Raw genomic sequence first — 244,681 nt, forward strand, 5'->3', positions numbered from 1 at the left:
GGCCTCCTACTGTTGGGAACTACCTTCTACAAGATAATTTCTCTTTAAAAAGGGAGACAAAAGCTTGACTGGGTTATTTCACCCCTTGACTGTGGATGCAAGCAATGGCAGGAGACTTCGGCCTGTTTCTCTCCATATTCTAAATGGCTCAACTGCTCTGTTGTCAAATTCGCCTTAAGGATGCCTGCACCTGACTTCCATCATTCCCACCTTCCTTCTCTAGCATCCTTCCCTTGAATCACTTCCTTCTTGCCTCACTCCTTTAGATGCCTGGGTATTCTGTATCCTATTCTGGCCTTTTTGGCTCTCTCAGCCCATTGTTTCTTGGCTTCTTTTCCAGACAGTCAAGGTTACTGCCCTTTCCTACAGAAGGGAACCCCAGACCCAAGAGAGACTTTTGATTTAAATATGCCAACTGCTGGCAGAGAAGCCTTGCAGTAGTAGGGAATGTGAAGTTGATATAACTTGCAAGTGATATTTTGTCATTTATTACAGCATTATGTTCCAAGCAGAAACACAATATGCATTCATTTTAACATAAAGAAGAGAAAGCACCCATTATGTGAAAAATACAATTTTTTCTTCACCTGCTAAAACCACAGTTGGAAAATTTAGATGCACATGGGAGTGGAGCCAGCAGTCTTCCCTGAGTCACCCTTTAAGTTCTTTGATTTGAGCAGCTGACATCCAATTTTTGGTTCTGCCTCAGTTACTGAAATCCCCCTGGTAGGGGCTGTAGTTTGAAAGCTTTTTCTTCCATTACAGCCCATGTAATGTTGCAGCTCACTGGTGGCACATATCAATGAGAAGGTTGGCCAGTTAAGCCCTGTTGCTTTTCCACCTTTTGAGCTTCAATAATTTCTAGAGTGATTCTGTTGACGTAGCAGTGAGGCTACACGAGGAATTAATTTGACCCTTCGAAGCATTACCAGTCTCATAATTGTATCCTTGAAGTGCAAGTTGCAAAATTTCCCTTTCAGGTGATGAAGACAATGTTTTGCAGTATTTGCAGCAGTAGGAGGTTGAAATGGATACTTGTAATGGAAAACCACAATTTCTTGTGATAATCCGCACACACAGTGAAGCGTAATTGCTTCAGGCTGTTCTGTGTTTCAGTTCCCCCTGTGGACTGTTTACGTTTGCACAAATGTACACGGATGGAAAAAAAACCTCAAACCTCACAGGCTGAAGATAACACGAAAATACCTGCTTGCGAATAGAAGCAAAGGTCCCGCAGAGGGAGTTTCCCCTTCTCTCACCAATTCAAATCAATGTTTAGGCCTACGTGTGCCATTTACGCAAGCCCAGGTTTATCCTGCCTGGAAGTTTGCTGAAACTGCTATGTGACCAGAGTAGGAAACGTGAAAAAGCAGAACGTGGAAGTGCTGAGAGCAGGATTGCAGGGCCACAAAGCGAGGAGGAGGCTGAAACAAACAAACAAAAAACCAAGTGAAGGCAAACTGGGGGGTGGGAGCACCTACCCATGGACATCAGGAGGACGAAGTGGTAAAAAATTCTTGGGAAAGTGTGCCTGAAGAACTTGGCAGGAGAAGCACCCGCTTAGACTCTAGGATGGTCTCCCTGTGTCTGGCAGGGTGTTGGGGGTACAAGTACTTGCCTGCAGTTGCTGCACAGAGAGCACACATCCTACATGTGAAAAGTGGAATTTTAACTCTGAGATTATTTGAGACTAGCTGGGGGTCGGCAGCTTCCCCTCAAAGATGAGCATACCCCAGAGTAGCTGAAAAATAGGTGATGTGTTCTAGTTTGGGGTTTTTGTCTTATAACTTCTCAGTACTCTGGGGGTCTGATTCCTGGCTTTGGAGGTCCTTGGGTTCATAACACCAAAATTCTAGTGAGTCTGAAATACGGATTGTGGGGAAGATCTGATCCCTCATTAGAGATATCTCCTTGTTACCTAGGTTTGAAAGAGAGGAGAGACTGACTTTAAAAATGACATTTTCCTCTGGTAGCTCCTCTTTTATCGTGCTGCCTTTTTCCTTGCACACTTGTAACATAGCAATTGCCTTGGTGTCAGAATGTGAAAGGAAGAGGTGTGCTGAGGCAGCAGTGATGCAGTCATCCTGATTTCTGATGTCCGTTCCCAGCCTGCATTTACAGATTCATTTTTTTCCTGTGATATTTGAGAGTCCAGAAAGGTACAGTACCAGCCCACACCTCTGAATAGATCCTCATTGGTACTGGAGCTGCCATTATGCCTTTGCTCCTCCGTGATGTGGTAATACTGAGAGAGTTCATGTGGGCTAATATGCATGGCTACTTCTTCACCATCTTATTACTGCAACCCACAAAAAAAATGGAATTGTAGAAGAATTTAGACTGGAAAGAACTTCTGGAGATAACTTCCTGCTCTGTGACGGGCAGCTTTCAAAGCTAGAGCAGGTTGCTCAGAACGGTATCCAGTTAAGTTTGGAAAATCTCCAAGGCTGCAGTCTCTCTGGGAACCTACTCTAGTCCTTGGTCATCCTCAAAAGAAGAATTTCTTGCCTATGTCCCATCGGAACTTCCCTGGTTGCAGCTTGTACCTATTGCCTCTTGTCTTTTCACTGAGCAACTCTGAGAAGAATCTGTTGCCTTCTCTTCTCCAAGCTAAATACATCCAGTTTCCTCAGCCTCTCACTGTGTGCCATGCACCCCAGCTCTCTGACCATGTTAGCAGAACTCTGCTGGACCCAAACTCATTTGTGAGTCTCTTCTTGTTCTGGGGACATGGACATGGAGGGAGGAACTGGGTACAATATTCACACCAGTGAAAGAGAGAGGGAATCACTTCCCACAGCACGCTGGCTCTTGTTGCTAATGTGATTAGGATTCCGCTGATTTACACCTCGTAACAATCTTAATATCTGTAACAAAAAGTAAAATCCACCACTTCAGTAGGTCTCAAGGGGAGATCAAAACCAGTAATAGAATTTGCTGAATAAATTTTCCAGGTAGTTGTAGGAAAGCCCATGCCACTTGACATAGAGGAGAGAACAATCCCAGCTTTCTTCAGAGTGGCGGTCCAGCCACCAGCAGCAGTACTTGCTCATTTCTCCAGGAGCGAGCAGCATGCACATCCTGACATCAGATGGAGGTTCAGTCATGAGCCAGACCCCACAAACGGGCACCTTCCAGACTTTAGTTTCTCTGCATGCTTCAGTGCATCTCTGTGCCTTGCCTGTTGTCCAGTTTCTACCTGTAGCAGTCTTCAGTGTGTTAGAGCAAAGTGGAAAAAAACAAACACACCAAATAGTTCATGGGTGCCATGAGAGTTCTTCTTAAACCCTTCAGGCCATCTGCAGATGCTCTGAAGTAGAGGATTAATGAAGCTTGTGTTGCAAACAGAAAGATAATTTGTAGAAGAGTAACATTACTATGAACAGAACGTGCTCTTAAAAATGTGATCTAGAGTGAGAACCAGGCAACCCTGTACCTTTTTTGATGCCCTTTCTCTTTTCTCCACATTTAAGTGGGCTCAGGGATTCAATTTGTATCCATATGCTTGTTGTTAAAACAGGCTGCATGCTGTACATAGACTTTGACCATCTGTTTCTAATTAGATCATCTTCTCTGGAAGCTGGATTATTAGCTAAATTTTGGAGGTATTTTCACAGTGTTAACTTTTTTTTATTTTCCTCACATTTCAGTGGGGAACAGTGCATCCAGACGGAACGACATGCTTGTTCTTAAAATGAAAATAAAATTAATCAGTAGTGGAATTTCTTGTGTGGATGGCACGCTGCCTTGGGAACATCAGAGATCTAACCTCAGAGCTCCACTGCCATCCATTCACTTTTGATCAGATGTAAAATACCGATAGCAGCTTCTTGTCAAGGGAGAAGACAGTTCGGTGGAAATAGTGGAAAACACTTAGATCTGCTGATTGAGAGGATGCTCCTTCAACTTTATTATTGTTTACTTACACAAGTATTGACCTTCTTGTAGAAATTACGGAACCCTAAGCCAGAAAGTGGACTTGCCATAGTAAGCAGCATTTGTGGCACTGATCACAGATTACTGGGAGATCAAACCCGTTGCTCTGGTTTTATGCAAAAAGTTTTGGTAACTGCATGATAAGTCATGAGGCCCCTTGTAAAGCGGGCCTCTTGCCCCTTCCCACTTCATTATACATTTAAATTTAAAGAGCAGCTCTTACCAAGCCATGTAACTGGAACTACCTACTAAGAGAAAACTGAGTTTAATACAGGTTTCTTCTTTTTCCTTCACAGTCAAATCTCTACCCTACAGTGGGTCTCCAGACTCCAGGAGAGATAGTCGATGCCAACTTTGGGCAGCAGCCCTTCGTGTTCGACATCGAGGACTACATGAGGGAGTGGCGAGCGAAGATTCAGAGCACCATTAAGCGGTTTCCCATAGGAGACAGACTAGGCGAGTGGCAAGCCATGCTGCAGAAGTAAGCCGTTGTTCTGGTGGTCAGCTTCTTTTATTCTGTTAGGCTTTAAATATTTTTAATGCTAATTTATGCTTTCTTATGGCAAAAATCTCCACTCGGTGCATTTTTTTCACATCTAAAACACTCCGTTTCACCTTCTGTTTTGTTGTTTAATAGTCTTTCCTGAGTAGATTGCTGCTGCTTAAAACTTAAAAGATATGAGAGAAATTCTCAGCCAGTGACTGCGAGAAAGCTTGTAATAATGGAAGAACATCCACATTGAGATGATGTGTTGGGGGAAAGGGAGTGGAGAGGAGACCTTAAAAACTCTATCATAGGAGAAAAGCCAGGACAGAAGCCAGCTGAATTTAGAAATGTAAGAGCAAGAAACAGCCTGAGCTTCCAAACACAACCAAACTGAAAACACAATTATGGCACTTTATAAATTTCTGAATACTGAATGCATTTCTGGTCATCCCATTGCAAAAAGGATTGAGTGGAACTTGAGAACAATTGACAAGAGTTGTCAGAGGTCCAAAGTATTTTCTGCTTGAAAAAAGACAAAGTTGACTAAAGCACCACAGCTTGGAAAAAGGTAGTTATGGGAAGCAGACAGGAGTTGTCTGTTAGTCATGGGGAACTCGGGAGATTCTATGATTCTATGAGTTGGACTCGATGATCCTTACGGGTACCTATCACCTCGGGCTATTCTATGATTAGAGTGTGCCATGAAGAGTGTGGCTAGGAACTGATGATTCATGGTTTCTCAAAACACAGAATGAGAAAACAAGTACCTTCTAGCTTGCAAAGAAATTAATATTTTTTTTCCACAAAGTATACTGTGAAACTGGGTCTTGCTGATGCACAAAGTTGTGGTGGTTTTAGCGTAAGTGGATTTTAAAAGATAAAGGTTTAAAGATTCATGCCCCAAATTTATAGAGGTCGATTCCATAGTTAAATTTTAACCCTCAAATCTCTGGCTGTATCTTGTCTCTCGTTACACATTGAATTATTTGCCTGTGTGTTCAGTGCAGCAGAAATCAGGTAGGTTGATACAGGGATGCTTCATAGTGAGGGACTTGGCAGAAGCTGTGTCTGGGATTAAAATATCTGTCAAAGAAGCACTGGAAAAAATAGGTGAGAGGAAGAGGAGAAAGCCCTTGGGACAAGATATTTGCTTAGAGTCCTAGTAAATGATCTTGAGGAGAAAATAGGTGGGCTTGTAGCTATGGAATGAAGTTTTTTGCCGATGTGCCTTGTTTCTAAAGAAGGGGAAGATGGTGCATATGGTACTGTGTTTCAGAAGAGATTCAGGGAGCAATGGCTGAGAGAACCTCAGTGTCTGGCCTAGACAAATCCATAGGAACACTACTGAAGGGTAGGTGCAATGAATGCGTGGAGAAATAGGATGTGGATTCTGTGAAGAGGAGCCAGCAGGGCATGTGGATATGTTTCTCAGGCTGCTGTCTTTGTCTTGGAAGTCCCAAATGCTTTTCCCTTGGTAAGGCAGGGAGCCTAAGCAGTTAGAGGCTATGGGCAGACATCCCAATGTGGATTCTGAATTGTTCAAAAGAGGAGGTGAGTGGGTGAGTGATTCTCAGTGTTGGAGACAGTGGCTGTAGCGTTGTGCTCAGAGGTGTGCTGGTGGTGGTTGTGCTGTTGAGGGTGTTCAGAAATGGCGTGGAAGAAGGGATCCTCCAGCAATGAGACCTTTGGATTATGATGAAACATTGCACTGTAATATTAGTTCGTTTTTTATGTTGTGAGCAGGAAAAAAACCACCATGTTTTTAGGGGAAAAATCAAGGGCAAAAATAATTCTGTCACTGTGTGAATATGAGGTGTACCTTTAACTAGAACACTGTGTGATGTTCTGACTCTGTAGTCCTTCAAGGTATTTAGCAGAAGTGAGAAAAGCTTGGGAAAAAAAAAAAAAAAAAAAAGAGGCAGAGGCAGGATGTACAAAAGTTTGGGGGTGAGGCAAGGAACAAATACACAGACCCCCAGCACTGAAAAATATGACTGTGAGGGGTAAGGCAGAGCTGTGAAGAAGTGTCTTGAATAGCCTGGAGAGGGTGATGAAGGAACAAGTGTTCATTTGTTTTCTCAGCTGCAAGAATTAAAGGGTATCAAGAGAAGTTAACCAGGTGATGCATTTAGGAAAAATAGTGGAGTGCTGTTTTTATCCCATGCTCTCTGTCACAAGGCACAGTGAAAACTGCCTGGATTCAAAAAGTGACTGGAAACATGAGAAAGAAAAATCTTTTGGGGCTATGATGTAGAGAGATACCACCTCTAGGACAAGAAGTATCTGAAAAATCATTGGAAGCTGAACAGGTCTGGGGGAAAGGTGCCTTGTTCCTTTTATTTGTTCCTAGGTATTTGCTTTTGCCAGTTGGGAGGTACAAGTATTGGGCTAACTGGATGTTTGGTTTGACCCAGCAGTGTTGTGCTCAGAGACTTAACAACTGTCGTTGACTTCAGTATTAATTTTCACTCTGATGTACTGGATTGTTGAATTTATTGGTCTTTTCATTCTCTACAAAATATCTTGTCAAGCTGTGGAAAGACTTTAGGATCTGCTTTTGGAAAGCTTGCTTAGCAGCCAAAAAGGTGGAAGAAGCTCACTGATAACGAAACGCAAATACTCAGTGCTCAGGCAGCTTAGTGCTAAAGGCACTCAGTGCTAAAGGCAGCTTATTCAAAAAAAAAAAAAGTGTATGCCCTGCATCTTTGAGCACCCAAGCATCTGCAGTGGGTGAGAGCATTGGTCCATTGAACCTAGTTCTATGAATATATTAATAGCACAGGTTCCTGTGGTACTTGTATATATATATTTTTTTTCCGTGGAAAAAGTGTCCATTTCTTGCCACCTCATTATTTAATTGAATATTTAGCTGTGTTGGACCACATAGTAGCAGTTTCTTCAGGAGGCTTTGCTGAAGGACTCCATAATATCTTTGGACAACCTTTGGAAAAGGCTGAGGTACTGGATGTCTTTTTTGCCTCAGTCTTTACTAGAAAGACCAACTTTCAGAAATCTCAGGTCCCAAAGGCTGGGAGAAAGGCTGGAGCAAGGAAGATACGTCCCTAGAGGAAGAGGATCAGGTCAGGGAATACTTGAGGTGGTGGTGATCAGTGACGCAAAGTCTAGCTGGAAGGCAGGACCTGGGGGTCAATACTGGGTCCAGTCCTGTTCAACATCTGCCTTCCTTTAATGCTCTGTAAAATGGGCAGAGTGTACCCTCAGCAGTCTGCTCTGTATAAATCAGGAGATAAAAGTGTGTGAATGTGTAGAATTCATAAGGAGATTCAACTACCAATTGTATAATTGCTGGCTGGATAGGAAATAACAGAAATTCAGGAGCAAAAGGTTTTTTTGAGGTCTACTTGTAAGCTATCAGGCCTCTCTGAAGCTGGGATTTTCTGGCTGTATCTTACGTCACTAGGAGACATCACTGTCAGTACAGAACTCTTATAAATGACCCTTAGGCAGCAGTAAATAAATAAATAAATCAATACTGTGTATGTATTGGGAGTTGTCTTTTTTTTTTTTTTTTTTTTTTTTTAAAGTGAATTTAGAGTCTCCATAGTGTTTGCTGAGGACCGGGTGCCTATCTTGTAATTTTAGTATCTGGAGCCAGAAATGGGCCATGGTTATATCATAACTGAGCTAAGTTTGATCACTGAAATTGCAATTTCTGTTGTAATTTGTCTGACTTATCTGTAAAATTGTCTGATTTTTTTTTTTTTTCTGCAGTGTGATTGCTATGTGTTACCAACACCTTTTCATCTGTTTGTATTTTCTTACTTTCTAGTATGGTTTCTTCGTATTTGGTTCATCATGGGTACTGTTCAACAGCAACTGCCTTCGCCAGAGTCACAGACACCACAATCCAGGAAGAACAGACCTCAATAAAGAATAGACAAAGTAAGTCTTTTGGGTAGTTGTTCCCAAAACACGGCATACTGGCTATGGGATCCTCCAGACTGCAGTGCTACTATTGCAGGATATTTAAAATTGAAACCTGTTGCTCACAGAGGAATGAAATACTGTTGAAGTAGAAAGTTATTCCACAACAGTACAGAGCTGCCCACAGCAGGCTGCTGGCTTGGTGTTGCTGCCTGTGGGTCAGCAGAACTCAGGCACCACTGCTCTGAGCACTTTTCCCATCATCACTGGGTCACTTCCACCTTCTGCTGTTTTTGCCTGAAGAACTGGTGCTGTTGTTTCCCTTGCCTGTCTGCTCTGAAAAATGACCTACGTGCCTGTCAGTGTTAAAGAGACTGGGTTGTCTGATGAACTTGGTTAGTTTTCCTCAATACTGTTGAAAATGAATACCTGAATATACCCTGTCCTGATTAGAAGAGGTGAGGTGACTCTCAGCTTTACATATCGGGGACAGAAGGTGCTTTCTTGGAGGTAGGACCAATCTGGTGGAGAGTAGATCTTGTTACCTAAGGCCTTAACTGAGCAGAAGTCACTGTGCACTGGAGATTCTTTTGGATTTGGGTTCTTCAGTGCAATCTGTTGCAGCCTGGGCAGTTTTATTAGCATGGTTATAGGGACCAGACATTTCAATCTATTTTTACTAGAACTCCCGGAGTTACAGAATCTTCCAGTCCCTTTGTGCATTTTGTATTCAGGTAAATTCAGAACACTGGAACAGCCTTCCTAGAGAGGTGGCTGATGCCCAGTGCCTGTCAGTGGGTGGTTCATCTCTCAGTTTGTAAGGCTGTAAGCGCTCTTGGTTTCTGCAGAATAAGGCTTGCAGCTTTGTCTTGCTGTACTTCTATTTTGTAGCCATTCTATTCACAGGCTCAGACCGCAGGGTCACAGAATGTTGGTGTGTGTTCTGCATTCTCCTGCCTGTTGAATGCAAGCTAAGCCCTGACCTATGCATTTCCTTTCCCTTTGTGAACTGTTTCTCATGTGACAGTTATGCATCAGGTGCATCGTGTCCCTTTGTAGTTCTCCCTCCATACATTACGTGTGCTTAGCCAGCATTCGGGTTGGTTTGGGTACTCAGCTTCATGCCCAGAATCAATAATAGCTGCTGCTGCTGCTCATCAGTGCCTTTGCATGGATAGTGCTGATGGGCTGTATGTTTTCCAGGTCGTGCATCATGCAGCTCTCACCCCAGCCAGGGTTCATGCTGGTTTGTGTTTAAATGGTCAGGAGATGCGTGAGACAACGCAGTCTGGTTTGTCTGAGGACAGGTGGCAAGGCAGCCAGGAGGGAAGGAATACGGAGCTCTGCAGTTGGGGCTCAAATAAAAGGTGTGAGGAAGACACAGACTGGAAAACAAAAAGAGGAGAAAATAGAAAAGGGATAGACATCTGTGAAAGCTGCCAAACAAGGCAATAAGAGCAACAAAAAGTAGCAAGACATGAAAAATGACATGTAAGTAAGTAGAAGAAACAGAATGAAATGAAGGAGACTGTGCAACACGTGTTGGTGTGAGAAGCACATCTTTGGTTTTAGCTTTCAGCTAGGATAAGAAGCAAATACGTGCTAAAAAATGGGAGCCAAGAGAACTTCTTTCAAATTGTTATTGGGGATTAGTAATGAGCTCAATTAGTAATGCTCATGATTTGCAAAAATCTCAGTCTGTTGCTGTTAGTGCCTGTGCTTGCAAAACACCTCCCAGGCATTGGTAACCTTCTCTCTTGTTTGTAAGGAGACCTGAAAAAGCAGAGGGAAGTACAATGTGTTTTTAGTTTTAAGTACATTTAGAAAAAAATAAAATGCAAACCTCTGTGAATTAGTAGGTTCCCTGAGTATCCTGGGATGGGATCAGCGAGCATCTTAAGTCTTCTAGTAGTGTTTTCTGACCCACTGAAGGAACATATGTGGGATATGAACACACAGGGATAATACATGGCTTCTGCCTTGTGTCTTTGTACCTCTTAGGAATGTACAGCTTGCTGAGCTGTGTCTAGTTTAGCCAAAACCTGATTGCTGGAGCTAGCTTACAGGTGCCATGTCCTCATTGCAGGTCCAGGTCAGTTGTAGGAAGCCAATTTTGATGGTATTGTTACTTTTAATGGAGGTAGGGATAGTAAGGAAGCAGTACTGTGCTGTGGCTTAAGCCTCCAAACCTGCTGAGAATAGCTTGCTTGTCTGGAGGTCAGCCTTACAGCAATTTTCCAAGCATGAAGCAGACAGAGGTTGTAATGCGGGGGCGACCTAGGGGTTTCCCTTCTGAAACTGTTACTTCCCCAGCAGCCTCCTTGCTCCCGTCCAGCTGTTGTGCCCTGCTGTCTTTTCCATTGCTGCTGACTAAAGGATTCCGTAGCTCCATGACTAGAGGACTAAAGTCACAGAGCACCCCACCCCAGCACACCCACTTCATTTTTCAGATGCTCCAGGTGTTTCTGAGCTACTAACAGATATTCTCCCTCATTTTCACACTTCTCATCCTAATCCGTAACGAATAAAATGTGGTCCCCAGTTCTCCCTAGCCCTTGTGCAAGGTGGTAGCGGGGAGCTGTGTGGCATACGTGAGACTTCACTCGGAAACTCTGCTGGCCATTCTTGTTGGCCTGTCCTGTGTGTCAATAGGTCTCCTTTTGCTTTCAGGAATACAGAAGCTAGTATTAGCAGGCAGAGTGGGAGAGGCTATAGAAGCCACCCAGCAGCTCTATCCTGGCCTCCTAGAACATAACCCCAACCTGCTCTTCATGTTAAAGTAAGTATGAATAGCTTTCTACTCCCTAATTCTGAAATGTGAAGCTGAAGGAGATAAGAAAGGGGCTGCCCAGCCATCCAGTCAGGCTGCACACCTCGGTCCGAATTCTTAACTGTCTGAGGTCCCTTTGGGAGCAGGTGGGAGAGGACTTAGCACGTAGCCCTTTTGTTGCTCCTCAGATCTGGTATGGCTTTGCCTCATGAGGTCAGGCAGAGGTGGGTAAAATTTTAGTCCTGCTGACTGCTAGAAACTCCTCCACAAGATAAGTAAAGGCCATCTGTGAAGATCTTGCAACACTGCAGCACATGGTGGTCACTGCAAAGATTCCTAGAAAGATGCATGGATGGAAGAGGCTATCGGGGGTAGAGACCGAAAGGAAAAAGTGCTTATGTGTCCCAGTTCTCCCAGCTGTACAGGATTGCTCTTCCCAGCCTCCTGAGATGTGTAAGGACAGAGTTCCCAGTAAAGCTAACTTAGGAGCTGTCCTCGCTGTGGATACTGCATTTTTTACCCTTTACTGTCTATTTCCCATTGGACACCATAGTTTCTAAATTGATGGAGCAGTGGGGGGACTGTTGCTGGCAGTTTTAGTATCTGCCCTGAATTAAAAAAAAACACAGTCTAATTTTGGAGTACCTGCAGAGGTGGTGGAGCTGAAACCACACTGTAAAGGAATAATTTCTTCTTAGCACAAAAGACGTAAACTTGTTTTTTGGAACAAGGAAAACACTCTTTATCCCACCATGTGTCCTGACAGCAGGCTTACCATCACATGAATTTTCTTGGGTCCAGAGCAGGAGAGATGTGGGAACATTTGGTTAACTGAAGCAATATTATCTAAGGCCTGGGGTTATCCTGCCAAGCAAGAAACGTGCCGTGTTTTGAATCTGTGAAGTGTTTCACTTCTGATACTATGGCAACTCATACTCGCACCACTGGCCCCATTGGTGCTGAAGTGCTTTTTCTTTTCCTATCTCTGCCTTTGCTGATGCCAGCCAAGGTGGAGCATCTTGTCAATGACACAAGTGCTCCCCTAGTTCCTGTTAAGTGTGGGGCTGAAAAGAGGCTGACTGTTGGTATACTGCTCATCTGTCTCTGTATGGTTCTCAACGTTTATTAGCTCTGAGTGGCAGCATCTGAACTCCTTCCTGCTGTAGCATTATCAGAGCACCCACAATACAAAGGTAGCAAGAGTCTAAAATGTCTTTTTCAAAGCCAAGACATTTAACTCCTGTCCAATTTCTAGGACTTCTGCAGACAGTAACTAAGGAAACATCAATGCAGAACATCCTGGCTGTCACACACCCTTTTCTTCTTCTTCCTTCCTATGAAATCAGGTGTCGGCAGTTTGTGGAGATGGTGAATGGGACAGACAGTGAAGTACGTTGTTTCAGTGCACGCAGCCCCAGATCCCAGGACAGTTACCCAGGGTCCCCCAGCTTAAGTCCTAGACATGGATCAAACAACTCACATGTTCATAGTACTGGTAAGTGCTTTTTCTGTGTCTTCTGGTGAGCAGAACAAATGTTAAAGGTGAACTGCTGTATATTACCTTACCTACTGCTTCCTGTTCTATGAAATGCTCCTTTTCTTTTCTGAGAACCAGCTGAGATGACATACTGATTTGGTAGGTGTCTCTGTACTGTTAAGAAATTGGTTTTGCGTGAGCTGTTTTCCACAGACTATTATGTGCAGAGTCTTTTTTCTTTTTAGAACAAAAGCTTTTAAAGGTGGCCTTCTAGTGGAGCCATCGTGTGGCTGAGTTTTACAGACAAAGCTGTAAGAGGAGATTCTGGAAAATAAAGCCCATTTTCTGTACCCTGAAGTGTGCAAAATAATTGCTTTCCAACAGGGGCCCTTCAGACTGCAGAAAATCTCCACAGACTGGGCATAAGATACACGGTTCTAGCCAATTTAGCAAAAGGCTAGGGGGGTGCCTTGCATGAGTGCTTCTCCTCCCATGGTCTGTACCCTGGAAGCTCTAAACACGTAAGATGGGAACAGTTCTGCAGCTGCAAAAATTGCTCTCAGAAACATCAACTTTTTGCAGTTTGGGAAATTAAGCTTTAGGATTTGAAGAAAGAACAAGGTAAACCAGGACACTTTGAGATATATTTTCTTGAGATATATTGGCTATGGCTTAGAAGATGAGTGGGCCAAGGAGCAGAGCCCGTGAAAACGGTTTGAGCTGCTTCACTGAGTCTTGAGCTGCTCACAGCCATCTATACTTTTTGTATGTTTTGTTATATGCAGTATGTTTTGTTTTGGTATTCCCACTGCTGCATGTAAGAAATTGTGAACATACAAATGTTTAAGGGAAAGGAAGACAATCACTTGAATTCCTCAAAGGTGTTGCGCACCTTCCCAAGCCAATATCTTTGCTTTTCTGTTTCATGTTGTGAGAAGTGCTAGGTATGTTTCTCTGAACAGTCTCAGAGATCTATATCTCCAGTCTTACTTTGCTTCCTTCATTTGTGATCTGCTTCTCTTACTAATGGTTAACTTCACAAGAGAGTGTCATTGTCAGTCTGGTCTCATTTCTCCCTTCCTTCTTAACTTTCAGGAGCAGATAGTCCAACCTGTAGCAATGGAGTCATGTCCACAAAGAGCAAACAGAGCCACAGTAAATACCCAACACTGAGTTCATCATCTTCATCTTCTTCCTCCTCCTCCCCCTCATCTGTGAACTACTCTGAGTCCAATTCTACAGATTCTACCAAATCTCAGCAGCACAGTAGTACAAGTAACCAAGAAACCAGGTATATTTTTTTCCTTATTGGTCCCTGTGGAGGGTAATATGGGGGGAGAGGGTTCAGTGTTCTTTCTGAAAAGCCAGAAGAGCATCTGCCCTGCTCTTCTAAAAAACAGAGGAACTCTTCTTATCTTGCAAGGTCACTACTGTTCCCCGCAGACATAAGCCTGTCCCAGTTCCCTGTTCTAGCTCAGGTTTGGAGGCTTATCTCATGAGGAATATAAGAATGGTCTTGTTTTAAACATCAGTTTGTCCCTTTAAACTGATGCCGTCAGAGCCCAACGTGATAGTTTGCATAGAAGCTCTCCCACTGGGTCTTTCTTGGGTTCAGCTGCCTCAGCCAGTGAATTTCCCTTGATATGAAGCTTGCCTGCCCTTTCGTAGGTGAGGCAGCAGCCCAAGTGATTACTGGGTTGGTATGCTGCCCTCGAGTATTTTTCTTGGGCTACCTCTACCTGTTGCCCAATTTGTTGTCCTTTGAGATATGCCCCTGAATCAAAAGCAATTTGTTTCACACTTGTGACAGCAGGCCAGACTTATAAAACTTCACTTCTCTGAGAAGCCGTAGACAGTCCAGGAGAGCAGGGAATAGCTACTGCTGCATTTACTGGAATGTGGAGTATATTGAGCAGCGGTGAGAACTGAGCTTCCTTTGGGCTCACTTTGCAGGTTGGTGTTACAGGGCTGTCTGTGGCCCTTCTGGAGCAGAGGAATATCACTGTGATTAATAGAATTCCTTGCTAATTGCAGCTGGCATTTGTCTTGAGTACTGTACCGAACAATTTTCATAAAAAAAAAAAAAAAAGCCCAGCATGATTTTCTCATCATTTCATTTTTCTGAGTTAATCAACAGTCTTATTCAGACTGCTGTCTTGAACATTTAAATCTAAAGCCCTTGTGTTTTCTGTATTGCGCTTGTCAGAAGGGATGATGGCTTACCACAGCTAAGATTTTCCTCCTGTTTGGTATGTTCTCTGTTGTCTGGCTGCTGTTCAGTGTCCAGAGGTAACCGCTTCTTGCAGTGAAAGTGATAAGCGCTCTGCACCTGGAATTATGACAAGCACAAGCAGAACAGAAGCCTGTTTCATAAGTTGTATTCAGAAGCTAGAAACAATTTTTGCTACACTGAATTAAACCTGGAGTTCCTGGAGTTTAACTGACACCTATCCTGGTTTACTGGCCATTGCTGGGCATCATTTGTCATCTGAGCTCTTCATTTTTTCCCTAATTTAGACATCTGGCCTTTCTTTCCCCCTTTCACCTCAGTGACAGCGAGATGGAAATGGAGGCTGAGCACTACCCCAATGGAGTCCTGGAAAATTCATCCACCAGGATAATGAACGGCACCTACAAACATGAAGAGATCCTGCAGACGGATGAATCCAGCATGGGTAGGGCCTCAGGCAGGAGGGGTGATGGGAAATAGAAAGAGTTGGTATCAAGAGTTAAAGTTGTGATTGGATTGTGGGGGAAAAACATGTACTTTTGGGTTTCTTTCCCAGCCCCTGTGAATGAAGTTCTCAATATACCTATTTCACAAGGAAAATTTATCTGTCTTGGAACTGAAACTAGGTTTGACTTTTCATAATCGCACAGCAGTGCTGGTGATGTTGTGGACCAGGGAAAGCAATAGGATTCAAAGGTTTGTTCAGCACTGGTCATGAATTCCAGCTCAGAAAAGTCCTGGCACTTCTACCAGCTGAGGAAATGAACCGAGCTGTGGAAGGCTGTCTGATTCCCAGCTGCAAAGTGGACCAGCACAGTATGGCCAGCTGTAACTATCTTGTTTGTGGGTGCTTCAGCCAGGAAGGAGAGGATAAATGAGCTACACTACCTCTGAAAGTGGGAATTCCTCCAGCTTTAGTGGGCCTTGTGGCCACCTAGTATTGGGAAGAAAAGAAGGGAAAGGAGTTCGTGGCTAAGAAAGGGTTGCATGACACATGGTGAGCAGTGGTGTGGAATGAGTGACAATTGTGCCTTCTCCCCTGCCTTTCCCCTAGAAGACAGCTGCTCCCAGAGGCAGCTCTGCGGAGGGAACCATGCTGCTACGGAGCGAATGATCCAGTTTGGGCGGGAGCTGCAGATGCTGAGTGAGCAGCTTTGCAGAGAATATGGCAAGAACACAATGCACAAAAAGATGCTTCAGGTAAGCCCGGGCTTTATGCTGCCTCACTGCAGTTTTCTGGGCCAGGACTGGAGCTGTGGGTTTTCTTGCAGAGCTCTGGGTGGCCACCACATCTGCACCTGGTGAGGAAGAGGGGGCCTGCTTGGGGATCAGAGGTTGAAACTCAGTGAACATAGAGCATGTAGACCCAGTTTTCAGCACAGGAGAGAGGAAATAAAGCTCCTGCCTGCCTTCTAGGGGCAACTGCATGCTCTTCTCTCTAGGTGGCACTCTGTCTGCCTTCCTGTGCTGGCTCCCCTGCCAGGTGGAGACAGCACCCTCTTTAGTCTGCTATCTTGATGGCCCAGTGTGGTCCCTTGTGGCCAAGAAGAAAAGGGCCATTTTTTTTTCAGGAGGTAGGCACCTGTCACATTGGCGATGGCAGGAGGTGCCCTGGCTGACAGACTTGGTGGCATTCCTGTGTATTTGCAGCCATGCATGAACTCACTGTGCCTTTCTGTTCTCTCACACAGGACGCATTTAGCTTGTTAGCTTACTCAGACCCTTGGAACTGCCCTGTTGGTCAACAGCTGGACCCAATCCAGAGGGAACCTGTTTGTGCTGCTCTTAATAGTGCTATATTGGGTAAGGCCTGGTTCCTATGTGAGTGCTACCCACTGGACATACCTGTTCTCAGGCACTGTCCTGTGGCAGGCAGCCTGTGAGTGTTAGGGAAAGTTTGGAAGTACTTATCTTTAGCCTTTGCCTCTCTTTCTGTTGCTGAAAGGGAAGGGTTACAGGAAAGGAGGTAGGAGTGAAGCCTGCATAAAATGGATGCCTCTGATCTGATCTTTATTTGGCTCCCTTGGATCTTCGTCAGTGCTGCTTCTGAGAATTCTCTTAAGGATTTTCCTCACCAGCTTTCTGAGGAAGCCAGCATCTCTCTGATGTGTTTCCCTGCCCCTCTTCCTTCTTGTTCTGAACCCACCTGAATCAGTTTGCTGATGTTAGCAAGGCTGTTTTCCATGTTGTTTGGGAGAACCTTCTGTTCAGAGAATATTCTGTTAGCCAGAATTTTGATCTGGCATCAAGCTGCTTTCTGGTAGGGAATGCAGTTACTCTGTTGCAGCAGCTTGTAAGCAAAGCAGGTTCCCATAGTGTTGGCTCTAAAGCACAGAGGGCCATAAATTCCTCTTAGCTTTGAGGCCATGTTGAATACTCACAGTTAAATGCAGCCAGGGTTTGTCTTCCCTACAAGCGTATGCCTCTGCATGTTCCCATCATGTGCTTGTTGGAGCCCAGAGAGCCTGGTGTCCAGTGTTGGAATCAGGGCTGTCCTACTGGTGAAGACCTGCTCTATGCGGGGTCTGTAGGTTATACATTGGTTTTGTACAACTATCAAGACAGCTCCCCTTTTTCTGATGAGTTTTGCTCCCCTGCTGGAGTAATGAGTATAGGGATAATAAGGTTATAACCTGCCACCAGTCTGCAAGAAAGGGATTGTTTCACTCTAGGCAGGCCCCTTGATCCTGTCACTGAATCCTGCATGTGCTGTGCCATTGCTCAGATAACTTCAGAGGATGCTCTTCTGTCTTGGTTAGATCAGTCCAGCTGACCACATGCAGTCCACCGGACAGCCTCTCTGAGACAGAGAGGAGACTGGCTCCTGTGCAGACTCCAGATCACTGTGCCCAGGCATCTCTCCTATTGGGTCTGTGCACCTGACATTTAGTGCCCCAGAAGGAGATTTAGAACTTATCTTCTGGGGGAAGGAACAGTTTGATGAGCAAACTCCTGTTTTGTCTGAGTAAAGGAACAGAAGTTCTACAATTCAGAAGAGTCCCTTCCCCTGACGGTCAGTGTGGCCAGGTGTCCAGCAGAATGGCTGAGTTCCAGCCACTGTTTGACCACTGCTTGAGAAGCCTTCACAAGTTGCTGAGGGATGTCAGCAGTGAGAAATGAAAGGTGGTGTCTGGAAGTGCTTTGTCACACAGCTCACAAGACACGTACCTTGACTAGAGCAGCTCTGGGTTCCCTGATGCAGACCTAGCAAACATGATGTTGAAAAGAGGAGAGGTGGTGACCAGTGACTGAGTGTGTATCGGATTTTTTTTTATACATTACTGTGTAGACTTGCACAAGTGGGAGAGGGAGCAGTTGCCTCTCCCTTCGGGCTAACTTCTCCTGCCTTTCCTTATTTTTCTGTGCTCTGATCTCTTGGGCTTCGAGGGTTTTTTGGCAGGCACTAAGGCAGCAGGAGCTATGCTGCCTTTTTCTTGCTGTGGTCACCTTTAGAAAGCAGCACTTTCTGAAAAGCAGCACTTTCTAAAAGGCCCTTTGGAGCTGTGTCCCCAAGGTGGGACGTGTCATGCATGGGCAGGCCTGTGGGGTATGCACAGGAGCAGTGGTGCAGAGCCAGCATTACTCAGCAGTAACTTCTTGCCAGAGCTTCCGTCTTCTGCCAGGTTTGCTCGGCGTGGTGTTCAGCTGGGACGTAGGGGGACCTGAGTGCAGGTGAGCCAGCGTGCAGCTAGGATGCCTCTTCTAAACAGATTTCTCTTTTTGCCCCCACAGAATCGCAGAACCTGCCAAAGCAGCCCCCACTGATGCTTGCCCTGGGCCAGGCCTCGGAGTGTTTGCGGCTCATGGCTCGCGTGGGCTTGGGCTCCTGTTCCTTTGCCAGAGTAGACGACTATTTGCACTAGCCACCAGAGCAAGATGGAGTTGACATCGTTGAGTGCTGCCCTTCACCCTCCGTTGCTGCCACTACAGCACCACCTCGTCTATAGCCTGACGTCCCTGCCACCAACACCCCCTCTAGCACACACACACTGCCTGTGAAAGGATTGAGTTAGTCCCTCACTACGTGGCCATTCCTGCCCCCAGGAGTGACTGGCAGATCTTTCTTGTCTCCCTGCCATTGCTGCGGCTCTGGCGGCGCTCAGTATTTTGCTGGTTATTCTAATGTAGCGCCTTCCAACGTAGGGATTTCTCTATATTTTGATTTGACTGTTTCTCATGGATCCATCAGTATTTTATCTGGAGAGTTTTGCTGAGCTGGTTTCTGCTGATTTACAGAGGAAGCTCATGAAGTTGGTGACAGCTTGTTCTTTTCTTCCCTCCTCCCTCCATCTGTGCACATGCAGCATCATCTTCTGTGCTAGTTACCTGAACTCTTCTCACAGTGGCAGTTCAGAGGGATTTTTCTTTTTTAATTTTATTTGAATCCTGTTTATTAAAAAGGTCTCTTCCACCTCCACAAAGTCATTGATGTATTTATTGCCCAGAGACTTGGGCCCAGCCATACACATCATACATCCCCGCAGGAGACCTGGTGAGGTATGTCCCGTCAAGTGGTAATGACGGGAATTGGAGGAGCTTGGTTTTTACTGGTATGTGCCTCTGTAAGAGCACAGGGCTCTCAAGTGCTTGTCTTTGTGAGTGAGAAGAGAAGACTTGACATTGCCTGAGTTAGTTGCTGCAGTGTAGAAGCATTCTTGTCCTCAAGAAGTGGGTACATCCATCTCTCACAGTGGCTAGGGGGACAGGACTGACTAATACGGAATCATCTACCAGTGTACTGGTGGAAGTAGATCATAGTAAGAAAAAGTTGTGGTTGCTGCTCAGTTGGGCTGTTGGCTTGTGTGTTATGTCACAAATCCCCATTTTTCTCCATACAGGAGGGCTCTGTCACCAAGACTCGATAAAATAGTATTTACTGATCCCCCATGACACTGATCTAAACAAGAATCACTACATTTTAGAAGAGTCTTAAGAACACTAGTTTGAACTGTGCTCGTCCTGCAGGCTTCAAATGCCCAGACCAGGTTGTGGGTTAGCGCCAGTGCTAGGTTTGTATGGTCTGAGACATTAAGAAGGAAGCAGCAATGTTTCTTTGGAGGATTGTTACGAAAATGACTTGAGTTTCACATCCAAAAGTGACCAGCAAGGATCTGTGGGTGAGTAACCTCCAGGTAGGATGGACATGGTAATGACTGCTGTGGTCCAGGGACTCAAGTCCTAAGCTTTTGGAATTCAAACCATCAGTCTGTGTTTGTGAGCGTGTAGTTTGAGCTGGCGAGGCTGTGTAGCAGGATGCAGGCTTTGCATCCTCCTCTAGTGTATACCATTAGGAGGCTTCTGTTCCACTCTGGCTGCACAGGAGGAATTGTGATTCTGCACCAAATGAATTTAAGGTCTGTAGCTGTGACAAGAGCCCAGGGGAGCTCGTACCCAACGTATTTTACTGCTGTTCTTGATTTTATTTTATTTTATTTTTCTGGAAGGCTCAAAGTAAAATAAATAGATTGTGTTGAGGTTTGCCTTTAAAATGGTAGTTAGCCTGTGTCAGAGCTTCAAGCAGCAAGAGAGCATCTAAGAAAGAAAGATTGTGTGTGAACTCAGTGCTGTAGCCTGGAGCTTATTAAACTTTTGCTGCATTTGCAGACTTGATTTACAGCTGGAACGCAAAGTTTGAAATCAAGGCAGAGCAGGGAGGCAAGCATGCAGAGTAAGATTGTTTGTGGCAGTGCTGAAGGCAAATGCCTGTGGCTGTGTATGTGCAGGTGGTGTTGGAGGTGGCTGGAAATGCCTATCACTACCTTTTGGTGAAGGTATACAGTGTGTAGAGGCAGTGCTAGTGCCATGGTGGTCTACGAAAAAGGTAACGTGACATTTGTAGATGGGGGATATATTTTTATTAGATCAACTCATTGAAAAAAAGCTTGAGGGAACTCTGAGAACTGAAGCCATACTTCTAAATCAGTAGAAGTAGGTAGTAAGCAAAATAATTCAACATGGAAATCTGGGGCTTCTGTTTAAGTTCAGAAGAGCTCATGTGCCTGAAAACTTACCAATTTATTTTCACCTTTCCTAGTCAGCTCATGGTGGATATTATCCCAACCCACAGTCCTTACATTGCTTCAGTTGCTCAGACACTCCAACTCAGTGGGCAGGCTTCCTTCCTGGAGTGTTGGATGCTCGACCTGCGCGTGGTGCCTCACCCAGCCCATCGTGCCCCAGTGCTGTTGCTGAAACTGAGGCAGTGAACTTGTCCCGGTGAGAGATTCTTCTGCAGGCTCTCCATTTCTCAGACCCAGGCTTAGGGCACACTGGCAGGCTGATTGCGGGTACTGAGGTTGCACATACTGCACTTAAGTGGCTTTGCCTTTCACATTTGGCTGCTTCCTGTGCTGTTGGTTATCATTTAACTTGTTGCTGTCTGGCTGTAGTCAGACTTCCTTTAATTTATGCTAATGAGCACATCTTTATCTCTCTTAAATTTTCCGTTCCTTCTTTTTGTTGTAATTTGTGGTTCCTTTAAGCAAAGTCTCTTTGCTGTGTATCACATTAATGTCCCTCTTGGTCTCTCAGCAAAGCTGTGCTGACTCCTAGAGCATTTTTTCATTTTCTATCCCCTTTCACTGCAAAGAACCAAGAGATGCTCCGAAATATCTGCTTATTCTGGTGCCAAGAGAAATGTGATGAGGTGGTCTTCCTGGCTTTTCATGGAGACTGTTCCAGTGGTAGAAACCATCCTGCTGTTGTGTCAAGGTTAGTGCTGAGAGGCCACATTCTTAATTATGTTAATTGCATGTAGCAGGGCTGAGTCACTCTTTCTGCCACTGATGTTGTGCATTGTATAGTGGCAGTAGACCCCTGCAGTCTGGAGAGCAGTGATGCTTTTCACTTCTTGCACTCAAAGCAGCAGTGCTAGGTTGAGTTGTTTTTCCCCTTTCTACTTGATCCAATTTTTAATTGGCCTCACAACTGTAACCAACACACGTTGCTGCGGCCAGCTTCTGGTGAGCTCTTGCATCCGGAGTCCTGCTTCTGTTTTTTGGGAAGTTCAGAGGCTTTTCTGCTATGACGTGTTCTGTTATTTGGTTTTTTGATTTCAGGTTTTCTTGCAGCGTCACTAGTGGATTCTGCTTGTTGTGCTTAGGTTCTGACTACTGTGATTATGAATCACTGTGGGCAAGATGAATGTGTATGCAGTGTTGGGGAACGTGTAGGTGTAGGCTCGAACCTACCATTGTTTCCTAGGTGAGATTTCTGATTTGGTTTTCCCAGGTTATTTTTAAAAGCCTCCTGGTCTTTGAGTTTTCCTGGCTATTCCTTGATGATTTGTATTTTGGAACCTTGCTACGATATCGATGAGATTGATTTGAATTGTTGCAGTCATTTTAAAAAAGGAACAGAACTAAAGTGAATTAAGGTCTTTAATTTTGAGCACGCATACAGTGTAACCAGAGGCTTCACGCAGTTTAAAAGTTAATTTTATAAAAGGAGTTTGGGATTTATTTCAAGTGCCTCCATGTTTTGCTCAGAAACAGATGAAGAAGTGAGAGAGGCCTTAAGAGCACCCCAGCTGAGGCTGTGCTTTATTTGGGCAGTCCCTCACAGTGTCACTTCTCTCAAGAGGCCTTCAGTAAGGCCACACAAATGATTGTGTAGCTGCTTGGAGAAACTGCTGCCTTCCCATTTCTTGGTGGGGCTGACAAGGTCTCAGCTGTGCCCCTGTGTTATGATGCTGATGGCATCGGATGCAGGACCTTCACCACATGAGGTTGCCACGTAGCTTGCTCTACTGAGCTGCCTTCAGATCCTAGAAGAGAGGTTTCCAGACTACAGCCACAGTACTCACAGTTCAGGAAACATTTCTATCCATGCAGCCACAGGAGAGGCTTTCTAGCTGTGGTTTCCTTCCCAGGGCATGTGAAACTCTGCAGCTTGAACAACTTTTCCAACTCTGCCATCTCTGCACACTCAGAGAACCTCATTCCTCAGCTGGTCAGTGCAGAGTCACCACCACAGAGCCTCAACCTGTGGGCTGGCAGACAAGAGCCTTTCAGAAGAATAACTTCACAGTGATCAAGTGAAAATCTGCTTTCCATGGGTGCTGAGCTGCAGCCCTGCACATCATGAGCTTTGTTTTTGAGACCAAAGTCTTGCCTTTGAGAACAGTGTCCTGGGAACTCAATGCTTATAGGGTTCAGTGAGCTCTCCTGTGGGCAGGGAGGGCAGCGCTCTGTCCCCTGCGTATCCTGAGATGTGCTTTTAGGGCCAGCTTGTTGTGGGAAAACTTGTTACTGCTACCAGATCTCCCTTCTTGCCCCTTTGCTTCTCAAATTCACAGTATTCTCCCACCTGTATTAACGTCAAGGTGATACCTGCAGTGTTCGGTGCTCCCTTCAGCCTGGAGTTGGACTGCCCGTAGCACTTCTGCTGTTCTTTTGGAGCCTGGTTAGAAACTGAGCCACTGCATGTGGCCAGCAGAATGGAGAGGGACTTCCAGAACAAGCCACTGGGTAAGCAGCATCCAGCTAGAGGGGGGCGGCTGTCCTGTGGCCCCTCCACCCCCTCTGTGTGTGCCAGCACTCCAGCTCACTGCTTTGGGATACGTGGTGTTATTTCCAGCCTCCTGGTTGTGCTCACTGTGCTGCTGATGATCTGGACACCAGGCAATGCCGTCTTTGGCATGGAAAATTGGCCCGGGAGTATTGTATCTTGTGGTTGTGTACGCTTAGTTTTTTCCCATCTGCCTGGTTATTCCTTCTGGGAGTTTTTGTTTATTTTTGTTTTAGCAGTGACATCTCTGCCTGACCTCAGGCCGTGCCCTGATGTGTCACAGTTTTATGAAGACCTCCTTATCATTCTTGAGAAAGCTTTGTTCTTGAAAACTCCCTTGAACAACTGGAGCAAGGAGAGCTGGGTTCACTAACTGTGGGGATGGAACTGATCATTTTCCTCGTTAGGCATCAGGCACAACGAATTATCTCCTTGTCCAGCAGAGCAAACCTTGTTGGATTGCTGCAATGCTGCTGTGCTTTGTTACCTCTCTTAATAGCCGTGTAACACATTGCTTAGACACAACTTTCAGAGTTTCCTCTGCCATCAAGGGGTTGACTGAGAAGGCTGGCTGTGGTGGCCAGGCCGTATAACCACGTGTGAATGCCATGAGTGCACAAAGCACTGCTGGGAGGTTCTTTCCATGGAGCAGCAGTGCGCAGTGTCCGTGGGGCAGCAGGCAGAGAGGTCCCTCCCACTTCAATCCTGCACACCGTGAAGCCTCATGGAGCTGGTCACGGTTGTCCTGAAGCTTTTTGGGGCCAGCCAAGGCCAGTTTCAGACCAGCAGTTCCCTCCTGAGAGGTAGAGTTGACCCGTAGCACCTTTGTTATCTGGTGTAGTTGTGTGTACAGAGGACTGGGACAGCCTCACCTGGGAGAGACCGCCCAGCATTGATGGGAGAAGGAACCTGTTCCTGAAAAGGTGGTCGTGGTCTGCCCTGGTGTCCCATTTGCAGGAGGAGCAATTTCCTTAAAACCGTGCCCAAGTTAAGAGCAGCTTCAGTGGTGGATCCTGAGGGGTGTAGTGACCTAGAGAAAGCTGGTGTTGGGACTCCAGCTGCACACCTCTGTCCCCAGCTGCTTCTGCAGAAGGGTGTGAGGGGAGGGAGTGGACACGTGCTGTGTGCTGCTGAGACCCTTCTGCTGCTCCAGATCGAGCGGCAGTCTGCAGGCCTGCAGCTCTGAGAGCCAGAACTTTGTGAGCAACGCCCCACCGGCTGCGTAGGTCACAGAGCTGGAGGAAGTGTTGGTGGAGGGGGTGTGGGGGAAGTGGGGAGTTACAGCAGATTCGGGGAAAAGGGAGAAGCTGAGAGCCTGGAGGCCTCCTCCAGAGGAAGCACTGACTGCTCTCCACTATCCCTCCCTGCAAAAAGAGGTGGTGGGTGAGTGAATATTGTGTGTGTGTCACTCTCCCTGCATCCCACACATGATATTCAGAGCCTGCAGCCTTCAGCTGTAGTGATGCCCAACAAACCGAGAACGCCTCCAGGCTTGAAGAGCGCCTGCCCCTTATCTTCCTGACAACCATTTTATTTCCAGGAGGGAGGCATAACCATTTCCAGCTCACAAGAAGGGCCCTGTGTGGGGTTTACACTCACGGTCCTGCAGAAACATTCCTGGAGGTCATGCTCCTTGGTGAACTTGCCCTGACTAGGCAGACACCTTTTTTCTGCTCGCTCCACTTGTGTCCAGGAACGTGCTCTGCTATCCAGACCCCTCTGCTCAGGAGGGCTTTAGCTGCTTCCTTCCTCTCTGAAGAAGCACGGGGGGCTCCTGCGTGCCGGGCTTCTCAGAGGTTCAGGCATTGAGAAGGAGAAGCAACAGCGGCTCTGGGGATAATCAGGATTTTTAAGTAAATTTTAAACATAGAAGTGTGGTGACTTTTTCAGACTAAGTACTCTGCACAGGCATTCGATTGGGATTTTCTCTCTCGGTCCCACCTGTGCGCACTCTTTGTGGCTCTCCAGCCAGGGGGGCAGGAGGAGGCTGCCGGCACCCGAAGCTCCTGCACGCGATCCAGGCCATTCAGCGGTGCAAGCCCAAGGACCTGCCCGTGACACAGTTAACTCTCTTCTGCTGGTTGCTCAAAACTCAGGTATGAAATGCTCAGCTGGAGCGTGGGGAATGAGGTCTGTGCAGGCTTCCCATCAGCCCTGGACGAAAAGCCGCAATTGGGCTGCGACAGAGCAGATCTCCCTCTGCCGCTCCAGACTTTTCATCGCCTTTTGAGGGGGGTTTTCCTCCTCGTTGGTACACCATCAGCTAAATGGACATTACACAAATTGTGCACATTGGTTCAGTCTAAGCTTAGTATTTGTGAATTAAGTTATCTGATGCTTCGCATGAAAACTTCAAAGGGGGAGGGGGGATTTTAACTGAGAAAAAAAAAAAAAAAAGCCTATGAAAATATACTGGAAATATGGTAAAGAAATCAACGTTCTGCTGTATATTGACAGAATTATTTTTATTAAAATACACATCCATGTGCAAGAGCTAGCGTGGAGCCGTGTGCTTTGTGAGTCTCTGCTTGCGTTTTGGGCACCTGGAGCTGTGCTGATGGGGACAAGCGGCCGAGCCCAGCTGGGGTCCGGCCCTGCCGGAGGGGAGCTGTCCTGGGCAGCACAGTGGGGATAAGGCAGTGGGGTCCTGCCTCCTTCCTTCCCTTTTCTCACCTCTCCAGAGGTGAGCAGACAGCAGCAGGAAGGTGTGCTCGTTATTACGCAGGTCCCCTGCGGTCACAGAAGGCTCTTAGCTCCGGCACGGCTGCCCCTCACACGTGTTAGAGGGCAACGAGCAGTTGCCACTAGGACTTCCAGGTAAGTCCTACCTAGGTTTGATACCAAGATTTGTTTGTTTGTTTATTTATTTATTTATTTTAATATTTGTGCCCTTGTGTTATAGACCATCTTCAGGCAGGGCCTGAGCTCTGTTGCCCTCTTCTTCCTGGTGAGGGACCGCTGCATGGGTGCAATATCTGTTTCCTCATGCGATAACCATGCAGAGGGAGGAGGGATGGGGCATTAGGATATAAGGAACATGTCAGTACGTGGCCAGGTAAGCAAAGGCCAGCACAGTTACTGAAAGGGGTCTAGAGATCCCACACATTCATTGCCGTCTTTCTCATAGGGGGTGCGATGTGTCAGCCCTGTAATCTTCCTTAGATACCTGCTGACCTTCATCAGTGTTTTCACATCTCAGCAAGAGCTACGCAACTCTTTGCAGGTCAAAATTATTCTGATTAGATGCCTGCCCTGACGAGAACTGCTTTTTCTCCTTGAGCATCATGTTGCCCACCCATAGTAATCCAGTCCTGTTGTGAACCTACATATATTTGATTTTTAGTGACACCTGTGCTGCTCCCACCCCTCCCCAGCCCTGGACAGGGTCTGCAGGCTGTTCTCATGCTCGTGTTACCTGCAGAGTATGCCCAGCATCTACAAAAAGCAGCTGAAAGGTGGGCTGTGTCCTCATCATACTGGCACTGTGGACATTATTTTTAGTCTTCCTCATCTCTTGACCAAACACCAGTGCATTTAGAGGCTGACAAGGCGGTGAGAGCTGGATTTGGCAGATCAGTATATTCTCCCTCAACCCCCTGCTCCTGAGCATCAAATACTGGAGCACCTGCAGCGCGTGTGGGGCTGACAGCATACCATAAAGACATAGCCTAATGCACAAGTCAAGGCCTGGCCCCACTGTCACATCCCCAACAACACCCAACGTGAAGAGGCAGAGTTAGTTCCTACCCCACAGAAACGCGTGCCTGTACCCAGCAGGCGTTTTGGTCACACCGTGCTCTGGGCTTGTAGGATTTGCTCCTCGGGCTGAAAAACTGGGACAAACTCAAACAGCAGCTTGTGGAAATGAGTCTTTATTATAAATATTTCTGCCACTGGCCATGTCCTGGCAGGGCAGTAGCAGTGTGAGGTACGCAGTGTCCAGCTGGTCCGTGCTGCCGCAAAGCCTGGCCTCCCTCGGGGCGCAGGCTGTCTCCGTGTGTGGTGCCTGCACCCACTGCCATGCGACCCTCTGGGGAGCTGCACCGAGCGCCCTCTGCTCCGTTTGGAGATAGGAGGGCTGCAGGCACGAGTCTGACCGTGGATGGCAAAACGTGGATTTCATTTTTTTCTTCTAAGCTTATTTAGCGCTTTCTTCACCCAGGGCTTCTGAGGGTCATTACAGACCTTGAAACCAGTAGCAGTCACAAACCTGCAGCAAGAAGTGAGGAAAGGATGGTGATAAAACAAACTGTGAGGGCTTCTCTCTCTATGTACAACTTCCCCTCCATCCCCCCAACCTCGATGCACTCCCAGGAATGTGATCCCAGCTGGACCACATTCAGCTTTCAGGTGTGATCCCAGCTGGACCCATCTTTCAGCTGTCTCTGGGGCAGGACAGGATGGGGAGAGCTGTTCTAGTTCCCAGGCACAATTCTGTGACAAGGTAGGAGACAAATCCAAGCGGTGAGAGTGCTGGATACTTACACTACTGCAGGTAAGGCGCAGTCTTTGGACGTCTCGTAGAAACTCTGTATATTTGCAAACCGAAGAGGTTTTTGTGCATGATCGAAGCAGCATTCAGTAGGTGTGGAGAGTGCTGTGAATGGAAAGGAGAGGAAATTTGTGAAAACTGTTAGCAGCACTGGGCAAACTCCTTTGTCAGACAACTACACCATGCGATGTGTAAGACAGGTTGTGGAGTTTCTTAGCAGCTTCCTGCTCCCTTGCACTGCACCAGGGAAATGGAAACCTACACGGGGGTTGAAGCTTTCAGGCCAGAGAAGGCTCAGTGCACCCGTGGCAGGGATTTGCTTCCCTTCATGGCGATATGCACGGAATTCAGAAATGCTGACAAAGGTGGGGGGGGGATGGCACTGCACCCAGCACCCTACAGTCTGCATCATGATGTGTGCAGCAGCTGCCAAAATGCACAGCGGCATTGGGCTGCTAGGTCTGGGGGGTGAAGTTCTGTGTGTCTCCAAGATGGGGGTACAACTCGCAGCGTATTTTGGGAGTCTGCAAACAGCCGCACGTGCTCCCCAGTGCAGGACCCCACAACCCACTTGGTTATCTCGCTGAGCCCTGGGAAAGAGCTTCCAAGAAGATGATTCTCCCAGTTACTGCAGCATTTCCCTAAGTCAGTCTGAGAGGTCTCCTCCACAGAGGGACCCAGCCATCCAGCAAGAATCTGGCTCACCCCACGCTGCCGAGGCAGCATTTTACCACCCAGCACATGCCAGCCCTGGGGGCAGCTTTACCGAGGCCACCCAGCTCAGGGTGCCGTCCCCGTCCTTCCCTGCACCCCTGGGACCTGCAGCCCCGTCCCAGCCAGGAGCCCTGGGGGTTGCTCCTCCTGCCAACAGCACCGTCCCCGCTGGGCTTTCATCCCTGAGCTCCCCAGGGCAACATCCCCAGCCAGGTCCCCAGCCAGCCAGGGTGCTGGCAGCCCGCGAGGTGCCTCACCTGTGGCGCAGTGCTGGGAGAAGGTGAGGAGCAGCAGGAGCAGCAGGACTGGTCTTGTGCTGAGCATGGTGGCTGTGCGAGGGCTCTTCCTCAGTACAGTGCTGCTCTGTGCTGCCCTGAACGGTGTCTGTGGCCTGGGGTCCTCCTGCGCTGCAATTTATCCTCTGCATGCCACCTACTTGAACCACTTTTCCAAACATTTTGGGTGTTCTAAGAAGCCACTTCTCGGGATTGAGGGGATTTCCTTAAGATGTGGTTTATTACAGGGGCACGTTCAGTGACGCATAGAAGTAGCAGTGGACCAAAGCAGCCACTTCCACTTTCTGTGGAAGTGTTGCAAGACCGAAGGGAGGGGTCGAGAGCCTTTGGGGGAACTACACTTTACCTAGGAAAGTAGAGAACAACAACTTTCTGTGCACTTGCTGAGAAAAGCAAGCCATGGGGTCTCATGGTTTCACATTCAAATGATTTTCTAATAGGAGAGACAAACAACAATCAGGAGGAACAAAGGACAATCAGCAGGAGCAGATCACTTACTGATTTGCCTGGATTCAGAGCGTAACTCTTAAACAAAACACTGATTAATGAATTTCCTCCAAGCCTGCCTCCCCAACCGTCCTGGCCATGTGCTTTCTGCTATGCTGTTACAGAGGGCACTGCATTCAGCATGGCATGGGCTGAGAGTGTGTCAGGCAGGAACAGCCACGCAGGACAGAGTTAGAAGGGGCCCAGAAGCTGGGGATGTCTGTGTGGGGGTGGGTGGAGATGCTTTTAGTGGGTTTGGGAGACTTGCAGAGAAAGGAAAGAAGTGGGGCAATGGCACCACGGGGCCTGAGGAGAGTCTAAGTCTGATCCCAAATGGAAAGCAAGTGTTGCCTCTGGCCCCTACACCAGGGGTTTGATTGAGATGAGAAGGTCAGAGGGATGGAGGACTTCTGGTCATCAGTGCACGGAGGGGTCATTCCTTTGAGGAGGGCAGGGAGATGGGCCAAACTCTGCCACAACCCCTAAAGAGCGGGCCAGGACCCCGAGGGCAGCACCACAGAAGTTTGGATTCTGTGCAGAGAGCTGTGCACGGGGGGCCAAATACAGCTGGGGGGTGAGGACCTGCCGGGCACCCGTGTGGTGTGGCGGTGAGTGGGAGTGTGGGAGGCCAGGACTTCTCAGAGAAGAAAAGTTTAAAGAAAGTTCCTTGAAGATCCTCTCATGTTTGTACAGCTTCTCTGGAAGGAGAAAGGAGAAGAAAACAAACGTGCTGATGACTTCATTTTCTAAGATCTAGTCGGCAGCCCGCGGGGTCTGGCAGCCTGGTGGCTGTGCAGAGATCTGGGAAGGGCAGAGGGCAGCAGAGCAAGGCTGCAAGCCCTATTTGCCAGATCAAGGAGCCCCTTAAGGATGGGGCAAAGGTGGGAACAGCCCTGGGCAGTGCTGTCTACCCCAGGGTGATGGTGCCATGTCCAACAGTCCTTGCTGCATTAGCCGGCCCTGTGCTGGGAGTGCAGAGAGCCGAGAAGGATATAATCTCCCAGCCTGCCTTACAGGTCTGAGTTCTTCGTAACCCCTTTCCACAGATTCCAATGCAACTTTGCCTGTGTAAAAGGGTTCTGCAGGATGAAAACTCTGAACAAGCCACCAGGGTCACACCACCTCCTAGACAGGATTTAAAAACAAAGGGCTGTAATTAAGGCCTCTCCAGGAGAGCAAACTGAGCTAATGGATTTTTTTCAGCCATCTCCTCACTCAGAAAAATGTGCCAAGATCTGATCTTCCTGTCAAGGTTTTTTTGAGGGACATGCTCACTTCTCCTTTTCCCTAGCTAATTAATTCTGTCCCCACTCCAACTAGAATTGTTAGTAGATACCCCAAGTAGTTGCCTTAAAGCAAATGAGTCCATGTGAATTACAGAAGAGCCCCGTGAGGTTCATTGCAGGAATGGGCTTTCCTCTATGTCTCTGACCCAGGCGTGGGCCTCTGAGCTTGGGTTTAATTTTCCCCAGTTCCTTCCAAACAGATGTACTGAACCTCCTGTGCTTCCACTGGGGTTGTTAGGATTCAATAGGAAGAAGAATTTAATAGGAATTGGAAGAGCAGCGATGGGGAGGCTTCGACAGTCCCTCACAGCTTATGCTGCTCAGTGCAGGACGGGAACTCTCTCAATTATTTTTCAATGGTCTTGGGAATCTGGAGAGGTCCCTGTTGACTGGAAGCCGGCAAGTGTTGTATCAATTTTCAAGAAGAGGAGAAAGAAGACCCTGGTAACTACAGGCCTGTCAGTCTCACATCAGTGTATGGTAAAATTAGGGAGAAGATTATCCTGGGAGTTATTGAGACACAGCTGGGGGACAGTGCAGTCACAGGTCACAGCCAGCGTGGGTTCATGAGGGGTATGTCCTGCTTAACAAATTTAATTTCATTTTATAAGATTACCCATCTAGTTGGCTAAGGGGAAGACAGTTGATATAATCTTCTTGTATTTTGGTAAAGCTTTTGATACAGTTTCTCACAGGATCCTACTGGACAAAATGTCCAGCATACTGCTGGATGGGTGAACAATTGGCTGACAGGTAGGACTCAAAGGGTTATGGTAAATGGGGTTATATCAGGCTGGTGGTGAGTCACCAGTGGGGTCCCCAGGGCTCCTTTTTAGAGCCAGTCTTCTTCAATGTTTTTATAAACGATTCGGCTGTAGGACAAGAAGGTGTTTTGAGTAAGTTTGCTGACGATACTAAATTAGGAAGAGCTGTTGAGTCCATTGAGGATGGAAAGGTCTTGCAAAGAGATCTGGACAAATTGTAGAGCTGGGCAATCACCAACCATATGAAGTTTAACAAGAGCAAGTGCTGAGTCCTGCACCTGGGAAGGGGCTACCATGGCCATATGTATAGATGGGGCAATGAGATGCTGGACAGTAGCCACACAGAGAGGGATCTGGGTGGGGGTTGTAGTTGACAGCAAGCTGAATATGAGCCAGCAGTGTGCCCTGGCAGCCAGGAGGGCCAACTGTATCCTGGGGTGCACCAAGCACGGCATTACTAGTTGGTTGAGAGAAGGGATTGTCCCGCTCTGCTCTGCGCTGGTGCAGCCTCAACTCGAGCACTGTGTGCAGTTCTGGGCACCACAGTACAAAAAGGACATGAAACTGTTGGAGAGTGTCCAGAGGAGAGCTACAAAGATGGTGAAGGGCCTAGAGGGGAAGATGTACAAGGAGCAGCTGAGGTTACTTGGTCTGTTCAGCCTGGAGAAGAGGAGGCTGAGGGGAGGCCTCATGGCGGCCTACAGCTCCCTCATGAAGGGGACTGGAGGGGCAGGTGCCGATCTCTTCTCTCTGGTGACCCATGATAGGACCCAAGGGAATGGTGTCAAGCTGTAACGTGGAGGTTCAGGCTGGATATCAGGAAAAGGTTCTTCACCAAGAGGGTTGTCACGCACTGGAATCACAGACTGTTGGGGATTGGAAGGGACCATGAAAGATCATCTAGTCCAATCCCCCTGCTGGAGTAGGAACACCTAAATCATGCCACACAGCAAAAGGGCCAGGTGGGTTTTGAAGGGCTTCCCTTCAAAACGTGGAGGGAAAGGAGACACCTCTGTGAGAGCAGATTTAAGAAATGGAAAACAAACAAACAAACAAACAACTGTTGCAGCCCCAGCCTCTCCTCAGAGAGCAGAGGCGGATCGTCTCACAGGTGGCAGCTCCTGTCAGGAGATCCTGCTCCAGCATGGGTCCTCTCCACATGGTCGTGGTAGGGCAGAGAGGTGCTGCCCCCAGCTCCTCTTGCTCTGCCAGGTGGCCACTGCCTCTCCCGGTGCCCTTCTGGCACAAGGGGGAGGCAGGAGGAGGGAAAGGAAAGTGGGGAAAGCTGAGTGATTTCCAGGAGAAGCCTCCGAAGCCTTCCCAGCTGTGCTGGGAAGAGGGAGCAGTTGGAGTGCTGTGGCAGCGTGTGGGGAAGCTGTCCCTGCACCCCACAGGAGAGCCCCCACGTGATGCCTCCACATCAGGAGATTGCTGAAAGCCCAAGTACGTGACTCTGTATTGGGTTTACCTGGCAAGGTTTTGGGAGCAGGGGGCAGCAGGGGTGGCCCCAGTGAGAAATGTACAGCAGCTGCCCCTTGTCAGCTAAGGGCCAGTTTCAGCTGGCTCTAAAGGTACCTGTCGCTTCCCAGAGCAGGGCCAATAAGGGACGTTGGCAGCACCTCTGTGAGAGCAGATTTAAGAAAGGGAAAAAAAGTGTTGTCCAACAGCAGCTGGGAGAGCGAGGAGAGAAATGGCCAGACCTGCAGCCCATGGAGAGGAGCCCACGCAGGAGTCTACACAGCTGCCCGGCAGGATCTGCTGCCCATGGGGGAGCCATGTTAGAGCACTTTGCTCCTGATGGACGGGCCCTGTGGTACAGATCCATGTTTGGAGCAGTTCTTGAAGAGCTGCTGTCTGTGGGAAGCTCACCTGGGATCGGTTTGGGAAGGGCAGCATCCTGTGAGAGAGACCCCATGTGGAGCAGGGGCAGAGAGTGACTGTGAAGGAGCAATGGAGACAAAGCATTACAAACTGACCACAGCCCTTTTTTCCCTAGAAAAGTGTTTTGATTTTATTTTTTAGTTTTATTTTTTAGTTTATCGCTGCTCTAGAGTGTTAGTAATAGGTAATAAATTACATTAATCTTCCTGTGCTAAGTCTGTTTTGTCAAAGATGATAATTGTTGAGTGATCTCCCTGTCCTTATCTCAACCCTTGAGCCATTTTCATTGTATTTTCTCCCCCCTTTCCTTTGAGGAGGGGGAGAGAGAGATTGTGGTGGAGCTCATCTGCCCAGCTAAGGAAAACCTCCACAAACTCTGAGGAGCAGGGAGTACCACAGGGCCGCTACCTCCCCCTTGGGCCACAGCATCTTTGCTGACACACCGGCTGGAGCTTCCCTGCAGATGTCTCCCTTGCATTTTCCAAGTCGCCTTTGTGCACACCTGGCTCTCTGCAAAACCATTGCTGTGACTCGGATTCGAACCGAGGTTGCTGCGGCCACAACGCAGAGTACTGACCACTATACGATCACAGCTGTGCGGTGGGAGGCACGCACCGGCAGCAGAGGCAGGAGAGCATGCTGGCTGTGACGGACTGCACCGTCCCCTCTCCTGCTGTGGGGCACCCGGCATGGCCTGGGCCATGAAAGCCAGCTATTTTGATCAGGGCAGCTTTGAATGGGTTTGGCTGCTGCTGCTCAGAGCCTCAGCAATGTGGAACAGGGCCCTAAAGCTGCTGTGTAAAACTCTGGAGATGGTGGATGGCAGCCAGAGACAGAAGCTGTTACAAACAACAGTTCTGTGCGATGTGCTGCAGCAACACAGCAGGGAATATCATGCTGTGGGGCAGCATGTGGTAGGGTATAACACCCTAATAAAGCAAAAGTACAGATAAAATAGTTCCAGGTAGGGCTAAATTGTACAGTAGGCGTGTAATTAGTAAAATTACAGCATGTTCTTGACCTACGGGCACGACTTGGGCCTGGTCTGGGAAGGGAGGAGCAGAATGGCACTGCAAGGCCCGGCCCCACTTCCACCTCGCTGCCTGGCCACTGCTCCTGCTGAGAAATCCTTCCCTTGCAGCAGGCTCAGACAGAGGAGAGCCCAGTGGTCAGTGCTACCTACTCTTTGCTCCTGCCTGGTTTGGAAAGGAAAAATCGTGGGGAATTTTTTTGTCATTGTCCAGCCCTGGGCAGCAGCAAGGCTTTAGGGGACCCCAGCGCCTGCAGGAATCTGTTTCAGGGCCGAATAGAGCTCTACCTTTGTCATGGTCCTTCATGTGCCTTCCCCTGCTTTGGCTCCTGGCACAGAGCTGCTGGCAGAAGCAGCACCCCAGAGAGCCTGGCTCCAGCCGAGTCCACCAAGAGGCCTCGTGTCCCATCTCATGGTGCACTGGGATCCTCCTGAGTCCTCAGTCTCCCTGCCCTGCCAGGCTTACCCAGAAGGGTTGGCCTGGAGCCTCCCTCCTACCTGGTGGCCTTTGCCTGAGGTGCTGTGGCAGCACATGTGCCAGCCCCAGGGTATCCAGCATGGTGGGGCCAGAGACAAGCGTCTGTGCCATCCTCTGGAGATGCTTCTCCATGCGACACTGGCCTCTGTGGCTGCTGTCACCAGGGGATAAAGGCAGGAGGGAGTCTGTGAGGTCGCTGCCAGCTCTGTGACACCACTGAGCGCATCACAGAGCCCAGGCGCAGGGCACAGACGCTGGACCAGAGAAGGGCACCCAGCAGGGCCAGGGGCTGGGGGCTCTGCAGGGAGCCCCTGGGCAGGACGCTTGGGTTAGGCCAGGCCCTGCTGGCTGGGGAGAGCGATTTGTAGCTGTCAGGAGAGGGCAGTAAGACTGAGGAAGCCGGGCGTTTCACTGTCCCGAAGGTTCCTGAAGCCTCAAGGCAGTAGTTTAAAACACTTCTTCAAACTGAAGCCCCTCTCTACCTGGCAATATCTCCTCCTGACTTGGATAGTGCTGCTTTTCCTGGCCACGGCTGAGATGTTCTGGTGAGTTTATGGCCGTTGCTTGACGGGTGGCTTATTGCTATAGTTCTGCCTTTGCCATTTTGGCCGTAGTTGCCAATGCTGAAGGATTTCTTCAGAGAGGGTTGTGGTGGCATGAGTCTCGAGGAAGAACATCCCCAGCGTGCAGGTACCTTCACAGCTGCATTCCAGGGCTTTGGAAGCGTTGTTTCTGCCTACTCAAAAGTACCCCTTGTCAACAGCATCTTTGGTTTCTAAGAATACTCTACCGTTCTTTTCAACTCCCAAAGTATTGTGTGACTGCAAGAATGTTTCCAGTTCATTCATTATTTTATGTACATACCAGCCCATTTTGATTTCTAAGGTAGTGCTTTTGTCAATGGAAACTTTTGAGTTGAAAGTATTTTCAGTTCTAGTGAGGTAGCAATTGGTCTGCACACCAATCATGTGCACATCCTGTCCCTCACCTTTTCTCTGTGCCAATGGGTGTTTTCATTTGAATTTGTGTAAAGCTCGGGTGGCCCGTCTCCTAAAAGGAGGAATGTGAGAATGGCCTAAAAAACCTTCTTGTTATATTTTGTAGCTATGCATCCAGGTTCAAGGGAATTGCTGCCAAGGAGAGCTTCCTTGTGCTACCCTGGGGCCATGGAAACAACACCTACAATCAGTTTCATTTCCTTCAGTGGCAATTGCCTGCATCCGTTTAATAGCCAGGTTATTTTGCTGGTGTTCTGCTTTTGTTTGCTTTGGGGATGTACGAACAAGCCTGCTTATAGATATTATAAAGCACCTCCTGGCAATAAATAAATTACACTGCTCACCAAAAGTTATGATATCTTGCAATCTATCAACATGTGTATGTTCCTCACTGGTCAGTATAGTTTATGACTCGGAGCTTTAGAGGGTCAGTGGGTTGAGTGGTCCTTGCGGGAGCTCCCCCAGACAGCTGGTCTCTTAGGGTAATATCACTTCTAGTGCCTCGACTGCCTGCAGTCGTACCATACCTGAGAATTCCTGAGGGAACCATGGAATGGCTTGGGTTGGAAGGGACCTTAAGGATCATCTAGTTCCAGCCCCTTTGCCACAGGCAAGGATGGCACCCACTAGACCAGGTTTCTCAGGCCTAACCTGACTGCAGCCCTTTTTTCCCTATTCCCCTGTGCAGCTTTGGGGGAGGAGGTAGAAGAAGGTGGATGGAAGGCAGAAAAGTGTTTTGAATTTATTTATTTATTTATTTGTAGTTTTTGTGCTGCTCTAGAGTTTTAGTAATAGGTAATAAATTACATTAATCTTCCTGTGCTAAGTCTGTTTTGTCAAAGATGATAATTGTTGAGTGATTTCCCTGTCCTTATCTCAACCCTTGAGCCCTTTTCATTGTATTTTCTCCCCCCTTTCCTTTGAGGAGGGGGAGAGAGAGATTGTGGTGGAGCTCATCTGCCCAGCTAAGGAAAACCTCCACAAACTCTGAGGAGCAGGGAGCACCGCAGGGCCGCTACCTCCCCCTTGGGCCACAGCATCTTTGCTGACACACCGGCTGGAGCTTCCCTGCAGATGTCTCCCTTGCATTTTCCAAGTCGCCTTTGTGCACACCCAGCTCTCTGCAAAACCATTGCTGTGACTCGGATTCGAACCGAGGTTGCTGCGGCCACAACGCAGAGTACTGACCACTATACGATCACAGCTGTGCGGTGGGAGGCCTTGCACGCACCGGCAGCAGAGGCAGGAGAGCGTGCTGGCTGTGATGGACTGCACCGTCCCCTCTCCTGCTGTGGGGCATGGCCTGGGCCATGAAAGCCGGCTATTTTGATCAGGGCAGCTTTGAATGGGTGTGGCTGCTGCTGCTTGGAGCCTCAGCAATGTGGAACAGGGCCCTAAAGCTGCTGTGTAAAACTCTGGAGATGCCGGATGGCAGCCAGAGACAGAGGCTGCTGCAAAGGACAGTGCCGTGTGATGTGCTGCAGCAGTGCAGCAGGGAATATCATGCTGTGGGGCAGCATGTATGACACCCTAATATGGCAAAAGTACAGTTAAAATAGTTCCAGCTAGGACTAAGTTGTACAGTAGGTGTGTAATTAGTAAAATTACAGCATGTTCTTGACCTCTGTGCATGACTTGGGCCTGGTCTGGGGAGGGAGGAGCAGAATTGCACTGGAAAGCCCAGCCCCACTGCCACCTCCCTGCCTGGCCCAACTCCTGCCCCTGCTGAGAAATCCTTCCCTTGCAGCAGGCTCAGACACTGGGGAGCCCAGTGGTCAGTGCTTCCTACTCTTTGCTCCTGCCTGGTTTGGAAAGAAAATCTCACGTGGGGAATTTTTTTGTCTTTTTACCCACTTTTTGACTGGCCTGTGCTACATCAAGGCGTGAGGGAGTGGCGCAATAGGGCCCGGGGTGGACACTGACCAAGAGAGACACATCCAATGTGAGTGTGATTCCCTCTTCATTTGCTTGCCCCCTTTGGGACCTCCTCTTCCCTTTAGCACCCTGAGGTGGGCTCACCTCACAAGGACAAGGACAGCCAAGATTTTGCTCTCCCAGAGCCATCCTGCACCTGCCTTTCACTTCCGTGCTGGTGCTCCCAGGCCCTCACAACAGTGCAAGAGCCCAAAGAGGGACATCAGAATGGTTCCATGAGCCCTTCACAGGGGCTGCTCTCTGCAAGTTCCCGTCAGCTGAGGTGGGTGGCATGGTTAGGGTGCCATGTTCTTCATCCCACAGCTGTGGTGAGATTTGGAGCCCCCCCAGACGTCTCTGCTCATATCAGTGCAGTCGCACAGAAGATGTGGTGTATTAATATGAATGGGTTTAATGGATTTAACAGAAGTAGGAAGAATCAGTGATGGGGAGGCCTCCACATTCCCTCGCAGCTTCTGTCCCTCGTAGCACAGGCAGTAGGGGATATTTTCTATCGGACACCCACTTTTCTGGTGCTCAACCCTGGATCTTGAGGGTTGGAGCAGGTGGATGTGGACTGAAGGATGTTGGGGCCCATGGAGAGCCCCCGGTGCAGCAGACTGCTAGCTGCAGCTGCAGCCCGTGGAGAAGAGCCCATGCCGGAGTCCACACAGCTGCCTGGCAGGATCTGCTGCCCATGGGGGAGCCATGTTAGAGCACTTTGCTCCTGATGGACGGGCCCTGTGGTACAGATCCATGTTTGGAGCAGTTCTTGAAGAGCTGCTGTCTGTGGGAAGCTCACCTGGGATCGGTTTGGGAAGGACGGCATCCTGTGAGAGAGACCCCACATGGAGCAGGGGCAGAGAGTAACCATGAAGGGGTGATGGAGACGAAGCATTACGGACTGGCTGCAGCCCTTTTTTCCCTATTCCCCTGTGCTGCTTTGGGGAAGGAGGTAGAAGAAGGTGGATGGAAGGCAGAAAAGTGTTTTGATATTTTATTTTTATTTTTTATAGTTTTGTGCTGCTCTAGTTTGTTAGTAATAGGTAATAAATTACATTAATCTTCCTGTGCTAAGTCTGTTTTGTCAAAGATGATAATTGTTGAGTGATCTCCCTGTCCTTATCTCAACCCTTGAGCCCTTTTCATTGTATTTTCTCCCCCCTTTCCTTTGAGGAGGGGGAGAGAGAGATTGTGGTGGAGCTCATCTGCCCAGCTAAGGAAAACCTCCACAAACTCTGAGGAGCAGGGAGCACCGCAGGGCCGCTACCTCCCCCTTGGGCCACAGCATCTTTGCTGACACACCGGCTGGAGCTTCCCTGCAGATGTCTCCCTTGCATTTTCCAAGTCGCCTTTGTGCACACCCGGCTCTCTGCAAAACCATTGCTGTGACTCGGATTCGAACCGAGGTTGCTGCGGCCACAACGCAGAGTACTGACCACTATACGATCACAGCTGTGCGGTGGGAGGCCTCGCACGCACCGGCAGCAGAGGCAGGAGAGCATGCTGGCTGTGACGGACCGCACCATCCTATCTCCTGTTGTGGGGCACCCGGCATGGCCCGGGCCATGAAAGCCAGCTATTTTGATCAGGGCAGCTTTGAATGGGTTTGGCTGCTGCTGCTCAGAGCCTCAGCAATGTGGAACAGGGCCCTAAAGCTGCTGTGTAAAACTCTGGAGATGGTGGATGGCAGCCAGAGACAGAAGCTGTTACAAAGGACAGTGCCGTGTGATGTGCTGCAACAACACAGCAGGGAATATCATGCTGTGGGGCAGGATGTGATAGGGTATGACACCCTAATATGGCAAAAGTACAGCTCAAGTAGTTGTACAGTAGGCGTTAATTAGTAACACGCCATGGGGAGCCTCAGAGCCATCCCAGACGTCTCTGCTCATATCAGGGCAGCTGCCCAGAAGAGGTGGAGTTTTAATAGGAAAAAGTTTAATGGATTTAATGGGAAAGAGTCAGTGATGGGGAGGCCTTTGCATTACCTCGCAGCTTCTGTCCTTTGCGGCACAGGCAGCAGTTTTTTTTTTTTTTTCCATTGGATACCCATTTTCCTGGTGCTCAACCCTGGGTCTTGAGGGCGGTGCTGAATGTGGAGCACTGCACGCTGCTCTTAGGGGACTGACGGCAGTGCCTGGGGTTCTGCCAGGGACCCTGCAGGCAAGCCCTATTTGTGGCACAGTTTCTCCTCACGGATGTGCGTCTTCAGGGCCTCCCGCATGTCCTCATGCAGGAACAGGGCCTAGGGGTCTGCTGCTTATCCAGAGAAGGCTGCTCATTGCAGCTGTGTGTACGTGCCTCAGCATCTGCAAGAGATGGGGGACGTGGAGTGCTGTGAGCAAGAGTCTGCTGGGATGGGCCCTGCGCCTGGGACAGGTGGCCAGCTGGCCTCTGAAGATGGGGCCCAGCTGCCCCTGTCTAGCATGTGGCCCAACCGTGGGCAGAAGATGGGCCCTAGGGGACCTCAGCACCTGCAGGAATCAGTTTCTGGGCCGAATAAGAGCTCTATCTGTGTCATGGTCCTTCATGTGCTTTCCCCTGCCATGGCTCCTGGCACAGAGCTGCTGGCAGAGGCAGCACCCCAGTGAGCCTGGCTTCAGCTGAGCCCACTGAGAGGCTTTGCGTCCCATCCCTTGGTGCATTGGGATCCCCACAAACTGCCAGCCTCTCTGCTCTGCCAGGCTTCCCCAGAAGGGCTGCCTGGAGCCTCCCTCCTACCTGGTGGCCTTTGCCTGAGGTGCTGCAGCAGCAGTGCAGGGTGGCCCAGGCCACCAGGAGCAGGACGAGGCCAGGGCCGAGGCAGAGGCAGCTGTGCAGCACCAGCCCTAGGGTATCCAGCATGGTGGGGCCAGAGACAAGCGTCTGTGCCATCCTCTGGAGATGCTTCTCCATGCGACACTGGCCTCTGTGGCTGCTGTCACCAGGGGATAAGGGCAGGAGGGAGTCTGTGAGGTCGCTGCCAGCTCTGTGACACCACTGAGCGCATCACAGAGCCCAGGCGCAGGGCACAGACGCGGGACCAGAGAAGGGCACCCAGCAGGGCCAGGGGCTGGGGGCTCTGCAGGGAGCCCCTGGGCAGGAGGCTTGGGTTAGGCAGAGTCCTGCTGGCTGGGAAGAGCGATTTGTAGCTGTCAGGAGAGGGCAGTAAGACTGAGGAAGCCGGGCGTTTCACTGTCCCGAAGGTTCCTGGAGCCTCAAGGCAGTAGTTTGAAACACTTCTTCAAACTGAAGCCCCTCTCTACCTGGCAATTTCTACTCCTGACTCGGATAGTGCTGCTTTTCCTGGTCACGGCTGAGATGTTCTGGTGAGTTTATGGCCGTTGCTTGACAGGTGGCTTACTAATAGTTCTGCCTTTGCCTTTTTGGCTGTGGTTGCCAATGCTGAAGGATTTCTTCATAGAGGGTGGTTTTCTAGCCACCCTCCTGGACTTTTCAGCCACCTGGATATCCTAATGGTGGCCTGGCTGCAACACCCGTCATAACACAGGATCTGGACCAGGGTCCTGCTGTCCGTGCAGAGCAGGCTGCTCCTCCAGCTACGTGCACGTGCCTCAGCACCTGCAAGAGATGGGGGCCATTTTGTGCCCTGAGTAAGAATCTACCAGGACTGGGCCTGGGCATGGGCCTGGTGGCCAGCTGGCAGCTAAAAAAGGGGTCTGAGTCCCCCTGGCCTGGATGAGGGCCAGACTTGGGCAGCACAGTGGCCTTGGGCCAAGAGGGACACTGGCATCTGGAGGAAAGACCTTTTCCCCCAGGCCTTGTGTCCAGATGGCAGCTGAAGATGGGCGCCCAAATGCTCTGTTTGGTTGTGGCCCAGCCCTGGGCAGCAGCCAGGCCCCCCGGCTGAAGAGCCAGGGCCACAGTCCCCCCAGGCCTGGTGGCCAGCTCAAGATGGGGACCCTTTGCTTATGGCTTTTATGCACCCTGTGTGTATGGCCCTGTGCTGGAAAGAGTCACTGGAGTCCCATGAGGAAGAAGAGTGAGGACAGCAGGAGGCTCTGGCCCTCCTGGCAACGAGCCTCAGCTGCCTCTCCCCGGGCTGCAGCACCCAAAATCAAGGTCATAGCACAGGACCTGCTGGCCAGTTGGCAGCTGAGGAGGGGTCTGGAGGTTTTGGTAGCCCAGGCCCAGCTGGCTTGTATTTATAGCTGTCAGGAGAGGGTTCTAAGACCAAGGAAATAGCATGTTTCAATGGCCCAAGGGCTCATGAAGACTCCAGGTAGTAGTTTGAAAGACTTCTTCAAACTGAAGACCTTCTGGTCCACCCCAGAAACGTCCACCTGCCTTTTTATGACCATGAGCCCTCAGATTCTGAGACTTGCAGTGTGTCACAATTGTCTGTCAGCACCAAATCTTTTCTTTCATGCAAGCCAGTGCCAAAGGTGCTGCTGCCAAATTACTGTTCCCAAGGAGACGGGAATTCCAGCACCAAGGCTGTCAGCTTCTCAACACTGTGTCTTCTTGCCCTGCTAAGGGGTTGAAGCCTGGTCAGTCTGTGGGGTTAGGGTACCGCCACCCCCCCATTCTCCTCCTTATCACTTGGTATTATGATTGTGTTTTGTTTTTACTTTATATTTTTCCCCCCTTACTTATGAAACTTTGCCAGGAAAAAGAGAAGGAAGTGGGGTGATGTTTGGAACCTGGCCAAAGTCATCCCATGTGCCCATTACACATGATGAAGTTCTGCTTGCCTGGTTTGCCATCTGCATGCCATTGTGAAGTTGTAATTGAATTCCTTAATTTGCTTGGCTTGCACATGCAGCTTTTACTTTACCTATTAAACCATCTTCATCTCACCCCACAAGGTTTTTCCCTCTTACTGCCATCCCGTCAGGGGTGTGAGCAACCTGTGTGGGTCTTAGCTGCCTACCAGGGTTCAACTACAACAGCAGGGGTGCAGACTGCAGGATCCAGGGGCTTCTGAAGCAGTACTTGCTGTACGTGTCTGTAGCCAAAGACCCCTCTGGTATCCTCTGTTTCTGAAGTGGCTGCCAAACCTTCCTGTCCCCCAGCTCTCCTGCAATCCCCAAAGCAGCAGGGTCCTTCCTGCAGGGTCCTGCAGGGGATTGTGGTGTGCAGAGGAGCAGAGGAGCCTCTGGTACCTAGGCAGCTGTTAGTGTGCAGCTTTCCTCCATTCCTGGGGCAACAAGCAGCAGCCTTCACCCCTCTGAAGACAGGCTGAGTGAGCAGGGGTTTGGCCTGGAGAAAAAAGGGCTCAGGGGAGACTTTATAGCAGCCTTCCATTGTCTAAAGGGGGCCTACGGGAAAGCTGGGGAGGGACTCTGTCAGGGAGTGTGGTGACAGGACAAGTGGTAGTGACTTTAATCTAAAAAGGGGTGGATTTCGATTAGGTATTTGGAAGAAATTCTTCACTGTGAGGGTGCCGAGGCACTGGAACAGGCTGCCCAGAGAAGCTGTGGATGCTGCATTCACATGCTTGTGTGAAGCATGTGAATGGATGCTGGAAATGTTGTTCAAGGCCAGGTTGGATGGGGCTTGGAGCAGTTTGTTCTAGTGGGAGGTGTCCTTGCCCATGGCAAGGACGTTGGAATTAGATGATCTTTAAGGTCCCTCCCAACCCAAACCACTCTGTTTCTGCAGTCTGGCTGAAACAAAAATGGTGTCCCCCTGCCACAGCTGCTGAGGCTGGAACCCACACAGAGGGCCCTCACAAACTTTGCTACATAAACCCAGTACACCCCCTCCCTGTCCAGCCCCAGCGAGACTCACAAGGCTTCAGGAGGCCGTGGAAGAGCCCTCATCCCACCCCAGCCCCCAGCGTGAGTGGCTCCATGCCCTGACCAGCCAACAGCAGCACTCTGCTGGGATTGGGAGAGAGAAGGACACCAATCCTTAATAGTGTGTGAATGAAACCTTTATTTGAGGTTTATTTATTTGCTCCATGGGTGGAAGCTGGCAGGGCTGCAGCATCCCAGGATCTGGTGCCTGGCTGGTCGGTGCAGCACAGGGCTCAGGGGAGGCCGTGCCATCCATCAGCATCAGGGGCCTCCGCAGGATGCTGTGTAGAAATATTCCCATCAGAAAGCTGGGTAGCCTGAACTGGGGCATCTGCTCTGCATCAGGAGGTGTGAGACCTCTTCTTTCTGAGTTTCTCAATAGCTTTCTCCACCCAAAGTGTCTTTGGTTTTGCACAGACCTTGTTCCCGTTCTTGGTCTTAAACCTGATGAGATGAAAGGCAAAGGTTGGTGGGAAACAACAGCTGCAATCCCAGACCCATGTCCTCCCTCTTCCCTTCCCTGCAATCCTTTTCCCTTCCCTGTGGCCCTAGAAGCTCTGAAGAGCCTTCAGGAGCCCCAATGGACTTGCGTCCTTAACCATGCTCTGGAGAAGTGGCCAGAGAGTTGTGTCCTCCCTACTTTGTGCTGCCAGTCAGCCACCCTGCTGCAGCCCCTCCGGTGGATAGAGGCCATGTAGACCCATCCTGGTCCCCTGCAGGGGGCTGGGTCCTGTCACCAGATGGGATGGAATAAAGCACCTGCAGCATCCCAGGAGACAGTGCAATGGTAGGGAAATTACAAGGACTTACACAATTCCTGGGTAAAAACACTCTGTGGGAGTCTCGTAGAAATCCTTCAGCACATCATACCGGAGAGGTGACTTCAAGTACTCAAAGCAGCATTCTGCAGGTGAGTATGGAGCTGGAGAAGGGAGAGAAAGTGAGGTTGTGAATGCTGGTTTGGAAAGCAGTCTTTAAGTCATTTCCCCATAACAAAGCTGACACGCACAAAATCCCTCGATTTCTGCAGCTGCTGCTGCAAGGAGCCCCAGGTGACGGCAGGAGGAGGCACCACCAGCCCCATGCCAAGGCCACCCAGCTCAGGGTGCCGTCCCCGTCCTTCCCTGCACCCCTGGGACCTGCAGCCCCGTCCCAGCCAGGAGCCCTGGGGGTTGCTCCTCCTGCCAACAGCACCGTCCCCGCTGGGCTTTCATCCCTGAGCTCCCCAGGGCAACATCCCCAGCCAGGTCCCCAGCCAGCCAGGGTGCTGGCAGCCCGCGAGGTGCCTCACCTGTGGCGCAGTGCTGGGAGAAGGTGAGGAGCAGCAGGAGCAGCAGGACTGGTCTTGTGCTGAGCATGGTGGCTGTGCGAGGGCTCTTCCTCAGTACAGTGCTGCTCTGCCTCTTCTGAAGAGCTGTGATGTTAGCCCAGGCAGGGAGGTGCTGCAATTTATCCTCTCCAACCCTCCCCCCCCCCCCCCCCATTTTAGCTCTTTTCCAAAGAATTTCCACCCAATTCAAGTGAAAGCCCTATGCATTTTCTTAGGGGAAGGGAATTTCCATGTCACGTGGCACCTCTAGGGTTACAGACAGAGGTAATCCCTAGAAAGAAAGGACAAGCAGACCTCAATAACTTCTCTGTAAACTGAGACTGGCCTGTGGGAAAGCCACAAAGCTGAAGAGGGAAGTGAAAACCTCCTCTACGGAAGCAGAGACTGAAGGGCTCCAAAACCCACAGAGAATGGGTTGTGTTGACAAAAAAGGCAGTACCATGCTTTCGGCACAAAGTTGCTTTTCAGCCTGACAGCAAAAAAAAATATTAAAAAAAAAATGTTCTGGAGAAAGTGTGGATCGACTGAATTCCCACAGGAGCGTTAAGCAGGAGTGCAGTGACCGCTGCTCCCACCAGCCCTTTGTGGCTCAAAAGCTGTAGGATGTCAAGATGTCAAGTACTGTCAAACATTGTGTCACAACTGCACCTGTTCCTATGGAGAGGAACACAAGTTTTCGCCAAAAAATCCTCTTCTATAATTGAGGAGAGTTGGGTGAAAGAAGAGTTGGATGCGGCAGAGTCTTCTCTTGCAGATGAGGCTGCTTTAGCTTTCTGGCTGTGGGGCAGAGCACAGGGCCGAATCAGGCTGAAAGATGTAGAAGGAAAAGTTTGTGTTTCGAGTTCTTGAGTATTTTTCCTGCATCTTCCTTCTCTTTGCAGCCTTGCAGCCTCCCAGATCCTGCAAGGACATGCAGAAAGGCATTGCTGATGGGGGCTACCTCTTGGGGAATGCTTCACCCCGCTCTGCCCAGGTGCTTGTTCTTTCCCTGTTCCCTCTTTTCTGCCTGGCTGTGAGTAAGTGTGTGGAGCAGCAGGGTCCCACACAGGTCCTAGGGGCACCACGGTCCCCCCTCACCCACTGTACGCTGCCCAAGGGGAGCAGGGCTCGAGCGGGATATTGTGCTGGGCATTGTGTCGTCCCTGGCTGCCTTTTAGAAAACTTGGGGGAAAACTGCAGAATCCTAAGGCCTGCTCTTGCCATGCCCAGATCTCCTTGACCCCAGCTGCAGCAGGAGGCACATCTCCCACTCAAGAAGGAGCCCCAGTGGTGTATGCCAAAAGCTGGGCAGTGGAATAAATTATTAAAATAAATACTCAGAACACCATAGCAGAGTTCCTCCATCCCAAAGATGTGACTTCTCCCAGAGGAGCTGGCATGAGGTTACCGATGCTGTGTGGCCCCCAGTCAGGGGGCTGGAGCAGCTCAGCACCAAGCCCCCACCAGTGAGTACGCCCACAGCTGGTGTAAATCAGAAGATTTACACTCTTTCCCTGGGGCACCACACTGCTTGCACAGGGATAAGGCAGCACTGGACATGGCATCGCCAGGAGAGCACAGCATGGTGGCTGGGGACAAGGATTCCTTCCAGAGCTGTGCTGCTCCTTTTCTGCTGGCACTCCTGAAGCAGGATGCTGGAAGCAAAGCTTCTCAATTTATGTTTTTCTTTCACCCCACAAGCTGTCATTCAAAGAATGTGAGTGACAGTGCTCACCAAGCTCCCTGAGAAGCCAGACGTGGCTGGAAGAAGGATGAAGCCTTCTTTTTTGGAAGGACAGTAACCGTGGGGCTGTCTCCTCAGCCTGTGTGTAGTAGCCACAAGCAGAGGTCAGGGCCCCCTGCCCTGCTCACAGAGATTCACAGAGGTGCTGCAACACAGGAGCAGACTCCTGAGGTCAGTGTTTGGCATGCTGTGCTCCCTCCAGGTGTCCAATCCCCAAGAAAGCTCGTGGCAAGAGGAGCCATCAGGTCCCACCTCATTGGGACCTATCTGGTGAACCTGCCACTCTTTCAGTACAGGGATTTGTGGCTGATTTATGACTCCAGGCTATGTTTTAGGGTCAGAGCAAGCCCCCTTGTGCCTTGAGTGCACAGCCATCAATATAAGGACGCGTCCTCTTCAACAGTCATCCTCCAAGCTGGAGACAGAGCCACAGCCAAATGGCACCATGCCATTGCCTGCACTTGTGTCCTGGTGTGGGTGTGCACGTGTGTGTGTACGTCTCCCTTTGCAGAATTCAGATGGAAAGGGAAGATGCTGGACAATGGTTAAGTTAACCAGCTTACAGGGATCTCCAGCTGGCCAGAGCAATTACGCAACTCCTTGTGTTTCTTTCCTCATCAACAAACTCTGCCAATTCACCAAAAGGGCTTGAATCCCCAAAGCAATGTGTTGTCAGACCATAAATGAGACAAGTTCCCAGTAGGGAACCTTTTAAAACCCAAGAACCCTGGAAGCACAAGGTAGGCTAGAATAAAAATAACACATTTGTAAATAGATCGCATAACCCAAAAAATTGGTGTCATTCCTACTGGCATGCCCTCAACCCAGTGACTCAACAGCTCCCAGGGCTACAATAAATTCCTCATGCTACTGATCCACGAAAGCATCTTGTCTTCCTCCCACAGGCTTCGTGGGTGCTCCCTTCTCAGCCATTTTCCCATTTCTGCTGTGCTGCAGGCTCCCTTCTTGCAAACTGGTAACACCAAGGTGGGCACGTGGACCATGGCACAGCTCCGGATGCTGCGTGGTCTGGCTGCATTTTTATGTTGCTTGTGATATGTGTAGGACCAGGGCCACTGAGCAAGTGGCCTGCTGCTGTCATCTCCATGGCAGATGTCCCCAAAGTGGGGGAACACAGGCTCCCCCGCAGCCAGGACACCCACACTGCCACCCAGGGTGGCAGTGTGGCTATGTTGACTACTACATAGCCGCACAGCCTTAACTACACCTAGGGCAAAACCACTTGGGCTGGACCCCAGGCAACAGAGAAACATTTTGGAAACCTGTAGGGAATGATCTTGCTGCCTGCCTTCCCCTGGCCTGGGGCTTCACCCAACAAGCCGTGCAAGGGAGAACTGCAAGCACGGGAATACCCAGCAGAGGGATATCCAGAGGCTGCTCTGGATGGAAAGAACCTGGAGAAGTAAGTAAAATACTAGTGTGGCCCCACTTCTGCAGAGCTGTGCTTGTTTTTCTGGCAGAAGAGCTGGCCCGGGCTACTCTACTTCCCCTTTGTCGTGTTTTCAAGCGATCCCTATCACAGCTAGACAATTCACGGCTCCCTGGAGATCCCTTGATGTCTATTCTTTTACTTTTTGGGAAGGGAAAGGCTGATGCACTGTCATTAACTGAGGGATGCTGGAAAGCCCCACAGCTGACCCAAGTTCCCTTCTCAGTTGAGCAGGCTGTGGAGAATTTGCTTGTTTACATGAAAAATAAACATCATTATCTTGATTCTGCAGAAGGAGGAAGAGAAGAGCTTGGGGTAGGGTGTTTGCCAGCACCTGTGCCACTGTGAGAAAGAAGGATTTTGGCAGAATGAGCCACGCACCTGGAAAAGGAGTCTCAGCAGATAACTGAGCGTTCCCATCTCTGCTGGAAACATACAGCTGGGAGCAGCCGTACTGTCTTTACACTGCTTTGGAAGGTCAGGCTCTGCTCTCCAGGTGATCCTAGATCCATTTTAAAGCCCTGGCTGATTCATAAACGTGATCACAAAACAAATGTGATGCTCTCATTCCTTGCTGGAGTTCATGCTGAGACTCCGGGTACAACTGTGCCAGCTCCTAGAGGCCAGAAAGACACTTCAAAAGGATAAAAACAAGAGTCTTTTCCAAAGCCTGCTTCCTACAGCTGGACACTGGGGACCACCAGGCACTGGAAACTGGTGATTGACCAAGGCATATCCTGTGCGGTAAGTCCTGCCCAGAGTCACAAGTTTCAAAGGCTGCAGGAAGGGTATGTCCAGGAGCCTTTCTCCAGAGGATTATCTGTACTGAGTCACTGAGCAAGCTTGCCCATCGTCTCCGGGAACTGAGGAGGTCTTCCCTGTGCCCCAGAGACTAGAAACTCACTCCAGCCAGGCAGTAGTCAACATAGCCAAGCAGAGCAAGGTCTGGAGGTACCTGGACCAGAAACTGAAAGTAGCTACTTTGCTAAGAAAAAGGGGGGGGGAGGGAAATGTGTGATGCCAGTTTTTTCAAATTTAGGCATGTAGGCAGGGGGAGAGTGACAGAACTGGAGGAAGGATATGTCCATACAGGCAAGAGCCCTGACCGTGGAGGCTAATGCAGGATCCTGCCTGATAAAGCTGAAGATATAGCTGAAGATAAAGCTTCTGCCTGATAAAGCAGAAACCACCTGATAAAGATTTTTTTTTTTTAGGTTGGATGTTAAGAGAAACTTCTTTACCGAAAGGGTTGTTAGGCATTGGGATGGGCTGCCCAGGGACGTGGTTCAGTCACCATCCCTGGAGGACTTTAAAAGACGTTTAGATGTAGAGCTCAGTGATGTGGTTTAGTGGAGGACTGGTCAGTGTTAGGCCAGAGGTTGGACTCGGTGATCTTGGAGGTCTCTTCCTGCCTAGACGATTCTGTGAAAGCTCTTTTCAGTGCATATCCTCCAGACGTGTGGATGGTGAACTAAAATGCGTATACCTGGAACATGCACTGAAAAGGAGACATTTTTTCCATTTTTCTCCAGTGAGGTTCATCAACACCCATCAGGTTAAATGAAGGACAGACCTGGGGTGTCAGGAGGAGTTACTGCTTCCAAGGGAAAATCTGTGCTGGGGAAGCTTCTATGAAATGTAGAATTTGGGGGGCGGAATAATGTTTGGTGAGGATTCAGCCTCCTTTTTTCAACCCTGTCCTTTCTTGAGCTCTTAGAGTTAAAGACAGAAGTGGAGAACTAAAGCAAAGCAATGATAACAGAATAAAACTAATTTCAGCTGGAGCTGGGAAGCCTTTAATGATTTAGTCCTGATAACCAGAAGAAGACAAGCTATGAACTTGTTCCTTAGTTTTCAGTAGGATAAAAGCCAACACTCTCAAGAACAATAATTGACAGTTGAAAGAATGCAATGAGAAAAATACTTTAAGGTTCCTAGATATTATAGTAAAAAAAAATAAATATATTTGTGCTGAATATGGCCTGAGCTGTCAAGTTGACATCCCATGCTTTCTTAGAGGTCTCTTCTCACTTCCTTCTATTAGTACTTTTTAAAAATTATTTGCTTTGTGGCCTTGCAGCTCATCTGGCAGAATTCAGGGGTGCTTCAGAAATGAAGCTCTCCCCATTATCTGAGATGGTCACTGAACAGGTCTGACCATGGCGAGGCCTGACAACCTCTGTATTTACAAGTGTAGCCCTTGCAGTAAAGCAGGCATGGACACAACCTTTGTAAAAGTTGATTAGGCAAACACAAAGCATGGCTTTGTGGCTAAAGCATGGCTGCCTTAGAAGAACAAAAGCCACACAACAAAGCTGCAGTTGTGCACTTCCTTAAGGTGCAGATGTGCAGTTCCTTAAAGTCCCTTACATGGCCGTGGACTTTTTTTTGACAAGCCCTTGGTGTCTTCTTTACCATAAGGTTACCACTGAACAAGGGCATCGCTAGCTTCACTGTGCCTGTGGCATTCAGAAGAAAGAGGAACTGGCTCCCGTGACCACAGCTGCAGGGTGGCGGGGCTCCAAAACGTAGCTCAGCTCACCCAGGGCAACAGCTCCAGGTGAACATAAAAAAGGATCTCTGGCAGAGACTTAAACACAGAGGAGAGGTGAGAGACCTCTTTGTAAACCCAAGGGGTTGTGCTACATTATACAAGGCCAGTGTTAAGGAAAGGCTGGTAAGCTATCTTGAGCAGAGTCTGCCGTAAGCATGTGCGCACTTGCATAACACTTCATAGAAAAACCACAAAGCTGAGCGGGGACAAAGCTGACATTTCTTAAATCACAGCCCAAGTCTCAGCCCTGAGATTGTGGAGACTGCTTCACAGGAATAACTGTGCTCCTCACACATCACCCCGGAGAGGAGTAAGGGCTCGGAGAAGACGATGCCAGAGGTGTCTCACTGCCAGGCCCAGCCTGCAGGGAGCAGCAAGAGCAGGATAAGCCAGGAGACAAGGGGGCAGGAGATGGGGCCAGAGATACAGCTACAACACCAAAAGGTCTGTCCATCCGTCCATGAGACAAGCTACCTACCGTAAAGGTCCAATGTCCACCCAGGAAACACGGACAGAGTGAGGATATCAGAGCAGCACTCCTACAACACACCCACAGCAAGGGCTGAAGGCCCAACCCTGAGCTTAAATGGGTCTCCTGGGCCTCAGGCAGAGGGCTTGGAGTGGGAGACCATCTACAAATGAGGCTGCTCAGGGTGAGTAAGGCTAATTAGTGCACTCAAGGCCTACAACTGCATCGTCTGATGGATACTGTGGGGATGTGAAGGAATGGAAGAGAGCCTGTGAGGACTCCCAGTGACTCCTTGGTCTCATAAAGTCAATCAAAACAGAGCTAATGAAGTGCTGCAGAAAGTATGGAGCTGAAGACCAAAGATATGGGTCAGCAATGGACCAGAAGGAGCACGCTCTTTGGCCGTGGGCTTTGCTGGTTCTTGTGTGCTGGGCAGTTGAGCAGGAATGTCAAGGCAGCAGTTTGTGTCTTTCAGGCTAGCTGCAGAAGGCAAGCCTTGTTCCATTGAAGCATGACAGATATGGCATTAGTCAACCCATGGGCCCAATTCCTCAGTCTGTTGCACCTGAAGGCAGCCCATGGCTCTCCAGGAGGAGAAAGAGAAGGGTAGTGGTTGGCCATCGTTTGCACAAGATCTTTATTTGGACTGTTGCACAACAGAGAAGCCAGGGAGCAGCAGGAAAGCTGGTGTGTGCATGCCACCAGCTGGCTGAAGGTACCTGGCCATGCCAGTGCTGTTTCAGTGCTCTGGAGGCGCAGATCCCAGACTGCATCTGGGCCAGTGACAGGTGCCTGTGTTCACCACATGGGAAACTATTTCTGGCAGGCTATGAACTCATTTATGAACCCTGCCGCTTCTCTGATAACAAAGGAGAAAAAATTTACTTCCCTTTCTGCAGAGCTCCTTACCCTCAGAACGACCTTTCTGGCCTGGTGACTCATCGTGGGGAAGTTTTTATGGACTTTGACAGCCTCCCTGCACACTCTGGCCAGTGGTGCAACAGCATGAAGGACTGTGCAAGAGCAGCCCAGGGCCTGGCTAGGGCTGGGAGAGGTCCCAGCTCAGCCTCTTGCCCCCTTATAGACCCGGCTCAGACCAGAATGTTTTCCTGTGGTCTGACTGTAGGTTTGCTGGGTTTGTTGTCTGACTGTAGGTTTGCTTAAACAAAGCAAATCCCCCCCTTGGTTTTCAGTACTGCCTTAGCACAATCGGAAACGTGAGCAAATTCATTCCCTGAAAATTGTTTTGGCAAGCCTCAAACCCATAAACAGTGAAGAGGCAGAGCAGCAGGCTGGTGACATCAGCTGTGCTGGCTTTGCCATCTCTCAGTGATGCTGTGGTTCCCCCCACCTTGCTTTATCCCATGCGGTCATCTCCGTAGGGACCCGGTTTGGTCATCCAGCCCTGGTCTGAACCTCCTGAGGACAACAGTTTTTTACAGAAAAAACTTTATTATCTTTACTTCTAAAAAAATACAGTATATATCCTACTCACGCACACTCATACAGACTCAGTACACAAACCAGTGCTTCTGGCACACTACAACAAATGACATTTTACACCCCTGTCACCTGCGACAGATACGTTCCCCTTGTGTCTTCCCAAACCGTCAGCACACAGCACAAAGCAATGAGAGGTGGTGGTTCCCAGTCTGCCCTGCCTGCGATGGGTCAGGAATTCTCCCAGTGAAAGCCACTGCTGTTTCACAGCCCCAGCAGCAGCCACAACCCATGGGTGAAGCCCTGATGCCCTCCCGAGCACACCTGGAGACCAAAGGACAGGGTGTCTTTGCCCGCTCCATCTGCTGTAGTGCCTTGGAGAGTGACCCCACTCCCATGGAGCCAGATCTGCAAGCCTTCCAGGACCAGCAAGAAAACAGACCAAGGTACAGCATTTTCCAGTGTTCCCAGAATAGTCTAAACTGAGCCACAAGCAAGGACAGGAGGTTACACACGTTCATATCACTACAAAACTTCACTACAAAAATTTATTTCTAATATTTCGTATAAAAATAATGCTATAGTCTATCACTCCATGAACTGCAAGGCCACGAACCCCAGCTGCACACGAACGGGACAGATGGGAGGCACTGCTGATGGCTCCCGCAGTTCATGTAAATCAGCCCCAGATACTTACAGGATTTGGGCTGCACAGGAATGCTTCTGCACAAAGATGGGTTTCATCCACAGTTCTTAATTACAAATAATCCAATTGCATTCTCTACCCCTTGTACCTGCAAAGCCCTAGATAAATCTCAGTCTACCCTGTCTTAAATCAAGGACATGCAGAAATAAGGGGCTGAGTAATATCAAAAAACAAAACACCAGTGCAGTCAGTCCACCTCCAGGACTGGGAGGATGCCCCAAAGGTGGTATCTGATAGGTCTAACAGGCCTGTCTTTACAGCTGGCTCATCATTTTTGCTTTGATTATCCTGCTTATTATGTTTTTATTTTCTTATTCTACATGTGTATCCATTTTTTGAGATCTGATCCACTGAGGTCGGTTAGAGGAGGATCTTTGATATGTAACTTTGATATAAACCTTTGATACTTTACCTACAAAGCGTGCTATTATAAAGACCTTTACTTGCTCAAGCAAAATTCATGGTGGAGTAAATGTTAAATAAGGGCTTTCACGAGCTGATCACAGATAAAAGATAAGGCTTACATACAGCAGTGTCTGGATGTGTGAAAATCAGAGACAATTTGTGTTAAAAAAACACCTTTGGTACTGTTACAGTGCTTTAATGCTGTAATCAGTGCTATATAAAAAGAACTACCATGGGACTGAAGTGTAGGATCATGAATGAGGATTTCATGCTTTTTTCTGGATCACCAAATGTGCTTATTTCTAGAGAGAATAAGGAATGGGAAGGAAGGTAATTATGCTGTGGTGTAGTAATTCCTATAATTACTGAATCCAGAATTGCATTTAGGTATTCTAGGAGTGTATTTTCTGGTTTTTGTGGTTGCTGAACAGCAGAGTACAGCAAAAATATTACAACACGTAATAGCAAAATTATTGAGGGCCTCTGGCACCTTCTTCCAGATTTTCTCTCATTTATAAAGGCTCATCCATATTATCCTGCCTTTGTTTTAGATGCATCTGGACACAGGGTACATTATCTGGAAGAAAGGGTTTTATTGCAGTTGATTTGTCAAGAATCAGGTCTCAGACTAAATCTGTGAGAAGAAATGCCCTTGCCTGTTGGAAGGAAAAGTGGCCTGACTTTGAGGAGGAGATAGACTGTGAGTGCCAGCACCTCTGAAAAGTAAAATCTGTAGCACTGACCTTCAGTCCCCTATGTACAGAGAAAAATCAGCTTATGTTTTAGCCACCTCTGTCTGAAAGCTGGACTACCGCTGCTGGCTCTAGCCATTAGATACCCAATTAAATGGGATGTTTAATCAGCTGAAGGAGAGCCAGCTCCCACTGACTGCCAGCATCGGTCAAGGTCTGTCAGAGAAGTGACCTGAAGTGCAAAGAAAGAAGCAGCAGAGAGTTTGTAAGTGCAAAATCAGTGTTTTGGTGTAAAGTTGCTCAAGGTGGCAGAGCCTGAGTCCAGTAGTGTGGGAGAGTGAGTGGGTGGCTTCTCAGCTAGGTTATGATGAAATGCAGAAAAATTCCCCAAAGCAACTCAGATATTACTTTCTGCCCACCACCAGGCAAACAGCCACCAAGCAGCTCTATTAGAGCAATATCCTTTCTATGTAACAGTGCCAGAGAAAAAAGCTCCCCACATATTTCTAAAATAACGTCATTGGTCAATGACTACTTTGATACATTTTCGGACATTCTGCTCCTATAAAATCTGTTTTCTTAGGTATTTTTAGTTCCTGTACTGCTTCGTACTGGTAACTAGTTTTGCACAAGCTTAGCTTTCTGGCAGCAACCAGAAAGGTCCAATGTTCTAGAAACCAATGTTCTAGACCAAAAATGTCCATTCCATAAAGCACTCAGATTATTTCCATTGGATAGACATTGTTTTGATGTCCCTCCTTCTGGTAGAGCAAGCCTTGTACCATCTCTCTTGACACTGTTTCTGTTCTGACTCCAAATTTTGTATATAGCCACACAGCAGCAACGGTGCAAACAATCAGTCCACCTACCAGGGAGACTGGGATGATAAAGTGTGTTTGAGATCTTGGCAAGAAGCTGAGTGAAGGTGAATCATGTGGCCTTTTTGTAGTCAGCTGCGCTCTGGCTTGGCCTGAGAATGGTTGAGTAGTGAAAACTAACGTACCTGGGTGATCTTGCTTTCCTAAGGGTGATGAATAACCAAATGTTCTAGTACCAACAGCATCTGCAGAGGAACTGAAAATGTTGTTGGTATGGGCGGGAGGACCTTTGGCTATGGCAGTTGTGGGGTTTAGAGTAGAAATTGAAGTAGTCTCTGGTGGAACAGGGGTGGCTGGGGCTGAGCTGATCTCCATGCTGTTTAGGATGGAGGGGAGATCTGAATTAAAACTGCTAGAAGCAGTGTCTGATGTGTTGGCTCTTGCACTTGTTGGGCCCAGGGATTCATCTGTAGAAAGTACAGGATGGTCCAATCCTTTAGTAATGGACACAGGGTCTGAATTTGAGCTAGGAGAAGACGTGTCTTGAACATCAGCTGTAGCACTTGCAGCATATCCTACAGGTTCTCCTGTCAATCCTACTGTGTTGTCAAAGCCATGCACAAGAGCTGTGGGATGTAAGATAGGCTGACTGGAGACCATGCCTGCTGCAGAAGTTGTTGAATGTGCAGGTTTTAAGGAGTCTCTGTTTGCTTCTGAACTGACTTCAGAGCGTGTAGCAATTTCCCATATCGCAGGGGACGATCCTGCAGAGAACTGTGTGGTGCTCTGCATGGCTGGTGGAGATTTGCTGGTCACTTCTGTCATGGCAGCAGGAGCATGCGTTCTCTCCAATACTGTTGTGCCAGTCCCTTGGAAAAGAGTAGTTGCAGCAGTGGCTTGAGATGGAGCTGTTACTGTAAGACCGATGTGTTTGTGAAAAATGCCAGGCTTTTCTGGAACTGCTGCTGAAGTGGCAGCGTGTGGAAATGGTGGTGCTGCTGAGGCCTTTTTCTGGTCCAGTTTCCGCATAATCTTCTGCACCTGCTCATTTTTTGGATCTGCACAAATTTCCAAGGAAGCCAGTGTAATAAATCTGAAGTGAAAATAAAAAGGGATCACTTGTTAGATGAAGAAAACATTGCCATAGATTATCAGAGTGATAAAGAAGACATAAAGGTAGCAATGATGAGAACTGCTGACTCTCTTGAGCCCCTACCATAGGAAAAACCATCAAGTTGGATGGATTATTTATTTTAGGAAGGGAAAATGCCTCTGAGATGAAAGTGAATAAGCAAAAGCTGAACATGACTCATAGGTGAAGGGCTTCCTCTTAAGCAGGTTTTCTCTTTCGAAAGCATTGTCCTTATGCTGAGTGCTGGCCACCAGCACTCAGAGAAAGAAGCTACTCAGGCACCAGCTGCCCAGGGTCAAGAATACATGAAGACAAATCCCCATTTTACTGACAGACAGTGAGATGTTCCAAGGTCAGCCCAGCAAGTTCACTTGGTGCAACCTCCTGGCCTGCAACACAGTGCTCTCAGTGGTGCCTAACCTTTAAGGTAGGTCAAAGACAGCAATCATTCTGGGGAAAAAAGGCAGCTTCTCTCGTTCAGACAAGCTGATGAGTCTGAATCTGCTTCCACTGAAAATACCTGCTTTCACAGAACCACGTAAACTCTTACGCTGTGTGCTTCCACTTCCCCATTCTGCCAGCGTGTACTTTCCCTTTCCTCATCTATTTATCACTCATGGCAGTGACTGTCTCACTGTGTGTGGGTGAACTGGAACCTGATCTCATTTGGAGGATGTTGGCATTTAAATAGGAAGCACAAACAAGCAAACAAAAAGCCTTCAAATAAATGTCAGTGTTGGCTCTGTTTCCAGAATGTTTTTGTTCCCAAACAAGGATATCTGATGACAGTGTTGATTCTTAATCATTTGTGGAGGGAATGTGGCAAGGGAACCAGAGAGTGAAGCTGCTTACATGATGGCTTGTTTGGCACACTGGGGCTCAGTCCAGCGGTAGCTCTTTATCCGTTTCTCAGGTAAGGTGCCCGTAAAGCGGTTACACACTTTTGAACACTTTATAGGTGCTTTGGGTTGACCTGAAATAAAATTTTCAACATATTAAACACTGTTTTTTTTAAAATCATTATTTTTTATTTTATTTTATTAGGCACAATAAACATTGGCTCTGATTCTTTTTCTCCTCTGGGGAGAAGGATTCTGAAGCTTGCAATGGAAATTTCCAATCCCTGCTAAAATGAGATGTTTCTATGAAAGCAAATCCTGTCAAGGTCATGATTGTTTGCATCATTCAAACAGACCATATGATACCCAGAAAAACAGAAAAAAATAAAAAAAAAATGTGTGATTCTTGAGACACCATTGCAGCTTGCCTTATAGGATGTGCAAACTCTGGCTTGGGAAGCAGCAGGACCTTTCACCTGTGGGCAACAGGAGGCTGGATCTGAGCTTGATGCCTAGAAGACACATATCTTCATCTATATCAGCCACTATATCTGTCCCTTACTGGGTCCTGGCACAGGTCAGAATGACTGTCCTGTCCTTATCTGAATGAGTCATATCTCTTTCCCCTCTGGGGTGTCCCCTCCAGGCAAGTGACTCAGTTGTTGGATAGCCTCCAATGCCTCTTAGACTCAGAGAAGAGGTGCAGAAAAGGAACCCTCATCTGTGCAGGGATATCATTGCAGCAGTCCAACTTCGAAGCCACAGCAGTCTCTCACCAAACATCTGTTTCCCATCTCTTCTGGACAATAGTTTTCATTTTGCAAAATGTAAAAAGACTCCTCCCACACCTTCATTCAGAAAAGGGGTGAAGGCAGTCACACAACAGGAGAATCCATCCCTGCACTTACCCCCAGCCTCCAAGAACAGGCGTCTGCCAAGAGAGCGGAGGTTGCACAACTCAGCAAGTTTTTTCTGCTGTCCCAGAGGGGACAAGGCTTAGAACAACAAACCCTGATTTCTCCGAGGCCCCCTGTGAAGAGGGAAGCTGGATTCTAGTTTAGGTCACACAGTCTCTATAAAATGTTGCCTTAACCATGGAACGTGCTGCTGTTGTCTTCCACTTTCAGATCCCTGTTCAACAATCCTCCAAGGGCGTGATCCTTCCCCAGACATCAGGGAGACGCATGGCAGGGGTGGACAGGGGCTGCTCAGAGTAAAGGGTTACTCAAGCAGGGTCTGGAGGCACCAGGCTAATCAGAAATCCAAAGACATATGCCCAGGTACACAAACCCGGACTAATCCTGGGTGCTAGCAGGCTCCAGAAAGTACATATTTAGTTCTGCAAGTCCACAAAACCACTGTGGCCCATGTACATTGCAGAACTATTTAATGTGCTCGAACTTTTGGTCGCAAAGCACAGAAGCCAGTTACCCCAGCTGATGGCACAGGGCTGTCAGCATGCCACAACCTTGGAGCAGGATGGGATTTGTCAAGGAAGTGTCCTGCAGCCACCCTCCAAAATGCCCTTCTCTGACCAAGGGAAAAAAGGCTGAGGACAGGCTTAGCCCTGAGCATGAAGGAAGAAATGCAGGAAACCTAGAAGCTGTAAATAGGGCTCAGAGCAGAAAACGGGGACATTTTATTTGCCCCACCTTGTTTTGCTCAGGGCAGTGACCGTCTTTGGATGGGAGTGGAGAGAATACATCTCAAACATGTCTCTTGTTGCTCCTGCTGCTAGAAGGGCTGCCACTTTAGAGTTTTCTCAAATGTCTTTTTTTTTTTTTTCTGAGAAATTTGGAGGGAGGTGGAAGAGAGCTATTGATAACCAATAACTGATTTTCCAATTATTGGCATTGCAGATGAATGATTTGCAATTAGCTGAGCTTGTGCTGAGTTTTTCCTGGAGCAGAGGAGCTTGGAAAGCTCTTTCCAAGGAGAGAGCGGAGCTGAGGGGAACATGGGGCCATCCCTGGCTGTCCCAGGGCACACAGCTTCGCTGAGCTACATCTGAATCTTTGCCACAGGGACCTCAGGGAAACCCAGGCTCTGGGACTTTGCCCAGCTGTGACCACCTCTCCTTGGAGCCATCCCTACCAGTTTTTCAGCACAGTTCCTCAAGAGACCCTGGCCAGGGAGCCCTGCCGCTCTTTCTTCCTGCACAGACAGTTTGACTTCATCCCTCTAGAGAAGACGGATGCTGGGCCACATGTGAGCAGAGCCAGGCAGTGCCAAAGCAGCACAGGGTAAGCTGTCCGACATCCCTGCTGCCCGCTTGACTCAGGCCAGCCCTGGAGAACCTGTTCAGAGGTGTGAGGAGAGGCAGAAGCTCCTTGCTGTCTTTGCTCCTCCCATCTGGTGGCAGCAGGGCACAGACCTTAATAAAGGCTGTCTCTTTCCCTTTCCGTCATCATCCCTTAGACCTGGGCAAAGTCCAGTTTTGCCTGGGCTGATGAGAAGCTGCCTGCCAGCTTGGCAATCCACCCTGCTCAATCTGTGCAGCGATCACCAGTCCGTGTGCAGATGCCTTAAACTGAGACCAGCCTAGAGAAAACTTCACCCACCTCCTCCCAGTCCTCCAGCCCCGCTCAGCATACGCCCCCAGAGCATACCAAGATCTTTATCTGGAGAGCAGGAGAGCCTTTCCTGCCTGTGCACACTGTGCTTGCTGCACATACACACAGCAATCACGTCTGCAGGCAGCAGCACCCCCCGGCTCGCAGCAACATGCCAAAGGCTGGCTGGCTGTGCTGACAGCCATCCCGGGACAGGATGCCGCCCAGATGGCACGTGCTGAGGCTTTGTGTTACTCCGCCACACTCCCCATCTACCCTCAGGAGTGACAAAAGCCATCAGCGGGGCTGCTCAGGCTCCCTTGTGGCAAGGATGATGCCCTAGGCTCCCCCGCAGCTTCCCACCCGGACCATTCCTGCTACAGGATTTTCCCACAGCCGAGGAAGGCACGAGGTCCCTTCATGCCTGTAACCTGACCCAGCACTGACTTCCCTGCTGTGCAGGATTCACTAATCCTTCACACAAACCTCCCGATTCCCCAGCCCCTCGCCTAAGCCCGTAAACCTTGCTGCTGTCCCAGGGAGCCCCAAGCATTGTACGCGGAGCTGTGGCTCACCTCCAGCCGGGGTCAGCAGGCACAGGACCCTCAGCACAAACAGGATCTGGAAAGAAACAACCTTCATGTTCCCGTGGTCAGCAGCAGGGAGGGTACACAGAGGCAGTAGTTTTCGCTCCTGACTGCCTACTGCATCCTCCGGAGCAATGCAGCTGCCGCAGCTCATTCCAGGACTCTGAGCTCTGAGCCGGGATTTAAATAGACTCGCTCCTGTTTAGCTCCCCCGCCTACATTTCTTGGTGACGACAGGAGGCGGAAGAAGAGTCGGGACAAGAATTGTGCCTGTGTTCCAGAGCTAGATGGCTCCTGGAATTCCCCGGCTGCAGTTACCTCGGCTTCTAATAGCACACACACTGCAGCTCCAGCCTCCTTGGCATATACGTCAGGAAGGGGCCTCCAGGACTTGGCTTCTCCATCCCCGTGTCTCTTACCCACAGAGCCCGTGCTAAGGCACCACCATCCTTAGGCTTGTAACACTCTCCGCAGCTCCAGCCTGCAGCTCCCTGGTACACCTGCAGCTCATTATGCACCCTGAATGCAGAATTGGCTATTCCCTCCCTTTTTTTTTTGCACACATCTTAGAGCAGCAGAATTGGTTGTTGGGCCAAAAAAGGCAGTGTTTGCTAATTGGTCTCACAATTCATCAGCTATCCCGGTGAGCTCATGCCAGGCTGCCTCCTGGGCAACAGGAGCACCGCCGCAGCCAGAGCTGCGATAGAGCTCCAGGGCCCTCCCCAAGCAGCTTCTTGGTCCCTGGGCACGCTGCCTTCCTGCTGCTTGCCAGCACAGCCCTGGCTTTCCTAGAAACCAGCAACACACCAAGCCCAGCATGGACATGCCAACACTGTGGCCATATCCTGCAGCTTTACTTTCGCTTTCATTTTAAATGCCAGGAGAATACATAACATTTTTTTTCCCCTGCCAACTGTCTCAGCTGAAAAATGAAGATAAGAGTATGGCTGAGACAGTGTGGCTACCCTTGAGAACTTTTTTCCCAGAGATTTCTTTGGGTGGTGGAAATTTGGCTATTTTTGTGCTGTGGGAAATTCCAACAATCCTAGTTAGGTTTTTATTCCCAAATAGGGAGAAAACCCCTAAGTTTCCACAAGATGAATTCTTAAATCTTTTGGTGAAAAAACTCTCAGCCTCTAACTTTAGCCTTTGGTTATATTGTGAGAGACAATAAACCTCATATATTAACTGAAATTAAACAAACAAACAACAACAACAACAAAACCTTTACATTAACAACAATAAATCTTTAAATTAATCTATTTGATCCAGCTGGAACAGAGCATTGTCTGTCCATCAGGATGCCTTCCTGCCCCCTTCCCCAGACGGTGTTTTCTCAGGCTCAGCACAGCCTTACAGGAAATCCTTCTTCTGGGAGATGGCTTTGCCTGTGGCTGCCAAGACACCATGGCTGCTGGAGGGGTACAAGCTCCCATCTGCCCTGAAGAAACAGGCTTTGCTTCTTCTGCAAAGGGGTTACCACCAGCAAGGGATAAAAATGGGGAAAGGCTCCAGCATGCACACCAAGTGGGAGGGTGAGCACAATGTTTGCTAAAGGCCCAATTTGCCACAGGCATTGGCAGATTTATGGTGTAAACAGCAATTTGGCAGGGTAAAGCAGTGGCTTTTCCTGCACTGCCTGGTCTGGTTGTGATTTGTACTAGCGAAGGGGCTTTGTTCCCCCAGGATCCTTGCCTCCCAGAGATCTCCATTTGCTCCCAGTGAGCTCTGCAGCTGGACTTGGAGGTGGCACCTGTGCAAGGAAATCCCACAGCTGGAGGGTGAAGGGAACCAGCCCCAGTGTGGCTCAGCAGAACTTCAGGTGTGGGTCCCACACCTGCCATTAGTGCTGGAAGTGGCCGCAGAGGCAGAGCGATCGTCTCAGCTCCAATGATCTGTGACAAACCTGGGCTGCAGCAAGCAGAAAACTGGCCTCCTCCTCAGAAAGTCTGGCCTGCTTCCTACACCTCCTGCCCTACCCCTCCAGCACACCTGTGCCAGGCTCCTGCTGCACTTCTGCTGTTGTTTTGGCAGGTTTGAAAAACCCAGAGGTAGAGGAGGCACTGTAGCCCAGGAGGTGTTTCTGCTCTAACTAGTGAAAACCCGCAGCCTTTGTATTGATTTGATGGTGAAAGTTCTCAGGACTTGTTTGGGCTTGGCTTGGCTTCAACTGACAACAGCCAACTTCCAAGACAAAAAAAAAAAAAAACAACAGAAAAAATTAATAACTGGGAACCGGAACACAAAAATCACACACAGGCTGTGCTAAGAAAACGCATTAAAATGAAACTACGCGGACTAAGGCTGGGGAGGGAGAAAGCCCACCATGAACAGCACGTCATATTCTTCCAGCGAAGACCACAGGCTGGGAAAGATCAGCACAGCCCTTTCTTCCGTAGGAGGACTGGAAGGATACTTCGTCGGGTCGCCCTTAGCATGCAGAGGCACCCTGAGAGGGTTGCATAATACCAAAGAAAGGTGGTAGATGCTAGGAAGAAGGTGGGCTGTTTTTTTGTTTGTTTGTTTTGTTTTTATTGTTTTCTGGTTGGTTTGGTCTTTTTTTCCCCCCACCCGTGTAACTTTGACTGTAGTACTAACGAGGCTTTTCTGCATTATGTAGATGATTTGGACTATTCAGCTGTTAAGACTTAATGAGAGAAAGAATAATTTTTCAGCTCTGTAGGTATGTCACGTTCACCTTTCCTAATGACAAGATTTTGGTGCAACACCATCCCGTTTCCACAGTCAGATTCGTACAGATCTGAGTGCATCTACAGCAGACCTTAGTTCTTTATTGCTATGAAGGCAGATGAATAACAGCCTTCTCCTGAAAACAGCATTTCCTCTCACTGTAAGGGACTACCTGAGGTTCAGCAGTCAGCATGGCAGCGTAGGTCTGTGCTGCACAAGGCTATAAACCAGCAAGCTCGAGCACCCAGAGGTGGTGTCAGCTTGGATTGCTGCCAGGGTCCATTAAATCTTTTAAAGATTAGAGAGAAGGAAGGCCCTCAGTCTTATCTGAAACATGGCCAAGGAAAAAACATGAACAAACATATCTCTGCACATCTGATGTTGGGTATGGGCGGAAGGACTTTGCACAGCACACTGCACTGGGCCTGGGACTGTGCTAACACACCTGCAGGTTCAATGATTAGCACTCACAAATGGACTCCAAGACTCATGCCAGACAGATCAGTGGCGAGGCTGGAGTTTGGGTTGTCTGGCTCCATTTCCTGCTCCGCTCTAAGGAAAGTTTCATTACTAGGATGGATGTCCTGCTATTAAATGCTGCCTCTGCTGCAGGAAAGGGTAAAGAAGGTCTGCTGTGGATTGGATGGGGATGACAGCACAAGGCAGGCTAAACAGCCTGATCTGGTGCCCTATCAGTAACCTTGGGATGCTCGGTGCTCCAAACCACAAATGGCTGGAGGGTCAGATCCCATCTTTGCCGTGAGGAACAGAAAATCAGCTCCACCACTCTCAGCATTTGCCACCTACTGCAGATTTGCCAAGGCAGTTCACAGGCAAGTGCTCCAGCAGTGCGCAGGTTCGAGGTTCGCGGAGGTGGATGGGAGGTGTGACTAATGCTGGGGAATTTACCTGGAACACAACAAGCAATGTAACCCCGCAAACGTGATAGGCAAATCAATCAGAACGAGGGCTGTGTCAAAAAAACAAAAAACAAAAAACAACAACAACACAAAAACAACAAGAAATGAGCCAAGAACATGGCCCTTCTCTTTCAGGGTGTTTCTGTGTTGGAAATTCATGCTCCTTGGCTATTCTTTTGCGTGACCTGGAAGAAATGTAGCCCAGTGCTGATCAAATGACATTGCTGATGATTCCCACTGCATTTCCCACTATTCAGAAGCTCCCAAGACCTCCAGAACTGGTCTTTTAGGTTGAACTGGAGCAGGGAAGCCCAGCACCTCAGGTAGCAGGTACTAACAGCATCCTTTGCTGGTCGTAGTGCTGAGTTCCTCATCTATGTCCTAGAAGCTTGCTGGAAAGAGGGAGCAGGGACACAGCTTTTGGGAAGAGCCAGTCTTTATACTGCAAAGGAGACAAGATGACCCAGGTCTCTAACTCTGGATATATGATGAGTTTCTTTTTCCCCTCCTAATGCCTGCTGGTCCAACTTCTCCCATTCCTCTGCTGGTTGAGCAGGGGCCAGCAGAGTCCAAGGCAAGCTGCATTTTGTGCCTAGACCCAACTTTCTGACACGAACCCACCCTGAGGGTCCTGAATCTTAGGCAGAAACTGGGCTGCTGAGGAACTGTTGCTTCTCACCTCCCCTCTGGTGTAAGGGAAACCAACATCAAAGCCATGCTCATGCTCTGTTTGCTGCCAGCTCTGCTTTGTGCCCTCTCACCTTGTCACTGGACACAACTGGAAAGAGTCTGTCCCCATCCTCTTGACACCCTCCCTTCAGATATTTACACACATCACTAAGTTCCCCTCTCCATCTTTTCTTAAACAGGCCCAGCTCTCTCAGCCTCTCCTTGTATGAGAGATGCTCCCATCCCCTCAGCATCTCAGTCACCCTCCACTGGACTCGCTCCAGTAGCTCCATGTCCCTCTGGCACTGGGGAGCCCAGAACTGGGCACAGAGCTCCAGGTGCGGCCTCACCAGGGCTGAGCAGAGGGGCAGGGTCACCTCCCTCGTCCTGCTGGCAGCACTCTTCCTATGCACCCCAGGACACCATGGGCCTTCCTGGCCACAAGGGCACACTGCTGGCTCATGGCTAACCTGCTGTCCACCAGGACTCCCAGGTCCTTCTCCGCAGAGCTGCTCTCCAGCAGGTCAGCCCCAGTCTGTACTGGTACCTGGGGTTACTCTTTCCTCGGTGCAGGCCCCTGCATTTACACAAAGACCACAGTTCCCTGCACATGAAGCTCTCTGGGGGTATGGCCGCTGTCAACGCGCTGCAGTTCCCACCATGATCTGCTGTCCAGAGCTGCTCTACAGCTGTCAGCATCCCTCCAGAACTGAGTACGGACTCACGTGGGAGAACAGGCACCTTCTGTCCTGCAGCTGCCATCGCCAGCCTCACAGCAGTCATCCAGCCAGAGGCAAGGTGACTCCTCAGTCCTCCACCAGGAACCGGTGCAGAAAACGCTCTTCCACAACACTCATTGACAAAACAGATTTACCCAAAATGGTTGGTGCTCTACACTGCCTTCCCCCAGAGCACTTTGTGCTCCAAGAAGCCAGTGAAAGACTTCAGTCTGCAGAAATGCAGTGGTTTTTTTTTTCTAGTGTTGTTATGTGTCTGTCACAGCATAGGCTGGTATGGCCTGGAGCAGTCCAGAACCAACCTAACCTTACCTCTCCTGGCCAGGGCAACTCAGGAAACAGATCCTTAGAGCCAAAGGCCATTTGGAGATGGCCTCTGTTCATGCCTAATGTAGAGCTCTTGAGACATCAGTGTGATGATGGAGAGAATTGAACAATAGAGGACCAGGAAATGTTTGGCACTGCATGGCTGAATGTTCTCATATGAAAAAGGCAGCAAATGAGGAACAGCTGTTTGGAGCTGTCTGTAGTCAGCGTCTTCACAGAGGCAGAACTCCTATTTGGGAAGTATTTACCAATTTCAGGGTTTATGTCTTCAAGGAACTGCTTTACTTAGAAAACGTGATTTTTAAAAGTAGCAGAGAACATCACACCAGCTTTCACTTCTCTGAACACAATGGCTTCCTCCTTCCTTGTTAATAAGAACAATTTAGTACGCCAACACACACTGCAAAGTGCTGATGCTCGGTATTTTTCCATGAGGCAGCCCACAGCTACCGGTCTGGACCCCGAGCCAGCTAGGCTGCAGTGGGCTCCCCTGAATGCATGTGGGAGCCCCAGCCTTAGCTTGGCTCCTGTCACTGGCAGGTGTTCCAGGGCCAAAGCAGACATCTGGAGTGTCTTCTTTACCCCTGCAACAACATGCGGGTGGGTAGCAGGGATCTGGCTGTGTATTGCAATCTGTGGGATGCAGCTCTTTCCCTGGCAGCATCATATATGAGCCACATCTCTATCATAGAATGCTTTGGTTGGAAGGGACCTTAAAGATCATCTAATTCCAACCCCTCTGCAGGGACACCTCCCACTAGAACAGGTTGCTCAAAGCCCCATCCAACCTGGCCTTGAACATTTCCAGGAATGTGGCATCCACAGCTTCTCTGGGCAGCCTGTTCCAGTGCCTCAGCACCGTCAAGGTAAATAATTTCTTCCTTAAATCTATTCTAAATCCACCCTTTTTTAGTTTAAATCCATTACACCTTGTCCTATCACTACACTCCCTGATAAAGGGTCCCTCTCCAAGTCCCTCTCCCTGCCCCACAAGCTGCTGGCTGATCCCAGTGGGACATTTCTGGCAGAGGCAGCCCATGGTGCGGGTAAACATTGGGCACAGCAGGGTCTGGTCTGTGCTGCTTGCAATTGGGGCATGGAAAGGTGCAGGCCTGCAGTGGGAATCCGTGCCTCTCCTCAGCAGCCAGAGCAGCACAAACTGAGCAGAAGTCATTCTGCAATTGTCCCCTGGAGAGTGCTGAGAAGTATAATAAACAACATTTAAGTTGGTTGAAAGCATTGCATGCAAAGAAACAAATACAGAACAACACACTTAAGATCTTCCTAAACAGAGAAGAGTCCCTTGTCCCCAGCAGAGCAATGCAGGAGAAAGCATCAGGCCCCTAGCTTCTGCTCAGTTCATATGGAGGTGGAGAGATCCCCTGATGTTGCAATCCTTCTGAGTAGCTTCAAGCCACGAAAGCAATATTTCCACAGAGCTGGCATGAAGAAGGAAATACCATATTACCCCCAAAAAGGCAGTCTTTCAACACTGCACTGCAGGCAAGAGAGGGGAGAGGGACATCAGAGACCCTCACACCCATGGAGGCCATGGCTGCTGCAGGAGCTGGTGCCAGGATTTCCACTGGTGTCGGCGTGGCTGTGCTGTGTCTCACGCCACGGTGGTACATGGGGGGTCTCCCCTCCTTGGAAAAGGGTCTTGCAAAGGCCCTCATGGGCACAGGCAGGAGGTGGGGAGCAGGAGGATGCTGCTGTTGAGCTGGGTTACCTTTGCCAGAGCCCAGGACCAGGCTCTGGATCTGGAAGAGGATGAGCATGTGCCTCTTTGCAGCAGCCCTGCTTCCTCTCCCATCCCATTTCTCCCTCACATGGCAGTAGGAACTGGGGGCACACGATGCCAGCCACCCAGCCAGCTCCTTCTCCTGGCAGGCACGGCCAGGTCTTGGCCTCAGCCCTGCGCTCTGGGGCAGCAGGGAGCTCCCCCCTCCACCAGCCTGTGTTGGCCAGCACGACTGCCACCTCTCCACGGTGTCACTTCCCGCTTCTCCAACTAACTTGTTTGCACATGATTGTTGGCAGTCCAAGAAAGGAGCTTACCAGAAGCAGCTTTTTTCGCTGCCTTCTCAGAAAGGCTGCTCATCTGCCTCCTTAGGGCAGCGAGCCACGTGCCTTCTACTGGTGGCTATGGGACCAGTTTGGCATGAGCTTACCATTAATCAGTGACAGTGGATGGAGAGGTCCAGAAAGCCTCTGTCCAGTGGTGCTGCTGGGGTTGACCCTTACTAATGCTACCAGGGTTTTGGGGGGAGGGCTGGCACTGTTTGGCCTCGGCTCTTTTGGATCCTACCTCCAGCAGCATCCCCACAAGAGATGATGGCACCCGCGGGACAGTCCCAAAGGGTCAGAGTGGTGCTGTGCCCTGACAGACGTCCCCGTGCTGGGCTACCATCACCTCCCGGTCCAAGCGGAGCCTTCCTGTCCCACCAGCTTCCAGAGCCCTGCCAGCTGCTCACAGAAGCAGGACAGCACAGCCCTGCACCCGCAGGCCCTACAGACCAGAGCTGTCAGCCCCCGAACCTGCTCGGAGCACCCCGCTTTTTTACGCAGTTCTTTGCACCAAGCCACAGCGCTGCACAGGGCTCACAGCCCGTACCCAGGGAGGCACACGAGCTGCAGGAAAAATCCAGGAGCCTGTACAGCTTAGGGCAGGTGACAAGCCTTTACATGAACAACAAACACAGCTCAGCAGGAAAATAAACCCTAACAGGCGTGTCTCCACGCAGCCTCTTAACCCTTCCAAGGCTTTCTGGCTCAGCTGGCTGACCGAAGTCACCAGGCTGCTTTTACAGCTCTTCCACCCCAGCCTTTGCTGAACCTCACCTGATAAGAGCAGGGCAACTCCCTGTCCTCTGCTTTTGCCTAGAGCCTCTGTGCTCTCCCTGTCTTTCAGCTAATTGATGTGCTCCCTCAGCTTATTTAGAGGACCAGAGTCAGCTTGCTCCTTGGGGAACATGCTTTTGTCATTGCCGAACTCTCTTTCTGGGACCATCACACTTCCCTCACCACCCCCTGCTTGGTGCAAGAGTTCTTCTGGCTCCTTACTGTGGTCCATGTGCAGTGAGTGTTCAATTTCAGTGCAGCTGAAGAGCAGCGTCACCTAGAAGAGCAACAGGTTACAGATGGTGGCTGTTACTGGGGACAGTGCCCAGCTGGTGTTGGCTGGGGATAGCTAAAAAAGAGGTTGCTGGGGCTACAGACAAGGGATTTTCCAGCTCTGGGCCATCATTCTCACGTTAACACTGGGGATGCAGCAGGAGAGAGGGGGAGAATGAAAGAAAAGATTAACAAGGCATGTCTGGGATTCAAAATGCTGTTTGAGGAATAATTCCTCACCCTGAGACAGAGACGATTGCATTATGTGCTGAAAAGTGGGGCTTGTGACTAATAGCATTCATGCTTGTACCTGTGTGACAAAAAGAAAGTCTGCTGCAAGGGCTGACTTGCCTGTGCCCCTTCTCGCTGAGCCGGGCTGCAGCCCAGTGCTGTCCCAGCTCCATGTCCAGCGTGCACCTTCAGGGCACCTTGGGTTCGCTCAGCTGGCAAGGCTCTGGAGGAGAGGTGACATTTAGGCAGCAACCCCCCCCCAGGACACCAAGATCTGTGACAGATGGGACAGGTAACCAACGGCAAGCTCTTGAGCAAAGGTGAAGCACTGCCAGCAGTGACAACCTCTGCATGGCTTCCTCCTGGTGGTGCCACCAGCCTGTGAGCCCCTGGCCACCACATGATGGCTGACATAAAACCCCCGATGCCCACAGCTCCTGGCCTGTGGCCAGGGCTCCTGTCTGGCTGCAACCCCCCAGCCTTGCTGGCCTGAAGGTGACACGGGCCACAGCTGCCTTGTGGTCTCTCCTGCTCCTTGAAAGGGTCCTGCTCGCACCCAGGGGCACAAACAGCACTCTGACCCAGGTCTGCAGGCCACCAAGTTTCCCCGAGTTGGAAGGGCCTTTGCCTCTTGCTGCAGTGGACAATGCCATCATGTGGCTGTTGTGACTTTGCTGAAACACAACACGCTGCTGCCGCTTTCTGCCGTGCCACCGGGAGATCCCCTAATTGGGTGCCGGTAGCAGCACCAGGGCTGCCAAGCACTGACCTCACTTGTGGGTCCCGCATCCCACCACAGCTGCATCCACCCACAAATCCCACGGATCACGAGGCTGTGTGGCCGTGATTTCAGTGCTGTTGTATTATTTCCTGCTTACTGCGGTGCAGGAAAAACATCCTGCCTTGGTGCTACAAACAGCTCCATGCAGCCCACTCTGAGGCGGCTGGGACTTTCACTGCGGAACAATGGGCTGACCAAAAAATAACTTTTCCTCTTGGCTCTGTTCCTCTGGAAGTAGTTTTTCCCCTTTCTGCTCCCCCATTCCCTTTTCCCTGTACTGGCTACTTTCCCAACTTTCTTTCTTAGTATCATGCACAAGTGCCTAAGATCAACTCTTCTGGGACATTGGGACATTTGTCTGATTGGCAGACAAAGTAGGAAGCTGAAGGCAGACTCAGTACAGAGTTTGCCAACTCAAGTATTCTAAACATTTTTTTTTTTTTCCCCTGGAGAAGTGCTGGTCCCAAAAGTCCCAAAGTTACAGAAACAGCTCAAGAAGGGAGTTGCAACCAAGACCATGGACCACCCTCCCACCCCAGCACAGGCTGGTGGCTTGTGGTATTATTCAAGATGCCCTGCCACCTCCTCCAGTACCACAGAAGTCCTCACTTCTCCAAAACACACCACATCACACTTAGTACAAAACCACTATTAAATGTACTTGGATCCTCTGACTAAACAGAACACCCTAAAATAAACCAGGCCAAGGTGTGTTGTGTGCCGGGAGGCCAGGATGGCGGCACTGCGTGAGGTACCAAGTCGCGCTTGCAACCATTGCATGGAGCAGGCCGCGGCCCTCCATGGTTTTCCCCTCACAGACCTCGGGTCAGCAGAACAAAGGCGCCGTGCAGTCCTGTCAGCGCCCGGAGGCGGCCCCGTGAGGCCCTGGGCTGGGACTTCCACCGGGTGTTTTTTGTCTGGAGGTGGAAGTGGTCTGGGCAGGTTAGCTCACGAGCCAGATTTAGCCTTAGCAAAACAGAGTGCATTGTCTCACTACCAAAACCGAAAACGCTGCCTTTGATAGTGACCTTTTGGGGGAAGGGGGGGGAGGCTGTTTGTGAGGTTTAACCACTTCGAGGGCAGCCGCAGCAGTGTGACGCCTTTGGGAGCACGTAATTGATTGCCCTGCCTTTCGCAGACACCATGCAAAACCCCACGGGAGACACAAGTGGTGGCGAGGGGATTACGAACACGTTCCCTTGCCGTGAAGCGGCTTCGGAGTGGGAGGGCAGCCCTGTGGGTGGCAGCTTTTTCAGCTGCTGACAGCCCCAGCAGCTGGGCAGGGCTGGAGGGGAGCTGTGGCGCTCCCCACACCCTCAGCCCTCGCCCAAGGGGTCGGTGGTGACCTGAGGGACCTTGAGGGACACCAAAAGGGTGAAGGGGAAGGAAGCAGGGAGGGCTCCATGTTGTGTAGCACAGGGCGGGCAGCAGCACCCAGTGCTGTCAGGATGGCCGAGCGGTCTAAGGCGCTGCGTTCAGGTCGCAGTCTCCCCTGGAGGCGTGGGTTCGAATCCCACTTCTGACAACTCGCGGATCTTTTGCCGCGCGCCCTCTGTTTCTTTTATGTTATTTTTTTTTTCCGTTGTTGTCGTTTTACGACCGTTTCCCGGCTCCCTCCGCAGCGCCAAAAGGCAGGAGGCGCCCCGCAGCAAAACGCGAAGCTGTCAGAAGTGGGATTCGAACCCACGCCTCCAGGGGAGACTGCGACCTGAACGCAGCGCCTTAGACCGCTCGGCCATCCTGACCCGCTGCGCCGACCATTTCCTGCAGCCCCTTTAGTGCCACGCGGCGGAGCCCCGACGGGGACCCCGTCCCCGTCCCTAGGAGCAGTGCCAAGAACCAGCGATGAGCGATGTACCCCAGGGACTGATACTGGGTCCAGTCCTGCTTGGGATCTGCATTAATGAAGATCTGACGGGGCAGAGGTGGGACGAGTGCCTGAGGCACTTTAGGGTCATGGTGCCATCCAGAGGGTCCTGGGCAGGCTGCAGACATAATCTGCCTCCTGCAGCTCAACAAGGGCAAGAACCAGGTCTCCAGACACCGTCTGCAGCGACAAGGATATTGTAACCCCGCTCCCCTCCGTGGGGCTGTACCGGGGACAGCCCCGGGGAGCCCCCGCCCCGACGGGGCGGGCCGGGCCCGTGCCCTGCAGAGCCAGAGCCGGGGGGGGGGGAGGCTTCCCCCGGGACCTCCTCCCCTCAGCCGGCGCTGGGGGCGGCCCGAGCCGTGCCGAGCCGTGCCGGTGCCGGTGCCCGCAGCATGGCCGGGCTGCCCGGCACCGTGCGGCCCCGCAGCGGCTCCCCCGGAGCCTCCTCCGCGCTGCCCGCCCCGCGCCTCGCCGCCCTCGACGGCGCCTTCGTCTGCTCGCCGCTCGGGGGGCTGATGGGCGCCCAGGCCGTGAGTACCGGGGTACCGGGAGGAGGGAAGGGGGGCTCGGTCGTGGACCCCTCGGGTGCTGCCCGCTCCTTGCGGCCTCGCCACCGTGCCCGCACTTTCCATCGGCGAGGAAATGGGTTCGCGGTGCGGCTTGCGGGGCTTTCTGAGGGAGCTGCCGTCTGCCAAATCTTTCTGAATGCTGGTGTAGGCAACCTGAGCGACCTACGTCCTTGGAATGGGTTTCTTTCCCCTGCAGGCTGATAGGCAGGGTTTGGGGAGCTGATAGTGGCTGATAGTCCTACCCCGTACTCAGTGGCATTGCCCTGGCCAAAAGCAGACTGGATTTCCCTTTGCCCTTCCCCGTCCTTGCTTTCTGATGAATCCCTAACCCCGAGATGCCGCAGCCTCACTCCCTCTCCCCTTCTCCCCTCTCCAAAGCTGAAGGAAGCGTCTTCTGCTTGTCTTCACAGCCTGGGCTCAACACGCGGCAGCTCTTGGTGCCGGGCACAGGACGATGCACGCAGCCCCGTGGGGCACAAGCTGATGGACCCGCAGCCCCCGTCAGGGCCTGGACTGTGGGACAGCACCGTGCTGGTGGGCGAGCTGCGTAGTGCGTGCCCCTCTGCCCGCTGCCCCACCGGCTGGCACCGTGGGGCTGAGGAAGGGACAGGGAAGAGCCTTGCAAGGGGGTGCCTTAAGGAGCATGGGGAAAGAGAGAAGGTGCCAAGACCAGCAGAAGCTGCTGCCGTTACCACCTCTGCAGCCCACTGCTCAGTCTGTACTGCTTCCTTCCACAGCAGCATTACATGTGCTTGCACAGCTCCCCAAAACCTCTCCTCTAGGGGCTTCTGCATTTCTTCCTGGCAGTGAGCTCCAGGCAGCTCGCACACACCATCTCCTGCTGCCAGAACACGCTGTTTTTTGTTTTTTTCTATCCAAGTTTCTCCTGAACGCCTCTTTTGCGATCACGAGTGTTAGAAACCAACATGAAAGAAAAGGCGGCATTGTCCCGATGGAGGCAACAGCAGCCAAGCACCAAGGCTTTGTGCACAGGGGGACAAAGGCTGTTGTGTCTCCAGCATGACAATAAGCAACGCAGACGGTGGTAGCGTCAGCGTGAGCACCCTGCCAGCTGCTTTCAAAGGGCCGTTCTCCTCCCCGTGGATGGGCCTGCAGCTCCCTGCCAGCTTCACCCGGCTCTGCCAAAACAGAGGCTGGCACCTCCATTCCCAGCCAAGCCCATGAGGAAGCTATTGGATGCAGTCTCCAGTCATGCCAGGGCGAGGATGATAGTTGGTGAAGCCCTCACAGGCAGGAGCTCTCCTTTGGTATTGTGATTTTCAGTGGTGCAGGAGCTGGACAGCCCGCGCATGCTGGGATCTGCGCAACTGCACTTGGAATCACAGAGTTGTTTAGGTTGGAAGAGACCTCTGAGATCATCTAGTCCAACTTTGGGAAGTTCCCCAGCAGGAAAGTAGGAACGTCACCAGGAAAAGACCAGCTCTGTTCTTTGGCTAAAGCTGTTTCTTGTGATGTTTCTTCTAGCATGAAGCTCGCCAGGTGTAAAAGCCCCCAGATGCAGGGTCCATGTGGTCCCTTAGAAATGCAAACAAAAATCCTGTGGTTTTTTTTTTGACACTTGTATGTGCATCAGGAATTGTTTAGCTGTTTATTTCTTGCTGAGCATTAGAAACAGATTCAGCTACTGCTTTTTTCTGGATTATGCTGCAGGTAGCCTGCAGGCACCTGATGCGACAATTATGTAGTTAAACCTGCTTGATGCGAAAGGTGAGCCCTAGAAGCTGTACAGGATATGTAAACCGAACCAAACCAGTCCACACCTAACCCAACAGCAGCAAGAAGCTTGCTTGTGTTTTTGTTTCAAGTGATGCTGTACCTGGGGGACGTCATGGCTTGGCTGGGGCCCCAGGAGCCACCACACATCTGGATTTATCCAGCCCAGGTCACATTCCCAGTGCTGTGCCAGCCTGGCACGGAGCAGCCAGGCAAGAAGGGACCTTTGGTGGCCGGGATGTCCAGGCTTCACTGGCTCTGACTTGCAGCACATCCCTGTGCTGGCTTCTGGGGCCAAAACCTGCAGCGAGGTGACCCCAAGTGATGAGGGTCCCAGATGGAGACCATGTCCCAAGCTTCCTCAAGTGGTGACACTTTGAGGCAGCAGCTGGGATGTGCAGACCCAGTTCCTACACCTGCAGGAATGGCCACCTGAACACTTTCCCCTTCCCACCCTGCAGGTGCTCGGCCTCCTGGTGTGGGCTCTCATTGCCGACACGACCTACCACCTCCACGCGGCGTACGGCTGGGTGATGTTTGTGTCCATCTTCTTCTGGGTAGCAACAGTCCTCCTCTTCATAACCTACCTCCTGCAGCTTCCTCTGAAGTTCTACGTGATCCCCTGGCCCCTCGTGGTATGTAACCAAGCATGAGCAAGGGGCATCCCCCCTGGGAAACGCCTCAGGACAGCCCCAACCCAACCTTTTGCAATAGGCCGTTGCTTTTGACCTTTTGCTTTTTAAGCTTTTGGAAGTGCCTCCAAGCGCAGGCTGCTGGGTGTAAGGCAGAGCGCAGACCTCACCGCCTCTTCTTTGCCTTCCCCAGTTGATGATCTTCAACGCTACAGCAACCGTTCTGTACATCACCGCCTTCATAACGTGCTCCGCAGCCGTCCAGCCTACCTCGTGGCGCCAGTGGGATTACAACAGAAGAGCTGCAGCGTCTGTAAGTACAAGCACACAGGCGAGGGCTGAGGTGCTTAAGCCACCGCGCTCACACGTCGCTGTGCTCCTCTTCCAGTTCTTCGCCTGCCTCGTGATGCTCGCCTACGGGGTGAGCACCTTCCTCAGCTTCCGTGCCTGGAAAGGACTCGGCAGCAACGCGGCCACCAGCCAAGTGACCAACCACGCGTGAAGAGCAGCGTGCACCCGGGCAGGGTGGCTCAGTGCAGCACGTCACCGAGCCACTCGTGTCACCAGGGCTTCTTCTGGACAGTGGTGGCAGTGGCCCACATGCCAGGGTCCTGTGGAAGCTGTTCTGTGGTCTCAGGTGATGCTTCTAGCTGATGTGTCCACAGCGCAGACCCACCACAACTGGTGCCATCACCAGCAGCCTCACCAGGAGGCCGGGGGCTCACCGGAGGCTGAAGCTCCTGCGTGTCCTTGGGACTTGTTCCTGCCCTCACACACCCCAGAGGAACCTGATCCTCACTGGAGCAGCACTGCTGAGGGGATTCATTTGGCAGACTCCAGTACCAGAACTCACTAAAGCAAGCTCGGGTTCCTGTCTCTGGTCATTTGCAGCCACAGTGTAAATAAGTGCAATTAACTTGTATTGATGGGGACAGAGCTAAGCCAAGGAAGAAGTCTAAACTATTACTGTATTGATTTAAAAAAATGAAGCAGAAATTTTATGCTTTAAATAAAAATCTGAAATCCAACATTTGAGTTTGTCAAGAAAATAAATCTCTTTTTATGAGAAAGAAGATGGCAGGTACATCCACAGAATGGGCAGTGGAGATTTCACCGGCCCAGAAGACCACCATTTCCTAGCGTGTACGGGCATTACAACCCAGCCCACAGGGAGAAGGCACAAAGTCCACGGTGTTCACGTTGCTTTGCTGCATGCACGTACCGTGAGCACAAGAACATGAGGAGTGCAAAGGCTTTGCTGTGCTTCCCTCCTGTACACACAAAGGTCTCGGTGCTGCACAAGGCACTCAGTTAATGTTTCCACCACTTCCCTTTCAGAATTTGCATTAGCAAGGCAGTTATGTCTGTTAGCTACAGGTGGTCTTCAAAAAGCTAAACGAAGGCTGGAAATGCTCTGGGAGCAGACACAAGGTCAGAGCCTTAAGAGTAGGCTGACCCATACCTGAGCACAGAACCATGCCGCGCTGGAGACAAGTTCAGCTTTAGTTTCTTGGAGATGGGCTGGCACTCGTCAGAACTAGAACTGATGCCCAGCCAGACGCAGCAACGTTTTCTTTCACATCCTTCTGCTACAAGCTAGTAGAAACAGATGAAATAAATTAAATCTATTTACAGAAGGCTGTCACACAGTAAACTATGCTGCAGACTTACCACACACCCTGTTTGCATGGATCTAATTTTAACTGGTCTACAGAGGTAGGCTCAGGAAATTTTGCTACGTTAATGAAAGGCAGGAATTTAAAAGGGATTGAATAAACTGCATTAGCCTCTGACAGGTCTGCTTTAATTTGCTGTGGAAGAAGAGTGGGGTAAATGAAGCGTCAGGTTTTACCAGCTATAAATACATGTTAAAAAAAATCAGTGAGAAAATTAGCATCTTTATGAATTTTTGTGACAAAGTTAAAACTCTTAAAAAGTAAAGTCAGACTTGCACACAGATAGTCATCATATATAGAAATTTAATCTCTTAAAAAAGACCCTCTGCCTGATGGAAAACACATCGAGGCAGAGACCAGTCATGGAAGTGTCACAGAGAGATGAGAAATACAGAGTATATTCTTCACATGTAGAAGAGCAGTATAGAAGCAGAAAGGATTTGGTCTGAATGGCTCCACTCAAACTGGGGGAGTTTTGTTGCAAACTTTTGTGGTGAAGACTGTGGTCTAAAATTGAAAAAGGAGCAACAACAAAAAATTTCATTATGAGTTGTTATCGATACACCCGAATACCTACAAACAGCATGAATATTTGGTTGTGAAAAAGCTTCATAATACAGAAAGTTTAACTACACCCCCACCTCACAACTAAGCTGGTAAAGCTATTTTAACATGCTACTTATGTTACTTCACAAAATAAATTAATCTGAAAATGCTAAATTGTGAATTGGTGAGTTAAGAAAGCAGAATAGTACAGCTTTATCAGGAGCAAGAAATGAAGCACCACACTTCTGTGAAATGGTGAATAGTGACTTTGGTATACAATTAACACTGAGACACAAGTTCCCGTCAATATATGAACTCAACCATAACAATTACAAGAGAACTTGCTTAAAATACAACAAACTCCCTCCAGTAAGGAACTGTCTGAGGTATTCATTCAGACTGCTGTTATTTTACAAAATCATCTAGAGCAATTGTAACAGAAAAAGAAGAAAAAAATATATTTCCCGTAAAAAACGTCAGGAACATTTTTAGTTGCATTTTTAGTTTTAGTACTGTTGAAATGTCTGGCAGAGGTCAACAGGAAGAGGATTTCATCTCATTTGTTCTGGTAGACATCCTGTCCACAAACAAAAACTGGTAATGGCCCAGCCATAGTTTAGCTCCATCTAGGTTCTCATCAGGCTGCCGACCAGCACCTTCACCACTGCTGCAGTGCATCTCCCCTGTGGCATCAGTCATGCACTCTGTGTTTCTACCTACTCTTACGCTTTTAAAGATGGACTTGCTTTGCCTGAGCATGTCATTAATCTGCTGCTTAATGTGTCTGAACAGCATAAGAACAGCAGCTCATTGTAGCTCCAAATACATTTTAATTCCAAGTGCCATCAGAGATGCAGCTGGGATTTTGTGACAGGCTTAAGGCTACAGCTCCACTAGCAAGCAACTCATCTATTTTTCAACTCATGTTGAAAAATGTGTTGCTTTGTTAACGTTGCCAACAGTTCAAGCACAAACGCATGCATTTGCATCAAATGCAGTAAATGACATGATGGTAAACAAGGCTGTGCCCAATCTACCATCATGCTTACAGTACTAGAACGAACACAGCTCTGCCACTGCCAAACAGAAGGTAAGAAACTACAGACATAGGCCAGATTTGGATTTTTCATGGTTATTTTTTCAGTGTAGAACAGCTGGGGCCTGAACAGAAGTGAACCAGAGAACTTCACAAGTTAAGGATGAGACTTTAGCCAAAGAGCAGACAGATTTGCACACTAGCACATCAATTCTCACAGAGCAGAGAGGCTGTCTCATGCTGGAACATCTACATACTAAAACATATTCCTCTGCTAGAAAGCTGTAACACGCAAGATCATATAAAGTTTAAAAAAAAAAGGCATTGACAAGGAGAAACTCAGCATTATGTATTTGCATCTGTCCTTCCAAGAGCTGGACAGACACACTGCCTTCTTGGTTCTGAGAAGTTCTGCCTTCTGGGAAGATGATTAAGATGTCAACCCATAAAACACACGTACAGCCCTATCTATTGTCCTCAGCTGAGCTTCTCACTATGTGCAACAATTAGAACGGCACACAAATACTATGTGCTTATTAAAAATAATTACAGGGGTAGGGTTGAAATTTTCTTCTGTGGTTATTGAATACCAACGTGTTTCTAGGATTGGGTATGTGACAGCAGAGACTGGAGGATGAAAGAGTTTTCATCGTGTAACAGCACCTTGATTCTTGTGACCTTTAGTGTTTTAATGTCCAAATGAAAGCAGCAGCACTCATCTGGAAAAGGAAAGTAGTGCACAAACTGTTCTAGGAGGAGGATATTGATGATTTGTTTAATGATGTCACCACTAATCCACTGCTTAAATCCAGACTTCGACCTTCTTTTTCCTATAAAAATAAGAGAAAAAGAAATCCTTGCCTCAGTGCTGCATTGGAATAATCAGGCTTTTTCCCATTTTATCTTTTGAATTTAATTCATATTCTGTCTGATAAATCAATATAAAATTACATGTTACCTGAGCATCTATGACTGCATGCAGCTTGCTGTGAGACTTGAAAAATTCTTATCTGAGCATTTTATCAAATTCAGCATAAGATTGTGCAAGAAAACCTGGACTAAGTACTTTTGCATCATTTTGCCAGTTGTATGTCAGCTCAAAGCATCATCTTGCTTACATCTGGTTAAGAATACCCAGCCAACAGATTTACACAGTGCTTGAGAAACTAGTGAAATCTAGCTTCTGTGAGTCTGCCTCTCAGGTGTCTCCAAAAGCACAAATCCCAACTGAAACTACTCCTGCTGCTGAAACACAGAACGTCTCCTCAACCTGCTTCCATTTTTGCAAAACTTGAAGGGGTGAGGGGAGGAGGCAGACAACAAGACAGCTCTGACAACAACTTTGACTCTTTTGCTTCTTTGTCAAATGTGACTGGAGAGTACTTGCATGTGTTTTATTTCCTTAGGAAAGAGCCCACCCAAAATCCTTTAATATTTTTCTTTGGTCAGCTGTTTCTCCAGCCCAGGTAGAGAGGGGAAATACATTTGGAATAAGTTTAGAAAGCTAACTTTGGATTGTCTGGAAAAAATTAATACCACAAAACACCTGAGCAGTTGGGGCTGGCCAGGGCCTCGGTCATCTGGTCCATCTCCCTGCTCAAGTGAGGCCACCTAGAGCACACTGTCCAGGATCATGTCTAGCCAGCCTCTGAATGTCTCCAAGGACGGAGACTCCACAACTTCTTTGAGCAACTTGTGTCAGTGCTTGCTCATCCTCACAATAAAAAAGCATTTCTTTATGTTCAGATGGAAATCAGCCTTCAAAGATGCAAAAGCATGAGTTTCTCCACATATCAACTTAATCCATGTTTTGTAGAAGTTATTAAATGTGCAGTTTGAGTTCAATAGCCACTCAGTTATTTTTCGTTTGATCCTGTATAACCGTTGAATAAATGCTGTTTCCTGCTTTAGTAATAGTGCCTTCAGTACTCTCAGGCAGAGCTATACAAAAACGACAGCCGTTAAACCAATAAAAATAAACAATGTGACATACTTACAGCTCTGTAATCCAAGAACATTTCTTTGAAAGCCAGGAAGTCAGTAAATGTGAGAAGCATGTCAAATATATCACCTGCCATTTCATCTTTGTGCTGTCTATAGACAGAAGAAGTTGGGGAATTAGAAAATGGTCTGTGAAATAAATTATTATTTTAAAATAGAGATTAGAAGTGCTACCAGGACAAGTAGAAGAGTATCAACATTGAAATAAGAATATTATAGGCCTCTCATAAAGCAAAATTCTAGACAAATATTACCGTGTAGTATTTCCGAATCAAATGCATTAATGTATTTAGATAAATACAAGATGTAAGGGTATCAAACCAGTCCTAGGAAACCAGACAAAGAACATGATCTGTAAGTCAAAAGAACTAATATTCAACTAGCATTTATTTTAGTTATTCAAAACTAGAGAAATAACGTGTCTTTTTGATAGCTTCATAAACAACTACTAGTAAAGTAACTGATTTAATTAAAAGAGGGTATAGCCCACAGAGACAGAGAGCATAATAAAAAGTCTGTTTTTAAAGTTCTAAGTAAAAGAAGGTTTGGATAAGGGTGTTTTTTGTTTGTTTGTTTGTTTTTTGTTGCAGCTGTTGTTGACTTTTTTTTTTAGTCTCCCAGCAGTCTGTCGAAAAAAATTATAGAAAAAAAATATTTGGTGTTCTCATACTGATTTCTAGTCTTATCCCTTAAAACCCAATATATTTCAGCATGATAGCTCTAAAATTTAGAATAGCAAAGCATCCTGGAAACAAGGAAAGGGGTCAGTCGGTAGCACTGCATACATGAACTGTATTACTACCACCACTAAGGAGGAACCTCCTTCTCAAGGAAGGACTGTCAAACCTAAGTTTTAATCTAGACAGAAAAAAAAAAAAAGAGATGTATATAATTCACACCCAAGAAAAATCAAAGCAGAAGACTTACTGCAATGACATTGTGAAAGCTGTCATATTAAAACCAGGAATCCGATCAAGTAGTTTTTCTTCAATGTATTTCTCTACTAATGAGATCTAAAAAATATAAAAAGTACCCCAACATGCTAAAGAATTCAACTGGAAAAGAGTAAACTTTGTAATGCACACTTAAAACATAAGTTGTTTACTACAGCAATAGACTTCTATTCAAGAATTATAAAGATGTTTTGATGAAAAGTTTTGTAAATTTTCAGGTGGAACAAAGAGAAAGGAACCTAAGGCTCCAGAAAGTATCTTTTTGGCTCACAGATCCTGACAGTGCTCGAAAAAAGAGACAGAGGGCAATTAGTAGGCTTTGCTCCATGTAAACCCAATATTTTATAAAGGAGGGAAACACAAGACCTGACACTCTCCTTAGAAGAATAACAAAAAAGCAATACGTGCAAAGAATAGGAAAAAGTATCTTACATATTCATTGAAAATAGAAGTATAGATGAGCTTGTTTTCTTCTGAGTCATCAAACTCCTGGTAGTGCTTCTCCATAAAAGTCCTCTGTATTAACTGGAAATCATCATCTGGACCACAACAAAAAGACATCATACAGTTAGGAGTTTAGTCATTCTTTTTCTAACACAAACCCCACATTCACCAGTCCCCTGTTTCCCTGAGACAACTAGAGAGCCCTGCACATGTGCAGTTAGTCACATCAGTACCACAGCTGCTGCTGAGCCAGTGTCTGACCCATCTGTGATAAGAGAGAGGCTGCTGATAAGAGAGAGCAGCAATACTTCAGTGAAGGGAGTCACATCACTGTGGCAGCAGCACATCAGCCCATGTTTTGGCAGCAAATGACACAGGACAAACATGTCCACCTAGCAAGATCTACAATCACTCCTTGTAAGTTTCATTTCCACTCAGTCTTAAAATAGGAAGACTTTTTTCTGTTTTGTTAATAAGGTTATTTACATGCAACCACCTTTAGTTCAGGATTTTGAGTCATCAAGAACTTGTATTTTTTATAAAATGAATACCTCTTCCCCTACAAAAATTCATTGTTTTTTCCCTTGAATTCAAGGAGCACCAGTGAAACTCCCAGATTTATTTTCAATTACTGAAGAATTTTTTTCTAGATGTGGACATGAACTTGGCAGGCTACCACCAAATTCAACAGAAGAGGTACAAGCATCAAATTTACACAAAATACACCAGAATCAGCTATCTAAACCCTATCACATTCAATATGATTTGTTATCATTTCTTTAGATTCAATTGCATCGCCAGGCAAACTGAGGTTGCAGAAACTACAATCACTCTGTGAAGGATTTGGGCAAGAAATATTATACACTGATCTTACAAAGCAGCCAGCAGTTGATCAGCATAAATTCTCTCAGCATCCTCAGCTTCCTAGCACACACACACTTTTTGCTTAAAATTACAGCCCTAAGAATTTAGGACTTTTCATTGCCTAAGCTCACATGGTGAGACTGGCACCACTCAACATTCCTCCTGCCAACAGGTACTGCCACGTTACAGGTGCACACGTACATGGAAGTTGCACGAAACAAAATCAGCTCAGAAGGTTAGCCTTCAAAAGGGAAAAGTGGTAAAACGTGATGACACCCATCTTCACTTACAGAACATCTACAGTTGCAGAAGGCAGCAGTACCAGGTGCCGGGTACTACAGCACCAAGCTACTGATCTTGAGAAGAAAGGAAGAAAGTTGCCCTAAAGGAGGCAGGGGCTATTTTGGCTCCCTAAGTCTGGCTACCAGATGAGCAGCTTGCTGTATTTTTAGCACCCATCTTGTTGTCTGTAACTGCTTGCAGAGCTTACCCATTATAATATCCTCCAGATTCCCAACAACTGCATCAAACTCCGCATCAGAAGGGGAGGAGCTGAAAGCAGAGAAAGGCCGTATTGCATAAGCATATACTCCAATATATAAGTAATAATTATAACAGCAAATTAAGTATTAACCATCCCACAAATCCAGGCTGCTACCACAAGCTTTACTTCTGCTCTCTTCCCTGCATAACTCTACGTGGTGATGATGGAACTCTAGGTGCTCTAGAGAATGTTTTGCAATACTTGGTCTTCTAGAACCATTTAATATGTACAAGTATTATATCATGGAAGACACTTCAACATTTTTCTTATGCAAGAAACATCTCTCCGTGCTACAAATAAAGGGCACAATCTCATAAGGCCCTTCTGTTACGAGCAAGTGTTAAACACTGGTATGGATCAAAAGTCATCCAAAGAAAAAGCCTTTATTACCAGCATTTCAGGACCCCAGATCTCTCTGCTTATTTTATTGTTATTGTGCAGCTTGCTCAGACACATTAGGTAATCCACAGAATTTCCTTGGCATCACATTCAGAACTCATCTGCAGTGCACTAAACTCTCCCTACACTCTGCAGCAGATGAAACTTTTTTCTGACATATCACCCCACAGGACATTTGTCTTCAAGAAAAAAGTTATCTTTGATCAGCGTAAGTACCATTTAAATTAATTTTAATTTTGTCTTTATTATCTCTCAAATATTTCATTAATAAATCAGAGCAGACCACTCAGACCAAGTTTTCAGACTCAATTTTAAAAACCTCATTGTTTTGCTGTTGAACAACAGTCAGCGAAATGAATCCAAGAGCAGTTTATCTGCCTAGCCACAGGGCTCATTCTGACCAGGCAAAATGTTTGAATGAGTCTGATCACCAGGTGATGTTCTAGCAACGTTTGCGATCTGTTAAACCCTGAAGAAGAGTAGAAGCCCGGCGAATGGAAAAGCACGCTCCTCCACCAGAGGGCATGCCACCACCAAAAGAGGAGTTTACACAGAGCAGCCACAGCATTGGGTACCTAAGCATCATGTTCAGACAACAGGGGTTATCGCTTTCCATTTATGTGTAAAGATAGGAGACTTTGCAATGGATAATTTATTATTTTCTCCTGCAAATAAGCACTACCATCATTTTTATAGCTTAGATTTTATAGCTTATTCTATTAATTTAAGCTGCAGTTTCAGTTTGTGAATTTTAACTGTTCCAAAGCAGCAGCGATTGCATCTCCCTGTACAACACACCTATATCTGCACAGCAAATACATGCTCACAAACCTTGTCACATCTGGGCCAGCACAACCTGTGTTGCTGACGTGTGGGCAAGGGAAAGTGAGGCCTTTTAGTCCACGGGGTTTGACAAAAGAACCAAATCTATGAACTTGAGTGACAGAGGCATAGGCACACACTCCCTTCTCCCACAGGCTTTAGGAGAAAAGTTGGCCAGACAGATGTGGGGCAAAGCAGCATCTTAGAATCTACCACAGTAAAATTTGGTTGAGATCCTGTAGAAGCATCTAAGAGGCACATTCAAACACACAGAAATACTGTCTTGTTAAAATCTGTGAAATAAGACAATATATGGACTTGAAAAGGAATGAGAAATTATGAATTTAAAGTGAAGGCAGAGAACAGTTTTCAGCCTTATTTTTCGACATTTGTTGGGACCACGCAGCAACATCTGTCTGGTTCTGCACTCACTGAGCTGTATTTGTTTGCTCTTCATCTAAACTCTGAACTTTTCCCTCCTGGAGCTTTGCATTGTTCTGTGTCCACGTTCTCCTACGAGGCAGTACCTGCTAATGACTGTGGCGTCAATTAATTCTTGTAATTACATTCCAATTACGATACTTTAACTAGGAAATAGTTTATTGAAAATCTGTACAGAACGTAGCATACTTACACGGCTACACCAAAGTCTTCCTCATCCGAAGCCTCCATCATTACCGCATACCCTACCAGATGGGGGAGAGAAGCCGTTGCACTGCTGCTGTCAGTGGTCGCTCCTTATTTTCAGAGGAAGAGCTAAAGAACAATACGCAACGTAGCGTTAATAAAAATTCAGTCTTTAAATTACCACAAGGGTTTTCAAACAACAAATCAGCAGTAAACCTTTAATGTCTAGATGCGGGAATGTCAAAAGCTTCAAGCTCTCCCCGAATTATCGCCGCCTCTTTTCTGCAATAACCCAAATTCCCGAGGAACTTTCTCCGCCTGGCCCTCAGGCGAGCTCCGGGCGGTGCGAGGGCCCTGCGCGTCCCGCGGGGCGCCAGCCCGGGCTCCTCAGGCCAGCCCAGCCCCCGGCCCCCGGCCCTGCGCCCCTCAGAGCCCCTCAGAGCCCGGCCGGGCCCGCGCCTCCCGCCCCCTGCCCGGCCCGGCCGTTACCTTGGCAACACTTCCTTCCGCCCGCACCTCAGCCAATCACGGAGCGGAGGCGGCGGTGGAGGGCCCGCCCCTCGCGAGACTAGCCAATGGGAGAGCGCGGGCGGCGGGGGTCGCTCCCGCCGCTGCCTCCCTGCGGGGCCGGGCCCCGGAGGCCGGAGCCCGGCAGTGGCGGGGGGGAGCTCCCGTCAGGGCCCCGAGCGGAGCCCGGTTGGGGGTCCCCCGAGCCCCAACGGCCTCCCCCTGCCTCCTCGCAGCCCCGAGAGGCGAAAGAAGCGAAGGCTGGGCAGTCTTACAGACGTTTTATTTGCGAACGCACAACTCGCTACAGCTCACGTCTCCCTTCTGGGGCTGCTCGCCCTTCCTGCCCTCCCCAGGGCACCGAGAAGCCTTTAGGGACCCGGGCCACAAGAAGCAGCTGCTGTTAAGCAGGAGGCCCAGGCACTTCTGAACATTTTACTCAGTTAATCCTCACCAGGGAAACCAAAGGCCTGAGGTTCCTGGCACCCATTAAGGCAGAGTTCAGAAGGGGGGCGGGGTAGCTTTGTGCCTAGTGTGGCGTTTGGAAGCATTTAAAATTTCATTTTCCATGGTTCTGGAATTCAGAGCCTTTTGGCAGTGACTGTCTTCACAAGTTCGCTTATTGAGAAGCGACTCAGCCCTAACTGGAAAAGTGGAGAACACCAGGACATGATCAAGTAGTCAGGGAAAGGGAGGCCCCCAGGCACGGGTTTACGCTTTAGACTAATATCAACAGAGGCTTCCACTGGGGGAGAGAATTCATGTTTAACAAACAAACAAAGACTAATAAAAAGAAGCAAGACTTAGCCTGCAGTTGGAAAAAAAAAATAATAGGAAAGTTATTGGCATCCTTTTCTTAATTAACACAGTTGAGGCTCTGGAGACTTCTTCCCCCCTTTTCCTGTAGAGGAAACTCAGCACCCTGAAGTTAACAAAGGTAGAACGTTAAAGTAGCTGCTATGCAGCTTGACTGGGGGAGCTGCATGGCACGCAGTGCTCTCAGTTTCTATTTAGGTCAGTAGGAAGCAACGGTACTCAGCATAAGGAGTAGGCCTCAGCTTTGCTTTGTTAGTACTTGACAGTAAAGATGATAAAAAGATTTTAAAAATAAAATACATCCCAGCATGAGAATTCATTACAATAATCTCTGCTATTGAATCACTGCCAAGAAGGGAGATGTTTCTGGTGTAAACTGTGTGTGAATGAATAGAGTTCTACGATATATATCCAAATCATTTTCAAAAAAAAGCAACCTGTACAAGCCTTGTAAGAGAGTCATAGCCTCAGTTGGTGCAAAATAAGTATAATTCCACTGACTTTTGTGCTACTTCACCAACACTAGGTGCAAACCCTGATTCCTTGTCGAAACGAAATAAAACAGTCAAAAGCTGCCTGCTGAAATACATCCTTAACATACAAATGTCACAAATGTATAATTGAAGTAGAGCAGAGATCCCCCCATATGATCCCTACCAAAAATACAAAGCATGGCCCCAAACCTGATCAGAACAGGACTGACACATGGCAATCAAGGTGCATTTTCAGAGTTACAAAGTAAGAATGAACTTGCTCTCCAAGTAACATTTTTCCCCTCACATAAACTGGCTCAGAATTCTTCTCCAATCCTTTAAGATAGCTCAATATTTCCAAAGTGAACATAACTTTCAAAAACAATACTGATTAGAAAAGATGTTTGCAGATACCTTAAAAAATACCCAGAATATCAAATTAATTCCAGTCCAGCATTATAATTAGTTAATAATAGCTCCTGAAAATTATATCCTCACAAAAAAATGTGGGTATTGAAGTTAAAATCATCAGAAATATTATGTACTTGAAAATACCACCAATCTTTTAACAGTTAAAAACAAATCAGAACTTTCTTTGGAATCACCGAGTTATTAAAATGTGAATTTCTTTATAGTCTCCACACTGTCCTTTCAAACCAGTCTGTGTACAGATCAAGTCTTTGAGCAGTTTAATATCCACTGTTGGAAAATACAGAGTCTCTGACCAGCAGGAGGCTACATTAAACAAGAAACATTGGCATTCTTTTTTTGTACTGACTTCTGCCAAAAATAGAGACTTTCAAGCACAAGACAGAATGGCCCTGCTTTAGGAGATGCTTTCTCTTATTTCTAAAATGCATTGTATTTGTACTTCCAGTGCAAATTTTTTCAGCACTTGTGACAGGCGAAAAGGAAAGGGGGTGGAAGAGAGATGCTCTCCTATGCTTTTCCTTGGAGTAACCAATAGCCGTAACATACTGAACTACCAGCTTTCCTTACTGTTGAAACCAGTTCACATTGCTGGCAACCTGAAATAGCTTATTAAAAAGATTTCATTTTTAAGATAAACAGATTACACTTTAGCATGAAATCTGGCCGTGGCTATGGTTCTATGTGCGTAAAGATTGGTTAGAGATGCTTTCCCCTTTCGGTATTGGTTGGAGTTGATTAAAAACAAGTCTGTGGTATTTCTCCACGTGTCATGAAATGTGAGAGATCTGTCTGACTCGGGTTTGTATCTCCTGTCGACACAAAGGGCAGGTCTCCAGTTGCAAGGCACACTCCATGCACAGGTCACTAGAGGAGAAAGAAGAACAGTTAAAGCCTGTATTCACAATGTGAAAAACTTAAAAAAAAAAAAAAAAAAAAAAAAAAAAATCCAAGCATTAAGTAGTTTCTTTAGCCTGCTAGAAAAGCAATCAAGATAAGTGTTTCAGTGTGGGGATTAGGAATTGCAAATCTGGTGTTGTGGATCCACGGGCTTTGAGAAGAGGTCCTGCTGCTCCACATCTTACAGACCTAAAACTGCATATGCAGTTGGTGAGGATTACACTTGAACACTTTTGTTCATCTCAACATTTGCTTTGGTTTGGAGAATAAGAGTCCCAGAGCCTGCATGAATCTGTCTCAACTTCTGGCTGAGGCACACTGAACATGTCTGTTCTTTTTAAACTTTGTGGCATCCAGACTGGAAGACCCATGGCAAGACTGCTCCCATGAGAGATCTAAAAACACTACAGGAGTGGATTTTGTTGGATTAACTTCCCAGTTAGGCCTGCTATGGTACTCCTCATATTGCTGCCCCATTTTTATCTTTTAAAAAGGTATTTGTGACTTGAGACAATCCATTTATTGAATGTTTAATGAATATTTGGATACATGAGTTTTTTGCTCCCTGCACATGATCTGGATCTTGTAGCACTAGTACTAAGCCAGTACTCAGCAAATCCCTTGAGATCAAGGAATTGGCTACACTCTGCTTATGTCCCTTATGCCTATGTCCCTTGCCCAAGGACAGCATATGCACATAGCCACAGTACTTCTCTAACCCCAGACACACACAGCTGGGGTGTAAACCTGTTTGGGGACAGGGTGGAGAAGGCAGACAGTAAATCTATGTTTAACTGCCATCAGTCACATCCTTAAAGGGATGAGTTATTTCCTGTAAACTAGAGAGTAAATCTAGATAAGCAGGGACTGTATCTAATCTCACTTAAGCTGCATATCAACAACACATTTTTTTAAAATGCTTTTTACCTGTGTCCACACGGCCTGAGTTCTGTGTCTGCTACCTCATCACAGCAAAGTGTGCAGCAGTTCTCTCTGATACTCACTTGCTTCAACAAAGCCAGGCGCCTGTGTCTGCAGAAATAACCATAACCCCCCCCCAATTAGTTTTACTCAAAAATGACAGATTCATAACAATTCTGAGTATCGCACCAAGACCAACGCAACACTTATCTGCACTACTCAACACTAGCACTGATAAACAACAAAAACTATTCAAAAAAGAAACTTAGCACAGATGTTCAGGACAGTATGACTCCCTGTTCTGGTCTGTCAGAAAGTGACAAAGAGGGCATTAGATTACTGTTCGTGTTCTCAAAAACGGTTCCATAAAACTGTTTACTATCTGTATTTTAAAGAGTACAGATGAGGAAAATAACACCTACGTCTATGTATCAGTGAAGCTTGGAAACCCTGTAATGCTGCAACACAGTTTAGAAAAAGACAAATGAGAAAACCAAAAACCCAGTGTGACAACTGCCACAACAGAAGATGCGACATGCACTCCATTCTCTCCAGCATTTATGTTATACAAAGGAGACCCTGAATAGTTCAGGTATACAAGCTGTATATATGTATATTCATTGTGTATTTATATGTAAATATATAAGATATGAGCATATATAAATATATTATATGATATACACATGCATATGAGTGTATGTGTAAAAAAATCATGCTTGTTATTATGAGGAATGTAAATTTTTGTCAAGTGTGTTTAAAGAAGAAAGAAGTCCACATGACATTGCTCTAGTATCACTTTCTGGCCAGAAACTGGTAGGAATCCTGCCTTTGTTGAAATATGATATTTCAGATTTCAAATGCATGCTAATCAAAACTGGTTAGTGGCAGGGTGAAGTGTCTAGCCCAGACTGCGTCCTGACATTAACAGCATTAAATCCAATATAACTCTATAAAAGTTCGTTAATTCCTATGATGGATAACTGCGGCCAATTTGGCCCTTGCTTTTTTCCTATCCATTTTAAGATCAAAGCAATCTTGTAATTTATGATTAGCTTATAGCTTCCAAACAGTTTAGATTGTGTAAGCTAAGATCATCTCCTCCATATAAAGACTGTCCAAATTTGAATAGAGTCTTTCAGTTCTATCACATGTAGTACTGAAATAAGCTTCAATCCAAGAAGCAAAATTTCTCCAGTCAGAACTCAACAGGAAGCCAGTTTCTCCTCGTTTCTACTTGTCAAAGATGAGTTCTTGCAGCTATTGCTGAAACACCACGAGACCAGTGCCAAGGTGACACTGATGTCAATCGCACCTGATCATCAGCTCCTTACAGCACACACTAAAAACTACAAAACCCGTCATCTAGAGCATGATACTAGGTACTGTGAACAAAGGGCTGATCAAGAATGTTAAATTCTTAATCATCTTAATGAACTAAATCAGACTCTCAAAAGAGCTGCAGGGTCAAGCAGGTGTGAATTACTTTGGCTACAAGGAAATGTAAATGGTCTTGGAGGTTGGATTTAATTTTGCTCTTTGCATGAACTCAGTATCACATGCATCAAGCTTTGACAACATGAGACTCAGATCCATAAGTGATGTAGGTTTTTTTTTTTTTTTTTTTTAAAAAAAAAAGAAAATTGAAGTTACTTAAGCACCTAATTCACTGAAAAAAATCAGCTTGGTTTTGGATTATCTATCTCTGAATTTGTTATAGCCAGGGATACGCAACTCCAACCTAATTAAAAGAAACAAAAGAATGTTTCAACAATATATATATATATATAAGCATCAGTCTAGATGGCCATCTTTAGACAAAGTTGGAAATCTGGAATACACTCCATTCTCCTGTTACTATTTGTGTTCCAGAAAATTTAATTACTGGTGACCAAATCTAGAAAAGCTGTTATATTTCATTCCTGCCAGAAATACAGGAAGTTTAGGAAAAAATTACCCAAATCTGTTTTTGTCTGGCTGGATTTATATTTAGGTGGATAAGCACTTGAAAATTTGAATAACCTTTGTTGATAGCATTCATAAGCGTTGAAGATAAAAATTTCCCCCCAAAAGCCCAACAACTTCAAGCCTTACAATCATTCAGTACATTCGCACTGCCAAAATCAAATTAGGTCATTTTTAAGTGAGACACCCTTTTTAATTAGAACTATGGCTCCTCAACAAACCTAATTGTTCAAGAGAACGAGGTATGTTTAGTATGAATAGTTTAATGTGCAGTAGTAGTTAATTTTAAATTATCTTAATATTGCAAACAATTACTTTAATGTAATGGTGTTTGGATGCTTATCCCCTGCTCTACCTATTAAGTTGCACTGAAGCCTATAGTCTAATCCTTTTCTGAAAGGCATATGGAGGCACGACCTCATAAAACAAAGCTTTTGTAAGTACAGCATAAGACTATGCAACTCAGAAGTGAGCTATTTAATTTCTTTATATGCAAACATTCTCATACTTGACAGAAGGATTACCTTGGCAAAATGATCTTCTCTTCTGCTGTCAGAAAGGCATAATCATTAAAGGTACTAAATTTCATTGATGGTGGGTACTTGAAAGGTTTTGCCCCAAAGTTGAACTCACATTGTTGGTAAGACATGAAGCTAGCTGCAGCAAAAAAGCCAGATCTGCAAGATGAGGAAAACACATTTTAGGATGACTTAAAGCAATAGTAGACCTTGCCAGACATGACACTTCTATTACCAGACAAAAAAATACCCTGAAACAAAGATTGTTTTCTTCAATAGAGATTCAATAAAGCTACCTGGGAGAAAAACCTCTAACGCATCCAGTCTCAGTCACTCATACTTTTTAGTTCTCAGATTTGGAATTTACTGTCAGAATTTATCTGACAATTTACTCCCAAGTCAACCAATAAAGGCTGCTTACTCTACAGTTAGGAACAGTTGCACTTTACACTAAGACCAAACACATACATCTTAACAGGCCACAGCCTGATCCTCTTTACACTGATCCGCTCAGATCTCTCCTTCAGCAGAGTGTTTTCCTTCCAAAAAACCTGCTGTTTAGTGGAGTTGCAAAGCACAGTAGCAGCTGTGAGGGACACCTAGATGTCCACCACTCCTTGCTGCTTTATTTGATCAGGCACTGCTCTGTGGGAACTCGTAACACTTGTACAGGTTCCATGCACATAGCTAGCACACGACAAATTCAGGTCTGTGAACTCTTTTAGCATTATGTCCATCTGCTTCTCCTTGCCCTTGCAGGATTATCTTTGGCCAGCTGTCCTCATCACAGCCATACAGACACCTTATAAAAACACCAGAGCTATCATCCCTTTCAGTTTTATTTACTAAAAGAACCCAAGCTGGGTAATACCTTAATTTTAAGTTATGTAACAAAATCTGTTAAGTGTAATAAATGCCATACTCCACATGAAAAACAGCACTACAAACTGACAGTACATTTTGGACTTCAAAGCTGTGCTACTATCTTGCTTGAACTTCTCTTTAATGAGAAAACATAAGTGAAATTATTACAATACTTTCTAACTGGATATTACTGTACTAATGTTTAATTAAGCTGTATAAAAATCCTCTCTCAAGTATCATTCCAGCTTACCTTTTCAGAGCTGAAATGCTCACCTTCTCCATGACAGAGCTAATTTTAACAGAGATTGAAAAAAAAAGTCTAACAGTTTCCAGTAGTATTGTTAGAGACATCCTCCCACGAATATTCAGTGCACTACTACAGGATCTGGCCTCATTGCACTGCAGCAAGCTCTTATGCACTCCTCAGAATTCACAAGGCTAAGGCTTTTATTTTTAAAAAGACCAAAAGTTCCCCAAGCACTACTAGATGTTTGTTCATCTCTGCTACAACCTTGTATCACCTCAGTGCTGTTACAGTGTGACAGTTCAAAACATTGGGTTGAACCTGCACTCTAAAGCATTTGGTTGGATCCTGAAATCCACTTGTAAAATGTTATCCTAGTCACTAAATTTCTAAGCAACTTTCATTTGGGAAGCCTGCTTAATGATTGTTTCAGGTAAGCAAATGTGAATTTACACTTCAAAGGGGAAACGTTTCACATAATTATAACTATTATCCATACAGGCCACTGTTATTCCAAGTGAACGCATACTTACATAGCTGATGAAAATACTTGCTTCTCCGCAGGAAGCTGGTTTCCATTTAAATAGAAGATCATTTGCTTTTCTTGCAAGTCCAGTAGAAATCCTATTGTGTCTCCTTACATGCAAAATAAAGATAATTTAAACAGTTCAGTTATGTTAAATGACAATAGCTGAAACAGTTACTTTAAAGTATCACATCTCACTCTGAGTTGTCTAAGAAGGAACTGTTTGAAAGCACACAGCACAAGGTGGTACAGGCAGTAACTAGCAGAAACAAACAGTACAATATAATAAAAAAAGTATTTTAGTCTGCCAGGGCACTAATATTACATGGCTGCAGGAGTACTGCAGAGCATTAGCCAAAGCCAGCAAAAAAAAAAAAAAAAAAGCTGCTTTTCCCATCTGTCTTGGACAATTTAACATCAGTTGAAGATACCTTCAGAACACATAGTTGCTAAGTTTTTTAAATGCTTGTGCCATGTATTTGAGAGATGTGTTAATTTAGCCAGAAATTGGGAGAAAATTTTAATAGAAGGTACAGTTTACACAAGCATTGCTTACACATAGATCCCTACCAAGATTTTAAAACTAAGATCAAGAACACAGCTTTGCTGTCCAAGTAGTTATCCAAGAATTTAAAGCAAGTAAGACTATACAACTCCTCCTTAACCTTGATCTCTAAAATAGATTTTTTTCTTTCTTTCTTTTAAGTAACTGTTTCAACACAGAAAGAATCATTTCAATTCTCTCCTAGCACTACAAATACCAGGAAAAGTCCAATAAGAAGTCCAGCAGCTTTAATTGGTGCTACAATTCATACTCTGCCTATGAAAATAAAGAGCATTTAACTAACAAGACCCTCTTTATGCACATGGTGGAACAAGAGCATGGTGCCTGTTTTGTACCTTTAAAACACTGCAAATTAATAGCACAAATTACAGCACAGGCATAATTATTCAACATTTAGTATCACCAGGATCAGTCATCAAAAATTATTTCGTGCCACTAAAATACTATGTACTCCAGATTTCTGCGAGAGGACAAGCCATGTGCAGAAATCCAGTTAGGACAAAAAGCACAAGACAGGACCAAATACCTTCTTTCCAACAGGGATGGGAATGTGGTTTACTTCTGGCATTATACCAAATCAGCTGCCGGCAGCCATCATATGCACAGGAGTATTCATCGTCCCCGATACCATAGCCTTCCTTTAGGGAAAAAAAAGGAAGTATTTCAGTCTGAAAAGAGCTAAGTTTTATTTTTATTCAGCTAAACCATTCATCCAAGAGTAGGAAGGGTTCCCATCCATCTCTTCCCTTGAAAATCATTTTTCAAATGAAGTCTTGGCTTCATTTTCACATCAAAAGGAGTTTGATGGAGACAATACCTCCCTCTCACCCCCTGAAATATTTCTCAGACTGTATGAGCTCAACTTCTATTGTCTACTAACTTGTCCTATATTTAAAGATCACAGATCTAGTAGCCAAATAATTACGTTAACTTTTTGTAGCTTAAGAAGTCAACAAGAGTGCAACTTCTCTCCTATCCTGAAGTCCCAGTATTAGGCTTGTAATAGACATTCACGAGATAACCAAGCATCACCAGCACACACGGAGCACAAAGAACAGTCCCACAGACCCTTCACTAGCTGTGTCACATTCTGTCCCTGTCAAGTGACAGCCGCCCTCATTCAGGTATAAGCCTGATGGAATTATATGCCATCAGTATTTAGCCACCAGTAAAACAAACATTGCAACGGAATCATCCGGCTCAGATGTAACATCTCCTGTCTTCATACCTTGAGCAGGAAGCAGGCAGAAAAACATAAACACACCAATCTCATTTATAGTAATTGGGAAAAATCTTTTAAGCCTCTTAGTATTCTAAAGGCGGACACACTGCCTTTTATTTCAAACAGTTTCCATTACACTCAATATCAATGCCTGTGCCCAGGACAGGTCTGTGAAGTTTTTTTGGGTTGTTTGTTTAAGTTACACCATCAGTAATTCCAGTATAACTTGACAGCTATAGAATGACTTTCTATAATAATCAGAAATAAGCAGTATAAATGCTCATCTCTACATTCAAAATAAGTAAATTTTTGCAAATGTACAGAAAAATTGAAGGAAAGAAGTGCACACTTACTGCCACAGAATAACCAGTATTCTTTTCATAGCTGTTGGAAGTAGAGAAATACTGAAGTTACATTATCATCTAGCTGATACCACGTGTACTCACATGATTGAGAAACTTGCTGTCTTTGGTAGCCCATCCTATCTGCATCACTCCCGAAGTAATTACTGTAACTTCGTAGTACCAGACTCCAGAATCAACACAGAATGTACATCTAACGCTTTCAAAGGATGAGGCGTCACATCGAGCCTACCAAAACCAAACCAGAAGTTAATTTTCTACAAAACAACCATTTAAATAAGCTCCTTCCTTTCCTGGACCAAGTTTCTCATGTGTAAGAATACACCAGCGCAATTAGGCTAAGGCACCAAGGTGGGTAAGGCACCTTAGTCAGGGGCTGTTAGCTAACATTTGGTAGGAAGAACTTAAAGGTATTCACTGTTACATGGAAATTCATCTATAAAGTAGAGAAACAAAGTAACATGGGAAGCAAAAATATGGCTGAGACAAGGATCCTGCTGTTACGTACTTCTCAGGATTAGATAGGACAAGAAGTAGGAATTAGACTTTGGTGACCAGTTTTAGTTTAAATGAATGAAAAATGAGCTGACAAGCACCTTCACTTTTCTGAATACAGACACTACTATGAACATTTCTACAACAGAGGTCAGCTTGATCAGAGGTTTGTAACATCATAAAGTAAGCTTACTATACAAAGCTGGCAGAGAAGTTTAATTCTAGGAAACCACAGGAGCAAGTAGCCAAAAAAGTAGTTAAAACCCATCTTTTTCTTCAGACTTTTTTCCATTCAAAGCCATGATGTGACATCCTACCTCTAATCCATGTGGTGAGATCTTCAGGTATTCACTGACATCATTGCTGTTCAGCATAGCCCTAATGTTGGTCAAGTCAACCTTCTCGTATGTGAACTGCCTGCCTTCTTTTAAAACTGCAAAATAAAAGCAATTTGAATCACTGCTGCAGTAAAGCTTCATTTTGAACCTTTCATATGTTGACAGTTGATTGCATTGGGACACAGTTCATTTTTGGCATAACTGAATGAAATATTGACATTTTGCCTCCATGAAAACAGTATCACTTCCAATGATACTGTTAAATGTCCTCTAAACATCAGAACTCTGGAAGAATGTCCTCAGAATCTCTAATCTCAATGTCCCCTCTTTTAGTTTAAAAACATTCTCCCTCGTCATGTCTTTATGTGATTGAGCAAAGAGTCACTCTCCATCTTTAGAAGTCCCAAAACACATTAGAAACTATAAGGCCCTTGGAGTTACTGGGCCCTCCAAATCACAACTCAACAAGTGAATTTTATGATTTTTAGTCATCCTAAAGGACGGATCTAGTAAAGTGATTTGACAAATTACTTCTCATGCTTAATCAGAAGAACATTTTCTTTAAGTGTCTTTAAAGAATCTTTGGGACCATGCCCTGCTGGCCTAAGATCACAGTAGTGACTGCCACCATGATATCATCAGTAATCCAGCTGTTCCAGACACAGAGCTAGCACTGTTTAGCTACTTGGCACCTCTGCTGAAATGTGGGCTACAGGAAACATGGTTAAAATAAGTAGTTTCATTCCAGTCCCAATTTGCAGAGTACAAGCCACTTCCTTTCACAAAAGCTTTCCTTGCCAAAATTTATTTTCCATTCAATTAGTCTGGATATATTCACCTCTTTTTTTTTCTTTTGATAGCGGTTACAAATGTAGTCAGGTATATTTATAAAAAGAGCTTATACAAAGCGAAATGCAAAGCACTCCTCTATGTCTTTGGAGAATTGCTTAATATTAAACGAATCTATCCTTTTACTATACCTACACAGATTGTCTAAACTCCACTGGGCACAGAATCCAACCTGGCGTTTTAAATAATCTGGATGATCCGTCCATTTCTCTAGCAAGATCAGTTGGTCACTAATGCAGGATTCAGAAACTGTCATTTTATTTTCACCTGCAATTTAAAAGCAAAAAAGAATGATTTCTATAAACTAACAGTAAGTTTAGTTAAAAAGAGTAACATTGAGTAAATGCAATAGGAAAAAAACAGCATTACAAACAGCATCAAGTTCTTTTCCCAAGCAGACATGACGTTAACTTTGTAATTACATATATAAATTCTTTGTACGGAGCCACACCATCAATAGACAATTAAACCATGGTTGTTCTCAATACGTTTTTTTTTCCCCAAAGGTTTCGTTTCACGTAGCGTAAATTGCTTTATGTAGCAATTGCTACATAAAGACAGACTGAGTTTCAGCAAATCTCTTCAGTTTCTGGGTGGGGGTGTAGTTATATCAATATTTTTTCCTGCCTGTAGACACCCAATCATAGCTGTTCATCTGTTTAATATAGATTTCTTTCAGCAACAAAGGCCTTGATGTCTTAAGTCTTTATGCAGCTATTTCTAACTGATGCAGACTGTATTGAGTTCCAGAAAAATCTCAAGGTTTTTAAGGGGTAGGTGACAACTACAGCAATAACTATTTCTTCCGACCTGCAAGTGCACCAACATTTCTCTTCCACGCTTTTGTTCCTACCGCTCCAGTCTCTCACACTCACAACAAATGTGATCAGATGAAACAAGTGACAATCACACAGCAGAAGCCATTCTATTACCATTAAGAGCAGTATCAGGCCAATACTTACTTGTTTGTGCAAACTTCTCCAGTGCTATTAGTGCAAAAAGCATCACTGTCGGATGAGACTGGAAATTCTAAATATGGGCAGAAATAAAATTTATTTAATAAATACATGACAGAGGGTACAAAGAGCTATTTCTCACTGAATGTCTTAAGTTGAAATATACCTCCCCAGGTCATCTAGTCCCTCCTTCTGTCAACAGCTGGTTCAAATAGGTCAGGCTGCTCAGGGCCTTTCCTATGAACTTCTGAGTATCTCCAAAGGTTGAGAACCCACAGCCTCACTGCAACACCCTGGTGTAATATTTGGCCACCGTCATGATGGAATATTCTTCCTTACGTCTCCAGTTTATGTTCCAGCCTGTGCCTTTTACCTCATGTCCAAACATGCACCTTTGAGGAGCGCCTGCCTCCATTTTCTCCACACCCTCTTATTGGGCCATTAGAGAGCTATAACATCCCTCTTGGCCTCCTCTTTCTCCAGGCTGAAGAAACTCAATTCTCTCAGAAAAGATTAGAAAATTATTTCATCTCATGCTTATGTTTTCAGAGTTCCCTACACAAGAAAAGTCTTCATGTAGCATGGTAATAGGGAGGTTTGTGGGAGAGCATGGAGAGAGAAAGGGACAGGATACACAGATGTACTTTCGTTAAGTAGCATTCCTAGCTGATAGAGTAAATGTAACTAACAGACCAAGTACAAAACAGGGTGTGCTAGTTTTCGCTTCACCTTCCAAGAGTTCATAACAAATAGCTTGAAGTCAACCAACCAGGAATATTAGACTGACTCCTCAAAATGGCCATCTTTTCAACATGCATCAGTGCCAGACCTAAGCCACTGACCTAACAAGTGGAATCAGAATTGCCTTTAAGTTATTAGCCCTCAGCACTGATTCAAGAGCACTGAATAGAAGCCTGGCATTTCTAGACCAAATGGCAGAATTACTTCTTCAAAAGTAGCAGCAAGGTACCTTATTTTTTTGGGGGGGAATATTTTCATTAGGCCTTTCTGAACTTAAATCTCAACTCTTTAAACTAACCTTTCACAATAATCAGAAAAACTAACAAGCAAAAACATTCTAATTGCTATGTATGGATACTATACAAGATACATACATTAAGATCAAAGACACTTACCAAGCTGTGAAGTAAATATTCTAGTATGCCTGGGCTGAGTAAGCCTATACTTGCAGGACCTGTAAAAATACCACAAATTAAGTCCATCCATGGGAACTATCATATATCCATCATTGCACAGAAGAAATATTGTTTCCAAATATTTGCTATACAAATAACTACACTATTACAATCACAAACATTTGTTTTACCTGCTATAAAGAGAGACATTTCTAGCCACACTTAGTTTTTGAAATAAGACTCCATCAGCCTCTGCTTAACACTTTTATGCTCATTATTTTTTAGGAGTCTGGTTCCCCTTTACTTTTTTCTGAAGAGTCTGGCTCCCCTTTACTTCCACAGGGAAAGTGTAAAGACTAGCTCCATTCATCAGTAGTTCAAAATAAGCAAAACTAAGTGTCTAATATAGCCTACTTGATAGTTAATCATACAATTTGCAACAGCCCCGTGGAAAGCTGCCAATTAACAAAACTGTCCTGAAATGTTGCTTGCTTAATCAAAAGAGTTGCAAGGGAATCAAACTCTAATATCTCTGAACTCCAATAAATTTTGTGGACTCCACCATCACATTACCAAGTTTTCTGTGTGAGCTACTGCAATGAGATAAGTTCAAAGGTCACTAAGAAAAAAAAAAGAGGGTATTGGATCTCATTGTGACTTACTATAACAAGAAAGTGGAAGTATTACAACATAAAATGTTTCCTGTCCTTGTTCTTTACTTTGACAGAAATACTAAAATTATGTTTTTAAGAACCATTAGGTGATACCAAACAATCACTTTCTTCATTTCCTTTTCCTGTCCACTTTCAGAGGAGAAGCTAAAAACTACATAGAAAGATGACCATCAGCAGGAAGGAAATGTAATCATCAGTTTCCAGCAGGGTACTAGGAAGTAAGAGGGCATAAAGTGTTCCATATGAAAAGTCACCTTAAAACAACGTTGCTGGGATTCTACGTAACAGCAGTGAATATTTTCAGTTAACTACAAGAAAACACACCCTTAGCAGCAACAGCATCTTTCTTCTATCTTTCTCCACTGCCTCTAAGACTAGTCAATGGGCAGGAGTATTAAATCAGTAAAGAGCTGTGTGTTCACAGCAATTCTCAAAGGGCTGAGTAAATGCTGAGAGAAGACCAATTACCTATTGGTCTTTTAATCACATATTGTAAGCATAAGTGTCAATCCACAAACATATGCATTTCAAATTGATAACCAAACATCAAAATAATTAATTTCCAACTACCTGGGACTGTAAATGGCTCATTCAGACCCAAGCTAGTGACTGATGGCTGAATCTAACATTTTAATTAAGGAGTAGAATTGGTCACACCTGTCAGACAAAATATCCCCCCAATTGAAGAACATTATTTGGTTCTAAAAAACGTTTCTGGAGTTGTCTGCACCATGGGTGCTAAAGCAATAGGCGCTTAGCAAGCTTTCAGAATAATCCCATCACTTTACCTGCTAACTTCTCTGCTAAACAGCCCAGTACCGCAGTTGTATTCCGATGTTTGGCAGGGTGACAAGCATCCTGACAAGCAGCAGCTCCACTTAAGTTTAATATTTCAGTTAGCTTTTGTAACGCATCCTGAAAAAGAAAAATCAAATCTTTATTCAGGAAAACTGTGTCAGTAATGTTGTATACTACAAATTATTTTTTACAATATACTACTAAAATCACCATCACATTAGAGGCAACATAGGATGTTATCAAAGATAAAAATATAATAAAGAAAAGATAGGACAAGAAGTTCAATATTCCCAAGAGTTGTAACTTTAAAATTGCCACCAGATTGTTGGCCATTCAAGTTGATGGATTAACAACTATAGGATGCTTTCAGACATATATGAGCTCCTATAGCAAGAGGATTTCGGTATTATTTCTTTGCTTAGTATTCATTCAGCAGCTATGGCAGTATTGCTACCTAATCAGTTTTAAGTGCCCTGAAACTCACTCCTTTTCTTGAATAAATAATTCAGGACTAAAGAGACCTGCCAAAGAAAGCCCACAACCCCATCAACAATTTAGGATGCTGTCAGCTTCACAAGATGTCATAAACAGATCCTTCAGAACATAAATATCTTTCTATAGTCCTATAGTCACACTACACAATAACAATGAAGGTGATAAATTTAAAGTGCCGTGCTTTGACTTGCTTCATTCAGACAGCATGGTATGGATAAAATTCAAGATAAGTCTAGCTCACAACCCTCATTTCCAGGGTAGGTAGGGGTTAATCTAGAGCCAAGTTATCCTACAGAGAACCCTGCCCCCCCAGATGTTCAAATTCCCCTCAACTTTCCAGACTTCATAAAAGTTTCAGCTGATTCAGATATAAACAGCATATTCTCAGGCTATGATATAATTAAAATAGTACTTCTCATATTGAAGTCATCAGAAGGCCATTTGAATAAAGAAACAGTACTGCCAAAATTGGATGCTTACATGCTTTGTGAGCTGTGTTCTGATCCACACTTAATTTTCTTCACTTGACTGATATTTGTACGGTGATAACAGAATAGTAGTCATTTTCCCCAAAAGAAAAGCCACAAAAACAGAAGTGATGAACAGGACTGACAGTAAGTGGAAAGAAAGCGAAAAAGAAAAGGATGACTGCACTAGAGACTCAGGATGGAAAAGCCTAACTAAAATTAGATTCTTGACATACCCTGTACTGCTTTTAGCCACTATTAGAACTTTCACAGAGATCAACTACTTTGAGTTAAATAAAGACTTTAGTCTAAACAGCTTACTGTGCTGCCATTTTAATTCTACAGACTTTACAGCCCACTGTAACAAAATAACATTAAAAACAGCTTGCTACTGTTCTCTAGCTGTAATAGAAGTTGGGCACTGACTTAAACTTTGAATAGGCAAAAAGTGAACAGACACTTTACTAGGCTGCACATGACCTGCAGATCCTACAGCTGTTACTCCTTGCACTTCATTGTGCTGTAAGGAGATTGCACAAGAAAGAGGCCTCAGAGTAACCCCAGAAGGAGGCATCTTGTTCCCTCTGTCTTAAGGTCAACTATTTCGCAGCCAAGTCCTTAAAATTTAAGTACCTAAATAAAAATGATGAAGCTTTTGAAATACAAATCAGATGATTAACAACTACATTGTACAGCTGAAAAAAGTAATATAAAGCATTCAGTGGTCTCAATTCCCTAATTTGTTTTTCAAACCAGGCAAAATTTCTAGTCATATTTTGTTTTCAGTAATCATTTCACTGCCTATGACAGCAATTATACAATATTTAACACGTAATTAAGTCTCAGACGACTTTCCCCAATAACCTATAGGAAAAAAGGTGTTTGAAGATGAGAGTTCCACCAACTCTCCAGCCACTCACATTTATGCAAGACAAAAGCTATCACTTCATATCCATAACAATGCAAATTGAAAACTAAAAGTGGAAGCATAAGTAGTAGATGCAATGAAAGCTGTAATGTCATCACCTGTTTCAGATGAAATGAGAAAGTAGCAAGCATTTAAAGAAAGTCAAGTGCTCTGTAAAATCATGATGTTCAATGGTTAGCACCTTGAATCAGTTGTGAAGGTACATGTACCAGCAAAGTATGAAGACCATGGATCACCTTTTCATCCAAAGCCAGTTCAGCATTCAAATCCGCCAAACCATATCTAAAACTTTTTACTTAACTGCTGTAATAGTTAATGAGGTTAACTTATTTTAATATAGTAACATTTTCTGGTACCAACACCAATTCTATCAAGAGCCATAAATTTCTCAACCAGAATTCTGGTGGAGGTCTTGCGTTGGGTGAGTTGCACCTACCCTAACATAGTTAAAATGTCATTTAACATCAGACACCCAGTTACGTTGCATTTACTGCACATAGCAAGGAAGGAATAACTAAACAGTGACTTGTACACATGCATCTTTCATAACTTGAGAAAAAACAGCAGAACTTGTCCTGCTTTTGCAGCATCCATACGTACTTATTGTACAGTATGCATACCACATGGCAGGAGAGGAGAACAATCGAAGCAGCCAAGGACCAAATGCCTTGTTTTTCCCTGGGGACCACTGCCTTTTCATTTTCCTCTACACTGCTTCTACCATTAAATACCAATTAGATAACAAGCCACCACAAATTACTCAAAGTTACAAGTTACACCCATTTTCTGAACGGCTAACAGTCTTGTATCACTGATTAAACCCACCCAGAAGCTATCATGGGAGTGGCAACCATGAATAACTGAAATTCATTCGCAGATAAAAACATATTGCTTCAACTTACTTTTGTTGGCAACGGACATTCATCAAGTAGTAGCGTTATAACAGCTGGTCCCAGTGGATCTTCTAGTGGAATAACTCTAATTAAAGACTGGACAACTTCCAACCAGCCTTCATCTGTCAACCACAAAACAGAAGTAACATTTAGAATTAACATTGCAATTCTGAAGCGTTCAAAATACATCAGCATATGTAAATTTAAGTTTTCAATCATTAAAATTACACAGTGATTTTACATGAACTAGGAAAAAATGCTTTATATTTTGCATCAATGTCTTAGTTTGCAGTAGCTTGGATGTCAAATTTCAAGGGGAGAAAAAAGTTTACAGCAGCTTGGGCAATAGTATACAGCTATTGTTTGGAGAACAGTCCTGCCCAGGCCAGAGCATACTTTAGTTTCCACTAAAATTAGAAAGAAACACTCATGACCACTATGGACAAGCACTTTGCCCCTGTGTAGTAACTCAGGAGTTCAGTGTGCAACATCAACTCTAAGTGTTGAATGCTGCACTCATGATGACACTGAAAAGACACTCGTGGTCAGGAGAAAGAGCATCCTTCCTGAATTCCCTCAAGTAACACAAGACCTTGGAGGAACTGCATTGGCTTGTCCTATGCCTGGACTTCCAAAGAAAATCTGATTTCAAACTGAACAACTCTCATTGTTTAGTGAGTAGCCAAGGCATTCTACTTATATGCAAATTGTTGTTTACCTACAGACGTTAAACTACTAAAAAAAAAAAAGTAAACAGATTTGGATTTACAAGAAAAAAGTTGCATTAGGAGTAAAATTAGAGGTAATTGAGTCTGCATCTGCATAGAAGCGAGTGAGGTTAGAAGAGACTTTGTGTTGCCTTCCACAATGATAAGTAAATATAAAACAAAGTATTGAAATTTGTTAGCACATTACCCCAAAAAACTTTTTACTTAATTCCTGTACCAGTTAACGAGGTTAACTTATTTTAATACAGTAATATTTTCTGGTACCAATACCAATTCTATTAAGAGCCATAATTCACCTCAACCAGAATTCTGGTGGAGGTCTTGAGTTGGGTGAGTTGCACCTGCCATAACAGAGGTAAAGCAACTCTCATATGGACACAGCTTGGCTTGCAGAAGAACTTGGGTATGGACTTTGAACAAACATATCAATAAAACTGAGATCTAAGGACAGTAAAAACCCTAGACAAAAAATATGTACTATTAAAGAATGTACTATTTGGCAACACCGAAACCCAAGCGTTTAAACGATGTCTACATATATGGGCTGGTTCTGCCCTAGTGCAAACAGATTCTTTGTGGCTTGTGGTTTAATGCTATTACAGTGTGCTTGGGAGCCAGTTGGCTGCTTCTGGGGAGCTCATGCAGGAAGTGTAACTGAGTTCAAAAAACTCAGATACTGTCAGCTCAGTGAATCTTCAGAAGGACAGAATTACATTTTGGAGTCCGAGTTCCTAGAGCTACAGCAAATTGATAAAATACATGCTAGCAGTACAATTATTTTGCAAAGAAAACAGTGCTGGTTTTTTCCTGTGGAGTCACAACTGAAATGCCCAACACAGTGCCTTGATACCTGTTTCTGCCATTTCATGCAACGTGATCATTGAATAAGGAGGCTCCTGGTCACTGAAAGAGATATTACAGAGGTCAAAATTTATGCACAACCATCAATGTAACAATACACAGACAGAAAATGAATCCAGTAAATATTTAACAAAGAGAAAGTTACATAGGCAGCAAAGTGCTAATGCTATTTTCAGATCCAAAACAAAGATGAGATTTAAGCCTTCTTCTGGTTTAAAGTCAACATCCGCCTATCTACAATAGCTGATACATGAAATTGTTATCCATACTTAAATGTCTAAAGCTAAACATAATACCTAGACTTAACTGCTATTCATCAGCAAAGTTCCTCAGAATATGTAACAAGAGACCATTTCAGAGGTCTTGAAGCATATCAAGAGCAGTGTACAAGGGACACACCATAAACATACTTTTTCCAGAAACATTGTTGAATTTTCCCCCTAAACTGAAAAGCCTGCTGTCTAGCAGCATCATACACTACAAACTCAATAACAAGAGCAGTAGGACATCATTAAGACAGTTTAAGAGAGGATATTTAATGCAATTCCTTTTCCAACATAGGAAAAAAATAAAAATCCATTAGATTAGTATCTCAATTTGGTTTGTCAGAGCAGGGGCAAGAACCTATTGCCAGGTCCTCTTATTTTAATAAGAGTTCCTGCTCAAATAAGTACCTAATGCAAGGTCTCCAAAACTCTGTTAACTAGGTATCTCCAGTACCAGAAAGGTTTATGCAGCAACATATCCTAAACGCTTTGCTCAGTGCTACTTAAGATTTATGAACTAATCCCAGGCTCAGAATGATACGTTCCACAATCAATTTATTACATGCCTTTGAAATGAAACTGGAAGTGCTAAGCACTGATAAATTTTAGAAAGTTTCAACACAGGTTAATTATACAGATAACAAAGCTACCTACTTTGAAGGAATTAATTATAGAAAAGTCTTAGGTTTGATTGATTATAGGATAAAAATGCATGCTTTTCTTACCAAAACCTCAACATTCTCTAGTCATTATTTCCACAAGAAAATGCAAATGTGAAACTTTACACTTTTATATTGCTTTAACATTTGAAACATTTTTTTTTCTCCCCCCAAGCATCTCTTCACCTTCCATCTGGAAACTTATCTCACCAGCAGGAAAAAGTAGTGCAATGATGCAAGCCGAATTATCTCAAGAAAAACAGTTAAGACTCTTTAAAGAAAGAAAAAAAACACCACAGACTGCACGTAAAGGCTGTGATAAAAAGAATGACATTTTTATCAGCAAGATTTTCTGGTTCTCTTATGCATAGCAGGTGTTAACATTACTAGCACTGAGCAAAGGAGTCTTGTTCAACTCACTTGCCATTTTAACCACTGAATTTCTAAACATCCCTTCCAGCACCCACCTTCCTCATATTTGGAAACAAAACAAAGTAATTTTGCCAATATTTCAATTTGTAAAGCAGCACTTGGGATAAACTCCAAAAATAAGTATTTATTCTTTTGAGGCTAGGAAATGAAACCTCACTCCTTTCCTTCTAGAAAGGAGATCTCTAGACAAGAGGAACAAAAAGCAGCCACCATATACTTTGGATCCAGACTGTTTTTCTTTTTTAATCCCAAGCAATAAACACAGAAAGCAATGGTTCATTGTAGATCACAGTACAACAACTTAATCTACAATTTATCTCAGAGCATCCCCATCTATTATTTTCACTAAAGAATTAAAAAAATAAAAAGGGTTTTGCCTTCCATTCTCCAGGCTCATATCTTTGCCTCTTTACATCTGTCTTACCACACTGAAGTCTGTATTTCCAACTACTGTTACTGACATGTTTCCATTTTGATTTATCTGGGCATGGTTTTTGACATGAAGTTTGTCATTTTCACTACCATCTCCTTCTGTTTCAGCTTCAGTGTTTCCAAAAAAATCCAGCTCTAGGAGGAACAGGTGATAATGGCACATACTTATCCCTACAAACTCACACAGAAAAACAGTTTCCAGAAATGGATCCCTCCTCCCTCCCCACACTGTTTATTCCTATAACCTAAAAAGGGCCATGATGAAGTCTCACAGGAAGGTTCCTTAAGCTTTTTTTCAGGAACATTTAGATAATCTGTCTCATGAAGAGGTTCCCCCATACTTCACAGCCATAGGTCTTTGTCACATAGAAGAGAGAGTCTGCAAGACCTTGTACTATTTGGCTGTGACTATTTGCAAGACCAGATGTGCCTTATCAACAGCCTTAATATTAAGCAAGGGCAACTAACATACCACTATAGCCATATGGTGCTTGTGAGACAGCGTCTGGAGTACTGTGCCTATTTTTGGGTTCCTCAGTATGAAGAAGGCATTGTAACGGAGTGTGTCGAGCAAAGGGCTGCTGTGCTGGTTAAGAACATGGTATACAAGCAGAAGATTTATTTAAACCATTAGGAGGGTCAGGGTACACTGGAACAGGGACCCAAAGAAGGGTAAGAAATGGAGATTTTCTGGAAACATTCAGTGCTTGAAGTGGCCCAAGTCACCTGCTCTAACTAGGGCTGGGTTTTAAGTAGCAGGCTTGAGTAGCTGAACTTATGGAGTCCCTTCCAACCTACACGACTGTGAGAGTCTAAGGAAGTATTTCATTGAGTTAATACCAAAAAAAGATATATCTTCAAGAATTTGTAAGAAACAGGACTCTAGGATCAGTGACATAACTATGCTTATTACTGTTCAGTATCAAAGCAAAGTGCTTACAAGATTAACAGAATTGTTTGCAAGACCAACAGAATCAACTAGGCACAAAAATGCTGTGAAACAGCTTATGGAGATGAACTTAGCTGAAAGGAAAAGGCATTTGAAATTAGGAAAAGGCTTTCAAAATTTTTGCACAATTTTAACTTAATGGTTTGAAGACTGACCCCGACAATAAGATAAAAAATAAAATAAACCCCAACCACTCACAACCAAAATCCTGAAACATACACACTCCCTCTTAAATTTAAGTTTTCAGGAGAAAAGTCCTGGTATTTTCATTTAAAGCATTTTACAACAGGAAGACTCCTCCTCTGTAGGCATATTTGAGAACAAGGATACAGGTATATGAATCACGGCTCATTTTGTCCTGAGCCTCATCCAACTTAAATTGAATCCCGTTACAAAGCTACAAGAGTGTTTTTCTTTCTGTTGTCGTCTTTCCGGTTCCTAACCTGCACCTAACCCAAAAGTGATGAGCTACCTTAATCCTTCACTTTTGAGGTCCTTTTATAGCGGTCTGTAAAAAGCAATGCAAAAGAAAAAACAACACTAAAAGAAGGATCTATCCATAAATATCCCACATGCCCTCAGTGGATGCTTTGAGCATGCAAGGAATGCAGTACTGGGATCATAAGCTGAACAGTCACAATGTGCAGTCTTTAAGAAGTAGACTTACAGGCAGAAAGAAAACCTTGGTCTGTTTACACAAACTAACAAAGATCAAACAAAGCTCTCAGTTTTGCTTAATCATTTCCAAAGTAGTACATACAGCCTGAAAACAGAAACTTCGCTTAACAATCAATTTTTAGGACATAAGTTCTCAAGCTCTAGAAGATTTTTTTGCTTCCTAACCTGTATACCTATACCAGGCAAGCAATACTGAGCCCGCTCCTCATCCCATCTGGGTGTAGGCCCGCACAGGAACTGTGAGAAAGCTCCTCAGCTCCTGCAAGAGTCTGTACCTGGACGCTCAGGAGCTACGTCTATTACCTAGGAAAGGTGCTGCTCTCCTAAGCCTCCAGATGGAAACACGCTGCTGCTTCAGGGAGGGCCAGGTGCAGATCGGTGAGAGGATGGAGTCACAGTTTGAGAGGAGACAAGAACATTGTATTTTTCATTCATGTTGAATTATTCCTTGAGGTGGTACTTACTTATCTACTAACGTCCGAATTACAGCCAGTGTGTCAAGTACTAGCCCATCCACATTCTGTTTTTTCCTTCTTGGTTCATGAGGCCCTCGACCTCTCCTAGGTGGCCGGACAGGGTCCCTTGGGTGGCTTCTTGCTTCAGGTACACGTACTCTACTGCTCTCTGTTTGTCGATTCTGAGATTCCACGTTGTCTTCTGCTCCACTGTCATCACGGCAAACACACGAGTTTCCCATATTGCAAGCCCCCAAAGCTCCCAGTAAACGGGGAACGCGGTGCTCTAGAGTCAACAGTAAACCTTGAAAAAGGCTTCTGCTAGCATAGAACACAAGGAAAGCAACTACAATCATCTAGAAAGTTTTAAGAGTAATGTTTGTGTGATCCTGTGAATTGTGTTTGCATTATATGCGTTGCTATCAGCTGGAATGAATGGGAAGTTGGAGGCTTAGTTTCCGATACAATTGGTTAAAATACACATTGGTCATCCAGAAGGAGGTCTGAAAAAGCAAACCCAAAACAAGAGTCAGTGTTACTACTTCTAATAAATAATAGAGTTCTCATATTAGTAAACAGAACTAGTCTTGGTGTACCTAGGAAAATACCTTGGAAACATACTGTTTGCATCTGAAGTCTACTGGGGTAGGGAAAAAGGATGGATGAGGAAGAGCAGGAAGATCACTGGTTAAGTAGCCCACTCCCTCTACCCCCTTTATTTTTTTATACAACCTGTTATTTTCCACTTTTTTTGGCTACAGAGGTACAGCTTTGTCCTTAAGCCTAGTGCACCACCACCCTTTAAGTATTAACAAACCAGTTTCATTTTCTCTTGCTGTCTAAAGACATACTGTTCAGACTCAACTAAAAGCTGCACATTTAAGAATCTCATTTCATACTAGGAATATTCAACATGATTTCCAGACAGATCCTACAAGACAGATGAAGTTCTACAGAACTAAACATGCAGTTGTGGCCTATCACAACAAAGAATAGATTTAGCAGTGACCACGTGTTTAGTCCATCTGTGTATAAACATTTTTTCAGAACGTGCTTACATCAATTGGATCCTCATCCAAAGATGCACCAAGTACTGACCCCAAAGTATAAGTATTACAAGCACCATTTTAATGCCTACAAATCTGAGATTTGTAAAGGGGTGTTTTCTGTGCAAGTTGGATGATTTTTGAGTTCTAGCACGAAGTCAGTCTTCCATTTTTGAGAATCAAGAATAATTCAATCATTCTTATGTTCTTAATTCAAAGGGTTTGGATAGAATACAGGCCCAGTAGTAACAAGGATTGTAGCACAGTCCCTACACATCACTGAATCAAGAATGCTAGCAAGATCAAGAGTGTTCAAAACACTGCCTGATCATAAGGTGATTTTTCAAGCCATAGGGTATATACTTGTATATAACGTTATATAAAAACTCGACTAAAATAAAGCCTTAAAGACATCTTTTCACTGCTTGGGTACTCCAAGCATGTCAGGATAAATAAGTTATTTTCAAGACAAATTTTTTTTTTTTTAAACAATAACGTGCATTAACATGAAAGCTAAAATGATGAATATCAGGTTATTACTGTTTTAAAATTATATAACAAACATGTAGCAGCATAAAACCAAAAGAAAGTTGAAAGCAATTACAGCCTTTCGAATACAAAAGGCCCCTTACCAACTCAGCCAACAGGCAATTGCTAGCTGCCATCTGGGGCAAGATTATGACCATATTATTTGGGAAGCCAGACACCAGTTGTAGGAGTAAGCATTACATTAAGTATTTGAATGGAAAGCTGTCACTGAAAAAGCACTTCAAAGAAGCTCTCACACTCTTCTATATGTTTTAAGTACATTACCTTCAGTACACTGAAAAGTTCACTATTAAGGTAACTGAAGGCTAACTAGGAAAACAAAGTGCATCAAGTGATATTAAATGTCATAAATACAAGATCTTGATTTACGGTTCAAGAATCTTCTAAACCACCGATCATTAAAATAGTTTCAGTATCACAGCATGCTTGCCTTATTCTCTAAGCAGTTTGATCACAGCAAGAGGTGGGACTGCAGGCTCAGCTCTTCCACCTGGGCCAAGACATTTGTTACCTTCTCAGTCAGAAAGTAAACCATAGACATAAGAGCGCCAATAGAGACTGCATAGATCTTAAGCTCAATTGTGTAAGATCACAGCCAGACTTGTTCAAATGACTTTTGAAAGCAAGCAAAAAGCACACCCCACCATAAAAAACAAACAAAACTAAGAAAATCTCACCTATTTTAAGGAATAGGTAGTTACACTAAACATAAAATACGCCTTTCTAGGAAAAAAAATGTATTTAGGTATCCAAATAATGTATGGGTGTTTTAATAACAATTCTGAAGATCAAAACGGCATTATTAGTGTTATGGATTAAGAATCTGTAAATATTGTGTAAAGATTGTTCCATAACATATGAAAACGTTAACACAGTGAATCTACTTTGTCAAACCCCATCAAAATGAGTATGAAAAAGCTGTATTTTAGTGATCAGCAAGGACCAGAAGCCTACCAAAGGAAACAAAAATAGAGATGTCAAGATCAAAACTGATTACTGAGACCTGGGTTTTCCGCCTGGCAATATTAAGCATGATTAAAAAAAACAAGTGATTATGATCAACTTACCTTTAAGTGTGTTTGGTTCAGGAACAATTGGGCTTGCTCATAAAGCGCTGTAGCAGAAATGGACTGTATTTCTTCAGGGCACAGATGCATTTGTATCCAGAAAAACAGCAGTATATATGTCTTTATCATGGGCAGTGAGTTATTACAGTAAACTGCTTTCGCTTTTAGAAGCTATGCCAGAGAGTCCCTGAAAACAGAGAGAAAAGAAAGAACAATTCATTTGGAGACTGCCTCCCAGACAGACACGTTCCTCCTCCTCTCCACACCCGCAATGACATCAAGTCATGCTGTTATTTTCAGCTGCAGTCAGCCCTTACGGGGGAAGTTCTCTCACAGCTCCAAAAGCAGTTTGCCACCTACCAGCTTCAGGACCAGACACAGCTACGGAAACCCCAATCTGTTGCTACAGTCGAGGCACCAGACACCACAGCAAGTGCAGAGCAGTGACCGATACCTTGCTGCAGATTACCTGGTCCAGATGACCCTTATGTACGTTAAGGACAGCAGGAAATCAAAGCAACTACACTGTAGAAGTTGGTTAGATACAAGGAGAAGAGAATTTTAGCAGCTGGACTCAATAGTCCTTATGAGTCCCTTCCAACTTGGGATACTCTACGATTCTACAAAATGCCAGGATATACTCCCCTTGTTTAGTAAACAGCTGAGTTTGACAGCATCCACTTGTACTTAAGAGTAAGGAACAAACAAGGAGCTCATTTCCATGCCTCAAAAACCGAGGTATCAAATATTTCAGCACATAAGCTAGAGGAAGAGATTGCTACGGATCTGCCTTGCAAAGCAGTCACACCTGGACACGGTGCAGATATAGGAAGAGAGGTTCTGAAGTGCAAAAAAAAAAAAAAAATCCTTTCAAACAGTGGTGTTTGAGGTTGCATTTGAGTTAGCATATTTAAGGGACAATTTACAACATTATAAATCAACTATGAGCTTAGTATTGGGCTGCTGGTAGCTGTGTTGCTGTTAAAATAAAGAGGACTGAGCTCTGCACATCTGCAACATGCATGCTCGTCAGGGAATAAAGTGCCACTAGTGCAAGAAAACAGAAGAAAGCTAGTCAAGGAGAGAACTCACCATACAGACTGGATTTTTACATGAGAAAAAGGCATTTCTAAAACAGATAAACACCAACACTTTTGGAAGAATTTTGGAAAAAAAAAAAAACATTTTACAACTCAATGCAGTTGACATTTCTGAGGTTACGTTTTATTCACTTCTGTAAGAGAGAAACAAGTTTTAAGGATGATCAATTTTGCTTCTGTCCAGACCCTGAGACCTTAGTGACAGAACCTGCAACGTGATAGAGATGTTCTGCACATCTTGAAGGATGAAATATGTTTTTCAATGAGGTAAAAATCTACTCATATATACACAAAAATTTGGAAGACTGAAAATTTAACTTCAAACCTAACCTTAGGAAATACCTGCTCTCAAGAAAGCCTGGACACAAAAGTAGTTTTTTATTCCAAAGATATTTAGCAGTCTATTTGGAAATATTGTAGGAATAGACAAATGTGTATTTAAGACCATCTAAAAGACTAAAATTTTGTGAGGAACAAAAGAAAATCACAACAGCAGTACTGAGGTAGGCCAAGATAAGCCCACCCTCTTATCTGGCAGTGGATCCTTGAGGAGAAACATGGGTACGAGCATGGGATTAGAGATAAATAGACTCTCTCCTAGAGTATTCGCCCCAATGTCAGCAGCTCAGTCTCCTTAGACAGAAGACTGCATGCTTGTTTTCCTGTCAAAACACAGCAAAGGAAGAGAATCAATGTCTCTTAAGCCATTTGTATTCTTTTTTCAGTAGTTACACGGCTAAGAGTCTGTGCAACAGGTTTTAAGATGTAGCCACGTTCCATTATAATGCTGTGACCCACTGTTAACCAAAGTGGACTGCTTCTCCCACAAGGGGTGGGAGTCACAAATGATACTGAAACTCCCCAAGAGCATAGCTTTAGAGATGAAATCAAAACACTCTTTAAACCAGAACCATTGTGAGCTAACAGCTAAGATCCACCTCAGCAACAGCACAAGAACCAGAACAAGACTCCTGGGAAGGCACAGGAACAGAAACCTGTTGCCTCTTGTCCGAGCTACCCCGACGTCATGGGAATGCCATTTTCTGAAACAGCTTGTGCAAGTCAAACTAGAACTGAAAGTGTTCAGATGAAGCAACTGTGCATGAAAATACCAGCAGTGATTGAGCTATAGTAAGAAGAGGGCAGGCTCTCCACATCCACTCTGAATGTTGACCATCACTTGTTATTTTGGGATGCAGGACTACTAAATTGCCAAACACATAATCAAAGACGTATTTTTTTTGTTCTATCAGAAACTAGCACTGAAATTTCTCTCACCAGCATCATCACATGTGGCAGCCCACATCTCTGCCACCCAGGCTTGCTTGGAGGTTCAGCCAGAAGGCAACAGCCTCCTGCCCTAAGCAAGCCACTCAGATGCCACTTGACCACCTGAGTGGGATCAAAGCAGCCACTGGGCACAGCTGAAGCCCACAGCAGCTTTCTGGGCCCTTGCTCATCCCCACCAGCCTTTGGGACCGATTCCCTTACAGCAGCCACCCTCCAGACTGGCAGAAACATGCCTGGAGGCACAAAGGAGCGACAAGCTGTGCAAACTGACCAGCTTGCCACAGCTCCGGAAGTCCAATGGGGTAAAAACCACCAAAAAAAAAAAAAAAAAAAGCCATTCAACTGAATACTATTTGAGTGGATCTACATTGGTGGCACCAATGGCAAGCCCACCCCAAGAGGGGTCCTCTCCATCATCTGACGGAGCACACCCATGGAGAAGGCAGCTGGAGGTGGCATCAGTCTCATTGTCTCTGTAATACACAGCCCAAGCATCAGTGATTCATCCCCTGAAATATTCAGTTACAGCCAACCATAATAGTGCCTCATGATGGAAAAAAAGCCTCTCCTTTCCATGAAATGGAGCACACTGCCAAGAAAACAAAAAAAAACTTCATACACAAATGAGTAAGGACTGTTTCAGCTACTAGAACCACTTTTCCAGCTCCTGCCACTATGACAAGTGAGAGCAGTGTTTTCTTCTTTTAAGAGCAGCATAATGCAGATGCTCCATCAGTAAGTGATACAGTGAAGATAGCTTTTCAAGAGCTAAACTAAGTTTTAGGCAGCAATTTCCTATTATGGAGATAAATTAATTAGAAATATTCCCTCAGCATTTTTTTTCCCCAAAGAAATTATGCTCCTAAAAAGGAAGAGATTGAAACATTTGTGATGCCAGTTGGATGAAAGAGTTCAAACTACAAGAGGAGACGCAGCTCTGAACTGCTGTAACTCAGAATAAGAGGGAAGTCCTGTTTGCAAATATAAGCTAATAACATGGAGAAGGTGACAGCTTTGAAATGATTAGGATAGATAGAAAAACAACAAGAATTCCCAGCAAATTAAACACAATTGTAATGTGAAATTGAGATTTTTTCAGGAGATCACATTGAGGTAAGAGGTAAACCTCCCAGCTGAAAGACTTTAGCAACTGAAGAGCAGAAGCTACTTAGCATCCAGCACAGTGACCAAGCAGATGCAGAACTGGACTGCAGGATTCAGGAGGAACAAGTAAATTCTGTGTTGATTCTTCTGAACATCACCTTGTAGAATCCACTTGCAAAACCCTAACACAATTATTTTCTTTAAAAATATCCCAGAGGATAATGCTATGGGAAACAGTGTTTACTGGCACCCAATGCGTCACCATTTGCAGTACAAAGCCATTGATGCAGTTATTTGGTTTCTTAGCAGTCGTAGTAAAAGCACCCTAAACCAAAAGCAGACTGACCTTGAATGTGCCCATTCCACAGAAGAGGAAAGATCACTTCTCCAATGTGCCAGCTCTTACCCAAGTGCTTGTCAACTGTTGTAGTGCTGTGCAGGGATTACGCAAAAAATTGAGCTTTAACCCTGCAGCTCCAGTTTTGTAAGAAACACACTGTTCTTGAGAATATGATCTCTCATTGGACTTGGTGTGGTAACAGTCAAAGGAGAAAAAAGAAAGGTTCTAACTTTTTTTTCCCTGTAGGTTTGCTATCAAAGTCATGTTTTATAGTCCTCTGTACATTGGACTGCTATTTTTTTTTTCTTCCTTTAAATCTGTTTTCAAGCTGGTACAGGAACTCTAAAGTTATGACACGGATTTTAAACCAGTTTCACTTTCTCTTAAACCAGCACCTCCAAAGCAGGCCTGGCAAACCCAGCAGCAAGGGGAAGAGAACCCTGCCCCAGCCTGGCCCAACCTGGACTCAGGGACAGAGCAGCACCCAGGGCCACCAAGCATCACAGTGCTTTACTGCAGCGCCTTCTGAAACAAACCAAAGTCATTATCACCTCCTAGTTTGCACATCTCAGCAGTCTAAATTTCTCATCTCATGGTCATTTAGATGGAATTGTTCCTAGGCCTTTAGAAAAGACTAATTTTGCTTTAACACTTTGAATTTCTAAATGCTCTCCAGCACAAGCATCAATAACACAGAACATGACTTCCAGGTTCTTCTCCTCCCAGGGGTCATGATTTTTCATTTCAAACAAAGATACAAGGAAAGAAGGAAAGGTCCTGCTCTCATGCTTTGAGGCAGATGAATGCACTTCTGAGATACCAATCTTAAAAAGGCTGTAGTATCTGAAAGCTCCAGGGTGTTTGACAAGGTTGCCTCCAGCAGGCTGACGTGGCAGAGCAGTACAGGCACAGCAGTGCCTGAGGAGCAGAGTGTAATGCACTGCTCCAAAGTGGCTAGAAGATAAGTCTAGTGCCCTGTGGAGGCCAGGCAGCACTAGCCCTGCAAGCTGAAAACACACAAGCACAATAGGGTAGCTGATCAGTTTTATTTAAAGTGGATTAGCTATACCATATAGGTTTCAGTTAATTGAGGTCAATCTTCCTTGCTGCTCTTAAAGCTTCAGATATCAACAATAAAGATCTTTGCTAAATTTTGAGGGAGAAAAAGTCAGAAGCCACTAAGAAATTCCAGAACAAACAGTGTTGGGAGGAAAGCACAAACATTTTGAGTACCAGAGGTATAGGATTGTGGAGGAACACAGCAAAAATGCCAAGTTTTATTTAATCTTTTTCAGGTAAATTTATTAATTCATATCAGGTTAATGCTTTCCCTGTATTATTCAGAGACAGAAATGTTATCAATAGAAGTATTCTCAAATTGTGGAGAGATTGGTTCATTGTGGTTGACTGCAAAGGTAAGTATTTAAAGCACCTCATACATTAACAAAAACTGAGAGGATTCCGAGGCACAGAGCAAGAGACTGAGCAGTTCAAACAGTCACACAGAGTAGCCCTGCCATGGGAATTAAATCCAGGGCTATGCCAGCACAGCGCCAGCCGAGTAAACACACTGCTGGCTACAGAAAGATGCTACAGGCATGGACTGATGAAAGCAGGGTCAGGTTCTTGTCAAACCACCAACTTTGTGCAATTGAGCTGAAATGGCGAAATCCCAGTGTTGCACTGTTTCTCATCTGTAAGCTAATCTTAGGAGAAACAAAATGCGGGAAACAGACAAAACTGGGGCTTGTTTTCAGAGAAAGATTAGGTACCAGCATGTACAAGGCAGGAGAGTCTCCTGCTCTAGACCATAGAAAAGAGCCCAGCTAGCTGGTATGACTAAGCTGTTATGAATGCATAAAACACACAGAAGTACAGGATGTGTGAAAAATTTTGATAACATTGCTGAAAAATTCAGCGATGCCTCAGTTGGAAGCTCGCATTTGTCGGCTGACAACTGCCTCTGAGAGCAAAGCGCAGAGCAGACAGTGTCTAGAGCCTCCTATTCGCAGCCTCACCACCACATTTGTCACTTTATGACAATGGTTATCATCACAAAAAAAAAAAAAGCAACATGGCAAGAAACAGGACGAAGAAACTTTCACTTCTTGTTAACTCAAGAAGCGGAGGATGGACTAATCTTTGAGCAATGGCAGCTGAGAGCCAGATTAACAGCCTTCCTGGCCAGCCACAGCACGCGGGCAGTTGTGAGCTGCTCTGAGCTCTGGACTGCCCAGGGACAGATGAAGATGTCCTTCTGACCGTCTCCTCCTGTAAGCTGATGCAATGACAGCTGTTGAGTCAGATGTAACACATAGGTCACTAGGGTAGCAAGCTTGCCTTGAAGGCACTCACAGAAAGCTTCATTCTTGATCTAGGACTGCTACAGCCTGCAGAACTTGATGCACAGCTCTAGAAAGGTTACTCGAACCCCTCATCTGACCCATTCAAGAGAAAAACAGAAAACCATACATGAACACGGTTTAATTTCTCCCCAGTTGGGTTTCTCTTCATACTAAGGTTACAAGTCTGTTACAAGTTACAAGTCTGCTGTACGAATGTGGTGCAGGAGAGATGCTGCTGCTGGGCAGGTGATCACACATGATGAGCACGTATGTGAGCAGCAGGCACCAGGCCTCATGGACCTCCACCCACCACCAAGCTCCTGCCCAGACCCTGCAGGTAACAGCTCACCCACAGCTGGAAGGATTAACAAGGATACATCCCTCTGTCCAGCAGCCTTCCCCTGCAACAAAACATACAGTATTTTAAGTCCCACATCTGTATATCTCCATGAGGAAACTTGGAGGAAGTTGGACAAGGGGTTTCAGAGCTCTCATGGCCAAGAGGAGGAAGGGGATGGACAGCTTAGCAGCAGAGCCACTCAGGTACATGTACCTGGCCCTCTTCCTAACCCACATGTTGCACAATGCAGACTGCAAGTGGTTTAAGAAAAAACATGCCTGTTTTATTTCATTACAGTTGCACATCAAGTAGGCAGAAGACTGAAAAACAATTTAAGAAGCTTTCAAAAAAGCCTATAATGGTATCAGGAGTCATAGTCATCTGGTGCTTCTCTTCAGTAACTTCTTGAAGAATTTCAGATCCTTAAACTTTACTTCTCTTAAGTGCAACTATCAAAACTACTATTTCACCAAATGTATCTAGGGGTAGTCCTCTAAACAAGAGTAAAATATTTTTTTGTTCAACTTTGTCTCATCTTTTCCTTTAAGCCCTTTGCTGCAGTACTGATACACCAATCAGAGTTTCCCAGAGAGCAAACATGCATCATTCCTCATTTATTATTAGATTAGCTTTATTTTTAAAAGCAGTGAAGAAGCCTGGGCTTTCTTCACATCAGGCACCTTTGATTTTTAGAAAGAAAAAAGAAAGCATCAAGATATTTGCTGGATTTTCTTTTCCAAGCCATCTTGCACATCCCACTGCCCACAGGAAGGTAGATGTGCACCAGTGCCACAACCTTCTGATCTGTAGTTCAGGCTGTCCTCTAGCTGAGGACTCAAACCATTTCCAAGCAGTCTGTGCACATGCACTAAACAGTCCAAAAATTCACTTCATCTTAAAACATCCCCAACCCTGGTCCTTCTCTTCATGTTAAGTATGACACCAAGATATTCAGAAACTTAAAGCAGAAGTGAAGTACCTCCTATAGCCAAGAAGTCTTAGAAGGGAAGAAAAAAACCCCCTGCAATTCCAAGAGTTGTGCATACTTAAACTACTACTTCTTCAAGGGGAGAGATGTATCAGGAAGAGGACAGATGTGTTGTCACTGATGGGGGTTCAGCAAGTCACTGTGATCAGTGACCACACATCAGTAAGTGACTGATGGGTGGGATCTCACCTCAGAATTTGAGCACACAAGTACGCCTACTGAATGGGCAAAATGACACATCAAGTACACAAAGATCCCATGGCAAAGTTGAAAAAAAACTTCTAGAGCACAAGTTGGGCCACACTAACGGTAGATCACAGCAGCAGATTACTGTAGGCACTGCACTGGTCAGTCACAAAGCCTGTGAGTCATATGTCAACATCTGACTTGTATTAAACCTCAAGGACATGAGGAAGAATAGAAAAGGAAATAAAAATCATGCTGGCAAAGCTGCTGACAGGACATACAAACTTTATAGTCACTGCATATAAACCTACAAGGGAAAATATATTGTCAGGACATGGGGAAATGCAAGGCACAAAATGACACAACGGAATCCTAGTGTCATACTTGGAAGACAGCAAGGCTCGGGGCAGCGCATGCGCCTGCCCTGCTTTGAAAGGAATGAATTCAAAGTCCATGCAATCATATGCTCAGCAGATAAAAAAACAAAACTGAAACAGCTTAAAAATGCTGAACTCAACAGATCAGCAGTGGAGCAAAACACAACAAGCTTTCTTATTAGCTTGTCTTCAATTACTATAAGGTGATGGTATTTTAATTTGTTGCCTCTGTGCAGAGAAGAAAACCCAGCAGTGTACACCAAGACCTCCACCTTATGACAGTATCACCAAATACCTAGGATACCCATAGGAGATGGGTCATAATACAGTGCACATTATCAGCTACAGGAGGGTACTAATGTGAAAAGAAGCTTAAATGAAGAAGCCTAAATAGTAAAGAGTCAGTAAGCATCCCATGGCAGACCACCACACTCATCACTAACTAGTTAAATTGCTAAGTATTTCCTTTTACTCCTTACTTTTTAACAAACAAGCAAAAAGCTTGAGGAAAACGGATGTCTATATTGCCTGATGGGCAGAATTAGAGATGTTAATGAGATGTAGGTGGGAATCAGAACACCAGGAGTCATCTCTGTCAGTCCACCCGTGAGGCTCACAGCAAGTGAAACGTGCTGAGAGCCAAGACCTCTGATGTGAAATACGGAAAACATACCATGACAGACTGCCAGCAGTTATGGAAGAGTTATGAACATTATCTCCTTTCTAAAAGGGAAAGTTAAGAAAAGCATAGAACATCACAACAGTGAGTTTAAAGGCCACTGATCAGCTGCTCTGTTTTGAGGCCAGAGAGCCAAATACTGAAGCAGTTAATGGGAAGTGTTGCACTTGAACACCATGCTATAGAGCCGGAGGTAAGCAAAACAGAAACTGAAAGACTTGACATAAACCAATGAATCCATGCAGCCCAGAAACACACAAAAGATGTTGTACCTGAAGATAAGCAAAGCATGTAGAACAGATGAATTAGAGATTAGCAATATAAGAGTACGTAAGAAACTGAGACTGAGATAGAAAAACAATCAGGAATAGCAAGAATCATCAGAAGCATCGTGCATGATCCAAAACAGTGCATTAAAATATCCTGGAGGAGCTTCCTATACAAGTAACAGTAAGCAGATGCTGAAATTGAAATTAGCAGGAATCTCAGGAGACTGTTTGGACAAGAAGGGGAGAGACAGCAAGCAGCAATCATGTAACTACATCTGTGCTGCACACATAGAGAAATACCAGGACAAACACACAACCTATTCAGTTGGGCTTGTACATCAGAACAGATAACTGACTGAGGTACAAAGCAATAACAGAAATTACCTAAAGGAGGGAACAGACACCCAGGTGCCGTCAGGACAGAGGAACTCTTGCTGAGTGTGCTTCAGCAGACAAGAACAAAGCCATATGCAAAACCACTCATAGAAGAAGAGGCCAGATATAGATCAGAGCAAAGAACCGATCAATTATTTGCATTTGGATGAACCTAAAAAAAACAAAAAACAAAACACTTAACAGCATCCTAAACCCTGAAAAATGATTGGCAAATTTTGAGAATGCATGGTCCTCACAAACTTCACAGCCAAGGACACGTGTCCAACAGTAGACAAGAAGCTGAGAGGGTATTTCAGATTACTTAGTGGTGGTGAGAATAACTGCTGAGACAAACATACGTGGGTCTTCATGTGACAGTAGTGTCACGGCACTGATCAGGATGGGTATGTAGAAAATGATCAGTAAAGTAGAACTGAACTGAGGATCAGCATAAGAAAAAAATAATGGAAAACAGCACTGCTGGCAAAGGACAGACAAAAGTTAAAGATCTAAGACAAAACCATTGCAGAGCGGAAAAAAGCCTCCTGTATCAAGGATAACAAATGCTGACATGAACATAAAAGGAAAAAATAAATCAACATCCAGAAAGCAGTGAAGTGTCTAGAAGGCTGGAGACATTTAGAAGAAGGCAGCTCTTATGCCTTGTGCTTCCCACAGACCAGAGCCCCTGGGGGAAATACTGAGGGACCCGACTGAGCGCCCAGATAACGATGGGGCTGGGGTGGCTGCTGAGAGCGAGGCTTGGTGACACCAGAACGGGAAAATCGGACACCAACACCGGGGATCCGCGTTAGGAACCTACCTGGAAGGGGCACTGCACCTACCGGCATGAAGACAAGAGGCAGAGCAGCTGGAAAGGGGCTGAAAACGAAGGCGGGCGGGACAGGAACCAGCGGGGCACAACCGGGATTAACGGCAGAACGGCTGCACAGCGCCGGGCTAACGGGCAGAGCCGAGCCGCTGCCCCCCGGGGCATTACCGGAGGGGCCCCGGTCTCGCTGCGGGGCTCCCGGCTCCGCGGCCTCACGCCACCGGCACGGGCGTTCCCGTCGCTTCCTGCCGGCCACCGGCGGGGCCTCGGGGCGGGGCTCCCGCAACCGGAGAGCCCAACCGGGCCCGGCCGTACCGAGCACCGACAGCCGCACCCCCCCTCCACCACCACCACCTCCCGTTAGGGCCGGGCAGCCCGTACCGAGGTGCCCTTCCCCAACCGGGAACCGATGGGGCAGCGCCCTCCCGGTGCCAGCCTCCCGGTATCAGCCTCCCCCCAACCGAACCCTTACGGGACAGCCCCGGTAATGGTGTGGGTGCGCGGTGCCCGCCCGCCCGCCCGTAGCCCCCGTACGCACCGTGCACGCCGCAGGGCCCCGTGCAGGCGGCGCCGCTCCCTTTGTGCCGCGGCGGCGCGCGCTAAGATGGAGGCTGCCCCGCCCCGCCCCGCCCCGCCCCGCCGCGCTCGGCCCCGCCCCCCGCCGTCTCCCTAGCAACCGCCCCCTCGCCCCGCCCCCGTGTGACGTCACCCCGCGCCCCCTCCCTCTCCTCTGCCTCAGGAAACGCTCCCCTGATTGGCCGCCGCTGGGGGCGGAAGGGGCGGGGCGAGCGGGGCGGGGGGGGCTGGGCCTGCTGCATGGCGGCGCTCGGGGCCCGGCCGCGCCGCTCGCTCTGAGGGGGCCCGGGCACGGGCACGGGCACGGGTACGGGAACGGGAACGGGAACGGGGGCGGGAGCGGGAGCGGGAGCGGGGGGGGAGGGCCGGGAACGGGGCGCGGGGCCGCTGAGGAGCGGGGTCGGGAGCGGGCCCCGGGGTGGCCGCTGCGCTCGGGCCGTGTGAGGCGCTCCCTGGGGCTGGCGGCGCGGGGCCGGGGCAGCGGGAGGCTGTTTCCCTTCATTTTTGGCTTTGTCGCCGTTCTGTCAGAGCGTTTTGTTCCCTGTCCAAACGGGCAGGTTGAGGTGGGGTGAGCGGGGATGCGGGCTGCCTTGTTTGGGCAGTGTTTGAGGAAGAAGGGAAGCCGTGCGGTTAGGGCCTGTGTTCAGGAGGGAGGTCCAACCTTCACGTTCTCCAAAGGTTTCCAGTTCCAGCCACTGTCAGAAGTGACGCTCTAAGAGCAGGCGTTCTGTGTGTTCTGGAAGCTGGACTCATCTTAATAACGGGTATTTGTCATACTTGGAAAAAAAAAAGGAAAATCACCACCCCACAGTCAGGCCTTCCTTGCCCCACTTCTTAAAAGAAAATCCTTTTTTGTCTCGTTTTGATAATTCCCACCTTAAAAATGCATCATGCATCTAACAAGTATTTGTACTGTGTCCAACCTGGGTTTCTTCTGTGATCTCAATTTTTTGTTTGTATTGCAAACAGTACCTCATAGAAGTGTCAGTTTTCGTGAGAATTTCAGAACTGATTTCTGCTGGAGTGGGTTCGTTGTGGTGTGGAAGATGGGCGGTAAACTGGTTCCTTCCATTATTTGAGTTACTGCATCCCGCCCTTCCTGGAAGAATAAATGGACTGGGTTCTCTTCCAGCGCTGAAATGCAAGCAGGGTGAGGTCCGAAATGGACAGTAATTAGCAGTGCAGGGGGCAATTATCTGTAGTTCTGAGGTACTTGTTGAAGTTACATCAAGGAAATATGAAGGAACTGGGCAGTAACTGCGCTGTTAGCATGCCTTTGGCTGAATAGCTATTGGGGCAGTGTTTATATTGTGCTTGTGTATAGGGGCATGATGTAAGAAACAAGTTTTGTTTCTCCTCTAGTTTTTAGCATGGAGCTGGCAGAATAAATCTCGTTGGGAGGCACTTGAGTAGCACAAGCAGCTTGGCCTTACTTCATCATGGGGTTGTGGATCTTAAGACCTCGTGTTTCCTTCTTAGGCTGATTCCTTGGTGCATCTCCACCCTGGGCCTAGTCCTTGGGTATCAGGAGCTCAAAGCAGAGAAGGGGGTGCAGCATGTGAAGAGTCCGTCCAGATTTCTAATCCCAGCCCCATTTTAGCCCAAGGGAATTCCCTCCCTCACCTGCTGAGCACCGTAGACCTGACACAGGTTGGTCTCACACCCTGCTCCCTGCTCACTCCTCCAGTGCAGTGTGGCCAGGTCTGGCTCCAGGCACCCTGCTTCACAAATTTGTTTTCTTCACTGCCTGCGTTCTGCTGGTGAGCTGTCGGAGCACAGGAGGGTGCCTGCAGCCGTGCCCGGTATGGGCTTGGACTGGGGCACGTCCACGTGCTCTTCAGGGATGATGTGCACAGTCTGCTTGGTACAGAGGTGCAGGGTGCTTTTGAAGATCAGGAAGTTTAGTTGGTAATTGCTGAAGTCTCACTGTTAAGCTCTTAGAAATGTGAAATATGTTCATGTATTGAATTCATTGAAAATAGGCAAGCTTTCTCAAGTTTTTACAGGATGAGTGAAAGGAATTCATGTAACAAATGTCATATCCTTTCCTTGGAGTAGAGGGGTATAAGAACTGAAATTAAAGGAGTGGGGATGCGGGTTTCTGTAAATTTATTTTTATTTTTTAAACAAGGTAAATCCAAGGTGGTGTGGGGAAAATTACATTGAAATAGGACTTCTGGAAAGGTGGCCTGAGGCAGACAACTAACAGGAAAGATGTAATTAGCAGAAAGAGTAAAGGAGGAGTAATAGGTGATGCCATCAGCCTTAGGTGCTATCACTCACATAGTTAGTGCTTATCTCGGTCAGTGCTTACTGTCTTCTGCCAGCTGCAGTTGTTATTCATCCTCTAATTTTATTTGTCTTAAAAGTGTGCCTCTGAGACTTTGGACTATGGTGTAAGAATGCGATAGTAATATCTGCTTTACATTTTGGTATACTGTTCATGTCCCTGCTTCCGAAAAGCCCCTGCAGCAGATGTGCAACTGAGGAATGTTCGTTACCAATCAGTATCAAGTGCTCTCCGTGTTTAGTTTCTAGCCTCCACCCGTTTTCTCTTGCAAAGAACCTTCTGAGTGTAGCGGGTCTCTTTTCAGGGGGTGTCCTAATGTCGTGTTGTGTTTTTAGGACAGGCTGTTCCACAATGGATGGGGGAGATGGTACTGCCGACCTTGTGATTAACAAGAGGTTTGTATCTGAAGCGGAGCTAGAGGAACGGCGAAAGAGAAGGCAAGAGGAATGGGAAAAGGTCCGAAAACCTGAAGATCCGGAAGGTATCGGATAGATTTTAATAACTGAAGGAAAGAGATCAGAGAATGTTTCACGTACATGGAGAACAGAAGTAAAAGTAGTAGCTTGTATTGTACAAGTTCAAAAGGTTTTCACATGAAGAAGCTAAGAGCTGTTGTTTTTTTACACATCACCTAATTTCCTGATTTGCTCCTTCCTTACAGAATGCCCAGAGGAGGCATATGACCCACGTTCATTGTATGAAAGACTTCAGGAACAGAGAGAAAAGAAGCAGCAGGAGTTTGAGGAGCAGTTTAAATTCAGTAAGTACCACCATTTATTACTTTGAACAAAACCCAGCTCACTGCACGTTTTGTGTGCAGCAGCTGTATACGTCATCTAAGGGACATGTCTGCATGTCTTGTTCCTCTCTGAGAGGGAAACTGAGATTTGAGGAAAGTATTCAAAGATATTCCTGCAAGTAACATACTGTTCTATGCACCAAGACAGCATTACACACATGTGAAACTCAAAAGTCGGTTACCTTTTTTAAGCTGCATTCCTGTAATGTCTAGAATATGAGGCTTATTTTGCACGTAAACCAAAAGAAAACAAAAAAGCTCTGGTACCAATTCATGGAAAAGTGGCAATGCAATGTGGTTTTGTGACTTGAACTCATGCTTTAACACAAGACTATCCTATTTGAATAAATAAAAAAAAATCTGTTGCAACAGGTGTTACATTTCCTAGCCATGATTAGGTGACTCAAAGTTTACTGAGTGATTTGAGGCTCAAGATTAGTGTTCAGAAGACGTAAACATACAGGAGTTGATTCTTCAAAAAGTAGATATTGAACTTCTAGTGAAATGAAAACCTAATTCCTACTGATGTTTGAATTTCTAGTTTTACAGAAAAATCCTTTGCTTTGTATCACCTGTATGTGTGCTGCTGAGTACAAAGATGGTAATGAGAACTAGAAAATTATTAGTCAACCATTTGGGGAAAAAGGGAGCTATTGGCTTTATCTAAAGAGAAATGAGGATGATACTGTGGGACTCCATTTTAAGGTGGGTTCTGATCGATTTTGGTTCTTTAGCTGGAATCCTTACCCTCAAGCCATTGTATTTTTTAAGCTCCATTTTGCAGGACTGGATTCTGTCTAGAAATTATCATGCGTTTGGGATGCAACAAAACTATGCTTAACCTCTAGCGATGGCAAAATGTTTGAGTCCTGCGAGGTAATGCTCCCTGGTGCTGCAGATGCTGTCAAGTGCGTTACTAATTACTGTAACAGCCTTGCCAGTGTTGTAGCAGATGCTTTTGGAACCACCTCAGAATCCAAATTTCTTTGGGAGAAAATAAATGGGAAGAGCTACGTAAAGATCAGTGATGGGTGCATTATGGATCACTTGTTTACCTCATCAGAGTTCAAACCAATATGGCCATTTGTGACAAGATTTGTCTCTGATTTTGCCATAAAATATTCATAAATATTTTCTGTATCTATAGGAATTCTAGTGGAGTAGGGAAGAAGTTGTACATTCCTGCGTTCTCATCAGTCAGAACTGATGACGCAACATAGGAGAGAAACACCTTAATACTAATACTTGTGTCTGTTTAAACACAAACTTTAATCCTTTTGTGTAGATAAAATCCAGGGATGCATACTAGCAGTTCTTCTCTTTGCTAGGTTATTCAGTATTGAAAGAATGTCTTCCAATGTTTATCTTTACATTTTTTAGTCTTTTAAATGAAAAATAATAGGAGTATCCTCTGAAAAGCTATTTAAAAATTTTTCTTTTTGAACACTGATGGTAATCAAAATTATGATAAATGGAAGTCATTTCCTGTCTCTTAATTTTCTTTTGTAGTTTTTAGTGGTGAAAAATGGAAAGTACGGGTAGGAGCATCAGTGCATTAAAGTCTTCAACTGTACCCACAGAATTTTTTTCAAGTGGAGAGTTTTTAGATTTTATTTCAGTAACGTTTGATCCAGGTCATTTTTGGTAATGTGACTAAGCAATTCTTGTCTAATTGTCTGCCAGAAATCTGACTGCTACCAGCCTAGGCATGTCTAAATTAATTGTTTCCTTTGCCAGTTTATATTACATCTGCAGCATCTTCCCTTTGGTACAGGAAATTTGTAAACCGAGTACTGGAATGAGAAGCATCTGTAAAAAGGGGCTACGAGAAGCAAACCAACCACTAATTTTAAGACAGCCCCTGCAGAATAACATAGACCTGCGAGCCTGGAGAACAAAACCTACTAGAGCACTATTTAGTAGTAGAGAATCTCCCCAGCTCTAGGGATTTCTGTCACTGCATCTTTGTAGATCAGGCAAACAAAGAATGAAATGAATTCATGTCTCTTAGTTCAGAAAATGTCCAGTTTTTGACAGCTCTTGCTGTCTGTTTGAAGGAATCCTTGTCAGGAATGAATGCTACAGTTTACTGTTTGTAGATTCAGGAGCAGTCTGTAAAAAAGTAACCTCAAATTATACATGTAACTGATTTCTAGACCTTTTCTGTCAGGGACAGAAGCTTCCCGATTATCGGTGTAAATGGATTTCTTAGCTTTTCATTTGAGTGAGTAGGACTTGACTATGTGGGTGAAGATTTAAAAAAAATATATATCTGCCTCATGTAAAGGCCTAACAATCCTCTTATGAAATTTAATACAAGGTGGTGTTTGGGTTCGGGTTTTCTCAGACTGACTACAAGCAGCAAGACTTGGTCTTTCTAACAAGTAATTTTTACTACCTCTCTAAATAAATCATTTTGATGGGGGAGATGTTGAGCATTTGCAGATCAAAGTAAAAGACCTTCCTACTGCAGTAGCATTTACTTTCTTTAAAGTAGGGTAGCATGTTTAGAGAGAATTCAGTTTTAATAGGAAGATAAGAATTGCCTGGTGTCTATTTATTTGTTTGTAACAGGCATCAACATCAGTTAAGTAAATAATTGTTTGCTTTAAGAAAATGTACGTCTTATTTGGAGGTGAGATTTTGGGGAAGAAGTAATGTGTTTTTTCCAATTACTGGGTTAAGAACAGACTCTAAGGAGACAGCCTAAAACTTCATGTCTGAAACCAAAACAAGAATTATATCATTACTTAATGTGGTTATTATTTGTTTCATGTAACTTATTCCAAATAACATTTCAGCATTAAGAAAAGGCTGCTTTTGTGAATTGTATCAGCAAGTTTAATAGTATTATACTGCTCCTACACATTTTGCCTTACTATTCTCTGTAGGAATAGCATTGTGGCTGAACTGTGTTAGTCTGTTGTGGTTTTTCTTGTAGAAGTGTTTAAGAGTTTGGGCTTGTTAGCATCCAGTATCTTTAACCATAAAGTATTGGTGATTAGAGAAGGCAGCAGGTAGCTTGTCCTTTGTGGGGTCTGGTTTGTACCCATTACTTGGCAAGACAGTGCAAGTGCTAGAGCGCATGCCTCACTCAGTCACCCAGGACTCTAGTCCCTGCATTCCCAGTGACTTTGCTGAGGCAGAATATTTTGCACAATATTAGGAATATCATCTGCAGGGTACGGCTGGTAAATTTCACAGCACAGTTTGAAATTGCCGGATGAAAATTGTCCTAAAAGAATGGCAAAGTGATGTAAGGTGAATGGCTGCTTCCCGGGTGGCTTGAGTTTATTAATATGCATTCTCTTACTTTTTTCAGAAAATATGGTAAGAGGCTTAGATGAAGATGAGACAAATTTCCTTGATGAGGTTTCTCGGCAGCAAGAGCTAATAGAAAAGCAACGAAGAGAAGAAGAGATGAAAGAACTAAATGAATACAGAATATCCTTTGCTAATATAGCTGGTGGCTATATATAGGGGGTTAAGAGTCTGGGCTGTAGTTTTGGTCTGTCATTCACATTCTGTATATAAATACAGCTGCTTTACAGAACATGAGCAGTGATAGCTTTTTAAAGTTGAATGTTTTTATTGTAGCTTGGATCTCCCGCAGTAATGTTTGATTCCCACTCTCTGTCTTTAACACTTTTCCCACTCTCTCCCTCCGCGTTGACTCTTTTTTTTCTTACTGATACCATAGCCAAAAAGAGAAGAACATAAAGGAAGAAAGCCTACTGCTTCTCATCTTTTGCTTTTTTCCCATAAGTATTCTTCTCTTGCAGCCAACTGCATATTGGCCGTTTTTAATGTACCTGTTTGAAATAACATTGTAGTTGCTCTTTCTGTTATTCTTCTTGAAGTATTAGCTTTGTTTTCCCTTGCTGATAGCTGCAGGATGAGAAATTAAATGAAAGTGAACCAGCTGTGTGGATACACTGACTTTCTTCAGGGAAGGCAGTGGCCGTGAAGGTTCAGCTGCTCTGGGAAATACAGATGTTAGGCAGTACTAAAAACAGGCCGGTTCCATTTTAAGTGCCAGCTCCTCACAAAGACATGCTAGAGAGCAGTATAGGGTGCTTTTTCTTTAGTGCCAAACAGGGAACATTGGGAATGATTTTAGGATTGCTCTCTGTGCTCAATGCTGTTTTGTGAGGTTTTACCTCATCTGTGATGGTTCCTTTGCTTTCTAATGAAAACTGTTGCTTAAAGTCATCACTGAACGAAGTGCAAGTTCTCAAGGATTCTTTAGTGTAAATGAAAGAGTTTGAAGACTGAAAGAAGAGCAAGTAGCTCGTATTTATGAGGTGAGCAAAATATTCAGCAAATAAAGCTAAGTAGCACCAATGCTACAAAGAAATTCATTTATGAAAAGGCAATACAGATGCATTTTAATTACTTTTTATTTTTTTTTAAACTTCAGAAGTAGGCCATAGTTGGCTGATGGACTTGGCATATTTCCTTGGCTTGTTGGATCTGCTGATGGGGTATTCATAGGATATATTTAGGTTCTGTGGCAGTTGCTTGAGGGTCTGGCTAATGCAGGGATGTGCAGTATAAGATCGTGCTGTGGAAGCAGCTGACAGCTCTAGTTAGGTCACATACATCCAGGGGTGAACCATACCAGCCCAGAAGGAACCTGCTGTTGTCTTGAATTAGCCACATAACACATTGATCCCTGAATTTACAGAGCAGGGCCTCTACATGCATACTGAACCTCAATCTTTGCAGTCTTAGAATCAGCCAGCTTTATATCCAAAGTCTTGCTGTAAATTGTAGAACTTACTGCTAATGGGCTGGAGGGAGAGAGAGAGGATGCTTTATAGTCACCTCATTTTGTGAGAAGCTGAGTTTTTCCCATTCATTAACTTGTTCCTTTTGACTTTTTTAAACATAATATTGCAAGCACCTCCAGAGCAAATTGCAAAATGGCGCGTGGGTTTAAAATTTTTGGTGGCATTCTTTCAAAATGTAAAAGGTGTTTTTTCAGCGTTGAGCACGTGTAGATCTTTACTACTGGTTTGTCACTATGGTGACAGAATGCAGTGGGCATTGCTAAATGTGCTGGGTCATTAGGCACTGTGCAGGAGTTCCTCCAAACTAGTAAATGGAATGTCAACCCAATGGGTTTGATTATATGGTCATTTTCCTGGTAAAAGATCCAATTTAAGCTACCCAGAGGCATTAACTCCATAGTAAAAACCTACGTCAATATTGTACCCCAGAGCTTTTTTCTTTCTTTTTTTTCCCTACATTTTTAAGGTCAAACAATCATGAAACCATACATCTTAATGCTAAACACGCCTTGGAATACTTTGATGCACTCTCAGGCATAAGAAGTTCATGTGCATGGATGCATAGGAATTTTGCTTCCTCTTATATGAATAACTAGGTTTATTTTGCTCCTTACCCTGCCCTTTCAGCATTGGTCTGACTGTTTAAAGATTTAAAGATTGATTATTTTAAGCCAGTTCAAAGAAGTGTTAGAGAGCAGCATCTTCTTGTCTTATAACCCAAGTGTAGAAATCCCCTCCAAGAAGCAGGCTGTATTGTAGGACATCATTTTTAAATGCAGATGATATTTGATTGAGCTGTTTATTTTTAATGTAGTTCTCCTGAGACATTTCTTGGCTAGGTAAAGTGTTGCATCCATTAATGACAGCAGTACTTATAAAGTCTCTTAAAACGTGCTGTCTCTGGTGGATCGGGAGTATTAGGAGAATGGCATCCTGGATAGAAGTGAAAAGCCTGTAGTTCTCTGTCTCTTAAAAGTTTTTGGGTTTGTCAATCAGGCTTTTGTGGTGCAATATTAGACTGTAATATGGTCATTAACTTAAATGTGGAAGTTGAAAGCTGCGGTGTGTGGAATCGTGTATTGCAACATCAAACTCTGTGACACAATGCGCTTTCAGATTGCTTCTGATAGCCACAGGATGGCACTCCTGTGCCGTGATAGGCGTTGGAACAGTCTGGTTTGGGCTGAGGAGAGTCAGGTTAGTTGAGGTAGGGAGCAGTCTGGGTTGCTGTTGTATCCTTAGGAAAATCAAGTAAGCAAAATCTAAAAGTGTTTGGTGACTTTGAGTGTGCCACTTCAAAACAAGGTGTTGATTTTTAATTTGCAGATGTTGAGGGGGAGTTGAAAGGGCTGTGACCTTAACTATATGGTCCATAAATAGAAATTTCACTATTCAGCATTTATGTGCAGTAGGTGGGACACACCTGTGAAACTCGGGGCTTGTGGTTATGTTGGCTGGTTGATGGAATTGTAGTCAGAGAATAAACTGGTGGAAAGCTAGATTTAATGGTGTAAACAAATACCCTTTTAAATCAGCTTAACTTTCCTTTGCTATGTGCAGTCTTTTGGGTGAATGTTTGAACACATGCACCCGTAATCAGATCTGTCTCCTTCCTTTTGAGGTTGCTGTTACTGGCAGCAATGGCCTTGTGACTCTTACAGAGATGGGTTGAAAAGTTATCTTGATAAATACTGATACAGAAAATTGAGCTGTTTCACTTTGGTAGGCTGAAGTCTGCAGGGTTCAGCCTAAGAGAGGTTTGAGCATTGAAGCTGAGACCACATATTACTACTTAGTGCTTTTTAAGGATTAGGGATCAGAGCAGCAAATTTGAATTACAAATGGGTTGATCGAGATCAAAGGGGGAAGTACTGGATTGCCCTTTTTTCTTATTTGTTTTTGGCCCAGTCTGACCTCGTTTCTTTCCTAAGACCTTCAGGAAAAGACAGGGCAATGTACATTTATGGTGCTGGATGTGTTGGGTGTTTGACCTTTCTGACTTCTGAACAGCAGCTCCTAATCTGCTGTCTGGGGGTATTTGAGAGGAGAGCTGGTATTGATGCACAGAGGGTGAAGTCTCTTCTGTCCTGACCGAATGTGCCAGCTAAATGACATTACAAATAACTTGCTTTTGATAGGAGATGTGAATGAACTTCAGTTGCTGCTGTCAGCAGTGCTGGCTAAGTATGTCAGGGAGAAAGTGTCTGTTTTCTCCTTTCCTTCCTGGTTGATCCTTAACCCTTAATTCACAGCACTCTCACCAAAGTGGGAGTCAGTATGGACCCAAAGAAGGAAGCTGAGAAGAAATTGCCCATGAAGTCAGTGGAAAACAAGAACAAATTCTCTCAGGCAAAGCTGTTGGCAGGAGCTGTGAAACACAGAAGGTTAGTTTCACACCTCTATAAAAGCATGAGGAATGGGAACCTAGTTAGCAGTGTAAAGGGAGGCAGGCCAAAACTGCCTCCAGAGAATGAGGTGTGAACCTTAGCCCTAAAGAAAAAAGGGGGGAGGTACAAGAAAAGACCAGCCTTGTTTCCATAGGTTCTCACAAACTGTTGGAGAAACATGAGGCAATTCAAATAGATAAGCATGTGTAAAGTAAGTGGGTAGGCTCTTCATTCTAGACTGCCAGGCTTGGGCAATCCTGCTATGGGTTCCTAGAGGCAATCTGTTTTACAACTCTTTGAAAATATCAGTGTTAACCCCACTCGTGCAGTTTGACTCAGATTTGCATATTCTATCAACCTACGTTATCTGTGTTGAAAATTTATTATCTTAGTTATTGCTGGGAGCAGCGTGGGGAGGATGTACATTGTGAGAGAAGAACTTTGTGCAGCAATTTAATCCCAAGGTCATCAGACAAACTTCCCATGTTCCTCACTGACATGCACTGATACATCAGCACCCTTTCCATCCCAGAGGGAACGGCAGTTGGCCGTGTAATTTGTTTGCTATTTTGATCTTAGCTTGCAAACACAGCTGCTGATGTGCTATGGGTTGTGTTAAAATTAGGCATCTGGGACCAGACTTATTTCTCCCGGACTAATCATCTAGTACTTAAAACAAATCTGACATCTAGAAATTCAGGCACTGATTTTGAATCTGTCCCAGAGAATGAGAGATTATTTTAGAAGCTTAAGTTACAGAGTAATGTTTAGCTACCAGTACAGCAGTGCTTGCGTGTCTGTGAAAACTGAAGTTAAGCTCTTCTACACTAAGTCTATGGGGGTTTGGGTAGTTTGGCTTTTTTAGGGGGAGGGGAAAACAAAAACAAAACAACCTAAGTGATAGAGAGCAGCCAACAATGCTTTTTTGCTGTAACTACTATTGCTTAACACAGTGGGATGTAGGGAAGGAGATGGTGTGTGCTTAATGGCACATCTAAAGCCTGCAGATGGCATCTATTTGGAGAGAGCATCTTAACTGTGACATGTCAGTGCCATCACAGACTTTCTTTCTATTTTTGCTGTCTTATTTTCTGTTGCAAACTAGCCAAAACCGGGCGTAGCATGAATTCAACATCTGCTCTCAGAGTTTTGTAGTTTGCCTGCACAGGACTTTTACTAATAAAACCTCCCTGCACAGAGTGACCTTTCAGCTGGACTTTGTGTCCTGACAGGGACAGAAAAGAGTTAATACATATACAATACAAATATGCTGGTACTTCATCACTTCAGTTCATCACAGCTGAAGCTGGGAAACATTTGTTTATATGGATGGCTTAGAGTCAGGAACGTGCAAGAGGATGAAAGAGAAACTAAGCAGTGACAAGGAGGAGCTACAGAAGCTCTGATGAGACAGAAGCCCAAATAATGCTCCCTTCCCCAAGCACCGCTTTGGAACCAAAAGGGTCCCCCTTATACTTCTAGGTCAGACACTGCAGATGTCTGAGAAGTGCTGCAAAACTTACTGGGTGTGAGATTTCTAGATGTTTTAGAACAGGGTCTCTACGTGCCTGAGTGAAAGAAACCCTGGAAGGGGAAGTACACTGACATTGGACCTGCAAGTGTGGTAATTGTCCGCTTGCTACTGTCAACCCTCGTTACGTGGGGTGGTTGAAACTCGTGTAGTCATTCCTGATCTCCTCTAGGGTTTTCCGTCTGCATAGGAGTCCTGCAGTTAGCTCTGGTTACTGGGAAAGAGGGCTGGCTTGGATTCCCAGAGGCGTGTTTCTATTTCCTGGGTGAACAGAGGGTACATGCAGTGTGGGTGCTGACTCCAGGATCCTGCCATATTCCCCGAGGAGCCCCAGTTCACAGCAGTTAGCAGTGGTGATGGTGCCAGGGGACCCTGCTGGAATTCACTGTAGTGTTTGAGGCGAAAATGTGACTTTTAACTTCACAGTAATGAAGTGATTGCTTATGAGGAACAAGACGATTTCTTATTTTTTTCCACAGTTCAGATGGTGGGAATAGCGTGAAGAGGTTGAAATTAGATACTGATCATGAAGAAAAGAATCAAGGTACGTCCTGGTTTCTGCAGTCGGGAAGCTGTCTGCCTCTCAGCTGAACAGCAACTGACTTAGTGTTAAATCTGATAGAGGATTTGCTTTTCTGCTCCTTCATTATGCCAGGCAGCACAGACTTTGGTTGGCATGTTACCTCCTAAAGCAGTAGAAATGGTAACTATAGGCACTGACAGCCTTTGTAGAAAGTAAGGCTGGAAGGAACCTCTGCTGGTTACTGGTCTGTCCCCTGCCTAAACCATTTCTGACAGATGACTGTCTAAGCTGCTCTTAAATCTCCACAGACAGAGATTGTGCATCCTCCTTAGGCAGTTCATTCTAATGCTGAACTGATTTTACCCTTAAAGTGTTTTACCTGATAAACTCGTAGGAGTCTCCTTAGCTGCATTACGAGCCGAGTGCTTCTCTATCAGGCAGAGGTGTGGAGAACGGATCATTGCCTTCCTCTTCACAGCAATTGGTGTATTTGTATATCTCCACTGTTAACTCCTCATGCTACAAAGAGATCTTGTCCGTCCCGAAACCAATTTATTTCAGAAAGTTATGAGCAGCTAGGAAGAAAAATTAAGTTGCATTTCAGTCTTAGCTGTCAGGGCTGCAATTGATTTGCTGTCAAGGTACTCTGACACAAGTAGGGTGAGCTGCAGTTGTGTAATGACAACCCAATGCACTTCCTGAATCTCCTTCTGTTCAGTAAACTTTCAGAACACTGGAAAAAATTAATTAGCTGTGGAAGATGGAAGACATTGACTTAGCAGAGCACTGGAATGAAACTTTTTCCCAACTATGCTGTTATATTAGAAAAAAAAATCAATTACACAAAGCAGAGCTATTTATTCTTATTTGGTGGGTTTGGCATTTGACAACCATCAAACTGACAACTTTAGAATAAAAATATGTAATGCCAGCGTAGAGCTGGGCATAACTATGATGAAAAAAAAAAAAATCTCCTGAGGTAGCAAGTCCTTCCTGTCAGGATAGCTTTAGTGCAGTGTAAAGCTGCCTTACGCTTTAATTAAATCCTGCAATCATCCACTGATATGGTAATAGCATGCAGCAATTCCTGGGCTGATTAAACAATATATATATATATACATGTATATATTTTCTGCACTCTTGTTTTTGACTGAGGTACCTCTCTTCCAGAAAAACCGTCCTGTGTTCCCTTGGGGAGCAGCTCAGTGGGAGGCTCCACGGTCCACTGTCCCTCAGCAGCAGTCTGCATTGGGATCCTGCCTGGCCTGGGCGCATACTCGGGCAGCAGCGATTCGGAGTCCAGCTCGGATAGCGAAGGCACTATTAATTCCACTGGAAAGATCGTCTCTTCTGTCTTTCGTAGCAACAGTTTCTTTGATGGCCCATAACAAAATCCCTCCGTGTGTAATGTAGTGCAGAGTATCTTCCAAAGCCCTGATGGATGCTTGATGCATCCTTCTGCCCGATATAATATTTCTAGCTAACCTCTCAACTTTAATACATTCAGATACTTCTAAAATAACTCATTGAATTTATTTTTTGTTAAATATTTTTTTTTTCTTCCCCAACTTTCCATTTCTGGGGTTCATACTGAGCCTGAGGTAGAAAGGCTGCCACCCTAAACCAGAAGGCACACCTTGAAATGCAATTAAGGTCTGGGAGTAGGGAGGAGAGCGCCTTATCTTTTAAAATTCTTATGGAAGGAAAGAATTCTGATGGTCTAAGAGGTTTATACAAGACTAACAGGCAAAAAAAAATACTCACTTGAAGCACTGAAGTCTTGTAGAAACGGCCATGTGTTCTGTTCTTAAAATGTCATTTTTATTCTGTATTTGAGAAATGGGGGCAGAACAAAAATCAAGCAGATGGTGAAGTGTAGATTGCCATGACACTGTAAAGAAGTTTTCGTGTTACATGATTAAAGACATTCTGAATGCATTTTTTTACTTTGGCTCGTGCCATTCATAGTTGTTCCCATTCCATTAAGTAATTTCTGCTCTACTCAGCCAGCCCCTTCCTCAAACTGCTGCTGTACAAGAGAAGTGCAAGCCAGCCTCCTACAAATGAAGAGACAGTGATGCAAAACTCTTGTTCTGAATGAGTTCAGAGAATCTGTCGTTGGCTGTTCTACTCAAAGCCCATTGCTCCTGCATCAGTGCTTGGAAAGTCATTCAGCTCTTCTGCCAGAGCATCCTGAAGTGTGAGTACAAGAGTGGGTGGGATATCCCAGTTCAGTCAAACCTCTGTGCACAATTTGGAGAACTCCATCATCCTTTCCAGTAACAAGGCAGGCAGCTGTTGAAGTTCTGCAGAATTTAAGAAACCTTCTCATGATTTATAGGTGGTGTGGATGAGGGAGACAGACCTGAGCAAGACGTCGAGTCTGAGAGGCAAGGGTGCTTCCTCTTCATCCCTGCATGCAAGTAGCACTAGTGGGAAGTTGGTGGGTTGGAACAGCTGGACTTCAGTGTGCAAAGGTGGAAATGTCTTTATGACAGTCTCCCTCGTGGCAGTCCTGCTCTGCTTACTAGACTCAGAAGTGTATGAGCTTCAGTGAACACACTCTTGTGTGTGTACCAAAGGGCAGGTATCTGTGTGTGACACTAAGAAATGTGGAGGACAGCAGATGAGATAAAAGCAGAGAAAGCCAAAGGGCTTCATGCCTTATCTCATGTGTTGAACTTTCCCAAAGGAAACAAGGAGAGCTATGCTCATGCTCAAGCTACCCTTAGCCAAATACTCCTCCTGTTTGCAAAACTGTCCCTCAATCAGGATTGTAAGATAATAATTCCTCGTTGTTTTGGGCAACCTGGCACCTCTTTTGTTTGCTCTAGAATTGCTGTTACCTTTCCTAGCTACTATAAGTATGGTACTTCTATGTGGAAAATACCTAGATCTTTTGATGCCTCTGACTTTCATCACACTTAACGACAGAGTGAAATGGAAGTGGTGCACCAAAAAAAGCCTGTTCAAAATTGCATGTGCAAGAGCCTTGTGTAGCTGGAGTGAGAGGGGGAGGTGTCTGTGCCTGACGTTAAGGTAGACAGATAATGTCTCTAGAAAGTCAGAACAGCCTGCCCTGTCTGAGCATACTGGGGCCGTTTTCATAAATGTTGTGTGTTTTTTTTTGTTGTTGTTGTTTTTTTTTGTACAGCTGCTCTCCAAGCTGTTAGATTCAGGTGGAAATATGGAGTGGGATTTGGCAGCCAGTTGTGGGCAGATGTGGTCCACAGGGACTGCAGGTGTGAGCAGGAAAGGGGTGCTGACGGTCATGCTGGACTCTACATGACCAAGAGGGGACGTAATTCAGTAAAAGCTGGCATGAAAGAACCCTTTTTCCTCTTGTTCCTAGAAGAGCAGGAATGCAGCGCTTGGGGAGCACCAACCTTTGAGCCTGAGTTGCCTCCAGCAAGCTGTTCTTGTGGCCTGGCCCATCTGGGCAAACTGCAGAGCAGTCCCAGCGAGACAGTGAGTCCGTCGGGCCCATTCACCTTCTGACAGTTGGAAGTTGTTTGTGTTATAATACCTAAGTGCACTCCGAGATAGCTGGCGCTTGGAGCGTGCAAGGGACAGATAGCACAGAGACAAACTGGAAGTAGCAGCTGTGGCAGTAACCCTGCCCTGGAGCCGGCACGCTGGGGAAGGAATCCAGTAGCTCCATCGTTTCATGGGGGACTTAAGATACATTTTAAGGATTTTTCTTCTCTTAGGCATGACCGTGTAGTGTGTGCTTCATCTCTTCTCCAGGGACAGCTTCATAAACTGCTTGTTGTCTGTGTTCGTTGTTAAATGCTTCAGAGAGGTGTTAAAAAAATGACAAACCCCCACAAACATGCTACTAGCAGAGGAGCTTACTAGCTAGTGCAGCTGTATACGAGGTTTTCTTATGAAAATATTTTTCCAGGGTTACAGACTTTGATCTGGAAGCTGAGTGTTTCAGAGCCTGCATGGCCGGCAGCTGAGCTGTGTACAGTGTTATTTTTAAATAAGTCACCATTCAAATACTGCTTCCCCATTTGGAAGAGGGTTGATGTCAGGTTTTTTTTTTTCTCCTTCTAGAGAGCTTTGCAAAGCAAATATTTCACCAGGCAGAACGCCCCTCCCCTCAAGGCTGAGGCTGGCATGGGGCCTCATGCTCACATACACACGGATTGGCTCCAGTCTTCACTCAGTTGGAGGTGGAAAGGGTTTAGGGAGAATGGAAGTCATCTACTTGAGTCCGAAATAAGGTTGAATCACTGGCCACGCCTGCGCTATATTCAACTATTTAACCTGTGAACTTCAAAGGGCTCCAATCTAATTAACAGCAGAACAAAGCGACAATTAGCACTGAAGATGGCACAAGGCTTTCGGTAGCTCAAAGGAACTGCTTGGAGCAGGATTTCTCTCTTTGTGCACTACCACAACCCATCTTCTGTGCAGCAGGGTGAGCTTCTGACCTGGCAGACCTCCCATACCCCATTGCAGTTTGCAGGGTCACTGCAGTTTCTCCAGGCACACCTTGGCTCAGGCACTGAGTGCTGACGGGGAGGTGGGGGGGACTCTGCCTCCCCCAGAACATTGCAGGTCACCTCCACCCTTGTTGAATCAATCCAGGTGCTGCAGGGTCCCACGTTGTTAATGGCACAGGGGCGATCCTGGGGCACAGCGAGCGAAAACATTGAGCGTGGGGTGAGTGGTGCTGCTGGGTTATAGCCTGTGCTGAGGTGCAGGAGCAGCCCCATCGCTTACTGCTGCATCACTGGGGCTGTGAAAGCTCCTGGAGGAACAGCCCTGTTTGCTATTGGTGTGCCCATCAGGTTTCTTGCTTTTTTTTTTTTTTTTGGCTCTCAGGAGAGTTTGTGGCTTTTGAGAGAACTGTGGCTGAAAAAAAAAAAAAAAAAAAAAAAGAATTACAGCTGGCCTTAAACCATGGATAGTGAGGAAGTGAGGAAGGACCATCACCTGTGAGGCTGCAAACCACACCATGCTGCTCACCTGTCCCCAGTCCCTCGCAGGGACAGTGCCGCCAATATCCTGGCCGCAAACAGTGAGGGCTGTGGGACCAGGATCTCCCAAGTACCCAAACCGCTGGCCTCTGGGCCCTGGAAGGTGCTCCCAGACCAGGCCAGATGGGAGACACGTTTTTAAATGTCCAAGTTTCTTTATTAACCTGAGTATAACAAATATAACATGTACACAGTATAAAAATGAACATAGAGCATGACAGAGGTACAGGTACAGCAAAGATACATGACCTATACAATGACCAGTTCATTGAATGATAATAATAATAATATATTAAGCATTTCGTTGCTTGGAAAAAGCAAGTTTTGATTGTAAAAATTGTATCCTGTTCCACTAAAATTATACAAAGTACATTCAATACTGAAAAGTGACTCAACAGAGCAGGACCAGGGCACGGCTGGCCTCTTGGTGTTACCTCAGGCTGGGACTGTACAAAATGAATCCAGATGCTTCTCTGGGATGAGTTTTAAGAACTTAACAATTAAATTAAAAAGTACAAAACCGTGTGTTTCAGGGAGGGTATTCTTCATTTAAAAGCATGTGGCACATGCGCTCTCGGTGGCACCAACAGACTTCAGCGACATGCAGATGGCGCCGCCGGGCACGGCGCTACGCAGGCTCTGAGTTGATGGGGGGCAGATTTTGGTGCTTGAAGTACTGCACAACTTGCTGGGGCAGCTCTGCCAGCACAGCTTTGGCCAGTGTTTCCTTGGGGGCCTGCAGGCAAAAAGCAAAAAGAAACACCAACATAAGATGGCTACAGGGACTGGGCAAGGGCTTGCCAAGCTCTGCCACGCAGGAGAGGCTTAATACCCCCTTGAAGCTCTGTGACTGTCAGCACTTTGTACACCTGGGAGTATTCTGTGTGCTACGTCTGCCTTCCAGGAGATAATTCTGGCTGCTGCCCCTGCATGTCTTGCAGCGCTGATTCAGGCGGTTAGTGGCAGTGTGTCTCCATGGGATGTGGGGTTTAGAGCTAGGGCAAAGCAGGCAGCTTGGGAGATGGCAGAGCCCGGTGGGAGCGTGCCAAGTGCTCACCCTTTTGCCTCCGGCTGCCCCGTGAATGGCTCCCAAACCTTTCAGCATCTGCTGGGGTTGCCTCACTTCCAAGGTGAGAACCACACAACAGTTCAGCTTGGAAGGGACCCTTGAAGATCACCCTGTCCGCCCCTCCCTGCCATGGGACATCTCTCACTACCTCAGGCTGACTAAAGACACCCCCCGAAATGTGAGACCAGGCTTCTGCTCCCATCCCCTCATCTGCACGGGGCTCCCACGGCCTCCTGCCAGCAGCACACCGCGGTGGGGACAGCACAGGGCAGGGGCACGGACTCACATTGCGGAAATCCCGGAAGGGCACGAACTGGACGATGTCGCGCACGGCCTCCTCGCCCGTGTGGGAGCGCAGCACCCGGCTGTCCCCGTCCAGGAACTCCATGGCAGCAAAGTCGGCGTTGCCCACCCCGACGATGATGATGGACATGGGCAGCTTGGAAGCCTGCACCACGGCGTGGCGCGTCTCGTCCATGTCGCTGATGACCCCGTCCGTGATGATGAGGAGGATGAAGTATTGCTGCGGAGAGGGGAGCAGAGGGTCAGAGCTCAGCGGGGTTGCAGGCAGCCTGCATCAGGGGAACGCATCGACCCGAGGGATTTGGGAGCACTCGCTGCGGGTGTTGCCCCCTTCTAGCAGCACCTAGAAATCTCAGGTGATCCCATTTCCTTCAGATTTTGAAGGACAAGATCCACACAACAAAGCACCCCTCCCATAGAAAGACGCGTGGCAGCACTGCCTGCGTGTGCTCCACTGGGAGGTGGCCGCAGCAAGGACCTGGCGTGGAGGAGGGAGGGCTCCCTGCAGCGCCTGCTGGTACAGACCACTGAATCTCACCTAATGTGATCTAAGCATCCATAATCTAATTGAACCGCCTGCTGGAGGTCTCACTGACTCATTTACTCTACTTAGCGATGGAAAAAGCTCCAACTTTTGCAGAGCTTCGGTGTCACAAGTCCTGACACAAGTCCGGCTGGCAGATGCAGTCTCTTCCTCCCCACTCAGCCCATGCCCAGTTTGCTGCTGTGCCCTGCAGAGCTGAGGGAGCGGATGGACGGACGGACAGTCCTGCTGGACACAGCACAGCAAGTCTGCAGCACGCGGACCCCTGAGAAGGCTCCTCCATCTCCTCCCCCTCAGGGGAAAGTAATGGTTCAATTTTGGCACATTACACATCTTGCGTGTGGTGGAGAAATGAGGAAAAACAAGCACTTAGGAGCATTAAAGCTCTTTGTTCCTCTCCTCATTCTTTCCATTTCCTCTGAAAACCACCAGTGACGACGTCCTAGAAAAGCAGAAGAAACACAGTCCAAAGCCCATTTTCTTGTTTTTTTCTCCAGCCCACATCTTGCCTCCCGAAATTTTCCCTAAGTGCTTTCTTCCCTCAACGCTCTCTTGTGCTACAGCAAGCACGATGCTCCAAGCACAAATGAGGGTGGGTTTGTGGCATTGCTTCTGATTTGTGTGTGCCACAGCAGCAGGACCAGCTCCCTGCCCCCAGCATCACAGGCTGGGGGTGCCAGCTGGACACTGGACATGTCCTGGGAAGCAGGGATCTGAAACAGGGCAAAAATTCAGCTGGGGGAAAAATGAAATGTTTTCTAGGGGAAGATTTATACAGGAATGAAGTATCTGGATTCCAGAACTAGCATCAACGCATTTTTTTGGGTATTAAATGCCAGCATTTTCTCATACTCCTGGCCAGCACTGGTCGCCACTGGAAGCAGGACAAGCAGCTGGGCCTGACCCTGTTTGTGAACCTGAATGGGAGAAAGTAAAATTTAAAAGACAGCCACTGATAATGGGCAAAAATCCAGCTTATTCCATCCTTCCTCCTCCTGCTTTTTTGTCTGAGTAAATCAGTGCAAATTTGGCCTCTGAGCATGGTCAAAGAATAAAACAAGAAAGCTCTCTCTCTGATTCTTTTTTTTTTTTGGTGTGTGTGTGAAATCCATAACAGGATCAGATAAAAGCACACTAGAAAGTATGCAGGAAAAGAGGGAACAGAGCTCACCAAATGTTTCTCACTGCATATTTCAGAGGCCAAGGAGATGATGCTGGGGATCATCTTAAAAGCCCGGAGGTTCTGCAGCAGAGCGAGCTGGCTGGGGAGCATCTTCACAAGCAAGGCCCCAGCAGGCACTGTGCTAGAGCATCGTCTGGACGCACTCCAGATGAATTATGACAATATCAGAATAACCCGCTAGGGAGCACAAAATCAGCCTGTCCAGAAAGGCCACATTAGGTGAGAGCAGGAGGACAAAGCGTGCAGATCCCGGTGAGGGCCCACTCACTGTGCCTCCTGCCTGGCCACCACGCAGAAGACAACCTCGTGGCGGCTCACCAGCCCACGGGAGGTCTTTGCGGGGCTGCTGTCCCCATTGTCCCCACGCCATGGGGCTGCTGCTGGCACCACCGAGGGTGGTGCTGCTGCACACAGCTGAGACCAGCTGGATGAGGAGAAGGCCCCCGGGGGAGCAAGGTCCCTGATCAATCACGCTTTGTGCTTCCAAAAAAGAGCCGTCTCCAGCCTCTGACGGAGCTGTTACTTCGGTGCACATTATTTAAAATCTCCCTTGATTAAACTATTAGTGCCAGCGGAGGGGTGCAATTTGCATATGATTAGTGCCTCGGCTCGCTGCGAGGCCTGTGGGCTTCTCCCTCCCCCACTGACACAAGCAGAGAAAATGAACGCTGAGGAGCCACCTGGATGTGTACTGAATTCAACCCAATTTGGACCTTCCCACCGCAAGTGCCGGGCATGGACGTGGGGACTGGCAGCCCACGGCCTTTCTGGGAGGAGGTCTCAAAGGGGGGCAGATGGAAAAGGAGGTGTTAGGATGAGGGAGGGGGCGGTGGGCAGCAAGAGCACCCCCTCGAAACAGCAGCAGCAGGAAGTGGCTTCCTTTAATGAAGAAAGCAAACAAAAAAAAGAGACAATAGGGTAGCAATGCCTTGTGTCTGGAGCTGGGAAGAGCAACAACACAGAAGGCAAGGCAGAAGAATGAGCCCTCTCGGAGAGGCTGCGTTCAGGAAAGCTTTCAACCCCAGCCAGCTCTGTCTGCACACAGGACGATGGCCCAGCTGAGCTGGCTCTGAGCGAAACCCAGCTCCCCATGCCCTCAGGAAGGCTCCTCAGCCACCAGTGGCAGGCCAGAGCCCCCGGGAGGAGGTCTCCAAACCACAACCCCGCTGCAGCCTCTGCCTCCTAACACCGCGCTGCTGCCGCCTCGCAGCCTGGTAGGAGGGGGCCCCTGTGCTAACGAGCATATTTTTGACATATGGATGCGAGCAGTCTGCTGGGCTAATTAACTGCAACTTCAAGGCCCGACGAGCGGCTGGAGTGGCCGCGCGGGAACCCCAGCCCTGGCTCGGAGCCCACGGTTTTTCCAACTGCTGTGACAAGCAGCGATAAAAGCGAGCCACCCAACGTCATCCAAGTGGGAAAAGCACAAAGGTCTCCTCCCAGGACAAGGCTGGGATTTGGCCGCAGAATAAAGATAACGCCCTATGGCATGGCACGGCTCGGGCAAGCCGTCTGTGGCCTGGTCGTGCTGTGGGGGTTTTCCCAGAGAGGAAACCCTGGGGCTGGTGCTCTCCTTGGTTTGACAGCCTGGGTGTGCACCACCAGATCTCCCCAGATCTCCTCACAGAGCAGGGGGAGGCATTCTATCCAAGAGGATCTTCCTCCCGCCGATTGCTCGTGTTGAAGCAACATAAGCCAAAGGTTTGAGGACACTCTCTGAACCTCAGCCCGGTTGCTCTCGTTTCCCATCTGCACTACGTCAGCACCACCCACCACCAACCTAATCCCCCCGTGGTCCCCATGACAGTCCTGTCAGTGCCACACCACACAAAAGCCCGATTTTGGAACCTGCGCCAAGGTCCCAGCCTTGCCACTTCTCACATGGGAGCTGCTCCACGCCTCTGAATGTTCTGGCCACCTCTCTTGCTACCATTTCCAGGGCTTCCGGATCCTTTCTGAGATAAGGGGACCAACATTTCACACTGAGCTCAGGACATTTGTATCAATCTGAGGGCTGCCCACCTCATGGCATTTCCCTCCCTTGTCTCAGTTCTCTCCCCAGTAATTTCTGATGTTCTACAGCTGCAGTTCTGTTGACTGTTAAAGACTTTTTGCATTGTTTTTTTTTCCTAAGAAGCATCTGCAACAACTCGACATTGTCTGTCTGAAGTGACAACAGCCAGCTGAGAGCCCACGGCTGGGCTTCACAGACAGGGTTAGTTTTAACTTTCCTTCAAGTCCTTTCCATTCACCAGCATGGGGCAAAGAAACAGCAGATGCATGTCAGCCACGAGGGGTGGGGAGCTCTTCCCACAATTGTTCGCAGGCAGCTTTCATCCCGGCTCCCCTAAATAGTCTGGTCTCGCAAGCCAGCTTTGTCTGCCGAACTTGTCATGTCGCTGGGGAAGGAAGATCAGCTGTGACACCACAGCAGCCAGGAGATGCTCAGGCAGACACAACCCACCACCCTCCTGGCTGTTCCTCCCACCTGGCAACATGTTGGAGTTGTTAAACCTGAGCAAGGCACTTTCTCCTACAAATTGCCAGGGCTGAGCCCGGCTCTGCACCACCTCTCCCACAGTCTTGTGGCTTTCCTGCAGCCTCAACTCTCCTGACGTGAAAGCAGGGGACAGGAACACACCACGGGGTCAGCCACCCCACAGTCCCAAAGGTGAGAGCAGTGCCTGGCCTGGGCACTGCTGTGGTGGCAGCAGAACAGCAGAGAGCATAGAGCAGTGCTGCTGGCCACGGGGTCTGGGTGGGTTAAATCCTCTGCTGGGTCCTCTCCACCTGGCACTTCAGCCACCTGGCACCGCTCGGGACACGGAACCCAAGGACTGGCTTGGAAATGCCGGCCCAAGGCGGCCACGCAACGCGGCAGCGTGAGAAAAGCCGGATTTATGGACTTACAGACGCAGCCTCCTGCTGGGTTGCCTGAGCTGCAAACCGGGCCACGTGGTTGACGATGGGGGAGAAGTTGGTGGGTCCGTAGAAGCGGATGTGTGGCAGGCAGGCCGAGTATGCTTGGACAATGCCCTCCACGCCTGCAGGGAAAACAGAGAAGCCAGACGTCACAACACACAACAGTCCAGGCCAGCCACAAGCCCAATACCACGCTCCAAGCATGCCAGGCTAGTAGGACCGTGGGGGCTGAAATTAGAAATATTTTTTCCCCAAAACTCATCCAGCTCAAGTTCCATCTCTCTCTCCTCAAATGTTCTAAAAGCAGAGCTTTGCAGTAGCAGAGCCTCAGACCTTCTCTTATAAGAGAGGCCTTGTTTCTGCAAAAAAAATCAAAATCAGGCAAAAAGGAGGAGCAAAAAGCAACTTGGGGTCTCTGAGCATAACCAAAAGCAGGCAGACACAGGGCAGAGGAGGTAGTGCAGAAGCCGAAATGCCCCAGAACCACCCTCAGAGCACCCAAGCTGTGTTTGGAAAGCACCACTCAGACCTGCAAGTCATCAGAGACTCTTCTGCTGTCCTACCATGGCACCAGCCCATTTTCAGGTGCTGTGCTATGACACCAGACCGAGTGCTGATGCATGGTTTATGCATTGTTCCCACAGCCTTTCAGCCCTGACTCCACAACTGCCTGCATGCTAGCAGGTTGCCTGCCCGTCGTGTGGACAGCTGGGTGGTGTCTGGCCACATCACTCCTCCCTTCCTGGCCTCAGTTTCCCCAGAAAATAATCTCCTGAAAAGGTGCATCTGTGTGTAACTAAACAAATGAGCAATCCTGCGATTAATGAGCTGATAATCAATTATTTGGGAAGGAATCGTCACTGTCAGAGCTGCATGACTGTGGCCTCTACACCCTGTAATAAATCAGGTCAAACAGAAAGCCTCACAGCTACTGGAGAGCGATTTAATGAAGCAAATACAGCAGATAAGCAGCTGCTCATAACAAGCCTTCATAACCTAGTGACTAGTGAATGAGTCTGGAAGCTGACTGAGCTCCAGTTTTGCTGGGGTGAAGCAGAGGTCAACCCGGACAGCTTTCGCAGTTCATGGTAGCCCTTACCATTTATGATCTGAGCAACAATTTCACAATGACTACGCTCAGCTTGCAGTTGCTAAATGAGATACAGAAGCGTTAAGTCCGAATTCCCCATCTGCTAAACAGCCCCTGTGTTTCTCACGGGCTTGCTGTAGGAGCAGACGGCTGGTAGGACACATCAGACAGCAGAACGAAGGCGTATTTTTACGCTGTCTGAATCCAGTTGCATTTTACCCTGGGACCTCCTACACACCCCCAAATTTTCTCTGCTTTCTGTTGAGTGCACCCTTATTACTTGCTCTGCTTCACCGTTAAAGGCTGTCTCTGAACAGACCTTGAAAAACTCCTGAGACACGTTACCAGAGAAATGCAGAGGAAAGGCAGAAGACGCTGAAGGCACGTAAAGGGCTGGCAGGTGCTCACCTGAACAGAACGGGTTGGTGGGATTGAAGTTAATGGCAAACTCGTGGGATACCTGTGGAGAAGAAAAGACCTGAATTAACACGGTGATGAGCGCAGAACAGGATGCTCTCCGCCAGTTTAGCCAACGCAGCAGTCACACAAGTGCTGCAGACGTGGTAGTTCATCCCGAGGGGCCAGCAATGCTTCCCAGCCCTTTGCAACACAACCAGGAGCAGAGCAGATGAACGTGGTCAGGACTGAGTAATATCTGAGGACGGACTGGTTCCTGTGAGCCTCCACACCCCATCGTGGATCCACCTCAGATTATCCCATCAGTTCCTTTACAGCTGTGACAGCAGGTTTCTCCGCTTGGCTTCCCCGCTGGCTGCTCACCGTTCACTAGGAAAAATGACTTCATCCTATTGCATGTTATAAAATCGCAATTAACATCACAGGCAACCCCAGTTCTGGCAGCAACCTGGCTCTCCACCTCCTGGCAAGTGACACGGCAGAGTGGGAGGGAGGACCTTTTGCCCTGCACTGAAGGAAGAGCCCTACAAACTGCTCGTTTGGCCTCTGAATGCAGGATTGGCACCTTTCAGGTGCTGCCAGCGCCCTGTCCCTCATCCTGTGCAGGTGCCAGCCCTGCCAGCAGAACCTCCTGCCTCTTTCCCTGTGCCCACCCCAGCACTCAGGCAGCCGCAGAGCAAGCTGGCTTGAAGACCTGAGCTGGCACATCAGCTGCAGTGACAAAGCCAGCAGATGCCCAGCTTCATGACCTGGGTTGTCACAGGGGTGAAAGGCAGCACAGGAGAGGTGACAGGAACACACGGGAGAGGTGACATGAACACAGCAAGGCCCAGCACAGACTGGGTTGGTTTTCATCGACCATGAAACCATCCTTTGTCTAATGCAGGTGCGAGAGCCTCCAGGTTTTCCATCACCTCCTCCCAAGCTGAGGGAGATGCTCTTAGGAGGAGGTCCTGCGGGACACTGGTGACAGCAGATAGCCCAGCACACCCTGGCTTGGTGCATCAGCCCAGCCAGAGGAACCAAACAGCAGCACTGACTGGAAATCATGGAGCCCTCCATGGAAAGAGCCGGCAGACAGAAACCACAAAAAAAAATGGGGAATGGTCACTCTGAACCCATCGCTGCCACCAAAGACAAGCGTGGTTCAGTGACTGAGGTGCAAAAGAGGCTCAGGACTCCTGAGCTCCAGCAGAAACCTTGCTGGGGTTGGTGTGGGTCAGCTGTTTGCTTGGGGAAGAATCATCAGATCAGGGGGTTTAGGCATTCCTCACGCTGCTACCACCTGCATCTCAGGCACATTAAGGAGCGAACGGACTCTCAGCAGCACCGAGGACACGCAGCTCCTTCTTTCAGCACCTCTGGACGTTGAAGGCATGATTTGGGATTTCAGCCTGCTGGCTCAAGGACTCCCAAACAAAAAGCTCTCACTCTGTTCGTGCTGGAGTTACAAAACAAGGATTATTTTCTTCCTCTCACAAGGGTGGTGGTTTGTTGAGGTTCTCAGCCAGGGGATTGCTTCAGGACATGCGTACTCATAACGCTGGCAGAATGAATGTCCTCTACAGCACCGTGTGAAGCCCAAGTCCTCCCGAGACTGGAAAGCAGCACGCATCTGATTCAGACTTTCCAATTATACTGGGCATTGTGTTGAAAGCAGCAGAAACTATTTTTGCAAGGCACCACGGGGTGGGAAACAACAAACAAACAAAAGTAGGTCAGACTAAAACTCTTCTGTGCTGCAAAGCTGATGAGCTGCCGTACCAGCCAATGTTAACAGCCTGCTTGGGTATCTCCATGCCTGTTGAGCAGAACCAGCAACGCTCCCATTCATGCCAATAAGTAACTCGAGTGCTAGAGACATGTTCTCAAATGCATGACTTGTTTTTCACACACCATTTCTGGTGGAAGCCTTAATTTTGGGCAATATGTCCTACTTCAGATTTGTGGATTTTCAGTTATAAAGGGCCCACTATCTTTTTTTTAGAAGACGTTCAAAATTCTGTCATATAGGTATTTATAGACCAGGTAAGCAAAAAATATTTCCATGTTTTGCAACTGAAAGAGAGGGTTTTCTCTTTCTTTTAAGCACCAGCGAAATGGTTTGGAGCTGCTTTCCTCACTTTTTGCTGCATTATCTACAGAGCAGACTCCCTGCACGGCAGAAATGTTTCCAAACCTCCTCTGGAGTTGTTACAGATTATATATATCTCTGCTAGAAAATTCAACAAGACGGCTTGAAAACAACAACCCCCCCCCCCCCACCCAAAAACCTCATTCCCTATTCAGCTCAATACTTCGTAGACCAGTTCCTGTGGATTACAATTAAACACATACAGAGCCCACAGGTCACCAACAACAGGGGGACCTTTCCCAACAGGAAGAAACTCTTTGCAGCAGCTCCAAAGGGTGAGATGTGCACCTGCAGCCCAGCTGTGCCCTCTTCTGCTCCATCTTTTCTCACCAGGAACCGCGGATGTGCCCAAGCCCAGGCAGGAGGAGAACAGGGCAGCCGGTGGGGCTCTGATTTTAAGCATCAGCCCCTCCAGGGCCTCCTTGCCTTTGCCTCATCCCACAGCAACCAAAACCCATCTGCTTCCTTCTCCTGCTTCCTACTGGGAAATTGCTCGAGGCTCTTTACAGAGCTGTTACATTGCAAGATGTTCTTTGACATTTCCAACGAGACTTTTGTGTGCAAAATATCTCACTCCGACCAGTTCTTTGAAAGCATTTGGCAGTGCCATGGCAACAAGAGCGCAACGGGAACAAAGCGCGATTTATACGACTCTTATCTCTAATGATCTTCCCCATTTTTACCCTCGCCTGTTGTGTACAGCGCCCGTCGGTCAGCACGGCCGAGTTGCACCCGCTGCCAGGACAAGGTGCTGTGACCCTGGGGGATCAGCTGCAGAGCTCCCACCGAGTGCTTGCTGAACACCAATCTTGTGTTTCAACAAGAGCAGCAATTTGGGCTTCGATGGTACCCCATGAGCCTCATCTGCCAAAATCCCCATATGTGTGAGTTTACCTCTGGGGCATGCGCCCCAGACAAGGCAGTGGGGACGGAGCAGGGCCAAGAGGGGAGGCACGTGGGGCCCAGAGGCTGAATGAGCCAGGGACTGGAGGGACGGGCACTGGGGAGGCTGTCCCCAACACAAGGCAGGTAAATGTTGTCCCCGAGCCAGGCTGCTGGGGTGGCTGTGCCTGGCACCAGTGCCGATAGCCTCCACTGCAAACGTGAGACGGGTTCCTGATGGGACAGACAATTTCCAGGCTCACGGGCTCACAGGCAGTAAAACCAGAAGTCCCTGTGGGGCACAGGCCTGCTCTCCCTGCCTTGCTCAGGGTCCTTCTTCCTGCCTTACAGCTTCACCTAATGCCCCAGGCCCTGCTCATGCCCAGGGCTGCAGCCCAGCAGCGCAGTTTCCACCCAGCAGGACGCTCGGTGAGATGACCGACCCATTCCCCCTGCACACTGCAGCCTAGGCTGCCAGGCTCCTTCCAGCCCGTCTGCGTTTTCCATTTCCATTTCTCCCCACAAACAATAAATCCCCAGTTGACAGCTGACAACTGTTGTTCCTTGGAAGCTGCTCACCAAGATTTTCCTGCAGAAACTGGTGAAATGACAGACCAGAGGCATTTCACGGCCGAGGGGGATGAATCAGCTCCAGTTTGTGCAGGGAAGGATGGCCTCTCGTGAGTGGCAACCAGCAACAGCTCCCGCTTGAGTTGCAGGGCTTTGGGCTGCTGGGAGATCCGAGAGCCTGGATTGAGATGGTGAAAACACAAGAGCTGCTGGGATCTGGCCTGCGGTCACAGCCAGCTGAGGGTGCGAAGAAAGGTGGTGGTTGGGTGGGAGCCACCGTGCTGGTGGCTGTGATGAGCGGTGCTGGACCGGTGCTGTGGGGCCTCTGCATGGATTAAAAATGACCCCCGCAATGGTCCTTCTCTCTGGGGAAGATGTGGGATGCAGGAGCAGGAGGTGTTGAGCAGGCCTGAGGGGGAAAACATCCCCAGCCCCAAAGGCCGGCAGCGCAGAGCTCCCCTCTGCCCAGCTGCTTGTGATGTACGTGCCCTGCTCTGCTCAGCCCGGAGCAGTGCTCCCCTCCTGCCGCAAAGGAGACAAAAAAAAAAAGGCTCTCGGATCAACCCCAGCACTGCACCACGAGCTGGGGACTTCTCAGCAATAAGCAGAAGTAACATGCACCAAGAGCAGTCAAAAGATCCAGCCGGTAGGGGAAACACTGCTGTGTCCCAGAGCAGCTTTTCAGCTGCATTGTGGGAAAACCAAGGCCGTACATCACACCTGGGGACAGCTGGAGCTGCCCAAAGCCACCCCTCCGTGTGCCCCACTGCACCCAGCACCCCATGAAGTACCAGGGCTCTGCAGTGCGAAGCGCTCTGCAGACATGAAGGAGAAGATGAGTGGGCTCAGGGGCTGAAGAAAGGTGTTGGGAAAGTGTCAGAGGAAAGGAACTCCCCACAGAGGGGGTCAGCGGTGGCTCTGGGCACCTCCTGCCAGCAAAATGATCAACAGCTGACTGCCCGTCAGTGCCAGGAGGGCCTGGCTGCCTGTGCTCCATCCCTGCCTCACTGCCCACCTGCGCTGCCACATCTCTCCCTGCGAGCCTGAGTGCTCCCTGTGCCCTGCTGCTGCTCCGGCTCTGCTCCTGCCCTCAGGACAAACATGTTTCAAACACGTGGATTGCTGTTGCACGTTACCTTCCAGTCCGGTGGGAGCTGGGCACCGAATCCCAGAGCAGGAAACATTTTGTCTCTGAAAAGAGAAGAAGAAAACATACTGGCGGACACGTGCACAAAGGATGCTCGCGTGGCTTTTGCTGAAGGCACGCTCCTCTGCAAACCAACAGCCTCCCCATCCCGCCAGCTCCAGTGAAAGCACCCGCTGTGCAGCCAGCTCTGGAGGCTAAAAATGTGGCTGGGACAAAGCAGCAGCCAGCAGCAAATGTCAGCGAGCTGGGGACATCTGCCTTTGTGCTAACACAGCGGGTGAGTGGTCACCAGCCGCACCGAGCGGAGGATGCGCCGCGGCTGCTTGAACATCATCATGCTCGACAGTGGTGATGGGGAGAGAGGAGAAACTGTCCTTACATGCTCTCCTCCTCACAGCGTCTGCATCTCGATGTGTGAGGCAATTTTCTCTTAAGGAGCTTTTCAAAAGCAAGGCAATATTTATGCCTGCTTTGGGGGTGGGAAGTCAAGCCATGGAAGCAGGTGAAAAGCTGCTGGTTCCCTTTGGGGAATCAGGGAAACGTATGGAAAACAAGAGGGGAGCCCAAAGGGCACAGTGCTTACGAGTCGTAGTCCTGGATGATCTGCCCGACAGCCCAGATAGCTGACAGGTATTCGTTTGTTCCCATGGGGTTGATATAGTGCAAAGAGGAGGGGTCTCGCGGGTTCCCGTTGGAGGCTGTGAAGTCAATCCCAACCTGAGGTGCGAGAGAAGCACAGAGCCACCCTCTGTTACTGGTCACCACTACACACACAGCTACTGATTCTCTACTGCAAATGGACCGTGTGAGGTTCAGACACAGCCCCATCACGACCCAAACCTCAAACTTCGGAAAGTTTAACAAAATTCAGCTCTTCCCTAAAAGAAATACCCGGGTAGACAAAGCAATCCACTGTGATACCTGATCTTTTCACCATCGAGCATCCCAGACAAGGTGTCCCAGAGCAGCTCCTGCTCCTGGAGCAAGTCTCCACCATTTCTGGGGCTCATGCCTGGGACTGTCATTGCCCATCTCCTGGGCACTAAGCTCAGGGAACAAGTAGCCCCATGGACACCGAAGTGGCCAGGGCTGCCTGGGATTTGTTGGATCTCAAAGCAACCCTGAGGGGGACTTTCCCTGCAGCTGCTGTACACGGTGCTTCCCCTGGGTGCAATGCAGGCTGAGATGCTGCTTTGTCAGCAAAGCACTCGTATTTCTCCCTCCTCCATGCTATTTAAAGACACATGTAGGAATGCGTATCCGAGATCTCGGACCCAGTTAAATCTGGTCAAATGTGGTGAGGTAAGGAGCCACCAGATTTGAAATGACTTGGAGGGAAGAGTGAGGAAGAGACAAGCAGACGGTGTAACTGCGTTTGCCTTGTTTGTAGAGCAAATAGGAAAAAAAAATATAAATAACCATGGTGGCTAAATTGAGCTCAGGGGATTTGCACTGGATTTTGCTCCGTATCTGTAACGAGAGAGGGAAGACTCAGCTCCTGGGCTTGCAGCCGCGGACGGCTGGGTCCAAGCCAGGGCTGGGGAAGATGAGACATCTCCTTCGGTACTGGGGCAGCTGCTGCTCTGCTTGTGGGGCTGGGAATGGTCCCGGCAGCCACTGCCCTCCCTGTGCTCGTCCCAGCAGGATGGAGGCAGAGGAACATGAAAAAAAGCCTGGTAAAACCTGAGTTCTTCAGCAGGCACGTTAGAGTCACAGCTCCCTGCCCTAACACCTGCCCTGGTGCAGCTGGAGGAATGGAAAGTGCTGCTTTCAATAAAACAGAGAGCAAGAGGGAAACTGAGGCACTTCCTGACACCAGCTGCCTTCCCAAACGGCAAGGGTGCATGCAGCAGCTTTGTCCCTGCTGGTGTACCAGGACCTCACTGCATGCACTGCTCAACACGTCAAAACCCACCCAGGAGAGCAAAGATTGAACCAGATGCCTTGGGAAGGGGAGAAACCCAGTGCCCCCGTTACCAGCAGATCTTAAAACAGGGAGGGGCAATTTCAGCATTCAGACTAATTTACGCAAGAGCTCTGTGCTACCAATAAACTTAATGATTTTCCCTTTCTATTCACTCTTCAGCACGGAGACCTCGGTTCACAGCAGCAGAATGGCACATAAAGAGCTCTCACACTTGTTCCTGTTTCTATGGCAACTCTTCCTCCTCCTCCTCCTCTCCCCACCATGTTTTGAGACAAGACAACAAAATAAAAATTGAAATTACTGTGCGTGCCCAGAGCACTCTGGATACTGAATCAGGAAAGTTTTCAGAAATTAGAAAGCTAGTGGGGGAAAAAAAAAAAAAAAACAAGAGCACTTTTGTTTTGTGGTGGTTTCACTTGGGGTTGTAACGTCCTCATTTAATTACTCCTGACAAACCGTCGTGGTTCCAGATCAAGTGAGGGTGGAACTCAAAAAAAAAAAAAAAAAATAAAGACACAGTGTCTCGCTAACAGCCCAAAGCCTCTGAGCAGGGTTCAAAATACGGAGACTTCGTTCAAGAGATCATCTGGATGCTAGTTAAAACCAGTAATGGGGAAATATGTTGCTACAACTTGGTAAAGACTTGTGAGGACTTCGTGGGACTCTGATTTTCAGCAATATTCCTGAGCACCAGCAGGCCGTGATGCACCTTGAGCATCGTGGTACCCCAAAGCCACATGGCTTAACAGCGAAACGAGGCAGCTCGTCCTTGCTGTGAAACCACAGCCAGCCAAGGCAGCAGGATTCGGCTCTGTGGTTCGCCTGGCTCAAGGGCAGCTTCCTGTGCGCGTTATTTCACGCCTGCCTTGGCAGAACCTCCTGCAGCACCTCCCTTCACAGTTTTGACCATGACCTATTTGTTACCACTACTGGAAAAAGAGCAGCAGAAGTCCTTACAGTGAACATCAGCTGGCAGCCTCCCAGGATATAGTCTAGGAAGGAGAAATCTCTGGTTATCTGAAAGAAAGCAAAAAGAAGCGTGTTTCAGCAATCCTCACCATTGCAGGAAAAAGACTTGACCTGGCACAAGAGAGAGAGCACAGGGGTGCAAATTGTGCTCTAAGGGGAGAGAAGCCCAAGTAGAAAGAAAATTGCCCTTTTGTTCATGCTCTATAAGATGCACGCTTGGAAATGCAACAGGACTGGAAACAGAAGGGATGGGGGAGCTCAGTGCAATATAAAGTCCCTGCCAAGGAGCAGAATGAAACATCCCAGCCTTGTGCTCACCTTGCAGGACTTGACAATGATGATCCCAGAGTTTTTGTAATTCTTCTTCTTCTTTTGTTTTTTCGGGTTAATGCACTCTAGTTCTAGCTGTAAGACAGGAGATGGACGCTGGTGTGAAAGCAGTGCTGGGCTGTCCCAGGTGGACGCAAATGCTACATGATGGTGATGCTGCAAACCACCTGCCCTTCTGCAGCGGCCACATCCTGCCAGGCTCCTTCCCTCCGTGCGTTTCAAAGTGCTCACATGAATGAGCTACAGTGAGCTGCTGCTTTTTAGCAAAGAAAACCAAGGCACAGGATCCCTGTGGGAAGGGGATTTTCCTTTCTGGGGTGGGTTAACAGCAGCAACAACCACTCTAAGGTGGGAGTCACCTGCAGCAGGGGCAGAGAGGAGCCGTCACCCAAAGCCCAGCACTGCGTGTCTTAGGAGTCCTTTGGGGAAGGAAAGGAAAGGAAAGGAAAATGTGTGCACAGGGACAGAAGTAGGTGAGCCCCCAACAGCTGACATCCACAGCAACTGCCCCACCGGTGCCTGTCGCAGAGGAACCCCTGCAGCCCCCACAGCCAGGGCCCAGAGAAGGGACGGGCTCCAAGCAGGTGCTGGGTGTCTTCAGCACCGGGGCAGGTGCCCTGGATCTGTCCTTCTCCATCTGCCCTCAGCGTGTACGGAGATTCATGGCAGTGATGGATGGAGCCTGGATGTAACCACCAAACCCCAGCACCACAGGCAGGCCAGGGACTGCCACCATGCAGGGGAATGTGTGACCAGCGAAGGGATGGGACTGCAAGGGATGGGGAGAGAAGAAGCACTGCTGGGCAGCTTCCAGCCAGTCGGGAAAAGCAGACGGAGCCTCTTACAAACAGGCTCAAAACTCAGCTGCCTGATGCACTGCAGCTCCGGCAGCATGTATAAATAAAGGCATATTTGGCTGAGTATTTCAGCCATCTCATGTCGCAGCATAGGTCAAATACCAGCATGCCCAAGAAAAAAAAACCAACAAGAACTATCATTAACAAAACAAACAAACAAAAAAAAACCCTCTAGGGCAGAAATCAAGTAACTGAATGCTGCTGACAAGCCTACAGTAGGAGCGGCACCAGCTGACAGGGGAAGTGGCCAGGCCCTGGGGGATTCAGTAGAGCAGGAGACCTCAGCCTGGAGAGTGGGTCTGGAAGAAGCTGACAATGTGCACACTGCAAACAGCATTTTTCCCTCCATATCTCAGAGCTGAGAATTCATGGCTCCCTGCAATTCATTCAACTCCCTACAATAAATACAGGCATTTTGCTGCTGCCTCCTGACCACAGAACCATCCCAGTATTGGAGGTCCTCAGCAAGGAGGTCCTCACCAACCCTCTGTCCTGGACACAGCCACAGCCTGCAACCGGCCTGGGGCTACAGCAGCTTGGAGCCAGAGGCATTTTCCAGGCACAACAAGGGGAAAACTACGAAGACAAAAAAGCCTTGAGGCAGGAGGGGTGATAGCTACTGTCTGATGCAGCCTGCCCTGGCCACCATCAGCAGAAATAGAGGGAGGGTACGGCAGCAGAGGGGACGCGAGCTCTCGTCTTATTCCCATCTGCAAACGTGCAGTGCTTTGTCTGCAGCAAGAGCATCTCTCTGCTCCTGTTTCCATATTTACCCCCATCAGTGTGGCCAGATGAAAGGATGAGACAGCTCACAAGGAGCCGCCTCGGGGAGAAGGGGTGCTGGAGCGCGGTACCCAGTGCTGACGAGCAGTGGCTGCTTGCTTTGGAAGCAGCTTCCTCTGCCAGAGGCCCTGGCAGCTCAGCCCAGCACAGCAGCGTCAGCAGGGGCGCAGATGGAGTGGGGATGGAGGGCGCCTGGCCTTTCCCCACGCAGCCTTCATCGCTGCCCAGATGCTGCCCCCGGAGGCACTGGGAGTTACACAAGAGAGGCAGCAACAGCCGAGCCACCCAAGGGGAAGAGGCAGAGAGAAGGAGCTCGTCCCCACGTCCCCAGCTGCACCCACGCCACACGCTCGGGCACGTGCACAGAGGCACGGCGGCACAAGCACGCAGCAAGGAGAGCTTAACTCTGCTGTGACCAGCGTCTCCCAGGGTCCAATGGAGAGAAAAGATTTTATTGCTAGGCTGCAGGTGGCACGTACAGTGAAAAAACGGCTCCCAAATCCTCTCAAATTCAAAAACGGGCTCTGGCTCCATCAGCTCGTGTGGTCTCGGACAGGACACTTCATGCCTTTGTGCCTCAGTGTCCCAGCCGTTACTTTTCCCAGAAAACTAATTAACTTTTCTAATTATACTGTGCGTTATTTTACATATACCTACTTCCCAGCCAAGACCTCCTATTTCTGTAGTCCTAGCTACGACTGCAGTGGAAAACACTGTCTATTCAGAAGCCTGCATGACATGCCTTGAATCAGGTGGCATCTGCAGAGGCTGCTGGCCAGCATTTCACCGGGAAGATGGAGACAGCTTTTTGCCACAAAACCCCTGGCAGCTGTCCCTGCCTCCTGGGGCCAGGCTGTCCCTGCAGCAGACAAAATCTCAGCAGTACCACACACTGTGCAGGGAAGGCAGGGAGCCCCTCTCGCCCTGGCCCCCCAAATCACAGGGCATCCCCCAACCCACAGATGCTGCTTCAGGTATCTCAGATTTTCAGACAAGACTGCCTTCATGCTCTGTAACTCAGATAGCTCAGCTACAACAGTGGCCTGAGTTATTCATGGTGTCGGTGGGAGAATAAATAGGTTTCTCCACTCCTCTGAGCCTCCCTGGACCCCAGAACAGGCTGACGGTCTCAGTGCAAGCAATAAAATCTACCTCCAGCCCCAAGGAGCTGCCCCTCTGCTGTCGCTGCCTTGTTCTGCCCATAAAACATGATGGCACTTACTGGAAAGGCATCCTGGGCTTCGCACATCCTGGCCACTGAGGTCTGAAACTCCCCGATGAAGTCATGTCCCCCATCACTGTCGTAGTCGTAACACATGACCTGCGGCAGAAGGAGCACGAGCCAGCCTCAGACGCAGTGAATACACCCCTGCTACGAGGGCACGGAGTCCCTCTGCTCTGCCCACGGGCTGGCATCCTCTTCCTCTGTGCTGCGGCACAAGACAGCCACAGCCCTCCAATGTTCTCACCTCTGCAGGGACATTTGAGGTTCCCTCCTCCCCAGCTTTGGAGACCTCCAACTGAGATTTTTTCTGTTTTGTTTTTGGGGTTTTGTTGCTTTTGTTGTTGTTATTGTTCTTTTAATAAGCAACCCATGGGGTTTTAGACGTTTAACAATGGATCCCATCATGACACATGCCAAAAATGCGGCCATTACCTTTATCAGCTTCTCCACGTCCCCATCACAGAGTGACACTAAAGGCACAGTGAACGGCTTCCAGACGGGGTCCAGCGTGTACTTGATCACCTGCAGGGTGGGGATGGAGGGATGTGGTTACAGTGAGTGAAACAGGAGACAGGCAAAAAGCAGGAGACATTCCCAAGAGACCCTGACTCTGTCCCAGATGAGCTGCAGAAAGCCACATCTCAAACTTTAGAACCAGTGGGCTTCTAAACCTGACTCCACATCCCTCACCCCAGCCATTGCTGACTGTTGATTGCCACCACTGCACCCACCCAGGGTCTGCCCACCGAGGAGACAGAGCAGTGGGACAGCACAGCTGGCCAGGAAAGCTGAACGGCCCTTGGCACGCCCGGATCTCGCCTCCTCTCTGTCACATCTGCTGCCTGAGCTGGAGAAATGGAATCGATGCTTTTTGACATTTACTAAGAGAATGCAACTGCTCGGTGGAAACCGGGTGTGCTAGCAAACTGCATGTGCTGTAGACATCAGAGGTGCTTGAAGGGCACGTGAAAAGTCACCTTCACAAAGGTGCCTTGCTCAAAAAAGAAAGATTCATGTGAATCTCAGGGGCACAAAGCTCAGAGGTGCCCAGAAATACAGGCTTGGCAGATTTTTCAGGACAGCAGTTACTGAAGCACCAGCAGCAATATTCGCACCACAAAGCTGTTTTAATACATTTTTAATAGGGAAAAGTGGGGAACATGAATTGTAACAACAACTGTAAGGGTGGAAGAGATGGGCAGGTGATTTATACACTGTGATCCAAGTCAGATGCCTGATGAAGAGGTGCAAAGGCCACTACTATGATGGAAAAACCCTCCAGCCCCTTCCTCTCCCAAGACATGCCTTTGCACAGGCTGTACTCAACACCTCATCTCCTTGCTCTGCAGGGCTGTGCCCACAGTACAGTATTGCAGAGGCAGCCTGGCTCAAAGGAAAAGGGGGGAAAAAAAAAAAAAAAAAAAAAAAAAAGGAAGACCACAGAGCAACCCTGCTCTGTGCCAAGGCACACATGGGGGCAGCTGGAGCAGGGGGCCTGCCCGTACAGGACCTTGTTGCTCTGCAGCTGGAGCTGAGGAGGCGCAGGGAAATGCGTCAGGCAGAGACAAGGCGATGCCAGGCTCCTTGCTGAGGCATGTGTTTGTGTTATGGAACAAACACACAGCCCCAGTATGCCAGACACATGCAGGAAGCTTTGCCAGCAGGTGAGAGCAGCCCTCTGCTCTCTCCAAAGCCTTCAGGTTTCTGCTCAACCAGGTGAGGAGCAGGTCTGTCCCTGCTGCTGCAGGACAGAGATAGCAAATAACCACGCAGGGCTTGCAACAGGCTTTTATTTTACAGGCAGACCGGGAAAAAACCTGACACTGCGAGCACAGTTTAGTAGAGAATTTGTAAACACCTCCTCCAGGAGGCTGGGAGAGCAGGAAGCCCACACAGGGAGGCAGGCACGGGATGTGGTGCCCATATGCTGCCAGCCGCCAGGTCCCAAGGGTGGGCGTGCAGGAGGATCCTGCTCCTCCACCGCACGCACCCAGCTGGGCATTCGCACCTTCTCTTAAATAACAGGCTGTAATGAGAGCACTAATCCTTCCCAGACAGACACCTCCCTTCTGGCATGACAAACGGCAGCCTCAGGCTAACAGCTGATTACGTTCATACACCCGAAGCTGCAAGAAGAAACCTTTCTTTGCACCTGGTCTCAAAACATGAAGCTGCTCGTCTGGCACGAGGGCAATGCTTTATGCTTGGCTAGTAGGAGGAGGCTGCTGGAGCACCTGTAAGGCAGGCAACATCTCCTTCCCTGCCCCATCACTTAAAGAAAACCTGGCAAGACCCTTAAAGGACACTCCCAGGATCCCACACAACTTCATCAGTGATTTATGAGATAATGCCATAAAGGGTAAAAGAAGCTGATTTAAGGATTGTGGTGTTTCAGTAGCTCAGTCTGGAGTAGCGCTTACCTCTGTTCTGTGGACCAGCATCCACTTCCCATCGTCACCAGGTTTATAAAACTCCAAGAAGGGGTCTGACTTTCCAAACAGATCCTGGGGAAGAACAACAGGACAGGTTACACAGGGATTTGCAAGAGAGAACTCCTCCCCCATCATTTTTTCTGTAAACCAGTCAAAAAGCGTACGCATAGGCCAGTTTGAAGAATCTCCTTAAACACCCATCTCTGTCTTCCCCAGCACAGCAACACTGCAAAAACCTTTACAAACTCTTGCAGCCAAGAAATAACAATGGTTACTTCTGTACGTGCTGTACACACAATGCTGACTGAGTACCAAAGTGCTCAGGAGAGGTCCCATCACAGGGAGGGGAGGGCTGGGTGTGCCTTCCAGCCTCCCTCTGCATCCCCAGCGTGAGTGGTCCATGGGGATGCCAATTCCACAAATGTTTGTGCTCTGGACACGCAGATCCTGTCAACGTTCACGCAGCGTCTTGGCATTCCTGCAGTGGGCAGCTCCGTGCCCAGGAGCGTGCCCGTGGGACTTTGCTCACGGGAGCCCATCCCTGGCACGCTCTCTGGACACCAGTGCCCTGGAAAACAGCCCCAGCTGGGAGGCAGCTGTGTTTGGGTTAGAAAAACATCCAGAGCTTCAAAGCAAAAATGCAATTATGAAGTGCACAAGTGTCGGGGGTGTAGGAGGGGGAACCCTCCTACACACAGCAGGAAGGCATGAGCAGAGCAAATCTTTAAGGAGTAAGCTGCACGGGTGTTGACAGAGATCATGCAACACCCTCTGAGATACGCAGACTTCAGCCAGCGTGTGTTTGCTTTCCTGCCAGCACCTCCTTAGATATTCCCCTGATAAAGGGCCGCTGGTGTAGGAGAAACACAAGCACACTTCCCCGCTGGGCACCTGCATGGGGGCAACTTCTGTTGGCGGGCAGAGATCCAAGAGCAGCACAAGCGGGTGGCGCAGGCAGCACTCATGAGAGGAGCCCCAGCGCTTGCAAGCAGAACTTTGTTCCCATTCAGAAAAAAAACTAGGATGTGGCTAAAAGTGAACCCAACCCAAAATATTCCAAATTATTTCCTATTTACTGAGAACTAGAGCCGTTTCAGCTGGGTTTTCTCCCAGATGGAGGTGGCTGCCTGAATCCTGAAACAGTTGGAGGAACTTCTTCCTATGGGTTTTGGCAGGGACCCTTTGGGCTTCCAGGCGATGGAGCAGGGATGCAGAGGGCTGAGGGTACACCTGGACACAGGGGGGTCCCATCCCAGGAGGCAGCAGCTGGTGTGGCTGCAGGCTCAAGCACGGCCCCAGAGGAAAACCCGTTAGCATTTCTATCCAAATCCTGTTTCCAAAGCCAGCTGGAAATGTAAATCACTGCAAAGCATTTTGGCTTGGAGAAACTGTAACGTGCTGTAGTCAAAACTCGCAGCCACCTCTGATGACTGCTTTCATTTTATTTTATATTATTTGCTGCAAGTCAATAGCAAAGAGCAAAAGCTTGAAGGGAGGCGCTCCAATGCTATTTTTCTCCTACCGTTTTTGCAGGAAAGCAGAACAAGCCATTCTTTCTGCAGAGGAATTGGTTATGGTGCAGTTCCGTGCATGCTTAGCCAGAGCCTGGACTCGGTGCTTCAAAACTTCACTGATGAATTAAAGAACCACTGATACATACCCGTTCTCCTAGACCCTGTTCTTGCCTGTGCTGGCTTAACCTGCAGCCCAAAGCGGTTTCTTTGGCACTGAGCCCACGGGAGGTGGTGGAGGCTTCAGCTCAGATGGCAGCAGGGAGCAGGGGAGGATGCCTGCTGGGGTCCTACCCGCAGCGCCAGGAGCAGCAAAACCCAGTCTGCAAGCCCAGGCAGCCTTGCTCCTTTCGAAGCGGGGTGGGAGATGCCTCCAAGCCACAAGATTGTGGACTGCTATTTTAAAATGTCAAAGCCACCAACATCTCACCCACGCAAGCCTGGCAGGAGACAGAAACTGAGCAACTGAAAGAGCTCAGCAGACCAGATCGATCTGCAAGCTGGTCCAAGCACCTACATCATCCAAACTGGGTTTTGCTCACCGCAGCCAAGGAGGGCAGAGATGCAGGTTCCTCAGGATGCAGCTCCCCAAAACACAGCTTCCAGCACCAGTCCTGGCTTGCAGCACTTGCCCTCCCCAGCCATGCTGCAAAATTATGCTTGCCCCTGCAGCTGTGCTGTCATGAATGGCCACAGGACTGGGAATCACCAGGGCTGAGCCTGGGTACAAATGCCTTCTCTTCTGCAAGTTTCTTCCTCTTAAAACTCTACCAAGAAGTAATCTCACACAAAGCACAAAAGCCTCAGGCTGATTCCGCTGCTGGTATTTCTCCACCGTGAAGCTTCGCTGTTTAAAGCGAGGCAGGGAGCATCGCCTGGCCAAACCGGAGGGGTGTGACGGGGAGAACTTGCCCTTGGCCTGAGAGAGGTCCTGGGGCCAGGTTGGTCACTGCACACAGGTCTGGTTTGCAGCATGGCTGCTGGTAAGGGATGTTCAGCTGAGATGCAGCAAGATGAAATCCCATGAGACCTCCAGCCCCCGCCACACGCAGGGTGCCATGCTCTCAGCTGCAGTCTGGTCCCTTATCCCCATGTTTTTTCTTGGCTGCTGCTTCTCCGTTCTTTCTTATATACTTGTTTAACGCAGCTCTCACGGTGGCATTTCATCCACAACCAGTAAGTTCTCATCCACATCAGCAAGTTCTCTACAGCCAAATAGCAGCTCCTTTCAGTCCAGGACTGTATTTTGAAGGCTTCTGTCATTCTCACACACTTATCCCCTGCACCACAACACAATGTACCTCCTTCCAAGCTCTCTCAGCAAGACCACGAGCCTGAGAAGCCAGGGCTGGGGTTTTGCACAGGCAGCATAAGGTACAGTTAGCATGAAGGCAGTGGCTGTTTGGAAGATTTATTTCATGGGTCACCAGGCCACTTTCCCTGCAGCACAGTGCAGGGCAGCGCTGCCTCCAGGGCTTTCTGCTTCCTGTACAACTTCAACAGGGCATGCATGGCCTCATCACACACCGCTGGGTGGGAAAGACCAGTGGGAGCAGGATGGGAAAGGGAAGCTAAGCTCACTGCAGCCTGGGAAGGGTTTTTAAAACTTCACTCATGCTGATAAAGACCTGGGCTTCCGATCTGAGAGACTGATGGAAATTGGGTGCTGCCACTGAGGAGAGAGCTGGCTGAAAAGTTGGGTTTCCACATCATGGAAAATGTCAGGATTTCCTTAAAAATAAATTGAGATTTGTCCAGTTTCCTTTTCCACGTCGAGATCATTTTCATTTCTGTTCTAAAGTGGCATCAACATCCTTTGCCCATTACTGGGACTTTGAGCACTGCAATGCTGCTGTGTGCTATAGGCACCAGCAAAGAAAGCCCATCCAGCTCTTGGTAACGTCAGGTGGGCACCGAGGTGAAGCAGAGGAAGGAGCTTTTTGCTGACGTCTATTGATAAACTGGAGTGAGACCCAGAAAGGAATTATTCGCAGTCTTTACTCCTGTGCAAACACATCTACATCCCAAACTGCCTTCAGTGTTGCAGGCAGATGATGAATTTCTGTATTTTGACCATAAGTCTGAAGGGCAGATGTATATTGCCCTATCTGAAGAAGCTGGAGAGGGACCTGGTTGGAAACCAGGTTAGAAAGGCAACCCCTGCCCACAGGGCAAGTGATGCCACCAATTAAACTGACAATATGAGAAGTGCACATATGCCTGAAGTTTCAGTGCTGCAAGGAGGCTGTGTGAAGACCCAGGTCCTTGGCCCTGCTCTTCGTAATGGCCACGGCCACAAAGAGACCCTGAAGCATAAAGGAATGGCACCAAACCTGCCATGAAATCTCATCCCTGGCTCTGAAAGACAACAGAAGCTTTTTCACAGGAAGAAAACTGTTGCAACACAGATTTCTTCATTGACATGCATGGGGTTGACTCTCAGCCAAATCTCATAGGAAGCCACCAGCTCAGTGACATTTTTCAGCCCACTTAGGAAATGAATTTACTTGAGGATTCCTCAAGCAGGGGCATCTGGTTCCTTGCACTGCAGAGTACTACATAGGGTAAGTAGGAAGGAGAGAAAACAGCCACTCCCAACAGCTTGGAAAAACACTCAGATAAACTGGGCATCCATCTGGTTTGGACAACGGGACTGAACAACCCAAGGTTTCTGCCCCAGAAAATGCCCTTCTGCCTAAATGCTTGCTTTACCGTGGTTTGAAAATCAAGGGCCATCCTGCCAACAATGCAAGCTCTGCATTTTTCCCACTACGAAGAGGGAAAAAAAGAAGTCCCATCGATTGCTTAGCAACAGAACTGGTTTAAGAAGAATTGCTCTGGTTGCCTGGTAAATAAGGTCAGATTGCTCTGCTCAGAAAGGCTTACAGTTTCCTGTGTGTCATACCCAAAGCCAACACCTGCGTTATCTACCTCCATGAGGTCAGTGCTTCTTCCTTGGAAAAGATGGGCCCTACTGTTTGATATATAAACAAACATTCATTCAATTTTGAGGAGGGCTAAAGGCAACAGGCCAGGAGCACTTATTGATTTGATGGGTATCAAAACTGTCAGAGCAGTCAGGAGATACTTCCAAAGAGCAGGCAGTGAAGTAATAAGTTCAGCTTAAAACACCCTATCTAAGACACAGGCCCTGTGTCACACAGAAACTTTCCGTTTAAATGTGCATCACAAAGAAGGTGAAATGATGGCAACACAGAAACTGAGGCACAGGCTTACCCTGCAGCAAGTGGCACAGCCAGGACCTGACTCCAGACCTTCAGTCCCAGCCTCCTGCTTTCTGCTGTGGGACTACTTTCTGACACCCCCATACCCATAAGGAGAGGTCTCCTCAGATCCCTCAGCCTACGAAGGACAGAAGTTTAACATTTGCATCCTCTGACACACCACCACTCACCTTTTTATCCAGTTTCCTGCCAGCCATGCTCAGAGTAATCACCCTGTTGTCAGAGAGCTCTTGGGCAGCTATCTGAAAGACAAAGGGAAGCTGCGTTCATTTTCAGCATGAAGTCAGTGAACAGCAAGCCAAAAGCCAGAGAAGAATCCAGCACGTGAGGACACACACGCTGGAGATACCTGTGCAACTCCTACAAAACCCATTCCTGAGCTTTTGAAGATCTAATGAAGATCACACACACCATGGTGTGCCCATGTCTCTGCCCTCAGGGTAATCCTGGTGGCACCATATCCTTGCACCATCACCCACAATGAAGACTCCAGCAAGAGATGGCCCAAGGATGGAGACCCCACCGTGGCTCCTGCTAGCTACAGCAGGCACAAGCGCAGCCTGGCTTACTTCAGCTTAAGGCACTTATCTCACACATGCTTCAACAAAATGGCTTTGACTGCCAAAGACCAGTGGGCTGGTTTTGTCTGGAACACGGTCTAATGAGTCTCTTGGTATTTTAAGAAAGGGAATGTTTATAACAAAAAAAAAAAAAAAGAACACACAAAAACCAAAAAACCCCACACGTTTATTCATTTCTGTTAGCAGCCGTTTTCTGAATCATTTCAGTTTCTTCCCAAGGCTCTGTCCTGACTGAACATCTGCTCTCCACCTCCTGCCTCCTGTCCCCCTTCTCCTCCCCATGGATCTGAGCCATGGCTGTGCCCGTGTCCCTCAGCACCCCCAGCCTGAGGAGCTGGGGACCCCCCAGGAGCACAGTGAGGACATTCTCCCCTCCCCGGGGCACTGCCTGCACTGGATCTCAGGGAGGCTGTCCTTCACTGGCCACGCAGCATAATTACAGCTGGGCCTTTACAAAAACGCAGTGAAATCAAGGGGACAATTTTCTTCAGAATGAGCAATCAGAGGGTTATTCACACTAATGGGAGGTGGGGAACGTGCAGAGCCGAGGAGGCAGTCACGGCCCTGGAATCACAGCCTGCCCAGCAGAGACCACTCTGCTCAGTCCCCGGGGGATCTGCTCACCACCAGCGCTCCCCCTGCCCCACACAGACACACAGCTCTGCAGGCACAGCCTCAAGTTCCCAGCTGAGGAGGGGAAGGTGACTCCACGTGGATCAGGGCAGGGATGTGCTGCTCCCACACCAGCCAGCCTCAGCCCTGTGAGATGCTGTGAGCACAAGAAGCTCGGGGCAGGCTCCACAAGGCGCTCTCTTTCCCACACACCCAATAAGTTTGTATTTCCTTAAGGGCGTTGTATTCAGAAGGCTGACTGTTGGGTTGGATTTCTTTAAGAACATTGTTTGCAGAAAGGCAGATTGTTCTCCATTCACTTTAACAGAGCCAGAGCATCGGTCTTCTCTTCCACCCAGTCCTTGGAGGGTGTGCATATTTAAGGAATCAGAGCTGTAGGGAAGCAGATGGAGGTTGCCCTTTGCAGATGACACTCCCGTCAAAAGCAGACCCTGTGTGGAGTCCCTGCTTTTTGGGGATCATCAGAGGCCAAGGAAAAGCCAGGCTGTACAGAACAAATGGGTACGCTGTGGCATCTCCCCTCGGACAATAACAACATCCCCACTACTTTGTCTGGTGGAAAGACCTTGATAACAATTCCTATAAGCACAGTGACATGCTTTGGGATTTTTCCCAACTATTTAAACCTCAGGACCCTCACTCAATCCCAGTAATCAAGCCAAGGTACTATTGTTGCATTCACCCCTCAATGACATTTGTGTGCAGCATTTAAAAAAATGGAAATTTGAAAAAAGCTCTCCAGCATGGTGCCAGGCTACGAGGACAAGGTCCTTCCAGCACATACCAGCCACCACAGCCTGTTTGCATCACCTGGTTTTAGCAGAGGCAAAAATAAATAAATAATTAAAAATAATCAAAGATTTATACCAATGGCGCAAAACGAAGCAGACATCTCAGACCCCTTCATTGTAATGATGCATTAGTGGACAGATCAGAAGGTTCCTTCTTTAAAGAGGGCAACTTTGAACGTGATTGGGAACTTTCCATCTGCTCCAGTCTCTCCCATTCAAGCGCGGGGTGGCAAGAGCCCACTCCTGAGGAAGGCACACTGGCATTGGGTACCATAAGAGCTTTGCTGTGGCTTTCCCTCTTGCATTTAAAGATTAACTGCAGCAATTAAGAGAGAAAAGCTAATAGCATCTTCCCAGTCTCTAGAGCAAACAGCAGTGGAGATGCCCTTGCAGCAGCCAGTTCCTGGTCTTTCAAACTGCTTTTAAATCCTTTCAGTGCTTTTAAACCTTGACTGTGCTTTAACTCTTGGCTGGCCTTTTCTTCCACGCCTTTGCTGCTCTGCTGCAAGTCTAACAAAAACTGTGATGAAGAAGCAAACGAAAATGATGGGAGACGTGGCATAAGGGAAATGAGCCTAAATTTAGCCTTTTCTTCAAACAAATAAATAAATAAATCACTAAATAGATCTGCAGTGGGAATGCCACTGCCCGAAGGGGTCTGCAGCAGGAGCAGAGGCTGTTGCTATGAGACTTGTTGCTAACGGCATAACTCCTATCATCTGCCTACAAACAAAACCATTGATTGTCAGCAAAGAATTCAGCCCTTTTACCTCCATCTGCTATGGGGAGGTCTGAACAGGCATTATGTACAAGATAATAAACAATATCTATTTACTTTGTACTTCTCCAGATTTATTTATTTTTATTTTAGTGCACAGAGACCAAAATACAGATCGAAGTCTCACAGAGCTGGACACCAGACAGAGACTGGATGAGATGGTCCCTGGCCCAAATACCTTGTCCTCCAAACAGACCAGAGGTGGGCAGGAAAGTGGGAGACGAAGGAAAAAAAGTTAGTGACACAAACTGCAGCATCCTGGGCCCCTCAGAGTCTTGCATCATCCCTGGTTTATAACGTGTATTTAAACACTCTGTAGGTAAGGTAAATGAGTTACTGTACCGTTATCATCCCTTTCCCAGCTGGCTTGCCATTCCCCAGAAGGAGAGTTCTTGTTATTTTCTTGCTGGAGACAATCTAGAGAAAACAAAGAAAACAAAGTCATGATTGTACGAGTGATCAAAAGCAGACTCATAAGCAACTGATCATTGCTCATGTTGGTTAATTCGCATTAAGCATTCACAGCAATAAAAAAAAAGATGTCACGTTCAGAGATGACCATGATGTTGTCAGTGCTGCCACCATCACTGGAGGCACCTGAATGAAGCTCAGCTCTTCCCAGGTCAAAAGAGCCCCGTGGCAGAGCCTGGGATGCAGCAACCCCAAAACACCACTGAGTCCATAGGGCATTAGGTGGCTTTTGAACAGTGTGGAGCAGCAGCAGCACAAGAGGCTGGAGCAACCCCTGCAATGCCAAACCCTCTGTTTAACCCACGGACCAGGTGCTTGTGTGGTGCGAATCAGTGGGATCTCACCAAGCCAGAGCTGCTGTGATTTGTCCCAAGCACAATCACAACTCAACCTTTCAAACACCGCATTAAACACTCCCTTCAGCCACAAACGGAATCTTTTTTCAGCTAACATGATCCCTGCCAGCAACTTGCTTCCAGGGCATGTTTCCATGGAGAAACCACGATACAAGCCAGATGCTCTCCCTGAGCATCCTCCTAAACTTACGGGCTGCACAGCAAGGCACAGGGGGTGGTGCCCACCCCCCCCCAGGCATTTCCCCCTTCAGCTCTGCCTTGTAAGAAGCTTCTGGGAGCTGAATTAAACCCCTTGCGATTTTCCCAGCTCAATGACTTTTAGGTGTCTTCAGATTTGGGGACCCTGTAAGTCTTTCACACGGGATGCAGACCCCCACACAACAAACTGCAACCTGCTGGAACCAGCCATGCTCTTCTCCCACACCTACCAGGGCCCCCTTCAAAATCTATGGGTTACAATTTAAAAAGTGCAGCCCCTCCTTGGTCCTATACCACAGTCAGCAATAACTAAATAAATATGAATGACTGAAATGGCTTAGCTTCTTGCTACCGCCATCCAGGTGACTCAGCCACACTTGGATTCTTCCTATAGCTCTCCAGAAATGCTTTTTTTCCCCCTCCTTTTTTTGCAGTTTTGAGGCAAAACCCCTTCCCATCATGGCTAGCAGCACTGGAGCTCCTCAAGTTATGGTGGAATCGTCAATCCAGCCATGTCCTGGTGCTTTTGCTCCAAAAACGTATACGAATCACCATATAACATAGCTAGATGCTTGTGCCTTGCTGTGGCATAAGATTTCTTTGCAACCCTGGCAAGAAGCAAGCATGGACACCAAGCAGCCTGCAATTTGATCCCTCCTAAGGTTTCACTCAGCCACAGAGGTCATTACAGGCCCCCAAGCAATCCAAACATCCTTTTAAATCTCGCCACAGACCTAATTAGCTGCAGTAAAACAATCCAGCTGATCTGACAGGGCTCTGATGCAAACTCAAAACTGGAAAGTCAGGTGCTCATTGTGCAGTTCATCAGAGGCAGGTTACTGCTGCCCGAGACTGCCCTCCTTCCCTTCTAACAGCTACTCGTGCCTCAAAACCAGGTGGGCTTAGGAAAACATCTCACCAGATAAAAAACAGACTTCAGAAACCCCACAGCAGCGTGGCTGAGCCCACAAGCCCAAGTCCTCCCTGTTCCACCCCTCTCCTCCCCAGGCCCTTGTGGTTCCCCACACCCTCCTCTGCCCTGGGCTCTGCCACGCAGGGATGCTGCACTGGTCACAGGGAGAAGACAAAAACGTTTCAGGCAGAGGCTTTCAGGGAAAATGGGAATGTGAGAAGATCCCTCTGTTCCAAGCTGGTGTCCCATTGTGGACTACAGGTCACTAAGAAGTTCATGTATCACTTATGAGAACTGCCACAAAAATTCATCAAAATCTGGGCACGTGCATAAGGCAAGTTCTCTTCCACAGAGCACAAATACTTCCGTGAGGTCACAGAAGTTTAGAGTTCTCTTCTTGGTGAAAAGGACACAAAATGATTTCAAGAGAGCTGGGCAGCACGCAATTAGAGCCAGAACCTCACGCTGCCAGTGGGGCCATGCAGATCTGCCTTTGTTGCCCCAGCGGAGGGGTGCACCGAGCTCATCACCTTTTAAAGCACCAGATGCAGTTAGGCTCCTCTAGGAGACCTCACATGCAGGAAGAGAGGGGGCTGACTCCTCCACCCTCTTCCCCAGTGCGTATGGATGATGCTTCTCTCCTTCTGTGGACTTCTGCAGAGGTAGGATTAGTAACGGTGAGGTTCCAGCTCTGTTTCCTTATGTCCTTGAGTTCTTCTCCTTTTGCAGTGTTCATCAAGACTGTGGCCCTCGCAATGAGCGCTGCTGAACTGTCCCACACCAGGGGTGGCTGCATTCTAACAACAGGAAAATGAATGCTGCATGGTCTGGCCTTTATCACTGAGCACCAGCCCGGGCTGTTTCTTAATTTCTGCAGGATCAGAATTAGGTCATCACAGAGCTCTTCCAAAAACACCGACGTTAAACCTCAGACCGTAAATGTCAGTGATCTTCTGACAAGTTCTTTAGCTGGCAATAACAAAGTTATTCAGCTCCCTTTGGCATATCTGGTGCCAGATTAGTCTGTGCAATAAAGCAACCATGTTCATAAGCCTTCCTGGACACCTCGGGCTGGCTGTCCGTGCCAACGCACCTACTGCAGTGCCTGCTTTCCCCAGCCCCGAGCATACAAGAGGCAGCTTCTCCCAGCCCCTACATTCATGCCAGGTACCACAGCAGCCCCAGGCAGCTGGAGGCTAGAAAAGAACGGAAAAATCTCCCTCATTTCTCACCTCTGAGTCAGAGCACGCTCAGAAAACAAAGAAGTTTGGAGAATTTAGCTGGCAATTCTGAGTCTGGGCTCATGAATGCAAAGACCTTCCGAAGACTTATAAACAGTGTGTGTCCTGAAAGCTCTTCCACAAGAACACAAAGACAACATTGCTGCACCAACATGCTACAGAGGAGATATGATTTCCTTCACAACGCCAAGGTTGTGTTTTCTGAATGCTTTCTTCTCAAACAGAAAAAAGCAGTAATTATTATTACAAAAGCTTTGCAATAAATAAATAAATAAATAGATATGAAGGTAGACTGCAACGTATCCTAACTTTAAACATCTGGAAGTTTCCCAAGTTCAAATCCAAGCTGGTGATCAGGGCTGTTACTATTAACCCTTGGTAAGAAACAGTTATCTCCAACACCTTCCAGTGCAGGTGACCAAGGTAACTGGGTGCAAACACCCTCACACACCTTTCCCAGGGATCTGATTTCTCTCTGCGGTCAACAGCAGAAGCCCATACTATGACCAGCTGAGACTTGAGCAAGTAACCAATGGCCCTGAAATGAAACACTTTGACCTAAAACGTGCAACAAGCAATCAAATTTTTATATTTTTATTTTTTTATTTGCCAGGAAGGACCCAACAAACTTCATAGTAGAGGAGAGAAGCATCTCTGTCTCCCCAGCTTGCCTGCAGCTGTTGTGATTTGGGGTCCCTTTGCTGGAGGACAGCGAGCAGCAGGGAAGGACATCAGAGACTCACCATGCCCAGCGTGCAGGAAAATTCACCCAGGAAGTCATGCTCGTACAGCTGCATGCTTGACTTGTCCTGGTCAAACAGGGCAAATTTGAGCTTCTGCACTTCTTCAAAGTGGTAGTCAACTATGAACTTCTTGGAGAAAGCTGGGTTGAGGTTATTCACCGCTGTCTCTGTCCTGTCGAGCTGCAAAGAAAAAAGGGGGCATTTAGACATCTGTACCTCACATCTTTGTCCTTGCAATGTCTCTTCTGACTTCAGCTAGAGTCCTGACACGCAGAAACCCTGTAGTGGCCATCAGAGCATGAGAGCACCAGGCATGCAGCAGACACATCCCTAAATGCAAGCCTTAATATTCTGTATGCAAGGTGGAATGCATCTAAACAAGGAACACCTCATGCAAGTAAGACTTCAATAGAGCCTGACACCCAATATAGATCTGGAAGTCCTTCAGATGGAGAGAGCATCTCTGTGTTTATAACCTTCTTCATACAAACAGGGTAGGGACACAGGGAATACATTGAGACCAGCACAGGAGAAACATGAGGTGGGGCCAGGTTTGGATCTCCCAAGTCTGGGGCAGGTCTTCCAGCAGTCTAGATATCGGCTGGCTGAAGAAACAACTTATCCCAGTTCTGCCTGTTCCCTAAAAACAACCCGCTGAGCACAGACAGCTTTCTTCCCCCAGCCTCATTTTGGTGATGAGATGGCCTCAACATACGCAGACCTGAGGCTCCAGACTGCAAAAATGGTGTGAAAAATCCTCACCCTTCTGTTGCTGCTGCTATAAAACCTGCAGTTTGGATACCCCGGTGTGAAGGGAAGAGAGTTTGTCTGCTCAGACATGTTTAGAGGGCTGGGAGGATAACCTGCACCTTCTTGGGTATTTTTTTCCCACTGCCATGAGAAACACTTGGCACTGCTCTTCAAGACAACCTTCCAGAGGGAGATGACCAGGATGCACCCTGCAGAGGAAGAAGTGGGAGGAAGGCTGATGGGTGCAATGCCCTCCTCTGATGCCCCCCAAATCCTCCTGAACCAGCACAAAGGTGGCCACGACCAGCCCATTGGCTTCCTACATCCTGTGAGCAGCCAAGGGCCAGACGGCCCTCACCCCACAGGGCATGAGCCCAGCCAGCAGAGCATGACCTGGAGCATCTCAGATCTGCTGATGCTAAAATGTTTAACTCAAAGCATCACCGACCTGCAGAGACCTGCAGAGAAGCTCCAGCTGCCTGCTGGACCAGCACAGTGCTGATTCCCAGGCAGGTAAAGAAACAGAAAGAAACAATATCCCCAAGTGCCTGGGAAGAGAGGAGGGCACAAAAGATGAAGCAATGGAGCTGCATATGGAAGCTCACAGATGTTTCCAAGGATAACCTTCCAGCAAGAGAGCTTTGTAAGGAGAGATGGCTGCAGATAGCTTTTAGAAGATGAGAGGTGGCAGGGATTTCATGGAGGGTATCCTGCAGGACCAAGCTGGGACAGGGCAGGCCCTGACAGAGCTGGCTGCCTTGGCCTTTCTTCCATTTCACACCGCTATTCCAGGATAAGGTTACTGGGGCTGTTGAACAGAAAGAAAGGCACACGCTCTCCAGCGTGATTTTATCAAAAACACACCACTTTGAAGCACTTTGGAAGCCTCTGAGCTGGCATTAGCTGCTGCTGCACCTCCTGCAGATGAGCAGTGCCCCTGCTCAGCTGTGAGATAGGATCTCAGGTGGGATGCAAAGTGGGACTGAGGGGTACTTCTCATCTTGGATCCATTCCTCTGCCCCCAGCCCTCACACGTGCATGGCCAGGAGGCTTCAGGTGCCACCTCCCTGATCCCTCTCGCAGCAGGTGTAGAGGAGACACCTTAGGAAGCAGCATCCTATGGATGGTGTGGGGTGGGTAGAGCTGGTTGCCCTCCCATGGGGTCACTGCTGAAGGTCTCCTGGAGCCAGAAGGTCCCGTCCCATCTATACACAGCTCCCTGTGAAAGAAGTGCTGTGCTTAGAAGGAATTCACATCTGTGGCATGAGTTGTGGGAGCTGATCAGAGCAGAGAGCAAACTAAACCTCACATTTATCTCCTCATGCTGGGTCTGTCCTTCCACACAACACTTTGAATATTTTGCCAGAACATGGAAATCTGCCCTTCTCCTTCCCCCAAGCCACTTAAAGCACCCACCAGGACAAGGAGAGATGCTCCTTCCTCTCCTCCAGCTCAGCTCTACCACAGCTCACCGGGCTGTTCCCTCGGTGCTGCTCGCTCCAAGGAAAACCATCACATCCACCAGCAGCATCCTGCAGCCCTGGCCAGCACCACTTCTCATCCTGCAGTCCACACACCCAGCGGAGAAGGCTGAGCTGCCTGACGCAACCCAGGTCCCAGGGCAACACCTCCACAGAAAGCAGCTCCTGCACTGGCACCCGTGGACTGCAGGACGGATGGACGTCTGCCAGAGCAGCAGAGCCAGAAATAAGTACTCCACGACAGAAAAAGCATAAAATGAAAACACATACCTCTGAGTCCCAATGGAACTCATTCAGCATAGAGGAGAGATTTTGGAGGGACTGAGTGGAAATGTGGTAAGTTTGCTATATATACCAACTATCGCAGTATTTTTAAAGTTGGTCACTTAGTCTGTCTTAATTGCCAGGAAAAGACTCAAGTAAATGCTGTATTCTCAAAATAGCCACCTGCCTCACCCTCCGGGGAGATGGAAATCAAATAAATCAACACAAGCGGGTTGTACACCAGTCAGAGCAATGCAATTCACACAGATCCTTCCCTCTCTGCCACCGCCTGTGCTGCAGGACCCAAACATCTGCTGAGAGAGACACTTCTGGTGGACCAGGAGCAGTGGCCATCCAAGAGTGCTGAGCTTGTCCAAACAAGCACAACAAATACAAATCCCCTTTTGAGGCTAGCATATGAGATTAAGTCCATCAGAGATGGATTTTAGCTCCTTTCATGTTTCCTGAGCTACTGGGAAGCCAGGGACCAAGTCAAATGAGGATGAAAAGTGAGCTCACGAGGCAGCTGCTTCCCCTTTGGGATAATGGATAGCTGAGAAGGGGACAGCAGACTGCCTGTGCTTCTTCCCACCCTGCCATTATCCAAAATGCATCCATGGCAAGGCTGGAGGCAAGTGGCGTGCCGTTTTGGGGTGCTGTAGAGTTGTGGAGCACCCAAAGATACAAAGAGCCCAGGTCTCTGCAAGAAAAACTGTGCCTTACACTGAAACAAAAATAGCCTTTTTCTGAGTGCAAATGGAGAAGAAAAGAATATAGAAAGAGCAGGAACTTCAAGAGCACCTCCACGGTGCAATCAGACACTTACTACTGCTCAAATACTCTTACACGCTGCCACACCAGCAGGGATACGGCAGCCCGACGAAGACTGCTGGGCTGGGTGGAAGGGGACATCCAGGCTGGGAGACTGGAGAATAACAGACTGGTCTGGGTTGGAAGGGACACTTAAAGATCCCCGAGTCCAACTCCCTGCCATGGCCAGGGACATCTTTCACTACATCAGGTTGTTCAAAGCCCCATCCAACTCAGCTTTGAGCACTTCCAATGCTGAGGCATCCGTTTCTCTGGGCAACCTCATCAAGGGTCTGAGGACACGTGCATTACAGCAATGCCAGGTGCCCACTCCCTGGCCCAAGCTGCTAAGGAAGAGCTACAGAAACATGGCTGATCACGAGCCATGTTCAAGGCTGGGCTGTGGCACCACCTCTGAGGCTGTGCCACAAGAGTCCTGTGTCACGCAGGCAGCAGAGAGGGAAGAGCAGCCTTCCCCATTAAAACCAGCTCCTGGGCACCAGGTGAAGCTTTGAAGGAGGTAACTTGAGGTCCCATCTCCAGCTTTACCAGGAACGGGTGGGCCAGGGAAGGGGAAGAGGAACACAGTGAGCATGTTGAGAGTTCACCCTTGCAGAGTGAGGAGGCTTCTGTCAACACCCAACTGACCAAGTGTTTAACTGCCTCCTTACTGTGTGAAGCACAAAAAAGTCACAAGCTTCAGCAGCTTTCTTGCACATATTTCAGTCTTCAGTTTGGTACAGCTCTTTCCCTTCCACCCTGCTGGTGACCATCGTGCACAAGGGCTTTTCACACAACATCCACCAGGAGGCAACCAGGCCGCGGGCTCTCACCTCCTCCTCCTCGCCTGGACACTCACACGTTTGTGTGCCCTGCAAAGAGCAGAAGTGGCTTTGCAACCCAGGAGCAGAAAAGCACAAGGGTTTTTAAGAGCCTTCGGTTAGCAACCGGGCTAACTGAAGATTTCTGTTCAGCCAAGAGTCTCAGCTCTACAAAACAAGCACACATCTGGGAGAGTTTCTCTAATTGTAACCCTTGCGTTAAATGAATGCAGCTGAAGAGCCCTCCAGTTTCCAAGGAGAGGTTTGCTGGAGATGTTCAGGCATCCCCAGCACTTGGGAGATGCTCTCCTGAGGGGCAGGGAACACGGGATGGAACATTTGGGAGCAGAGACTCCATGCCATACTGCTGTCCTCCCCTCCAAAGATACCCTAGGAGCCCCAGGCCAACAGGCTGGCAGCTGACGGCCTCCATACCCCTCTGAGATTCAGCAACAGAGGAGATGAGGGGTGCCCAGTGCCACCACACCGAGGCTCGGGAAGGAGGGATGATTCAGGCTGGCACAAAAGCAAGGGCACAGCTGAGTCATGGGCCAGGTCTTTCCTGGCTCCTGCCAGCCGACAGCACCAGGCAGAAGGCTGACACATTACCCATCGTTATGTCACTTCTGGGCCTGTGCTTTTTGTTCCTCCCTCCCTCCACCACCCCCTCTCCAAGGCTGATTCATTAATATATTTTTTTTAATTCTTCTTAAGCTCAGTGAGACAAAATAATTGTATTTGGGAACAAAAATGACAGCCAGAAGAACAGAACCCCTGCTGCCGGCATTTGCAGGCACTGCAGCCCCACTACCCAGGTACGGGTGCTGGCATGACGATGGCTGGGAGGATCCTGGAGGCCCTTGTTCTAAACAAGGCCACAACACGTCACTCATGTCACTCTCCCCAGTGCAGAGGAGGCACCTGCAGTGTCAGTGCTTGCCAGCACATGCTATGGGATGAGGGCATGCTGCTGAGCACGTTGTGGCCTGTCCCTGTCCATCCCCTGTACTTCAGCTTTGCTATTCGAGACAACACTTTAGACAGCAGGCTCGGTGCCATGACCACTGCCATGAGGAGCCTATTCCAGTGCCCAACCACCTTCCCAGTGAAGAATCTTTTCCTGATAATGGATCTGAACCTCCCCTGTCACAGCTCCATGCCATTCCCTCAGGTCCTGTTGCTGTGCACTTCTACTACAACATGGGGGCACAGGAGGCTGTGGGGGCACAAGGGTTTGGGTGCTGGCCATTCCCACAGCGCGCTGGAGGCTTGGGGCCAGACACATCCCCTGCACACAGACACCAGGAGCAGCCGTTCCCACTGGAGAGCTCCACAGCTTGGGCCACATGCTGACCTGCACTGAAACAGCAGCAGAGCATTGAGCAATCTGCCATTCAAGGCTGGCTTCCAGCACCTATCTTGTCAATTATGAAGAAGCTAAAAATAGCAGAGGAAGGGGAAAAAAGAGCAAAACCACACATTTGTATTGCAAAAGAAGCCTTGGAATCAAAACTGCTGGACTGAGACATTGCTGACAGCAAAAGAGGAATTCCTGAAAAGCACAACTAGGTCAAAGAGATGACACCTATCAAGATGGGAAAGCTCATTAGTCTCATCCAACCTGATGAGCAAAATTAATTACAGACCATGGCAAAGGCAAGGTCTGCCCCCACACCCTCCCTGCTGACATCAAGATCAGCTGTAGGACACCTTAGCCAATGCACCTCGATTCATCAGCTCCTTGGCACTAGTTCATTAGTTCAGATATCAGAAAAATGAGACCACCTGGGAATTGGGACATTTTTGTTGCAGTTTGGTGATTTAATACCCCTTGGCTGCTCATTCTGTGCTGTGCTGACCAGGTCTGTATCCAACACCACTACTTGCACCCATCCATCACATCTCAATGTGCTGCTTATCTGCTTCCTCACGGACACACCGAAAAAAAAGCTTTATACCATCTAACTGCAATCACACTTACAAAATAAAACCCACATATGTTTTTTAGCGTGTTAGTGTTAGGTCAGAGGTTGGACTCGATGATCTTGAGGTCTCTTCCAACCTAGATAATTCTGTGATTCTGTGATTTTTATTTTTATTTTTTCTGCAGGCATTTTGGCCCAGAACCTATCCCTCTGTAGCCAAAAGGGAGACCTCCCTGAGCGAAACCTCTTGCCACTGCAGTAACGCTGCTGGCAGCAACCTTGGTCACTACCAGCCAATTTTAAAGCCAGTTTGAGCATCTCTGGATGAACCACAGTGCATCAACGTGCACAAGTGCAGTCCCCAAAGTGGCTTGCAGTGGGGTGCGTACTCCAGTGCTACTTCCAGCAGGAGGGGGATATCACATCCTCTGCTGGTGGATTGCTAGGAAGCAAACTTTGGGGATCAGGCCATTTCATTTATGCTATAAAATAATTCAGACAGCCAGAGGGTAAATTCCCTCTCACTCCATTAACCCCATTAGCAGCAGCCTCATCCTGCAGAAGTGGAGGGCTGGAAACATCAGAAGAATGTCTGTAAAGTTTTCCCATTCACTCCAGATTTGCCATCTGGTTGCTGCCTGTCTGCATCAGAACTGATCCATACCTCCTTGTGCACCCATCTCACAATGTTCTCCTTCCTCTCCCACGTCCTGCCCTCTCAGCCCATTGAAAGCCTGTACCGAGGCCTGCTGAATGCTCACAGCAAGGCCTGTTGACCTTGGTATGATTTTTGGAGGTATTCCTAACAAGCAGCCCTGGAGTGCTCTGCACCACAGGACTGGCCTGCCAGACCTTCACCCAGTACATTCCTGTTCCCTAGAAGAACAGCTCTCCAAGAGAAGCCCAAGGAACAACTTTACCTGTGACCTATCCAAGAAACAGCTCATCTTGTCTCAGCCCTAAATATGCCTGCTTCCAAGCAGGACCTCACATATCTAACCATCCCTTGGGATTAGCATTGCAGACATCCAGATCTGAAGTGCTCCCAGCTTACTGCGCACTGGGAAGTGACTGGGACTAGTTCACACGTGGCAAGATCACTGCAGGCCCACCACGTGCCCAAGTTGATATTCTGAGGTTTGCAATTAAGTTTAGCCTGTCATTACACCTGGCAGCACAAACTGGTAAGGAACATTTGTAAAACCAGGCACCTATGCACAGCCTTGGGACAACTGAGAGGTTTCCAGCTCTCCCAGGGAAGGTCAGTTCAACAGAGGAACGAGGACCAGCCTCACAGAGGAGATTCCTCCAAAGGCGCAACTTCAATACTGCCTCCTTTCCTGTAGCACATGTCTACATGCTTCGTGCTGAGAGCACTGAAATGCCTTTTGCACATGTGCTCACCCATCACGCTAGCCCAGCAGCTCATGCACAGCTCCCCAAGCTGCCATGAAGCTCCTGGTTCAGTGTAGAAAAGTACAAATCCAACTCCTCACTCTACTGTAACTTCAAGGGTTACACACGCTGATACTGCAGGGAAGAGCATCTGGAAATCAGGCATGTCCCGGTCAAGATATAATGAGATGAGGAACAGGACCTGCAGAACCTCAGGGAGCTTAAAAGCTTGCACAGACCTCAGTGCAAGCTCACCCTTATGAATTTATGTCTTGCTAAAAGCACCTCACAAGAGCCCTTATCGCAGGACTCCTATGCCAGGCTCTGGCACAGAGGGAAGGAAAAGATAAAGATGCTGAAAGACATGTTAATTCAGATTGATCCAACCATGAACAACACAGAGTCTCTGCTCTGGTTAGGAATCCAGGTTTGTCCTTGTGCCCAAAATACGAGTGTCATTTGAAGACAGCAGCAGCGGCAAACCACAGGAGGCAGAAATCCACGCAGCTTCAGGACTTACCTCCACCCATTTTCCATTGACTTCCATGAACAGGACACAGAAGGGGTCGGATTTGGAAGTGACATCCCTGTCCAGAAGGTTTTGGCCGCAGACGGACAGCTCGACCTTGCAGACGCAGTACTGGGAGCCGATAGGCCCCGCTGGCGAGGGAGTCCCGGTGTACGCCATGGACTCCAGCAGCAGCAACCCCAGGCAGTCTGTGGGACACGAGAGAAAGGAGAAAGACCTCAGGGCAAGCAGAAAGGCAGGCAGCCACACAAAGTGCTGGATGCAAAATCATTTACAAGGCTTTCCTGGCAGTCAAGCAGCTGCCCTGCCTGGTCATCACCCCCACACGGGCGCCGTACCAGGCTTCCTGAGTGGGAGCTCAGCAGAACAACAAAATCCTGTCATGGCTTTACTCCACAAATAATAGGTTTTCAAGAAAAGGTGGCAACTTCTGTTTAGCCCCCGAAAGAGCAGGAGGAAGCGAGGCAGCATCTTGGGCACAGCAGCAGAGCTGGCAGAAGGCAGCAAACCCAGCACGGCTATCACGGCCATCGCCTCTGCCTACAGACGGCTTTGGTTTTGTGACATCTCACCTCTGCTGGAGACAGGGGAAGGACCAGCAAGTATGGACAAATACTAGGAGGAGAGGAGACTGAACTTGTCTAACCAGCCTGTGCTGGAACAAATTCACCATACCGCATCACAGAAGGTGTCCCCTCCTGCCTGCCTCACCTCCGCGTTATCGGAGCCACCCAGGGGTGCACGGCCAGCCTCAGGCACGTACCCACGCCTTGGGTACACAAACCCTGGGGGCTGCTTAGGAAGGCCTCCCAGCACAGGAGGGAGCTGACTGTGCAGGGTGGTGTGAAACATGACTTGAGGTATTTGGAGGTCACAGCCACGCCACCCTGCCAGGTCCCCTGCTGACATCTCCAAATTATAATTTCAAATCCCAGCACGGGAAGTGTTCCCAGCCTCTTTCTCCAGCGTGATTTGTCTTTTGTGGGGAGAAATTACACTTCCATTATACTTTTCAACATGAAAATTGGTCATCGGCTGGCACTTTCGGAATGGCTGGGGAGCTGTAACAAGTCTCGAAGTGCAGGATTTGCTCCCACATATGGGTCCTGTGAGCTGACCCATGGGAGCACCTGGACTGCCCTTGAGCTGATCCAGCAGTCCCATGGCAGCAGCCCTGCACTCCCAGGCCGTCCCTGCTGATGGATGGGTTTGTCCCAAACCATGATGGCCAGACTTGAGCTCTGCCCCAAATCATCGTAAAGAGGGGGTGAGACCTTGAGGCTCAGTGAGGTGAAGGGAAACTGACCCTGGGTTCTGGCTCAGTGCTGCTCCCAGCCTTTCACCAGGCCAGTGGCAGGGGCTCTGGCAGCAATGACAAAGCAGCATTTGCTGGCTGACCAAAGAGCCAGGCCAATATGACAACTGTATGACCTGGTGCACAGGATGAGTTACAGGACCTCGATAAAAACTCATTTGTTATAAGAAGAGCTTACCAAAAGTCTGCAATCAAAGCTACTCCACTGAGATAAATGGGAGCTTTATACCGTTATTAATATGACAACCCCATATACCTCCCACTTGACAGGTTCGCTTTCTGATGTGCAGTCCACTTGTGAAAAACATAAGATGCCTTCAACAGAAAAAAGAGAAGGGAGAAAAGGGAAGGGAAAAAAAAGTGAGGTCGTAGCATTGTCAGATTAAGTTATATTCATAAATGCTTGTGGCTGGGGTTGCTATTGGAAAGAGAGCTCTGCCCGTCAGCTGGTTCAATACTTTTTCTCCGTAGCCCTCTTCGTCAAGAGTGTTCCTGGCTCATCCGCTTTATCTCAAAACCTCAAACAACACCTTCCTTCCCCCTGATAAGCCATCTGCTGCTGTTTGGCATTGAAACCCCAATTAATATTATTTGTTTATTCTCCCTGGGCACAAGTATCAGCAGGCGCTGCTGCTGACAGAGAGGGAGCAGGGATGTCACTGAGCACCCAGCCTCGCGTGCCACAGCCCTGCCGTGGAGTCCCACGGAGGAGGAAAACAGCTCTCCCTTACCAGGCTAAGCCTTCCTGCCCTGTCTGCTAAGTTTTCTGCTGAACAGCAGCCTGGCTTCAACTCTCAGTGGTACAAGCTCTATCACAACCCATTGCTCATCCAGCTGACATGGAACGGGCAGGAGTGGCACAACCATTTCAGCTCCAGAGGAACCCAGAAACCTCTCCAGAAGAAGACAGCACCATCCCTGGTTGTGCACACACGTGTCCATCCCTTCTCCAGAACAGCCACCAAGCCCCAGCCCCACACAGAACTTGCTCCCCTCCAGAGCAGCTCCATCTAGCACCATCGTTCCCAATTCCCAGCAACAAGAAATCAAACAGTGTACGTGAGGAACCCTAATCTGCTGTAACCCCGAGGAGAAATACCCACTGGCTTCTTAAACTGGCTTCAGAATTAGGTGGAAGAAGTACTCCTGGCCCCTCCACCTTGGAGCCCCTTGCTGCCTGCAGGCACTACCTACTTGCTCCTCTCCGAGCCCACACTGCCAGTTGTGGCTGAAACAAATTTATTTATTTTTTAATACACAGATCATGCAATTGATGTCTTAAAATAGCCAGTCCTGTTCTATTTATGCTGCGATCTGCCTGCTACTCCCTCCAAAAAGCAAACTGTGCAGTTGTGCTGATGTGGATGGGGTCCTGCTGGAGTGGGAGATCCGGGTTGGGTTTTTCCATCTCCCCTTCCCCCCGGATCTCGACGCTGCCTCACACAAAACAGAGGCAGCAAATGACTCAGTGGAAAAAGCTTTTTTTCCCAGGGCTGACTGGCACTAAAACATCCTCTGAGCATGCTGAGCATTGCCTGCACTCCAGCCCCTGCTGAGCCTCCAAGAGCGCCGGCAGCGCGGGAAGCTCACAGCCAAAGCATCCACAGAGAAGAGGAGAGGTGGCCAGTGCTGACTGGGACCTGCTCCCAGCCCAGGTGCCCAAAATCAGGGACTGGGACACTGGCCTCTTCCTCCCCTCCACCCATGGACCGTGGGATCCTGGTGTCATTACACAGGTGCCCAGCATGCAACTACCAACAAGGCAAAAGGCAGCAGGGCGATGCCACCAGCCCTTTCCCCATAACCCTGATAAAGGTGATTTTTCCACCAAGGAGCTGTTGATCCATCTGGCCCTCAGGGGCCAGCTCTCCACCGAGGATGGAGATGCCCAAGAGACGGGTGGACCTCTCACATCACCCACCAGCTCCGGTCCCTCTAGTGGCTGCACCCCATGCCTTTTGCCAACACCGTGGTGCTGGGGCACAGCAGATGGGTCCCATCCTAAATGTCCCCAGCTGCACTCTAAGCACCTCACCCTCAGGTCAGCGCTTGGCTGAGCTCTGGGCCCATGAAACTCCTGAGAGCACCTCTCACCAAGGCCAAAGAGTCAGCAAGAGGGACGTGGAGCTTTCCCCTTGGCCAAGCTGCCCATGCCCTGTGGGGCTGCTCCTCTTCCTCTGCAGGCACAGCAGCTGTGTGCTTGCAAACCAGGCCAGGGGATGGATTCACCTGACAACCAATCCATATAAAAGGAAGGAGTCTTTTTCTCAGCCAGGTAAGCTCCCCAAACAATTCACCATGTACCCACGGAAATGCCAGCGGTAACACTGAGAGATGAGGCAGGAGGCCAAAAGCATCCGTGATGCCGTAATAGGGCACGGACACATCTGCGTGTCCCAGCATCACAACCAGCCCATTCGCTCAGCATCCAGCCCCGGGAGCAGTCTCTGGGCAGAAGCACATTGGGAAGAAACGGGTCTTGGCCACCCTGCAGCTCGTACCTCTGGGCTGGGCGATGGCACACATCCAGTACCTCCCCCGGGGCAATGGGATGCTTTGAACTCGGGGGAAGCGGGGCTGGCAGCAGAGCCAGCTCTCCATCGTTATACATTCCAGTCTCTCCTCCTTTTTTTTTTTTTTTTTTTTTATTTTTTGTTCTCGTCTCTCTGCATTCGCTGCCCTAAATTAAGTCCTCCGACTCACTTGGCATCCGCAGCCAAATATTCTCCTAACATATAATCACAGCTGCCAGGTTCGTGCTTATCGCGCTGCCACGTGGCTTCCTGCTGAAAGGCACGCCAGCCTGCGGCTGCCCGGCTCCCAGCAGCGCGGGTCCAGCCCCAGCGGGGGCGTGCATCTGCCCCGTCCCAGCTCCCCAGCTCCACGCTGCACCCCGGGAACACGGGAAGGGTGTTCCTGCAACATCTGATACTGGCCACAGCAGGTGCTTGAAGAAGAGCCCTCAGAAGGGAAGGGTGGAGAGGTGCGCTCAGATCACACGGTCCCAGCAATTCACGCCTCAAGGACCCCCTGAGATGGACACATCTCTGCACTTGACAATCTTTAAGAGCTTTTTCCCTATGTGACTATGTCCCCCCAAGGCTGCTGTGTCCACAGCGCCCTACAGCAAGGGATTTGGTGCCCAGCAAGCGCTGCAGCCACCCAGAAGAAAGGGGAGCCCCAGGGCGATGCACATATCCTCTCCTCCCTCCTCCGGGAGAGAAGCACGCCACTCTGGGCAGGGTAAGGTGGTTTTAAGCACGAACAGGAGAAGAAAACAAGAAAGAAAAAAAAAGAGAAAAGAAAAAAAAAACCCTCTCTCACCATCACACCAGGTCAGAGTTTGCATTACTACAGGAAACAGCTGCGTAGTTTTAGGGAAGCAGAAGAACAATAACCCCTAGTCACTGGGATGAAGGGCGAGCAGGGCTTACACTGGGGACAGCATAAAGGCTGTGGGCGTGCAGAGCATTTCTGCAGGTCTCGAGGTGATGCCACAGTGGGGTGAGCAGCCAGAATTTGGGTTTGTGTACCCCAATCCACCTTTTTCATGGCATTTTAAGCAAAACATTTTGGGGGGCTTTTGTAATGTTAGCAGCACCCTCAAACTCCAGTGATTTCCTCTCCTTTAATCTAAAAATCAACAGACTTCACAGAGAACACACAAGGTATATTTGAAACAGCCCCAAAAGTACCAGACTCATGGACAGTCCCTCTGGGTCCCTCTTGGAAGCCCCCCCACCCCCCTCCTTTGGGAAGATCACTGATTTCTGTGATTTCTTCACAGAAGCCACCCATGACTCAGTTTACCCATGCAGGCTGCTCCACTGCAGTCAGTGGCAGAAGCACGTCTCTCTTTTGGAAAACAGGAGAGATGGCAACCAAGCAGGTAATTCTGGGCTCATACGAGGACACCTCTGAGTTTACAGGCAGCAGAGGCAGCAGGAGAGCAGAGGGAGGAAGAAGAGCATGGGAAAACCCACAGCACTGGCCTCTCCAGTCAGCAGCAAGGCTCTTCTGCAAATACCTCTGCTGCAGACGCCCCTGCTGGGAGCACCGGACCTCCAGCCCTGCGGATGGGCAGCACAGAGGCAGGCAGCAGCCCCAGACCAGCACCTCTGGAAATGCAAACCTCAGCCCAGCCCACCAGGGAAGCACAAGGGGCCTGACACAGCGGGAAAAAAAAAAGGTTTCAAGATGACATAAATGTGTCATCTCCCAAATAAGCCCTTCCCGATGGAAACCATCCCGAACGCTGCCTGGCCAGGTAATTGCTGCTTGTGCTGACGGCAGGTTTTCTCACACTGCTGTTGCAAAAAATCCCGTCTCGAGCAAGCTGTGACGATGGCCAGAGGCCTGGGGCCACCTCAGTGCTGATTCCAGCGTGACCCTGGGTGAATCTCACCTCTCTCCCTTCTCCTTTGCCTGCCCTTGCTCAGGAGTTCCTCACTGTGGTGTGATGTGACGGGCTGACCGCACCAGGAGCTGCCTCACAGCCCCCTGGAGAGGCTTTCTAAAGAAACAAAGCTTATGTGGTCACAGTTTATCTATTTACATCACTTCTTCCCCAAAACCCTCTCCCTAGAGTACTTTCCAAACAGACTTTCCAGGCAGATTGTAGCCAGGGAAAACCACAACACAACCTCAGCTCTTCTTGGACAGCACAGAGCCTGGCCACTGGGCACAGGAGCCACAGAAAATTTGGCTTCCCTCAATCTCCAGGGACTGCTTTGCTTCCTGAAGTCAATCTTCACTTGCACTGTCCCAGCTCACCTTCAGAGCACAGAAAGGTGAAGCCATTACTGGAGTTTTGATGTTGACTTAGCCCCGAGGTGCTGCATGGCAGGCAGACTGAAGTCCTCCTCCTGCCTCCTTCATGCCATGCACAGACCCCAAATCCAGGCAGGACAAGCCACCCAAAACGTCCAGCTCCTCTCCAATGTCAGCTCTCAAATGAAAAGCCCACTGGCCCTCGCAGGTTTGCAGCCCATGCTCCGAATGCAGATGTGTCCTGGCACCGCTTTTTGTCTCCAGGAGCTACCAGGGAGAGGCTGAATCGGAAAGGGTTCAAACACCTTTTTTTTTGTGGTTGGGTTGCTCTGAAATGATCGAACGTGCACGGTGGCTTTTGGCAGCCCTCACTGCACGTGCAGCGTGGGCTCCTCGGTCCCCAGGGGTGCAAATCCCGCTGCTCAGAGAGGTCAGGGCTGGCCGAGAGAGCACCTCTGTGCCTGCAGGACCGCTCCTGCTCCCTGCCCTGGGCCATCCCCAGAAGCTGAGGCCACAGCAGACCCTGAAGACGCGGCACCCCGAAGGTGGGCCAGCTGGGTGAGCTGAAACGCAGAGCACAGCACACCAAAAAACAGCCGTGGCCATCAGAGGGATGGAAACCCTAAGGAACAAGCTAACGCGCTGGCGAACTAATTCTCACTGCAGATTTCCTGATGCTCACCAGCTGAGCCAACTGCACCATGCCCAGCAAGGGGAGGACGTCACCCCACACGCCAGGGCGCTGCGGGGCGCAGGGCTGGCACCAGAGCAGCCACAGAGGTGACCGTGGTTGCAGCCACGAATGCCAGCACTCTCTAATTTCAAGGGTCAAAGCTGGGTTCTGCCTAGTTCTGCCTGCAGAAGTTCCGTGCATGGAAACAGGACAATGCACATGGACTTGAGCACGAGGCCGTAGTCCCCAGAGGCACGTGCCCAGCAGACAACGCAGGGAGAGCTAAACCCAGCAAGAGAGGCTGCGTCCAGAGAGCAACTGGAGGGATAACGGGGTAGAATTCACTAACCAGCATCGCAGCTTCGACAAGCAGCAGCTCAGGTTTTGCCTTTCTGTCCTGAAGAGCCCCGTCCAGCCTCTCCAGCCCCGAGGGCACGTGCTGCTGAGGGGAAGAAGCACCGAGCTGCTCCCAGCGATGGGCGAGGGCAGCTCACAGCAGCCAAAAAGCCTCCCGCAGGGGACCAAGCCCAGGAGGCTGTGGGAGAAACTGCTCTCCTGCCAGGGGATGGCACGGGGGCTACAATCCACCCCAGAGCACGGGTCACCCAGGCTGCAAGCCCCATCCCGAGCTGGCAGCAGTCCTGGGGACCTGCCTGGAGAAGAGGGGACGCTGCCTACCCTGCCTTTGGTCACCAGCTGGCTCGCAATGCCCAGCACCCCGCTGTTGTTTGGGATGCAGGACGGTGAGGAGGGCCAGCAACAGTCAGGGGATGCTTTGAGCAAGCTGGGCAGGTGGGAGCGATGTTCCCATCCCTGCAAGCATAGTCAGGCTCAGCTTCAGCCATAAGCACCTAAAAAGCGACTGAGAAGCCCAGCTGGGAGCTGAGACACGCCAGCAGCAGCCTGCTTCTCCTGGCACCTCCATCACCCCTGCTGCAGGACTGCAGGACAGGACCCACGTCCTTGCAGAGGTCCCGCACCCACAGAAAGCAGAGTTTTTGCTAAGCTGGGCGTGTGAAGGAAAACATGCCCCCGGCCAGCAGGCAGCCTGCAACGCCACCCGCCCTGCCCTGACCCTTGAGCAGAGTCCATCCCAGCACTCAGGAGCAAAGCACAGCGAGGTTTGCTCTCCAGCCTGCTCTGGATGAAGTCTAAAGGCGTCATCGCCCAGCACCTCATCCCCAAAGCGACCGGGCTGGGCAAAACCTCGCCTCCTGGAAGGAAGTCACCCGCCACGACGAGCACGGGGACAGCACGAGCGCTGCGCTCCCAGCAGTGGCAGCGTGTATGCACGGCGCTCACCTGGTGGGAAGCAGCAGGCTTCGTCCTGGCAGGCAGAAGCAAGGCTTGCTCCTCCACCCCTGCGGTGGCAGGCAGAGGGAAGCGGCTTTATTGCCAGTGCCATGTTTCACAGAGACCACGCAGAGACCTAGCGTGTTCGGAAGAGTGCTCAGAAAAATCACACGCTGGGAAAAGACAAAAAAAAAAAAAAAAAAAAAAAGCATTTCCTCTAAACCTGAGAGAAAAAAAGCAGGTTGCGATGGCTGGGAGCAGGAGGCAGCCCGGCCCCAGCTGGCACCAGGCACCCCCAGCTCGCTGCACACTCGGCGCTCGGTAACTGCTCACAGATCAGCCACCAGCTCCCAGCACGGCAGCAGAGGGATGCTGCTCAGAGATGGAGAGGGGGAAGAGAGAGGCAGGGCAAGACGGGATCACGAGAGCATCATCCTCCACCACGAACACACCGCAATGGCAACTGGAATTGGGTCCAGCCATCTGCAAGCACGTTTGGCTTAGACACACCACGACAACCACATATTGCTGCTTGAATACAGCCTTCCCCTTGGGCTCAATTTCGGAAAATCTGTGATTTAGGGCAGAAAATATTGTGATGTCACCATGAATCCTGGAGCTAGCGTCAAACCCTCCACAAGCTGCATCTACAGAGGAGCAAACATAAACCACGAACCCCATGATTCTCCTCTCAGACACAGCGTGCTGGGGACTGTGGGCAGGTTTTAACTTCCAGCCACTGCTTCTGAATTTTCTCACCCCTTATAAATATCTGGGGGTGAAATTACTTTTTCCTTCTATACCCAGCATACCTAGCATGTATTTGCTATTTGACTTATTAAAGGTTTATCTAATGTATTAAAACCAAATATCTGGCTTTCTGAATTTCAGCTGAATTCCTATTTCTAGCCAATACCATGCATCACGGGTGAGGGGAAAAAAGCATTACTTCAGTAATGAGAAACACCTTTAAGCATTTACCAACGCCACTGCAGGCCAGTGCCAGCACTGGGTGTTTGCTGAGCAGCCAGAACTTCAAAGCCTCTTCCCTGATCCTATAAATAAGCATTAATTAAGTTTTGTGCAACGCTTGCTCGCGCTGCCACACTGACACCAAGGAAAGAAATGCTCTGGGTGCAGGAGGGGCAGCGAGAGCTTGTCCTTCCCTCTGCTGAATGACATCGAGTGTCTGTCCATCCACCAACTCGTGACAACTCCGAGGAGCTGGGTACAAACCAGTTGAGCAGCAGAGGGCTGCAGATGCCCACCAGCACCACATGTACTGGGTTCCACCAGCAAGCAAAGCAAAGAGCACCCCAAGTCCTCGCTTTGGTGACAGCACCAGTGACGTTCCCCTGGGCTGGAGCTCACCCTGACGCTGCACACAGGTGAAGCCACATGCTCATCATGAAAATCCATTTTTTTTCCTGAATTATTACATTTCATCTGCCTGCTTCACAGCAGAGACGCTGCCAGGCTGGCACTTGACGCACAAAGCTTCGCCCTGATGTGGATTTGTTTGACAGGGACACAAAACCCTGAACGCCGCTTATGAGAGTTAAGCCTGATAAATTCTCAGCTCCTTTCCAACAGCTTTAAAAATTGCTGGAGGGAATATAAAATTTGCTTTACATGGTTGCACAGCACTGGACTTGCCATTTAACAGCAAAACCCATGTTCCCAGCTCTTTGGATTTTTAAAATAAGCCTCTCAATGTCTGATGTTCCTTCTTAAATCCTCACCGCCTGGAATTGCCTGGTCATGGAAAACCTGGGGCTGGGGGGCAGTGCCTATTTTAGACTTGAGCTTTTTCCTGTTGGATGCTGGAAAGAGGCAGAAAATCTGCCAGTTCCCAAACCCAAAGCCACAGGAAAAGGCAGCATGCGAATAAAGAGTGCAGTTACTGTTACTGAAGGCTACATTTGCTTATTTTTCTGGTGCTTTAAAGACATTGTTATGACTACAGCACACGGCCTCCTAACTCACCTGAGTTCCTGGGAATTACTTTCTCCCTTGCTCCTGTGATCAAAACAAACAACCCGCCTGGATAGAACAACACCAGCAGCCAGCAGACTGAGCTCAAGATAAAATGACAACTCAGGTCTCTCAACAAATATTTTACAGCGGTTTTAAGACAAGCCATAACGCTGTGCTTTTTTTTTTTTTTTTTTTTTGGGGGGGGGGGGGGGGGGTTGGGGGGAGGGATATGTTTGGTTTTTTCATGCTGTTTTGTTGTTCGGCTCCTGCCAGGAACACAGTTTCAAACACCTGCCCACTCCCCAGTGCCAAAATTTACCTTTTCTTCAGCCTTTGCATGAAATCCAAATCTCTCAAATAATGAGCTCCTTATGAGGGCTGGCAACCCTGAGCTGGGACAGGAGGCTGCCAGTGCGGCTCTTCCACCAATTAAGCCAGCATTATGTCCTCAGCGCTCTGACAGCTCCAGGAGAACAAGCCCCGCTTCACGGTCACACAGCCGATGCCCAGCAGCTTTCCCCAGAGGCACACACTGCCCGCAGAGGTTTCCACTGAAGTCAGTGGGAAATTCTTTCCACCGGGTTTAACAGAAGTAAGAAGGTGGGTTATTGGTCACAGACCATTCATACGCCATGCTGAGACTCCCAAAAGCCCTAAAAGGCAGACAAAACCCATACAATTCCAGTGCACAGCTGGGCAGACTGGTGATCACGGGGGAGCTAGCAGCTGCTCCAGCACTGCACAGCTCCTCGCTTTTGGGGTGAGAGAGCTGGAAGACGATGCTGTGCTGGACTGCTGGGGAACGCTTGGCTCACAGCATGCAGAAACATCCCCACGGCACAAAGAGCATCCTCACCAGCAGCTCGAGCAGCCGAGACCCAGAAGGGTTTTTCTGTGGTGGAAACCTGGGTGCACAGGGCCAGTGCCCTGCTCATGGTGCCCACAAACCCCGGGAGCAATGGGTTCTTGAATGAAAGATGCTGCGAGCAACCGGTGCAAGGTCCTCAGCTCTGTCCCCTCCCCGGGAACAAGGACACCCCCGGGCGGTGCAGTGATGTGGCCCTTGGTGATCTCGTTTCCCTCTGGACCACCCAGCTGAGCTCAGACAGGCAGCGGGGAGGGAGCAGCTCCACGGCTGGACTCGAGGACGCCAGCCCTGACCCCCCTGCCCATGCCCACGGAGCCACAGCTCCATGACAGCCTCAGAAGGCAGCTCCAGGACCTCTCACCTCCCACAACGAGCGCTGGGGACCTCCTGTGCCACTTTGCCTGGCACCTTCCCTCCACACTGTCCTGGCTGGGATGCCCTGGAAGCAGTGGCAGATGTTGCAGCAGAGAAACAAAAACGAATCTCATCAGAAGACGTGCATCCCAGGCTGTCACGCAGCTGTAACCGAAGCAAACGCATCGCTTCCCGGAGGCTACTCCATGAAAACACCCTCCTCCTCCTCAGGTCTCCAGCAAGGATCCTCTCCCCGCACCCTGAGCTTTTGTTCCCAGCCCTCCTCATCGCTCTGCTCCCTGTCCCCCCAACAGGGCTCACTCCAAGGCGATGCCGGACCCACGATGAAACATTTCTGACCCCCGAAAAGCACGGGGACACCACGCAGCGTGTAAGAAAGCCCCAGTACCAGCCCTACTGCACGAAATCCCTGACTCCATCCTTCCTACCAGCAAGCCCCCCGTGGCTCCCTGCACATGGCCTGGGACCCCCGGCAGAGGCAGACAGAAGGAGGCAGGAGCCGGGGCAGCGCTGCGGGACACGCACAGAGCCCGCACCAGCCTGCTCCTGCCCCCAGCCCCACGGGAGCACCTCCAGGAGGCTCCGAGCCCCGAGCTCGGGCTCACGGGGACCTCCCCAACCCCTTGGGGGCTTGGAGAGGCAGCAGCAGGGGTGCAGACCCTCGGTGGTGGTCCTGCCCGGAGCTCTGCTCTCCTCCCGCTCCACCCCTGCCCTTCTGCCCGCTGCCTTCGTCCCCTAACCCGGGCTCCCCCCGGCGGGGCTCGGCGCTCCCCGGGCTGCCGACTTCGGGAGCGGCCGGGGCCGGGGGTGGGCTCGAGCAACAGGCGGGGAAGGGGAAAGGGGAACGCGAAGGCTGCGGGATGGGCGTCCCCGCCCTGCCCCGAGGGCTGTCACCTCCCCTCCCCTTCCCTCCCCGCTGCCGCCCCTCAGCCCCTCGCCCCCTGCCCTCCCTCAGCGCCCCCTGCCCCGTGCTCACCGCCGCGGGCCGGGCCGGGCCGGGCCGAGCAGCTCCCGCGGGGCGCGGGCTCAGCGCCTCGCCATGGCCGCTGCCCGCCGCCCGCCACCGCCTTCGGGGGGCGCGGCCCGCGGGCGGGGACCGGGGGCGGCAGCGCCACCCCCACCCCTTCCTCCTCCTCCTCCTCCTCCTCCTTCTCCTTCTGCTTATCCTGACCCGGGCGGGGAAGGGGCGCAGTTGGGCCCGTGAGGCAGGCGGGGTCCCTCAGGGTGCCTCGGGATCCCTCAGGGTCCCTCAAGGTGCCTCAGGGTGCCTTAGGGTCCCTCAGGGTGCCCGCCCGGTTCGGGGCTCGCGGCGCTGAGGCAGGACGTCGAGCACCGCCTTTGTTGGCATCCGGGGTGCTGCATCGTCTTCTGGGTGTTTTGGGGGTGTTTTCTGCTGTCCTCATTCCCCAAAGTCCTTCTCTGGAGCTAACCCAGCTCCAAGGGAGCGTTCCGCTCCATGCATACGTTGCGGTAAAGGCTCTCGTTGCAATAACGCCTCACGCCAAGGGAACGCGTTCCAGTAGGAGAAGCAGGACCCGCTCGAAGTTTTCCCCTTTGGGTGTGTTTCGTGGCCATTCGCCCTGCAAACGCAGCTGGAAAAGCTTTCAGAGAAAAGCAGGGGGAAGGCTGGCAGAGGACTTCCCATGTTAAATACCCATGAGGAAAACACAACTGTGTGGGAGCAGCACCCCTCGCTTCTGACGGACACCGGGTCGGCCCTGCCTCACTGGGACCGGACCCTGCCCCATTTCTGAGATGGAGATGGGGTAATCAGGCTGCAAGCATCCCTCTGAGGCTTCAGATGAAACGAGTCACCTTTATTTGTATAGGGCCCTTTAGTGCAGCTTCTGTTCATACTTCTAAAGACCACAGCCAACAAGAGCAAGTCCCAGTGTCCCCCTCACCAGCTTTCCCCTCTCCTGCAGCTTGATTGCTTAAAGTCAGATTAATTTTAAGGCACTAAGGCAGATTTCCCCACTGACGGTGTCCCTCCCTTCCCCAGCTTCGTGCCCTTCCTGGCTGCCTGGCCACCCCCAGCCCAGCAGCAGAGCAGGGGCATGCAGCATGCTCCTGCTCTGCCCAGGCAGCGTGCCTTTTGGGGGCACATCCGAACAAAAGCTGAGCCCAAACGCAGGTTTCTAGGAGCAAAATCCTTCTTTCTGTGTTAGCCCAGCCAAAAGCTAGCACAGGAAGGAAGGGGGCTGTGCCCGAAATAGGCGTTCAGCTGGTATCTGGGATCTGCGCAAGAAATGGGCCTTGTGCTGGGGCTGCCCTGTCACCTCCATGCCGCTGTCCCCAAGTATCACTGGAGGGACAAGAAGCCAATGCTGCATGAATGCCAACATAGCAGTGGTTTTTTTTTTTTTTTTTTTTTTTTTTTTTTTTTTTTTTTTTCTCTCCCATCCAACACAACACCTTGGAGTCCCAGTGGGTTCAGAGCTGGTTTTATCAGAGGGGAAACTGCAGCTGCATTTCCAGCTCTACGAAACAGCAGCCATTGCATGCAAAAGCCTGGCACGGCCCTGCTCCATCTATTCCACAGCACAGAGTCTGGGCTCCTCACCACCCTCCAGCAGTATGTTTGTTTACAGCAGTGTTTTTATTTCTAAAGATCTGGTCTCAGGGGGCAAAATCCCTTCTGTGCGTGGAACCAGTCCTGACTGGCGCATTCATTGTCTTCTGCAGGCTGCAGGCAGCCTGAAACAATAGGGGTGTGCGGAAGTCCCGACAGATTTCCATTTTTGAACCATGATAAATGTGAAACCTCATAGTGACAGCTCTGAAAGTGGCCCACGTTAATTACCATCTATTTGGGAATCATTCCAGTACTCAGCCATCTCGCGCGATCCCCCACAGCCTCTCATGTCTTCCTGCATGCCGTAAGGCTAACGCTACCCCTTGGTATTGGATGAAGCCTCCAGGTTCCCCCTGGAAACTTTTCAGACGTGGCTGCAAGCTGAGAATACGGAAATCAGCATCGCAGTGACAATGGGAAGCACGCTGGGGAAGGGCAGCCTGATGGCTCCAGCTATTCAGTGTAAGAAACAAATTCAGGACCAATTTTATTATTCTGCTTCACACATAACTCAACCCAGACCTCAATTTCTCTAAATGCAGTGACATTTCCACAAAGCCTCAGCTAAGTAGAATACTTAAAGGCCTAATCCAGCAAACGAAGCCAGCTAGGCACAGAGAACATGCAACCTTGTGTTTGGGCACACCAAGGAGGGCCCATGCACTGAAATTCAGCCCAATTACTTGGTTTGGGCCAGGGATACCTGGGCTGCAGACAACTGCGTCTCATGCCTGGGGTTTTGCTGACACCTGGTGTTCTGGAAGAGATGATGCGATGATGCCCATCAGGAGTCAGAGCTAATCTTGAATTTTCGAATGAACATGGGAACTGCAGGGGTGCATTGGGATTTCACAGACACTCTTTAATGCCTAAAGTCAAGAGGAATGCTGCACTGATGTTCTTAGCATGCTTCATGTCACTACAAACCTCATGGCATACAGTGCTTGCTTCCTAACTTCAGGAGTCAGGGGAACAGCGGAGGATAATCACAGATTTCATTTATTTTTAAATACTGCATTTCATTGCAAGGAAGAACAATCCAACAATACAATGCAACCCAAGAGATCCCTGTGCAAAGGCAGCCATCTGAGGTTAGCATCCCAGACACAGAAAAAAAAAAAAAAAAAAAACAGAACTGAAAAGTCAAGCCCTCATCAAAGTGGCTTTCTTAATTACTCAGAGCACATTTATTTTTCCCATCAAAATAGGAGGAAAAACAATATGCAAGGAAGTACATTTCACACCAGTAAAAGAGGCAAATAAATTATCATGACACAAGAACAAATTTAAAGGCAGGAATGCATCAAGGAGATGACACCATAGAGCTGGACAAACCTCTGTTTGACAGTGAATATCACTGTCTGTCCCTGCTGTTGCATGGGAGTGTGGTAACAGCAAAAGGCTCTGGCGGTGGCTGCTACTGAAGATTACAAAATGGCCATCACGAGGTGCATTAAGGAGTACCACCCCAGTGATTTTATTCTCCATACAGAGTAAACCTCATTATTTATGAGGCGCAGTACTCAGTCCTTCTAAAACGATGTTGAAAATGCAGGATAAAATGGCTTTTCAAATCACAGCCTGGACCAGGGTGGACTGTAAAAATCTGTCCACCTTGTTGCATTTCCAACAGAAGTCCTGGGAGACCAGGGGCAGAGCAGAGCCCAGTTAGCACTGCTCACCTCCAAAGCTGTGAGGAATGAACAGCACTGAGGCACCTCTCTGCCTGTGGTCACAGCGCCTGTTGCACCGCACTGTTCCTCTCACGGGCACTACAAAGATTTGCATCTGCAAATTAGATCTGAAAAAGCAAAACGAAAATACAGGCCACATTTGGAAAAAGCCTAATCTTAAATTCCAGTGTTTAAATCTCAGATACTTGATTACTTTAATGAATTATGGCCTAATAAGGAATTTCACCACCTTTTTTGTTTGTTGTGTTTTTTAAAGCATTTTCAGAGCGCGTTCTCTACAAAATGGGTCCTACCTCTATACAACAGCATTGGTATCTCTCAGACCTTGATGCTGATCTTTAAATAAGGACAGTTCCTCCTCCAGGAGGAACACCCACTGGCTGCCCACATACCACAAAGATTAAATATTTACAGTACAAGCACATAAGAAAACTTTATAACACAAGTTAATAAATAATGAGAATGACATGCTCTCCTGCAACACAAACTGGCATTCTGCACATGCAAGGAGCTGCCATGGTTTGTCTCCTCTGCAGAGCAGAAAACTCAGTGCTTGGGATCTTCTCCCTCCAGTTCAGCAGCATTCATGGCCAGGCAATGCACAAGCTTGAAGAATCCATTATGTAGTCTAAATTGCAGCATTTCAAGCTAATTTATCCTTCCTTTCACCTCAAAGGGAAGCCACTAGTGAAGCAGCCATCCAAAAATCCAACAAAGCTCTGGAAAACCCCACGGGAAAGTAGGCAGTGGTGCATATCTTCTCACATATAATAGTCAGTTTTCTTACAAATTGCTTTACACTTTAGTACTTCAAGTTTTCTCACTGAAATTTATGGCAATAGCAGGCTGTGTTATTGCAGCACAAACATTGATCATTGTTGGACAATGATTTGAAATCACCAAAGTTCTGAAGATTTTAATATGACACTGAGACAATTCCTGCATGCAGAGAAGCCCGCTACGAAGCAAATATTTTTTTCTTCTTCTTCTTAAAAATCATAGAAGTATTTCACACAGAGCTATATACAATTTTCAAACAGCTTGTTCCAGTGCATTTGTAACAGCATCAACAGTTTACAGTTTTGTAAAAATGTTACATCCTCTCCTGGAGGATGTTCGTTCTTTTATTGGAACATCCTGTAGGTGTTGTAATCTTGATTAAAGATAATGAAATATTCTGCTGGTTTTCTGAAAGCATGAGCAGATGCATCTCATCATCCTGAAGAGAGTTTCAGTGTTGGTACACGAAGAACGTTGCCTGCTCAGCAGCAATTCTTTAGTCTTTTTGTTCTTCTGTACAGTAAAAGCTTACAAGAAACAAAACACACGTAAGTGCTCACACTTGGTTCAGTGCAACGAAAGAAGACATTATAATTACAGTCTTTAGCTGGAGGAATTTTGGTTTCCTGCGTTCTTCAGAATCTCCTTTTTATTTTTAAGTGCAATTTTTGAGGTTAATGGAAAACGGAAAGCAACTCCTAGTCAGGTAATGTCTTTTCTTTGCTAGTAGAAGGAGAAACACAGTCTTGGGTCTTGGCTTGTCAAATCTGCAGCGAGGCCTTTGGGCACCGGATTCTCCCACAGCCTGTAACGACAGCAAGCGTGTTACTGTAGGGTTTGGTGTGGTGGGCCAGGAGGTGGCATGCCCAACACAGTGGCTGACTCAAAGAGGCAGCTTTAGGTTTTTATCAAAGCTGGTCCTGCGGTGAGACAAGAGCAAGGTGTGGCCATATCTCAGTGACACAGCAGCAACCCAGCAGCTTCCTGCCTCCTGAAACGGACTCACTGAACTATCCTGGGAGAACGATTACGGCTTTGAAAGGTCCTCAGGCCACTGGGATTTCAAGAAGGGAAAGAAAATCTGAGTTACACAAGCAACTTGGATTATGTGCGACACCCTCCTTCATCTGCCTCATTTGTTGGAGTCTACCCCAACGCTGCCTGGACCAGGCCCTTAACTTGTGGAGCAGAGCGCTCCATGGAGCCAGAGGGGCTGCATGCTGTGCTGCACCACGCTGAGCAAGAACACGGGGGCCCCAAGCTCCAGCTGGAACCAGAAATACTTCTCAGTGGTTGCTCTACGGATGCTCTCACTGTTGGGGAAGACAGCGGCTGGTTTTGGGTCAAAGACACAGCTTAGATAGGAGCAGATACTTGACTTTGGGACCTGTGTTACCAAAAATTATCAGAGGCACTCTGAGAAGAGTGACTTTTCCATTGAGTGATGGAACGGGTGTCTCTCACAAGAGGCTTCCAGTGGAGTTTGATACACATGGTTTGGAGAAGCAATGACAAAGAGCGGGTATCTGCAAGATATGGATCCCAGGACAGAGGTTGGGACAGGGCAGGGAAATATTTTGGAAGTGAAACCAGACATAACTGGAGAAAGAAAACTTACAGGGGAATTACACAAGCGGGTCTTCATTATTGCCTCATATAAAGCCTTGCAGTCCTTTTGACCCAACGTGCAGCCACAACCCCCTGTGATACCTGCTCACCTTATGAACTGAATTTCCGGGCACTTGACAAGTTCTTCTGACAGCTTCATGGCTCCACAGGCACCAATGCGATTTTTCTCCAGACTATTTTAAAAGCAAAATGTTTTGAAAAGCAAAATGACATTAAGAGCAGAAAACAGCAGAACAATCACTGACTCCTTCTCCTGTCCCAGAAGCCACACTTTTGTACAAGGGCAGCAATGCTTCACAACCAACATCATCTTCACCTTGATGCCCATGGCCCTATTTATACAAGAAGCATGTACTGCTCCCCATGACCTCCTACTAGCAACAGGCCTTGTAAGAGCTCCCTTGCCTATGGGGTGCTCTAACAGATCCCACCATGAGCTTGGTGCCAAAAAATGCTAGAAATAATTTTTCCTACCTCAAAAACAACCTTACTGCTTGTACCTGTAAAACAGCCAGGACACCTCTACCGGGTAGTTTCCCTGCCCAGGACAAACAAGACTCGGTCCTGAGCCAGTGATCCACAAGCTATTATTTCTATACAGCTGAGAGATGGAAGACACACACCATGTGTTGAGGATGACCAGGGGGAAAAAAGCTCCAAGAACAGTTCTTGAGCAGGAGACAAATCTCTCCCATGGAATAGGGCTGTGATGCCACTTGGCCAGCATGTGAACAGGTACCATCAAACCCAGCTGCTGGTTGCACCACAGTTCCAGCGCAAGAGCTGCAGGCTCTCTGAGCATGGTAACTATCTAGACCACCCAAAGCACTGAAGAGAAATAAAAGCCTCCAGGAAGAAGCTCACCTGAGGCTATTGAATGATATGACTCATGCCCTAGAGATACCATTTTGTCTTTCAGGACTCAAACAGGAGGCCTGGGCAGACTAGATTCTTCTCAGATATCTCCACAGTCAGAAAATACCCTAAATTAAGCAAGAGGTGCTTCAACAGCACTTTGCTCTGTGTATCACTCAAGCAAGACTGGCCCAGTGTATACAGCAGGCTAAGTCAGCATCTGAATTCTGTATTTGAATTGCAGAAGCATGTCTGTCTGTCTGTTGTTCCTAGCATACATCCCACAGGAGTACTGTAGTTGAAGGCTCAATGACACAAATACCGGTCTTCCTGGTGTTGCTCTTGGGGCTGTACTCACTCTAACATCTTCAGCTTTTCCATCCCTGGGAGGGCACTGGCCAGCTCCTGGGCTCCTCCATCCCCAAGGGAATTCCAAGACAATCTAAGATAGACAAGAAACCCCAGCAGGTGAGTCAGCCAAGCCCAACCAATGGTGAACACAAGGGGAACAACATTAGTGCTATGCTACAAGCCTCTCACAGACTTGACCATTTACAAGAGGTTATTACTGTCTTATCATGGTACGTAAAAGTTCCCCTACTCTACAAAGATTAATTTTGAGGGGTTTCCTCAGTTTCACCACATATTTCCGTGTGTGATACAACACTCTGGAACTCCAGAATTTCTGTATGGCGTGTAGGACCCAAAAAAAAGAAAGGCAAGACAGAATCCAGTCCAAGAATAGGGGCCCTCTACCAAATAACTTCATGGACTGTTCTGGGATTTCACGGGTGTCAGCATACTGTCATGCATACTGCTTTACTCCTTCTATTATTCCACTAGATTATGTGGTGTTAGCACCAGAATTCACCTCTCTTGGGACTGGTAATAAAATCCTGTGATCTCCACACAAATACCTTCTGGGGGAGGAAGGGGAAAGTCTGGTGGGCTTATGACCCATGCACCACTTTATTCAAACCTTTCACAAATACTTGCAGAACTGCGGCACATCAGAATAGCATGAGAGTCAAGTGTCACCCAGCTGGCCACAGCAAAGATGTCTGGAGAGCCTGGTAGAGGAGTGACTTCTAGGAGCTGGTGGTACCACCTGCTCATCTGCAGGCTGAATTTATTTTGCTTTGAGCTCTCAGTCTCTACAATTACATAGAAAAGCTCCTGCTCTGCTCTGAGAGCCAGCTGTGGCCATCTTTTTTAAAAATGGAGACAAGACTTGGCCATGAAGAACAAGACAAGGAATTTGTCCTGCCCCTCGGAGCAGATGCTAGAAGATAAAGTATAATGGGAAAAGTTTGAAGATAAGTGTTTTCCTCCATATTCTGTTCAGCTCTTCGCACTTCACTTCCAATAAAGTGCAAGCTATACCTGTGATTTTTTGCATTGAATTTAGTCAGTTGATAAATCACTAGCAAATTTATCACTAAAAAGTACCATAATGGTAAGCATCAATAAACGTGTAGCAGGATCAGAAGTGTTCTGCAGGTAACAGTAAGAGCAGACATCAATACAAGCGTCACCTGCGTGTTGAAGGACCTCCCCATCCACTTCCATACTCACATTATTTCCTCCATGGCAGGGCATTGTTGGAAGGCGCAAGAAAGTGATTTTGAAGAATCGTCAGTGATTCCACAGAGTTTCAAGCTGAAGCAGGGGAGAAAGAAACAAAATAAAAACAAAAAAAAAAAAAAAAAGAGAGCACAAAGTGCTGGTTTCAGAACTGGTGGGAATACAACACCAGCACCATCTGCTGTGATGCTACAAAGAAAGCCAACCACAATCTGCCCCAGGAGCATTCAGTGCCCTGGTACTCACTCAATCTTCCGGAGGTGTTCCAAGCGTGGCAGTCCCTCAGACAGGGCATGGATACTCCCTTCCCCGAGGTCATTTTCTGATAAACTGTAAGAATAATGGAGAAGCTTTAAGTGGCAGCAGAGAAAGCAGCTGCTGTCAGAGAAGACCCACCACCAACATGCAACTAGGTGTATTAGTAAATCAGTTACTAGTACCCAGACTAAGTGAGGACTCTAGACAGCAACGACAGGCCAGACATGTCAACTCAGGGTCAGTTCCCTGCTTGGTAAAATGGGAATGACAGCCTTGCTCTACCTTACAAACCTAAATCCATTCACCAGTTAATTTATTGCAGGGAGTAATGCAGGTTATACCTGTGGCTGAGATAGACACATCTGCAGCACATCATGAGATGCACGTGAAACTGGAAACAAGAGATTATACTACAGTTAGTGACTGGCGTGCCTCTCGAGGAAATGACGGTAAGCTTGTACGTCAAAGGGAGAATGGGAAGAAGACATGGGTCTCAAAAGCTCAGGAGCAGCAGTAACTGCTTTCCAGCCTTCACCAGGGTGTGCTGCTCCATTCCTGTTTACCAGCATGAGCCATGGCAATACCTACCCTGCTCTACCATATCTCACACTCAAATTACCCACATCTTAATTAATTTTGTTATTTAACCATGTACAGATAACAAAGAACTGTGGCATCAAGGATGCAGGTGGAGTAGTTAATTCATATTGCCTCCGTTCTTTCAGTTTCATATTTAGAAGCTCTATCAGTCCTCAGGTTACTGCAGAAAATAGTTTAAAGGCACATAGCTACAAAAGGCCCAGCAGAACTTCAAACACCGTTTCCTCTCACCCGAAGAAACAGGTCTAGGAGGGGTGGAGGGGTGGCCTTCCACGGGACCATTCTGCGCAGGTAAAGAGCCTAGATAACAGCCCCAGGCCAGAGAGCTGAAATGCCTCCCACCTGCAGTTTGATACCAGTCCATACATTTGGCACCACCCCGAGCAGTCCTGCCATGACCTACCTTATCTCTTCCAACAGCCCGCATGCCACCAGGGCTCTGGCCAGCTCTGTCCCTCCTGTTGGCCCAATGTTATTTTTCTGTAAGCTAGCAAAAGAAACACAAGCATTTGAGGATTATTTTAGAATAAAACTGTAACAAAAGCTCGTATGTAACTTGCCAAGAAGAAAGGTGCAACATCTTTTTAATCATCCCACATGTTCCCAGGACATCCTGCTTTCCTTGAGTAGAGGCTGATACTTACTGCAGGATCTTCAGGCTGCTCATGTGAGGCAGACAGAGGGCAAGTTTCACTGCTACCCCATCTCCAAAAACATTCCTTGATAGTCTGGAAGGGGCAGAAACAAAATGTTACTTACTGGCAGTGAGATACGGGGCCTCATTCCTCACCCATCTGTCACCTACCCATATCCGTGACCCCCATTCCTCACCCACATGTGCATGGGACTGCACTGAAAGGAGCTAATGTCCGCAATCCAAAGGACACCGAGGGTGGGCAGAAATAACAATGAAGTTTTGTAATCCTACAGCAGAAGTTAAATAGTGAAGTAAAATATGCTGTACTCACACTGTGGTGATGCTTCTGGATATCACCTTAATGGTACGACAGCCAGAAAGTTAAACAACTCCTATTTTCTGTTCCTCATCTATGCTGTAAGACTTGTCTGCAGCCAACCTTCCTCATCTCACTATCTAGGCAAGCATAGGAGAGACTGCTGCCCACCAACATGTGGAGAGATTCGATCAGTCCCCGGCAGTAGAAGGTGCCATCCTGTCTGTCTGCAAGCCATCAGAGCAAGATGCAATTCCACATTTTGGAAATGTCATTTCCTCCAGCATCCATTGACTTACACTTCTCAGGACTACTCTGATCTCCTTTACTAACTGGGCTGTTGTAGTGAGTTTATATGGCAAGGTTTTGGTAGCAGGAGGCCATAGGGGTGGCTTCTGTGAGACGAATCTAGAAATTGCCCCATTTTAGATAAGGGCCCTGCTGCTGGCCAGAGCCGAGACAATAAGTAATGTTGTTTGCACCTCTGTGAGAGCATATTTAAGAAAGGGGGGAAAAAAATACTGCTACACAGCAGCTGGGAGAGAGAGAGAAGTGAGAAACAGCCTTGCAGATGTCAAGGTCAGTGAAGAAGGAGGGGGAGAGGTGCTCCAGGAGCCGGAGCAGAAATCCCCTGATGCTTGTGGTGAGGACCATGGTGCAGCTGGCTGTCCCCATGCAGCACATGGAGTACCACGGTGGAGCAGGGTTCCACGCTGCAGCCCGTGGAGGAGACCACAATGGAGCAGGTGGCCCTGCACCGATGGAGGATGTGGCCTGTGAAGGACCCCCACAGGAGCAGACTCCACGCCGGAGCTGCAGCCCGTGGAGAGGAGCCCACACACAAGCAGGGGGTCTGGGAGGAGCTGCCGCCCACCTGTGGGGGACCCAGGTTGGAGCAGTTTGCTCCTGGGGCTGAACCCCGTGGTATGGAACCGTATTAGAACAGTTCCTGAAATGCTGCTGCCTGTGGGCAGCCCCCACAGGCTCATTTCGGGAAGGACAGCATCCTGTGGGAGGGACCCCACATGGAGCAGGGGCAGAGAGGGACTGAGAAGGAACAGCAGAGACAAAGTGCTGCAGACTGACTGCAACCCCCATTCCCCTGCTCCCCTGCGCCACTCAGGGGGAGGAGGTAGAAGAGGGCAGAAGGGGGGAAGGCATTTTTGGTTTCTTTCCTTTGTTTCTCACTTCTCTAGCTTGTTAGTAATAGGTAATAAATTTCTCTAATCTCCCCATGCTGAGTCTCTTTTGCCTGTCACGATACTTGTTGAGTGATCTCCTCGTCCTTATCTCAACCCTTGAGCCCTTTGTGTTGTATTTTCTCCCCCTTCAAGAAGGGGGAGTGAGACAGCAGCCAGGTGGAACTTGGCTGCCCACCCGAGTAAAACCACCACAGCTGTCCTGAGCTGGAATTATACCGAAATTGCACTTTGTAATGTGTCCTTAGTCCAGAATGTTGTAATCTGAAAGTTATTTTAATAGCTTCAGCATTTTAATTGGAACAGAATAGTTTCTTCTGATTTGTTCTGTTTAAATTTTCTTATTTGTTTAATACGTCAGGGTACATTTGTTCTATAAAGTGGTCTGAAATGGAATGACTGACAATAAATATGTCTGATAAAAGCCTTTATCTGTCATCTTCCATCCATTTTTGTAGCCATAGAGATTAAAGCTGATTTCTTAGGCAAAAAACACACTGCACAGTCCATATGCCTATGATACTTGCTGTCAAACTGCAGATCCAGCTCTTCTCCACTGATACAGTTTGTACAGTTCTTGGGAATCTCCAAGATATTGCAGTGAACATGAAATCCCCAAACAGCCAGCACCACACATTCCTGTCCTATTCAACTGTGAGTTTTTACCCTGCTTTCACAAGAATCAATACTAAAATTGACTTTAGCTTTACTGGAGCCAGAATAGATTTGGTTTCTATGCCTTGCTGTTCGCCCTACCTCCTGATGGGACATTGGAAATTACATACTTACAGTAACTCCTCGATGTGCTTGCAACAGGCAAGAGCTTCCATCAGCTTTTCCCCTCCAGCAGGACTAGAACTATTCCCTGAAAGGCTAAAATAAGCATGAAAGATTCAGTGACTGAACAAGAACCAGAATGTACCCGCTTAAGATACTTCACTGTGATCTGGTGTAAGGGAAGACCTGGGTCACCGCAGTGATGGGCTACCTGGGGCTGCAGTGGTATATCCCCATAAATCTCTGGAAAATGGCCTGGGGATTTGTCATGTGTTTACCTTACCTACCGAGTCTCTCCTGCCTCAGCAGATACTGGGAGGAAGGAGCAGTTTTCTCTCTTCCAGAGGGAATTTGGAATTCCTGGTTGTTGTTCAAGTCATTATCAGGTTTTTACTTTCAAAAAAGTTCAAGGCATACTCCAGAGCTGGGCCTAAAATACAACCTGGTTGCTCTCATATCTGTTCCCTCTTAGGAAAGACTGTTTGAATCCACGTCTCTGACTGAGAGCCTTGTCTGAACACAGTAGAAGCCATATCAGTCTGAAGACAGCCCTGATGAATCTTCAATTTCACCTCTACTTCCACCAGGAAAAGAAAAGCAGTGTAGCAACACTGGGGGACACCACTCTGGGAACCTTACACAGCCCAAGGGAAAACGCTGCATAGATCTGAGACTTGTAAGATTCCCCATGAGCTTGTGTATTTACTTTCCAGGACACAAGGACACAACTCTCTGTTCAAGCAAAGGCCAACAAGTACTGAAGGCTTCCCACACAGGCTTTCCCACCAACTGCAGCAATATCCCAAAATCACTGCAAACAAAGTGACTCACTTGATTCTCTTCAGGTTTTGCATTTCCAGCAGGACAGTGGCTATATTTATCAGGCCTGGATCTCCAATCTTGTTGTGGGCTAGACTTTAAAGAGGAGAAAAAAGGCTGTGTTGCAAAGGAAAATCCCAAGCATCACAGTATGACATCTTATTTAATGTCTCCCATCTGCTGGATGATAGCTCTGACTTTGACAGGAGAATAAAAGAGCTGCTTGTCTTAACTCTCTCATGAAAGACTTGAAGCTGTTAATGAGGCATTAAAAATTACAAACAGCAATCAAAATCGCTAGATCTTGTTAATGGGTGGAAAATTACTTCAGCCAGAATCCCAAAACACAGCTGGTTGTAATCTTCCAAACCACTACAGTAGAGGAGGAACAGGACCTGGTAGAAAGAAGGGGGTCAAAAAAGCAGAGCAAGCCTGGGATTGGCTCTAGATTCAGATATTTTCACAACAGGGAACTGCTTGGTTTGAGGTTCTCTCAGGAGAAAAGGTGGACTCCGGCCCTCTTCTAAACAGGGTTTTCAGAAAATATTTAAACCCAGATGCTCAATTTAATACATTTTCTATGTAACTGCAGCAGAATGACATTAGACCAAACTCTCACCTTCCCAACATCAGGCTCTGATTTATCTCAAACCGCAGCTACCTCATACATGAGCGTTTTGTAACCTCTCTGCTTTCACTATGTCGTGTATGAGCACATCTGGATCTCTCCAAATGTTGTCACTAGGGGTCACCACTCTGCTGATGTGAGATTGTAAGAAAGACAGAACTTACTTGATTTCTTCCATATAGTGCATGTTCCTCAAGGCTTCTGCGAGTCTGGAGCAACCATCATTACCGATACTGTTATGGTTCAAGCTGGAAAGGACATCCCCAGGAGAAAGGACATTAAGCTCATGTTATTCAATATCAGAAGATGGGCTAGAGGTGAGCTGCAGTCACATACTTACATTAGCCTTTTCAGAGATGGCATTTTACAGAGGCCCAGCACAAGCATAGGAATGGCAGCATCACTGAGTTTCATGTGGCCCAGGCTAAACGACAAAATTACACAGGAACAACTAATTACCCACAGGCAGCTATGAAAGCATTTAGAACAGAAGAGAGCAGTACAAGGGCGAAGAGAAATGGGAGTGTATTCTAGTCCTTGTGAGTAGTTTTCAATTTTGTTCCCTAAAGCAATTCTACTGGATGCTTTTGGATGCTGATAAAACACCAAGAATCCTAAACCTCTGGAGCAGGGTGCCACCGTGCCCACAATATGGCAAAGCCCTTGTGGTCCAGGGGTGCTTTGTAACAGAATGATGCCTCACATGTAGGTGCCTGGAAAAGCCACTTCTGCATGCAGGCCACCAGATCATCCTCCAGGAGTAAACTGTTAGCTCTGAAACTGCCACACTGGAATCACTGCCTCCCAGCAAATACCAGCTACCAAAACACTTGATTTCTTCACTCAACATTCCTTGCCCCAGACCACTGATCTCTGTTTCTCCTATCCATCCTTCATTGCAAATAAAAAGGTGTTGTTGCTTTTTCCCTATCTGAAGTCCTCTAGCCATAAGGAAAACTACGTCTGTACATAGTACAAACAGGAGAGTTTAACTAAGGCTTTGAGAAAGACCTGGCAGACACTGGACAGCCTGGTACACTCACCTGAGCTCTTCAATGGCCTGGCACTTCTGCAAGCCTGTGATCAAGTAATCAATCCCAGTTGGCATAATACTGCAAGAGGTCAGCCTGCGAAATAGCAAAGATTAGATAAGGTCAGTTCTCAGGACAGTGAAAAAGGGGAGTTTACCTCTTCACTGACAGGCCTGCTGTCCCATTCCAAACTGGCCAGCAGAGGGACCAGTATCAGGGACCAATGAGTTTGGAGAGAATTCCACATCTCCAGTGTATGGGACTATAGGAGTGGGTAGTTCAGAGAGATCTCTAAGACTCAGGATATACATGTGCAGACCGCCTCTGGGCTAACCAATCCCCCCAGCATTCTACTGGACAGAGGTACCCTTTATAAGCTTGCCTCTCATTTATGAACTTGCAGCTGACAGTTGAAGAGGGCTGTGAAAAGGACTGAATGATACTCATACCAGAAAAATCTTTTACATAGTAGGGCAGTATAAAATTATGTACAACGTAAACAAAAGCCAAGGTCTCCATCTCAAGTCACTTTCATTTGCCAAAAGGAAAAGAGGAAAACCTCGAAACATGCAAGTGATGGCTCTACAACCACCTACAACACAGGCTACACAGAGCTGTTGAGTTCACAAGCTAGACATAGCACAGCAGAGATCACAAAGCTCATGGCCATATTCCAGACAAAGCGATTCAGAGAGCATCAGGGTCAGAGGCACAGGGCTGAGCAAACCATAAAGCATAAAGAAGCGACCACAGATGGGGACATACTCAAACTTCTTCAGCTTTGGAAGAGGTAGCAAAACTGTGACTAGAATTTTTGTGTCATCATCGAGGAGCTCAACATGAGACCATCTGCAAGAACAGAACAACAGATCTGAGCTGATGATCCACTGGTGACAAAAGGTTTGTACCAAGCCTACAGCTAAAGCACCCCAGTGCTGGGACACTCAAGAATTGTCAAGATACTGACACTTGACAAGGTCCCAGTGTAGCTCCCAGTCATGATGGGAGAGCACAGATTAGTTGGTTACAGGGGAGATTTAGATGCCTTCATGGGATACCCCAGGAAACCATTAAGTTTATGGGTCTTTTCTGTTTTCCATTCAAACACTCAAGGTAGGGGATCCAGAGGGTAGGGACTGTTACCTTGCACTGGCCTCTCCCCGACCCACTGTGTGCCCTCACAAACAGAAAAAGAAAAGCTACTCTCTTCCCCCAAAAATCATCTGCGATGCCTGGCAACTCACCTCAGTTCCTGAAGCTGGATGCATTTTTCAAGAACCCTTTGATAGAAGCAAGCACGCTTGATTTCTGGCTCATGCAGATTCAATCTGCAGGTTACAAACACACACAAGTTAACAGTGATGATCAGCAATTCCCATTGCTATACACAGCCTTCCCACTGCAGTAGCTGGTGCCCTTTATGGCCAAGCTTAGGAACAGATCGGGGCTTGGGAAATGCCATCTCCAGACTCTCCTGTGTCTTGTCTACACCACAGTCTAGCACAGTGAAACACAGCCCTCCCCAACAGCACAAGATCAGTGCTGCCTTCTTCAGCTACACAAAGGGAGGAAGACACTGATGCTGTTCTTTCTCTATGAGTTCATACAGAAACCAGCATGTTGTAATGGACTCTGAAGTGCTCAAGTCTTCTGAGCAAGCACCCCTGGTCCTGCAGGGAATATAGGAAGATTTTTATAGCCTTAGGTAGTTCCAGTATGGGTGTCCTGCAAATCACATGTACACGAATAAGGTTTCTCTGCCTTTCAGAACACCACAGAGGTGTTCTGAAACTGAACGTATGGAGATGAGAGCCTCAGACACTCTGAAGATGTTTTTCATTCCATGGTGAGCAGCAGAACAAGTGGAAAATGACAAATAGATGCTTTCTCACCTGCTAACGACTGATTCCACCTTCTCCAGGCAGCACGGGAACCTCACGCCTAATTGGAAGAGGCTTTTATCTTTACATACCCTGGAAGATAGAGATTAGAGAACATCAGAAACCTGTGCACTCTTGAGGGAGCAAATGATGTTTTAAAGAAGAAAAACAGAGCATGGAATGGGACAAGACTATGCTGCTATATGAATGCCAACCATACATTTCTGAACAGGTTTGCAATGTTTAAACTAAAAAAAAAAACAGCCTCTAATTGTAGATGAGCCAGTCCACGGGCAGCATAGGTCACAGAGCTGCTTCCTATGGCCCTGTTCTGTGACTGAATCCTTTGATGTTCAAGTACAGCACAAGCTCGGTCAGCAGCTTTTTCTGAGATGGGGAGAGCACACCTCTGCTGCATGAATTCTCTGTGCCCAATACAGATTACATACCTGGGCATCCTCTCTCCCAAGGGAGACCAAGAACAGGGTCTCCTTTCCACTGAACCTCTAAGCTGTGTGACCACAAACTTTGTAAGAACTTCAACCTTCCAGGCATTTGGGTCTAAGTCAACTTAAGGTGGTTAATGGCTTACAAATGCACTAGAGTCAGAGCATAGAGAACAAGAGTAAGCTGTAGTGCTGGCTTCAATACTGTTTCTTTACAAGTCCCAGGCTAACTTAAAATATCTAAAAGATACCAGAACATGAGGTGCTACTTACGTGATCGCAGTAATGTTTCCACAGGCCTGGACAGCCAGCTCAAGAAGGTTTGTGACACTTTTTTTACATACCCATGGCTCTTTTATGCTGTAAAGCACAAAACAGACAGCTCTGCTTTATTCACATGCACAGATCCTTCTCTGCCTCCATCAGCTGAGTGCTCAGCAGTCTAATATACACAGCAGGGACTCTTTGCTCATCAAAATAACATCTACATAGGAAATAGGATGCAAACAGAGAACAGAGGAGAAGCAGCCCCTGTGGAAGAGGATGCAAACTTCTCTTCTGTATGCCTACCACTGACAGCAATGAGAAGGAGCCTGGCCCTTGTGGCTCTAAAAAAAAAAAACATTTTGGGAGAAGTAAAGAACTTGTTATCCAGCTGAACTGTAGGATGCTCTGGTGAGGTTTGGTTAAGACCATGGTATGAAAGTGTTCACACAGAATTAGAGCCCTTCTTTGTAAGGCAGGTAAAAGTCTACAAAGACTGCACAGTTTATGGCCACAGCTTTACATGATGCTTAGTAATGAATCAAGGAGATAAAGCTGAAATACCAACAACTTCGAGTCATTCATGGGAATTTCTCAGGCAAACACTACCTGCCTCTTGAAGAAGTACAGTTCACTGTTACTTTTGATGAAAGCACATCTTAGATTATCAGACCAGCTCCATATTAATATCTAAAACAGCACAGGGACACTGTACCTGATTTTTAGAGGACCTGAAGTTTTCCTCAATGAATGTAAAAGCCTTTCTGCAGCATGCACTGTCAGGTTGTTATTTGAGGATCTAGAAAAAAAGATCATTATAATGAACAGCTTACAAACAAGCCCAATGGGTCCAAGCAGGTTTTTCATCAGCCATTAACTCACATGTATTCTGTCAGACTGGTGCACTTTTCCAGGACTAGCCATAGGTTTTCCAAGTGCTCTGGCTGAAAGTTGCACTCTGTGAGGCTGAAAGGATGCAAAAGAGAATGGTCTTAGTTCCTTATGAACGATTCAGGCTTTCTGACCCAGAAATCTCAGGTACCACAACCATTACTCACATACAAAGAAGGATCATACCAAAACCTCAAATGCCTCACAGGACTTCCAAAACAATTCTGGCAACACTTCAAAAATATCTGTTGCATGTGCTGACACAGGGGCCTCCATAACATGCATCCTAATGGTGCAGCTTTTTGTAGCACCCTGTCCTGTGACTGAACCCACTGACTGTAGCGACACCAAGCACATACACACTACAGAACACCCTAAGATTGTGGTCATCCAGACAAGAGACCCTCCCAGAGGGCACCATATGTCATTTCTGATGCGCACTCCTTGCCTCCTTCACTGGGGAAAGCAAAGTATGCAGTGGGGTGGGATAGCTGGGTCTCACCCCAATCTAACAACCAAGGTGACAACTGTGTGACACCTTCAGTAGGATATGGAGATGAGGAACAGTCATTGGGAAGCAATAAGAGAAGGGGATGCGGGACTCTCCCTAAACAAACAAGACAGCGTTTTTGTCAAATAAATCACCAAAGAAAAAGTCTGTACTGTTTACCTCAAAATCTTTCTTGGGTCATCTCTGCTTGTCAGTTTCATGAGTAAAGTTGCTTTGGAGCACAAACTGCACAGAGAAGAAGACATGCGAGTAGATGATTTGGAGAGAAAACGATTATTTTCCCCGTGGTCAGAATTTAGCAGTACATTCAACTGCACAAAGCAACGCAGTACAGCAGTGACACAGTGACCTAGGCCAGCTCACCTCTCAGTATGATAAATCAACCCAGGGGAATATTTCGACAAGGTTTCACTAATGCTAAACTGGCATAAACCAGCACTAGCGGTTGCAGAAGCAATCCTAATCTGCCCTGCTTTTGTCTGCCTCCTGCTGTCCCTGCACTCTCTGCTCCTCTGCCAAGCTCTGGGGAGAGCTGAAACAGAAAAATGAGCTTCTTTAAAATGACTCAGCCAAGAGATTTGGCACCTACATTTAACAGCATGAATGAAATGAAATGAATGAATGAAAGTGACCATGGTTAAATTTGGTTCACAAGGGACCAGCTGCTCCACATAAACATAAACAATGATAAGTGCTGAAGTGCAGCATGAAGTGCATGAAGTGCAGCATTAATGTCACAAAGCTGGGTCTTTGTGACTTTAATCTGTGAGAAAAAGCAGTTCCTGCCAGCACAAGCACAGAGTCAATGGGCCCTATTTGCTGGAGAAACAGACATAAGCAAAACCTTTGCATGCACATATACATAAAGTCAGCTCAGAACATGGTCCTTGTAATTATTACCTAAAGACCACAAAGTCCAGGACAATTAAGAGGAAAATGCAGCGAAGATTAAGGAGACACATACCTGACCAGAACTTCAGTGACATTTCCAGATGTGGCAAAGGCATTTATGAGATGCAGAACTCCATCCTGAGAAATTCTGTTATGGCTGAGACTGCAAAAAGAAAAGAAAGGTTTTTCAGGTGTTAAGAATCAGGGTTGTCCCCAAGTTCCTTATCCAGAGAGGCAAAATTGAAGTTCGAAATTCAAGTTGGCATTAAAAGCAGAGCAGTTTGTGGGGTGTTGGTCCCCTCTAGCTGGTGCTAAATGCATGAAACCCCTCCAAGACAAAGCACTGATAACTTGGGTGACAGCCAACTTGTTGCACTCAGAGAGGACAATGTACTGAAGACTCAGGGGACTACATCAACTTCTGTCATGCTGTCACTCTCAGGGCCTCAGGGGCCCTGATGCTAATAGAAAGACTTTTACTTACTTCAGCAGCTTTTAGATCAACCTGTGAGTTGCCCTGGCCTAGAAAGGTCTTGAGTTGTGCTCACGGCTCACTCAGACCTTACCTCCTATGGCAGGACTGGGCAAGAAGCATGATAACCAGCTTCAGGAGGGATTGCATGAGCACTTTTCCATTAGGACACCTTCTGCTCCACTGGGGCACTGTGCTCCGGGAACGGCTCAAGGGCTTCCCTGAGCCCACACATTCACAGTGTGTTTTCTTACTTGAGGGAACAGGTAACATGCACTCGATGCAAGTGGTCCAAGAGGAACCTCAGGCCTTCATCCCCTAGCTGATTCCTGGAGAGACTGAAAGGCAAAAGAACAAGGTGGAAAAACAAAACTCAGCCTTTTAAGCAGCAATGTTCCTCTGAGAAGCTTCAAAGGACTCAGCTCAGCCTCTAAAGGCCTGTCTAATACAAACTACTGCTCTAAAAAAAAAAAAATACTTCATGCATGGGCTCCAGAGCAAGCTCAAACGAAGAGCTCCAAGCACAGTCTGAGAGAAGAGCTCAAACAAAGTAGCCAATAACTCAAAATGACCACAGTCACAATCCCAAGGATACTGTCCAATTCCATCTCAAGTCCTCTTTAATATATATAAAGGAGCTGCGTGATTACTAATCAATTTCTAAATCAATTTCTAAACAGCCTAAAGAAGCACACATGAACAGGCAGAGAAGCTGGGAAACCCAGGGCAATGCTGAACCACACTGACCCAGCTCTCCCTCAGTGACTTCTACTCAAGGTCATGGTGACAACCCAAGCCCCACTTACTCTACTTCTGCCAGCCGCCCATGCTGCTCCAGGACTCCACAGAGCTCCTCTATCTGCCCTTGACTGATAGCACAGTCTGTCAGGCTGCACAAGAGACAGGAAGAGAGTTAAAGAATGTTCAGCCATCAGGTTCAGTCTGAACACTGACAGCTGCCCATCAGCAGTTGCTTTTTTACAGCAGTGTCTGTGAAACGTTTACTGAGGTGAACTGAATGCCCTTAGCTTGCCAGTGTTTGAAACACCTCCATGAGGCTGGTAATGACAAACCCTACACTGCAGGTGGGAAGCAGATCTCTTCACATTTTTCCCATCTATGCACTGCTTAGCTGTCAGTCTTCTACTGTTACAGTCTTCTTTACAGGGGCACCCTGCAACCATTGCTCCCAGAGAGGAAGCAAACACATAACCATAACCACAACACCAAACCATATCTTAGCGATATGGTTTAGTGGAGGACTGGTTAGTGTTAGGTCAGAGGTTGAATTCGATGATCTTGAGGTCTCTTCCAAACTAGACAATTCTGTGATTCTGTGATAACATGTATACATCACACAAATGATTATCTAGAGTGTCTATTACCCAGAATTTGAGACTGACATTTGGGAAAATGGTGGTGGTTAGGGCTCAGATCAGTTGCTTGTACAGTAGAATTTGGGTCTACTGAGGATGGAGAAGAATTCTTTATCAGGGAGTGATAGAACAAGTGGTAATGGCTTTAAACTAAAAGAGATTTAGATTAGATATAAGGAAGAAGTTTTTTCCTATGAGGGTAGTGAGACACTGGAACAGGTTGCCCAGAGAAGCTATGGATGCCCCATTCCTGGAAGACTTAGAGCAACCTGGTCTAGTGGAAGGTGTCCCTGCCCACAGCAGAGGTTTGGAATCAGATGATCTTTAAGGTCCCTTCCAGCCCATACATTCCACGATTCTATGATATGACCAGGAATGGCCCAGTTACCACTCAAGAAAGGTATGGTCCTCTGCTATCCTGGTACATCTCAAATGTTGCACTAATGTTTCAAGCCTAATCAAAACAAGCAAATTATAATTGTTTTATGCCAGTACCTGCAGGATGTCTTCTGGCTGTGTGTGCTCGTTCCTAAATGCAAAAAAGCATTTTGATTTGACCTGAAGCAAAGAGAAAAGACAATCCTTCAGCAATGGTCTTCAAAGAAGGCAAACTTTGTAATTTCTTTAAAGCTGAACTGCTAGGCTACAAGTAATCTGAGTGTCTTACCGAACTTCTACCTTTCTGATCCGCTCACAGAGACCAATAGAGTTGGTGAATAAGATGGCGCAACGTGGTGAAAATGTGCTGTTCTTAATACTGAAAAGGAAAGGAAATAAAAAAAGAATGAAATCAGGTCCAGGAAGAATGTTTTCTATACGCATGGTCCAATTTTCCCAACACTGTGATGCAAAAGCCTGGATCCAGCCCATTTAATTCAGTACCGCTGAGCAGGGATCTAAGGTTTTGAGCATGGGAACCCAGCATTCTTTTGACTAAAGTAGGGTCTCTTTTAGGTTCCTTTAACTAAAAAGGGAGTACAGACCAAGGATATTCACTAAACACCTCCTCTTCAGGTGGTGAAGGGTGGCCAATTGGACTAGGGAGACTCCAGACTGGAAAGAACCTCCTGAGTGAGCAAATTCAGCCACTGCAGCTCCTCCATGCTACAACCACTAGCAGGAGATAGCAAAGATCCTTCTGGGCTTTTTATCCACATGGTAAGACTGCCCTAGTCCCTGACAGCACCTCTCCAACTTAAACTCCAAGCTTAAATGGCCAGGAAATATTTCTGGTCCCAAGTGTGACTGGATGCCAGATCCCTACAGGGGCAGAGCTGAAAGGTGCTGACCACACACACGGGTGCTCTCTGTGGTGTGCTGTTGTACTGGGTTTGGATGGGATGGAGTTAACTTTCCCTGCAGTGGCCCACACAGTGCAGTGCTCTGCACTTGTAGCTAGAATAGCACTGGTACCACACCAGTGCTGTGTGTATTGCTGAGCAATGCTGGCACAGCATCAGGACTCCCTCCAACTTCCCCCAGGAGCCCACAGGCTGGGGGTGTGCAAGAGGTGGGGTGGGAACATCACCAGGGCAGCTGACCTAAACCAACCAAAGGGATATTCCATATAATATGGTGTCACACTCAGCAATAAAAGGTGGGAAAGGGGAAAGAGAGGGTGGGGGCTCTCGTTATGAGGACGTCTGTCCTCCCAAACAACTACACGTATTGAGGCCCTGCCTCCCAGGACATGGACGAACATCACTCACTGATGGGAAGTAGAGAGTAATTTATTTTCTCTTTCTCTGTGCTCCTGCATGGCCTTTGCTTGTTTGTGTTTTTTGTTTATTTTTTTGTTGTTGTTGTTGTTTTTTCTTTCCTCCTTTTCCCTTTAATTCAATTATTCTTATCTCGACTTGTGCAACTTGTGTGTTTTTTTCTTTCCAGCATACTCTCTTCTTCTAAGGAGGGGAAGTGAGAGAGCAGTTGTGGCAGAGCTCAGCTGCCCAGCAAGGTAAAACCACCACAGCTGTCAGTGTGTGTCAACTGACAAGTCCTAAATCTATTATGGATGCTGGCAGTCATGTTCCATGGGACAGCTGAAGTGAGGGTTATCAGGGATGCAGGGCCTAAGGCAGGTATTTGTCCTCCTGTCCTTTTTTAAATATGTATCATTGAAGAAGAAAGGTTCAGTGCTGCTTTGTTTCTCAAAATAAGACAGGTATCAGTGTGAAAGAGTTCCTGGGTGAGCCTGCATTTCCTTTACCTAGCTTGTTAACCTGCAATTTCTGATTAAGGCTCCTAAAATCTGCTGTGCTATCAGCACTTTTCAAATGAACGTTTCATGGCAGCTGTCAAAGCAAGGACCCCAAACGTTACCTCAGTAGCGTTAAATGACAGAGGTATGGCAGGAAGATCAGCAATCTCTCAATGCTCTGGTCACTCAGTGAATTTCCAGACAGACTGTAAAACAAGGAAGAAAACAGCTTACAGGGGAAACTCAGACAACTTGTAAGGATTTTGTAAAACCTACATGGATGTGAACATGCACAAGTGGGCGTTAAGGGCAAATACCAAAAAGCACATGTCCTGGAATGCTGTGAAAGTTGAGTGATATGAGTCCTTATAGGCTAATCCTTGTAAGTGTAAGATCTCTACATTCTAAAACAAGTTTTAAAAGCTTTACTTTTCTATTACTGTAAGTTCATATAATAGTGCTATTGATGTATTTTCTGCATGCAGTGCTGGTATTGTGTTATTTTTATTTGTTATTCCTCAGTTTTCATTCTCAGTGTTATTCATCCAATTTTCTTGGTGCCCATCTCCTGCCTGGAGCGACCAGGAGCTGGTTGTGGCTTACTGGGCCATGTGCTCTTGCTCTGGCTGTACTACAAATCTGGGCCTCAAGGAGTAGAGACTAATATATGTCTAGCCATATTACTGAGGAAGACTGTGAGGATCCATATGTATTCTGGGGCGTTTACATACAGACAGGCTTAGGAAAGGCCAAACTGAAACAGAGAGGACAGTGGAAGGTGTGGGTTTATCTACATTTTTGGGTGAAGCCTTGGGGGTTTTTTAGGAGGTTGTGGAAGGCCTACTCAGAGATCCATTACACTGCACAGGGCCTGCTCCGAAAGCTGTTTTCCAGCTAGCTGCCCAAGGATGCAGCCCTGCCAGGAGATGATGATCTCCTGTCCTGCAATGGACTCCACCTGGAGAAAAAGACCTCACTGGCCCATTCTTCACACCCTGTTATGCAGGCCCTGACCTCCTCTGCCTGCTCTTCAGCTGTAGAGATTTGGGTACAGCTCCACCAAGGACAGCTGATTTACATTAGCTGTTAAACTGATCACTGAATCTGTATCTGTGGGCTGGAGAGACAGACAGACAGACAGACAAGGTTGCTGAGTGCATGAAACTTACTCGATTTCTGTCAGCTGGGTACAATGAACCAGCATCTGGCACAGCCTGGTCATGTCCTCAGGAGCCATCGTGCAGTCCCTGAGACTGAAGCAAACAAAGCACTCAGGAGCTAAACATTTCCCATGACCATGGTGGTATGGTGACACTCCCCTCATATCCCAGAGCCTCAAGCCTCAGGACAAGGTCCTTAGCAACTCTCTTATTTTCCCTACATATTGCTACCCACAAGCTAGGACTGAGAAGTCGAAACCTGTGTCAAACAGAGGATTTTACCAGCTCTGAGTTGATTTAAGAGAACCAAGGCACCAAAATACTCTATCACTTTGGGTGTTACTCTGATACAAACACATCAATTGACTCTGGATACTGGACATCATCTTCACCTGCTCAGCATTGTCTTAGTTCTCCCAGAACAAGGCTCATCAACGAGGTGTCTCCTATCTCCTTCTCCAAGAAAGAAACTGAAGAAACCTCCCTGAGTGACAAGCTGGCAGGCCTCCATGGGATGAACGCGGTAGCCAGCCTGGTCTGTATACCATTATTTAGGGGTAGAAGCTTCCCCTGCATAGCACGGCCAAGCAAAAGACACTATGTATTTTCACATATGCACTTGTAGCATCCCAAGTCTATCCAAAGAGGGTATGTTATTCACCCAGCTGCCTCTGGGATATGACTGTGACCCTCTGGTGGCCCCACAGCATGAACACCTGTTGGTTTGGGTTGACACCAGCTAGCCCAATTTGTTTGGTTTTGCCAAATTACCTCATCCCTTTTAACTGTGTGTTATTTTGGAGACTGGCCTTCCTAACCAATTTCAGCAGGGAAGGGGGGTGGAAGAAGGAGATGTTAAAGACAGACCTTATCCACAGAGGCGACCCCATGTGGAAAAGATGCCATCTTCCCCTCCCAGCCCCATTTCTGCATCTGGTGAATCAGTGACATACAAGCAGTGGAAAGAAAAGGCTGTTTCCCATGAGAGTGGAGTCTGCCTCTGAAGGCACGCAGGGCACAGGAGAACCCTCTGAGAAGACACAGCTGGAGGCACAGGTCTGGTCCACACATTACTCTACAGATACAGACCCTATGTTCCTGGGTGACATGAGAAAACCAGAACCACCATACCGAAAGCATTGTCCATTTTCTATGTGCTTGGGATGCACCAGGAAATTTCTTCTCAATCTGCCAGTACTTCTGTCCCTGGGGAAAGAACAGTTTCCTCAATCATTTGTGCTGATGCCATTGCTCCCATGTAGCTGCAGAAGGGGGTGAGGTGGTGGCAATGGCCTCATGCCCTGGCCCAGGAGCAAGATGACTGCAGCTCTGACAAGCAGTAGGATACTACTGGCTGCTCTACGGACTCAAGCTGCTGTCAATCAGCCCTAAAAGACCATCCTGCTCCCACCGCCCTCGCTGGAGTTTGGAGACAAATGAACCTTTACTTGGCACATCTCAGAAACTCACACATCGGGCTTAGATGGATCAATGGGTATGATTTTACCTGATTCTTTCCCAGAAGGTGAGATGAACCACCTGCATGTGTCCTAAGCTGTAACCAGAAAAGAACATAATAAGGATGGAGTTTGAAGACAAGTGCTCCTGTATCACTCCCTGAAAACCAGGGCTTGAGGTCTTAAATAGCACAAAAACACAGGAAAAGTACTCTTGGTCATACCTGAGGTTCATTGTTTTAATGCGTTCCAGTGTAGATAAGGACTGAGCTAAGCAAAATACAGAGTTCAGGGAGATCCGGTTGTTATCAAGCCTACAAGAGGAAGAGATGAAATCAGCTGTGGCAAGCAAAACTACTATGATTTATGGTGTGTCAACTGATAATAGAGTTCCTTGTCCAACACTCTCAGAGCCTGCTTCTCTGTCACCTTCCTGCTTGTGCTTTGAACTTCCAAGTTCTGCAGACAAGACTCACTCCAGTGTTCGTTAAATTCATCCCTCACTTTTAGAGTTCAGAGAATCACAGAATAATTGAGACTGCAAGGGACCTCTGGAGATGACCTAGTCCAGCCCTACTGTTCAGAGCAGAGTCAAATAGAGCAGACTTCTCAGGACATTGTCCAACTGGGTTTTGGATATCTCCAAAGATGAAGAATCCACAGCATCTCTGGGCAACCTGACCCAGTGCTAGACCATCCTCCATACAGAAGTTTTTTCTTATGTTTAAATTAAATTCCTTGTGTTTTAAGATACTGATGCAAGGCAAGAAAAACTCTTTGTCTGTAACTGCAATTGTAGCAGTACAAAACCCACAGTAACTAAGATCATGGTAATGTCTATTAGGTTTATTACAGTATCTAGTGTGACAGTGGGCATCTTGCATGATGCTGGAGGGAAGAAAAAAGCATATAACAGCAGTGTGTTTCATTGCACAGAAGTAAACGGAATGGTCTTGGTTTGAGAGCAGTTCAATTAATCAAACAGGGACAATAAAGCAGAATGATAGTATACACTTTAAAGCAGAGTCCTACATGATGCACTTGCAATGGCAGTGCCAGGTAGAATGCTCAGATTAATGCAATCCACACCACTGTGGTTGAATTCAGACTTCACTGCTGAAGCTGGAGCTCCCCAGCATCTCTTATCCAAAGATGCCCACCACATGACAGGAAGGACTGCTCTTTCTCCCGATGTGGGAGAGAGAGAGGAAAAATTCAGTGGCCTGCTGAAGATCTCAGCCTGTTTTAGAAACCAGGTGTGACACCTGCAGACAAAACCACCCGTCTCCTTCATGGAGGACAGAGTATGCAGCCTTCCAGGCACTGATCTTGGTCAAGCTTCAAGTGGAGTCAGTCTGGCCTGGGCTAAAGGTGGGAAAAGACCAGAGAGCTCAGTGGGTCTACCACCCTCAACAAACACATACTAAAGCGTCACTTGATCCTCACAGCCCTTCCTAAATGTCATTGTGCTTCCGCTATCAATACTCCCATAAAACCACATCCACGAGTAAGGAGAAATGTGAGCTACTCACTTGAGCGACCTTAACATTTTCAAATTTGGGAGGAACTGAAACAGCCGTGAAAGTCCCTCGTCTCCCAGAGAATTATTTGATAAGCTAGGATTTAAAGAAAGGCATTTAATTTTCATACAGAAAACAAACAAACAAAAAAATGTATAAAATCAGCTCTTAGTAACAAAAGCTCTGAAAGCAGAACACTGGCACCCTAATACAAACATCATGTGCAGTGCACCTCTCTGTTTACAACTAAAGTCTACAAGGAAACTACAGACTGGCACTAACCAGCACAAGACAGCCAGAAACCCAGCTCAAGGCTCATCCTTTTCTCACATCTGCCAAGTACACTGACAGGGCTTTTTAATGCAGTTACCAGGGACCAGGAGGTCACAGCTCTGAGAGAAGATCAGCCTGGACAAGCCCAACAGAGAAGCTGTTAGATAGAGGATGGCTTAATCCTGGAGAAGGAACACTTAAGGATTATAAGAGCTATGGTTCATTTAAATCAAGAGATATGATTGCTTATGAAGAGCAAAACCTCAAAGTTTCTTTCACTGGTTGCCAGGCCTATGGGAATAGCCAGCCCTTAGGCTGTGTTAAACAGACTACACGCCTCTGCTGGTCCTTGATTTTACAGTTTTTGTAACACCTGGAGTAAGGCTATGTGATCAAATAGCCCCTTTCTGGATTTCTAAGCTGTGACCTTTGCCCTAAGGGAGCACTAGAACTGCATGCCTTCTTGGCAAAGGATACTAACTCATGTAAGGCTATGTCTTTCATAGGCCTATCTCTCTGCCACATGCTCTGTACAACACTCTGGCACATACAAATGCCATTTTCATAATGTCCTTGCAAAATGCAGATAAAGACCGTAAGTTACGAAGGACTCACTCCAGCTCGGAGATGCTGCTACATTCCTTCAGGACTGCACAAAGCTTCTCCAGGTCACTGGCTTGAAAATAACAGTCTGTCAGTCTAGGAGAAAACAAGAAATCAATAGTCCAGGCCTTCAGGATTGCAAACAAGATCGTAAACTTCATCCCTTCAGAAAGCCAGAGAAAAAATGAGGATAGCAATTAAATTTCTTGCCTTTTTTTTTTTTTTGGTCAGCAACAACTGATAATCTGTACTTTCAGCTCATCTTCAAAAACAGAATAAAGAGACACAACAAAGTGAAGGAAAAATGCGTCACAACAACAACAACAGAAAAAAAAACAGGTCCCCAAATCCTGGATAGAAGGCTTCAGGCACAACCTCTTCATCTTCCTCCGCAGGCTACAAAACAGACATGCATGCTGGGGTCAGAGTATGATCAGATATGCATTTGAACAAGGGTCCATCTTAGGATGCATTTCTCCAAAGAACAGCAGCAAATTCCTCTAGTGCCACAAGCTCTGCCACCGCCAGCTCTCCTGACTACCGTGTAGGAGCTGATGCAGTAACTGCACAATCATCATACCAGTTCTGTGAATGAGAGACTACATTCCACAATCACAGAATGGTTGAGGTTGGAAGGGACCTCCAGAAATTGTCTAGTCCAATCTCCCTTCTCAATCAGGGTCACCTACAGGGTGTTACACAGGATCACATCCAGGTGGGTTTTCAGTATCTCCAAAGAAGGAGACTCCACAACCTCTCTGGGCAGAGTGTTCCAGTGCTCTGTCACCCAAACCATAGTTCTTCCTCATATGGTGATGAAACCTCTTGTAGTTCAATTTATACCCATTACCCCTTGTCCTATCACTAGCCACCACTGAGAAGAGCTTGGCCCCATCCTCTTTACATTGTCCCCTCAGGTATTAACAGAGGTTGATAAGATCCCCTCTCAATCTCCTCTTCTCTAGGCTAAACAGGCCCAGCTTGCTTAGCCTTTCCTCATAAGACAGATGCTCCAATCCCTTAATCATCTTCATGGCTGTACACTGGATCCTCTCTAGAAGTTCTACATCCCTCTTGTACTAGTGAGCCCAGAACAATCTACTTTGGTTACTGTAGAAGAGCACAAACACTAACCACAGAGCTTCTAGTGCTGCAAGCTAGGACTGTGAGCACAGAGACAAATGTTTGACTTTACCAGATCTCTTGTGATTCACCATTCAAACCTGGAGATGCAGCTTTCATCAGCTAAAGGATCCAGACATAGGAAATATATGAAATACAATGAACATTTGACACAATACCTTATTTTTTTTGAGAGCGTAGGTGTTTGTTTTTCCTCTCCAACCTGTTGGTCATCAGTAGGGTACAAAGGCTCCTCCCTAGTAAGTGTGCACAAAAACAGACAAGAGTAAAACATTAATGCTTCAGTAATTTGGCAGATCCCTGGGGTTTACCTGGAACTACCCTCACCAGTGTCTTGCCAATAGCAGACTTTTCTTTCTTTCAGTAATTATCCAAATATGTGAGAGTGTGGACCACTGGGAAGAAGGGGAACAAGACAGATTTCCCATCTAAGCTAGAATCTGATGGAACATTCAGCTTTTGCCTAAACATATTTTCTGCAAATAGTCCATGTCTGTGCAAAAAACCCTACTGTTCATAAATAAACGCAACATCCAGATTCCAAATTATCTGAGTTTGAAATGTCATCTGGTGCCTTAAAGGAGTCACAGGTCACATGTCTCACCCAGGCTGTCCCTCTTTCCCAAGCATAACCATAACAACTGGGTTACCTCCCGTGACAGTCCTGATGTTCCTCCCCAGATGAAAGGTGGGACTCAGGTATCATGGGAAATGCTATTTTAAGTGGACTCCGTTCATGGAGAACAAGGGAATAAATAAATGAACCTAGGGCTCCAAGAGCAACAACAAACCCCTCTCAATTAAAACATCTGGACTGAGCTGTTTTTACTCACACTTTTCTAAGGTGAAAAACAAAATTCCAAATTCATTTTGATTTATGAGTACCATGATAGGAAATGCACAGTGTACTGAACTAAATAGTTCTAAACACACAGAGATCTGTGAATCTGTTGGGATTTTTGCTTGGAGGTGTGGGGCTTGCTTGTGTTTTTGTTTGTTTTTTATTGTTTGCTATTATTAGAGAGCATGGCTGTCGTTAAACAGCCTGTTTTGCTTAGGATCCTGGGTTGAAATGTCCTCTAGAGACATAAAACATAATCATACATTATAGAAGTTAGTAGCCAACTTTCTGGCTAAGAAAACCAGGAGAGAGTACTAATTTTAGATTCCAGGGGAAGGGGGAAAGTGAGGTGAACTGTTACCCTTGTTACGTAAACAAGATATAAAAACTAAATGAGATGCTGAGAAAAAAAAAACACAACACATTTCTCCACACATACTCTACCTGTGAGGGGAAGCAAATTCTCTGTCTTCTGTAAACCTCAGGACTGCAGTCTTATGACAAAGGCTAAGTGAAGAAGAAAAGCAATCAATGTCACATTCTAGATATTTAAATTAATTATTTTATGAATGATTCATTTTGGTGATCTGTTTTGCAATGTATTTTAGTATCTGCACCCTCTCAAATTCTGGATGATGGCTCAGAAAGAGTCTGCTTACAGCTATGCATCACCATGTGTATATCTCCTTTGCACATGTTCTTCACCCACCCCTATTCTGAGGTGACTCAAAAATCCTAGAACTTAACTCTCAGACTTGTACTTTGGGATTAACCTCAAACAGGATTATTCAAGACATACATACCTGACTTCTACCTCCATTGTCTTCTGGCAGGTATTTACTGACTTCAACAGACTGTAAATGCCATTAATAGAGAGGAGGTTGTGACTGAGGCTAAGAAAAAGAAAAAGGCAAATATCTGGTTACTGAAATCACACACGCAGCAAGCACATGGAGGACTGTCCTTGTGGAAGTGGTCGTGAGTGTGCTGTGTGCTTGAACTCACTGCACTTCAGAAGTGGCATGGAACAAAAGTCACTGGATTACCGCTTCTTCTGAGAAAGCGTTTTAATTAAAGGGCACTTCAGCACTTCAGATGCATTTAGATCTGTTTCTCAGTAAAATGCTTTAAGCAAATGCCCAACTTCACCCTGAACAGCCTCATGGGATGAGTCTCATCCTTATAGTGCTCAGAGCTATGTCTGTCTGGGTGAGGTTTTTGCCTCCTGGACCCCTGCTCAGCATCTCTGTACAGTCAAGGCTCAAGAAAAAAAGGGCAACACTTACTCCAGCTGCTTTGAAATTGATATCCAAGGGAGGCTTTCCAGCAGGCAACTGCAGCCTTCATCTCCAAGCTTGTTACCTGATAAACTGAGACATTTTCCAGTTAGCGGGGACTGCTTTGAACAGTGTAAGTAGCAAAGCTGTTAAAATCTGTTTGCTTTCCCTTTGTTACAATTGCTCTTTTGCCTGGACTGTTCTTCTGTCCCAGAGCAATCTCCCCTGTTTCCCTCTGCACTGAAATAACTCCAGACCAAGAGTTTTATCCCTAGAGAAACATAACTCATGCTTTAGCCCCAGAAACATCTTTAGAAACACCTAAGTGGAAGTGCAAAGCAAGAAACCAACTGAATGAGTTTTTACTATCCTCCTGGAAGGAAGCAAGGAAGGAAGGAAAACTGGATAACAAAGACCTCAGTTTCAAATCAGTGAGCTGGAAAACTGGAGTTTAGGGTGTAGCTGAATTTAAGACCCAGTCTGGAGTGAACTGTCTTGCAACAGTTATTCCTGCATTTTCCAGTGCAGACAGGCTAGAAGGAGAGTTTACAGCCAGAATCAGTTGGCCTCATATACACACAAATAAGGAACTGTAGGGATGATGCTCATTGCAGTGGGTAGGTTACGAAGTGGAACTCTCCTCTCACTTCTCCCAGCAGAGCTGGACAGCCTTAAAAAAACAAAAGGAACAACACAGAAGCCATCTGTGTCCCTTTACTGGCTCAGAGAATACAGCTTGGCGTTGCCTCCAGCATGCAGTGTTCCTTCATTAGCAGGGTCTGCTCTGCAACTGTCATCTCTGGCTACAGCCCCAGGGAGCCAGACGCTGCAGTTGTAACAGGAACTGAAAGTTGTTCAGCATTCATCTCCTGCAGAACCTCACCAAAAACCCCTAATCAGGATCTCACCAGACATAATGCAGAGTGCTGGAATCCTTCCTTGGGGTCAGACCCCACGACTCACTGCCCTCTACATCTAAATCCACCGTACCTGTCTCCTGCCCACAGTGACACAACCAGAAGGAAAGGAGGCACTTACTCAACTTCAGAGAGATGGGGGCAGCTCTGGAGAATGGACACAATCTCCTTTGCATGTTGCAAAGACAGGCCGCGATCCCGTAAGCTGTGAACAGAAAGGGTTAAAGAATCATAGAATGGTTTGGGATGCAAGCAACCTTAAAGATCATCTAATCCCAAACCCCTGCCATGGGCAGGGACACCTTCCACTAGATCAGATTGCTCCAAGCCCCATTCAACCTGGCCTTGAACACGTGGGGCATCCACGGCTTCTCCCAGCAACCTGTTCCAGTGCCTCACCACCCTTATAGTAAAGAATTTCTTCCTTATATCTAAGCTAAATCTACCCTTTTTTAGTTTAAAACCATTACACCTTGTCCTATCACTGCATTCCCTGAAAGAGTCCCTCCCCAGCTTTCCTGTAGGCCCCCTTTTGGTACTGGAGGGCTGCCATAAGGTCTCCCCAGAGCCTTCTCTTCTCGAGGCCAGAAAACCCTAACTCTCTCAGCCTATAACAAGCAGGGAGGAGGAAGTGGGACCCAGGCATTTCTGGCGTCTCTCTTCAGATGAAGACACAAAGAACCAGTGTCAAGAGAGGCAGTTTTTAGTCCCTCCTCTGCCACACCATTCTGGGCACATTGCTCCATCCCTCTGTACCCCTTGCTACAGAAGGAGTGCAGAGGGCCATGCTTGGAAAGTGCTGAGTGCAGTGTCTTGCATTGGAACTGCCCAGCACCACCATTCCATCCACGTGGAAGAGATGGATGTGATTGCTTGTGTTGCACGGAACAGTGAGGGCAAGAGCAGGAGGCATGAGAGAGCCGTTTCTTAGCTCTAGCATGCTTGGGCAGTATACCTGAGTCCTGTTCTGAGAAAGCTGGTACTCTGCTGTCTCACAGGGAAGACAGAAAACTACATGGCTCATGCCTTTGATAACACGGGGCAAGTTGGGAATTATCAAGGCAACTCTGCCCCTTCAGGGCTGTTAGTTCGGCTAGACAGAGATTTTTAGTTTTATTTACTGAATCAGGTTTATTTAAAATATTTTCTTGTATCTCCTTCCTTAATCACCAACACAGCTCCTATTTTTGTTCTTCTGTAGTACCTGTCATCTGCAAATCACATTAATGAGCAGGAATTTCAATGCTTTCTCTTACCATAACTTCATATGTCTAGTTGGAATCACACATTCCTTGTTTTCTTCCCATCTCAAATCCAAAGATCTACAAACAAGCAAAATATTTGGTCTTTAGTATGCCTTCATAGAATATCTGAGGACATGGGAGCTGGTTAGTATTTTCTGCAAGCTTTCTGGAAAAAAAAAAAACACAAGGTCTGTGATCCGCCCAACCCTTCCAAGCAAGGTTAAATGATTTTCAAGAGACAGAACATCCCCATCAGGAGATGGGAGCAGTCCAGCACAGGGGGTGTCCACACTGGATTTCACTATATTTGAATCAACTGGGTAACTCAGCTCCCATGCAAAGGCACTACTAAGATGCAGGATGTTTTGCCTGCACGGGGGTTTGTGCCACCAGAGAAACAGATAAACGCACCCACGGGCACCAGGCTGCCTACAACAGCACAAGGCTGTTCAGACATCTGAGCAGGAGCAGTTCCTAGCTGACTCAGAGCCAGGCTAAGCCAGTTCACGTATACGTGTGAAATACTGTGAGGTCCCTCTAGGACTGCACATAACAGGGCAAAGGAGCTCCCTATCACAGAACACAAGACTGTCTTGCAGATTCTTAATTACGGTCAAATTTACCCTTCCCTCAAATGGATGCACAAGCAGAGAGAACATAAGAGCCAGCCAGATAATGGCAAAGTTTTCCTTTTGTTTATCCTCACATTCAGTTGCCCATTGGTTTCAGCATCAGCAGTTTTGCAATAGGAAGACGGCACTTCAAGCTTATGCAGGAGCTACGGCTCTGCCTTTGTGGAACTGGCTAACAGGTCTGTGCAAAGGCCAGTGATTTTGTTTACCTTTCTCCTTGCTCAGGTGGCTCCAGCTCTGCCAGATGCAAGAGCAGAGGCAATCAGTTCTGTTCCTAGAGTGGTTTACAGTGACACCAAGCTGATGGTTTAAACCAGCGTAATTGGGAAAAAAAAAAGCGAAAAGCATAATACCACATACAGTTTCTTACCTTTGAACTTTTCCAGACGTGCCAGAAAAATTTATTATCACAATGTCCTTCCTGAAAATGAGATCAAAGCCAATGTTAGGACGCAGGTGGAAGGATGCCATTTCTTTTGTAGTGGTGCTCAGTAAGGACTAAAGCTGTTGCCTGTATGCTACAGAGGGCCTCAGCATCTGCCATACCAGCACATTTCCACAGGCAAGTCAAAAAGCGGCCACGGGGCTAGAAGGCAGCAGGATACCCCATATGTTGAATTAGGGCTGCAGTACACACAGAAGAGTAACATGATTAAGGAGAAATGGGTGGGGATTTTTTTGTTGAGGCCAGCAATTTGTTGGAAATAGGTTCTGTAGAAACTCCAACCCAGCAGGAAAAATAAATGTTGTATGCACTGTAGCTTCCCCTGAGTTACACCAACGATTAACTTGGCCTAGTAAACTTACAGTCTAAGCACATACGCTAGGACTTAAAAAATCTCCCCTTTCTATGTTTTCTGGACCTATGAAAGCACCAAAACCTGTAATCTAAAGAACACATAGACACTGCTACTTAAATCCACACCTTTTTGGTAAGCTTAGCTGGTTTGTAGTGAATTTATTCTAGCTGATAAAGAATTTCCTGGATGAGATATTGCAGAGCTTAAAAGCAAGTTTAGATTCTGTTGTATATGAAAAAATATTACACTTGCAAATCAATTTATAGACAAAGAAACCTATTAAAAATACAAACAGGAAGTCTATCATATAATCAAATTTTGTTTCACACAGAAAACAAAGGAATAAAAGTCATGCTTTATTGATTTTGATTAACAAACAAGTAAGCTGTGTCCATTTATTTATAAAGCCATCACTGAAAGAGACAACGTATTTGTTTTGCAACAGCTCTCATGTACTGGTACCTGACGTGCAGTTCTGTAGCATTTTGACATGTGACGACTTCCTTTGCCAAAATGAGAACAGCATTCAAGGAAAGATTGTTGTTGCTCAGACTGTGAATATCAGGAAGAATACAATCTCAGGTGCTGGACCCAACAGCATGGTTATTTGTTACACAAATGCTCTCTGCCGCACACCCCAAATACCCCAAAGTACACATTCTTTTAGTTATGAGGTTTCTCTAAAACTTTAGAATTTTGCATTTTGACCCAACAAAAGCATAATCACATCATATTTTTCTCAGCAAGCTATAGCTCCCATGAATTTAGCATCAGAGACCCTTCTGCTAAGTGCAACAGAAGAAGCATTAACTATCTTTGGTCCAAAATGTAGGGGTTGTACTTTGTAACTGTCTGACTACACAACTGGCCCACAGTACAATTAAACCCTATTATAACAAATAAGTCAATTATGTAGGGCATATTATAGCATGGTCTAAACCTTCAGACATAAAACATCCCTGAAACCACAATACTAGCAGCCTCTGAGGATGTACTCTTTAATTGTACATTTATGCTGTTTCATTACTTGTTGCAACTCACTAAACATGAAACGCAAGGTCTTGCTTCTACAGATCCTCTACATGTTCTCAGGACCACAGGGCACCATTCCTTTGGACCTCAAAGGAGTCATCCCTAACAATAACACTGTCTGTGTGTAACAGAAATGTGCGAGCGAATGTGACTTACAAATCGCACCGACTTTCTAACTGTTCTATATCGTACGTTGCTTCGCTGGGGGTTTTCAGATGGTTATCTCCACCTGAAAAGATGCTGGTCTCTGCTGGTCAGTCCCTCTCGTTCAGCACTATGATCTTACAGGAGGTTAAGTGGGGCCTCCACATGGGACGAGACAGCTAAACAAAAGATTAGGAAGACAAGGATGGAGCTGTTCTCTCTTACACTGAGCTGAGAAATCTCCATCTAAGCCTGGCCAAGGGGAAGAGAGGTGAGGAGGAAGAAGAGGAAAAAGTCATGCCAGGCATCAAGCTGAACATGGCTTGTAATTTCTGGAGATGTGTCAGTGGTGCCAGGACTCCCTAGACATTATTTTAAACCAGATGGGTAAGAACTGGCTGCGAAAGCTGAGCCTACCTCATTCCAAGCCAGACCTCCAGCATAGCCCTACCTGCATTACAATATTTGTGCCCCAGATTACTGTCCTCCATGTCTTCCAGCAACATCTCTATGAGCAAGTATCAACCCTTACAAAGACATCTTTACAGCTCCACTCTGATGAGGACTTAAACTCTCTCTGATGCTATGCTTGGCTTCATAGTGGCTACCATTTTTAATAGGTTAATTGCATTTTTACTTACTCTACTTTCTTTAGCTTTTCCATTCTGGAGAACAGGTCCAACACCCTCTTTACCTCTAGATCCCGTATCCGATTGTCCTGCAAGCTGCACACAGATTCTCATTAATACCGCAGGCCCCAGGGAATGAGCAATTGATTTCAGCCACATTGTCACAAAAAACTCACTTTATTTCCTCGAGCTGGAGGCACTGTGAGGAAGCCTGGACCAAGTTAGTCAGCCCCTCAGCTGTGATGTTCCCGCCTGTCAACCTGAAAAAGGAAGAATTGTTCCAATCCAGAAGAAGGAAGACTAGCATCTATGCAGTGTGTGGCAAGCCTGTCTCAGCTGTGTGCCTGTGCTGCACTTTTAGCACACCAACACAGAGCAGATGCAGCCCAGCTCTGCCACCTACAACCGACTTCCTGCTGCTCTTTAACCAGGACAATGCAATCTTCCTCTTGATATTAGGTGGCAGTATAAAACAAAAGCCACGCATATCTGTGCTGTTCTGCATGGCTCTGCATCCTTGAGTGATTAACCTGCCAGCCAGAAACACAGCAGGGGAGGCTCTAACCTTACAAGCAAAGACTTACTCTAGTTTCTTCAGGCTCCCCATTTCTCGTAAGCTCTTTGAAAGAGCAGCAGCGAAGTCATCACCAAATCTCCTACTTCGAAAGCTAAAACGTAAAGAAAAGGGAAAAAGGTAAGCACAACAAAGAACAAAATCAGCTAGCCCACAAAGCAGGTTAAAATACGACAAACTGTATGTGTTGAATGTATTTTATAACCATTGTTGTGTTATGCTCTTTCTTGCAGCATCTGTTTGGAGAGAAAAAAAAAAAAAAAAGAAAAAAAAAAAACACAACATGAAACTTGTACATCAACTGCAAGTACCTAAAGGAGAGAAGGCCTTTTGGTACAGTGGCATTATGTGTAGCTGCTGCCACAGACACCAAGAGGAAGCACAATCACATGTCCCAACAGAGTATGAATCATGGAGATCTGATCATGGGACAAGGCCAGGTTCTGCTCATGGTCACATGGGGACAAACCAAGCTCGTGCAGACTGAGAATATCTAAGAGCTCCTGAGCAAAGAGTTCCTGAGTTACAAAAGGGTTGACTTCAGTACAGATGCTGTAAAAGTTTGGGTAGCAAACTAGCCAGAGTTTTCCAGAATATAAAAGGCAAAGTCTGAAGGAAAAGTACCTCTTTTATAGAAGTAACCGATGTTGGAAAAATTAAACAGATAAACAGGTAAGCTTTTAGGCACAGAAGTGCTCCTATGAACCAGCTTCAGGATGTACTGATTACAGGATGTGTTAGTGCACAGCAGCCTGAGTCACATCTCCCACAGCATGTAGGGAGCCCTGGGAGCAGAATCCCATCCCTGGCCCTGCTGCCTGCGTGCCTCCACCAACTTCTCTGAAACCAGAAGGGCTCAGGAACAAGTTGCAGAGGTGTGGTGGAACATCACTCTCCTTTTTGACTGAAGACATGGCCTGAGGTCCCTGGTAACACACCTGAGGCAACACTGCTCCTTTAGACAAGCAACATGCAGCTGAAACAGCACTCAGAGCACTTGCATCAAGCAGACTGTAACCTTAGTCAGGCACAGGCTTGAGAGTTTATGAGCTGTGGAAGAAACCCGCCCCAAACCCTGTTCATTTCTCCTAATGGAACGTAACAGCCCAGCCAAGCTCAGGAGTCAGCCTAATCTGCTCTGTGAGAGCAGGAGATCTGCACACTGCCCTGTGGCCTGTGTCAGCCATTTAGAGTTGGGATGTATCATCAGACAGTTTTCCTAACACTAAATTAAAGAGTATTTCCTATTCTCCTTAGTGGAGGCAGAAAACACTCAATTACTGCCATTTTTTGCAATGATATCAATATCCAAAAATAGCAGTTTTCACTTGGGAGCAGACAATGCTATTCCCTGCAGCCGTTTCCCACAGCCCAGATGCGATCCCCTGCCAGTGATTCTTGCTGCTCTCACCAGGCAAACCTCCTGGCAGCCAGCCGTGCTCCTCAGAGCCTTCCCACAGCATGTCAGCTCATCAGGAGTGCGCACCCTGGCTGCTCCCCGTGAGTAAATTCCAGATATATTCCTCTGAGTTATTCATAGAAATACAGAAAGAGACCCATCCCACAATGCTATCCTAAGAGACCGTCCTCGGAAAGTCCCTCCAGCATTACAGCAGAGCACTGACAGAGCATTCAGGATGCAGTTGTGATCTGTTCATCTGGTTTCTGGTGATTTGATTCTGTGATTCTATGACTTCACTTATGTCACAAGTTTCTCATTTGCTTTCGAGTTTCATCCTACCTTTCTAACGTCAGGAAATACCTATAATTTTCTCCCTATTAGGCTAACTATCCTGTTCTTTGACTGGTTTAGTCAAAACAAAGAAACAAACAAAAAACAGCCGTAATGGATTGATCCCCTTAATATCCACCAATCACTCATAAATACATTATTTACTAAATTTCTTCAGTATCAAACTTATGCTGTTCAGATCAGAACTTCTCACATCTTCTTTCCCTCCCTTTTAAAACATAAGCACTAGGTTTGGCCTTCCAGCCCCTCAGCCTTTCCACCTACCAACACTCGGGCATGCAGTACATTTACCTCAAATGCTCCACGTTTTTACAGCTGGCCAGAACCTCCAAACAGCCAGCGTCCATGAGGCATCCTGCAAAATCCAAATGAGTCAAATCCTGGCCTGAGTTGATGACGAAAACCAGAGCCGACATGTCGAGAGGTGTCAGTCTGAAGTTTTTAAACTCGTACTTGAAATTCAGTAGGCTCCCAATGTGCTGCGCTACTTTGAGGTCTTGAGTTTCAAACGTGCAATGGCAGAGCTCAATGACTTTGGGCCCTGTCAGATGAGTGGCTGCCAGTTTCTTGAGAGACTGCAGGATTGCATCTTGCTTATCCTGCACCCACGCCTCATTTTGTTCAGCTAGCAACATGAGAAATGTCCTACACTCTTTCGATGACAGGCCTGAGAGGAAGATGTGAAAACTCTCTATGAACTCAGTCTTTGCTTCATTCTTTAAAGTCCACTTTGACTTCAAAGAGAATTTCTTCTTCAGGTAGCTCTTGTCCACCCTCTTGTTTATCATGAGACACAGCGCGGCAAAAAACTCCTGCAAGCTCAAGTGCACAAAGGCATAACCAGCCTCTGGGTGAGCGCCACTCGTCTTCACCTCAAAGACAGTCAGCAGACCATGCAAGGAAGCAAATTCTTTCACGTCTTCTGGAATATCACTGACATAAAATACAAGCTTCTTATCTTCCAGGCCTTTCAGTGCAAGATCACAGAGACCCAAAATGGCCTTCTTGTTACAGTTCAGCTGAGTTTCCTCATCAACTGCATGCTCTCCCTGCTGTTTGTTTATGAAGATGAGAAGCATTTTTATATAAAACTGTGTCATAGTCTGAGGAAGCTCTACACTCATCTGATGTTTAAGAAGCAAATACTCCAAACAGATGCAGACAACATAACACAGAGCAGGGATCAGACACATGCTGAGGAGCTTAGTGTTGTTCTTCAGGTGAGCAATGGCTTGTTCTTTGAATGAATGATGATGAAAATAGTGGCTGACATATTCTTCAACCTTCTTGTGATCAAATCCCCAAACTTCTGCTAGAACATCTACTGTGTTTAATAAGAAGTCTGGTAGTCTCTTAGGTCGGCTGGTAACCAACACTGTGCAACCAGGAAGGAGCTTCCCATGACAAAGGTCTGCAAAGAGTTCAGATATGGACATACGAGAGGGAAGTGTCGGGCCTTCCTTAGAAGTGGATGACATGTCCATGCTACCTGTGAACTCATCCAGCCCGTCAAAGATGATTAATGTATGCTGTGCATTTTCCAGGAGGTGCTGGAACACTGCATCGGGGCTCTCTTCTGGCTGAAGAAACAGGTCAAACAAAAGCTCCTTCAGAGTCAATTTTCTTTTTAATAAATTCAGCTGTCGAAACTCAAAAAGGAAAGTGAAGAGAAACTGACGTAAGACACCTTCTGCCCATTTCTGACAAATCCTGTGCATCAGCATGGTCTTGCCTGTACCCGGTCTACCAAACAAAAAGATCAACTTAGTTGTACCCGATCGGACCACGCTACTAAACAGATCTGACACTCTCATGGCTGTATCCACACATTCTTCTGGTTCAGGGGCACTGGGCAGATCTTCTCTGGGTTTATCTGTTCTCTCTTTTAATCGGGAGGCCTTGCTCTGTCGAATAACAAGATTGACAAAGGCTTGGTTGAAAGCCAGTGGCTGCATTTGTTCCTGTGCTGCTGCTCCTGCTGCTCTCCTGCTTCCGTATCTCTGACGGACTGTATCAATGAGAAGGTGCCGATAATTTTCAGCTGAATCTGAGAGAGAAGACAGGGTGAGTTGAGGGTGAAAAAGTTAGGTAGTTCTGAGCTGTGACAGATCAAAAATATTGCCACTTAAAGAGAAACAGCACTCTGATCAGAGGCTGCTCCACAGAGCTAGAGGTAGAGATGACCAATTTTGAAAGCATAAAAATAACACGGAATTTTGCGTATTTTTGCACAGGGGCTGATGAAGCAGGGAGAAAATTCAGGAACAATGTAAAATAGCTTCATATAAACACTAAGTCTTATCTCTTTAAGATGAGAATTAGTTATTGATGTTTATGCATATGTGGGCTGTTCACCAGCCCTCTGCTTGCCCATGCTGGCCTTGTGCCACACTTGTTCAACTTTCTGCATGTCACAACAGACACTTCCCGTGCTGTGAGGCTGTGTTTTTAAGATTCTGTAACAGGATCTCTCTTTGTTCCCCTGCCTCTCTACTGAGACCTACTTCCAAGGCCACTTCATTTCCAACATACATGCACTTAAATGATGCTGCAAAAGCACATCAGCACCTCCAGCCAGGCAGCAGAGCAATAACAAAGCAGCAGTCCCCATTCAGCACAAGCAACTAGCTGTGCTTGTATACACACACAAACGTGTTGCTGTTCTCCTAAGAAACCATACACATTTTTAACATGCTAGACAAACCGTGGGATTTAAATTGTATTTAAATTAAACTATGTCTCCTGATTTGGCTTAAAAATAATAATAAAGGGATGACCAACAGCTGAATGCTTTATAGGCATATCAGGCTTTAAGGGAGACGGCATATGCTATACACATCTCTTCTCCTCAGGTAGATTTAATACACCTCTGAAATGGACGTGGATGTTTCTTGTTATTTGCTAGGTCCCACTGTCCATACATCTTATAGCCTGTTGCGTTGAGTTTATGCAGTCACTAAACAAAATTTTCCCTCAATGCAGGAAGTTGATTTTTTGAGTGCTTTTGCAAAGAAGTTTAACAGGTTCTTCCATGGAGGGAACCACACCATTGTTCTACTTCTGGAATATCTACATACCCAGGCGTTTCTGTTTAGCATCCTTATCACTGATGGAGCTGCTGCTACGGCGGCGGCGAGCAAATCCTAAAACGTGAAAAGTCAGAAATACGTCAAAACAGCACTTCCAATGTCAACTTATTTAGAGCTGGGCAAAACACTCCAGCAAAGCATTCAGGGAGCTAAAAACAAAAAAGCAAAATCGGAGAGACAAAACTATTTGCAAATTCAGGCTGAGTTTACAAAACAGTTTTTGCAATTGTCGAAGTAAATGCAGACATGCATCTAGCTATAGAAAATCAGCTGGGGCTGGTCCTCAAGAGGCCAAACCATCCCCTTGTCCAAGCCTGGATACTCTACAGCTCTCAGGGGTGATGTAGGGGTCTGGGCTGGTTTACTGACCTTCAGTAATGGAGCCCCCTGAGCTCTCTAGGCAATTCATTCCAACACTTCAGTTTATATAGGCTTTCCCAGGGGATAACATCAATCTTGCCTACCCCAGTGTGATTTACTACTTTCCTATTCAACCTACTTGAGTGTTTTTGCAGAGAACTTAAGCAGGGCCTTGCTCCTCCATAAGGAACACATGATTAGATACAAGGATTCAACATTTATCTGACACTGGAACACTGACTGCACTTCACAGAGCAGTTAGTAACCAAATCTTATCGTTCTCAGTTAAAAACAGCTGGGACGTCAGAAGTAAGGAGATGCAGTGGTACAAGTTGCTTGGGGAAACCTGACTTTGAAGTTCAACAGGAAACAATGTGCATATTAAAAGGCATATTCTGCAAGATGTGTGATGTTTAGTAAATGATGGTTAGATCAATTCCCATTTGCTGAGACGTGTAAGTGCTAAACCACACCAGAACCTTAGCTAAGAAGTATCATAACAACCTCTCAAAAAGCATTCTAGGAAGTGACCCTATTGGCACCACAGATGCTGTAACGAAACAAAAAAAAAAAAAAAAAGAAGAAAAAAAGAGGTGCATTCAATTCTGGGTTCAAGGTAGGACACATAAGTAGATGAAACATTAAGGTTTGCAGACAGCCTAATCAAAGATTTACACCATGAGCACTGGAAAGTTACATAGGGCATGGACGAAGTGATTCTGAGAGTATGGAAGAAGCCTGGCAGATTTGAGACAGAGATCATAGAATCATTATTGTTGGAAAAGACCTTCAAGATCATCTGGTCTAACCATCACCCTTCTACCAATGTCACCCACTAATCCATGTCCCTAAGCAGCAGGTCCAACCTTCCCTTAAACACTCCTAGGAGTGGTGCACTGTACCAGCAGGGAGCACTGGGGGACAGAGCCGTCATGAAAAGCTGCCTGGCATTTCCCAAGGCTGACCACACCAACCTCGCTGGTGAGTATTTTCGTAGGCCAGAAGATGCATCTGCTTTGAATGCAGGAATGCACAAAAACAGCTCTGTTATCCCAAGGGAACAGTTATTTCTGAAGAACTCACAGCCCACAGATTTCCTGGTTAATTCTCTAATTGTTTATGCAGCTCTCTCAGATACAGAGAATGTGGAGAGCTGACAGAGGGATAAATCCTACCTTTCTTAATTAGTCCCAATACCTTTCAGCACTATTTTCAGATTTCTATTCCACCAGCAACTGCTGAGATCAACAGCCTATAAAAAGCAGAGGCACAAGCATCTCTGTGACCATACAAATGGTTGGAATTGCAAAGGGCAGGTTGGGAGATAAGGATTAAAATGAGTAATGCCAGCAGAGCTGGACAAGCCAGGAAGTGATCACTGCTCAGGAAGTGCAGTGCCAAAAGCCTACCTCTGTCTGGCGAGGAGCAGGAAACGCAAGATGCAAGTTCTAAGTTACTGAGAACACTGGCAAACCTCAGCAAGAAAGACAGCCAGCTCTGCAACAAGCTCCTGCTGCTGTGAGCGTGAGTGCCCAAATTCACACAGCAGGAACAGGAGCACTCCCTGCAAAACTAAGAGCATCTTTTCCTTCAAATTGCCTATTTTTCACCATTGGGCAATCCGGCACCAAACCCACTCCCTGACAGCAATGTTAAGCACCTCTAGAGGACCCAAGGCTTGCACTTTGCTCTTTGCACTGCCAGGGTGATGGCTCAGTGGCTTCTCTGCACTGCAGCCTGCAGAACACAAAGCTTCGTTTCCTGCTGCTTTGTTTTCTCTCAACACACTTTGCAGAACACAGAAACCTGATGGCAGCTTTCTGCGTAAATCTGAATCAGTGGATGGCCTGGGTTCTTTTTGCTGCAGTCTCCTCTGTTTACCCGCTTGGACAGCTGGATGTCAGAATAACGTCCATTCTGTCTCTCTTCTGTGAGATTCTTCACTTGGAGAGGGCCTGGGCTGGTCTTTCAGTTCTGGAAGCTGAAAAACTGGTGACTGAGGTGGCAATTCAGAATTTAGCAGCCTCCAGTTCTTCCAGTAGCTGTTAAATGAAGGACCAGGGATATCGCTCCATAGTGGCCCACACCTTCAGCATCTTCACATCGCACCAAAGGCTTTTGTCTGACATTCAGTGATTGATGTCACTGCAAAGCACTAGGGGAAGAGGAGGGATCTTGAAAACAAATCCCTCATTTCATTATCTGCAGAGTTAGAAGGCCAAGTACTAAGGCTAAGAGTTAGAGGTACTAAGTTCATCCCTGAAGCAAGCCCTAGAACTACTACTAACTATTCTTTTAAGCTTGGATATTCACACTCCTAGAATGGTTTCTGGTGGATCAACTCTAGATGGTCTGTCTGAGCTTTCTTTAAAAGCCAAACCAACTTCCTCCACCTATCACTGAGCCAACCACAGTATAGAAGCAAAAAGTAGGGGTTTTGGAAGGTGAGAGGGAGATTCCCTCAGCTAGAGAAACTGAGTGGGTTCCTTAGCAGAGTCAGTGCTAACAAGGCTTTTCTGAAACACAGGGAAAGAAAATGAAGCAGGGGAGGTTCATCTGAAAAGCAACAAAACAAAAATAAAACCTGAAGTTGCAGTGGTTTCCCCACACCTTGCCAGTGCTGTGGTTTGTTGCAGCCTTACCTTTTGACACAGAAGACCTGGCACTCACATCTACACGTGCTTCTTGTTTCTGGCTCAAGTTACCTAAAGGAGTTGGATTGGAAATTAAACATAGTTATCATCAGCATCCTGCTTTTGGGATCTGGGGTGCTGCTGACCTGATGAAATCAAACAGCAAGCAGCTTGCAACACATAGAGTGGTTTATAACAAGACTCAGTATAAAGGCTGATGCAACACAGCCAGGTTTCATGCTCCCTGGCTGATCTCTTCACAGTTTGCCCCAAAATACAGTTAACCTCTGCTTTCACGGGAGGTGTGAAACAGCTCTTCTGTATGATATATGCAAACGTGGAGTGTGAGCATCTTTGGCTGATCTAAACCCACACTGCAGCCAAAAATGGAAGCCCTACTCATCCCTGATCCTGCAAAGGAGGTGTTTCTGCGATGAAACCCTCAGCGAAGTCAGTTGGCAGCCCAGCCAAGGACCCCTTTCTGCCTCACTGCACAGCTGCACACAGATGTGTATTGCAAGAAGGAGGTTCAAGCTGCCAGGAACCTCCACTCAGCATCTGCAGCCCCACAGAATACAGCAACAAAACTTCAGAGGGAGATCTTGCTCAAACTAAGCAGGAGTCTGCATACCACCAGTTCAGACAAAATCACGTCTCGAAGCATGGCTCCCCAAAAATCAGACGGGAAGCCTTTGTACACGAGCTCCTTTCACTGTCACTTCCAGCATTTCCCAATTGGGAGTGCAGGCCTGTACTCTGGTATTTTGGTTCAACAAGTCCAAGAGCAAGGTGCTGCACCTGGGTGGGAGCAATCCCAGACTGGAGGACAGGCTGGGAGAGGAACTCATTGAGAGCAGCCCTGCACAGAAGGACTTGGGGGTTCTGGTGGATGAAAAGCTTGACATGAGCCAGCTGGGGCAGCTCAGAGGGGCTGTCACCTCTCACTGATGAAGCACTGAGTGCATAAGCAAAGGCACTGGCAGTATCACTGCCTAGCCTTGTCTGGTGGCTTCAGGAGGGCCAAGGTGCTGTTTCTGTCTGAAGACAAAGAAAGCTGGCTGAGCACCATTACCTTCTTCTGCAGAACTCATAAGCAGTATCTCCAGCTCCAGGGGGAGGTCGCGCTCCATGCAGAGGTGCTGCACAAACTGCTTCCAGGTGTCAGGGCCATCTTTCTCCAGCAGGTCAAGGAGCTCTGAGACTTTTTCTCTGTGGTCGGTGATGCCATCCAAGTCCCTCAGCGTGGCCCCTGGGAGGAAGTGCTGGGAGGTCGTGAGCAGCCAGTCTTGATGGTGACTGAGGAACTCCACCAGCTGGGGGCGGATGCTTGCAATGGCTGCTTCCAGATTGAGATCATCAGTCTGGAGTAGGGGCTAGGGGGATGAAAGCAGAAAGGGTAGTGATGGGCGTGGGAACAAGAGATGCTCACCCACACGGTCCTGCTGTTATTCAGCCAGCATGGCCCTTGCTGGCTCTGTCTACCCCCTTGGTCCACCTAGGGTTTCTTATCTGCCTTACCCTGATGGTGTTACGTGGAAAATCCTAGCCCAGACGTGAGGTAGGGCTCAGTGTTTGCCTGCACACTGTGGTGTTTCAAGGGTCAGAGCCAAATAACAAGAGTTGGTCTCTCTGGAGGCAGCCAGGGAGAAGCTCTGTTGACACCTGTACTGATGCAGTGATCTGACTCCAAGAGCCAGGTGTCTCCCAGCACAGAGGGCTCAGGAAGTCATTCTTGTTACTCATTTTATGGGGATAAACAACACTTCTGCCTTGGTGACATTGTGACCAACCTCTTCCTGTTCCTTCCAGCAGCAAAGCCACGCATAAACATTCTCCTACCTGCATTGCTGTGTGGTCAGCCTCCTTCCAGCTGTCCTATGTGCAGTCCAGCAGCATATTCAAATACAAAGGTGGTTTCTGCTTCATACCATGCCAAAGGAGTGATCCGTTAGCGGCAGGGTTTCAGCACACAGCATCACCCCACTGCATGGCGTGTGCCTGTACACCGTAGCCTGACTTGGTGGGGATGCCTAGGAGAAATAACAAGAGGTCAGTCTGTAGATATGAAAAGGCACAGGCGATCACACAGGCCACTGATCTAGAAAAAGTCTGTCTTTGATCCTGAGATAGCTGTGGAGCTTTCCATCTCTGGGTTGCAACCTCAGCCCAAACCAACAGTGACCATGACATCTGAATATTTGAGGATCTACTATCCTGACTGGAGCTGGTCATCTCTGTCAACCTGCTGCTGTCAGCCCCTCCACAGAAGGTGACGCAGGGCAGCAACAGCTTGCTCAAGTCAGGTGGTCACACCAGAACGCTTGTGAAAAGCTGATTTCTGAGGCTACGCAGCTCTCTCAAGAGCATTTCAGGTGCAGGGGGCTGAAACCATCTCCTGTGCCATCCCCAGGCCTCTCAGCAGAGCCAGCAAAGGGAGCTGTTTGTCCCTGCACTGGGGATGGCACTGGCTGAAGTCCAGCCACTGCAACTGCAGGGGAAGGAACGCGGAAAGAGATTACCATCTGCGTGCCTCCAAACACCTCGGCACAGGCTAAGGCACCTTCAGGACCATGCCACTGCACTATGCCCAGCAACCTGCTGCCAGGAAAGCTGCCTACACTGAAGTCTAAAGCCAGCTCCAACTGCAAGTACCAGCACCATCTTTGCAGAATGGCCGAGAAGCAGAAGCCCCGCTGACTCCCTGGCTATCTGGAAGGGATAATCCCTCCAGGTCCGAGACTGCTGCACATTAATATGTTTGGTGTGGAAAAATACCCCCAGTTGCCGAACATCCTCTGGGTCAGGGCAAATGAGACACTGGCCCATGCCCAGTCTTGCACCATCACACTGATAGATCTGATAGATGTCCCTTGTGCAAGGAGCCCTGCATCTCCCGTGAGCCCCAAGGAGTCTTCATGTGCAACTGTTTCCAGGCTGAGGGCAGCAAAACAAAGAAAGTGAGTCAAAGAGCTCCACCTTCTAGCCACTGACACGATGAGCATCCTCCTTCCGCTCTGCACATGCAAAAATCTGGGTTTGAGAGAAGGCCCCAAAAACAAGCAGTGGTGTCTCCCAGGAGGTCTGTGTTTAAGTGGGTACGCAGAGGAGTGGGGACGGGACAGTGGCCAACCTAGTTCAGAATATTTGCCTCATCAATCCAACACGGTGCGTGCAATGCCATTCCCTGGCGTCGCTTCTTGGGCAACCCAGCAGCAAGCAGGCACCTCATCACCACCAGGTGGGAGCCGTGCCGGGGAGCCCACCTTAGCCAGCGTTCAGCCCTCCGCTCTGATCACGCTGGTGTCTTCGTTAAATGTAAGCCACAGGTTTCAGGCTCTTTATTTTTGCCTTCTTCTTGACCCAGCCAAGGGGCAAAGTGGGAGATTTCTGTGCAGCAGAGCAGGGAACTCAAAGAGAAGGGGAAGACAGAAAGGCACTCTACTCTGGTGGGAGAGTCTCCTCTCTTTCCATGGGGGAGAACTGAATTCATCGGGGAGTTACGCTGGTGCCAGAGCCCTGCCGCTCCCTGGGGACGTGGCACAGGGAGAACATCACCTCCCAGCTCGCTGCTGGGCATGGCGTGCACCCAGGAGCAAAGAGCAGGGCTCCAGGCTGGCGCACGCGAGATCGAAGTGCTCAAGCCATTCGCCCCGCTCAAGTTTAAGAAAGTGGGAAAGCTCTAGCTGGTCTCTTCCATTCCTCTGCTCCGAAAGCCAAGCAGACACCTGGTAAGAGCAGAGTCGATGATACTGTGTGCTCTTTTGCTAATCTCTGACTCTTCAAGTCACACCTGTGACACTGGTTGGCTGTTGTGCATATCCTCGTAAAATGTGATAATGCAGCATCACCGAAAAAAAAGACTATCTCGGTTCCCATTCCAGCTCATGCTTTCAAGATGTGTTACATAAAATGTGAGGAGGCTCTGGGATCCATCAAAATGGGGGCAAACATACCGATTTGTAAAAATACCCTAAATGCCTGCCATTCATATTCTAATGAAAAATGAAAGCAACAACAAAAAAATCCTGATGAAATGGCAGGAAACTTGAGCTTAGCTAGAACCAACGCTCTTCCTGGACTATTTCTGTGATGCCAAAAATGGAAGAACCGTGAATATTGCTAGAAATGACTCTGCAAGTTTTCGTTCAAAATGTTTTACTGTGAAACTTATTTTACACTATCGATTATACCAAGAACACCTTTCCTATCACTTAAAACATACAAAGGAAACCATGTCTCAACTGGAAAGCTTAAAAAGACAAAATATAAATGCTTCAAATTTAAATTGTGACTTGAAACTTGAAACAAACTGTAAAATGACAGGGCTTCCTGCACAGCAAACTTAAAATCCAGTAGCCTGACCAGCTAACACTAGTGACTGTCATTTTATGTGTTCTCTGGCCAAAAACTAGAAATCTGTAGACAGCAATGCCCTGACTTTATTCCCAATACGATGGAAAACTATCTGCTTATTAACAGCATATTAAAAAATAAAATAAAAAACAGACCTTAACACCAATGACAACTGTAAGTCATTCAAGCAGAGCAGACACATGAATTAACGATAGACTCATACTGAAGGACAAAACAACCCTGAAAAGCCAGATGAAAGCCAATACTATACCACACAGCTCTACCACTATCACCAGACCACCAGAAAAGATGGGCGGCAACCTGCAGTAAAATGCCTCTCAGCTCAGTATGAAGTACAAAACTATCCTCCCAAGAGCCAGAAAACAATGCATCAGCAGAAACCCCACTAAAACGCAATGCAAAAATACCCCCCCACGCACCTTGGCATTCACACCATTCCCAGATACAACAAATAAAACTGAAATTTGAAGCTCCCTGTTGCAAATCTACTAACTTCTTGCGTGCCCTGAGTAGCTTGTGCTACTTACCAAAAGCCCAGAAATGGAGCAGCAGCAGCAGCACCGAAAATCAAGGGGGAATCAAAAAACAAGGGAGCTGGGGGACAATGTCCACTGCCTTGAATTCACTGCTCTCACAACGCACAATGTCTTTCAGTGTCTTTTGGAACTTGGTGAGTAACAGACAGAGTACAAAATGAAAGTAAAGAGACAGGAATTCCCCAACCCCACCTCTTCTCAACTGTGATATAAAAAAAAAAAAAACAACAGATGATGCAAAATACCCAACAAAAACAACCGAGGATTGTTATCCTATTCTAAAATCTACAGCTGGATGATAATTTAGGTAAAATATTTAGGGATTGCTCTAAACAAACTGGATTTGAGGGCAAACGTTCTCACTGGAGTAAGCTCTCACTTGGTTTGGTTAAGGCTCTTACAATAGAGATATTTTTATTTAAGCAAATTAGTCTGATTATTCTGGCATAAGGAAAAAATATTTATTTAACATTTGCATCGTACCTAAGAGAAAAAAAAGTGACCTGTATTTCCTTTGGACCAGGTTTAAGTGAGAATATAATATGTGAGAATGGATGTTTTGAAGAAAAATTCCATGTTTCTGTGTGTGCACAGAGAGCTACAGATCTGGCCACATATATGGTGACCAACAATGTACTATAAAAATCCCTCTACGTGCCCAAGAAAGCCAGCCTGGGTAGTGCACGGCCCCATCTCCCTTCTCTGCCCCACATAGCAATACCCACAAAATGTGGCTGGTGCCAGCCAGGCCAGCAGCTGCAGCAGGACTGCCAGCACGCAGAGCAGCCATGCAGTGCAAGGGGACCAAACCTTCGTCCTGCAAACTGGCAGTTATGTGCTTAAAAATTCCTCCTCTCGTGTTTCTCTGATACGTTGCTCTGGCTTATAAAAACTGCAGCAATTGTGTTGTTTCTTTTTGACTGAAGTAACCGATTTTAGTGCTTACTGAATGAATCACCTTCTGACACACTTCTCACAATGCACTCCTAGGAAGCTTGGCCCAACGGGGTTGGCAGGACCCGAGCACAAAAGCCACTTCTAGCAGCAGGTCCGACCTTGAGTTTGGAGAGGGGAAAGCCGGGGGCCAGCCCAGGCCCCCAAGCCCCCAGGCCACCAGGAACGAGCTGGGGCTGCACCGGGCTCCCCGCGGCCGGCCAAGAGCTCTGCCCCGACACCTTTCCGGACAATGCTGCAACAGGACAAAGGCCCAGGAGTTGCTGAAGGACGTCTGCGCCCCGACACTCGCCCCTGCTCCGTATGGTAAACGCGGCGAGGAGCCGAGCTGGGAGCCACAGTGGGCACCAGCCCCTCGCCCTTCCCCAGCTTGACACCAAGGGTACCCACCAAGCACAACACCTCCGCCCTCACATCCGTGCCACGACGCTGCCGCACACAAGGGGTGCAGATACCTCACCCAGGACCCCACATAGCCATAAGAAAGGGAGAGCAATCCAGCACCCCAGCGAGCCCCCCAGTCCCTCCCGGGGCCGCCCTCCCGCAGCACTCACCCGGCCGCCTGCCCTGCATTGCCCGGCCGGTTCGCATCGCGCCGTGAGCTCCGGGCTGCCCCACCGCGGCCGTCCGAAAGCGAAAGCTGCGGGGATCAGGCTTTTCCAGGAAAGCACGTGGGGCTGCCGCTGCGGCTCCCCGCCAGGGCCGGCCCGGGCGACGCGCGGCTCTCGGTGCTGCCCTCACGGCCAGCCCGCGGCCGGGCTCCCCTCAGCCCCCGGCGGCATGGGGCCGCCATTTTGCGGAGGGGCTGGCGGCGAGGGGCCGCAGCCCTCACCGGCGACCACCGTGTGGTGTGAAGGAGGGCTGGGTGCTTCAGGCTCCTTCCCTCAGCACTGGAGTGCCTGCTCTCTGCTTAGGTTGGCTGTTTGGGCTCAGCCCTCGCACCCCGTATCCCCAGCTGGCACACTGCAGCAGGGCGAGGCACCTCCAAAAAAAGTGTCTTTTCAACCATTTCTTTTCCATTAGTACTTGTCACTCTAATGGGTTGTCATTCCAGAAGAGCAGGTGGCTCCAGCTTGTCAGATTTTTTTCCCCATGGTCACAAAGAGTGGGGAAACATCACCTCTGGAAAGCTGGGAGCACGGACCACCAGCGTTTGGCCAGCACCAAACCTGCCAGCAGAGGCAGTGGGCAGGGTGGAGGGAGGTGGAAAGTTGCCACCTCTACTGGTGACACATTGAAATCTCAATAAGCAAAGTAATTAAGCAGGTATTCTTTATTACAGCACCAGCTGTGTGGCAGATCGCTCTGCCTAACACACACAGGGTTACTGGCAGTGTGCTTATGTCAATGGCATATATACATATATATAAACATTTTCATTTCATTTCATTTCATTTCATGTTTCCTGCATATTCATTACATCTCCACAGACTCATTAACATAGGTTCCTACCCCTGTTCACATACACATAGAGTCCTTGGGTGGTCATCCAGCATACTCTGGTGGTCTTTTGATGAAGGCCAGAAATCCTCCTTGCTGCTAAACTTCTGACCCTTCCTTTCTCTGACAGACTTAAAAAGCCCAGTCCAGTTCTTGCTGGTTCTATTACCTGTTTGCATGCAGCCTTTCCCTCCCTTGTCTTTAGGGTCATCCTGACAGCATAGTCCCTGTCTCAGTCCTGTCCTTGTGGTTGATACACAACATACAGCTGTATTAGCTAAAACCTGCAAAATCAACATCCTTTACCTGGTGAGGCACTGGCACAGGCTGCCTCGAGAAGCTGTGGATGCTCCATCCCTGGAGATATTCAAGGCCAGGTTGGATGAAGCCCTGGGCAACCTGATCTAGTGGATGGCATCCCTGCCTATGGCAGGGGGGTTGGAAGTGAATGGTCATTAATGTCCTTTCCAACCCAAGCTGTTCTATGATTCTATGATAACCTCTTGTGGGTGCCATGGACCCAACTATAAAATTGGTACATGGAAGATATCCTGGCCTCCTTTCCCACACCAGGCTGGAACAAGATAAAGTCTTCCTCTGTCTTTGTTAATATGATCATTACATTCTTGTATTTGTCATTTGAGCTGTCTTCCTAATAATAAG

At 47.3% G+C, this 244,681-nt stretch overlaps 9 protein-coding genes and 5 non-coding genes across 22 annotated transcripts in view; 4 read left to right on the forward strand and 10 right to left on the reverse strand.

Moving 5' to 3' along the window:
• The window catches only part of RANBP10 (RAN binding protein 10), a 76,374-nt gene extending 50,588 nt beyond the window's left edge, over positions 1–25,786 (forward strand). The window contains exons 6-14 of one of the 2 annotated variants that reach the window (XM_032195414.1): positions 4,233–4,417; positions 8,214–8,326; positions 10,979–11,087; positions 12,425–12,573; positions 13,651–13,846; positions 15,106–15,230; positions 15,840–15,985; positions 16,477–16,588; positions 18,518–25,786. In XM_032195414.1, the coding sequence (XP_032051305.1) occupies positions 4,233–4,417; positions 8,214–8,326; positions 10,979–11,087; positions 12,425–12,573; positions 13,651–13,846; positions 15,106–15,230; positions 15,840–15,985; positions 16,477–16,588; positions 18,518–18,648 (1,266 nt within the window). In that variant the 3' untranslated portion in view covers positions 18,649–25,786. The remainder of the gene's footprint in view (positions 1–4,232; positions 4,418–8,213; positions 8,327–10,978; positions 11,088–12,424; positions 12,574–13,650; positions 13,847–15,105; positions 15,231–15,839; positions 15,986–16,476; positions 16,589–18,517) is intronic. The other variant, XM_032195415.1, reaches the window with a different exon arrangement.
• A 7,948-nt stretch (positions 25,787–33,734) lies between these two features.
• On the reverse strand, positions 33,735–33,806 carry TRNAH-GUG. Its single transcript has one exon. It is a non-coding gene; the product is annotated as a tRNA-His (tRNA).
• A 3,045-nt stretch (positions 33,807–36,851) lies between these two features.
• TRNAH-GUG lies at positions 36,852–36,923 on the reverse strand. The gene has a single exon. It is a non-coding gene; the product is annotated as a tRNA-His (tRNA).
• A 2,093-nt stretch (positions 36,924–39,016) lies between these two features.
• TRNAH-GUG lies at positions 39,017–39,088 on the reverse strand. Its single transcript has one exon. It is a non-coding gene; the product is annotated as a tRNA-His (tRNA).
• Positions 39,089–43,495: 4,407 nt separating this feature from the next.
• Positions 43,496–44,807, reverse strand: LOC116493892 (C-C motif chemokine 14-like). Its single transcript, XM_032195525.1, has 3 exons — positions 44,668–44,807; positions 44,187–44,298; positions 43,496–43,820 (listed from the first exon to the last, which is right to left on the reverse strand). Exons 1-3 carry the CDS (start codon positions 44,732–44,734, stop codon positions 43,718–43,720), a joined length of 282 nt encoding a protein of 93 aa, XP_032051416.1. The 5' UTR covers positions 44,735–44,807; the 3' UTR covers positions 43,496–43,717.
• Positions 44,808–52,350: 7,543 nt separating this feature from the next.
• On the reverse strand, positions 52,351–60,188 carry CX3CL1 (C-X3-C motif chemokine ligand 1). The gene is made up of 3 exons (XM_032195836.1): positions 60,062–60,188; positions 56,948–57,068; positions 52,351–56,056 (listed from the first exon to the last, which is right to left on the reverse strand). The coding sequence occupies exons 1-3, from the start codon at positions 60,126–60,128 to the stop codon at positions 54,862–54,864; spliced, it is 1,383 nt and encodes a 460-aa protein (XP_032051727.1). The 5' UTR covers positions 60,129–60,188; the 3' UTR covers positions 52,351–54,861.
• A 10,797-nt stretch (positions 60,189–70,985) lies between these two features.
• On the forward strand, positions 70,986–71,068 carry TRNAL-CAG. The gene has a single exon. It is a non-coding gene; the product is annotated as a tRNA-Leu (tRNA).
• A 137-nt stretch (positions 71,069–71,205) lies between these two features.
• TRNAL-CAG lies at positions 71,206–71,288 on the reverse strand. The gene has a single exon. It is a non-coding gene; the product is annotated as a tRNA-Leu (tRNA).
• Positions 71,289–71,754: 466 nt separating this feature from the next.
• On the forward strand, positions 71,755–75,333 carry PLLP (plasmolipin). The gene is made up of 4 exons (XM_032195947.1): positions 71,755–71,943; positions 74,178–74,351; positions 74,542–74,661; positions 74,737–75,333. The coding sequence occupies exons 1-4, from the start codon at positions 71,806–71,808 to the stop codon at positions 74,848–74,850; spliced, it is 546 nt and encodes a 181-aa protein (XP_032051838.1). The 5' UTR covers positions 71,755–71,805; the 3' UTR covers positions 74,851–75,333.
• A 974-nt stretch (positions 75,334–76,307) lies between these two features.
• ARL2BP (ADP ribosylation factor like GTPase 2 binding protein) lies at positions 76,308–84,672 on the reverse strand. 2 transcript variants are annotated; one of them, XR_004253822.1, is made up of 8 exons: positions 84,477–84,672; positions 84,268–84,389; positions 82,359–82,420; positions 80,993–81,099; positions 80,535–80,620; positions 79,604–79,700; positions 78,270–78,436; positions 76,308–76,531 (listed from the first exon to the last, which is right to left on the reverse strand). XR_004253822.1 is itself a non-coding variant. In XM_032195704.1 (7 exons), exons 2-7 carry the CDS (start codon positions 84,306–84,308, stop codon positions 78,356–78,358), a joined length of 474 nt encoding a protein of 157 aa, XP_032051595.1. In that variant the 5' UTR covers positions 84,309–84,389; positions 84,477–84,672; the 3' UTR covers positions 76,308–78,355. The 2 variants fall into 2 exon arrangements, 1 of the variants encoding a protein (XP_032051595.1); XM_032195704.1 differs by having other exon boundaries at positions 76,308–78,436.
• A 1,382-nt stretch (positions 84,673–86,054) lies between these two features.
• On the reverse strand, positions 86,055–121,533 carry RSPRY1 (ring finger and SPRY domain containing 1). Of its 3 annotated transcripts, none has more exons than XM_032195663.1 (16): positions 121,484–121,533; positions 110,721–110,907; positions 108,068–108,561; positions 104,177–104,229; positions 102,608–102,720; positions 99,806–99,932; positions 98,344–98,402; positions 97,214–97,280; positions 96,387–96,518; positions 95,382–95,497; positions 94,654–94,797; positions 93,512–93,623; positions 92,428–92,530; positions 90,793–90,945; positions 88,313–88,417; positions 86,055–87,352 (listed from the first exon to the last, which is right to left on the reverse strand). In XM_032195663.1, the coding sequence occupies exons 3-16, from the start codon at positions 108,412–108,414 to the stop codon at positions 87,256–87,258; spliced, it is 1,728 nt and encodes a 575-aa protein (XP_032051554.1). In that variant the 5' UTR covers positions 108,415–108,561; positions 110,721–110,907; positions 121,484–121,533; the 3' UTR covers positions 86,055–87,255. The 3 variants fall into 3 exon arrangements, with proteins under 3 accessions (XP_032051554.1, XP_032051557.1, XP_032051556.1); XM_032195666.1 differs by lacking the exon at positions 121,484–121,533 and adding an exon at positions 120,959–120,978; XM_032195665.1 differs by lacking the exon at positions 121,484–121,533 and adding an exon at positions 120,123–120,147.
• A 208-nt stretch (positions 121,534–121,741) lies between these two features.
• On the forward strand, positions 121,742–135,790 carry PSME3IP1 (proteasome activator subunit 3 interacting protein 1). Of its 4 annotated transcripts, none has more exons than XM_032195460.1 (7): positions 121,742–121,828; positions 124,147–124,292; positions 124,473–124,571; positions 127,933–128,054; positions 131,654–131,787; positions 133,801–133,865; positions 135,015–135,790. In XM_032195460.1, exons 2-7 carry the CDS (start codon positions 124,163–124,165, stop codon positions 135,230–135,232), a joined length of 768 nt encoding a protein of 255 aa, XP_032051351.1. In that variant the 5' UTR covers positions 121,742–121,828; positions 124,147–124,162; the 3' UTR covers positions 135,233–135,790. The 4 variants fall into 4 exon arrangements, with proteins under 4 accessions (XP_032051351.1, XP_032051349.1, XP_032051353.1 ...); XM_032195458.1 differs by having other exon boundaries at positions 121,742–121,822; XM_032195462.1 differs by having other exon boundaries at positions 121,742–121,816.
• A 3,183-nt stretch (positions 135,791–138,973) lies between these two features.
• On the reverse strand, positions 138,974–191,364 carry CPNE2 (copine 2). Of its 2 annotated transcripts, none has more exons than XM_032195456.1 (16): positions 191,300–191,364; positions 179,044–179,240; positions 171,078–171,257; positions 167,498–167,572; positions 164,543–164,614; positions 159,605–159,688; positions 157,617–157,706; positions 157,182–157,280; positions 154,308–154,394; positions 153,978–154,037; positions 151,677–151,810; positions 151,083–151,137; positions 146,352–146,403; positions 144,842–144,975; positions 140,188–140,424; positions 138,974–139,568 (listed from the first exon to the last, which is right to left on the reverse strand). In XM_032195456.1, exons 2-16 carry the CDS (start codon positions 179,209–179,211, stop codon positions 139,461–139,463), a joined length of 1,635 nt encoding a protein of 544 aa, XP_032051347.1. In that variant the 5' UTR covers positions 179,212–179,240; positions 191,300–191,364; the 3' UTR covers positions 138,974–139,460. The 2 variants fall into 2 exon arrangements, with proteins under 2 accessions (XP_032051347.1, XP_032051348.1); XM_032195457.1 differs by lacking the exon at positions 191,300–191,364 and adding an exon at positions 190,310–190,346.
• Positions 191,365–196,083: 4,719 nt separating this feature from the next.
• Positions 196,084–238,559, reverse strand: NLRC5 (NLR family CARD domain containing 5). The gene is made up of 47 exons (XM_032195777.1): positions 238,554–238,559; positions 237,787–238,087; positions 236,724–236,786; positions 233,710–233,775; positions 230,924–232,679; positions 228,890–228,973; positions 228,482–228,565; positions 228,318–228,401; positions 226,963–227,052; positions 226,071–226,121; positions 225,081–225,146; positions 223,946–224,029; positions 222,917–223,000; positions 222,434–222,523; positions 222,079–222,137; positions 220,948–221,035; positions 219,659–219,742; positions 218,783–218,866; positions 217,475–217,564; positions 217,301–217,348; positions 216,925–216,999; positions 215,803–215,886; positions 214,756–214,839; positions 213,104–213,193; positions 212,932–212,994; positions 211,867–211,950; positions 211,315–211,398; positions 210,662–210,751; positions 209,857–209,922; positions 209,178–209,261; positions 209,011–209,094; positions 208,305–208,391; positions 207,598–207,678; positions 206,950–207,033; positions 206,471–206,554; positions 205,718–205,801; positions 205,015–205,098; positions 204,839–204,922; positions 204,059–204,142; positions 203,240–203,323; positions 200,943–201,026; positions 200,702–200,785; positions 199,687–199,770; positions 199,432–199,515; positions 198,215–198,298; positions 197,091–197,174; positions 196,084–196,177 (listed from the first exon to the last, which is right to left on the reverse strand). Exons 1-47 carry the CDS (start codon positions 238,557–238,559, stop codon positions 196,096–196,098), a joined length of 5,592 nt encoding a protein of 1,863 aa, XP_032051668.1. The 3' UTR covers positions 196,084–196,095.
• Positions 238,560–244,681: the final 6,122 nt, after the last annotated feature.

Source organism: Aythya fuligula, chromosome 12, assembly GCF_009819795.1.
Source record: "Aythya fuligula isolate bAytFul2 chromosome 12, bAytFul2.pri, whole genome shotgun sequence".
Taxonomy (NCBI): domain Eukaryota; kingdom Metazoa; phylum Chordata; class Aves; order Anseriformes; family Anatidae; genus Aythya; species Aythya fuligula.

Excerpts from the sequence above, each read along its gene's own strand:
- LOC116493892 (XM_032195525.1), bottom strand. The coding sequence starts at position 44,734 with ATGCTCAGCACAAGACCAGTCCTGCTGCTCCTGCTGCTCCTCACCTTC. Across the intron at positions 44,299-44,667 it reads CTCCCAGCACTGCGCCACAG|CTCCATACTCACCTGCAGAA; the intron begins GTGAGGCACCTC and ends TCCCTTCTCCAG. Across the intron at positions 43,821-44,186 it reads TGTTTTTACCCAGGAATTGT|GTTTAAGACCAAGAACGGGA; the intron begins GTAAGTCCTTGT and ends TCATCTCATCAG.
- CX3CL1 (XM_032195836.1), bottom strand. The coding sequence starts at position 60,128 with ATGAAGGTTGTTTCTTTCCAGATCCTGTTTGTGCTGAGGGTCCTGTGC. Across the intron at positions 57,069-60,061 it reads CCTGCTGACCCCGGCTGGAG|GTCAACCCAAAGCACCTATA; the intron begins GTGAGCCACAGC and ends ATTTTATTTCAG. Across the intron at positions 56,057-56,947 it reads TGTGCCAAACAAGCCATCAT|ATTTATTACACTGGCTTCCT; the intron begins GTAAGCAGCTTC and ends TTTTCACTTCAG.
- PLLP (XM_032195947.1), top strand. The coding sequence starts at position 71,806 with ATGGCCGGGCTGCCCGGCACCGTGCGGCCCCGCAGCGGCTCCCCCGGA. Across the intron at positions 71,944-74,177 it reads GGCTGATGGGCGCCCAGGCC|GTGCTCGGCCTCCTGGTGTG; the intron begins GTGAGTACCGGG and ends CCCACCCTGCAG. Across the intron at positions 74,662-74,736 it reads ACAGAAGAGCTGCAGCGTCT|TTCTTCGCCTGCCTCGTGAT; the intron begins GTAAGTACAAGC and ends CTCCTCTTCCAG.
- ARL2BP (XM_032195704.1), bottom strand. The coding sequence starts at position 84,308 with ATGATGGAGGCTTCGGATGAGGAAGACTTTGGTGTAGCCGT. Across the intron at positions 81,100-82,358 it reads TCTGGAGGATATTATAATGG|ATGATGATTTCCAGTTAATA; the intron begins GTAAGCTCTGCA and ends GTTGTGGTCCAG. Across the intron at positions 79,701-80,534 it reads GCTTTCACAATGTCATTGCA|ACAGCACAAAGATGAAATGG; the intron begins GTAAGTCTTCTG and ends TTCTGTCTATAG.
- RSPRY1 (XM_032195663.1), bottom strand. The coding sequence starts at position 108,414 with ATGATTGTAGTTGCTTTCCTTGTGTTCTATGCTAGCAGAAGCCTTTTT. Across the intron at positions 98,403-99,805 it reads TTTAGCAGAGAAGTTAGCAG|GTCCTGCAAGTATAGGCTTA; the intron begins GTAAAGTGATGG and ends GTATTTTTACAG. Across the intron at positions 90,946-92,427 it reads CAAGTATTTTCATCAGCTAT|ATCTGGCTTTTTTGCTGCAG; the intron begins GTAAGTATGCGT and ends CTCATCTTGCAG.
- PSME3IP1 (XM_032195460.1), top strand. The coding sequence starts at position 124,163 with ATGGATGGGGGAGATGGTACTGCCGACCTTGTGATTAACAAGAGGTTT. Across the intron at positions 124,293-124,472 it reads AAAACCTGAAGATCCGGAAG|AATGCCCAGAGGAGGCATAT; the intron begins GTATCGGATAGA and ends CCTTCCTTACAG. Across the intron at positions 133,866-135,014 it reads TCATGAAGAAAAGAATCAAG|AAAAACCGTCCTGTGTTCCC; the intron begins GTACGTCCTGGT and ends CCTCTCTTCCAG.
- CPNE2 (XM_032195456.1), bottom strand. The coding sequence starts at position 179,211 with ATGGCGTACACCGGGACTCCCTCGCCAGCGGGGCCTATCGGCTCCCAG. Across the intron at positions 159,689-164,542 it reads GCAGGAAACTGGATAAAAAG|GATCTGTTTGGAAAGTCAGA; the intron begins GTGAGTGGTGGT and ends GTTCTTCCCCAG. Across the intron at positions 144,976-146,351 it reads CACCAACCCGTTCTGTTCAG|GCGTGGAGGGCATTGTCCAA; the intron begins GTGAGCACCTGC and ends TTTTCCCTGCAG.
- NLRC5 (XM_032195777.1), bottom strand. Across the intron at positions 205,802-206,470 it reads CCAAAGCTGAAGAAGTTTGA|GCTGACCTCTTGCAGTATTA; the intron begins GTATGTCCCCAT and ends GCTATTTCGCAG. Across the intron at positions 198,299-199,431 it reads CCTGCCATGGAGGAAATAAT|ATTGTCTTGGAATTCCCTTG; the intron begins GTGAGTATGGAA and ends TGTCTATCTTAG.